This window comes from Capra hircus, chromosome 16, assembly GCF_001704415.2.
Source record: "Capra hircus breed San Clemente chromosome 16, ASM170441v1, whole genome shotgun sequence".
In the NCBI taxonomy this organism is placed as follows: domain Eukaryota; kingdom Metazoa; phylum Chordata; class Mammalia; order Artiodactyla; family Bovidae; genus Capra; species Capra hircus.
In genome coordinates, this window is record NC_030823.1 from 50,064,051 (window position 1) to 50,349,976 (window position 285,926).

Sequence of the window (285,926 nt, forward strand, 5' to 3'; positions counted from 1 at the left end):
GAAATTACTCAGTGATATATCCATCCATTTAACAAATTTTTGGAGTGTATCTACCTACATAAGCACTCTCATCAGTGCTGGAAATACAGTGATGAGCAAGACAAAGTCCCTACCTCAGTCAGTTTCTACATGAAAAATCTGATGACGTCTACAAAAAAAAGTACTAGATTAAGTGGAGTTAAGAAGCTTGCAGAAGAACAATATACAAAATCAATTGTATTTCTTTTGTTTTTGTTATTATTGTTTAGTCACTAAGTCGTGTCTGACTCTTTTGGGACCTCATGAATGTTCCTTTGTCCATGGGATTTCCCAGGCAAGAATACCGGAGTGGGTTGCCATTTCCTTCTCCATGAAATGAAACTCTTAATAATGACCTTAAGGAAGAGAAGACTGCGATTACTGGAGAATGACAGAAAAGTCTTGGGACGTTAGATGTCATGCACTATGGGGAAAATGAGACTTCACAAAGTGGGGCTCCCCTAGTTGTTTCTGTGGGCCCAGCTTCTTCACATAGAGGCCCTGTAACCTGTGCTCCCCCAGACACAGGGCTAGATGTCGGAGCACAGAAAACGGTGGAGTGAGTGTGTTTAACGTGGAGTTGGCTGCAGCCCCAGGAGGCACTGAGCTGTCTGTCTGCAGATAAAGGGAATGATCTGAGGGGAGATATTGCCTGCAGGCTGTGGCAGGGGGGCTGCTGATACCCAGAAGTTCCTCTCCACCCCCCCGGGAGTGTAGGGTCCCACAGGAAGATGGCTCAGCCCCACTGTCTTCCTGGCCTCCGTGAATCTTAGGTGAGGAGTGGCTGGGGTGAGAGGCTGCACGGTGGCTGAGCTTTAAGTGCTTTCTGGGGCCTCGCCTCTCCTGGAGCATGGATGCTGCTCTGGAAGGCGGAAGGACCTTGCTCCCTCAAGTCAGGTAGAGACTCACCCAGGGGATTCCACACAACTGTGCCAAGCGAGAAAGGACCTCAGTGACTGTGAAGTGAGCCTCCAGTCCCGGGTTATGTGTCCCCTGATGTCTGCCCACCCTGATGAATATAAGGCAGCTACAAGTGTCCCCTCTTCCCCCCTCAAGGTGGACCAAGAAGAGGAGAGATCCAGGGCAGCTTGAAGGAGTGAGAGGAAGCAGGAGTGGGGTTAGCGAGGTGGGGGGGCCACCAACCCTCAGAAAGGGCTTGGAGAAGCTGGGAAGACAATGCTGAAGGGGATGCTTGGAGCTGCCACCTGGGCTGGGAGGCTGGGATGAGGATGGGGACACAGGGCAAGCAGAGATATGCCTGTGAGCCACACTTCCTAGAGGTCTAACCAGAAGTGTCAGAGAGAGGAGCAGAGTGGAGGGGAAAGTTAGAGGCATGGAAAGTTAATTCCTCCTCCTTCAATTCGGGAGAGATGAGTTGTGGATGTAACTGGTGATTGAAGAAAAGTCTGGTGCTGCAAAGAACAATATTGTATAGAAACCTGGAATGTTAGGTCTGTGAATCAAGGTAAATTGGACGTGGTCAAACAGGAGATGGCAAGAGTAAACACTGACACTTTAGGAATCAGTGAACTCAAATGGACCGGAATGGGTGAATTTAACTCAGATGACCATTATATATACTATTGTGGAAAAGAATCCCTTAGAAGAAATGGAGTAGCCCTCATAGTCAACAAAAGAGTCCAAAATGCAGTACTTGGGTGCAATCTCAAAAATGACAGAATGATCTCTGTTCGTTTCCAAGGCAAACCATTCAGTATCACAGTAATCCAAGACTATGCCCCAACCACTAATGCTGAAGAAGCTGAAGTTGAATGGTTCTATAAAAACTTACAAGACCTTCTAGAACTAACACCAAAAAAAAGACATCCTTTTCATCATAGGGAACTGGAATGCAAAAGTAGGAAGTCAAGAGATACCTGGAGTAATAGACGAGTTTGGCCTTGGGGTACAAAAATGAGGTAGGGCAAAAGCTAACAGAGTTTTGTCAAGAGAATGCACCGATCATATCAAAGCCTCTTCCAACAACACAAGAGACGACTCTACACATGGGCATCACCAGATGGTCAATATCAAAATCAGACTAATTATATTCTTTGCAGCCAAAGATGGAGAAGCTCTAAACAGTCAGCAAAAACAAGACAGGATCTGACTATGGCTCAGATCATGAACTCCTTATTGCATAATTCAGACTTAAAGAAAGTAGGGAAAACTACATTCTGACCATTAAGACATATCTGACCATTCAGATATGACTTAAATCAAATCCCTTACAGATTATACAGTGGAAGTGACAAATAGATTCAAGGGATTAGATCTAATAAAGTGTCTAGAACTATGGGTGGATGTTTGTAACATTGTACAGGAGGCGGTGATCAAAACTATCCCCAAGAAAAAAAGAAAAGCAATAAGGCAAAATGGTTGTCTGAGGGGGCCTTACAAATAGCTGAGAAAAGAAGAGAAGCAAAAGGCACAGGAGAAAAGAAAAGACATCCATTTGAATGCAGAGTTCCAAAGAGTAGCAAGGAGAGATAAGAAAGCTTTCCTAAGTTATCAGTGCAAAGAAATAGAGGAAAACAGTAGAATGGGAAAGTCTAGAGATCTCTTGAAGAAAATTAGAGACACCAAGGGAACATTTCATGCAAAAGTGGGCACAATAAAGGACAGAAACAGAATGGACCTAACAGAATCAGAAGATATTAAGAAGAGGAGGTAAGAATACACAGAAGAACTATACAAAAAAAAAAAAAAACAACAACAACCTTAATAACCCAGATAACCATGATGGCGTGATCAATCAGCTAGAGCCAGACATCCTGGAATGTGAGGTCAAGCGGGCCTTAGGAAGCATCACTACAAAGAAAGCTAGTGGAGGTGATGGAATTCCAGCTGAACTATTTCAAATCCTAAAGATGTTTCTGGAGTGCAGTTAAAGTTCTGCACTCAGTATGGCTAGCAAATTTGGAAAACTCAGCAGTGGCCACAGGACTGGAAAAGGTCAGTTTTCATTCCAGTCCCAAAGAAAGGTAATGCCAAAGAATGTTCAAACTACCACACAACTGCACTCATCTCACACACTGGCAAAGTAGTGCTCAAAATTCTCCAAGCTAGTCTTCAACAGTATGTGAACCGAAAACTCCCAGATGTTCGAGTTGGATTTAGAAAAGGCATAGGAACCAGAAATCAAATTGCCAACGTCCATTGGATCATAGAAAAAGCAAAAGAATTCCAGAAGAAATTCTACTTCTGCTTCATTGACTACACTAAAGCCTTTGAGTGTGTGGATCACAACAAACTGTGGAAAATTCTTAAAGAGAAAAGAATCCCAGACCATCTTACCTGCATCTTGAGAAATCTATATGTAGGTCAAGAAGCAACAGTTAGAACCAGACATGGAAAAACAAACTGGTTCCAAATTGGGAAAGGCTGATTACCGTCACCCTGCTTATTTAACATATATGTAGAGTACATTATGTGAAATGACAGACTGGATGAAGCACAAGCTGGAATCAAGATTGCTGGGAGAAGTATCAATAACCTCAGACATGCACATGACACTACCCTTACGGCAGAAAGTGAAGAACTAAAGAGCCTCTTAATGAAGGTCTGTCTAGTCAAAGCTATGGTTTTCCCAGTAGTCGTGTATGGATGTGAGAGTTGGACCATAAAGAAGGCTGAGAGCTGAAGAATTGATGCTTTTGAACTGTGGTGTTGGAGAAGACTCTTGAGAGTCCCTGGACTGCAAGGAAATCCAACCAGTCCATCCTAAAGGAGATCAGTCCTGAATATTCATTGGAAGGACTGAGGCTGAAGCTGAAGCTCCAATCTTTTGGCCACCTGATGGGTAAAACTGACTCATTAGAAAAGACACGATCTGGGAAAGATTGAAGGCAGGAAGAAAAGGGGATGACAGAGAATGAGATGGTTAGATGGCATCACCGACTTGATGGACATGAGTTTGAGCAATCTCCAGGATTTGGTGATGGACAGAGAAGCCTGGTGTGCTGCAGTCCATGGGGTTGCAAAGAGACGGACATAACTGAAGGACTAAATTGAATTGAGTGTGTTAAAAGCCAAGGGTCTGCTTTAGAGGCTAGGCTTGGAGAGCCAGGAGTTTCCCAAAGGAGCAAAGTCAGCCTTAGGTAAGAAGAGGAACTCCAGGCTCAGTCTGGGGGCAGAAGTGCCTGACACTTGCTGTCTTAGAGGTCAGGTCAAGGCTGGTGAACGAGGAGGAAGAGCAGGACCAAAGGTTGCTGCTAGGTCCCTGGAATAGGGTTGTAAATTTTGGGACTGGGCTCCATAGCAAGGTTGATAAAGCAGGAGATGAGAGACATGAAGCTGAAAGAAGGTGGAGCGCCCGGGTGAGGGCAGGCGATGTGGAAAGGAAGGTGCCAGCAGGGCTTGGAGAGGGGCCTGCAAGAGGGGGTGGAGGGACCATTTGCCCCAGAGTATCAGACTGTGGGCTGGCGTCCCAGGGGATGGCTGGTCTCCCATTACTCCAGGCACATGAGGCTGGCTTGACTTACTTGTTTATTTTATTGAGACAAAATCCACATAATGTAAAATTAATTATGTTAAAGGGAACAATTTGGTGGCATTTAATGCCTTCACAGTATTGTGCAACCAATATTGTTGTTTAGTTTTAAAACTGCCTCATCACCCCAAAAGGGGACCCCCACCCATTAAGCAGTCATTTGCTGTTATCCTCTGGTTTGATTCCTGGGTTGGGAAGATCCCCTGGAAAAGGTATAGGCTACCCACTCCAATATTTATGGGCTTCCTTAGTAGCTATTAAAAAGCAGAGACATTACTTTGCCGACAAAGGTCCGTCTAGTCAAGGCTATGGTTTTTCCAGTGGTCATGTATGGATGTGAGAGTTGGACTGTGAAGAAAGTTGAGCACTGAAGAATTGATGCTTTTGAACTGTGGTGTTGGAGAAGACTCTTGAGAGTCCCTTGGACTGCAAGGAGATCCAACCAGTCCATCCTAAAGGAGATCAGTCTGTCCTGGGTGTTCATTGGAAGGTCTGATGTTGGAGCTGAAACTGCAATACTTTGGCCACCTGATGCGAAGAGCTGACTCATTTGAAAAGACCCTGATGCTGGGAAAGATTGAGGGCAGGAAGAGAAGGGGACGACAGAGGATGAGATGTTTGGATGGCATCACCGACTCAATGGATATGAGTTTGGGTGGGCTCAGGGAGTTGGTGATGGACAGGGAGGCCTGGCGTGCTGCAGCTCATGGGGTCACAAAGAGTCGGACATGACTGAGCGACTGAACTGAACTGTGATGATAAAAAATCTGCCTGCAATGCAGGAGACCTGGGTTCAATCCCTGGGTTGAGAAGATCCCCTGGAGGAGGCATGGCAACCCACTCCAATATTCTTGCCTGGAGAATCCTCATGGACTGAGGAGCCTGGTGGGCTACAGTCCATTGGGTTGCAAAGAGTTGGACACGACTGAGGGACTAAGCACACACATATACTCCTTCACCTCTGGTAACCACTTGCCTGCTTTCATCTCCATGAATTTGCCTTTTCTGGACATTTCATAAATGAACTTGTACAATAAGTGACCTTTTGTGACTGATTTCTTTCATGGAGCATAATGTTTTCAAGATTCATCTATGTTGTAGCCTATGTCAGCACTTCATTTCTTTTATGGCTGAATAATATTCCAGTCTGTGGATATGCCACAATTTTTTAATCCATTCATTGGCAGGTAGGCATTTAGATTGTTCCCACTTTCTGGCTGCTGCAAAGCATGAGCTTTCAGGGGCTAGATTTTGCTTGAATGTGTATTTTCAGTTCTCTTGGGCACATACTGAGGAGTGGAATGGCAATTCTATGTTTAATTTTTTGAGGAATGACTGAATTTTTCCTCAGTGGCTGCCCCACTATACATTCTTTCTCCTTTTTTTTTTTTTTTTTTGCAGTACTGGGTCTTCATTGTAATGTTAGGGCTTCTCTAGTTGTGGCATCAGTTTAATTGCCCCACAGCATGAGGGATCTTGGTTTCCTGACCAGGGATCAGACCCATATCCCCTGCATTGGAAGGCAGGTGGATTCTCAACCCCTGGACCACCAGGGAAGCCTCCCCACTGTACATGTCATTCTCAGCAGCAGTGTATAAGGGTTCCATCTTCCATACATCCTCACCAACACTTGCCTTTTTTCCATCAAAAAGATTATAGCTATTCTAATGGATGTGGAATGGTACCCGGCTCATGTGCTTTGTGTATTTGCTCTCTCAGTTGAAGAGAGGTTTCAGAAGGCAGAACTGTACCAGTGGAGTTGGGGAGTGAGAGACTCCATCTGCCCAGCAGTGGGCTTGGAGCTGCCTTGTTGCCTCTGATGGTCCCAAGGTTCCTGCAGGAGGCATCCTTATCTCTGTCATCACAGAACAGCCTCAGAGAGGCTGGATGACTTGCTCATGCACACACAGTTTCTCACTTGGGAAGGAGTTTGCTGATTCCAAGGCCCCCTTCTCTCCTATTCATTCTTTGCTGTCCCTACCTGGATCTTGGGAAGTAAGTTGGCCACCAGATGAACTAAAAAGGCCACAAACCTGCACGCTGGACATCGAAGTCCCACATGTGGTCACATAGAAGTGGGGACTCGGGCAGATGGCAGAATCAAATTCCTATAGGCAGAGCTTCCCAAACATCAGCCTCTTTAACATACTTTGGGGTTCAGAATAAGACCAGAACTTTGGGAACCTGGCCATTGCTGTGATATCTCTTCCTTCGTGCTTTTGTTGTTGTTCAGTTGCTAAGTCATGTCCAACTCTGTGAAACTCTGCAGGACTTTCATCAGTACAGCTCAGTTCAGTCGCTCAGTCGTGTCTGACTTTTCGCAACCCCTTGGACTGCAGTACCCCAGGCTTCCCTGTCCATCACCAGCTCCCCAAGCTTGCTTAAACTCATGTCCATTGAGTTGGTGATGCCATTCAATCATCTCATCCTCTGTTGTCCCCTTCGCCTGCCTAATCTTTCCCAGAATCAGGGTTTTTTCCAAAACAGTCACGTCCTCCCATCAGGTGGCCAAAGGATTGGATCTTCAGCTTCAGCCTCAGTCCTTCCAATGAATATTCAGGACTGATTTCCTTCAGGATTGACTGGTTTGATCTCTTTGCAGTCCAAGGGACTCTCCAGAGTGTTCTCCAACACCACAGTTCAAAAGCAGCAATGCTTCCGCACTCAACTTTCCTTATGGTCCATCGCACAGTTGGACCTTATGGTCAACCTTTCATCAGGGTTGGGCTTCCTTGGTGGCTCGGAGGGGAAAGCATCTCCCCGCGATGAGGGAGATCAGGGTTTGATTCTTTGGTCTGGAAGATCCCCTGGAGAAGGAAAGGGCAACGCAATGCAGTACTCTTTCCTGGAAAATTCCATGGACGGAGGAGCCTGGTAGGCTACGCTACAGTCCATGGGTCATAGGTCGCCAAGAGTCGGACACGACTGAGCAACTTCACTTTCTTCTTTTTTTCATCAGGGTTGCTCCAGAGCTGGGGAAAATAAGCGTAATTTCAAGGAGGCAGCGCCCCCTGGTGGCCTCACTGGGGCCTACGCGGAGGACCCCGGCTCTCCCTAGGAAATCCGGTGGGAGGTGCCTTCTGAGTGCAGACAGGGGAGAAACCCGGCCCGCTGCAGCATTAATCAGACGCATAGGGTGGCAAAGAGTCAGGCACGACTGAGCGGCTAACAGCTTCACGCATCTGAGGACAGGATAGGGGTGCGAGGAGGGTGGGAGGCAGCAGCACCTCAGTCATCTAGCTTAGGTGGGAGGGAGGCCCAAGGGGCAGGCAGGGGCATGGACCTAGCACCCTGCGCCCAGCAGCCCTGTTTCTTGGGGATTTCTTAAGAGCGTGAGCAGAAGGAGGGGCCTTGATGTGGGCACATCTCCTGATCACAAAGAAGGTGATCGGAGCCGGTATTCAGGGGCCCTGAAGCCTCACCAGACTCCTGGGAGCCGGGGTCTCTTTGGACCTCAAGGATGAAGGTGAGAAGGGTCTTCTGCCTGCATCTTCTCCAATCCCTGCCTCTGAAGAGGAGAAATCTGGGTTCAGAGAGGCGCAACCTAGTGCCCTTCTGTCCTCAAGCTGCTCTTCCCAGCTTTTCTCGAGGCATCAGTTCAGTTCAGTTCAGTTCAGTCACTCAGTCGTGTTCAACTCTTTGCGACCTCATGAATCGCAGCACACCAGGCCTCCCTGTCCATCACCAAATCCTGGAGTTTACTCAAACTCACGTCCATCGAGTCGGTGATGCCATCCAGCCATCTCATCCTCTGTCGTCTCCTTCTCCTCCTGCCCCCAATCCCTCCCAGCATCAGTCTTTCCCAATGAGTCAACACTTTGCATGAGGTGGCCAAAGTACTGGAGTTTCAGCTTTAGCATCAGTCCTTCCAATGAACACCCAGGACTGATCTCCTTCAGAATGGACTGGTTGGATCTCCCTGCAGTCCAAGGGACTCTCAAGAGTCTTCTCCAACACCACAGTTCAAAAGCATCAATTCTTCAGGGCTCAGCTTTCTTCACAGTCCAACTCTCACATCCATACATGACCACTGGAAAAACCACAGCCTTGACTAGAAGGACCTTTGTTGGCAAAGTAATGTCTCTGCTTTTGAATATGCTATCTAGGTTGGTCATAACTTTCCTTCCAAGGAGTAAGCGTCTTTTAATTTCATGGCTGCAATCACCATCTGCAGTGATTTTGGAGCCCCAAAAAATAGTCTGACACTGTTTCCACTGTTTCCCCATCTATTTCCCACGAAGTGATGGGACCAGATGCCATGATATTAGTTTTCTGAATGTTGAGCTTTAAGCCAACTTTTTCACTCTCCTCTTTCACTTTCATCAAGAGGCTCTTTAGATCCTCTTCACTTTCTGCCATAAGGGTGGTATCATCTGCATATCTGAGGTTATTCATATTTCTCCTGGCAATCTTGATTTCAGCTTGTGCTTCTTCCAGCCCAGTGTTTCTCATGATGTACTCTGCATACAAGTTAAATAAGGAGGGTGACTATACACAGCCTTGATGTACTCCTTTTCCTCTTTGGAACCAGTCTGTTGTTCCATGTCCAGTTCTAACTGTTGCTTCCTGATCTGCATATAGGTTTCTCAAGAGGCAGGTCAGGTGGTCTGGTATTCCCACCTCTTTCAGAATTTTCCACAGTTTATTGTGATCCATGCCTTGATTCAAATCATAACAGGCAAGGCCAGATACAGGGCCGAGGATCACAGTGTCCTGAGTGGCTGGCACAGTGCTCACCCACAAGCCCCTTTGTGCAGTCCAGGGATTCCATTGATGGGGAAACTCAGGCTGCAGCCATCTAAACTACAGCTGTGTCTGCTTCGCTGAGAAACCTCTCTTAAGGCCAAATTCTAGTCCAGGTCAGATCTGAGATCCTTCCTGGGCCCAGTCACCTCTGATGCTCTCTGCCTGTGCCCCTTCACAAGCAGAGGAAAAGGCTCAGGATAACCTTCTCCTTGGGCCTCTGGCTCCAGTTCCCCTTGCACAAGCCCAGGATTCAGCCTTGTCTTTGACTCTTTAGAAATTTTTTCCAGCTAAAAGCATGATCCTCCACAATAGTATACATTTACATACACTAATGTAAAATGAAGGCCGGGCCTAGCTGGAGACTAAGCCAGCATCCAAAGGGCGTGGGCCTCTGGACCCCTTTCCAACGTCATGCCCTGGGGTCTCCAAGGAGGATTGGGATCCCAGCCTTGAGGATGAACCGAGGTGATTTATGTGGAGGTGGGAGTGGGGGACAGTCTAGAAGAGGGAGAATAGCGGAAGTCATAGGCATGATGCTCCCTCACTCTCAACTACTAAGTTCCTGGCAAGTATCTGTTAGGTAGTTAGAGTAGGAATCAGGAGTCCAGAATGGCAGTGGCTAAAAGACAGGGAAAAGCCCATGAAAATAGAACAAAGGAAGGTCAGAGGATGCAGTGAGGACCTCAGGTGCAGCAAACAGCACTCCTGGCTGCCCAATTTACACAGGGCAGGCCCAGGGGGAGGAGAAACATAGAAAGTGGAGCCGAAGGGCCGGGGATGGCTCTCTCTCCCACGCTTTCTCTCTCTCTCTCTCTCTCTTCTCTTCGTGTCTTTGGGTCAGCATGCCCTCACGCCTCAAGGATGTATCTTCCCACTATTTTCTAAATAAAATTGAGCTGTAACACGGAGCTGTAACACTGAGAGCTATCACATGGTTTCTTCGAGACCCGAGAGCTACAACACGGTCTGTCTGAGAGCTGTGACACACCGAGGGCTTTAACGTCCGTCGCTTCAGAATTTTGTTGAGACGAGACAGAACTGAGCTCCCCTGACATATCTATCATGCAATGTGCAGATTCAGCGCAATTCCTATAAAAATTCTGACAGTTTTCACAGAAATAGAAAAAACAATCCTAAAATGTGTATCAGTTCAGCTCAGTTCAGTCTCTCAGTTGTGTCCAGCTCTTTGCAACCCCACAGACTGCAGCACACCAGGCTTCCCAGTCCATCACCAACTCCCAGAGATTTCTTACACTCATGTCCATCGAGTTGGTGATGCCATGCAACCATCTCATCCTCTGTCCACCCCTTCTTGTCCTGCCTTCAATCTTTCTCAGCATCAGGATCTTCTCCAGTCAGTCGGCTCTTTGCATCAGGTGGCGAAAGTATGGGAGCTTCAGCTTCAGCCTCAGTTCTTCCAAAGAATATTCAGGGTTGATTTCCCTTAGGATTGCTGGTTTGATCTCCTTGCAGTCCAAGGGACCTCAAGAGTCTTCTCCAACATCACAGTTCAAAAGCAGCAATGCTTCCGCACTCAACTTTCCTTATGGTCCAACTCTCAAATTGGACTTTATTGTCAACCTTTCATCAGCGTTGGGCTTCCCTGGTGGCTCAGACGGAAAGTGTCTGCCTGCAGTGCAGGAGACCACGGTTTGATTCCTTGGTCTGGAAGATCCCCTGGAGAAGGAAAGGGCAACGCAATGCAGTACTCTTTCCTGGAAAATTCCATGGACGGAGGAGCCTGGTAGGCTACACTACAGTCCATGGGTCATAAGTCACCAAGAGTCGGACACGACTGAGCAACTTCACTTTCTTTTTTCTTTTTTCATCAGGGTTGCTCCAGAGCTGGGAAAAATAAGCGTGATTTCAAGGAGGCAGCGCCCCCTGGTGGCCTCACTGGGGCCTACGCGGAGGACCCCGGCTCTCCCTAGGAAATCCGGTGGGAGGTGCCTTCTGAGTGCAGACAGGGGAGAAACCTGGCCCGCTGCAGCATTAATCAGACGCATAGGGTGGCAAAGAGTCAGGCACGACTGAGCGGCTAACAGCTTCACGCATCTGAGGACAGGATAGGGGTGCGAGGAGGGTGGGAGGCAGCAGCACCTCAGTCATCTAGCTTAGGTGGGAGGGAGGCCCAAGGGGCAGGCAGGGACATGACCTAGCACGCCGAGCCTCAGCAGCCCTGTTTCTTGGGGATTTCTTAAGAGCGTGAGCAGAAGGAGGGGCCTTGATGTGGGCACATCTCCTGATCACAAAGAAGGTGATCAGAGCCGGTATTCAGGGGCCCTGAAGCCTCACCAGACTCCTGGGAGCCAGGGTCTCTTTGGACCTCAAGGATTTGAGGGTGAGAAGGGTCCTCCACCTGCATCTTCTCCAATCCCTGCCTCTGAAGAGAAATCTGGGTTCAGAGAGCCATGACCTAGTGCCCTCCTGTCCTCCGGCTGCTCTTCCCCAGCATTTCTCGAGGCACTGGAGGGCTGAAGCCCTTGTGTAAAATCACAACAGGCAAGACCAGACACAGGGCCAAGGATCGCAGTGTCCTGAGTGGCTGGCACCGTGCTCACCCACAAGCCCCTTTGTGCAGTCCAGGGATTCCATTGATGGGGAACTCAGGCTGCAGTCATCTAGACTACAGCTGTGTCTGTTGCGCTGAGAGGTCCCTCTCTAGGCCAAATTCTGGTCCAGCTCAGGTCTGAGATCTTTCCTGGGCTCGGTCACCTGTGCTGCTGTCTGCCTGTGCCCCTCATAAGTGGAGGAAATGGCTTGGGATAACCTTCTCCCTGAGCCTCTGGCTCCAGTTCCCCTTGCACCAGCCCAGTATTCAGCCTTGTCTTTGGCTCTTTAGAAATTTTTTCCAGCTAAAAGCATGATCCTCCACAATAGTATGCATTTACATACACTAATGTAAAATGAAGGTAGGGCCTAGCTGGAGACTGTGCCAGCATCCAGAGGGCATGGGCCTCTGGACCCCTTTCCAACGTCATGCCCTGGGGTCTCCAAGGAGGGCTGGGATCCCGGCCTTGAGGATGAACTGAGGTGATTTATGTGGAGGTGGGAGTGGGGGACCAGGGTTCGATCCCTGGGTCAGAAAGATCCCCTGGAGAAGGGAATGGCAACCCACTCCAGTAGTCTTGCCTGGAGAATCCCACGGACAGAGGAACCTAGTGGGTTACAGTCCGTGGGGTCACAAAGAGTCGGACACGACTGAGTGACTAACATGCATGCGTGGGAGTGGAGGCCAGTCTAGAAGAGGGAGAGGGACTTGTGTTCCTAACAGCAGAAGTCATAGGCGCGTTTGCGCCTTCACTCTCACCTCCTACGCACCTGGCAAGTATCCATCATGCAATCTACAGATTGAATGCAATCCCTATCAACATTCTGGTGCCAGTTTTCACAGAAATGGATCCTAAAATTTGTATCAGTTCATTCTGTCAGTCGTGTCCAACTCTTTGCAACCCCATGGACTGTAGCTCACCAGGCTTCCCTGTCCATCACCAACTCCTGGAGCTTGCTCAAACTCATGTCCATTGAGTCGGTGATGCCATCCAACCATCTCATCCTCTGTCGTCCCCTTCTCCTCCTGCTTTCTATTGTTCCCAGCACCAGGGTCTTTTCCAGTGGGTCAGCTATTTGTATCAGGTGGCCAAATTATGGGAGCTTCAACTTCAGCCTCAGTCCTTCCAATGAATATTCAGGGTTGACTTCCTTTTGGGTTGCTGTTTTGATCTCCTTACAGTCCAAGGGACTCTCAAGAGTTTTCTCCAACACCATAATTTGAAAGCATCAATTTTTCAGCTCTCAATCTTCTTTATGATTCAACTTTTACATGTGTACATGACTACTGGAAAAACCGTAGGTTTGTCTATACGGACTTTTATGGGCAAAGTGATGTCTGTGCTCTTTAATACTCTGTCTAAGTTTGTCATAGTTTTCCTTCCATAGAGCAAGCATTGTTGAATTTCATGGCTGCAGTCACCATCCATAGTGATTTTGGAGCCCAGGAAAATAAAATCTGCCACTGCTTCTCCTTTTTCCACATCTGTATGCCATCTTAGTTTTTTGAATGTTGAGTTTCATGCCAGCTTTTCCACTCTTCTCTTTCACCCTCATCTATTCACCGTCTTTAGTTCCTCTTCATTTTCTGTCATTAGCATGGTATTATCTGCATATCTGGGGTTGCTGATATTTCTCCTGGAAATCTTGTTTCCAGCTTGGATTCACCCAGCCCAGAATTTTGCATGCTGTAGTCTGCATAAAAGTTAAAAATAAGCAGATGACAATAGACAGCCTTGTCATACTCCTTTCCCAATTTTGAACCAGCCCATTGTTCCATTTCCAGTTCAAACTGTTGCTTCCTGACCTGCATACATGTTTCTCAGGAGACCCGTAAGTTGGTCTGGTACTCCTATCTCTTTAAGAATTTTGAACAGTTTGTTGTGATCCATACTATCAAAGGCTTCAGCATAGTCAATGAAATCAGTAGTAGATGTTTTTCTGAAACTCCCTTGCTTTCTCCATGATCCAGGGAAGGTTGGCTATTTGATCTCTGAGTCCTCTGCCTCTTTGAAATCCAGGTTGTACATCTGCAAGTTCTCAGTTCATGTACTGTTGAAGCCTCACTTGAAGGATTTTGAGCATTGCTTTGCTAGCGTATGAGATGAGTGCAATTGTGTGGTAGTTTGAGCATTCTTTGCCATTGCCTTTCTTTGGGATTGGAATGAAAACTGATCTTTTCCAGTCCTGCGGCCACTGCTGAGTTTTCCAAATTTCCTGGTTTATTGAGTGCAGCACTTTCACAGCATCATCTTTTAGGATTTTACGTAGCTCAGCTGGCATGCCATCACCTCTATTAGCTTCCTCGTAGTAATGCTTCCTAAGGCCCACTTGATTTCACACTTCAGGATTCTGGCTCTAGGTGATTGACCACACCATTGTGGTTATCCGGGTCATTTAGACCTTTTTTGTATAGTTTTGTATAGTTCTTGCCACGTCTTCTTAATCTCCTCTGCTTCTGTTAGGTCCTTATCATTTCCCTCCTTTATCATGTCCATCCTTGCATAAAGTGATCCCTTGATATCTCCAATTTTATTGAAGAAATCTCTAGTTTTTCCCATTCTGTTGTTTTCCTCTCTTTCTTTGCATTGTTCATTTAACAAGGCCGTCTTATCTCTCCTTGCTATTCTCTGGAACTCTGCATTCAGTTGGGTTTATCTTTCCCTGTCTTGTCTTTTGCTTCTCTTCTTTCCTCAGCTATTTGTAAAGCCTTCTCAGCCAACCACTTTGCCTTCTTGTATGTCTTTTTCTTTGGGATGTTTTCGTCACCTTGTCCTGTACGATGTTCCAAACCTCCATCCTTGGCTCTTCAGGCATTCTGTCTACTAGATCTAATCCCGTGAATCTATTTGTCACCTCCACTGTATAATCATAAGGGATTTGACTTGGGTCATACCTCAATGGTCTCGTGGTTTTCCCTACTTTCTTCAATTTAAACCTGAATTTTGCAATAAGGAACTCGTGATCTGAGCCACGGTCAGATCCTGGTCTTGTTTTTGCTGACTGTTTAGAGCTTCTCCATCTTTGACTGCAAATAGCATAATCAATCTGATTTTGGTGTTGACCATCTGGTGATATCCATGTGTAGAGTTGTCTCTTGGATTATTGGGAAAGGGTGTTTGCTATGACCAATATGTTCTCTTGGCAGAACTCTGTTGGCCTTTGCCCTGTTTCATTCTGTACTCCAAGTTCAAACTTGCCTGTTTTCCAGGGATCTCTTGACTTCCTGCTTTTGCATTCCAGCTCCCTATCATGAAAAGGACATCTCTTTTTGGTGTTAGTTCTAGAAAGTATTGTAGGTCTTCAGCTTCTTTAGCATTAGTGGTTGGGACACAGACTTGTATTACTGTGATGTTGAATGGTTTGCCTCAGAAATGAACGGAGATCATTCTGTCATTTTTGAGATTGCACCCAAGTACCGCGTTTTGGACTCTTGTTGACTATGAGGGCTGCTCCATTTCTTCTAAGGGATTCTTGTCCACAGTAGTAGATATAATGGTCATCTGAATTAAATTCACTCATTCCAGTTCATTTTAGTTCACTGATTCCTGAAATATCAATGTTCACTCTTGCTACCTCCTGCTTGACCACGTTCAGTTTGTCTTGGTGCATGTACCTAACATTCTAGGTTCTTATGCAATATTGTTCTCTACAGCATTGAAATTTACTTTTACCACCAGACACATCCCCAGCTAAGTGTCGTTCCCACTTTGGCCCAGCTGCTTCATTCTTGCTAAAGCTATTAGTAACTGCCCTCTGCTCTTCCCCAGTAGCATACTGGACACCTTCTGACCTGGGGGGCTCACCTTCTAGTATCGTATCTTTTTGCCTGTGCACACTGTCCATGGGGTCCTCCAGGCAAGAACACTGTGGTGGGCTGCTATTCCTCCCTCCGGTGGACGACATTTTGTCAGAACTCTTCACTATGACCTGTCTGTTTGGGGGGCCTTGCGCTGCATAATTCATAGCTTCATTGAGTCATGCAAGCCCCTTTACCACAGCAAGGCTGTGATCTATGAAAAGACTATCAGAAAGTACCCATATTATAAGTCACAGCATTAAGGTTGAAGCATGATTTTTAAATATTGTAAATTTAAGTTCCCCTTCATGGATCACAGCCTTGTCGTGGTGAAGGGGTCAGCACATGTGGCCAAATGAGGCTACAGCCAGGTACGAAACTCTGTTTACTAAGAAATGTGGGAGTGGGGGTGTCCTCTTGGGGCCGTGGAAGAGGTTAGTCTTGCACACAACCCTGGGTTGGGGTGTCTTGTGTGCGAGGCACTCTGCACTTGAATAGGGAGAACAGGAGCTGTGGGTGCAGCTGTGACAGCTGGTCAGTTAGCAGCCCCAGGAAAGGGGCTTCCTGCCTGGGGTGACCGTGGGGAGCAGGTGGCAGGAGCACTGAGGGGATGCCTGGGGTGGACTGCTCTGGTCTTTCCTGACCCAGGGTCCTGAGCTGCTGCTGGGCAGAGCCCCTGGGCTCCCGGTCTTCCTGCCCATATCATCTAGAGACACCCTCAAGTCTCATCCTAACTGAAGGAAGCTGCCCAGTCCAGGGGGCCCTGCTCCTCAGACCCCACTACTGGGGTGGCCATGCTCCTCTGTACACCCTGGGGGCACAACCTGGGTCGGGCCCCTAGAAGGGGAAGGGTGAGTTAGTGGGTGCCAGTTAATAATAATGCCCTCTCACCTGAGTTCTGAGAAATCAGTCAGGGTTCAAGGTTTCTCCCTTGAAAGGCAAAGCTGGTGCACAGGAACAGGGGCGCACAGGCCCAGCATGTGGGCCGCATGGCATCACCCACCGTATCCATTTGCCAGGGCTGATACTACCATTAATACAGTTTGAGTGGCTTAAACAACAGAAATTGATTTTCTCACAGTTTTGGAGGCTAAAGTCCAAAAGCAAAATGTCAGTAAGTTTGGTTCCTCTCCACGCCTCTCTCCCTGCAGGGTAGATGGCCATCTTCTCTCTGAGTTCTCACACGGCTGTCCCTCTGTCCATCTTTATCATCTCACAGTTCTGGAGCCCGAGGAGCCCATTTCTATTGTTCTGGCACAGAGTCTGCTATGGCAGCCCCAGCCAAGTGACACAGAAGAAAACAGAGAGCCTGTGAGAGCTGCACTCATCAGGGTTGTCAGATTCAAGCCGCAGTCTCGCAGAGGATCCAGCAGTGAAGGTGTCTCAAAGGCGGGGTGCCTGGTGGGACGGATGGGTGACCCCTACAGAGAGGCCTGTGGGCATGCAGGTTTGGGGCAAGTTCCTTTGGGACAAGCCAAGCCTGGTTGTCTCTGGGCCCCCAGATGTGTGACTAGAGACCTCAAGACTGGCGGTGGGGGTAGCAGTCAGCGTGGGGCCGTGGTGGGCTGTCAGCACGGTGTCCGGAGGAGCAGTGCCCCCATGTGCTTGTTCAGAGAAGGTGCTGCTGCTCCTGCCAACTGGTCTTTCGAAGCAGGTCAGGGCCTGTCTTCTTCCCAGCATTTGCCAGGACCCCTGGGCCCTGGGCACACTGGACATTTGCTCAAAAGCAGAGGGGCCATAACATACAGATAAAGGAGGAGACGAGGGACAGGTCAGGTGTGTGTTGGCCCCTGCCCCTCACGGCAGCTTCTCCTCCTGAATTACCGCAATCTCAAGAAAAGCAGCTTGAGCTCCGACCAACCCTCATCCGGGGATGATGAGCAGAGGTGCTCTGCCTTCTCAACCAAAGCCAACCTGACACCCGCCTCGCCCTGCATCCTCCAACACGCAGAATCCCAAGCGCCTTTGTCCTTCCTCTAGTCCTTCACAGACCCTCTTGTTTCCTAGCAATGAGGCTTTGAAACACCAGGGAAGGGAGAGAGTTAATAAACCCCAGAGGAGGAAGAGCAGGAGAAATGGCATAGCATTCCCCACTCAAGCTCTAGGCAAGAGGACAGTGGGTTCATGAGCCACCAGGCAGCGTGCAGAGACCAGCAGAAGCTCCTGCAACCAGCAGGACAAGCTGAGAAAAAACAGCAGATAAGGAAAAGCCAGATGAGCAGGCACTCTCATGGTGGGGGGAACGGTAGGGAGTTCGCAGGCCGGGACTCCTGGGGAAGGTGCACTGCAGGCACCTGCAAAAGCAGCCAGGTCTAACGCTGATGGTCCTGCTGGGGATCTGGGAACCTGCTAACTTCAGCCACTCCTGCCTTCACCATGCCACACAGGAGCTGAGGACTTAGTGGTCAGTGTGGTCCTGGGCCTCGTGGTGTCCTTGGGGGCAGGATAAAAGCTCAGATGCTTCTGGGAGCCTTCCAGGTCCCCACTGCATAAGGCAAGGAATGTAGCTTTTTTCAAAAGAGAAAAGGTGAGCTTGGGGAGAACAGAGAGGGAACATGGGGAGAGGGGGAGGGTGGCCTGGCATCTAGACAGAACCTAACCATCTTCTTGGAGGGTGCTGCTTCATGGAGGCTTTAGGGGCTCTGGGCACAAGCAGGGTGCTTCAGGCCTGTGGGGCTACACACCACTCATGCCTCCACCCCAATCAGAACAGCTACGATGGTCACCAGTGGAGGCCTGCTGCACTGCCCAGGTGCTGATGAGAATGTGAACTGAAGGGGAGACCCGGGGAACTTCCAGGATTATCTGGAAGCTTTCAGTGGTGGGGCTTGTGTTGGAGGAGCCCTTCATTCAAGGAAACTCCCTGGCTGCTAACCGTCTGTCACAGGCCAGTCTGTTTCTCTGCCTTCAAGCATTTCAGTTCAACAGACTTCTTCCTCGGCTGCTGGGTGCAGGGTGAGGGCATCAGAGCCTTTCCTGCAGCATGTTCTGTGCACCCTTTTCTTGGAAGGGTGGCATCCATTCCTTGACCTCCCCCACGTCCCACCACTGTGGTCAGGCCCTGGGGTGGTTATCAGCAGCCTCCATGCCACCAGTCCATGTCCTCTTCAGCCTCCCCCCCTGGCTTCCGGGCAGCTTTCCTGACTGCACAACCTCGTGGGGTGGTGCTCTTGCCAACGCCCCTCTGGCTTTCCTCTGTGCCCGAGCACTGCCTGTTTCCTTCTTAGGCTCTCTCCTCTGCCACTTTCTACATGCACTCCTGAAGAATGTGCCCATGGCTTCAATACCTGCCCCTTCAACATGCAACTGTATGCTATATTTTTCTTATAATAAGAACTTTTAAGATGTACACTCTCAGCGACTTTCAGACATGTAATACAAGCTTATTATTATTATTAATAGCTATAGTCATCATGCTGTACATTACATCCCTATGACTTGTTTCTTCATAACTGAAAATTTGTACCTTTTGACCCCCTTCACTTATTTTGCCCATCTCCCCACTTCCTGCTTTTGGCAACCACCAATCTATTCTCTATCTATGAGCTCATTTTGTGTGTGTGAGTTCTTTATCTACTTTGGATTTTAACCCCTTATCAGATATGTGGCTGGAAAGTATTTTCTCCCATTTCATGAGCTGCTCTTTCATTTTGTTGATGGTTTATTTTGCTGTGTAGAAGCTTTTTAGTTTGATACAGCCCCACTTGTTTATTTTTACATTTGTTACTTTTGGTGTCAAATCCAAAAAGCCATTGCCAAGATGGATTTGAAGGAGCTTACCACCTATGTTTTCTTCTAGGAGCTTACATCTGGTCTTACATTAAAGTCTTTAATCCGTGTTGAGTCAATATTTGTGTATGGTGTAAGATAGTGGTCTAGTTTCACTCTTTTACATGCAACTGACCATGTTTCCCAACACCATTATGGAAGAGATTATCCTTTCCTTACTGTATACTGTTGGCATCTTGTCATAAATGAATTGACTATATATGCATGGGCTTACTTCTGTGCTCTCTGTTCTATTGCATTGGTTCATGTGTCTGTTTTTATACCACACTGTCTTGATCACTATGTGTGCTGTGCTGTGCTTAGTTGCTCAGTCGTGTCTGAATCTTTGAGACCCCATGGACTGTATCTTGCGAGACTCCTCCATCCATGTGGATTTTCCAGACAACAGCACTGGAGTGGGTTGCCATGCCCTCCTCCAGGGGATTGTCCCAACCCAGGGATTGAACACAGGTCTTTCACATTGCAGGTGGATTCTTTACCATCTGAGCCACCAGGGAAGCCCAAGAATGCTGGACTGGGTAGCCTATCCCTTCTCCAGGGGATCTTCCTGACTCAGGAATCAAATCTGAGACTCCCACATTACAGACAGATTCTTTACCGGCTGAGCTACCAGGGAAGCGCTTTGATTACTATAGTTTTGTAATATAGTTTGAAATCAGTGTGCATGATACCTCCAGCTTTGTTCTTTCTCAGCATTGCTTTGGCATTCAGTGTCTTTTATGGTTCTATATAAAAGAGTCTGAAATGCAGTACTTGGATGCAGTCTCAAAAATGACAGAATGATCTCTGTTCATTCCCAAGGCAAACATTCAGTGTCACAGTAATCCAAGTCTATGCCCTAACCACTAAAGCTGAAGATGGTGAACATGAATGGTTCTATGAAGATCTACAAGACCTAACACCCAAAAAAGACGACCTTTGCATCATAGGGGACTGGAATGCAAAAATAGGAAGTCAAGAGATACCTGGAGTAGCAGGCAAGTTTGGCCTTGGAGTACAAAATGAAGCAGGGCAAAGGCTAACAGAGTTTTGCCAAGAGAACACAGTGGTCATGTGGTCATAGAAGACATCCTCTCCCAACAACACAAGAGATGACTCTACATATGGACATCACCAAATGGTCAATACTGAAGTCAGATTAATTATATTCTTTGCAGCTAAAGATGGAGAAGCTCTATATATTCAGCAAAAACAAGACCAGGAGTTGACTGTAGCTCAAATCATGAATTCCTCATTGCAAAATTCAGGTTTAAATTGAAGAAAGTAGGGAAAACCACTAGACCATTCAGATATGACCTAAATCAAATCCCTTATGATTATACAGTGGAGGTAACAGTATAGATTCAAGGGATTAGATCTCATAGAGTGCCTGAAGAGCTATGGATGGAGGTTTGTAACACTGTACAGTAGGCAGTGATCAAAACCATCCCCAAGGAAAAGAAAAGCAAAAAGGCAAAATGGTTGTCTGAGAAGGCCTTACAAATAGCTGAGTAAAGAAGAAAAGCAAAAGGCCAAGGAGAAAAGGAAAGATATGTCCATCTGAATATAGAGTTCCAAAGAATAGCAAGGAGAGATAAGAAAGCCTTCTTAAGTGAACAATGCAAAGAAATAGAGGAAAACAGTAGAATGGGAAAGACTAGAGATCTCTTCAAGAAAATTAGAGATATCAAGGGACCATTTCATGCAAAGATGGGCACAAAAAAGGACAGAAATAGTATGACATAACAAAAGCAGAAGATATTAAGAAGAGGTGGCAAGAATACACAGAAGAACTATACAAAAAAGATCTTAATGCCCCAGGTAACCACGATGGTGTGATCAATCACTTAGAGCCAGACATCCTAGAATGTGAAGTCTAAAGGGCCTTAGGAAACATCACTACAAAGAAAGACAGTGGAGATGATGGAATTCCAGCTAAGCTATTTCAAATCCTAAAAGATGATGCTATGAAATTGCTGCACTCAATATGCCAGCAAACTTGGAAAACTCAGCAGTGGCCACAGGACTGGAAAAGGTCAGTTTTCATTCCAGTCCCAAAGAAAGGCAATACCAAAGAATGTTCAAACTACTGCAAAATTGCACTCATCTCACACGCTAGCAAAGTAATGCTCAAAATTCTCCAAGCAAGGATTCAACAGTATGTGAACCGAGAACTTCCAGATGTTCAAGCTGGATTTAGGAAAGGCAGAGGAAATTGCCAACATCCAATTGGATCATAGAGAAAACAAGAGAATTCCAGAAAAACATCTACCTCTGCTTCATTGACTACACTAAAGACTTTGACTGTGTGGATCACAACAAACTGTGGACAATTCTTCAAGAGGAGAATACCAGACCACCTGATCTGCCTCTTGAGAAATGTGTATGTAGGTCAAGAAGCAACAGTTAGAACCGAACATGGAACAACAGACTGGTTCCAAACTGGGAAAGGAGTATGTCAAGGCTGTGTATTATCACCTTGCTTATTTAACTTATAAGCAGAGCACATCATGCGACATGCTGGGCTAGATGAAGCACAAGCTGGAATCAAAATTGCCAGGAGAAATATCAATAACCTCAGATATGCAGATGACACAATCCTTATGGCAGAAAGTGAAGATGAACTAAAGAGACTCTTGATGAAGGTTAAAGGGGAGGGTGAAAATGTTGGCTTAAAACTCAACATTCAAAAAACTAAGATCATGGCATCCAGTCCCATCACTTCATGGCAAATAGATGGGGGACCAATGGAAACAATGAGAGATTTTATTTCCCTGGGCTCCAAAATCACTGCAGATGGTGACTGTAGCCATGAATTAAAAGATGTTTGCTCCTTGGAAGAAAAGCTATGACCAACCTGGACAGTATATTAAAAGGCAGAGACATTACTATGCTGCCAAAGGTCTGTCTAGTCAAAGCTCCCATTTTTCTAGTAGTCAAGTATGGATGCGAAAGTTAGATCATAAAGAAGCTGAGCACCGAAGAATTGATGCTTTTGAACTGTGGTGTTGGAGAAGACTCTTGAGAGTCCCTGGACAGCAAGGAGATCCAATCAGTCAATCCTGAAGGAAATCAATCCTCAATATTCTTTGGGGGCACTGATTCTAAGGCTGAAGCTTCAGTACTTTGGCTGCCTGGTGCAAATAACCAACTCATTGGAAAAGACCCTGATGCTGGGAAAGATTAAAGGTGGGAGGAGAAGGGGACAACAGAGGATGAAACGGTTGGATGGCATCACGGACTCAATGGACATGAGTTTCAGCAAGCTCTGGGAGATGGTGCAGGACAGGGAAGCCTGGAGCGCTGCCATCTATGGGGTCACAAAGAGTTGGACATGACTGAGTGACTGAATGACAACAACAGAGTTAGATTTAAGCACAAACTGCCCTCATCCTTCTTTTCCCTCTCCATCTCTGGAGGCCTCAAGGATAGCACTTCACCTGACCATTCAGGCAGGCACCCACGCTTCTCCAGCTCCAGCCAACCTGGGCCCTATCAAGCCCCCATGACCAGTTACTGAGGTGATCAGGCTGCTGGTCAAGTGAACAACCACCCTGACAGCATAGACAGCCCTTTGGCATGTTTATATTACTGACATCCGTGTGGTTTAGAAAAGGGGCTCCTCCTTCCTAGCCTTCTAGCCTGCCCACAGGGGTAATAACAATACAAATGTTGAGTGTGCCCGGGCCACAAGAACCAAATGCAGACTTAGGCCCTGAAAAACTTTGGCTTCCCAGTCATTACAACCTTCTGACTTTCATACTCATTAAGAGTCATAATATGAGGGAGAAGCTGGGTCTCCCACCAGGCAATTTCCCAGGGGCTGAGTGGTGTTGGAAAGCTACATGACCCATGTGGTTTTGGGGAGCTGGCTGATTATGACTCTGTGGTACTGAATCATCCTTGACCCTTCCAGTACTCCACTGAGCAAGAGTTTCCTTACCACCCTAGCATTTGGTAGCTGCTTTTTGTAAAGGGGAGGGAATAGACTGTAAAAATGAGCAGTATTGTTCTTCAGGGGTTGGTGACTAATGTAGTCAGGGGGCAGGCATGAATCCTGGGTGACCACCTCCCAAGAACAAGAACGAGATCCTTGTGCCTCTCAAGGGCATGTGGGCTATTCTGGGCCAGTCTCTGAGATGCAAGGACCCAAAGCAGGACCCTTGAGTTTACCACCATCATCAACCTTGCTTTTCAGAAAATGGGAGACCTTCTTGCTGTTGTGGGAGGACAGTCCGGGCATCAGAGGGGTGGCTTCCCCATCTATGTGAATCCCTTCTAACCTTGGGCTTCAAATTCTGGGCTGTGCAGTGGGTTGTCAGTGATGTGGAATCCACTGTTTTCCCCAAGCCAGTATTTGTCCTCATGTCCAAGTGAAGTACCTCCATCTTTCCCGTGGAAACTGCTTCTCACCTGCTTCCAGTCCCAACAATTTCAGGGACTCTATGTTCCACTCACCTGGAAGATGGGTGTATGATCCTTGTCGAGCCAATCCCAGCTTCAGTCCTCTGCTTGCTGCAATTGGTGCAAGGATGAGAACGTGACCCAAGCCACATCAAAAGCATTCAAAGTCATGCGTTTTCATGGAGTCCTAGAGAAGGAGAAACTTTTCCCAGTAGAATGGATGTTGAGTGGTTGACATCCCAGAGTTGCCTGAGGTCCTGGATATAGTGAGAGAGACTGTGCCTGTGAATGGGGCCCCGAAACCACTCAACAGGACTGATGGTTGGAGAAGGACCAGGTCACACTACATGAATGTGAGCCCTTGGACCTGACACCTCCAAGCCTACTTTTTAAAAAAAATTTTTTTTAATTTTATTTTTTTAATATAAATTTATTTATTTTAATTGGAGGCTAATTACTTTACAATATTGTATTGGCTTTGCCATACATCAACATGAATCTGCCACGGGTGTACACGTGTTCCCTATCCTGAACCCCCCTCCCACCTCCCTCCCCATACCATCCCTCTGGGTCATCCTAGTGCACCAGCCCCAAGCATCCTGTATCCTGCATTGAACCTGGACTGGCGATTTGTTTCATGTATGATATTATACATGTTTCAATGCCATTCTCCCAAATCATCCCACCCTCGCCCTCTCCCACAGAGTCCAAAAGACTGTTTTATGCATCGTGTCTCTTTTGCTGTCTCGCATACAGGGTTATCGTTACCATCTTTCTAAATTCCATATATATACGTTAGTATATTGTATTGGTGTTTTTCTTTCTGGCTTACTTCACTCTGTATAATAGGCTCCAGTTTCATCCACCTCATTAGAACTGATTCAAATGTATTCTTTTTAATGGCTGAGTAATACTCCATTGTGTATATGTACCAAGGCTTTCTTATCCATTCGTCTGCTGATGGATATCTAGGTTGCTTCCATGTTCTGGCTATTATAAACAGTGGTGCAATGAACATTGGGGTGCACGTATCTCTTTCATTTCTGGTTTCCTCGGTGTGTATGCTCAGCAGTGGGATTGCTGGGTCATATTGCAGTTCTATTTCCAGTTTTTAAAGGAATCTCCACACTGTTCTCCATAGTGGCTGTACTAGTTTGCATTCCCACCAACAGTGTAAGAGGATTCCCTTTTCTCCACACCCTCTCCAGCATTTATTGCTTGTAAAATTTTGGATTGCAGCCATTCTGACTGGTGTGAAATGGTACCTCATTGTGGTTTTGATTTTCATTTCTCTGATAATGAGTGATGTTGAGCATCTATTCATGTGTTTGTTAGTCATCTGTATGTCTTCTTTGAAGAAATGTCTGTTTAGTTCTTTGGCCCATTTTAAAAATTGGGTCATTTATTTTTCTGGAATTGAGCTGCTGGAGTTGCTTGTATATTTTTGAGATTAATTCTTTGTCAGTTGCTTCATTTGCTATAATTTTCTCCCATTCTGAAGGCTGTCTTTTCACCTTGCCTATAGTTTCCTTTGTTGTGCAGAAGCTTTTAATTTTAATTAAGTTCCATTTGTTTATTTTTGCTTTTATTTCCAATATTCTGGGAGGTGGGTCATAGAGGATCCTGCTGTGATTTATGTCGATTGTTACTGACAATAAACACAGGATCCTGCTGTGTTATGTCGATTATGGAGATTGTTTTTGCCTTTGCTCTCCTCTAGGAGTTTTATAGTTTCTGGTCTTACGTTTAGATCTTTAATCCATTTTGAGTTTGTTTTTGTGTATGGTATTAGAAAGTGTTCTAGTTTCATTCTTTTACAAGTGATTGACCAGTTTTCCCAGCACCACTTGTTAAAAAGATTGTTTTTCCTCCATTGTATATTCTTGCCTCCTTTGTCAAAGATAAGGTGTCCATAGGTGAGTGGATTTATCTCTGGGCTTTCTATTTTGTTTCATTGATCTATGTTTCTGTCTTTGTGCCAGTACCATACAGTCTTGATGACTGTGGCTTTGTAGTAGAACCTGAAGTCAGGCAGGTTGATTCCTCCAGTTCCATTCTTCTTTCTCAAGATTGCTTTGGCTATTTGAGGTTTTTTGTATTTCCATACAAATTGTGAAATTATTTGTTCTAGTTCTGTGAAAAATACCGCTGGTAGCTTGATAGGGATTGCATTGAATCTATAGATTGCTTTGAGTAGTGTACTCATTTTCACTATATTGATTCTTTCGATCCATGAAGATGGTATATTTCTCCATCTATTAGTGTCCTCTTTGATTTCTTTCATCAGTGTTTTATAGCTTTCTACATATAGGTCTTTAGTTTCTTTAGGTAGATATATTCCTAAGTATTTTATTCTTTTCATTGCAATGGTAAATGGAATTGTTTCCTTAATTTCTCTATTTTCTCATTCTTAGTGTATAGGAATGCAAGGGATTTCTGTGTGTTGATTTTATATCCTGCAACTTTACTATATTCATTGATTAGCTCTAGTAATTTTCTGGTGGAGTCTTTAGGGTTTTCTATGTAGAGGATCATGTCATCTGCAAATAGTGAGAGTTTTACTTCTTCTTTCCCAATTTGGATTCCTTTTATTTCTTTTTCTGCTCTGATTGCTCTGGCCAAAACTTCCAAAACTATGTTGAATAGTAGTAGTGAGAGTGGGCACCCTTGTCTTGTTCCTGACTTTGGGGGAAATGCTTTCAATTTTTCACCATTGAGGATAATGTTTGCTGTGGGTTTGTCATATATAGCTTTTATTATGTTGAGGTATGTTCCTTCTATTCCTGCTTTCTGGAGAGTTTTTATCATAAATGGATGTTGAATTTTGTCAAGGCCTTCTCTGCATCTATTGAGATAATCATATGGCTTTTATTTTTCAACTTGTTAATGTGGTGTATTACATTGATTGATTTGTGGATATTGAAGAATCCTTGCATCCCTGGGATAAAGCCCATTTGGTCATGATGTATGATCTTTTTAATGTGTTGTTGGATTCTGATTGCTAGAATTTTGTTAAGGATTTTTGCATCTATGTTCATCAGTGATATTGGCCTGTAGTTTTCCTTTTTTTGTGGCATCTTTGTCAGGTTTTGGTATTAGGCTGATGGTGGCCTCATACAATGAGTTTGGAAGTTTACCTTCCTCTGCAATTTTCTGGAAGAGTTTGAGTAGGATAGGTGTTAGCTCTTCTCTAAATTTTTGGTAGAATTCAGCTGTAAAGCCGTCTGGACCTGGGCTTTTGTTTGCTGGAAGATTTCTGATTACAGTTTCAATTTCCGTGCTTGTGATGGGTCTGTTAAGATTTTCTATTTCTTCCTGGTTCAGTTTTGGAAGGTTGTACTTTTCTAAGAATTTGTCCATTTCTTCCAAGTTGTCCCTTTTATTGGCATATAATTGCTGATAGTCTCTTATGATCCTTTGTATTTCTGTGTTGTCTGTTGTGATCTCTCCATTTTCATTTCTATTTTATTGATTTGATTTTTCTCCCTTTGTTTCTTGATGAGTCTGGCTAATGGTCTGTCAATTTTATTTATCCCCTCAAAGAACCAGCTTTTGGCTTTGTTGATTTTTGCTATGGTCTCTTTTGTTTCTTTTGCATTTATTTCTGCCCTATTTTTTAAAGATTTCTTTGCTTCTACTAACCCTGGGGTTCTTCATTTCTTCCTTTTCTAGTTGCTATAGGTGTAGAGTTAGGTTATTTATTTGACTTTTTTCTTATTTCTTGAGGTATGCCGGTATTGCTATGAACCTTCCCCCTTAGCACTGCTTTTACAGTGTCCCACAGGTTTTTGGTTATTGCGTTTTCATTTTCATTCGTTTCTATGCATATTTTGATTTCTTCTGTGGTTTTTTGGTTATTCAGCAGAGTGTTGTTCAGCCTCCATATGTTGGAATTTTTAATAGTTTTTCTCCTGTAATTGAGATTTAATTTTACTGCATTGTGGTCAGAAAAGATGCTTGGAATGATTTCAACTTTTTTGAATTTACCAAGGCTAGATTTATGGCCCAGGATGTGATCTATCCTGGAGAAGGTTCCATGTGTGCTTGAGAAAAAGGTGAAATTCATTGTTTGGGGTGAAATGCCCTATAGATATCAATTAGGTCTAACTGGTCTAGGGTATCATTTAAAGTTTGTGTTTCCTTGCTAATTTTCTGTTAGTTGATCTATCTTTATATAGGTGTGAGTTGGGTATTAAAGTCTCCCACCGCTGCTGCTGCTAAGTCACTTCAGTCGTGTCTGACTCTGTGCGACCCCATAGATGGCAGCCCACCAGGCCCCCCGTCCCTGGGATTCTCCAGGCAAGAACAATGGAGTGGGTTGCCATGTCCTTCTCCAAAGCATGAAAGTGAAAAGTGAAAGTGAAGTTGCTCAGTCGTGTCCAACCCTCAGTGACCCCATGGACTGCAGCCTACCAGGCTTCTCTGTCCATGGGATTTTCCAGGCAAGAGTACTGGAGTGGGGTGCCATTGACTTCTCCGAAATCTCCCACTATTTTTGTGTTATTGTTAATTTCCCCTTTCATGCTTGTTAGCATTTGTCTTACATATTGCGGTGCTCCTATGTTGGGTGCATATATATTTATAATTGTTATATCTTCTTCTTGGATTGATCTTTTGATCATTATGTAGTGTCCTTCTTTGTCTCTTTTCACAGCCTTTGTTTTAAGGTCTATTTTATCTGATATGAGTATTGCTACTCTTGATTTCTTTTGGTCTCTATTTGCTTGGAATATCTTTTTCCAGCCCTTCACTTTCAGTCTGTATGTGTCCCTTGTTTTGAGGTGGGTCTCTTGTAGACAACATATAGAGGGGTCTTGTTTTTGTATCCATTCAGCCAGTCTTTGTCTTTTGGTTGGGGCATTCAACCCATTTACGTTTAAGGTAATTATTGATAAGTATGATCCCATTGCCATTTACTTTATTGTTTTGGGTTCGAGTTTATACACTCTTTTTGTGTTTCTTGTCTAGAGAAGATCGTTTAGCATTTGTTGGAGAGCTGATTTGGTGGTGCTGAATTCTCTCAGCTTTTGCTTGTCTGTAAAGCTTTTGATTTCTCCTTCATATTTGAATGAGATCCTTGCTGGGTACAGTAGTCTAGGCTGTAGGTTATTTTCTTTCATCACTTTAAGTATGTCCTGCCATTCCCTCCTGGCCTGAAGAGTTTCTATTGAAAGATCAGCTGTTATCCTTATGGCAATCCCCTTGTGTGTTACTTGTTGTTTTTCCCTTGCTGCTTTTAATATTTGTTCTTTGTACTTGATCTTTGTTAATTTGATTAATATGTGTCTTGGGGTGTTTCACCTTGGGTTTATCCTGTTTGGGACTCTCTGGGTTTCTTGGACTTGGCTGATTATTTCCTTCCCCATTTCAGGGAAGTTTTCAGCTATTATCTCAAGTATTTTCTCATGGTCTTTCTTTTTGTCTTCTTCTTCTGGGACTCCTGTGATTCGAATGTTGGGGCTTTTAACGTTGTCCCAAAGGTCTCTGAGATTGTCCTCATTTCTTTTAATTTGTTTTTCTTTTTTCCTCTCTGGTTCATTTATTTCTACCATTCTATCTTCTACCTCACTAATCCTATCTTCTGCTTCCATTACTCTTCTATTTGTTCCCTCCAGAGTGTTTTTTATCTCATTTATTGCATTATTCATTACATATTGACTCTTTTTTATTTCTTCTAGGTCCTTGTTAAACCTTTCTTGCATCTTCTCAATCCTTGTCTCCAGGCTATTTATCTGTGATTCCATTTTGTTTTCAAGAGTTTGGATCATTTTCACCATCATTATTTGGAATTCTTTATCAGGTAGTTTGTGGGCATTTATCCTGTTTATCCTGATGGGTATTCCTCTGTCTCTTCATCTTGTTTATATTGCTGTGTTTGGGGTAGCTTTTCTGTATTCTGGTAGTTTGTGGAGTTCTCTTTATTGTGGAGTTTCCTCACTGTGGGTGCGGTTGGATGGGTGGCTTGTCAAGGTTTCCTTGTTAGGGAAGCTTGTGTCGGTGTTCTGGTAGGTGGAGCTGGATTTCTTCTCTCTCCTTTCAAAGACAATGGGCTGCTTTTCTGGGTTCCTGATGTCCTTCGCCAGCATTCAGAAGTTGTTTGGTGGAATTTACTCAGCGTTCAAATGTTCTTTTGATGAATTTGTGGGGGAGAAAGTGGTCTTCCCGTTCTATTCCTCTGCCATCTAGAGTTTTTTTGAGAAGAAAATTTATCCACTTTCTCATATCCAGACTAAACAGTTGGCGATGAGGGGTTTTGGTTCTGGACTCTGGTGATATTGAGAAGAGCCATTTCACTGGAGTGCTGAGACCAAAACCATGAGTAAGGCTGACGAGACACAGAACTACACTTAAGCCTGTGCCAAACCTGCCATAGCTGGGGCATGGCCCCAAGCTTACTCTTAAAACTTGTCTCTTGCATTAACTTATTTCTATCAAAAAATGGGCTTCCCTGGTGGCTCAGTGGTAAAGAAGCCATCTGCCCTTACAAATAGCTGTGAAAAGAAGAGAAGTGAAAAGCAAAGGAGAAAAGAAAAGATATAAGCATTTGAATGCAGAGTTCCAAAGAATAGCAAGGAGAGATAAGAAAGCCTTTCTCAGTGATCAATGCAAAGAAATAGAGAAAAACAACAGAATGGGAAAGACTAGAGATCTCTTCAAAAAAATTAGAGATACTAAGGAAACATTTCATGCAAAGATGGGCACAAAAAAGGACAGAAATGGCATGGACCTAATAGAAGCAGAAGATATTAAGAAGAGGTGGCAAGAATACACAGAATAACTGTACAAAAAAGAGCTTCACAACCCAGATAATCACGATGGTGTGATCACTCACCTAGAGCCAGACATCCTGGAACAGGAAGTCAAGTGGGCCTTAGAAAGCATCACTATGAACAAAGCTAGTGGAGGTGATGGAATTCCAGTTGAGCTATTTCAAATCCTGAAAGATGATGCTATGAAAGTGCTGCACTCAATATGCCAGCAAATTTGGAAAACTCAGCAGTGGCCACAGGACTGGAAAAGGTCAGTTTTCATTCCAATCCCAAAGAAAGGAAATGGCAAAGAATGCTCAAACTACCACACAGTTGCACTCATCTCACATGCTAGTAAAGTAATGCTCAAAATTCTTCAAGCCAGGCTTCAGCAGTACATGAACCATGAACTTCCAGATGTTCAAGCTTGTTTTAGAAAAGGCAGAGGAACCAGAGATCAAATTGCCAACATCCATTGGATCATGGAAAAAGCAAGAGAATTCCAGAAAAACATCTATTTCTGCTTTATTGATTTTGCCAAAGCCTTTGACTGTGTGGATCACAATAAACTGTGGAAAATTCTTCAAGAGATGGGAATACCAGACCACCTGACCTGCCTCTTTAGAAACCTATATGCAGGTCAGGAAACAACAGTTAGAACTGGACATGGAACAACAGACTGGTTCCAAATAGGAAAAGGAGTACGTCAAGGCTGTATATTGCCACCCTGCTTATTTAACTTATATGCAGAGTACATCATGAGAAACACTGGGCTGGATGAAGCACAAGCTGGAATCAAGATTGCCGGGAGAAATATCAATAACCTCAGATGATACCACCCTTATGGTAGAAAGTGAAGAGAAACTAAAAAGCCTCTTGATGAAAGTGAAAGAGGAGAGTGAAAAAGTTGGCCTAAAGCTCAACATTCAGAAAACTAAGATCATGGCATCTGGTCCCATCACTTCATAGGAAATAGATGGAGAAACAGAGGAAACAGTGTCAGACTTTATTTTTGGGGGCTCCAAAATCACTACAGATGGTGACTGCAGCCATGAAATTAAAAGACGCTTGGAAGGAAAGTTATGACCAACCTAGATAGCATATTCAAAAGCAGAGATATTACTTTGCCAGCAAACGTCTGTCTAGTCAAGGCTATGGTTTTTCCAGTGGTCATGTATGGATGTGAGAGTTGGACTGTGAAGAAAGCTGAGCCCTGAAGAATTGATGCTTTTGAACTGTTGTGTTGGAGAAGACTCTTGAGAGTCCCTTGGACTGCGGGGAGATCCAACCAGTCCGTTCTGAAGGAGATCAGTCCTGGGTGTTCATTGGAAGGACTGATGCTGAAGCTGAAACTTCAGCTTTGGCCACCTCAAGCGAAGAGTTGACTCATTGGAAAAGACCCTGATGCTGGGACAGATTGGGGGCCGGAGGAGGAGGGGACGACAGAGGATGAGATGGCTGGATGGCATCACTGACTCGATGGACATGAGTTTGGGTGGACTGTGGGAGTTGGTGATGGACAGTGAGGCCTGGTGTGCTGTGATTCATGGTGTAGCAAAGAGTCAGACACGACTGAGTGACTGAACTGAATTGAATGTAGCAGACGTGGATTTGATGCTTGGGTCAGGAAGCCCCCTTGGAAAAGGAAATGGAAACCCACTCCAGTATTCTTGCCTGGGAAATCCCATGAACAGAGGAGTCTGGAGGGCTACAGTCCATGGGGTCACAAAACAGTCAGACATGACTTAGCAACTAAACAACAACAGCAATCATTCAAAATAATATTAATTTATTTTACTTGAGTAAGCATGTCTAGTAAGCATGGGAATCAAAAAAGTCCTGACACATCAAGACCAATGACTCCTGAGACTCCCTCTGGCACAGTGTCCTTACTGAGCAGGCATGCCAGGGGGTGGACAGAGACACTGGGTGGGGTCAGATCTAAGGGGAACTGCCCAGTCACTCTGTGTCAATTTCTTCTATGTCCCAGGAGAGGGAAATCCCAGAACAACCAGAGGAGAAGTAGCCTGGAGGATGGGTCATAGGATGATTAATTGTTCTGCTTGTATTTTCCATATTTTAGGGTTCGTTTGTTTGTTATTAGGAAATTATCATTTTATTGTAAATTTCCGGGTTGATGCAATAGCTTGTTCTCATTTGACTTTTTAATTTCACCTCTCATCCTAATTTTTGACAGAATTCTCACAATTAATGAACAAATTAGGATACCTTACTAAAAACTGAAATATATACTGTATGCAGGTTCCCTTTATTTTACATTTTTCTGTCCCAGGATCCCATCCAGGGGATTCATCTTTTGGGTTTCTTTTTTTCATGGAACACATCTTTTCATGTGCTTGTTGATCATTTACATTTTTTCTGGTCATTATTCAAGTTCTTTTCCATTTTAAAATTTTGGTTTTCTTTTTTGTTGATGATTTATATAAGTTCTTAATGTATTCTAAAGAAAAGTTTCTTATTAGATATATCATGTACAAATATTTCTTTCCATTCTGTGGGCTGTATTTCTACTTTCTGGATAGCACCCTTTGATGCACAGAAGTTTTTAAACTTGAGGAAATGCAAACTATCCATTATCACATGGATATTATAACCATTGGGGGATTCACTTGGTAGCTCAGCTAGTTAAGAATCCACCTGCAATGCAGGAGACTCCAGTTCAATTTCTGGGTTGGGAAGATCCCCTGGAGAAGGAAATGGCAACCCACTCCAGTGTTCTTGCTTGGAGAATCCTATGGACAGAGGAGTCTAGTGGGCTACAGTTCATGGGTCCACAAAGAATAGGACACGACTGAGTGAGTAACACTTTCCGAGCACTTGTGGGGAACTGCCCGCTGAGTTCTGGAGGTGATGGGTTCTCGTGTCTCCAAAAGGCTCCTCCCCTGAGGTCCATGCGGTGAGAGCTGCCCTGGCCTTGCCAAGAGGCACATCCCCGAGGAAAAGCTGTGACCCTAACTCCAGGATTTTGGTACTTGTACTGTCAGCTCTCCCTGTTGACAAGCTTATTTTGTGAAAAAGTGAAAGTCACTCAGTCATGTCCAACTCTGTGACCATGTACTGTAGCCTGCCAGGGTCCTCTGTCCATGGAATTCTCCAGGCAAGAATACTGGAGTGGGTGTCTATTCCCTTCTTCTGGGGAATCTTCCCAACCCAGGGATAGGATCTGGGTCTCCTGCATTGCAGGCAGATTCTTTACCATCAGAGCCACCACTTAACCTGAGACTTGTCTATCTTTGAAGATTATTGCTCAGTTAGCAACATTTGTTTTTTAAAAACTCTTAAACTCAATGAGAGAAATGAAAATAAGTTATAGTTACTTGTTAGTACTCCCTTAATTACTGTCCATTAGGTCCTTTCAGGTCAGAGCTATTTTTGGGAATGAGCAGCGTTTACACATTTAAGATAAAATCTGGAAGGGTTCTGTGAGTGTCCCTGGTGGCTCTAAACAGAGGGGCAGAACCCAGCTTCTGAGGGCTCAGACTTCCCTCAAGGGGTGACTGTACATGTCCATGGTCTCCTCTGGAGCATTCAGTCCAGGGGACGGTTGTGCCCACGGTTGGGAAGTCACCCTCATAGACTCCCCTGTTGGGTCCCCTCACAAGGCTCTGGGAGGGGCCTTTGTCAGTTTACTGGCTTCACTTGGGTGGGATTTCTGCCTTCTAGATGCAGGTTCGAAGGGGCAAGACATGGCTGTGCTTGGCACTGTGTTGGCTCCACCCAAGTCAGCCCTTGGCCAGTAAAGCCGGACGGTCTGCCTGGGGCGGTGGGGATGGGGAGAGGGGTGGGGTCTCTGTACACTAAGGGAATGGCAGGGTGGGAGACCTACTGACTAGGGCAGAAGTGGGGCAGTGAGCCCTGCGTTTTGCCCGTGTACTCAGGATACAGCAGGTGAGAGGTGAAAACTCAAGTCTGTACCCTGAATACCTGCTTTTGCAGAAGTGGTGTTTTTTGTAACTTTCAGTGCATACCTAGGAAAATATAGTAAGATGTAATCCAAAGATAAAACAACAATCAGTAAATGTTCAAGTTTTCAGGGGAGAGAAAATGCCCGTTGTTGGGCAGAGTTGGGAATTGAGGCCAAGCTGCTGGTGGGGATTGATGGACAGCCCTGGGACACCTGCGGGCTCTGCCTGGTGCTGCTCTGGGCTGGAGCCTGGGGCTCTGTGGTTCTTGAACCCTCAGAGAGTTTAAGCGTATAGTCCTTTTAGCATCCAAGCAGTTTGTTAATTGAAAGTGAAAATTGAAAGTGTTAGTCGTTCAGTCGTGTCCGACTCTTTGGGATCCTGTGGACTATAGTACACCAGGCTCCTATGTCCATGGGATTCTTCAGGCAAGAATACTGGAGTGAGTTGCCAGGCCCTCCTACCGGGGATCTTCCCAACCCAGGGATTAAACCCAGGTCTCCCACATTGCAGGCAGATTCTTTACCGTCTGAGCCACCAGGGAAGCATTAGAGGGTTTCATTTTGGTTTTCTACCCACAAGCAGGAGTGGGGTTGAGGGTGGAGAGGATCCTGCTTTGGGCCCACAGCGACAAGTGTGGCCAAGGAGCAGTTATCTGATGTGGCCCAGCCTGTGAAAAGAGCCAGATGGGCCTGCCTGGTGAGGTTTACACTTCCTTCTGATAGAGTCAATTCCTAGGCAAGTTGATAAGTCTAGGGTGCCCAAGGAGGAGAAAGGGGTCTGGGGCTCTCAAAGAGGAGATAGGGGTCTGGAATTCTCAAGGAGGAGGAAAGGACAAGCATTTTTATTCCTTAGTAAGAATTATATAACAATAATGTATCCTGCTTGAGGACATGTTTCTCCTTCCTGAAAACCTTCTGACTAATCCTGTTATCTTAAAATGTACATAATGGGAGTGGGTCTAGTAAGATCTTTATGACTTGAGACATCATTTTGATTTATTGTAATAACCAATTAAAAAGTATATAATTCCCTGGCTAAGACTGGGGATGGGGGAACTCTCCATCCTCCTTCTGATGTCTATGTCAGAAGTGTTCTCTGTCCTTTTTCACTTTAATAAAACCCTGCTACACAAAAGCTCTTGAGTGATCAAACCTATTCCCTGGTCCTGAAGCTAAATCTTCTTTGGAGATCGCAAATCCGACACTGTTCACCATAAGCTATCACCTCCCCTGAGGGAACTATCAGCTGTAGCGCAGGAAATCTGGGTTCACCTGACCCTCCCCAGACACATATGAGATGTCTTTCCTTTGGACGCCTCTCACCTGCTTCAAGTGCATGGGTCCATGGGCACCCAGCAGACTGTAGAACATTCTCACCCCAGGAAGTCCCTGGCACCCACTGGCCCACTTCTTGTCTGTGGCTCTGCCTCTTTCTGATACACGGTCATACACGGAACTTAGGAGGCTTCTGCCTAACATCTGAGGTTTGTCTGGGTTGCAGTGAGTCTTCAGGTGTCCTTTTATAAGTGTAAATTCCACCCCCCCAACATTGACCTTAATTTTTTTTTCTTCCCTTTGCCTTGGAATCTTTTGGAATACAGAGCAGCTTCAAACTTGGTGTTCCGTATGGGGCTCAAGTGTAGCTTCTTGGTCAAATCGGGGCGGTCTTCCAGATTTTTTTCATTTTCTGCCAGAATCAGTTTTCACACCTGAGCTTCCTCTTCGGGCTCCCAGCATCAGCTGAGCAGACTCTGGGGCTGAGCCCTATAGCCTACTTGGAGGACCTTTGGGGAAAGATAAGTCGTTTTCTTCTAAATGTAAGAATGGTCAACCCGAGATTAATGAACAGGATGCCTGGGTCCAGTCACAGTGGGAGGTTGCCCAGAAAGGAGAGGCTGGTGGTGTTCTCATGTCTTTTATAAGTTTTGGGTAATTGCTTTATGAATTATAAAACCACGTGCCTTAAAAAGCGAGTGAATGTGTGATTATAAATATGGTTAATGTGATTTTTTTAATACCTGCAACCACTTGCTCCCCAAACAGTGAGCTGAAATGCAGGTATAATGAACACGTGTCCAGATCCTAACTTTATCCTCATAACTGGAGCCTGGATGTTTAGCCTGCATCTAGCAGATTTTCCCAATTTCTCTTGTGGATCATTTATCATTAATTCCCTCTGGGGTTTAGATTGATTGTTTTTAAAACTATTTACTCATTTTCATCCTCTCAATTGCATTGTCTTTTAGGCCTTTGATTAATTTATGTAACTATTCACTTCTCCACTGTGTACTTTTTGTTGTCATGGTGCAAAAGGTAAAAATAAACATGATGTTCATGCCTTGGGCAACTCAGCTCGAGCGCCACGGCTATTGAAGCTTTGCTCTAGAGCCCAGGAGCTGCAACTACTGAAGCCTATGAGCCCTAAAGCCTGGGCTCCTCGACAAGAGAAACCATCTCAATGAGAAGCTCATGCACCATAACAAAGAATAGCTCCCACTTGCTGCAACTAGAGAAAGCCCACCCAGCAATGAAGATCCAGCACAGCCAAATAAATGCATAAAAATAAACATTAAAAAAAGAAAAACATGATTTCTAAGACTTGAAAAAATAAACACATCACCACAGCAAGTGTCCATGGCTCTAGATTTGGGACCAGACACTGGCTCCAGGCACCAGAATGCTGAGTTTGGCGGCCCCCATCTCATATATACTTCTGAACACTGAAGAAGCTAGAGCCAGGCCACCATGCTCTGCTGGCTGCAACACACCACATTTGCACGACCTTTCTTGCCAGCAAAAATCGGCTAACATCAGCAGGTCAATGGCTTCCAAATCTTAATCTACCTGTACCTGGGATTCTAACTGCTACTGAGTTTGGGAAATAAAAATTTAACTTTTTAGATTCTGAAAGGAAAGGATTGCAAGTCTCAACTGACTACATCCAACACAGATGGACTCAGAAGTAGCAACTTACATGTTTAGTATTGGGAAGACAAGAGGGTTCCTATCAGATTTGCTATTATTTTTTTTCCTGTAAAAGAAAAGGTGAAGTCAACTGTTGCTGAGTGTTTTAGGTCCTCTAGTTATTGTGAAGACAGCAGCAGTGAATTGGCCAGACTGACATTTGTTGAAGTCCCTCTTAAGGCCGGCAGTCATGAATTTGTAGAGAACAGTCTGTCCCATTGGGTACTTTCTCCAGTTGTGTTTGGCTCTCCAGGTGTTGGCAAAGGGAAAAAGGAGCAGTTGGATTCATCCAGGGTTGAAATTCTTATGAAATCCATGTGACAAAAAGGCAAGAGAGCAAAGGAGATCAAGGTTGTTGCAAGGGTGTTGTTAAAATTAGGGATCATGAAAATAAACAGGGTCAAAACTGAAGAAAGGAGAACTATTAGGAAATAGAAAAGTCAATGGCCTGGCGGTGCTGAAAAGTTGGAAAGACACCACACAGGAGCTGGTAAAGTCTGCAGGGCGAATTTTGTTTTCAGGCATCCTCATTCACACACAGGCTAATGGACCGCAGCCTTGTCTAACTCAATGAATCTTAAGCCATGCCATGGGGAGCCACCCAAGATAGACCAGTCATGGTGGAGAGGTCTGACAGAATGTGGTCCAGTGGAGAAGGAAATGGCAAACCACTTCAGTATTCTTGCCTTGAGAACCACATGAACAGTATGAAAAGGCAAAAAGATAGGACACTGAAAGATGAACTCCACAGGTCGGTAGGTGCCCAACATGCTATTGGAGATATGGTTGGATGGCATCACCGACTCAATGGACATGGGTTTGGGTGGACTCCAGGAGTTGGTGATGGACAGGGAGGCCTGGCGTGCTGCGGTTCATGGGGTTGCAAAGAGTCGGACACGACTGAGCGACTGAACTGAACTGAATCCTGGATATCCCCTAAACAGGGAAACGGGTAACGTTTAACTCAGAAGGTAGAAAAACCTAACTGTGGTCCTACAGCTTTGATGCCACAACTAGGTTCATTCACAGCTCTGCTTCACCACTTGTAAGACGCGTGATAACGGGCAATTCATTTACCCTGAAACTCCGTTTTCCCTTCTTCAAAAGTGGGAGAAAAATATTATCCTATAATGGTGAGAGGACTTGAGTGGTTTACTTGAGCGTAAAGTGGTTAACACAGTGCCTGGCAACACAGGAAGCGCTGAACACGTAGAAGCTGTTACTTTTACATTTGAAACACAAAACCAAGGAAAGGTTACAATGAGAATTTCTAAGCGCACAGGACTGTTTTACAGAACTTCTCGATTACTATGCGCATGCGTCAGTCCGCGCCTAGGAGGCCACTGCGCACGCGCCGGAAGTTGCAGCCGGGAAGCCAGCGAGGTCGGTTCCGCCCGACTTTAACATGGCGGCGCCCTTTGTCTGCTCTGAAGTGCTGTCCCCGGCCTTCTCGCGGCCGTGATGCACCTCCTTCTGTGGTGGGGCCCAGGACATGGCAGGTGAGGGTCAGCAACCATCCGGGGCCGGGGGAGTCCCAGGAGTCAGGCGGAGGCGGCAGAGGATGGGACGCGGCGGGACGCCGGGGACGGTTGTGTGGGGGAGGGGAGGGAAGTGGACTGGGACGGGAACCTGGACTGAGGGGACCCCGCACAACATGAGGGTGCAGGACAAATGGGTGGGGGGCGCTGCCTGGCGAGCGGGCGGATAGTGGGCGGGCGGACTGGACTCGCCCTCCCGGCGAGGGAGCGCGAGTCGCCTCCGGGCTGGGTGACACCCCAGCTGGTAGCATCTCCGCCCCCGCCGCCCGGCTGTCACCGCCCCTTGACCCCGCGTGCCGCGGCTGGTGGGCGTTCTGAGGCCGCGAGGTGGCGGGGTGCCCGCGCAGCTCACTTTGGCCGGCGGGGCTGGAGGACACATGCCTGTGAGGGCCTAGAAGGAGTTTGTCGTGGTGGAGACCGATACTGCCCCTGTATGAGACCATTTCATTCATTCATTCGTTCTGCAGACGGTGGTTCAACTCCTGATGGGTTCAGAGGATAGAGCGAGTGGTTAAAAAGTGTAGGTTGTGGAGCCAAGCAGCCGAGTTTGAATCCTGTCTCGGTGCTTGCCAACTGTGTCCTTAGGCACGTTGGTTCCTCGCCTCCTGCCTCGGTTTTCTTATCCTTAAAGCACGGTTAAGAATAAAATCTGCCTCCTAAAACGATTATAAAAGTTAAATGAGATAATCGGTGTAAAGTGCTAAGAAGGCCTGCTGGCACAAAGTAAATGCTGTGTGTGCTTGTTGCTGTTACTTTTTGTATCATCATCATCACCCAGAGCTCAGAAACTCAAGTGGGAGACATACTGAAATGTAGGCAATTCTGATATGATGGGAAAAAAGCAGAAAATACTGAGTAGAGGCACCTCTACTCAGTTTAGGCAAATCCAGGAAGGCTTCTGTTCCCCAGGAAACAGAACTGGAGGATGCTTGGAGCGTGCAGGCAGAAAAGGGGAAGAGTATTCTCAGTTGAAGATGGAATGTGTGAGAAAGCTGCCTAGGGACAGAGATGAAAGACACTAGTGTGTGGTCTGGTCCTCAGGGGTCTTGTTTTGGGAAGGGAAAGCAGCCATGGGGCATGAGGCATCCTTAGTTCCCCAACCACGGATCCTGTAGTGGAATCTCCCCTAGGGAAGTTTTTAAACCTAACTATGGACTTGCAATTTTAGGTTAATGAGAACGCATTTAAGAATCAGATTTGTGGATTAGAAAGATCACGCTAGTGAAGACTGTACTAAAGGGAATGGGCCTGGAGGCCAGTTAAGAGGCTACTAGAACTGTGGAGGTGAGAGATGACCGTGGCCTTGAGTTAGATTAGAGGCAGAAGGTGGGGAGAGATGTGTTGGAGGTAGACTTGACCAAAGTTGGTGATGACTTAGATGGGGGATTTAGGGGCTGGGGGAGAGATCAGGGTTGGCTTTGAATTTTTGACTGGTGGATGGTGATGCTGTTCAGTGGGATAGGGAGGGGATTTAAGGAGAGAAGACATATTTTGTTTTGAACATGTCTGTTGTTAATGCCTGTGAAACATTCAAGTGGAACTGTCCATCGGTGATCTAGCATCCATCAAAAGTCACTACAGTTATGGGAAGGGATGTGTCACCTGGGTGAGGGTCTGGAGTGAGAAGCACGTTGTCTGGGACATCCCTGGGGAATGCTAGTGCAGTAAGACTAGTTGGGCCCAGCCTCATTGCTTTTGCTTATCAACCTTGTGTTATGGCTTTCAGTCAGCAGGCTTTCCCGAGTGTAGCGGGCTTTCCTGAGTGTAGGGGGCTTTCCTGAGTGTAGGGACTGGGACTAGGTTTATTCATCTTTGTATCCCAGCTGTCCAGCACAGGGTCTGGCATGCAGCAGCCCAATCACAATCCAGTGTAACATTTATTGAGCGCTGCCTTTGTGCCAGACTCTGCTCAGTGCTCTGTATTTGCCTAAGCAGCTCTTAAAATCCTGCAGGTTCTCATCAGATTTTCCACTTGGTCTTTGATTCAGGTAATGAGCTGGAGGAGGAGAGCCAAGCTGGAGTTTCCCCAGACAAACTGTCGGAACAGAGTAGCCTGGGCTACTTGGAAATCTGAGGTATGTCTATTAAGACTCAAAAGGTGAAACAAACCAGGAGGTCAGTTTGTTTGTCCCTCTTCTCTAGGCACAGCGTGCTTCAACTCACCCTTTCAAGACAACTTTTTCTTTAAAAGTGTACAGTAATGACAAAATCCTAGTTAGTTTGGTTAGGAGAATGTTGATAATATTGTTGTCATTTTGCGGACAAAGATCATGCTAGATTAATCCCTGGGCAGTGTTCATACCTTGCTTTAATTAAGTACAATCTAAAATGCTCCAAAATGTAGTAGCTGAAAGGAAATAGAAATTTATTCCTGTCCCTTAACAGTCTGGGAGTAGGCAGTCCAGAACTGGCCAGGGTAGCTTACTCTGTTCTGCAAAGTCATCCAGAAGCAAGGTTCCATTGGTCATGTGGCTCTCCTTGCTCAAACCCCGGCTTCCATCTCATGGACTGAGCAGGCTGCTCTGGATCCTGCCATTGTGTATGCACTCCATATGGCAGAGAGGGAAAGACAGAGTGGGGAGCACATACCCATTCTTTTTAAGGTTCTAATGTTTGAAGATACATATCTTTGTACAACGTGTCCCCATACCCCAGCCTCTGGTGTACAACCAAAGGAGGAATCACAGCTGTTCCAGTGCTGGAGGGAAAGCTGGCTGAGAGAACCAGTTCTGTTTCTAGTGTGACTGGATTGCTGCCTCTGAAGGTTAGGCCTGAGGGAAGTCCACTCATTGTTGGAACAGGGTGGGGTGTGGGCCCCCGAGGCAGGCTCCTCTGGCTTTGGGTCGTTCGTGTTGCTTGGGTCCAGGGAGTCCAGGCTTGCTTACACAGTCACTGTTCTTTTGTGCCTGATGTGTCAGACACTGCACTGGGGGCTCAGGGTGTGGATATGAGGGAGATGGATCCCAGGATCAAGGCGTTCTTAGCCACATGGGTAATCATAGTATGGGCTTCTCAGGTGGCTCAGGGGTAAAGAATCCACCTGCCAATGCAGGAGACACGGGATCAGTCCCTGGGTCAGGAAGATCCTCTGGAGAAAGAGATGGCAGTACTACTCCAGGATTCCTGCCTGGAGAATCCCATGGACAGAGGAGCTTGGCAGGCTACAGTCCATGGGGTTGCAAAGAGTCGAACACAACAGAGCAACTAGACAACAAAAAACAGAATTTCTGGGTTATGGGGTGCTGGTTAGAAGCATGAACTTCTAAGTCAAAGATACTTGAGCTTAACACACCTGGTCCTTATACTTACTAGCTGTGTGCCTTTGGACAAAGTACTTGACCTCTCTAAGCCTCGTTTCCTCGGGTGTGTAGTGGGAATAATGATGACCTCAGGCTAGCTTTATTGGATGGAATTATTAATGAGGTAATGCATGTAAAGTGCTTTATCTAGTCTTTGAGTCCACAGTTGGTATCTAGTGTTACTGTGTGTTAATTAGGAGAGGATGATCTAACAACAACCTCCTATGAGGGTCAAGAAAGAAAGTGTGCAGAGCTGAGGAAGAAAAAAATGCTTAGGATAGGAAAGTAAGTGACCCTTTTATGTCTGACCCAGTTCCTGTCTGAGATGACTGTTAACCGCGTCTGTGTGTCCTCGTGTCCGGGCCCTTCTGTGCACATGCATGCCTGTATGTGTCTACAGGACAGACATTTTAAAGTGTCAGGTGGCTTGGTTTTGTTGCACATAAACTGGCCTTGAGTCTAGAATGCCAACAGGGCAGCCACTGTGGGCAGAGCTTCAGTTTGAACAGTTTGCCACAAAAAAGACCAGGTGTCCCACTCTCTACCTTCCTGGAATTCCCCCAGGGATGGTGCCACACCGGTGGCACAGAGGTTCTCATATCTGGTGTCTGGCAGGGTAACAGACACCACCAAAGGGCGGAACACCAACCTCACAGGAAGCGAAAAACTCCAAGTACATTTTGTGCGCAAAGCATATTGTCCTAGAGACCATAACTTACCAAAATCTACTTCTTTTGCCAGCCACATTTTTAGATGATTGAAATAATAGAGGTCACAAAGAGTAGGCATTTTAGCACGAAGTGATTTTAGTGGTTGCTCCAGGTGTGTGTGTTCAGTGTCAGAATAGGTGTCTGGCACTCTCAGAGGCCCTCATGGGTATCAGTAGCTTAACAGTCTGAGGGCTACCTATGGTTGACCTCAGTGATGTAGTCACAGATGCATACAGAAAGCCAGGGCTGTTACATTCACGCCTGATTGTTAGGAATTGGAGAGATCAGCCTTGAGCTTCAGAGGAAGGAAGTGGAGGGCATGGTTAGGGTTGAGAGTTGCTCACTCGTGTCTAAAGAGCAGCATGCAGAGCCTCAGAGGTGGCAGTTCCTGCTGAGAGTCTGGACCCAGCCTGAAAGCAGCCTTGGTGGGTTCACTGTCAGATCAAAAATGTACTCAGCTTCTCGTCTTAAAAGGTCTGGCAGTAGAACCGGTTCCCCCTACCCCACCCACCCCACTTCCTCTCCTGACGTGATTCATCTAAGCAGTACCTTTCCTGTCCTGAGTGGAAGGCTCCAGGGCCCAGTGGGAAGTTGTCTCCAGCTCAGGAGCCTGGGCGGTGAAGCATTTCTCATTTCTGTAGTCTCAGGGCTGGGTGGGCCCCTGTCGGGGACTTTCCTAGTTGAGTGTAACTCAAGTCAGCTGCCCAAGTTAATGCTTCAAATCGTGGCTTAAAGTCAGAAATAACATTGTTTAATTTTGTAAGTTGTCTTGTTAAATATTGAGTAGATACAAAAGAATATATACCACCTGAAGGATAAGCATAGAAGGAGCAGCCATATACCCATCACCTCCTTTACACTAAAGAATGTTCCCATTACCTTTGAAGTGCCCCTCCCTGATCCTGTCCCAGTCCCACCCCAGCATAATCACTGGATTTGGCTTTTACTGTGTTCGTGCTTTTCTTTCTTTCCTTATTTTGGTGTTTTTTCTTTTTTGGCCCCATGGCTTGTGGGATCTTAGTTCCCGGACCAGGGATTGAATCCAGGCCATGGCGCTGCAAGTGCCAAGTCCTAACCACTGGATCGCCAGGGAATTCCCATCTCTTGCTTTTCTTTATGGTTTTACCACCTGTGCTTGTGTTGCTAAACAATGTCATTATTTAATTTTGCCTGATTTTGGACTCAGGACAGCATCTTGTTTTTCTCAGTGATCTAAATTTTTTGCTTAACGCGTGTTCTCGAGGTTAATCTGTGTTGCATATAGGTGTGTTTCGTTTTCACTGATGAGTTGTGTCCCGTTGTATGAGAATTTACGCATCCTTTCTATTGTTGATGGACGTTTGTTTTCAGTATTTTGCTGAGACAGACAGTGATACTGTGACCATTCCTGGGGCACGTGTGTGCAGCCTGTCAGGATACACCCTGGGGAGGAGGACTGAATCCTAGGGTATGTGCATCTTCAGTTTGACTAAATGCAGTAATACCAAGTCGTTTCCAGAGTGGTTTCCCCAGTTTACTCAGCTGACAACTGTGCCTGCTTCACATTCTCTGAACAATGGTATCATCAGATTTAAAGCTTTTGACTAATCTGTTGGAAGCTCAGTGATACCTCACGTGGTTTTGATTTGTGTCTTCATGGTTATTAGTGGGTTGAGTATCTTTTCATGCACTAATGGATCATTCACCTTTCAGCTTCTCTGAAAAGATGGCTTAAATCTTTTTGCTCATGGTTTTATTGAGTTGTCTTTTTATTATATGGAGACTTTTTTTCTCCCTGTTTTTTTTTGTTTTGATATTAATCCTTTGTCAGTTAGATGTGTTGAAACTATCTACTTCCAGTTTGCGGCTTGTCTTGTCACTCTAGTTTTTTTTAATGAACAGAAATTCTTAGTTTTAATGTCATTTATTAACTTTTTCTTAATAGTTGGCACTTATTTCTTTTTAAGAACTTCCTCCCTGCTTCAAGTTTATAAAGGTATTTCCCCTTGTATTGTCTTCCAAATATTTTATGATTCTTACCTTTTACTCTAAAGTCTTTAGTCTGTTCATAATAATTTTTATATATGGTTTGAGATAGGAGATAATTTTTTCCTTTTTTTAAATAAGCACATCAGATTAAGCCTGTACTATGCATTGAAAAATACATTCCTTTCTTGTGGATCTTTAAAGTCACCAGTAACCACTATCATACATCAAGTGTCCACAAATGTGTGGGACTATTTCTGGGCTCTTTACCATCTATCTCTGTCTGTGTGCCAATATCCCACTGATTTAATTTCTCAGTTCTTTAATTTTTTTTTTCTATTTTTTGTTTATTTATTTGGCTGCGCCAGGTCTTAGATGCAGCACACAGAATCTTTGATCTTCTAGTTGGGGCACATGGGAGCTTTACTTTCGGCTTGCAAACTCTAAGTTACAGCGTGTGGGATCTAGTTCCCTGACCAGGGATCGAACCCAGGTCCCCTGCATTGGGAGTGGGAGTCTTAAGCCACTGGGCCACCAGGAAAGTCCCTCTAAGTTCTTATATAGCAATTCTTGGTATCTGGTAAGGTTTTGGCTTTCTACTATCTTCATTTTGGATTATGTTTATCAAATTCCATAAAAATTGTTGGAGTTTTTTTATTAGAATCACTTTGAATTTTATTAGAATTGAATTTATTACATGTCAGTTTGGATAGAGGTGATGTTTTTATGATACTGATCTTCTGATTCATGAACATGGCTTATCTCTCAATTTACGTGACTTGCCAATTTTTAATTTTGTGAAGTGAAGTTCGCTCAGTTGTGTCCGACTCTTTGCAACCCCATGAACCATACAGTCCACGGAATTCTCCAGGCCAGAATACTGGAGTGGGTAGCCATTCCCTTCTCCAGGTGATCTTTCCAACCCAGAGATCAAACCCAGGTCTCCCGCATTGCAGGTGGATTCTTTACCAGCTGAGCCACAAGGGAAGCCCAAGAATACTGGAGTGGGTAGCCTATCCCTTCTCCCTATCTCTTCTTCCTGACCCAGGAATCGAAACGGGGTCTCTTGCATTGCAGGTAGATTCTTTATCAGCTGGGCTATCAGGGAAACTTTAGTCAGTGTCTTTACACTTTTCTCCCAAGCAGTTAGGACCTTACCACACTTTAGTTCCTGATACTCCCTCCTCAGCTTTTACTCCTTAGTTGTGTAGTTTGGTTCTTTTATGTTTCGGTTGTGCTGGGTCTTCACTGCTGCATGGACTCTCTCTGGTTGTGGCGAGTGGGGCTTGCTCTTCCTTGTGGTGGCTTTTCTTGTTGCTGAGCGCAGGCACTAGGCTTATGAGCTAAGTCATTGTGGTGCCCGGCTCCGCTGCTCTGTGGCATGTGGGGGTCTTCCCAGACCAGGGATCTGCATTGCCAGACAGATTCTTAACCACTGAACCACCAGGGAAGCCCCTAGATACACTTATTTCTTATTTACTATTTTAGTTGGTCCTCCCTCCTTGCATCAGATGCTTTCGTTTTGGGATCACTCTTTATCTGCCTGAAGTGTATCTTTTACAGTGTGTGACTTTGGGCTGTAGTCCATGGGGGACCATCTAGTGGTTACAGATTCTCCCAGAGGGATTGTACACCTCTCCATCTGGTGCCTTGATTTGATATAGGCTGTTTTCTGTGCCATTTTCTTTCCACTAAGATATAACCCTTTGGGACCCAGCTTTATTCTGGAGGGAACTCCCTTTTTGGGGGTAGGGGGAGAACTTGAGCTTGCCCAGTTCTGCAGATGCCCTTGCTGCCCACCCTCAAAGCTCCACTTGCTATTTGAATTGCTGCTACTGCTAAGTCATGTCAGTCGTGTCCGACTCTGTGTGACCCCATGGACGGCAGCCCGCCAGGCTCCACCGTCCCTGGAATTCTCCAGGCAAGAACACGAGAGTGGGTTGCCATTTCCTTCCCCAAGAATTGCAGCCTTTGCTTAAGTTTGTTTGACCTGTCAGTATTCCTTGTTGATTGGCCGGTTCTCTGATGCATTTTAAAGGATGTTGTACGGTTTTTCTTCAGCATTTGTAGCCCTGTGTGGTGAGAGTCAGTCGGGGTACCTGGTATGCTGTGTTGTTGTTGTTTACTTGCTAATTCATATCTGACTCTTTTATGACCCCATGACTGTAGCCCGCCAGGCTCCTTTGTCCATGGGATTTCCCCAGCAAGAATATTGGGGTGAGTTGCTCTTTTCCTTCTCCAGGAGATCTTCTTGACCCAGGGAGCAAACCTAGGTCTCCTGCATTGGCAGGTGGATTCTTTACCACTGAGCCATCAGGGAAGCCCCTACCTGGTGTGCCGTGCTTTTAGAAATTAAGATGTTTCAGAGTTTCAATTTTATGTTTCATTTGGCAGTTGCAAACTGAAGATCAGAACTAAGGTTTAACATTGCTCATTTCTGACTTCTTAAAAAAATATATAACATGTTTTATAACACTAATTAGTATAAAGAAAGGGAGTTGCCAGTTACTGACAGAGAATTTACCCTTTTGGGACAGACTGAGGATCCAGTGAATCAAGAATTCTGTGTCTGTCCATGGAAGTTTTGTCCCTGTTTCAAGTGAAAAGAGCACACCTCATAGAGTGTGGTGGACTTTGACCTTGGATCCAGGCATGTCATTGAGACCTGGGTGGAATGACAACTTCTCTAAGCCTTATTTTGCTCTTCTGCACAGCGAGGGTGATCATTACTACTCTCCCAAAGAATTAGTGTGAACATTTGATGAGGTTGTGTGTGTGGAAACACTCTGCAGGCAGGCTGCTCCGGCAGCTATTCCAGTTTCTCCCAGTGGCTGCTGTTAGACTTGTGCGCCCCATGTGCCACTGGCCTTGGGAAACAGCGAGCCAAGTATTTCTCTTGCCAGTAACCTCCCCTCAAGTGTTCAGCCTCGTGGGACTTCTTATTAGCATGGGTCTATTTTCTCTGGACCCAGTCCCACAGTCCTTTACCAGGACTCACTATTTCCTTACGGCTGGGTAATACCCCATCAGGCTGGGAAATCGTAGTCTCCGCATGGTGGACTTTCTGGACAGTTACTCATATCTAGGCATTTTAAATTTGTGTCTAACCGATGAGCACATTTAGAGCCTGCATTGGTGTTGACAGGCTGCAGCCTGCCACAGTGTACCACTTTCTGCTCCTGCTCCCTGGGGACGGGCTCTGGCCCAGAGTGGAAACTCAGTCTTTTCGATTTTTGCCACCTTGAAACTGGAAGTGGTAACTTGTGCTTACTCATATCTGATTATTATCTTTTTTCTGTATCGAGTATATTGACCACACTCATATTTTTTCATTTGTGAATTTCCTGTTCATTTCTTTGGCTTGTTTTTCTGTTAGAAGATTTTTTTCTTGCTGTTTAATTTTTAATAACAGCTCTATTGAGACAGTCACATACCATACAATTCACCTATTTTAAGTGCACAGTTCAATGGCTTTTAGTTTATTCACAGAGTTGTGCAGCTGTCACAACCAGAACATTTTCATCATCCCCAGGAGAAACCTGCCACCCATGAGCAGTCATTCCCCATTTACCTGTCTCCCCCAGCCCAAAGCAACCATTTCCTATCATTATGGATTTGCCTATTCTAGGCATTTTGTATAAACGGAATCATGCGTCTTAGTCTTTTGTGGCTGGCTTCTTTCACATAGCACGATATTTTCAAGGTTCAATTCAAATTGTAGCACGTATCAGTACTTTCTTATTATCAAATCATTCTCTGCATGCCGCATTTTATTTACTTATTCCTTAGTCGATGGACATTTGGACTGTTGTGACCTTTTTAAAAAATGTATTTTTGACTGTGCTGAGTCTCCCTGGCTGCACATGGGCTTTCCCTAGCTGCAGCGAGCAGGGGCTACTCTTCAGTTGCTGCGCAGGCTTCTCGTTGCAGTGGCTTCCCTCGTGGCACGTGGGCTCTAGGGCATGTGGGCTTCAGTAGTTGCAGCACATGGGCTCAGTGGTTGTGCTGCACAGGCTTGGCGGTCCCACAGCATGTGTAATCTTTCTAGACCAGAGATCGAACCTGTGTCCCCTGCATTGGCAGGTGGATTCTTGACCTCTGCATGACTAGGGAAGTCCTGTTTTGACCTTTTGACTGTTATGAATAATGCTGCTGTGAACATTTGTCTACAGGCTTTGTGTGGACATATGTTTTCATTTGATTAAAGTTCTTTATATTTTGGGACTGTTAACCCTCATTCCCCATATAGGCTGTAAATATTCACCACCACCACCACCCCCACCCCCCCCCAGTTTATATTTGCCTTTGGGAAGTTGAGAATATAAGGGTAGAAATGTGAATGAGACAGAACATTTAGGTTTCTGACCTGTCTTTCATGCTCTTAAGAATAAAGTTCGGGTACTGTCACTTTCTCATCATGGTCCCATTAAGTGGCCCCTTGGGACTGACGTGCTTCCTTACATGGCCTTGCAGGTGCTCTGTCTGTCTCTCTTTCTGTGTCTCTATCTGTCTCTTGCCCTGCCTGCCCTTGGACCAGCAACCAGGCAGTGCTTAGGGTGGTTTCCAAGTTTCTCTCAGAAACTCGCACTTCAAAAGGGGCTGGCTGAAAAACCGCCAGGGTTGCAAGTCATTCGTTAAAAGGCTACCAGCAGCTTTGCTGATTCATGCTGCTGCAGGTGGTGGGTGGAGGGGCAGGAGGCCGGCTGCACTGTTTCTTCAGGGCCAGCTCGGGGTGAGTTGCTTCTCCTCCTCCCAGGGCTGCTGTCCAAACATCGCTCTCTTCTGGAGCAGCACTCAGCATCTGGATCTGAGGAGCCTAACAGTTTGAAGAAATCCTTGGAAGTAGAGGCACTGAATTCTTGGCCACTTTTTGTCCAGGCCTGTCTTAAGTTTTTGAGGTCTCTGAAAATATTCCTCTAAAATATCCTTACTCTTAGTTTTTCCCAGTCAAGTTTTACCAAATATTAACTTCAGTTTAATCCTGTATGGAATAGTGAATGTTGGCTTATATAGGTCATAGATATTAGTATATAGTTCATAGTTGATGTTCATGTCACCTTTCCCTTCTCCAGGGGATCTTCCCAACCCAGGGACTGAACCCAGGTCACCCACATTACAGGTGGATTCTTTACCAGCTGAGCCACAAGGGAAGCCCAAGAATACTGGAGTGGGTAGCCTATCCCTTGCAGATCTTCCTGACCCAGGAATCATACTACAGTCTCCTGAGTTGCAGACGGATTCTTTACCAGCTGAGCTGTCAGGGAAGCCCCAGTATATAGTTCATAGTTGATGTTCATGTCCTATATAGTTCATGTTCCTAGTTGGAAATCTTAAGATTTCCAATGTAAGGAAAGTTTTAGATGAAAAAAAAAAAGAAACCTGCTAGGTGCTAGGTAAATACGTCATTTTTATTGTCATTCACATGGTATCTGTTATACTTCAAATGCATGCATTTGTAATCTTCAGTCTTATTAATGAAATCATTTACTTAACATTTATTAAATCTGAACAGTTGAAGGGACCTTCGAAGTCACTAATCCTAATGAGAAAACAAACCCAGAAAAAGTCAGTCACATGAAAATCATGTGTTAGATTGAAGTTCAGATACATACATCTACCTCCTGCTAATTATTAATAGTATTCAACTTCTTTCTTTATTTTGGATTCTTGATCTTAACTAGTACCATGGGACAACTAATCCTCCCTTTGGAATTGTCATGTTTTATCTTCTTTCTCAATGAAAGCTGCTTTGCTCCTCCAAAATCATCATGTTCTTTGTAGAAAAGAAGGTGGCTTTTGCTGTCAAGTACAAAGCACCTGTGCCTTGCCTTCTGGTTACTATTGAGTGGAAGAAGTATTGCAGTTTGCAGGGCCTTTTTCTGATCTTTTTTCAGGTTGAAGCTTTATCTGTCATGGGTGCCTGGCTTACTGATGAGATTTTACATCCATTTTTATTTTTTTAAATTTTTCTTGGCATTTTTATTTGGCTGCGCCGAGGCTTCGTCGCGGCACACAGGATGTTTAGTCGCAGCATGCAGACTGTCAGCTGTGGCGTGGGTGATCTAGTTCCCTGACCAGGGATCAACCCTGGGCCCCCTGCATTGGGAGCACGGAGCCTTAGCTACTAGACCACCAGGGAAGTCCCTGTGTCCATTTTTAGATGATAGGGAAGGGAGGCGAGCGTTGCGTTCCCCACTTTCCTGTTACAGATTGGTACTGCTGGCCTGGGTTTATGTATAATAACAATGATGGCCAACAGCAGCTTTGTGAAGTTTTAGTACCATCCCTGTTTCACAGAAAGGAAACTGAGATGCAGGGATTTAAGTACTCTTGCCCGAGGGACTTAACTAGCTTTGGCTGGACTCCAAGGCAGGAGTTTTAACCGGGTCGGGGGAGCCAGCTCCCTGAAGTCGCGTGCTGAATTGTGTGTGTGATTCCCAGAGGCCTTCAGGGCCGTCGCAGAGTCAGAGGGGTTCATTCGCGTCTGGAAAAGGCCACCAGCTGCTCTTCTAGGGGATTTTCCATTTTGTCCCCTTAAGGAATTTTTGCTCATCAAGTTTTCCCAAGTGACACATTCTTTGTGCAAATTACCATAATGTTCCGTTTCCCTTATGAGAAATTTTTTGCTTTTGAGAAGTTTTCAGTCACCAGGTCTCGCAGAAAATATCTGAAAGGTTATGGTTAAGAGAAAGTGAAGAAGCTCTGACTTTGTGGACATTTTCTTTCTCTCTTTTCTTCTTTCTCCCCTCCTTCCCTCTGTCTTTTACTTTCTCAATTTTAATATTTTAATCAATAACATTTACAAGTGGTAAAATAAAACAGAAAAACCCGGACAGGATGGAAGAGTGAAGAGTGTAACTCCTTTCCATCTTTCCCCTGCTGCTGTGAGCGGATCCCCGTTACCAGGTTCTTGTACATGCCTCCAGAGTTGTGGGCATTTTCTTTGAAATGTGAGTAAGAGGTCGGAATTCTCAGCCTGAGATGTGGTGGTGGACAAATAGCATGTCCCAACTTCTCTCAGGCAGGGTTGGGTACTAAATGGTGAGGGATGCTGAGATACTGAAAGCTTTAAAAGGATGCTGATGTTCAACAGGAGGACTGCTTGCACACGCTGCTCAGAAAGGCCCCCAGTAAGTGTGCTGGGTTCTGGGCACCAGTCAGCCTCACCTGGCGCCAGCCTGGGGGTGACACTGCCTCATTCCTCATGTCCTGCGGGGCCAGCACTGCAGGACTTCCTGAGTTGTTTTTCTGCTTTTGCTGTTGCCCTTTCAGCCGCTCCACACTCATGCAGCCAGAGTGACCTTTCAGAAATGTGAGTCTAACTGTGGCCCTCTTGCTTCAATCTGGCATGACTCCCATCAGCTGGGGATGAGGCCGAGTCCTGGCGTGATGGGCGTGGCCTCCAGCCTGTCCCACCACCTGCATTTCTCACCACTCTCTTTACTTGCTTTCCCCCCACTAATCCTTTGTTCCACCATCAATTCCTCACCTCGGTAAATGACACCGCCACTTGGCCAGTTTCTCAGGCTAAAAATTTTGGTGTCATCCTTGACTCCTTTCTTTTCTCACAACCTGCATCTTACTTGGTCAGTCTTTCTGTTGGCGTCACCAAGACATATCCCTGATCCGACTACTTCTCACCTTTCCGCCTGCTCCTTGTTGGAGGCCACCTTCCTCTCTGGCTTGTCTCCTGGTGTTCCTGTGTCCATCCACACTTGCCTCCTTGTAGTCACTCTTCTGTTCTCAGCCCCACCGCACCCCCAGGGCATACTAGCCTACTTAGAAGAAACTCCAAAGCCTGGCTTGCCTCTGAAACCCTGAGTGATCTCAGCCTCTACTGCTGCCAACCTTGGTGCTTCTCATCCTCCTGCTCCCTCCCCCCTTTTCAGGCACTCTGGCCCCTTTGTCCAAGTAACGTGTGTCTCTGGACCTTTGCTTTTGCCCTTCCTTATGTCTGTAATCGTCCCTGGGCTTATGGTGGCGTGGCTCGCTCTTCACTTCCTCCAGGTCTTTGCTTCAGTGTCACCTCCTCAGAGAGCTCCTCCTTGACCCTTTTCTGGTTAATAGCCTCGGCTTTCTTTGGTTTTCTTCACAGCACTGAGTATGTGACATCATGTAGTGTGTGGATTTATTACCTGTCTTCCCCACTAGGCTCAAAGTGGGAATACTGCCCCTAAGGTGAGCACAGAGTAAGCACTCATTAAATGTGTGTGTGATTGTTTAGTCTCTATTTATATCTGTTTCCTGATTTATGGATGGAGGACCCCAGAGGGGAGTATAGTAAGTATATGGGCAGCTGTATCACACCACAGAGCTTCTGTATTTTAGGGGAGATTTCTCATTCTTATGCATAGAACTGTTTCTCAAATACATATTGCTACTGTTGTGATTAAAAGACTGTGATTAAGAGTTCACTTTTCATAGTGGCTTTATCTGTTAGTTTTTCAGTAGTAAGCACCAAAAGTACAATGATCATTTTGTAAGGGTCCACAGAATACTTTGACCTTGAATCAGTCATATTCCACATGGCCAGTAATCTGTTCCATACCAGGCCTATTCCCCAACTTGATTTGAGAGCAAGGTTTTAGGTGCTGTAAACAGCTGTGAGGAAGAAACAAGAAGTCTGCCCACCCAGCAATGAATACAATTATTTTTAATTAATGTATTTTCAAATTAATTTTTAAATTAAAAAATTGTGTTTATTTTTAGCTGTGTTGGGTCTTCATTGCTGCATGGGCTTTGTCTCTAGTTGTGGTGAGCGGGGGCCACCCTCTAGTAGCAGTGTGCTGCTTCTCATTGCAGTGGCTTCTCGTTGCAGAGCACAGGCTCTAGGGTGTGTGGGCTTCAGTAGTTGGCGGCTGCCGGGCTCCAGAGCACAGGTGCAGTAGTTGCGGCTGCCGGGCTCCGGACACAGGCGCAGTAGTTGTGGCACACGGGCTTAGTTGTTCCGCAGCATGTGGGATCTTCCTGGATCAGGGATCAAATACATGTCTCCTGCATTGGCAGGCGGTTTCTTTACCACTGAGCCACCAGGGAAGCCCAGCAGTGAATTTGTTAAACTTCGTAGGAGAAGACATGCACAGGTGTAATTTCAGGCTGTGTCCGTGTGCCACCACCCTCAGGGAGTACTGGGCAGAGAATGATAAGACCCCACGCATGTCCCCTATGTTCCGATGTTCTCTTTTTGGTAGCAAGGCCCTTGATCTGCATGTACTGGTACAGTGGGTTCTAAACTGGCACAGGTGCTGGGATATAGGACTGCTTTCTGCAGGGTCAGCCAGCCCTTCCTGCCTAGACACGTTCCTAGAGCGGTGGGGTCAGGGAGCAGGGTGTCCACTCCCTCTTCAGAAGCATGGTTAAATCTTAGAGGTCGTGGAAGTTACATAGTTTGAAAAGCAACATCAGTGTTACAATTTAATTTTATATTTAGACATTATTTTTAGATTAAAAATCGGGTTTTTTTTCAGTGTTTTTTTATGACACAAATTCAGCAGAGAAAACAGTACTAAACCTTGGCAGGGAGCATTATATAGCAGGAAGCAGTGATTTTCAGGGTGGGGGCCACTATTCAGTAGAAAATGAAGCATTTGGGGGCTGTGGGGAAGGGCTGAGTCAGGTTTGTGGGTTTATATAAAGTGGAAATTGATTCTAATAGTTTGAGAAACACAAGCTTAATAGAAGAGCTGTATTTGCTGGGCAAGGAGAAAAGTTCCATAGGGCTGGTTTTGTTGATATTTGCTTCTCTGTCACATTGCACTGAAAAGGGACGGGTTGTCACACTGGGTAGGTTGGTGGGGTTGGGCAGGGAGATTTCACGTTTGCTGGGCTGGCCTGCTGTGAACTTCCGTTTCCTTGGCCCAAGTTTGTGTATGCCAGGTTGTGTCCAGGAGCCACCAGTATTTCTAGAAAATCAGGAATGCTGATCCTTGTCACTGCTCTCAGATCCCTCCAGGCCTCTGGATGGCTGTGTCGTGTCCAGGCCTGCAGCTGGCACAACAAGTTCTAGGAGCCAGGGGCTGTGGTTCATTTAGATCGGCCTCTGGTGATCGGCCAGTTGTTCCCTGGCTTAATGGCTTCCCTCTGTGCCACAGTTTGGAAATCCTGCCTGCAGTTTAGTGCTGATAACCTGGGTAATATTTCATGTTTAACAGGTGCCCATTCGACTCTGAGATAGAGCGGTGCTCTGTGGGCCCACTCAGAGCTTTGGGCAGGCTGGTCATCTGGAAGCACACTTGGGGTTTACTAAATAGTTGTTCAATATAAAATGCTTCCCTGACAGAGAAAATCACTCTTACTTGTTCTTATCCAGTACCCTCTTGTCTCTTAATGTTAGTTGGGCTCTGGGATTTTTCCGGATTACATTTAGACGGAGTAATGAGATTATTACAACATCTAAACAAGGTTCAAGTCACCAAGTACACTTGAGGTGCCCAGCATGAAAAGATAATGTGGAAATCATCTGATGTGGTCTTTGGCCTAAAAATATACGTAGTCTGCATCTGTTTCCTGGTAGCAATCATTTGCTGAGTGCTTACCACGTGCCAGGCACTGGGCAGGCCCTTTGCTTACCTTTCCTAATTGGATCCTATAACAAACATGGGAAGTAGTTCCATTGGTTCCAGTATGCAAGAGAAGGTCGTCACCTGCTGGTGTGGTGGGTGGCAGGCCCTGGATTTGGCCCTGCTTGGCTTGACCCCAGAGGTTCTGCTGCCTGCATGGTGCTGAACTGCCTCTTAGGTCCTTACCCTTGGAGGTAGCAGGGTGGAACTTGGAGCCCAGGGTAGCAGTGCTCTTAATTTTGAGGTGATTGGACTGTGCCACACCTGGTGCCATGCTGCTTGGCGTGTTGAGGACACTCCGTAGATGCTGTTTTGTTGATACCGGGGGTGGGGGGGGTGGTCTGGGATTCAGGTTTCACTGGACTGAGTAGCGTGGTTTTCCTGACCCAGTGAGAAACCTTCCTCACCTTAGCAGTCTTTTTGCACGTTTTGGATCTGAAAGGCAAATGAGATGGATTGTATTTTCTCTGGTGCCATCGGCCCCCTGCACCCCCTGCACTCCTTTCAGCCTTCGAGGCCCTTTACCCTCCTCAGGGTAGCCCGGGCCAGAGTGGCTGGGGGCACAGTTGGAAACGACCCCGTCTCTGCATGGGACTGAGTGTGGCACCTGTATCTCACTACTTTCTTATTACAGATATCGTTAAATGTTGAAAAATGTTCCTTTGTAAAAGTATACAAAATGCACGTTTATATAATCTAGGTGAATCCAGATTAAGAAACAGAGAGCTTCCAGTATCTTAGAACACCCCTGATTGTGCCTCCTCCCATCCAGAGAGAACTGTTACCCTGAAATTTTTCATGCATCATTCCCTTTTCTTTACAGTTTTACCATCTGAATCAGTTATCTCTTGCTGTCAGCCAACCATCTCAATGCTTAGCGGCTTGAACCATCAGCAGTTTTTTGTTTCTTCTCGTTTCATGGGTTGACTGGGCAGTTGTTTTTGTTCCACGAGGTGTTGGGGGTCATTCCTGTGCCAGCATTCAGCCAGTGGCTGGACTGGCAACCCCGTGCTGTCAGCAGGGGCCTCTCAGCTCTTCATTGTGCACAACGGTGTCTCCTCCAGAGCCCCTCCGTGTGTTTTCTGTCCCCAGCAGGAGCACCTGGGCATCTGTACAGCAAGGCGACTGGGCTCCAAGCAAGCAAGAAGAATCTTCCAGACCTCCTAAGGGCCAGGCCTGGGACTGGCAGTGTCACTGCTGGCCGCCCAGATTTGGCTGGAGTCTCGTGCAGGCATGGCTGGAGGGAGGGGTTGCTGGCTGCTGTCTATGGAGGCTGCGCCTGCTGTGCCTGTGTCCGTGTTGCCCATTTGGAACCACGCTGCACGGCTTCCCCAGGTCCCTCGTGTTTTCATTCCCAGATGAATTTCTTGTGAGGCCAGCCAGGGCTCGTGTCCAGCCAGGCTGCGCGTCCTCTGGGGAGCATCCCAGCTCTGATAACGCGGTCTGCCCCAACAGTCAGGGCCATTGACCGGGCAGATGGCGATATCACGGAAGCTGCCTGTTTGCAGGCAGGAGTTGGTCAGAAATATGAGGGCTCTGGGTTTGGTGGGCTCTGCATTGTTGTTGTGTGTGAGTTTCCTCTTTCTTGGAAGCAGCTTTAACTGAGGCCCACGTGTAGCACCCTTGAAGCGAGGTGAAATGAGGAGGAAGGCGTGCTGATGCTTGGCAGAGGGCACCACGTAGTACGGGTGGGCTGGAGGAGCTGCACTTGATCCCGGTCATGGGTGATGAGAGGTGGGATGGCTGCTGATCTTACTTTGTGTTTAAAGTCTCCTCAGATAGTGCCCCCTGCTCACATGGACTCGGGACTCCTGGCTCCCAGCACACTGCCTGCCCCTGGAGCCCCCAGGTCTCTCTGTGTGCCCTATGCACTCAGCTCTCTTTCTGGTCCCTTCTAAGCTTGCTCAGATCCTGATAGGTTCCTTTCACTGTAGAGCAGGGGTCCCCATCCCTTGGGCCACAGACCAGCATCTGTCTGTGGCCTGTTAGGAACTGGGCTGCACAGCAGGAGAGTGACCGGTAGTGAGCAAAGCTCCATCTGTATTTACAGCTGCGTCAGTCACTTGCATCCCCCGCTACGCCCCGGCTGTGGAAACATTGTCCTCCTTGAAAACCAGTGCCTGGTGCCAAAACGGTTGGGGCCCACTGCTGTAGAGTATGAGAGAGGAGGCGGTCGGAGCATTGCACGCTCAGTTCACCTAAGTCTGGAGGTGGGGCGCTGCCTGGCTGTAGCTCAACCCCTCCGAGGGGACGCCCCTCACTGGCTCTGGGCACTGCCTGGGGGAGAAAGGGGCTGTGGGAGCTTTCTTAGGCAGCAGGCTCGAGGAGGTGAGTGGGTGAGCCTGGAAGACTGCCCCTAGGGCTTTGCAGTTATGAAACCCACAGTGCTGCTGACAAGTGACACCGTTTGGCACTTGGCAAGCCCCTCAGGGGCCAATCACAAGATGGGGCTTGTGAGCATATATGTGTAAGCACTGCTGTCTGTCTGTGGGGATGGTCTTTTTTCTCCTTTTCCCTTCCTTCCTTCCTTCTAGTTCCTCTCCCTGCTTCTCCTGTCTTTCCCTGCTCTCTCCTCTCTTATCCTCTCCTGGTTTCTCTCCCATCCTTTTCTTTATTTGACAGAAGAGATGATCTTTTAGGACTGTTTCTCTTGTTGGAACAGCTCTGGAGGCTTCAGAGGGATTCCAGAAGGCTTCCGTGTTCTGACACCCACATCTGGGGAGGAGCCCACTTCTGGGCGGGCATGTCTCATCGGAAAGCTGTGGTTAGCTTTGGGTGGAAAACATTACTCAGGGCACACAGCTGCTCCTGTGTGTGTGGGGGTGCTGGAGCCACTGGGTCACCGAGCACCCTCTCCTGGGGACCTTCCCCCAAGGCCTCTGGACATAAGCGCCCCGACCCTATGCCCCCCCACCGTCCGCCATCCCCCACCAGGAGTCCTGGGCTTCGAGCCCCTTCCCCTAGAAGCCTCAGGGAGTGTGACAGCCTGAGGGCTTGTTGTAGCCCTGGACCCAGGGAAGGCTAATAATCACCTGACCTTTAAGCCAGCTGGTCTCTCCACGCTGTTGGCCAGGAGTCTTTTCTCACGTTTATCTTCCTAACAAGTCAGATCGCTTTCCGGCTGGAGGGTTCTGCTTTCAGTTGGCTCCAGCCCAGGGGGATAAGAACAACGCTTTGCCTCTTGTGTGGGGGTGGGAGGCAGGGAACTCATGTTCAGCCAGCACTCCTTTTCTGAGCCTGGCAGGTGCTTCCTCCCGGCTCCTAGTGAAGGTGAGAGAGCCAGGCCCCCCACCAGGAGGGACTGGTTTGGGTCTGAGTGGAAAGTTCTGAGGGGAAGATTCTGCAACTCATCGAGGAGGCCCCTGTGGTCCTTCACTCTGCACTTGGGAGGTGTCTCACCTGAGGCTCCCGAGGACAAAGAGGGTGAGCTGGTGATTGGAACTCAGGGGCTGCCCACGCCCACATGCGCACATTTGTCTGCTCGTGTGGCTTTTTCCACAGCAGGGAGAAGACAGCTCAGAGGTTGGTTTGGCCCAGGCCTGTCCTTGCCACCCCCCTTTGGTTCCATTTACACCTGCCTGGTATGTACCCCCTTCAGGTCCCTGGCCTAAGTGCCCGGCCTGTGTGTTTAGCCCACAGGCTGGACACTGGTTCTTTTCCATGTCTCCAAACTTCTCTGTTTTAGCTTTGACCTGCTCAGGAACAGAGCAGCCAAACTTCTCCCTTGTATCCCTGTAGGTCACTAATGGGAATGAATAGGAACTTTTCCCAGGGATTGAAGGCCTTTATGGGGTAGCCCGGGCAGTAGCAGCTTTTGCTCCTGGGGCCGTGGTCTGCCGGCTGGTTTGTTGCCCAGCAAATTGTTCAGCCACCTCGAGTCTGACCTCGGCTCCAGAGCTGGCTTCCAGCTCTTCCCTGCTTGTACATAAGAACCTCGGGTCACAGCCATTTCTAATCTCAGTGGTCCAGGAAGCTGTCCCTCTGGCTGGGAAGCTGGGGCCAAAGGACAGTCCTGGGGATGCTAGGGGAAGGGAAGGGGGATTTTCAAGTCTCCGGCAGCAGCAATTCTAAACTTATGACTCAGGGCTGGCACCCTGTGCCACGCGGCCTGTTTTCACTTTCTGGCCCCCCTTACTTGATGGAGCCCTGCCCACCTACCTGGTGACTTGTCCCAGTTCAGCAAATACACCCCTCCACTTTTGATAAGTTTCCAGACACTGTGGAGTGGGTGGGCTGTGCATCCTTCAAAGCTGATGGATCTGTGCCGGCTGAGCCACATGCGAGGGGGCGTGGCTTTCATCATGTCTCATCACAGCCAGCCAGCCATACATGGTCACTGTGGCTGCAGAGCTGCAGCATGGTGACTCAGCCCCGAGAGGCTGATGTAATGGGGGGAAAACCGGAGCCAGATTGTGGTTGCTGAAACCTAGAGGCTGAGAGCCACCCCCTCACCCCACCGCCCTACCCCAGGGTCACCCTCGCCTGCCCAGGAACCACCTAGGGCAGCTCTGAGCAGACCCAGGTCTCAGAGCAGAGGTTCCAGAAGAGCTGGAAGAGAAACTACTGCCTCTTAATCAGATGCCGGGCCAGGGTGTGACAGCCCAGCCTTGTTGGGTCTGTGTGATGTGGTCACGGGAGTGGGCGTGGACATTTACTTGGAAATTGATTCTTTCTTAAAAGGAGAGCCTGCCTGCTTCTTTTCCTTAGAAAATACCGATCTTGAGAAGGACCCAGGTGTGATATTGAGGGGAGGGGAGAGCCATTTTAGATTCTTATTCAGTCATGGCTTGTGCAGTTCAGGGTGATTTGGTCCCAGGCCATGCAGTTTTTGTGAGCATTTTTACTTGAGATAGTTGTGAATTTCCAGGGAGTAACTAAGCAAGGCCTTTGACAGAGAAACTTCAGCCAGGCCAGCAGCTCTTGGGCTAGGATCAGAGTTTATTCTTTCTCGAGGGACAACCTAGAGAGGTTTCCAGAGGTGGAGAACTCACCAACTTTATGTAATTCACTGAGCCCATGAAGTGGAGAAGAGCAGGAATCACAACTCCTCACCCCCAAAGGCCAGGTTTGCCGTGGACAAGGGGACTTGCACAGAGCCCTGTGGGTGCTGCAGGAGAGGGGCCGGTGCTGAAATGCTGGCCGCTGGAACATCTGCCTTCCCAAGGGCATGTTTCCCGTGTGCACGGCACACGGAGTAAAGTGAAAATAAAACAAAGGTTTTCATGGAGCCCAGTACATCCAGTTGAAAGATCTGTTGTTTATTCTAAGATTCTGTCATGCATTCTGTTGGTAAAAAAATGTTAAGCAACCGTTTTTTAAAAAGTACTGACAGTAATCAGTGTTTTCTGTTTACTTGGTTTTTTACTTTTTAATATCATTTACCTGCTGAGACATGAAGGTGACTGTTTCGTGGTGGCCTCTTCATGCTTTTTGGGTTTTGCACCTTTCCTGGCCAGTCATTCTAAGGGTCTAGAAGCCAGCCCCTGGTTGGTCTGGGCCTGCAGAGGCACGTGGCCTTTGTGGACTTGGTTCCATCCTCCCTGTCCCCCTGCTTCTTGTCCGAGGGTGTCGGGATCACTGGTGGGGCCGGTTGGCATCCTTCCTTGTGGTAATGCAGAGGCCTGTGGCTTTCCCCAGCCATGGATTTTCCCCAGCACAGCCAGCACGTCTTGGAGCAGCTGAACCAGCAGCGACAACTGGGACTTTTGTGCGACTGCACTTTTGTGGTGGACGGCGTTGACTTTAAGGCTCATAAAGCAGTGCTGGCAGCCTGCAGTGAATACTTCAAGATGCTCTTCGTGGACCAGAAGGATGTGGTGCACCTGGACATCAGTAACGCGGCAGGTACCCTGCTGGGTCCAGGGCCGAGTTTGTGGTGGGCCCCGTGCCACACACGGCCCTCCTTGAGCAGCACCTTCCAGCTGTGGGGGATGGAGGGTGGGTGCCAGACTTCCCACACAGGACTTGGCCATAAGTGCTTGAGTACCAAGTTCTTACCATGATTGAGGGGCCTCTTTTGACTGGGAGCGGGGTGGTAAGGGGAGAGTGGCAGGAAGACCTCATGATAAGCTTTAGGATGAGTGAACACAGGACAGGCTCATCAGAAGGGGCAGAGAGCAGGAAGGCTGTGAGCCCCTGGTCCCTTTCCATTGCTGAGTCAATCTTTGACCCACTATCCCAGTGCCTTGATGGCAGTGGCAAGGTTTGGGTTCTGGAGGAGGAGTGTCAGGAAGGTCTTGGGATTGAAGAAGGAGCTAACTGGTCTTAGGTTCAGGTTCTTAACCCAGAATGACATGCCATGCTGCCAGAAGTTTGGCCAAGGTGGTGTTTCCCCATTTTACAGATGTGGAAACTGAGGCCCAGAGAGGTCAGGTGACTGGCCTGGACGTCAGATAGAGGGTTGGTGGCAGAGCCCTGATGAAGGCCAGTGGTGATAAAGCGCAGTGGCTGGGTGGAGGGTGCTCAGAGTGGCCATTCATACCCTCTGCCCTCTGTGGGTGTGCTTCTTTTTGGAGCCTGCCTCTCCACTGGCACAGGAGATGGGGGAAGTGGCCTGCTACTGCCACTCTGCTTTTTACGAATCCCTTGATCCTGCCATGGAGTGGAGCGACTGGACAGGGTGCTGGTGCCAGGTCTTGAGATGGTAACCATGACGAATGTCTATGTCCTTGGCAGGCCTGGGGCAGGTGCTAGAGTTTATGTACACAGCCAAGCTGAGCCTGAGCTCTGAGAACGTGGACGATGTGCTGGCCGTGGCCAGCTTCCTGCAGATGCAGGACATCATCACGGCCTGTCATGCCCTCAAGTCACTGGCTGAGCCGGCTGCCAGCCCTGGGGAGAATGTGGAGGCCTCAGCCGCGGAAGGTAAGCTTCTTGGCAGGCTGTTCCTGAGCAGGTGGCTCTTGAAGAGAGCTCTGCCCCTGCCTCTGGGTCAGCGTCATATGGCCTCGCCTGCGTTGTAGGGAGCTCGTGGGGAGGAGCTGCCCCGAAGTCTGAGAATGCCTCTCAGAGGGGCCCTTCTGCCCTCCCTTCCTGGCACTGGGCAGCCACGCCTGGCTCAGGGCCTTTATACCAGAATCCACTCCTCCAGCAGGCCTCCTCTCCCCCCACCTCCTCCTGGTCTTCTAGCTCCTCAGGAAAGCCCCCAAGGCCCCGTGTGGGCCAGAGTCCTCCTGACACACTTTGAGAAAAGCACACTCCTCTGCATGTAAGCAGCAGTCTCTAGCACCATTTCATGTGTGAGGTCTGTCTCCCTGACCAGTCTGCCAGTCCCACGGCTGTTACATCCCAGGCCTAGCTGGCAGTCTTGGCATGGTGTTGGTACCTGTGAAGAGTTTGTTGAGTGAGCCAACCGACAAACCACTACTTAGGTATATCCCAAGGGAGGGTCTGGAAGAGCTAGCGAGTTCTGGGCCACTTCACCCCTCCCAGTGGTGGGCACTTGATGGGAAATGGCAGGTCTGTCCTCTTCCATCTCCAGTGGGTGACAAGAGAGCCAAAGAGGAGAAGGCTGCTGCCACTGCGCTGAGCGAGCTGGACCCGGCCAGGAGCAGTCCGCCCGCGGGCCCAAGTCGGGAGCCCAAGGAGGAGCGAGGTGGCCAGGCCGAGAGCACGGGCAGCGGTGAGTTGCCATGCTGAGGATCCAGCTGACTGGCTGTCGCCTGCCTGTGGGCTCCAGCACCACAAGTGGCTTCCTCGGGAGGCTCTTGGTGAGGGGACACAGGTAGCTGCATCCCTTGAGCTCAGGCTCCCCAGAACAAACTGTTGGTTTTTCTGGGGCATCTGTTAAAGCCAGAGCAGACACTCAAATGACCTGAGCTGAGATGTGCCGGTCCCCCCCCAACCCTCCGGCCACAGCCACTTCCAGAGGCCTAGTCCAGGAGACCCATCCAGCCCCTGGACAGAGGGCCCCAATCCAGCCCTGGATGCCCCCACCCCCACCGCAGGTGCAGAGCAGACGGAGAAGGCAGATGCTCCCCGGGAGCCTGTGGAGCTCAAGCCGGACCCCACGAGTGGCATGGCTGCTGCTGAGGCCGAGGCTGCCTTGTCAGAGAGCTCAGAGCAAGGTACCTTCCACTGGCTAGGCCGGCCCTCACTTAGGTCAGCGTCCCCCACTCTTCCTGTGACAGTTGATCTCACTGAGTCACTCTTTCACATCAGCTTTTGGGCCAACATCATCTTTTCTCATTCCTGAACTTTGATGTCAGTTTCTTGGTTGTATATCCTATATCCTGGCCTTGCTTCCTTTTAGCACAGAAGTATGGCTGTCAGTACTGGCCCGCCTGTTTCTTCCAGAGCTGAGCACCATGGGGGAGCTTTGCTGCCCCTGGCACCCACCCCTGCCCCCAGTGCTTGTTGGCTGACAGCATCCTTCCCACCTGGGGCGCCAGCTTGGGGACCTGGTGGACCTTGGGGACCGAGGCCCATCTGTAACCTTCTGGTAGCACTGTCCGGGTCATCAGTCTCCCTAGGCTTCCTCCAGCCACCCTGCGGCTTCCAGACCCTGCCAGGCACTTGCGAGGCGCCCACGCAGAGATGAGCCCGCCCCCAGCCTCACTTGACACCCACCCCCCACCGCCCAACTCCCAAGATGCCTCAGTGCCTGCCCTTCTCCTGGCAGAAATGGAGGTGGAGCCGGCCAGGAAGGGAGAAGAGCGAGAGGAGGAGGAGGGCGCCGCGCCGGCGGTGGTCAAGGAAGAGGGGCCGCCACTGGAGAAGGGCGAGGCCCCGGAGGAGAGTGAGGAGTCAGCCAGCACGGACTCGGGCCAGGAGCTCGGCGCTGAGGCCCGAGGCCTGCGCTCAGGCACCTACGGCGACCGCACGGAGTCCAAGGCCTATGGCTCGGTCATCCACAAGTGCGAGGTGCGCCGTGGGCGGTGGCGGCCCGGCCCCGGGCCCCGCCCGGCTCCGCCCCTGACCCCGCCCCCTGCATCCGCAGGACTGTGGGAAGGAGTTCACGCACACCGGGAACTTCAAGCGGCACATCCGCATCCACACCGGTGAGAAGCCGTTCTCGTGCCGGGAGTGCAGCAAGGCCTTCTCCGACCCGGCCGCCTGCAAGGCCCACGAGAAGACGCACAGGTAGGCCCCGGGGCCACCCCCTTCCTCCGCCTGACCCACCCTGGATCCCCGCCGAGAGCCCCTCCGCGACCCTTCTTCTCCGCACTCTACCGCCAGCCCGCTGAAGCCCTACGGCTGTGAGGAGTGTGGCAAGAGCTACCGGCTCATCAGCCTGCTGAACCTGCACAAGAAGCGGCACTCGGGCGAGGCGCGCTACCGCTGCGAGGACTGTGGCAAGCTCTTCACCACGTCGGGCAACCTCAAGCGGCACCAGCTGGTGCACAGCGGCGAGAAGCCCTACCAGTGCGACTACTGCGGCCGCTCCTTCTCTGACCCCACGTCGAAGATGCGCCACCTGGAGACGCACGACACAGACAAGGAGCACAAGTGCCCGCACTGCGACAAGAAGTTCAACCAGGTTGTGGGCGCGGGGTGCGGCGCAGGGGAGGCTGGGGAAGAAACTGGGAGGGCAGATCCGGAGGGCGTTTGCCTTCTCCACGGGACCGGAGGAAGGGTGGAACCCCCGCGGGGCCCCCAGGGAGGGCCAAGACCAGAGTTTTGGGGGTGGGGGGGAGCTGGCCTTCTGACCCCCTGTCTGGGTACAGGTGGGGAATCTGAAGGCCCACCTGAAGATCCACATCGCCGACGGGCCCCTCAAGTGCCGGGAGTGTGGAAAGCAGTTCACCACCTCAGGTAGGGCCTGGCTGGCCCCCGCCCCCCACCCCACAGCGCCTCCATGCCCCCCACCCCCACCCTCTGCCAAGCCTTCCGTTGGTCTCGCCACAGGGAACCTGAAGCGGCACCTGCGGATCCACAGCGGGGAGAAACCCTACGTGTGCGTCCACTGCCAGCGGCAGTTCGCTGACCCCGGCGCCCTGCAGCGGCACGTTCGCATTCACACGGGTGGGTGGGTGAGCCTCGCGGGGGCGACGCGGGGACATGGAAGGAAGGGAGGTGCTGACATCTTGTCCTGGCTCCTGCCTGCGTCCCCAGGTGAGAAGCCATGCCAGTGCGTGATGTGCGGCAAAGCCTTCACCCAGGCCAGCTCTTTAATTGCCCATGTGCGCCAGCACACCGGGGAGAAGCCCTACGTCTGTGAGCGCTGCGGCAAGAGGTGCTGCCCTTACCCCCTCCCCACCCCACCCCACCCCGCCCCCAATCCAGGCCCGGTGGCGTCCCAGCACTGGGTGGGCAGAGAGGGTCAGACAGAGCACAAGCCTGCTCTGTCCAGTCCGCTCAGGAGCCGGTCACACGGCTGTCCAGAGCAGGTCTCTAAGTCCTCTTCCATCTCCGCCCCGCCTTACCCTGGGCGGTTCAGTGCAAAAGCCCTTCCCTCTGGCCTTGCAGATTCGTCCAGTCCAGCCAGTTGGCCAATCATATCCGCCACCATGATAATATCCGCCCCCACAAGTGTAGCGTGTGCAGCAAGGCCTTCGTGAATGTGGGGGACCTGTCTAAGCACATCATTATCCACACTGGTGAGTGTGTGCCCACCTTTATCCCAGGCCCTGACCCCAGGCCAGGTGGTGGGTGGGGAAGGGGTGGGAGACGCCCTGGACCCCAGCCTTGGGAGCTGACACTTGCTGCAGGCTGCCTCCAAAGCAGTTTAACTCCCAGGAGGGCCCCACTTTCTCAGACCTTCTAGAAGGGCCATCTGTGCCTCAAGTAGCCACCCCAGAGCATTTCCTGATGCAAAGACAGGGCTGCAGGGGAAGCTGGAGGCCACTGAGGTCCTCCCCCCCTGCACCCTCCCCCCAATGGCAGGAGAGAACCTTGCCTCCCCCCCCAGGAGAGAAGCCCTACCTGTGTGACAAGTGTGGTCGCGGTTTCAACCGGGTGGACAACCTTCGCTCCCATGTGAAGACTGTGCACCAGGGCAAGGCCGGCATCAAAATCCTGGAGCCAGAGGAGGGTGGTGAGGTCAGTGTGGTCACTGTCGATGACATGGTCACGCTGGCCACCGAGGCACTGGCAGCAACGGCTGTCACACAGCTCACAGGTGTGGACATCACTCAGCTCCCAGGGCAGTAGGGGGTGGTCACAGCAGAGCTGCCTCTGGGGCATCTGCAGAGGAGCAGGTGACTGGTCTCAGGCCTTGCTGATTCCGCCCACAGTGGTGCCAGTAGGGGCCGCAGTGACTGCCGATGAGACTGAAGTCCTTAAAGCTGAGATCAGCAAAGCTGTGAAGCAAGTGCAGGAAGAAGGTGAGAGGGGAGCGGAGCTGCCTTCAGGGAAGGTGGTGGGCCCGAGGGCCCTTCCTGTTGTGACCGCACCCCTACCTTCCACAGATCCCAACACCCACATCCTCTATGCCTGTGATTCCTGCGGGGATAAGTTTCTGGACGCCAACAGCCTGGCCCAGCACGTGCGGATCCACACGGCCCAGGCACTGGTCATGTTCCAGACAGATGCGGACTTCTACCAGCAGTATGGGCCGGGCAGCACGTGGCCGGCCGGGCAGGTGCTGCAGGCCGGGGAGCTGGTTTTCCGTCCTCGGGACGGGGCCGATGGGCAGCCTGCCCTGGCAGAGACACCCCCCACAGCCCCTGAATGTCCACCGTCTGCTGAGTGAGCAGGCACCCCTCCTCCTATTTAAGGATGGATGGCACCCTAGAACTGAGAAGGGTGACCCCATTCCCTAGAGAGAATAAATTTGATTATTTTCTAATGCTGCCTGTAGCTCCCTGTGGGGGTGGGGTGGGGAGCTGGCAGCTCTAGCTGATACCACAGAAGGGCTGCTCCACTCAGCCACCAGCCAGCGGAGGCTGCTTCTTGGGAAGGCCAGGCTGTCCCTTTGCAGGGAGCCCCAAGACCTGTCTAGAAGGAGGCTGACCCCTTCGCCTGAGTTGGGATGTGGGCAGCACACCAGAGAAACTGTGGCTCCATGAGCCCCATTCCCTCATCTGATCTCCTCTTTGGAGGCTGCTCACTTGCTTAACCTGAGGATTGGACCTTCCCTCTCTGCCGTGAACACAGCTGTGACCCTGCTCCCCTCTGCTCAGGTGTTGGGAGCTGGGCCCAAAGGGCTTGGCCACACTGCTTACCAGGATCCAGAGCACCTCTGCAGGGCCCAGTTTGAGGGCTCATTCAGCCAGAGCAGCAAGGTAGGCAGAGCACCAGACCAAGCAGGCCACAGGCCTGGTTCTGTTGGGCTTAAGGAAGCCAGAGAGCACCACACTTGCTTCATGGTAACTCTGGCTGCAAGATCAAGGCCAGGCCAGCGTCATCCTCTGGGAACATTTACTTGCCCTGTATCAGTGGAATCTCTAAGGTGAGGGGCTGGAGGGACAGGAGTGAGCGGCCAGGAGCTCTGGTGGGGAGGTGGGCGGTACAGCAGCAGGGGTGGAGAAGCAGGGGCTCCGGAGACGCTGTCTCTGCTGCCTTTCCATATGGCTCGTCCCCAACAGCTGTAATTCCTCTCAGAGATGGCCCCATCCAGCACTGGAGTCCAGGGATACTGCAAGTGAGACCAGTCTGTGTTCCGTCCCTCCTTGCCCAACTCCTCATCTTTTGGTGGGTCCAGCTGTTCGGAGGCAGCTGCTACAGGGCCAGCCTGCACCTTATCCAGAGGAGGAAGGGATGAGACCCCAAAGCTTAATATGTTTCTGAGTTTGACTGGGCAGCGGCTCTATTCTTTATCTAATTTGAAGTGCCTTTAACATTACCCAGAAACCAGTTGGGACCTTGAAGTGTCACGTTACCACCACAGCAGTGAAAAGGTGGTTCAAGTTGTAGTCTGTGATGAAAATTTTTTTGTACAAGATAAAATTATGCTTGGGGAGGATTAGTGGCAGAAAGGAGATGGGTTCTGTATACAGACTTAGGGGATTAAAAGCAAACATGGGGTGAGGACTTACTGTTCCTAGAGGCCAAGGACCCCTGGTCCTCCCATCCAAGTGAAAGTCACATCCACACTTGACATGTTTTGTATTTTTTAATAAAGTTTGTAATCCAATGGACACACAAAACAAAACTGCGCTGAGAAAAACAGTTTCATAAATTAATAAGTGTTAGGAAGTTGAGGGAGAGGTCAAGGTCACAGGAAAAAGGGAAGCCAGTCTTTTTGTGTGTGTGACACTTCCAAATTGTGGGGGCAGGGCCCGTGCTATAACGAAGCGCACTTATACAAATGAGTGACAATACAAAGTCTGAGTATGAAAATAAGATTTTCTCTGAAAACACATTTTTGGCACAGATTAAAAAAAATGTATGTCAGGGAATTTGATTTTTAAGTCAGTATTATATATATTTATATATATTATATATTTATATATACACACATCCCAAGTTCTGCATATTCCACTAGGAGAGAAAATCCTTCCATTTGCTCTTTTTGATTGTAAACTGTACATCCTGGGTGAATCAAAGATGGTGGTGGCAGAATTAAGAGAGGTGACATCCAAATGAGCAAGGGGAAGGGAGGAATGGGGACCAAACAACTCAATGAAATGTTCCTTGACCCCAAGGTTTCAGCAGATGTTTGAAGTCCTGTGTGAGTCTGTGATGTGTGTTCACGTACACCAAGACATCCAGAGTGTCACAGCCTGTCTTCACTGTGCAAAAGTCCAAGTCACTAATTTAGTGCAAAGGCAGTTCTGTTTTGTTTCTTAAAAACAAAAACAACAAAAAAATCCCACTGCCCTGTTCCTTTTCTCCAAAAAGAGGAGAGAGAAACCCAGCCTCAAGGTGTCTGCAAGTCCATCGGTTGGTGGTCTGTCCTTGGGCTAAATGTCATGTAAACATACAAGTAGCAGCACCACTGCCCAGAGGGATCTGTCCGACTGAGCCGGGCGGGCGGGCAGGAGGGTGAGGCTGGCCGTCTGGCAGTGGAGTCTGTCCCCTTGGGCAGCTTCTTCCTCCGCTCGGCTGGGTTGTCTGTGTGTGATTTTTGCTGCAGAGCCTCAGGAAGATACACTGAGTGGTGGCCACTCAGTGGCTCACACAGAAGCGATGACGATCATGAGGTGGGGCGAGATGCTGGAGATGCTGGCCAGGAGGTCAGGGGCCAGCCGGGACAGGTGACTCTCAGAGAACTCGCAGGGCGGGAAGATCTGCAGTACGTAGGCAGGCTGGAGTGGGGACGAGAGAGAGAACTGGGACCCCCAGCTTCACATCACCCACCCACTACCTCTCCTCCCTCAAACTCCCAACTGGGGGGCCCTGAAGGCCCAACACACAGAGCCAGGCTGAGTCAAGTTCCCAACCAGCTAAGGTCTCTTGAGGCTTTCAGAAGAACACCAGGTATCAGAAAACAAACAAACTGACTGCCTCCCTGGGACCCTCTTTTCAATCATTAAGCTCAAGAAAAACCTGCTGTCTCAGCTGCCCACTGTCTCCCAGATGGGCAAACGGCAGTCCTCCCCATACATGCCCATCCCCAGCTGGCCTCCTCCATCCAGAAGGCCCCTTTGTCCAGCTCCTCTGCAAACTGTCCTGGACTCCTCTAGCTGGCACTGGCAGGTTGGTTAAACTGCCCAACCAACACTACCCACAACCCCCACCCCCACAGGCGTGCTCTGCCAAGGCAGGATGCTGGGCTGACCTGATTGGAGCCGGGGTTGGGAACATTGATGATCCCTGCCGCCTGCTTGGCCTGCAGATATGTGATGAAGGCAGCCTTGAGCGACTCTGTTTGGCTCACGACGTCCTCTTGGTCGCGGCCACAGGGCAGAGCCAGCAGCAGACAGTAATCTGTCTCCACCTGGGGGAGAGGGAGCTGTCAGTGATCAGAGGCCATCTCACAAAAGAAGGTCAGAGACCAAAAAGACGACTCTCCAACCCAGGGGATTTGGCTTCTAAATCCACAAAAAACCCTACTACTGAGATGACCTTGAGGTCCATCCATATACTTGTTGAATAAAAAGAGCCTCATCTCTGGGTCTAGAGAACTTTACACCCCTAGTGGAGACAGAACACACCCTTCATCATCCACTCCAAGAATCCCATTACTGCATTCCAAAACAAGCCAGGGAGACAGTGGGGGCCACCCATGGCCTCCCTTCTTGGCGAACAGTGGCTCACCTGGCCCTGAGCCTTACCGTCATCCTTCGGGCAACCCCTTCCAGCTGTGAGGCCTCCAGCCGCATCCGCTGGGCAATCCGCAGGGGGGGTCCTCCTTCAGAGAGGGGCAGGGACCGATGGGCCAGGACGTTGTTGCCAGAGACGAAGTGGAGCTGCACAGCAGCCGTGTCGTTCTTGAGGGCCAGGAGGCCCTGCCACACAATGGGGTACTTCTGTTCGCAGGGAAACAAAGAACAGTGAGCTCATGGCTGGAGAATGAGGCCATGCTGGTCACGGCCCTGAGGAGAAGGTGCTGATCTAAGTGGGGATCACAGGACAGTGAACACAAAGTAAAGCTTGGAGGGTGGTAGGGGAGGCCCTGTCCAGGCTTACCTTCAGAAGCTGCACCATATCCACAGGCCTCTGGGAAGTCAAGTGTGGAGAGGAATCTTGTTTGGGGGTGGGTGGGGCTTCAGTATGGGGCAGAGCCAGTCCCGGAGGGGTGCTGGGGCCTGAGGAGGTGGGGACAAACAGCGGCTGCTTTGGGGCAGCCTGAGCAGGAAGAGGAGTCGGGAGGTCAGGCTTCAAGGAGACACACACAGGGGAGGGATAGGAGGTCTGGCTCGTCTCTGCCTGCGCCCTCTGGACCTGGGTGTGAGGCTCAGCCGGCCTGTTGGCAGAGACGTTAGGGAGGCGCGGCTGCTCGACTCCTGTCTGGGTGCCCTTGGCTTCCTGGGACACTGGAGGCATCTTGCTGCTTGGAGGCTGGCTGAGCTGGGAGGGCTGGGCAGGCTGGGCCGGCTGTGCGGATTGCACAGGCTGGAGGGGCTGTGCAGGCTGAGCAGGCTGTAAGGGCTCGCCTTCAGGGGGGCCCTGGAGTTGGGTGGGAAGAAAAAGGAAGAGTCGGTCTGTTTCTCACAAAGAGCATCTTGCCCCCAACCAAGCAGCCAAAAGCTCCTGGATAGGTCACCTGCAGGGCAGCTCCTGGCAGCCAGGCCCCTGGAAAAAGCTTTAACCAGATGGCCCCGCTCTCAGGTATTCAGGATTGAGGGTTCTGGTAAGAGGTCACCTGTTCCCTACCTTGTCACCCCCTCGGGTCACAGCCGCCTCACCACCCGCTCCCACTGTGAGTTCCCTCATGTCCCCCAGGCTCTGCTGTAATCTGATCCCTTCATTCTGCAGTTGAGGAAGCTCCTCTTGAAATCCAGAAAAAGGACAACATATTTCAGGGACCTCACTGGTACCTGCCACCCTCCACCAACTCTCGGGACCAGAAGACAGACTGGGCGTGCTCACCTGAGCGGAAACCTTGGTCCGGGAAGGCAGACCGATGGAGGCCGCGGCAGGGAACTGCGTGTGTGTGAGCTGGGCCGGGCCGTGGTAGGTGCGGACGTCTCCATACCGGTACTCCTGGAAGAGCTCCCCGCTCGAGTGCACGATCTGCACCCCATGGGTCACCACCACTGGTGGGGTCAGAGGCAGCCCCTGGAGCTGGTTGCTAGGGGTGACTGTGAGGATGCGGGCCTCCCCGTGAGAGGCAGGGGCAGGGGCAGCTTTGGCATCTGCCGTCTTAGCAGCTTCTTTCCCTGGCTGCTGAGGGGCCTTGCTGGCTGGCGGCACCTTCCCGACCCCGTCTGCTGCCCGGGGCTGCTCACTGACGGCAGTCACGTGAGGATGCACCATGATCCTCACATCCCGGGGCACGGTGTATGGGTGTAGCCGGTACTCAGACTGCATGACCAGCACCTCCGACTGCACGGGGGCTGCAGCTCGAGCCACGGGCAGGTGGTAGTGCACTTCCTCCTCTGGAGGGTGCTGGGAGGCCAGGGCGGGCACCCCAGCTGCGGCCGGCTGGGGGGTGCCAGTGCGCTGCGGGGCCCGGACCTCTATCTGCTGCGGCTGCAGGGGGGCCCGTGGAGAGTGGAGTGTCTCGGGCCGGATGCTGTAGGTGATGCTAGGCAGCGTGGGCGTGTTCATCCTCACCTCGCCCTGAGACAGGTGACTGAGGGACACAGTCTGGGTGATGCTGTGTGGTGGCATAATGACAGACTGCTCCGGGTGGATGCTGGAGATGAACTGGGGCACAGGAATGCCTGCTGCCAGCATGACCGTGGCGTTCGTGGACAGTGCGGTGGACGTGGTGCTGCTGGGGTGGCACGCCCGTGGGAACGGGCTTGGAGCGGGCCCACTGGGTCGAGGGGAATGTGCATCTGGCTTGGTGGCTGCCAGATGGGACACCGTTCGATCTGTCGGGGTGCTGGGCCCCGACGTGACGTGGTTCACTTCTGCCGGCAATTTGCTGGGCAGGGCCGGAGGGTGGTGGGGAGTAAGAGTGGAGCCCAGGTTCGCCGGCTGAAGGACCTTGGTCTCTATTTTGAGGGTGACAGGGTCAGCAAGCTTTTTGTTAGTGGTGACTATGCTTGGGGTGAGGACTAGCTGGTTGTGAACCAGCACCGGAGGTGTGTTTATGCCCTGGGTGAGGACCTTCACTGTGCCACCCTGGGTAACGGGTGTGGACACAGACAAGTGAATGGGCTCGGGCTTCTCCAAGGACGGACGGTCAGCCTTCACCGATGAAATCACAGGAGATGCGTTGTACGTCTGTGCAGTCAGTACCAGGGTAGAATGGGTGGCCACGTTTGCATAGCCTGAAGGAGCTTGAGGGCCTTTGGCCGGAGGCTGAGACGGCGTGACAGAATCAGGTTTGACCTGAGGCTTGGACACCGACTGTTGAAATTCAATGTCCATCGCGCTTGCTGGGGGGATCTGGCTGATCTTGGCGCTGATCCGCTGGGGCCCTTCAGTCTTCTGCCCCGAGTAGCTCAGGAGCACAACCCCTTCAGAAGTGTTCACGCGCAGCCCAGCACCAGAGCCTGTGTCTGCTGGGCGGTCATCAATCACAGACATAGACCCCGGGTGGAACCGGTTGTGGTCACTGCTGCTGGATCTCTGTTTGCACTTTGCTGATGGCGCGATCACAGCACCCGCCACCGTCACGGCGCCCGTTGTTGTGGCTGTCACACCCCCAGAGGCAGCGGTCACCGCACCCGCCGTGACCGTCACTGCACCCGTGGCGGCATTCACTGTGCCCGGAGTGGCGTTCACTGTGCCCGTGGCTGCGTTCACCACACTGGGGGCGGCATTCACTGGAGTGGTGAGAACGTTCACGGGCCCCGTCAGGACATTGACTGGTCCCTTCAGGACGTTCACGGGGCCAGTAGGAGTGTTCACCAAGCCTTTCAGCGTGGCCACTGAGCCCTTCACAGGGCCTTTCAGGGCATTCACAGGGCCAGCCAGTGCATTCACGGGGACCAAGGAGACATTCACCAGGCCAGTCAGGGCGCTCACCAGGCCTGTCAGGGTCTGAGGAGCAGGTTTCGCCAGAGTTATCTTCTGCGAATTCTCCAAATCAATGCTGACAGGCATCCGGCTAATGACAGAAGTAATTTTGGGAGCAATGACTGGAGTCACCTTTTCTTTGTCAGCAGCTACTGGAACCTCTGAGGCCTGTGTGTCAGAGGTGTTAGTTACTGGAGTTGCTGTTTTTTCTTCTAAAATAGGTTTTTTAGATTCAGCTGGAGGAGGCAGTGCCTCATGCAGGCAAGGGGCAGCGCTGACAGGCTCTGCAATGGCAGCTGTGACACTCGTGGAAGTGACACCCGTAGCAGATACATATTTGGGGTCCATAAGGATCTTCCTCAGCGTACTGGAGCTGGTGTCGATGTCAGAGGCCTTGGTGTCTGGGGGAAGAGCTGGAGACGGGGTGGACTGTGCCTGTGGCTCCTCCTGCCTCGTGATCCACTCTGTCACCTTCGCAGGGGGACTCTGGTGCGGGATCCCCCCAGCAGCGACAGGGAGTGGGAGCTTTGCTATCGTTACGGAGGGAATTGGGGGGGTGGGCATGCTTGAGTCACTGGGCGGGGTCACTGGGTCACTTTCAATGATGGAGTGCACCTTGAATCTGGCTTGAGGCTCGTCATGCACAGGGGCAGGCTGCGAGGGAGGGGCGGGGTCTGGCAGCGCAGGTGCTCTGGTCGGAGTCTCTTCCTCCATGCTGCTTTCTTGGGGCAGATCCTCTCGGGATGGAGTCTTGCTTGGGTCAGAAGCACATGACTCAGGAGCAGTGGACTGGGGCTTGTCATTCTGCTTTTCTTCCTGTGGAGTTTCCGGGGGTTGTACCGTCGTCCCATCACTTGAAGCGGGGCTCTTGCTTTGAACCTGCTCAGGTTCAGGGACATGGGTCTCTGTAGTGCCCCCTGTTTTCCTGTTTGTATTCCGTTTGCGGCGTGATCGAGTAGTCTTCTGGCGCCCTTTATCTTTCCGAACCAGAGGCACTTCTGCTTCTTTTGAGCCCTTGGCTCCTGGCACTGGGTGGGAGGTCTCCCTGCTGTCTCCTCTGGCTTCCTTGTTGTCTGCTGGGCCTGCTGAGGGGTCAGGCGCACTGCCTGGTAGCCTAGAAGATTCAGCAGCAGCCTCTGTCTCCAAGATGCCAGACACAGCCTCATTGGTCTCAGGCTCCATGCCTTCCTCAGGAGGTGGCGGATCTGTCTGAGATTCCGCAGGGTAAGGTGGCGGTGCAGGGAAGTTTTCTGGCTCCCCAGAAATGTCATTGATGATGGACCCGATGGCTGCGGCCAGCTCTGTTTCGCTGGCTTGGTGTGCGGGCTTGTCCCTGTCCTCTGTAGTGAGGCCCTCTGCGGCATCAGAAGCTGCCGCCTTGAAAGCTGCAGGTGTGGAGGTTTCCGTGAGCTTCTCGATGTTCTCCACGGCCTGCTCCAGCTCCATCTGCCGGGCTAACTGATTTGCTTCTGGGGACTGCTTGGAGGCAGACACATCCTCCTTCTCTGGTTCCTTGTCCGGTTCAGTGGGCTCACTGTTCAACTGTGATGATACACTCCCCTCCTTCTGGGGACTCTTGCTCTTCTCGGGGGAAACCACCACGACCCCAGCCTCCTTCTCCACCGGCAGTTCTGAAGGGCCGGCAGCCACACTGGGACTCACGGTGGCTTCCGCATTTTTCACGTTTGCAGATCTGTCCACCGCCGACCTAGAGTTTCGAGATCGTCCTCTCTTTGACTTGGAGTTTTTCTCAGGGGCTGCTTTTTTCTCCACTACTTCAACTGGGGGGGTTCCGGGTGGATTTCTGTCCGTGCTCCTCTCTTTCTTGTCACGTTCCTGTTCACTCGCTGCTGCTTCCTTATCAGCCTTGGATTTTGTATTATTTTCCCTCACATTCACCTGGGCACTCCCCTCAGTGGTCGCCTCAGGACGTTCAGGGTCAACTTTGGGTTCGTTTCTTCCCCTCTTCCCTTGCTGACCACCAGCAGCTGCTTTCTGGGATCGTGGGGATCTCCAGCCCTCAGCTGGTTTGACTGTCTCGACTTCTTTGGCCTCAGTCTCGTCATCTTCATCGGCCCGACGGCGAGTCTTTGGAGGCCTCCCCCTCCGAGGGGTCGTGGGAACCGCCGCGGCCTCCTGCAGCTCCCGCTCCAGTCTCTTCCTGGTCACGCGCGGCTGCTCCACGGGCTCCTTGACTGGAGAGCGGCTATCATGGTCACCCATGGTTGCGTAAACACTCCTCACATTCCGGCGCCTGGTTCGGCCAAGTGGCAAGCTTGGCTCGGGGTGTTCAGGGTCTGTGGCTGAGTTTTTAGAAGCAGTCCTTGTAATCTTCTCTGCCTCCATCTTCAGTTCTAAAAGCTTCTGTGCCTCTCCCCGGGGAGAATTGGACCGCTTGAGCTTTTCCCGGTCTATCCTCTCACTCTTCCTGGTGACGGGCTTTTCCACGACACTTGCTGCAGCTGCCTGAATGGGGGTCTTGGAACGTTTACTTTTGTTTGGCTTTTTATCTTTTGCAGCAACTGGAGGATCAACCTCTACAACTTCAGTAGCCGGAGGTGGAACCTCAGGAACGTCTTCCGTTTTTTGACTTGTGTTAGGTTCAATGTTAGCGGCCAAGTCTGGCTTTTCCACTTGAGGCTCATCGGCTTCTTCAGGCTTCTGAGTTGGTTTTGAAAGTGTCTGGGTGCTGTTAGGTTCAGGATCTATACTGATCTCTACTTGGGAAAATGAGGCCCCAGGAGTTGGAGGTTTGGCTTCCAGATAAGGCAGCTGATCGACTGACGAGCCTCCTTCAACAGTGGAAGGAGGCTCGGCGGTATCTTTCCTGGTGTCCACTCCTGGGGGCAAGTCTCCTTGCTCAGGCTGTTCCACAGTGACGGGAGCCAGATCTGTACTTGTGGGTTTTGCTTCTTCTGGGACAGAGGCTGGCTCAGTGGTCTTTTCTTCTGGCACCACAGGCCCCTCTCCAGTCTTTTCACCAGCTGTCTTCTCCAGTGATGCTGCTGTTGACTCTGGAGCTATAGCGGTGACACTAGGAGGCCCAACTGAAGATGGGGTTTTCAGTTCTGGCTCTTTATTCTCAGAAGCAGATTCTGGGCTCTTGGGATGATCCTCTGTATCTTCCTGTTTCTCAACCTCTTTGGGTTTCTGGTCTTTTTCTTTTTCTTTCTGCTGCATTCGTGTGAGTTCCATGAATTTGCTATGGAAAAGAACTACTGGCTCTTGAATCAAGTCAGTTGTGTTATTCAGCCCATCAGAGGTCTGCCTCCCATACAACCTGCCAGAAACGAAGTCAGATTCTTCCTCTTTCCTCTCTAGATGCTGCAGTCGCTTGGAATCTTGTTCAAAGATAGAGCTGTGTAAAAAACGAGAAGCAAATAATTCTTGCCTTTCCTGTTCTTCTTCTTTATGGTCATCTTTCTTATCGTCCATTTTTCCCTCTGAATCAGTCCGGATTTTCTTCTTTTTCATGTACCAGGATGGAATAGGTCTTGGAGCAGAGTCTACCTTTTCTTTATCTTTGTTGTTTCGAAAATTAGCAAATCGGGAGTCCCAGTCAAGAAAAGACCAATTTTCTTCTCGAGAGGAAGAAAGGGATTTGGCTCTTTCAAGCAAAGCCTTAGTGTCCGGTGTGATTGTCTTATCCAATGCAAAAGAATAAAATTTGTTCCTTTCTAAAGAACTGGAGAGTCTTTCATCTCTCTCACGTAGTTTGTCTTCTCTGTCTCTCAATAAAAAAGACAACCGAGAACTTTCAAATAATGCAGAGGCTCTAGGTGAGTGAGATTTGTGTTCACCATCATCATCAGAATCAGAAGGCACTTCGCCAGGTTCCAAGTCACGGACAGACCTCTTTCGAAGGCTGTCTCTCTTAATTACACTGTTTGGGAAACTCACATCAAATCTACTGGCATCGTGTTTCATTTGAGAATCCCACCGATTTAGTTCATCTTCAGGATTCAAGACAGACAGTTTGATTTTAGCCATGTCTGCCATCTGTTCTCTCCTGCTTGAATCATAAGGATTAAATTTTAAGGACTCTTCTCTGACTGTTATATGAGAATAGGGGAGACCTTTGTCATCTACTTTAGGAGACCCTCTTATGGACATTACCCTAGGAGAACCAATAGGGTCATCATCTTCGTGGAAGGAACCAAGCCGGACACTGGGAGAACCACCAGTCCTTTCAGAATCTTCACTGATCTGGCGTGAACTTCTGTAGTTCCTTTCTCTCTTGGTGCAGATGTCAAAATCAACATGGTCCATCCTTTTCTTTTTGCTGGGAGGAGAGTCATCGGTGACATCCTGAGGGGGTTTGCCTACCTCGTGAACAAGACTACGTCTTTCGTATTCATCCACATCTTTTTTAGGACTGCCGAACTTCTCAGACTTGGCTATTTCCATCTCCATCTGCTGTTTTCTACGACTCTGCTCCATTTGTTTTCGGTAACTCTGCGTGTGATCAATATCAATGCCAATTTTTTCTTCAGTATTTACTGAATGTGGTTTCTCTTGGCCCGATTTACATTCAAGTGGTTCATCACGAAGACTGCAATAGTTTTTCCTATTATCTTCTCTCTCTGGTCCTTGATCATCTAATAGCTCCAGCTGTTTGAGTTGTGGTTTTGAGGCAGTGGGTTTTTTTGACTGGATTTCTTGATTTTCCACAGATTCACCTACTGGTTCTCTCAGCCTTGCTTGCAGATCTGAGTTGGGCCTTGAGCCAGTCCCAACAGAAATACTGGTAAGCTCCTGACAGTCTTTGGGGCTGGGAACAGCATTAAGTCTGTCTAGTTTAAGTTTTTTAGATTCTCTTTTAAGAATTTCTTTCCTCATAGGCTTTTTTTCAGACTCTCCTTCCCTCAGCAGAATGACATCTCTAGAGGACATGTCAGGCTGTTTCTTTAAAAGCACCCGAGCATCTTCCATCTCTGGACTGCTTTTCTTGAGGTCTGATTTCTGCCTTTCTACTTTCAAATTGGCATCTGCAAAACGCCTTTTCCTCGCCTCCAGCTTCTCCAGATCCCCAGCACTCACCCCGTCAGCACTCTGCTCTGGTTTTAAGTGCTTCCTGGGTTTAGGCCGGCCTTCCTTATCTACCACTTCTATGTGGCTTGAAAGCCCCCTTTCCTTTGGCACTTTCATCCTAACAGATTCCAGTTTAGACAATTCAGATTTTGCAGGCTCTGTCTGAGAGGTCTGAAGTTTCTGATCTAAGGCAGAAGACTTGACAGCGTCATTATCAAGCTTGGATTTCAGCTTTTCCAAAGGGGCGTGGTCAATAACCTTCCCCTCTTTTTCTTTCACTCGAGTCAAAACCACACAAGGCATGAGTTCCAAGCGGTTTTTGGCTAATCCTTCTTTGTCAGCCTTCTCTCTGCTCAGTTTATTAGAACTCCTCAACTTTTCGGGGCTTTGTTCTCTCTCATTTTCTTGGTCTGTTTCCGAAGACTGAGAACTTGGGGAATGAACTTTTCCTTTTCGTTTCTGCTTGTCAGTTTTGTCCTTCTCCACCTTTTCCTTCCTTATTAAACGTCTCTCTCTTTCCACTCTCTCAGGGTCGAAAGTTCGCTCTTTATCTGTCTTCTCATTTTTTGCATAGCGTTCCAAACGAGGTTTGTCAAGTTTATCATATCTTGGAGGGGAAAGTGAGCTGCAGCTTCCACTCCGGTCTGAGGAGCGGCTGTAAACCCTCCTCTCGGAATCACTCGGCAGTCTCTCGGACTGTGAGGGAGATGTTCCAGGGCTCTGAGGGCGTCGCAAGTGCACTGGACTCTGACTGCGTTCGATTGGTCTCCTCTCGTGGTCTCTGTCCCGGTCAGACTCAAATCTTTCACGCTCTCTTTCTCGCTCCCTTTGTCTGTAACTGTATTCCCGAATATCTTGTTCATAAGGATCATTTCTATAATCCCTATACTCCCGGGGATCATCATAATATCGTGATTCATAGTAGTCTCCTTGGTAAGTTTCCCATTCTGAATAAAACTCTCTCCCTCGAGCTGGATAGTCCCGTCTGGAATCCTCAGGATATGTGCCTGGAGTACGGACATTCTCATAATATGTACGATCTTGGCTATAGTCATAAGATCCCCTTCGTTCTTCTCTGCCAAAGACAAAAAAGAATGTGTTGGTTTTTTGTTTTCTTGTCACTGACACATTAATCATACACATGCAGTTACAGAGTCCTGCTTCTAAAAATCTTTGCCGTTATTTAATCATTAGAACTGGGGCTTCCTTCGTGGTAAAGAATCCACCTGCCAATGCAAGAGACATGGGTTCGATCCCTCATCCAAGATAAGGAAGGAGAAGGAAATGGCAACCCACTCCAGTACTCTTGCCTGGGAAATTCCACAGACAGAGGAGCCTAACAGGCTATAACCCATGGGGTCACAAAGAGTCAGACACAACTCAGCAACTAAACGACGACCAAATCATTAGAATTTCACCATCCAATACCACAGCTACAAACCACAAGTGGCTACTAAGAGCTTGAAATCTGGCTCGTCTAAATCGAGGTGTATATAAATGCAGACTAGATCTGATGGATTTAGTCTTTTTTTTGTTTTAAAGAAGACATATACTTCAGTAATTTATTCAGATTGAATACATGTTGAAACAGTATTTCAGATAGACTAGGCTAAATAAATTAATTACTTTTCTGCCAAGAGATAGCCTTACCACAACTTGGGAAACAAACGTATTGTTTGAAAAGACAGATTAAGAACTAAAATCTTTCTACCTCTGCAACCTCTACCTCAATTCACAGTTTAAAAAAACACATTGGGGGCCAGTGTCCCTGGGCTCAGTCTTTACACTTGTAAGATGAAACTTTGTAAAAACTTTCCTAACATAATACAAGGCACATACTTGGCCTTCAGTTATTGTTACTTTTCCCCAACCTGCCAACTAACAAATTATGTATTACAAGCTGTGTGAGATAATTCCTTAATTGTAAAAGAATTCCTTAATTGTTAAAGTGACATGACCCAGTGCATTCAAAATAGAATTGAATCTATGTGCAAGAACGTGTATGGTGTATAAAATGGAAATTTACCTGTAACAGAGGCCAATTCCTTTACTCTTGGTTCACGTCCTATTTTTGTTCTTTCAAACAAGCATGGCTTACTCAGTCTACATAGTACTACTAACGGCAGCTCAACGAAACATAAAGAACCTTGAGCCTAAGCTTCTAAAAGCATGAGCTTCTGTCTTCCCAGCTCATAGCAGGTACTCAAATTTGTTGAAAGAATGAACCGTAGAAAAGTATCTCAAAGTTGCTACTGGGCAATGTTCTAACCCATTTTCAAGAGCAAATGAAGCATCTAGACTTAGCATTCAACACTGGAAGCATCAATAGCACCTTATTATATGCATTTATACTGAACTTTATCATTTCAAAGAGAATCATTTATGACACATCTATGATATTTCATTTAATAGGATGACCAATTCAAGATGATCCCTCTACAATTCCATAGGAATCAGATTCTTTGCCTCAATACTGGCCAGCCATTTTGAAAAATTAGGCTGACTTAACTCATTATCACCATAAATACAAACTCCAAAGAAGCATCACTTTCACATGTAAAGGAGAACACACTATAAAAGAAAGTCGCTCAGTTGTGTCCGACTCTTTCCGACCCCATGGACTGTAGCCTACCAGGCTCTTCTGTCCATGGGATTTTCCAGGCAAGAATACTGGAGTGGGTTGCCATTTCCTTCTCCAGGGGATCTTCCTGACCCAGGGACTGAACCCGGGTCTCCCGCATTGTAGGCAGACGCTTTACCAACACACTATAAGCTTCCTTTTTTCCTTTGATCACACCATGGCTTACAGGATCTTAGTTCCCCGACCAGGGATTGAACTCAAGCCCCTGGCAATGAAAGTGCAGAGTCCTCACCACTGGACCACCAGGGAATTCCCTAAGCTTTCTAATATAAAGTGGTTAAGACATCAAGAATGGCTGTAAGTTTACTGCTTGCATTAAAAGTAGGTTTAAAAATGGCTTCCAGGTATTTTCTAAAATAAGCAAACTAAAACTATGTCCAAAATGTGAAAGAAAAAGGTCACAGAAGTCAAAGGTATATACATAAACATTAGTACTACTGTTCAGTTTAATAAATGACGATTCTGTACACAAAACAAATGAGTGTTCCTCCATCAAGGAACTCTAGCAAGAGACAAAAAAACTGCACACTAGCACTATGTACAAAAGGCTCTGGCAGGACCCAGAGGGACTTTGAAAGGTCCGGTTTTCAGAGAATGCTGTTCCCATGACTACAAAATATCCAAACTACCATAAGTAGGTGAGAAATTCATCTGAAGCATAATGTGACTCCATAAATTTGTGCTGAGAATCACTCCGGCAACCTGTAAGACTCAATGCACTAGCAGGTAAACTAAATGCACTGGGTTTATTTCCAGCCCAATCGCTTAGGAGCCTGTGACCTTATCAGCAAAGTCATCTGATCATCAGTTCCTACCACAGGTAACACATGAGAAGAGTCACAGCACTATTTCCCTGACATTGTATTTAAGGGAATAAAAGAAATACTTTTAAACTGCAGAGCCCTATGAAACTTGAGTCATCACTTGCTTTCTTGAGCTGAACTGTCATTAGGGGGTAAAGCATTTTTTCCCCCCACTTATTCATCAGCTATTGAGTGGCATGACTTCCTTCCACTCTATGGAAAAGGCAAAGATTCTTAAGTTCTACTGAAAGGAATGCATTCTAGAAACACTACCATCTGAAACCAAATGAGGCAAAACTGGGTCACAGTGAAGTCCTACACCCTCATGCTTCCTACTTTAGAGATAAACTCCATTCAACAGGGATAAATAACCAAAGAACAAAGCCAGAGCCAGATCATCAGTAAAATGAATTAATTTGAGTGGTAATATTCAAAAATTAACACCCATATAACATTATCCAACCCTCGTAAGACACTGTTCTCTAAAAATATTGAACATACACACAGAGAATTTTAATGAAAGTTTTATGTCTCAAGTGCCACTAGATCATCAACACGTTTTCCACTCACTTACGGCTAAGAGTTCCTATAAGCACTTAAAGTATTAACAATGACTTCAGATTGCGGGGGTGGGGGTGGGGAGGATGGAGAATCCTCCCTGTAGAGGATATGTAGACTATGTTCTTACATAAGTTCATTCTCTTTCTCTCACACACACAGAAAAATTTAGAACGTGGATTCCAATCCACTAGTCGAAAAACCACTGACACCTTAGAAGTTCACCCTTTGGGAAATTTGGCTGTAGCGGACATTTTTCATTAAAAAACCGCTCAAGTAGTTAACGACCATTACACTAAACACCATGAGTAATTGAAAAAGAAATATATACCTTCTTTGATTTAAACAAAAATGAAGTAGCAAGAGGAGGCAATAAAAAGGGAATGCACTTGATAGGTTTCTGGGAGCATGATTAGGATTTGCCTCAATCCTTGTCACAGAGCCCTTTTATACTTGAACTTGAGTGTCTAAAGGCATTTCTCAAATAGTCTTTTGTCTAACACATATCTACAGGGGTGGAGATCTAGTAGAAACATTCCAGGAGACTTAATCACAGAGGCAAGTTTGGACAAACAGCTTTATCATATGGAAGATAGCTTCCATTTTCAAATGTGATCAGCTTGTGAAGAACCTACTGACATTGTCAGGGTGTTTTGATAAATGTTGTCTAAAAAAGAATTAATCATCAGTTCTGATGCAATTTTAGGCATTAGCCTGATTTAGATGGTGACACCTTAAATGATTGTGAACTGTAATGGTTCCTACAGTTCCCACAAGCAGCAGAAAAAATATCAAATACCACATAACCATGACTGAAAACATTAACAAAGATAAGTAAGGTTTACTTTATTTTTTGCCGTGCCATGTGGCTTGTGGGATCTTACTTCCCTGATCAGGGATTGAAACCAGGTCCATGGCAGTGAAAGCAGCAAGTCCTTCCACTGGAAGGCCAGGGAATTCCCAAGGATTGTTTACTTTCTACATAGCTAAAGTTATTAATTTATACAACTTTGGCTTTCTGATTCACAAATTATTTAAGAGATCAGAATATAAAACAAAGCTCTTGATAGTCTTTTGAAAGTTCTTTGTTCTTTCAATTAATTCTATGAGCTCATACATGGTGACAACCTGGATGCTGTCATTACTAAATACACTCGGCATTTAATAGTCTATAATGCATTTCAACATGTTTAATTTAAATGTGTAAGGCATGATGATTTATACATAAAGTTATAATCTGGAAAAGAGTAACTCATTTTAATGAGTATTCTCAGGGAGAAAATGTAGATAAGGTTAACCCAACTCCCATGAGCTACATGAGAAATCCATTTTTAATGTGTTTCCATACGTGGGGATAATAAAAGGAATAAGTTTGGGAGGAATGAGAGTAGCAATAAGGGATGAAAAACAGAACTTAATCTCATCTAAATTTTATGTACTAGAAAATTTAAAATTCAAGCTATGCTGATAGGTTGAAAATACATACCTTCTTTCCAATAACATTTCATAAAAGTCTCTAATATCTTGACCAGATTTTTCCATACAGTGATAAAATGCCAGCTGACTTTCTCGATTTGCAAAATCCACCTTTAAAAAAAAAATGAATAGCAGGTGTTTAATGCAAGTTTCAGATTTCAATGATGGAAAGTGTTACCAAATTTGAAAATTCTTCTTCTGGATAAATTTCAAGAAAACGTAACTTAAATTTCATTTAAGTGAAATAGTCCTCATAACTAAAACTGTATTTTTTTAACTTGAAAATTCTCAAATTCTACAGAAATCTTGATAAAGAATTATAATTTAAAGTTTCAGAACCCAATCCTGAAGAAGTAGAGAAAGCAAAATCAAAAACTGAAACATACCTATCAGGATTCTAGGCCATCAGTTGAATAATCAGACCAACTAAATCTAGTAATATATTGTGAAAAAAACAGGCTTACAACCCAACATTCAAAAAACTAATAAGATCATGGCATCTGGTCCTATCACTTCATGGCAAATAGATGGGGAAAAATGAAAACAGTGACAGACGTTATTTTCTTGGGCTCCAAAATCACTGCAGATGGTGAGTGCAGCCATGAAATTAAAAGACGCTTGCTCCTTGGAAGAAAAGCTATGACAAACATAGACAGAGTATTAAAAAGCAGAGACATCACTTTGCAGACAAAGGTCCTCTAGTCAAAGCTATGAGTAGTCATATATGGATGTGAGAGTTGGACTATAAAGAAAGCTGAGCGCTGAAGAATTGATGCTTTCGAACTGTGGTGCTGGATGAGAGTACCTTGGACAGCAAGGAGATTAAACCAATCAATCCAAAAGGAAACCAACCCTGAATATTCATTGGAAGGACTGATGCAGAAGCTCCAGTACTTTGGCCACCTGATGCAAAGAGCCAACTAGTTGTAAAGACCTTGATGCTGGGAAAGACTGAAGGCAGGAGGAGAAAGGGCAACAGAGGATGAGATGGTTGGATAGCATCACCGACTCAATGGACATGAGTTTGAGCAAACTCTGGCAGACAGGGAAGGACAGGGAAGCCTGGCGTGCTGCAGTCCATGGGGTTGCAAAGAGCTGGATATGATGAACAACTAAACAACAACAACATCTTGTGCATAAATTTGCTGGAACCACAGTCAGAACATAAAATATGGAAGAACATTTAAACTTTACTCAGTGGGGCCTCCAAGTCACTAAAGCATAATATTCACCATCTATCGATATCTTATTTTAAAAAGACTGAATTTAATCTAACCATCTGAGTTATTAAGTGTATAAATTCCTTGAAACTCTTATGAACAAAAGTTTTAAATAAAAATACTTAGACAAAAGATCATACTTTCAGTGATTACCCACTCTTTAAGAGAAGAGGAAAAAAGATCGAGAGGATCATTCAAGAAGCTGGACTGACACTTGGAGCTCCTGGGAGTGCAGCCTACACTGAGAGCTCACTCGTGAGCACCAGGAACCCAGGGTGTAGGGAAGCACACTTCCTCGAATGAGGATTTTTAGGGAAGGTTCTGTGGTAACCTTTTAAAGGACTCTGTGTCCTTAAGTTCAGTTCAGTTCAGTTCAGTCGCTCACTCGTGTCTGACTCTTTGCGACCCAATGAATCGCAGTACGCCAGGCCTCCCTGTCTGTCACCAACTCCCGGAGTTTACTCAAACTCATGTCCATCGAGTCAGTGATGCCATCTAGCCATCTCATCCTCTGTCGTCCCCTTCTCCTCCTGCCCCCAATCCCTCCCAGCATCAGAGTCTTTTCCAATGAGTCAACTCTTCGCATGAGGTGGCCAAAGTACTGGAGTTTCAGCTTCAGCATCATTCCTTCCAAACAAATCCCAGGGCTGATCTCCTTCAGAACGGACCGGTTGGATCTCCTTGCAGTCCAAGGTACTCTCAAGAGTCTTTCTTCTCCAATGCCACACTTCAAAAGCATCAATTCCTTGGCGCTCAGCTTTCTTCACAGTCCAACTCTCACATCCATACAATGACCACTGGAAGTAGCCAAATGTAAACAATGTAATATCGCCCTTGAAAACTGAGGACATATACTAGATGTGCTGTAAGCCAACAAAATGCCAATCATTAACAGGTTGGGATCCAAACATGATTTTGTTTTGGTTCTGCTTAAAGTCATTCTGCACACCTTTATTTTATTCCCACCGATTTTCCTCCCCTTGGTCTCTTTTACAGCTGCTTGTGCATATTCAATTTCATTATAAAGAACCAGGGCCATGCCTTTTAAGCGATCAAACACCACCTGTAGAAAAACAAAACAACATCAGTCTAAACAAAATTCTGTGCTAGTCCCAACAAAATCCTAAGTCACTAACACATTGTCAAGAATAAATATATATATTTTTTATTCCAGAAAAAAATTTGTTTTTCCTGATGATGCATGTTATAGTAAAAACACAACAAAATGTCATAGGAACTGTGTAGATTTGTGGATATTGTGGCATGAGGTATATTGTTTTTGTTTTTCTGTATTCTTTTTCCACGTTGACTGAGTACTGTCCTATATTAAAGTAAGTATCGACAAAAAACCACCAGACCAAAAAACTTTCTCCATACAACAAAAGCTACACTTAAAGAAATGTCAAAGTTATGCAACACACCTCCCACAATGTAAAATCTGCTTTTAAGAAGTTAAAATCTTTACCTTCACATGGAATGGGGTCCAGAAACCCTTTTCCTGTTATGTTGGTGAATGTTACACAACAAACATTGGTTGGATGAATATTCTGTTGTATGAGTGTTTTTGAAAATCATTTTTTAAAAAATCAAGTCTAATTACATATACGTGTGAATGTGAATAATTATATAATCAGACTAATTTTAATGAGATAAAATTATAGAAATCCCTAAGCAACAGTCTATTTAACAGTATTTTGCAGACTGATTCCAAAATTAATCATTTTGATGGGTTCGATATAGTTTTTTTCAAAATGTATCATAAGCAAGTGCTCTTCTACATCAAATTTTGGAAAAAAGATAATTTTAATGTATGAGTTACTAAAGAAAAGTCAGCACTAGAAACTGGGTCTGCAAGGACAGTATACCAAAAGAAAGGAAATCAGTAGTGACTTAAAGCCACATACCCAAGCCTCCCACTTACCTTTACCACAGGCCCGTATCGGCAAAAATGTCGCGTTAAATACTGATCTGATACATTTGAAGAAAGCCCGTCTAACCACACACAGTTTGTAGGCATGCTCTTTCCAAAGCCCAGCTGAATACGAAAGGCAAAATTTCTATTAGTTAAGCCACCAATTATTCAACAACAAAAACTGTGAAAAAACTGGTATTCTGTAGGAATCTTATCAAACCACCACTTCAAGTGGGAATCAAGTTAAAATCAAACAAAAATTTACACAAAATTTATCCTGCCTGGCTAAGCGAGTATTAATTCAGATTATAATATAACAGGATAAGGATGCAAAGAAGTTTATTACCTTTATGGTTATCTAACTGTACTATTACAATTTTAAATAATCATATATACCAAAACAAAACATCTCCAAATCTTGAGGAAAAAAAACATAGCAAATATTAACAGCACAGTAACTTATATAAATTCCTTTACCTTGAGACGATTATTTCCAAGGTATTCCCCATCCATCTTCTTAATAGCCTTACAAACACTGGCAATGTCACAGTATTGCAAGAATGCATACTGAGGGACTCCATTTACTTTCTTAATATCAATATCCTGAAAAAAACAATGGATGGATACCACTTAGTGATATGCCAATAAAAAATAAGTCAGAATAAATCAAGTCCATATGAGCTACATGGTTCTCAAAACAATCAGATTCCTCCCAAACCACCTGCTTAGTTACAATTATACATCTTAATGCAAATAGCCTAAAAATCTATTTAACACAACATCTGTAGTCACAAACCATGAAATTCTTCTCACGTGAAGCTCTTTGCAGAAGAGCAACTGCAATGCAACTCAAAACTCAAAATTTTAAATCCATAATACCTGTGTTAAGAGAAATTTATGATAAGAAGTAAAAGGTAGCCTATTTAATGAAAACCTAACAAATAATTCCCTTCTGCAATATCTAAAATCCTTATTAGGGGCAAGCCATTTAAAATACAGCATTTGGGAAGAATAACAATGATAAAGAAGTCAAATTTTCAAAAAGTGATTTAAAATATGCAATCCTGAATCAGAAGCTTCATTCTATTAGTATATCTAACTGAATCAAACCTGGTGACTGACAAATGTGGTAATAATCTTTCATACCCAGAATGAATGGACTATATAAATATCTGAACTACTCTGTGAAGATGCATTAGAATACCATCCCTGGACTAAAGAAACACTCTACATAAAGGAATATCCCCATTTCTTTGGAATGCTCAAAACCTGCTGTCACATCTGACACTCTGGTCCTGCCTACTTAGAGGAGGTAGTGAAAAAACCTGGCTTACACATGAAAATGGTCCAGAGAAACCAGACACTTGGATGGCAAAACTTGTACTTAAACAATAATGAGCTGGGCCATATATTGCAGATTATGTATTGTGATTATCTAAGCCTCCTTAAGGGTCACAAGCCAATAATCAAAACCTGAAACAGAGCAAAATGAGTAATGCATTTAAAGAACTGTTTGACGGGTCCTTAAAAAAAAAGCAATAATTTATACTCAAAATTTTTCTAAGTAATGTTAAACGGAAGCTGTTTTCATCATTACATAAAATGTAATAACTCAGGATAGCTCCATTTATATTTCCCAAAGAACGATGGTGGGCTGACTCACTAAAAAGGTTCTGTTATAGCATAACCTGTTATCAATAAGCAGCAGACCATGTTCCGAAGGTTTGTATGTCATTAAAACAGTGACAATCATGAGCAACTGCAAACAAGATAATAGTCTGCAAATAGAATACTGACATGTCCGCCTTATTGACAAGCATAGCTCTTAAAACACAATAATCATTCCATTTTTAGCAACCTCGGTGATGAAAATATATCCACATGCCCAAATTCAACTTTTTATAGTCCTTCAAAATTTATGGTAGCAGCTACATTCAAATAAAAGTATGTTTGAAAATGTTATCAATTCATAGTCTCACAAAGCCAAAAAACAAATAAATAACAGACTTTGATCTAAAGATAGAAGAAGCTGTAGCCCAGAGAGGTAACTGAGCGTCTAGTCACCCATCCAGGTAGGCAGTAGAGCTGGAATTAAGAGGATACAGTACCCTCACAAAAATAAGAGAAGTTAAATAATGAGAAAAGAAAGATGAATGTTTTGTTGGTATCTCTCCCTGAATAGCTTCTCTGTTTTTGCTTCACTTCTGCCAACCACTTCAATTTCTTCTCTCAAGCCCCTAAAGATGAAGTTTTGTTCAGCCACAAGCACAAATAATATTTTATTCACAAGACTAGGTTATGCCATTAAAAAATATTAAGAATCTTTTCCTTAGAGCATTAGTGTATACGTAAGAATGGAAAAATGGACATCACATACACACAAACCTAAAAGATGTACAATAGCTGTTTCTACTCAAACTATTTTTTTTTTTGCTCTCCAAAGTCCAAATATATTACTTTCTTCACAAGTATTAACTGTGAAGTCCTAGAGAAAGTCTAGGAGGACAGAAGTAATTTTCCTATTTTTTCAAACATAACACAATACAGTATATCTAAGGATACAAACTGTAACCAAACTATTTTCACTATAATTTGACTCAAGTCTTAAATCATGGAGAACAGAAAAATCCTATCTCTAAGCCAAACAATGACTTGCATAATTTAAACAGATTCTAATTAAAACTTCAAAACAGAACCGAGCTTCCAGCACGACAACCACATTCCAATAATTCCCAAGGTACTTCTAACGTGCACTGTAATAAAAAGAATCATATACTAATCAATCATATACTAATCTGCAGCTCTGTTTTCTCGTCCAGATTTTTCTTTCAACCCACAGGACTAAAGATGGCATTAAAACAGCATCCAATGGACAAAGATAAGAAAAGTGGAAAGGAAAATACATATGTAAATAAAGACAATTATATATTTTTACACACACACATAAAGCAGTCCCTGATGAGTTTTGCCAGATCATCTTTTAGCAGGAGTTAAAAACACATAGGGCAAGAGAAAAATATTCATTATAACATCTAAATACATTTTTCCAAATGTAAGCTGCACTTATGCTGTATGTTTTATGACAAAGATTTAAAACTGTTTTCATTGTTTAAAAAAAAAAAACAACATACCACAATTTCTCCAAAGCGCTGGAAGATGTTGCGAAGATCATGGTAAGTAGTGGTTTTTTCAAGGTTACCAATAAAAAGGGTTCTTGTTGCTTTGGGGTGAAATTCATCTATCCGTTCATCCAAGGGGCGAAATTCATTTTCACTTTCCGTTTCTGTAAATGGGAAGGGGCAGAGAGTGTTTTAATGTTTACTCATATATCATGGGAAAATCTACTTTAAGAAATCAAATCTCTGCTATACGGGGCTTAATTCTCATGTAATCTGAAAAATCATATATACCATCAGAAACAGCTCCAAAGCAAAAGAAGAATACAGAGGCTAGAAAAACATGTCCAAAAAATTAAGAGAAAGTTAATACCTTGACCTTTCAAACAGAAAAGTAGACTGAATTTCCATTTCAGTTGATTTGTTTTAAAAGATAATCACTATCACAGAAATAGGTTTTAACCCCCAGTGGAAAACGGCAATTATTTAAGCCTAATTTTAGGTTTAAAAATTATGTAGTAGGCTCTGAATGCAGACTATAAAACTGAAATCCTAAAATCTGAAATAAACATTAAAAATTCAGCTAAAAATAGTCCAGTTTCACTATTTGTTTTATTTACTTTTCAATATTTTGTAAAATATTTAGCATTTTATGCTTATCATACCCAATTATCTAAATACAGCAATTTTTAGATACAAGAATAGTAACTATATGAAAACTGACTGAAGTAACTGACTGAAGTAACGCTTACAAAATATCTTCTTTTGGTGTTGCATGGTACCCAATGACAAATAGAAAGGTTAAATGACTCTTAAGGTTTTTATTTCTTATGATCAAAGTCCTGGTTCAGTGTCTAACTCAATCATGGTCTTTCTCTGAAGTTCCATTTAACTTGGGATGGGCTTTCCTCGCGGGTCAGATTGTAAAGAATCTGTCTTCTATGTGTGTTTGATCCCTGGATCAGGAAGATCCCTTGGAGAAAGAAATGGCAACTCACTCCAGTATTCTTGCCTGGAAAATTCCATGCACAGGGAGCCAGGCGGGCTACAGTCCATGGGGTCACAAAGAGTGGGACACGACTGAGTGACTGAACAACAAGTTAGGGGCTTTCAACATTTTCTGGATAACAATCAGAATATGGCCTGTATGATATCTCTCTTTTTTAATGTAAAACAAAGCCATCCAAAAATGTTAGTATTTAATCAATTTGACTAAAACAAAGTGTTCATTAGCTCCAGCCACATTACTGATGATGTCAACAACAACAATGATTTTTTAAAAGGACTCAACTTCTGAGCTGCTGGGTAAACTACGCCAGAATACATCTCACTCCTGATTCCAGTTTAATAGTTCTAATGTTAGCAGAGCTTAATCTCACCCAATCATCAGAGAGTATATATTCAGTCAGAGAGTATATATTCAGTCAGATGGACCCAGAAACTGCTCAGTGCTCATTACACCTATCTTTACCTACATTTTCATCTTATTTCACAGGGGATATGTCTCATTTTAAACTCAACAAGGTCTTAAAATTATCTAGGAGAGTACATACTTAGAAATATTTCACTTAAAAGGAGAAAAAAATAATTCAGACACATCTTGAGATTTGTACTTTAAAAGGCAGAATCAGGGGAGTTCCCTTGGCCTGGTGGCCTAGTGGTCAGGATTCTAGGCTTTCACTGCTGTGGTCCAGATTCAACCCCTGATCGGGAGAACTAAGATCTCCCAAGCCTCGTAGTGCCGTCAAAAACAGAAAAAGCAGAATCAGAATGATAAAGCAGGATTTGCAACCATTACAATCTACAATGACTTCATTTCCACCAAACAGCTCAGTAAAAATTTCGGAGTGTGTCTTTCAGCCTTCATGACCAGTTTTAACTCTTACTGCCTACACATCACTGAAATGTTGAGGGGATTGTGATGTTGTGCAGCAGAGGAGTAAAAAAGCACAATGTTTGAAGCCACCAGAGGTCTGTCGGCAAAGTTAAGTTTCCTGGACTTGGATATTTTTAATTCCAAGTGGTCTCTGACCTAAGGAAGCAATCAGCTCCATACATTTCAATATAAAACATTTATGACAACCATCCAACAGCTAATTCTAACCAAATGTCCTTACACAGCTTTCAAATAACGCATTCAACTGGTCTTTCAATGCTGTCCCATTTGGGAAAAGTATCTTTGGCTTTGCTATGCTTGAACCAATCCAACTTCTCAACCATCTTCAATGAAATAAAAGTAAAAGTGCTGGTGGCTCAGTAGTGTCTGACTCTTTGTGATCCCACAGACTGTAGCCCGCCAGGCTTCTCTGTGCAAGGGATTTTCCAAGCAAGAATACTGGAATGGGTTGCTATGCCCTTCTCCAGGAGATCTCCCTGACCCAGGGATCAAACCTGGGTCTCCTGCACTGCAGGCAGATTTTTAACCGTCTGAGACACCAGGGAAGCTTAAAAAAACATCTCAACATCTTCAGTGGCTGGTGGTTAAAGCCCAGTTAACATCCTGGGTGTTAACTAATTAGGTAAACTGATTTTTTTTTTTTCAATCTTCTGGTCATGCTGTGCAGCATGTGGGATCTTAGTTTCCCGACCAGGGATGGGACCTGAGACCCCTGCACTGGAAGCACAAAGTTTTAACCACTGGACTGCCAGGAAAGACCCCAAATGTTGTTTGTTTGTTTGTTTTTTCCCACTAAAAATCTCAAGCTAAGCCCACTACTTGGAGATTAGAAGGTCACTTATTGATAATGCCCCTGAGTTAGAGCCTCACTAATTAAAAATTACATATGTATATATGGCTCTAAAAACTTGTACAGATTATATGACATTCTAAATATTATTCCTCAAAGTCAGTTCTGACTGTTTAAAATGTGTTAAATAAGAACTCCTGAGCTGCCCTTAGCCCAGTATAAGTTAAGGCAGCACATCTCAAACTCCACGGAGGGGGAAATGAATGGGAAGGCATAACTTATATTAACAATTCCTTTGAAAAGATAATATTCCTTTGAATTCCTGTTTTACCACAAAATTAAGCATATTTTATAGTCTTCATTCTAACAACTCTGTGCCTGTTTTAATATACAAATAACACACATTCTTATCAGAGAAATTCTATTTTTTTCCTCTTAGTTGTCAAATAAAATGAATATTCCAAGAAAATGGGCTATGTTTATCCTATAAATTCCACTCAAAGTCTCACTCTTGAAGTTCAACTGTCCTACGCATACATTATGCGAATGCATAAAGTTAACATTTCTGCTCATTCCTCTATAGATTTACTCACAAGTAAATCAGGGGTTTTAAAAACTTGAGCATGCAAATTCTAAACCAGTAAGCGAGGGTAGGATCAAAGATCTTCATTGCAAACAAGCACTGCAGGTGGTTCTGAAACAGGAAGAACACTGACCCACGTCATGTCTGACAAGACTTCCTGCTTTAGAATAGACATGTCTTACAGGTAGGTTCGAGCAATATAACGTCCCCTTGAAATTTTCAACGGGCTACATATACTCAATCTGTCATTATCTTTCAAGGTCATGGAAATTGGACTAACAGGTCCAATTTGTGCAGAGCATAATGGAAACAAAACTGGTCTAACTAGTCCCTCAAATTGATGTAGTCTGTTTTTTAATTCTGTCGTCATTCTCCTAGGAACTACCACCTTATCTCAATCAATTCAATCTTTTGGGGGAGGGGGGATTCAACAAGGGCCTGAACTGCCTTTTACAAAAACAATCTTCACGCCTTCTGAACCAAAACAATCTATTTTATTAAGTTGAGCAACAACTTAATAAACAACAGCTCTTTAAAACAGAAGACACTGAACGTGTGTTAAGAGAGCTGTCACTGTCTCTTACCCGGCCCTATCCATGCTGTTACTTCAATCTGCATGCCAAAGAAAAGTTTTCCTTTTGATGCAGTCAACGCTTTTTCTTGGTCCTCTTGCTGCCGAAAGAATACCAGACCATATCTCTCTTCTGAAGTTCCATGTATCTGCACTGAAGTCACCTTTCCAAATTTCTTAAATTCATGGAAAAGGCCATCTTTAAGGCTTGTATCTAAACCATCAAACAAAAACAAGTTGCTCATTTTTCTAATACAGTTACAACTCAAAATGTAAGCTACTGAGTCTTTAACCTGACTTTTGACCTAATTTAGCATTAAAACATTACTTTTTCAAATTAAACCACTTTAAAGATGCATTTAGAGACCACTGAACAATTCTGAAAATAAACTGGGTTTTAAAAGATATTACTGGTTATGTGCTAGAATGATATAGCATGGTTACTCAGGAAAATACTCGTATGTACAGATCTTTTAAGATAGTGTGAAATGAAATAACACCAGGGATTCACTTTAGGATAAAAAGGGAACAAGAACAGGAAAGAATAAAGATGGAGACAGTTAAAGCAAGTGTGGCAAAACACTGATGATTTTTAAATCTGGTATGGTGTAAGGGAAGTTTCATTTTGCTATTTCTTCTACTCTGGGTGAGCTTAAAATTTTCATGATAAAAACTTCACAAATATACATAAACCTATTCATAAACCTGGTATGTAGGTTTCACAGGCTATTTTAATAAATAAGTAATCACTGAAATGCACTTAGCAAGACATACTTAGTTTGGTCTTTGTTGGTCTGACCATCTACTAACAGTTGTTTACATACTCAATACATGCCTGATATAGCAATAGGAATACATTATAAGCAAATGTCAAAAAAAATTGGAATAAAAATTACAATAGAGCTTTTAACTACATACAGTCATTATTCATGACTTTCTTCATTTAAAATGTTAATATATTGACATGGGTTTCCTAACATAATTTTTTTATGTCTAAGTTATTTCATAGGACTCCAGACCACTGTAAATCTAACTCAAAATAGTGTTTCTATAATTTCATTATACCAAATTTTTCCTAATATAAAAATATTTAATCCAGAAAGCATTTTTATTCAAAATGAACCATGCTTTCTTTATATAACACACACCATACAATCTTCATGTGTGTAAATGCATACAATATGCATAATAATGTATATATATATGTTTATATAATTAGGTACAAGTAACATGCAATCTTACATATGTAACAACTTAGAAATTATATAAATTATAATCACTTGCTTTTTATTACATGGCATTAAATATCAATGAACCACAAAAAGAAAAAGGAGTCAAAGCTGAAAGACAAATAGAAAATATTACCCACACAGTAAGAATAAGAGAGAGAGAGAGATTTAAACAAAATCTATACAATGTAGAAAACATACACTGCTCTCCCATTCCCCAAAAATAGCAGAGAAGAAAGTACAGTAATACAAAATTTTACCTGTAGAGCGCACTGGAAGATTCTGAACCTTGATCCCAAAACTTTTACGGGGCTCATCTTTGTCCAGAGATGAAAGCAACTGGGAAGTGGGTGCTGGGACTGCTGCAGATTGAACCGATCGGGCTGGAGAGTCATCACTTGAACTACTGCTGGAATCAGTGCTACAGATGGGCAAAGAAAAAAACAAACAAGTGAGAAAACCAACAAAGAATCACATACAAAACTTCTTATAGTCAACAAGTGGCAATCATTTAAAGGTCTACATTTCAGGTCTGGGTTTTCTGGATACCCTACTTTCTCCACATCTATTTCATACTCTACCTTCAGAGATCACAGAAGACAGCACACACTGGCCTAAGAATGCAGAAGTAAAAGTAACAATCTTTTGCCACCACAGGCCACCGAAAGACAAATGTTTTGTTCTGTGCAAAATCTGAACAATTTTTTCCAAATAAAACAAGACTGGTAAACACACATGACTTAAGCGTAATGTTAATAAAATAGTGGATATATGAGTTTTGGATTCAGAGATGTCTATTTAAATCCCGACTCAGACATACAGCATGTATCCTTGGACAAGTCACTTAACCTCTTGCTAAGCCTTAGTTTCTACATCTGTAAAAATGGAAATGATAATAGTACCTATCTCACAAGGTTAAGAAACAAAAAAACACACAGGTCTAGAGTTCAGAATAAGACTGGCAAGAAATAAATGAAGTGGCAATGCTGCTACTATTATTGTTACTGCTACCATTACCACCACCTCATGGATACTAATTTTTAGGAGAAAACAGACATTCAAAATAATTTTCCAGGTTTAAATTTTTGAAGGATTAATAAAGAAACATTATACAAATTACTAGAGTCTTGTCAGTTAGGCTCTTTTCTCTGTGAATAATGTGGGAAATGAGAGTCAATGAAATTTAATTTTTCTCTTCAGTTTAATACAAACCTTGAAGTGTAAGAAAATCACAGTTGAGAGAAAAGGAGATCATCATTGCAACAAAAAGAATAAAATATCTATGAATAAACCTACCTAAAGAGACAAAAGATCTGTATGGAAAAAACTATAAAACCGATGAAAGAAATCAAAGATTACACAAACGGATGGAGAGACATACCATGTTCTTCGACTGAAAGAATCAATACTATACTACCCAAAGCAATCTACAGATCCAATTCAATTCCTATCAAAATACTAGTGGGTATTTTTCACAGAACTATAACAAAAAATTTCAGTTCATATGGAAACACAAAAGACAATTTGTGTTTTGTCAAAGCAATCTTGAGAAAGAAAAATGGAGCTGGAGGAATCAATCTTCCGGACTTCAGACTATACTACAAAGCTACAGTCATCAAGACAGTATGTACTGGCACAAAAACAGAAACACAGACCAATGGAACAAGACAGAAAGCCCAGAGATAAATCCACGCACCTATGCCCACCTTATCTTTGACAAAGGAGGCATGAATATACAATGGAGAAAAGATAGCTTCTTCAATAAGTGGTGCTGGGAAAACTGGATAGCTACATGCAAAAGAATGAAACTAGAACATTTCTGAACACAAAAATATAATGGATTAAAGACTTAAATGTTAGGTCAGAAACTATAAAACTCTTAGAGGAAAACACAGGCAATATACTCTTTGGCATATATCACAGCAATATCCTCTTTGATCCACCTCCTAGAGTAATGGATATAAAAACAAAAATAAACAAATGGACCTGATTAGACTTAAAAGCTTTCACACAGCAAATGAAACAACAAACTAAATGAAAAGATAACCCTCAGAATGGGCGAAAGTAACTGCAAATGAAACAACTGACAAAGGATTAACCTCCAGAATATACAAACAGCTCATCTAGCCCAATACCAGAAAAACAAACAACCCAAACAAAAAACAGCCACACGAAAAGATGCTCAATATTGCTCATTATTCAGTTCAGTTCAGTTCAGTCACTCAGTCGTGTCCGACTCTTTGCGACCCCATGAATCGCAATGCAAACCAAAACTACAATGAGGTATCACTCCACTGGTCAGAGCCCACCATCAAAAAATCTACAAACAATAAATGCTGTTCGTGATGGACAGGGAGGCCTGGCGTGCTGCGATTCATGGGGTCGCAAAGAGTCGGACACGACTGCGCAACTGAACTGAACTGAACTGACTGCACTGTTGGTGGGAATGCAAACTGATACAGCCACTATGGAGAACAGTATGGAGATTCCTTTAAAAACTAGGAATAAAACTATCATATGATCCAAATACTCCACTATTGGATATATACCCGGAGAAAATAATAATTGAAAAAGACACATGTACCCCAATAGTCATTGTAGCACTATTTACAATAGCTAGGACATGGAAGCAACGTAGATGTCCATCAACATATGAATGGATAAAGAAGTTGCGGTACATATACACAACGGAATATTACTCAGCCATAAAAAGGAACTCATCTGACTCAGTTCTAATAAGGTGGATGAACCTACAGCCTATTATACAAAGTGAAGTCAGTCAGAAAGTGAAAAGCTAATATCATATATTAACGCATATATATGTAATCTAGAAAGATGGTACTGATAAACATCTGCAGGGCAGCAATGGAGACACAGAGAATGGACTGTAGACACAGGGACAAGGAGAGGGTGGGACAAACTGGGCGAGTGACACTGAAACATGCCCACTGCTATCTGCAAAACAGACAGCCGGCAGGAATCTTCTTTATGACGCAGGGAGCCCAAACCTGCTGCTCCATGACAACCTAGAGGGGTGGGATGGGGTGGGAGGTGGTGGGGAAGGTTCAGGAGGGGGCGGATGTGCATGTACCTATGGCTGACTCATGTTGATATATGGTAGAAACCAACGCAAAACTGTAAAGCAATTACCCTCCAACTAAAAATAAATTCTGGGAAAAAAGAAAGACAAGGAGAAAACATAACCAACACGGCAACATAGTCAGAATAAAAGACAGGCATTATAACACATTTATAATGCCCAAGAACCATGTGATAAATATTAAATTATCATTTCAGTACTCCATGTGCAAGACTGCTGTGGCTTTAAGTTCTTTTATAGCATTTCCAAATACACTAAAAATAAAAAGCTATTTACAGGTTCTGTTATTTACAGGGTTCTGAAATTTTGCTTCATACTCTCAGCTCCTTATAGTGGAAGACTTAACCCTTTAAGCAAACAACTCAGGATGGGGGTTGGGGCACAGGTGGTAAATCCACCTTAGGCACACTCCCTAAAAGAAAAATTCAATAGTTTTTGTTATCTGCACTTAGACTAGAGCTCTCACATCCACAACAAACACTGAATCAGTCAGATGAGTAAGTCCAACTCCAAGAACTGAGACCAACTTGCTGCTGCTTCTTTAATACCTCAGGTTGGAGCCGGGGGGTGGAATATCCTAAAAAAATACAACTTACACAGCATTTTTATTTAGTTCTCACATAATAAGGCAAAAGATTAAAAATTTTATGAAGTTATCAGAGTTTTCTGCAGTTTAAAACAAAAGAAATAAACCTATGCCAGTAACAGCCAAAAGGAGATACCTGAGTTACAAAATACAAACTACTATGGATAAAAGCCACAAGACAGAATCACAAGTCATCACTATCAGGCCTCCTAGAAATGACTGGGCTTCAGTTTTCCCATCAATAAAAACAAATTGTTTTCTAAGTTATAAAGTGAAAGTAGTGTTACAATTACTAAGTGAATGAGATGAGATGGTTGGATGACATCATCAACTCAATGGACACGAGTTTGAGCAAACTCCAGGAGATAGTGAAGGACAGGGAAGCCTGGCATGCTGCGGTCCAGGGGGTCACAAAGAGTTGGACACAACTGAGCAACTCAACAATGTCAACAAACTGAATAGGACACTGTGCTTAGTCACTTAGTCGTGTCCGACTCTTTGACACCCCATGGACTGTAGCCCGCCAGGCTCCTCTGTCCATGAGGATTCTCCAGGCAAGAATATTCGAGTGGGTTGCCATGCCCTCCTCCAGGGGATCTTCCTGACCCAGGAATCAAACAGGAGTCTCCTGCATTGCAGGCAGATTCTTCACCATCTGAGCCACCAGGGAAGCCCAAGAATACGGGAGTGGGTAGCCTGTCCCTTCTGCAGGGGATCTTCCCAACCCAGGAAGTGAACCAGAGTATCCTGCATTGCAGGTGGATTCTTTACCAGCTGAGCTACCAGGAAGCCCAAATAGGACACTGCTGCTGCTGCTGAGTCGCTTCAGTCGTGTCCGACTCTGTGCAACCCCATAGACAGCCATAGACAGCAGCCCACCAGGCTCCCCCATCCCTGGGATTCTCCAGGCAAGAACACTGGAGTGGGCTGCCATTTCCTTCTCCAATGTGTGAAAGTGAAAAGTGAAAGTGAAGTCACTCAGTCATGTCTGACTCATAGCGACCCCATGGACTGCAGCCTACCAGGCTCCTCCATCCATGGGATTTTCGGGCAAGAGTACTGGAGTGGGGTGCCATTGCCTTCTCCGAAATAGGACACTACTCTCATTCAAATTAACCCATGTGTGCTCAGTTGTATCCCACTATTTGCAACTCCATGGACTGTAGCCCGCCAGGCCCCTCTGTCCATGAAATTTTCCAGGCAAGATTACTGGAGTGGGTTGCCATTCCCTTCTCCAAGGGATCTTCCTGACCCAGGATTGAACCCAAGTCTCTTGCATCTCCTGCATTGGCGGGTGGATTCGTTACTACTACTGCTACCTGGGAAGCCCCATTCAAATCAAGGGTTAACAAAATTAATCTCCTGTTTTTAGCACAGAAGGAAAAAAAAAGGTTGCTACATGTATTACATACTCCAAGCAATACAAGATTATTCATAAGGCCACCAGATGACTACAATATAAAATATGTACATGACTTATCAATTTAATTTCAAGGAACCATAAAATCACCATTAAGGAAAACACTTTACTATCAATTCTACCATATACATATACACCAAAATTCCTTAGCAATAGTGGGGAAAGATGTAAACAAATATGGCCAGAAGCAGAATTTCTGGGTACCAAAATAATGAGCCAACAAAGTTCTGTTTATGTCATTAACATGCAGAGGAATCAATGATAATGATTTGAAGGCATAAAACAATGATAGAAATGTCATCACACTTTTGTTTAATTTCCTGCTACCACATCAATTCTGAAACAAGATATAAAATTTAACTGGCAGAAATATCTGCTGATCAATTTCGAGTTATAACTAAAAAGAAGGAAAGGTATTTAAATAAATTATGAAATGATAAAACAATATAACCTTTGAGTTTGGATTTTAATATGCTAACCCAAAACTGCAATGTATATTTCCAGTGTAATCTGTTAAATGTAGTGTGGATTTCAAGATCTTGAATCAAAACAGGTCCCCAAATACTTTTTAGCCCTATAAACTGAAATAAAAACCAAATGCTCAGAATTTTTGTGTCAATTTTAACTTTTAAAAATTCTTATTTTCAGAATCTTGTTAAAACTGAAAAATCACAATGTATAGTATTTTGTGCTCAGTTGCTCAGTTGAATCGAACTCTTGAACTGTAGACCACCTGGCTCCTCAGTCCATGGGATTTCCCAGGCAAGAATACTGGAGTGGGTTGCTATTTACTTCTCCAGGGGATCTTTCTCACCCAGGGATCAAACCCACATCTCCTGCATTGCAGGGGTATTCTGTACTGCTGAGCCATACTATACAGGGAAGCCTGTATAGTATTTTAGTTGTTTCTTAAAAGCCAAGAATAGTTAATAGGAAGCTTTCCAATCTAAATTGTCCAAAGTATTGGTAATGAAGATGCATCAACTAATAGCTTTAAGAAAGTGGGCTTCAAATTTACTGGGCCACAAAAGGAACATAAAAAGATGTCCAACATTGCTAATTATTAGAGAAATGCAAATCAAAACTACATTGAGGTATCACTTCACACTGATCAGAATATTTCATCAAAAAGTCTACAAATAATAAATGCTGGAGAGGGTGTGGAGAAAAAGGAACCCTCCTACACTGTTGGAAATGTATTTAAATTGGTGCAGCCACTACAGAGAACACTGGGAGGTTCCATAAAAAGCTAAAAAACAGAGTTACCATAGGATTCTGCAATCCCTCTCCTGGGAATATATCTAGGAAAAAACACACCTGAGGACTTCCCTGGTGGTCCCAGGGTTCAGACTCCACCTTCCAATGCAGCGGATGTGGGTTTGATCCTTGGTCGGGGAACTAAGATCCCACTTGCCACAACCAGAGAGCCCATGTGCTCTAGAGTCTGGGTATTGGCTAGACTTCTTCTAGAGAGAAGCCCATGTGCCACAGTGAAGCTCTTGTATACCACAACTAAGACCCATGTAGCCAACTAAATGAATATTTTTTAAAACCCCATAATTTGAAAAGATTCATGCACCTTAATGTTCACTGAAGCATTATTTACAAAAGCCAAGAAATGGAAGCAACTTAAGTGTCCATCAACAGATGAATGGATAAGATATGGTGTATGTATACAATGGGATGTTACTCAGCCATAAAAAAGAATGTGGAAGGGAGGGTAAATTAAGAGTTTGGGATTAATATATATACACACTACTATATATAAAGTCGATAACCAACTACTATATAACACAGGGAACTATCCTCAGTATTTTGTAATAACCTATAAGCCTTCCAATGATGGCTCTGTGGGTAAAATATCCGTTTGCAATGCAGGAGACACAAGAGACATGGGTTCGATCCCTGGAAAAGGAAGATCTCCTGGAGAAGGAAATGGCAACCACTTCAGTATTCTTGCCTGGGAAATCCCATGGACAGAGGAGACTGGTGGGCCCCAGTCCATGGGATCACAAAGTCAGACATGACTGAGCGAGTGAGCACACCTAAGGAGAAAGAATCTGAAAAACAAAAAAAGGTAACAGTGAGAGATTTTATTTTCTTGAGCTCCAAAATCACTGCAGATGGTGACGGCAGCCATGAAATTAAGATGCTTGCTCCTTGGAAGAAAAGCTATATCAAACCTAGACACGCTGCAGTCCATGGGGTCTCAAAGAGTCAGACCCAACTGAGAGACTGAACTGACCGATGTTTAACTGAATCACTTTGCTGTACACCTGAAACTAACACAACATTGTAAGTCAACTTCAGTTTGATAAAAAAACTATAAATAAAAATTTACCTGACCGTATCAGTATTATATTTTCAATATCACTTAAAAATTCGAAATGGTAAAGAACCTGAAAGAATTATAATTTAAAAGAAATCTAGTTACACTTTTCCTAAGCATGTAAGACAATTAAGGCCGAACTATTTCTTGTATGTGCTTAAAATTTTTAAATTACGATTACTAAGGGGAATTCCCTTCTGATCCAGTGGTTAGGATTCTGCACTTTCATAGTTGTAGGCCCAGGGTTTATCCTTGGTCGAGGAACTAAGGTCTTGCAGGCCACGTGACACAGCCCTCCCTCCTCCCTGAAAGAAAACTTATTCAGAAAACTAAGAAGTGGATCTGATCGAAATTGTCCATAGTGGAGAAATACAAGTGATTGGTTACACAGTAATTCTTGATAAGCAAACAGAATATGGGATGCCAAGACTCTCTTAAACCAAATTATGTTGTCAAATAAGTAACCGTTACTGTTTCCACAGACATTTTATACACAGAACTACAGTGAGCATTTGACTCTTAAATGTCAAGACACTGCATACGTCTATTTATAAGATGTGCTCAGTCACTCAGTGTGTTCAACTCTTTGCGATCCCATGAACCATAGTCTGCCAGGCTTCTCTGTCCGTGGAATTTTCCAAGGAAGAATACTGGAGTGGATTGCCATTTCCTCCTCCAGAGGGTCTTTCTGACCCAGGGATCAAACCCTAGTCTCCTGCATCACCTACATTGCAAGCAGATTCTTTCGCCATTGAGCCACCTGGGAAGCCCATTTATGAGATGACTCAGGGATAAGTTTGTTCCCACCCAAGAGTAACATCCAATGGCACACACACACATATACTTGCATTTGTAAACATTCGATTATGATAAATACGCATCTATGCTGTTTTTAAGCTGGAATATTAAAAGCATTTCACCAAATTAGGAAACAAAATATGACCTCAGTTCAGTTCAGTTCAGTCGCTCAGTCGTTGTCGACTCTTTGCGACCCCATGAATCGCAGCACGCCAGGCCTCCCTGTCCATCACCATCTCCCGGAGTTCACTCAGACTCATATTGGAGTCTGTCCACTGAGTCAGTGGTGCCATCCAGCCATCTCATCCTCTGTCGTCCCCTTCTCCTCCTGCCCCCAATCCCTCCCAGCATCAGAGTCTTTTCCAATGAGTCAGCTCTTTGCATGAGGTGGCCAAAGTACTGGAGTTTCAGCTTTAGCATCATTCCTTCCAAAGAAATCCCAGGGCTAATCTCCAGAATGGACTGGTTGGATCTCCTTGCAGTCCAAGGGACTCTCAAGAGAGTCTTCTCCAACCTAAGTGGATTTTTTTTAAAGGAACCAGGAAAGTGACTAAAAAACTTGGCAGTTAAAACAGTTATGAAGGCTGATTTGTTAAAAGCAGACATAATCTCAAGTGACAACTTTCCAACAATCTCTCTTCTATCACGCAACTAACAATTTTTTCTCTATTTATAGTCAATATATAAGCTTAAGATAAAAGATGCCAAGTGCAGATTTTCCATCAGGCCTGGGCAATTCAAAATGTACCTGCTGTCCTTGGGGCTTCCATAAAGTGAAAGGGTAAAATGATCTAATTTCTTAAACAGAACGTATCATCATACCAGGTAATAATCCCTTCAGGTCCAGTTTTTCACAAGTCCAAATTTTCAAGACAATCTTATATTTTTAGTGCAGCAGTTCTCTAAATGTGGTATGAGGACCCGTGGGGATCTCCAAGGTCCTTTTGAGGGTCTCTGAGGTCCTCCCTATTTCAATTATGTATGTGTGAGGCCACATTGTCTTCATATTCTCATATAAAAATTTTATAATCACAATTTGAATACAGAAGTAGTTATGAGAATCTAGCTATCTGCTGAGATGTGTCACCCAGCTAGAGAGCTAAAATTTAAACTGACTCTGGAGCTTCCCCCCCAGAAGCAGACAAGTTGAGGGAGATGGCTCTCCCAAGAGCATGGATGAAGATCCTTGTCTCCAATATGAAACTATTCGGTTTGTCTTTGTGCCACTAGCTTTTTTCCTCTGCAAATGCACAGGAAGACAATGTCCTTAACTCTGGCAATAGCCACTAAATCTACCAGTAAGGCCATAGTCGCACAACAAAAGCCCCTAGACTTTCTTGCTCAGGTGGTTTGGATAACAGAATTGCTTTCAATTACTGGCAAAACAAGCCATAAGTTTATGCCATAGCGAATACCTCCTGCTACATCTGGATCAATCCCTCTGATCCTGGAGGAAACACAGGAAATTAACAAAGAAGCCACTTGACTTAAGACCGGTTAATGCCCCTTTGGGTACATTCTTTGCTTTATTAGATACCAACTTGGCTGGTTCCCAGGGAGCCTTAAGGAGCATTCTAGTCTCTTGGTATTATCCAACTGACAGTCATCATTATACTCTCCCTGGTGGGCTGTAATCTCTCAAGGGTCTTAAATTCATGTTTGTAGTCATCAGCAATACAAATAAGATGAACAGCAAAAACAATTCTTTCACAGACCAGACTCATAACCTATGAGTTTCACACCCAGACAAAAACAACGTGATGGTGACCAAGAGTGGCACTTACACCAAATTTTTGGTTAAACTCTCCTGTGTGAGAAGAGGGCCAAAAGGGGGGAGGGTGTTAATTAAGCAAGGAAACCATCAGACTGAGGTAGCTCTAATAATTTACAGCCCTACATAAGTAAACCAAACCTAACCCTGCAAATGCCTCAAGATTAGGAAATCAAATCTAAGGACAACCAATAACCAACAGCCAGTTAGGCTTTTCCAAATAAGTCAAATACTAAAGCTATAACTGATCAAATAATTTTTCTGCTTTGCTTTTCTCCATAAAAATCTTTCCCTCCAGCTCCTGTTGATGGAGCACTCCTAACCACTTCCAGTTTGGCAGTGCCCAATTCAATTAGATTTTTGCTCAAATAAACTATTAAAATTTAAAAGGAAAGAAAAAAGTTATGACAAATGAATCAATAAAATTTCAAATTAAAGTTTAAATTTCTAATATGGCAAAATGTCAAGAGACAGTACAAAATAAACAAAAACTCAGTAATTTAAAAATATAGAAGGGTCCTGAGCCCACCAGAAAGCTTAAACAAGACTCAAAACAAAAACCCCACTAGCTCAGTAGATGGTCTGATGTGATCCTAATTTCATTTTACACTCCACCACTTCTGATATAACCTGAATTGCTGAATTAAGTCTGTGGTTTTTTGGTTTTATAAGAAAATCAGGAAAGAAATACTCAACTGTTCAGTCTGGCAAAGTACCTCATTTTGCCTCTCTAAACTTTAATTTCCCTAGTGGGTTATGAGACTTTCAAAGGTCCTGCTAACTCTAGGATTCTATGACTCTCCACCTTCCTCCAAATCTTTCAGCTCTGACACCTCCATATTGTTCAACATGGGAGAAGGGACCCTTTACAACTTGGCCCCAAACTAACTGCCTAGTTGCTCATTCTCACTCTCTTGTCACACTCTATCCCACCCACTAATGACCTATCCCATGGACAGAGGAGCTTGGTGGGCTACAGCCCATAGAGTCACGAAAGAGTCAGATACAACTATGCAATTAAATAACAATCATCTACCCACGTAACAGTATACCAGTTCAGGGCCTTCCCTGATGATCCAGTGGTTAGGACCATGCGCTTCCACAGGTTTTGTCCCTGGTGGGGAAATAAGATCCCACATGCCTCACAGTGCAGCCAAAACAAACAAAAGAGTATACCAGGTTCTAATCATGGGTACCTCCCTTTTTTCCTATCAGATATAAGTCCTTAGTTAAATTACTTCCTCTCTAATCTTTCATTTTCTTGCATGTAAACGGTCATAAGACCTACCACGTATGAGAGGCTGTGCTGAGGATTCAATAAGTCAGTGATGGCAAACTACTCAGCACTCTGCCTGGCACAGCGATGGGAGTGTTCTCGCCCATACCTGCTCCTACTGAAGACTCCTTTCTGTACTTCCCTGACTTGCCAACAAGGATTAGTGAGATCCAGAGTTAACCTCCTGCTCTGTAGCTGTTCTTGACAACCCCACCCCACCCCATAAGCATTCATTAGTTTCTTAGTTGTGTGTTTCTAAACCTCTTTTACTACCATGTCTGTCTCAAATCTCTTCACTCAGTATTATAACCATGCATTTACTGGACTCTTAAAAGTCCAAGACTGGATTCATCTTTGTAAACAGAGTCTAGCCATGGTGCCCAATGTATAATGGATGTGTGCCTCCAATAAATTATTGACTTGAATTATGCAAGCAACTGAAATTGATGCCTACGAAAGTACACCAAGCTCAATAAAATGAAGGTAATTACCTACATTCAGTATCTAAGAGTGAAATGAAAATTTCTGATAAAATATGACTCTGTTGGAAACTGCAAAGTATGTCTTTCTTCTTTAAAGTTTCATTAGTTATTCAAGAGAAACAATGGCTGTTCTAGCCAAGATTCTAGGACTTCGACACGTATTATTACTAACCTAACTGAAAAATCACTGGTAACTGTAAAAACAAAAACACTTATTGGATCCTGTCATCTATAACTTTGTAGAAGATTTTTTAAACAGACATTTTCTGGGATGAAAGAAAAGTTAAAATGAAAGTGAAGTCACTCAGTCGTGTCCAACTCTTTGAGACCCCATGGACTGTAGCCTACGGGGCTCCTCTGTCCATGGGATTTTCCAGGCAAGAATACTGGAGTGGGTTTCCATTTCCTTCTCCAGGAGATCTTCCCCACCCAGGGATTGAACCCAGGTCTTCCACACCGTAGACAGACGCTTTACCGTCTGAGCCACCAGGGAATGTGATGAAAGAAAAAGCACAACTATAACACATAACACAATGCTTTAAATATCTAACAAATGCTTTAAATATCTAACAAAATCCAGAGTCTCTGGATGCATTATTCTATTTCATTCAAAAATCTTGTAACTGTGAAGACCTACATCAGTGGCTCTCAGCTGGGACAATTTTGTCCCTCAAGGGACATTTTTGGTTGTCACAATTGTGGGTAGGGGTGAAGCTTACTGCCACTTAGTAAGCAGAGGCCAGGGATGCTACTAACATCCTACAATGCATAAGACAGTCTCCACAACAAAGAATTATCTGGCCTCAAATATGAATAGTACCAAGGTTGAGAAAATCCAGCCTACATTATTTCCTTGACTGCTTTCCTGTCTTTTGCAAATCCAACGTGCTAATCTTAAACTGTAATTCAAATGTGGGATCCTTAAAGTCACTACTCTTCCTTATTACTAGTATATCGCTTCAGGGACTTCTCTGGTGGTCTGGTGCTTAAGAATCTGCCTTGCAGGTCCGGGAAAATCCCATGTGCCACAAAGCAACTAAAGCCCCTGTGCCACAACCACTGAGCTGTAGTTGTGTCCACAGGAGTGCATGCATCCACATACTCCAAAACCTACATGCCACAACTAGAGAGCCTGAGTGCCTACCACAACTACTGAAGCCCTGGTACTCGAGCCCAGGAGCTGCAACTACTGAGCTGAGAGCAACAGCTAGAGAGTTTGTGCACCCCAACGAAGACCTCATGTGCTGCAACTAAGACTTGATGCAGCCAGATAAATGAATAAATATTTTAAAATATGTATTTATCACTTCATAAAAATATCTGAATAATGCCATAACTTACAGGGGAAAAAAAAAAAGGTCAACTTTTATAGATTAGACTGAAAGGAAGCTAGGATCAAAAATGTTCTGATATCATTTGATTTTGGAAAACATGACAGAAAGGGAAACCACACACAGCTTTTTATAATATGTGCTTTGCCATGTCAACAGCAGGATCAAAGTACTTGCAGACAACACTGTTTTATAATTTTTGAATAAATGGTGAAATATACAGCACAGCTACTCCTACTCTATCAGATTCACATCAATGGTAACTACTCCAATTCATGTTAAAATTGTTCCTCAACTCAATAGCTTTCTTTACCCTAAACATAGAGATTTAAGATGATAGTTCAGTATCACAGCTAGATATTTTTCTCACCAAAGTACCATGGTCAGAGAAATGAATAAAACTTCTATTCTGCATAAAGAGCTTAAGGGAGTATTTTGCCTTATAACTTTAAGACATTTTAAAAATTGCCTTTAAGTATAACAATATAACTCAACAGCAAAAAAAAAACACCCATCAGATACAAAAATAAGTTGAACAGACATTTCTCCAAGGAAGATACAAATGGCCAAGGTGCACATGAAAACATGCTAAACATGACTGTTAGAGAAACTCAAATCAAAACAAGATACCATTTCATACTCATTGCTGCTGCTGCTAAGTCGCTTCAGTCATGTCTGACTCTCTGCAGACCACAGACGGCAGCCCACTAGGATCCTCTGTCCCTGGGATTCTCCAGGCAAGAATACTGGAGTGGGTTGACATATCCTTCTCCAATGCATGCATGCATGAAAAGGCGCTTCAGTCATGTCCGACTCTGTGCAACCCTATGGACAGCAGCCCACCAGGCTCCTCCGTCCACAGGATTCTCTAGGCAAGAATACTGGAGTGGGTTGCCATTTCCTTCTCCATCATACTCATTAGAATGGCAATTATAAAAAAATAGAATATAACTATGTTGGCTGGGATGGAATGAAACCAGAACTCCTGTGCACTGTTGGTGGAAAAGTAAATGGTATAGACACTGTGGAAAATAGTATGGTAGTTCCTTAAAAAATTACAATTGCCATAACCATTCAGCAATTCCACTTCTGGGTATATAACCAAAAGAACTGAAAGCAGGGGCTCAAATAGATATTTGTTCACCCACATTCATTGCATGTTTAACAGCCAAAAAGTAGAAGTAACCCAAGGATGCAGAGACAGATGACTGTATAAACAAAATGTGGTATCAATATACAATGGAATTTTATTGAGCCTTAAAAGGGAAGAAAAATTCAGGCATATGCTAAAACTTGGATGAACTCTGAGGATATTATGCTAAAATGATATAAGCTATTTACCAAAGTATGAATATTGAAGGCTCAATTTTTATGAAGTAACAAGAGCAGTCAAATTTATAAAGACAGAAGGAATGATGGCACTGCCTGGGGCTGGGGAAGAAGAGAATGAAGAATTCTTGTTTAACAGAAAGATGAAAGGGTTCTGGAGATGAATAGTGGTGACTGCTGCACAACAAGGTAATGTACTAATGTCACTAAAGTGTATACTTAAACGGTTAAAATGGTAAATTTCACGTTATCTATATACACACACACCAGATCACCTTCCCTGCCTCCTAAGAAATCTGCACGCAGGTCAAGAAGCAACAGTTAGAACCAGACAAGGAACAAGGAACTGGTTCAGAACTGGGAAAGGAGTACGTCAAGGATGTATATTATCACCCTGCTTATTTAACTTATATGCAGAGTACATCATGCGAAATGCTGGGTTAGATGAAGCACAAGCTGGAATACAGATTGCCAGGAGAAATATCAGTAACCTCAGATATCCAGATGACACCATCCTTATGGCAGAAAGCTAAGAGGAACTAAAGAGCCTCTTGATGAAGGTGAAAGTGGAGAGTGAAAAAGCTAGCTTAAAACTCAACATTCAAAAAATGAAGTTCATGGCATCCAGTCCCATCACTTCATGGCAAACAGAATTGGAAACAATGGAAATAGTGAGAGATTTTATTTTGGGGGGCTCCAAAATCACTGCAGATGGTGACTGCAGTCATGAAATTAAAAGATGCTTGTTCCTTAGAAGAAAAGCTATGACCAACCTAGACAGCATATTAAATAAGCAGAGACATTACTTTGCCAACAAAGGTCCGTCCAGTCAAAGCTATGGTTTTTCCAGTAGTCATGTATGGATGTGAGAACTGGACCATAAAGAAAGCTAAGCGCTAAAGAATTGATGCTTTGAACTGTGGTGTTGGAGAAGAATCTTGAGAATCCCTTGGACTGCAAGAAGATCAAATCAGTTAATCCTAAAGGAAATCAGTCCTGAATATGAATATTCATTGGAAGGGCTGATGCTGAAGCTGAAGCTCCAATACTTTGACCACCAGATGCAAAGAGCTGACTCATTGGAAAAGACCCTGATGCTGGGCAAGACTGAAAGTAGGAGGAGAAGGGGACAGAGGATGAGATGGTTGGATGGCATCACCAACTCAATGGACATGAGTTTAAGCAAGCTCCGGGAGTTGGTGACGGACAGGGAAGCCTGGCATGCTGCAGTCCATGGGGTGGCAAAAAGTCAGACACAACTGAGCGACTGAACACATACACACAAAACTGAAGAAGTAAAATACAAAATGAACTGTACTTCTCTTTGTTCCTTAGAAAAAAATGGAGAGATTCCAAATCAGTCAATGTAACAAGCTACGTGCTGGGTTTTGTCAATAAGGCTCTGCTGAATCAAGAGGCCTCACAACCTGACTTATCAAGGTAACGGTGCCCCAGAAATAATTTCAGAGAAATGAGTCAACTCTAACTGGTGATTCCACAACTATCTGGAAAGAAATAGGGAAAGCATTTTAGGTCTTGACTGTATAAATTATAAATTAAACTCTTTAGACCGAAAGTTAATGAAAAGTTAGTTAAAATTCTTGGTATTTAAGATACTTATTGAGAAAGACTGTATTAATATATTAATGAGTGAAAATGCATTTTTAAATTATGGAACCAATATTTTAATGTCAATTTTGTTTTGGTCCACATATTTCTTCTATCGTTAGAAACCACAAAGACTTCTAATGGGAAAAGATCTGACTTTAAAAATATGATGATTAACTGAAATAGTGAAACTGACAATAGAAGTTTTGTCTCCTTTTCTTTCAACATTTATCTGGTTTTTTTTCCTAATTGAAGTATAATTGATTTACAATGTTTGTTAGTTTTAGGTGTACAGCAAAATAATTCAGTTATTTATATATTTATATTCTCTTTTTTCAGATTCTTTTCCCCTGTAGGTTATTACAAGATATTGAATATAGTTCCCTGTGCTACACAGTAGGTCTTTACTGTTTATCTATTTTATATACAGTAGTATTTATTTGTTAATCCCAAACGTTTTATTTATCCCTCCCCTCTTTGGTAGCCACTTTTGTTTTCTAAGTCTTTGAGTCTATTTCTGTTTTATAAAAAATTCACTTATATCTGTTTAGATTCTACACATAAGTGATAAAAGATACTGTCTTTCTCTTTCTGACTTACTTCACTTAGTATAGTAACCTCCAGGTCTGACTGTGTTGCTTGCTGGCTGAGTAATACTCCATGGGGGGTGGGGGTGGTGTGTGTGTGTGTGTGTGTGTGTGTGTGTGTGTGTACGCGTGCACATGCCTATGTGTAACCGTTACTTCAACAGACACAGCTAGAAGCAGAAAGAGAGCCATAATCCAACAGCAATAATTTTTCTTTACACTGCAATCAGTTTCTACTAATATAAAAAATAAATAATTTATTTTCTAAGGATTTCTAAGAATAATAGAAAAGCTACACTTCAAAAATTAACGTTTCTGGGTTTTAGTTTCCACCTAGCCTTTACCTATGAGCATTTGTAAATATCAAGCATGCTTAAACCTTAGGTACTTTCTCTGCTTTATACATAGATAAGATTAAACAGGTGTAGAGTTCATGGTCACTAAAGCAGTAGTAAATTCAACTGCAGTAATTAAAATAATTGGTTTTATTTATCGTCCTATTCTAAAGTCCAACAGTTTACATAAATAAAGGACAAAACAATTATTAAAGGACACTTTTTTAAAGAGCACCTTATTTTGGTGGAAAATACTATTTAAAATTGAGCTTAAATATGCTATGTGTAGCATATGTGTAGCTTGGTAACAAAAAAATTAAGTACAAGTAACTCTTCTGGGTGCAATTAAAGCTTCAAGTTAATGTTTTTAAGCTTATTACTCATACTATTTTTTAGTAGAATTAAATACAAGGAATATGGAAATAGTTGATCTATAGAACGACAGCTAGATAAGTAAAGGTTTCTTCCCCAAAAGCCTACAGGAATATTATTCAGTTTTAAAAAGGACAATTCTGACATTTGCTACAACACAGATGAATCTCTAAAACATTGTACTAAGTGAAATAAGCCAGACATAAAAGGACAAATATTGTATTATTCCATTTTTATGAGTTACCTAGAATAGTCAGACTCATAAGAGACAAAAAATACAATGGTGGTTACCAGGGACTAGGGGAGAAAAGAATGGGACTAGGGCAGAAAAATCATTATTGTCTAGTGGTTACAGAGTTCCAGTTTGGGAAGATGAAAAAGTTCTGCAGACGACTGGTGGTGATAGTTGTACAACAAAGTAAATATACTCAATGCCTCTGAACTGTACACTTGAAAACAGTTAAAATGGTAATTTTATGCTATATATATATTTTACCACAATTTTTTTAAAATTGAAGGCTTACAAGTTTAGGCATTAAAAACATATCTGGAGGACCTTCCTGGTGGTCTAGTGATTAAGAATCCATTTTGCAATCCAGAAGACACAGGTTCAATCTCTGGTTGGGGAACTAAGATCCCACACGCCCGAGAGCAACTAAGCCCTCACACCACAACTAGAGAGTCCGTGTGCCACAACAACAACAACAAAAAATGGATCCCACAGCTAAGACCCAATACAGCCAAATAAATAAATACTGAATAAATATTTTTAAGAAACTATAGGTTGGTGGTTTCAAATCTTAGTGTTCTAGCAACAATAGCAAAAATTGGCTATTGGAAAAAAATCGGAAAGTGGCTAAGCTCTTATAAATCTATCACTAAGAATTGCGTGGCATATTTGCTGATGGGCTTCATGGGGCTCTAAAAAACTTCCAAGTTAATTTTAAGATGATGGAGTAGCAGAAAACTAGTCACAAAGTGCAGCTTAATATTATTTTTTTTAAAGAGATTTGGGGGTGGGGCAGGTGTGTGATCAGATTCTGCCTGGACAGATTCATAGTGCAAAAAAAATTTGTAGCAGATAAAGTGGGAAAATTACTTATGTATATATTCTCACTGTAGCCTTTCCTCTAGGGTCCAAAGTACCTTTAGCTTAAATTCCAAAAAGCCTCAGCCTGCAGTGTCATTACATTTTTGGCAATGTAAGACTCAGAAAACCTTAAGACTCACAAAACCTGATACTCAGGTAACTCAAAGCAAAGAGCTTCAAACATGAAGGCATCCTAGAAGTGACAAGCAGAACACATCTGCCGAAGGAACAAGACATCATTCGGTAAGGCAGCAAAGCGCTTAGAACATCCATGGGATGGGTGTATCATTCAAGGGACAAACTGAGGAGAAATCTAAACTGCTAATTATTACAGTGGGATTTATTTCCTCAACTACACAAAGAATAAAAACTAGATCTATTGCTTGTATGAACAACTAAATGGTTTAAAAGGAATAAACCAAGAAAGCATAGGGATCAAGCGAAACCATTTTGTTGTTGTTGTTTTAAATTCCCAAATGGTTATGTACAAATGCTGTAGTCTTTACCAAACCCACAAGTAAACTTGAACTTTGGGTTTTGCCTTTCTCCAGTTTAACTTTGGAGCTAAGTGCAACTCTTTCCTATCCAGATTTTTAAAAAGAGGCTTGCTATTTTCCACTTCTAAACTCTTTATTAAGGTAGCTCCATACTCAAGTGGTTACCAGGGCACCTAACTACCCACTAGGAAGCCTAAAGCCACCCACTGTTTGATGCATGTGTTTTTATTTATAAATGACTTCAAATTACTCACTAAAAAACCCCAAGTCCTTCCTCTCAAACAACTCCTCTGCGATTTCTTCCAATGGAAACAAACACAAAGGAGCATCCAAATGGATCCAACCACCATGACACAGCACATTCAGGAGAGGAGTGTGCCCCTCCCCAGGGTCAAAAATAACACTGAGAGCCACAGAATTCCCCAGTTTCGGTTACGTAAATCGCATCTAGAAACAAGACAAGTATCTATCAAATGTGTGTCTTATTCTAATTTCAACACTAGAATTCCATGCATTTTAAACACACTTTAAACCTTTATCAAAAGTATTAGCCATCATTTAAAAATTACCTTCAGATTAAGGGGTTGAGGTTTTTTGGGTTTTGTTTTTAATTAAAAAATATCACTCAGTTAAGATGACATAATTTTCTTCTTGGAAGATTAATTCATTGGAGACTTACACATTAAAGGTTTTCAACAACTGAGACATTCCCTTGGCCACTTTGGAAATCAATATGCATTTTAATATTTCAGGCTGATCAATCCTAAATTTGAAAAAGACAGACTCAGCAAAGACTATATTTTAAGTCTTGGGACTTTATGAAAAGTCCCAAGAGCTTTTCTCATTAATCGGTAATTTCAAAAGAATAGAAGGGTCATGAGAATTAATAAAAAGAATGGGTGCTATTCTCTAAAAAAAAAAGAAAAGCACTAAATATGGATGCACAAATTACTCCATGACATTCCATCCTGATAGAGTTCATTTCTACAACTGTACTGTCCAACAGAAATTTAATAGAAGATAAAAATGTAAAGTAGCCACACCTTAAAAAGTAAGAACAGGTGAAATTTAATAATGTATCTTATTTAATGTAATATACTCAAAATGTAATTTCAACATGCAGTCAACATAAAAACTAGTAACTTTGTTTTGCTGTATCTTCAAAATTTTGTATTTTTTAAAAATAGTTCCACTGAGATATAATTTCATACCATAAAACTGACCTATTTAAAAGTACACAATTAATAGTTTTTAGTATATTTATACAATTATACAATCATACAATCATCACCATAATGTAACTTTGGTACGTCTACATTGCTCAAGAAAAAAAACGCATACCTGTTAGCAGCACACCCCATTATCTTCCATCCTCAGCCCAAGGTAACCATTAATCTAATCTACTTCCTGCCTCTGTAATTACCTATTCTAGACATTTTACATAAAGAGAATCATATAATATGTGGTCTTTCCTACCATCTTCTGTCACTAAGCATTTTTTTAGGTTCATCCGTGTTACAGCGTGGATCAGTACTGGTGCACAGACTAGCCAAATTTCAAGTGCTCAATAGCCACGTATGGCTAGAGGATACAGTAATGCACAACTGAACTCTAGAACCAGAAAGCTCCCCAATAAACAAGCACATTATCCTTAAAAGAGGCCATGTTAAAGCCTTAGAAAAGACCCTGATTCTGGGAAAGATTGAAGGCGGGAGGAGAAGGGGACGACAGAGGACGAGATGGCTAGATGGCATCACCGACTCAATGGACATGAGTTTGAACAAGCTCTGGGAGATGGTGAAGGGCAGGGAAGCCTGGCGTGCTGTAGTCCATGGGGCCGCACAGAGTTGGACATAACTGAGCAACTGAACAAGAACATGTTAAAGCCATTACAGTACTTAAAAGAAACGCCATTTATGAGAGGTAACACTTGAGAGGTTTAGCACATTTTAAAATAATTGTTACTGATGGTCCAGTGGTTAGGAATCTGCCCGCTAATGCAGGGGACACGGGGGTTCAATCCCTAGTCCAGGAAGATTCCACATGCTGCAGGGCCAACTAAGCCCATGTGCCACAACTACTGAGCCCACGCTCCAGAGCCCTCAAGCAGCAACTACTGAAGCCGAGAGCCCTAGAGTCCATGCTGTGCAACAACATAAGCCACTGCAACCAGAGAGCAGCCCCAACTCATCACAACTATAGAAAGCCTGAGAGCAGCAATGAAGGCCTAGCACAGCCATGAATACAGAAATAGATATTTTTCAAATAAATTAATAATTGCTACAGTATACACAAAAATCACTAGGAAAAACTAACGGAAAACTTATTTTGTTAAAGTCACGTAAGTTCTCATTTTAATTCCAGACAGCTCTAGTAAGTGAGCAGACTGATCCCTGAAAACATACATTTCCACTTCAAGAGTACAGAGGAATAAATAGACAAAGCAGAACTTGGTTCTTGGGTACCTATCACTTTAAAATTTAAAAACTATCTTTGTTGATAAGTTTAAAAAAAAAAACCATCCTTTATTTGGGATTGTACCAACAATTCACACAAGTTTAAAACAATTTTTATTTTTTCTAATTTAATGGCATTAAGAAAAACTCAAAAGGTTATTAACCAAGTCAAATTCTAAAAGGTCCTCTGGGCTTCCCGGGTGGTCTAGTGGTTGGGAATCTGCCTGCCAATATACGGGTTTGATCCCTGGTCCAGGAACTAAGATTTCTCAGCCGTGGAGCAACCAGGCCTGTGCACCACAACTACAGCCTGCACACCCCAGAGCCCATGCTCCGCAACAAGAGAAGCACCACAATGAGAAGCCTGTGGACCGCAGCTAGAAAGTAGCCCCACTCGCCACAGCTAGAGAAAGCGCACTCAACAACCAAGACCCAGGGCAGCCAAAAATAAATAAAAGTTTTAAAAAGTCCAATCTTATTTTACTTGAATTATATATTTTCCAATCTGATTCAAAGAATACATATTATTATCACCATATATTTGAATATATTTTTAATCCATTCTACACCAAGAGAAGTTTTTTTAAGAGTATGACTCAGATTCTTAGGAAAACCAATTCTGTTTTGCAAAGTTAATTTTAAAATATATTTCACTTATTATCTTGTATACCTGGAAAGAGAAGTTCCTTTATCCTACAAAGCAGACATAGGAAATGTCCCACAGAAGTGACTTTATACAATTTGTAGCAGCATGAAACCCTAATAGTATTTAGTTTAATGAATGACTAATAATTTAAGTAAATAAATTATCAAAGGGTGCTCTTTCCATTTTCTCACAAGAGGAAATCACAAAACTATCCTTTACAGATAAGGGTAAACACTCAGTCTGTACTTGAAGAAACAGATTAAAAAAAAAAAAAAAAAAAAACTAGGGAGAGGAGGCAGGCAATGAAATCTTGGCTAATTCTAAGCTTCAGAAAATGCTACTGTTTATTTTAAAAGGAGAATACACATTTTCCTTTAGTCCTGTGCATGGATGATCCCTTTGTTCAGGGCAGGGTAAAATTATACCATGGCTTCTGAGAAAGACCATAGAAAGCCTTCAAGTGAAAACAACCCACAAAAGATAAAAGAGAATAACAAGGTCTCCAAAACCGCTCTAAGTAAACTTCCACCGTAAGTAAAAAAAAGACTAACACAGGTTTCAATCTCATTCCAAAAGTTTAAAACATAAACAAATTTATACGCACTTGCATTTTCTATATAACTCTGGCACTTCTAAAGACAAAAATAAATGCACCCCTTTATTTGTGGCTTTAATATCTTAGTGACTTCTCGGTGTTCGCTGACCAGGAATTAGGCCATATTTAACTCCTTTATTTGTCAAAGAGGAAAGTTGTGAAAGAGGCTATGCACAAAGCAGTCGTGACACTAAAAATCTGCAATTTAAGCATTTTTGTTTTGACTCTGCTTCTAAACCAAATACAATCTGGCACAGTATTTTTAAGTCTAAAGTTTGTTTAGGACTTTAAATTACTTTTTGTTAATTTTTAAAGCAACATTTAAAATTTTACATCAAAGTTAAATTAAAACTCACAAGATACAAAGTCACAAATTTATCCCCCAAACCTATTTTTCATTCTTTCCACCTAACCAGCCAAAATAAATCCCAGCACCTCTGTGAAGAGAATGAAAAGGAGCATGGCAGAGAGTTCTTCACTGCAAACAGACTGACAACCAAAAGCAAGTTCCTGGGGAACTCTGATAATTAATTAATTGGGGGGTAACAAATTTCGTATCACCAAACGCAGAACATGCTGTGTTATACCCAAGCAGCGGTACAGCAGAAGCTATTTTTCCAGCCTTAGTTTCTGAGGGGCAGAAGAGAGAAAGTTACAGTTAAAACAAGAGAGTAATAATGGAAAGATGCACTGAAGAGTGGTGTTCACATCAGCTTCTATTCTTAGGCTTCCGAATTTTCTGAAAGGCTGCCTCCTTAGGAACACACCTGGATTGACCTGCAGCCACTTCCCAGGCGCTCCTCCCCAAATCGGGCCAGCCCCCACGCGCAGGCCCCACCCCCTGCGCTGAGGGCCGGGCAAAAACAGGCAAAATAAGGAAGCCTCTGGGAGGTGGCAAGCAGCCAACTCAAACTGGATGATTCCAGTTTAGGCTGGTTTGAGTCACAAACAAGCAGTTCCTAGCTCTCCCCATAATATTCAGAGGCACTGGCTGCCCAGGCGGCACACAATGAACTCTCATTTACGCTCAGCTCTAAGTCTACCTCGCTCGTTCTCTTTTCGATAGCAGCAGAGGCTCCTAATGAAAGCAAGGCTCCTAATACAGTCAAAATGGGTCAGCTTAGCACTGGTTTCCAACACCGACTGCCTATTCCGCACAGAACGCTAACACTGGCAACACCTACCTACACTTCTCAAAAGCCTTGCTGAAATACTGTATGTACCTAATTCTAAAAAGGAACTAGGCCTATTTATAAATCTCCATAATGGAAGTTAAGTCCACCAGAGCAATTAGCGAACACTTCCATCTTCCATATTCAGCATACAAAAAAGGCTTGGCTGGCTAAGGTGATCCCAAAAGACAGAAGTGTGTAGCTTACTGCTCGATAAACTGGAAAGGAATGTTTCCAGCATACGGGCTCTTCAGCATGCCTGCCACTGATGGGAATGTAAAAAACACTACCAATAAAATTAATTAATTAATTAGATGGGGGTACTGCATTGGAGAAGGAAATGGCAATCCACTCCAGTGTTCTTGCCTGGAGAATCCCAGGGATAGGGGAGCCTGGTGGGCTGCCGTCTATGGGGTCGCACAGAGTATAGGACACAACTGAAGTGACTTAGCAGCAGCAGCACTCATCTGCTGGGAAAAATTGAAGGCAGGAGGAGAAGGGACGACAGAGGATGAGATGGTTGGATAGCATCACTAACTCGATGGAGATGAGTTTGAGCAAGGTCGGGGAGATGGTGAAGGACAGGAGGCCTGGCATGCTGCAGTCCATGGGGTTGCAGAGTAGGACGCGACCGAAGGACAGCAGCTCTTCAAGCACACACCGCTAAACATGTATGCCTTCATGCTAACAACCCCAAAACTGCGTTAAGGAGGGAATGAGCAAATGTTTATTCCTTTGTAAATTAACAGTACTTAAAAGGCAGCCCCACTCAAAATGAGGCAAAACAATGTGGATTTTAGATCAGTTTTCTCCAGGACTGCAAATAAACAAAGGCAGGCATGTTAGTTCTCCTCCTTCCAAGGTGAATTTTTTATGCGAACTTAGAGGACTTCACTGGAGGTGCAGTGGATTTCAGAATCCACCTGCCAACTCAGGGGATGGGGTTTGATTCCTGGTCTGGGGGACGATTCCACATGCCCGGGAGCACCTAAAGCCCTTGTGCCAGGACTGCTGAAGCAGGTGCCTTGGGCCTGTACTGCACAAGGGCAGCAGGCACACAATGATCGTGAGTGGTCCCCACTGTCCCAACTAGAGAAAGCCTGTGCAAAGCAAGGAAGAAGAGCTCGTGTGAGCGTGAGCACACACACACACCAAAATTAATTTTTTAAAAAACACAAGATACCAATATTTCAGGGAAAGAATAATCACTAAAAAAAAAAGTCAAAACCATAGTCAAAAAAGCCGTCCATCACAAATAAGAGTTGCAAATTTCAAAATAAAAACTTCATTTAGCAGCTAGAATAGTCCACTATAAAAAATACATCTTATTCATAATGCTGATTTTTGTAAAGACATTCTCTTTTGAAAATTCAGACAATTTCAATTATCTTAAAAAAGTAAAAATGAGGCAGAAGGATAAAAACAATAAAACAGGCCAAGAATGTCTGTGAAATCCAGAAATAAATCAGATATTTAAATTGTAATGTTTTATTCAAGCTTAAAATAAGAGTGGAAATAGTTTCAATCTAAATAAAAATAAGGGGCAAAAGACAAAGAAAAAAAATCCTAAGAATATTTATTATCCTTGACTTTGACTTCTTCTAAAGGCTTTTTGATAAACCTTTACTGTTCTTCCTTGAAAGTCCTCTGAATACATCTAAAACATACATTTCACTTGGTTTTATCCCCCAAATCAATAGATATCTAGTCATTAATTTTTACATTGTAGACAGTTTATGTTTCAGTGGTTTCAGAGCACAAGTATCTTCTCTTACACACTCAAAGAATAATAACAAAAAAAAATCCTATTTCAATTTAAGTGATTCATGTTAAACAGTGCAAAAAAACAAATTTTATCTCCAACTGAATTCAGAAATTATTATTCATTATCTGAACCACCAGGGAAGCCCCAATTATAGATAAGATCACCTTTGATGATAAAATTTCAGACAAATGTGTTTTTATGATTAAGCATTGCAACTATCACCAAAAACCCCCCACTAATTATTAATCCCTTTAACAACTTTAAGAAACTGACTCTTATATCATGTATGTATCTGTTAAAACTGGTGCCCTATCTGACAGTTTCTAGCATATAATATATATCATAACAAATTACATAGCCAGGTAATAGTAATAACATGAGATTCCTTCCCCCAGTCAACATTGTAAATAAGCATACTGTAAGAGAAATGAAAAGTATACTGCCACTATCACCTTGATACACGCATTACCACCACATCTAGTGCCTCTTCAGCCTCATCCATATTTTTCCACTGAGCTTCAGACAGACAGTTCTGAAAATTTTTCTTCATGAACTTGAAATTCTCTATCATAAACTAAATGAACTACAAAACTTCCTTATGAAACTGCAGACAAAAGGATATGTGAATAAAATTCCCCCTCTAAGAAACTGTAATCTAAAACATCTATATCATTCACAAAATTATTAGCAGAATTGATCACACACATTATATATATATAGTGTGTGTGTGTGTGTTTTTTAAAAGCTTGTCAGTTTAAGGACTGCCATGCTAACACTTTTTTAGTTAAAAGGGTCACATTCATTTTACCTTTATCTGTTGTAAAAATTCAGAATTTGTTCAATATTCTAAATAATTACTATGTAACTATAACTCAGGTAAAATATTCTTAAGCTAACAGAAAAAAATAAAATTATATACAATTTTCAATATATTTTATTCAAAACATATGAAAGAAATACACTTACAAGTTCTACAAATAATACCAGCAATAAGAAATATTTTATAGACTTCCCTGGTGGTTCAGTGGTTGAGAATCTGCCTGCCAATGCAGGGGACAAGGGTTCTATCCCTGATGTAAGAAGATCCCACATGTCATAGGGCAAGCAAGCCCATGTGCCACAACTACTGAGCCCATACACCCTAGAGGCCGTGCTCTGCAAGAAGAGAAGCCACCGCAATAAGCGCTCGCACTGCAACTGGAGAGTAGTCCCTGCTCGCCACAACTAGAGAAAGGCAATGCACAGCAACAAAGACCCAGCACTGCCAAAATTAAATAAAATTTTTAAAATTATTTTTCATTTCCCTTTCAATAAAAACTAAACTATTCTAATGCAAAGCCAATATACTGGACAAGAGATGGGCATAAAGACTGTCACATCTTAATACAGCATCAGAATTGAAAAGGCTGATTGCTTGCAGTTATATAGACTTATTAAACAAACACCACAAGGACTTTCACAGGTTAGTTTTTTGACCTGGAAGTGATATTGTATGTGTCTTTTTCTTCCCCTTCCTATATCTCCAAGCTTTGTCTTTATATATTTCAACATATGAATCCAGGCCCTCAACAGTGAAAGCATGGAGTCCTAACCACTAGACTGCCAGGGAATTGCCTATATACAGTTTTTAAATCAACCTATTCCAATTCTTAAAACCTACTTAAGAAGGAAGCTTGCTCTAAAATTCTGATTTCTTCAAACTGGTAAACTAAACACACTTTAAGACGACATGGCTTACTGAAAGCCAGAGAGACAAGAGACAATGAGATGTCACCCACTAGGTCTTTCCAGTAGTCATGTATGGCTGTGAGACTTAGACTATAAAGTAGGCTAAGCACTGAAGAATTGATGCTTTTGAACTGTGGTGTTGGAGAAGACTCTTGAGAGTCCCTTGGACAGCAAGATCAAACCAGTCAATCCTAAAGGAAATCAACCCTGAATTCATTGGAAGGACTGACACTGAAGCTCTGGCCATCTGATGCTTAGAGTAGACTCGCTGGAAAAGACCCTGATGCTGGGAAAGATTGAAGGCAGGAGAAGAAGGGGATGACAGAAGATGAGATGGTTGGATGGCATCACCGATTCAATGGACATGAGTCTGAGCAAGCTCCAGGAGATGGTGAAGGACAGGGAACCCTGGCGTGCTGGAGTCCATGGGGTTGCAGAGAGCGACTAACAATAACCAACAACCGTTATTTATATGCAGTTATCTGTGCTTATTACTACATTTGTTTTAAGGGCTTCCATCTAAATGCCTGTTTCTGGGATTAGAAAGAATAAAAGTCTGTAGGTTACTTGACATGTTCTTCTTTGGACAAACCAAAAGGAGGAACAAACAAGAAAAAGGCTGACCCCCAAAGTTTTTAACTTATGTATTTAAAATTTATTTTGAAAAGAAAAGGGCCTCTCTAAATAACCAAGGCAGAGAAAGAAATAGACACCCAGTAGCACAGGTCTCGGAGAAGGCAATGGCAACCCACTCCAGTACCCTTGCCTGCAGAATCCCAGGGACAGGAGAGCCTGGTGGGCTGCCGTCTATGGGATCGCACAGAGTCAGACACGACTGAAGCGACTTAGCAGCAGCAGCAGCACAGGTCTCTGCACACAGGAAGTTTGTAACATTAAGCAACCTGCCCCTCATCTTCTCAGCAGCTAAATAAATACTGTGAATAGTTTGGCAGAAAACAGTTAGTGTATCATTTACAAGGAGTTCACAATGAGACTGTCATCAAGCCCATGTTTGCTCATTTGAAATGCACTGCTAGGAATCTGTTCACCAAAGCAGTAACAATTAAGGGGCACAGAGGATGATTAATTTTCCAGTCAGTCATACAGACAGAATAGAAACCTCTTTTATAGATAAAACCAAGCTATATTTTATTTACTATAACCTGTTGACATTTTTAAAGGACTTGGAACATCACCATTTCACAATCAAGTTTTAAGGTTTACAAAAAAGAACATTTCTTCCAAAAGGGCATTGAACATTGTGAATTGACAATAACAACTCAAAATATTACATTTTTAGGGGATTCCCTTGTAGCTCAGCTGGCAAAGAATCTGCCTGCAATGGGGGTGACCTGGGTTCGGAAGATCCCCTGCAGAAGGGAAAGGCTACCCACTCCAGTATTCTGGACTGGAGAATTCCATGGACTATACAGTCCATGGTGTCACAAAGAGTCAGACACAACTGAGTGACTTTCACTTTCATTTTCCCTGATGGTCCAGTGGTTAAGAATCCACCTTACAATGCAAGGGACACGGGTTCAATCCCTGGTCCGGGAAGATCCTACATTACTCGGAGCACCTAAGCCCCTGCATCACAACTACTGAACCAGTACTCTGAAGCCTATAAGCCGTAATTACTGAGCCCATGCACTGCAACTACTGAAGCCCGCATGCCTAGAGCCTGTGCTCCACAACAAGAGAAGTCCCTGCAATGAGAAGTCTGTGCACCCCAACAAAGAGTAGCCCCAACTCACCGCAAATAGAGAAAGCCTATGTGCAGCAATGAAGACCAACCACAGCCAAAAAATAAAATAAATAAATCTTTTTAAAAAATAACACGCTTTGTAATCAATAGAATTATAGAGGAAAGGAGGATATATGATAAAAGGGGGGACGAACCCCAAGACAATGGATGTGCTCTGAACACCCGAATATTTTATTTCTTTGTACTTGATTCAGTAACAATATAATGACCAATCTTTTAACTATTACATCGATTTTGGTTTCACCTTCCTCTTTACTAAGAATTGTAGCTAAGTATTTCAACTATTTGAATGTGTACTCGGAGAAAGGCAATACACTTAGCTGGTTCTGCAATGTGCACAAAGGAAGACCTACCTGGCCCTGTTCTTACAGAATGGCATCAAAAGGCTCGTCATGTCTTCAAAAAAGTTGATTCTGTTTTTCATAAATCGATATAATCTGAATGTTATTACAATGTCCACTTTTCCCAAGTTAGGCACTCTCAATGTCCAAGTTTTCCTTCTATGGAATACTGAAATTGTCTAACTGGAATCTCTCTTTCCTATTCTAAAGCAGATGCCTTTCTAAAGCACAGATCTCAACAAGCTATTTCCCTTCTCAAAATCCTTCAATGGCTCATCTCTGCATAAAAAATAAAACCCCAAAACATTAGCGTGGTTAAGTCATACTGAATTATTTGCTGTTCTCAAAACATTCTTCCACCTACTTGTAGCTCTTCACGTTGCTCCTTCTGCTCACAATGTTCCTTGTCTAGCCCAAAATTCATATCTTCTTGAAGTTCTACATATCCTTCATAGCTCTAAAGCATAAAAAATCTTCAGCCCTAAGTATGACTCAGGCAGTTGAGACAGGAGAAAATATCCTCTACGGTTGTAATTTAGTCTCCATGTAGATTTCCCAAGCTCATCCTGCCTTTCTGACAGTTATCTTTCTGAATGTAAATATTCAGAAGCATACAACTGTTTCTTTTGACTATGTAAACAGCAATTAGCTCTATCAAAATTCATCAGATCACCTCTGGGTTCAAGTTTTTGAGCCCACAACTCCAAGGGCCAGATCCCAAACCACAGTAACTCCCACCAGAGTACAATGCCACCCTTCTGAAAGCCATGCATTTCATCTCTAACTTCCACACTTCAATTGGTTGACTCTTCAAAAAATTCTGATTCACTGGAGTGCAGTGCCATCCCTTTACTGAGGTAAGTTTGGGGAAAATGACTAAAACTTGAGTATCTTAGGCCAATTCTATACAGAAGAAAGTGAATCATGACAAGATTTTATAATCAATTTATAGAATTCAAATGAATATTGTCAATCATTTAACTCAACAATACATTAAATGATATCAAAAGAAGTTAAGGGTCTCATTCATGTCACAGCTGCAGAGCTGGAGCCAGAACCTAACTCTTCCAAGCTTCACTATAATATGCTACATCTTCCAGAATATTTAAATTACATCTAGATAGATAGATGTATAAAAGGCTTCCATTTATTGTTTTGAATCAGAAAACTCAGGAGGCATAAAAGGAGCCTTTTATCAATTACATGATCATTTACTTTTCTTAAGTTAATTCTAAGCAGGCAATACTAAAGGAAAAATAATCTGGGCATTTTAATTAGGTCAAAGAATTTGTCTCTTGTAAATTTAAAATACATCCCACCTAAATTTAAAACTAGAATGTCTGAGATTAACATGTTGAATAACAGTAAGAAGAAACAGAAAATACTGAAGACTACCAACATCTCAAGTAGTAGCAGTAACAACAGCTAGGAGTTATTGAAGGCACTATTTAACATATATAGGTATCAAACTAAGCACTTTAAGTATTTTTCATTTTAACCTTCCAAATAACTTTAGGAAACATGGTTCTTATGAAATATGAGAAAGCTGAGGCCTAGAGAGCTTTAGTAACTTGTCCAAGATTATAAACATAGTATACTGTCTACCTTGATTTTCTTTTTTTAACCCTGACCTATTACTTCAAAACCCATAACCTAACTTATAAGCTGTTTCTTGTTAAGATTATTTTCTATTTATCATTTTCATCTTTGAAATACAACTCCTCTTTTGTAAAAATAAAAAAGCCCCAACCTAAAAAATTAGCCTACTCACCCTTAGTGAACAGCAAAGACACAACCTGAATGTTAAAGAAAGCTTTCCTACTAGAGTTTATAAATTGATTACCATCTTGATGTTAAAATGTACACACTTGATGTTAAAATGTACACGTCAATTTAGACATTGATAATAAACATATTAACAATATATTTCACCAATACATCTTTACCCCAACAGCTTTTACAAATTTTCAACCAGATAATAGAAATAGTATATACTATGAAATTAAAGAACTTTGAAAAGTTCATTGTATGGCACAAGATTTGTTTCATACAACTGAAGTTATCACTTTTCTTCCTTTTTGGCAATTTTAACATTCAGCATCTGAAGGATGAAACACTATTTGCAAATCATCATTTAGATTCGAGTACTTGGGAAAATAGTTGACTCGTTGGCCACAGGGCTAATCAAAGTTTCTTCATTCATTACATACATGATCCAAGATTACTTTCAGAAATATGACTGTACTAAAAACCAGTACCACTGATGGTAGCTCATTTGTAACAATTTATTCAAGACCTTGTCTCTGATAACAAAAGACTGTTAACCTACCTGTCACTGCTGGTACTACTGCTGCTGCTGATTGAATCACTACTGGAGGATCTACTTCTAGAGCCGCTGCCGCTAGGGGACCTTGTGGGTCTAGACGCTTGACTAGCCAGCCTCTGAGGAGACTGATTTCTAGACTGGGATGAGTGTGGTGAGCGACTCCTGCTGTGCTGGTAATTCCGCTCGGGCCTTCTGCCTCGTACCTCCCGGGTAAGGTCGTCCCTGTAGATATCCCTGTGTACCACACTGGGCAGTGTAAACTGCTCCCGAGCCCTAGGTTCGTATCGGGGGTCATGAGCGTCAAAACGGTTTGGACTTCGACTCCGAGAAGTATAATAGAGCCCATGTTGTAAAGTCCGCTCTCGAGGATCTCTATAGTAATCCTGATCGTAATGTCTTGTCCGATCAAATCCTCCCGTCCCCCGTTCATGGTGTCCATAGGCACTATGTTCATAAGCACGCTCCCTGTTATCTGAAGCCCTGCATTTAGGAGGGGGGAAAAATATTTAATCAATCAGAAACGGGAAAGCAAAACTAAAAGCAAGTCATGCAAACATTCACTTCAGCATTTTCTTTGTGCAACTGGTCATTTTCTAAACGGCAGTAACCTACTTTAGTAAGCAAACATTAACAAGCTTAACATTTTACTTGACTCCAAAACTTATTTCCACAGCTAAGCAATTACTGTTGTAACTGTATTTTGGGCTTTCATGACTAGTGTTCTGTAAGTCAGCTGCTCTTTTTATTAGGGATTTTCTGGCTTATATACAGAAATAGACATGCCATTTCCTTTTTTATTTTAAATTTAATGGAACAAGAAGAGACTTTCATTTTAATATGAAAATGAAACTTTCTATACTTTCACCAGATTAAAATGTATGCCAAATTGTATTTACTTTGCAAATGTATTTCAGGCAAAATTTCCATGATATGTTTTTCACACAGACATGAAAGCCTCATTGCAATGCATGCCCATGTCTCAGCAATAGGAGGGCATCTTCAAAGAAGTATAGAAAAAAATGTTAAGTATAACTTTTTCATATTAACTTTCAATTTCTTGGGTAATTATAAAATTAGTAAATTATGTAAACTGCTGTGCCCAAACAATCACACTTAATAATAAAAACAGAATCTTAAAAAAGAAAATCAAACCAAAAACCACTTAGGATATCAAAATATTGGGCTGCCACATGCTATTCTATGATAAATTTAACTAATTAAAGAATAATGATTATTTTATCTTCTTGCACTATCAAATTACAAATAATTTTTAAATGCCTAGTCCATAATTCAGTCTGTTAATGTATTACTTAATGGTTAAAAGAAATATATTCGCTTAGGGTTTTAGTTATACTCAAATTGCCTCTGATGAAATAAGGCAACTTTGCAAACTATAAAATTCAGTTTTTAGCAATGGTTTAACTATACAATTTTTTTTCTGTAGGGCATGAATACTTGTCAATCTATGAGTACAAAAACTGTTGCATGTATAATTACACACATGCAATTATAAGCTAATATTAAAAACCAATTCCAATTCTACAAAGAAATCTTCAGTTCTCTAGTTATTAAGAAAGTTCCTAAAACACCAGTTCACTTGAATCTCAAGCATGAGGTTGAGTCTCTTCTCAACCTTACCTTTGGGTCTATCTTTTATCAAAAGTGATTAAGGAACTATGAAAGATACAGATGAATTAGAATCTCTGCAATAAAGAATACGTGGCAAAAATCTTACAACTAATACTGTGTTTCCAATACATACTTAGATTCCAAATCTCTCCACTAACCTTCATTTTCACCATCTCACTTAGTGGCAATCATACCTTCTCCTAGGCTGTATTTTGTTTTTGCTATTATGAAAAGCAACTGGCATGGCAAAAAAATTCAATATTATCTTTCCTACTTAAATATGTTAAATGACTCTCCTTTTTAATTTGCTACATTTCTGGAATTTGGATAGATGTTTCACTGTCTAATAAAGAAGAGGGGTTCTTCTGAGACTTAAGAGAGAAAATGTCATAAATACTTCAATTAGTACCCTATCAAATGTTAATCAGTAAGAGCTATTATTAATGATATAACAGAAGCAATAGGTAATAGTTCTAGGAGAATTACTGCTATATCAGATATTTTATAAATATGCAAAGTTCTTATCCATTAGGAAGAGACAGAAGGCAGGCACAAGAGCTAGCAGAGCTGAAATCTAATAGCTATTCTTTGAATCATCTATTAGTACTAAATAATTCTAGAGTTAGTGGGAAAAAAAAGAAAGTTTGACTTGGGTTAGGAGAGGGGCTAATATACACAGGTCAGGACATACCAACCTTTTCCAAGTGTGGAACCACGACCTATAATCCCAATTAAATCTAGGGAGAGAATTGTGAACATAACTTCCCCAATTTTGGCCCCTCTTTTGGGGGTAATCCACCTTCTTAATGGGCAAGGGTGTCAAATGATATTTAGATGAACCACAAGGAAAAAAAATCTTAATGACCAGATAAAATAATTCCACTGGAAGCAAGCAGTCCCAGACAAACTGTAACTCTCAAACCCCCAGACTTCTTTCTTGAGGCAGCAGAAAATTATAAATTGATCCACATTCACAAAAATCTCCAGCCCTAAGTATGAATCAGGCAGCTGACAGAAGAGGAAATATCCTCTGCGATTCCATGAAGTGAGGAAGGCACAGTTGCTCGCCAACAGTTCACCTTTGTAGCCATCCAGCAAAGTCCATTTTGATTGCTGTATCCACAACTGATCATCACCATGTGTTCAAAGCTAAAGTACCTTTAATTGGACAGCAACTTGCTTAAGAAACAGGATAGTAATCCTCTTCTCTTGGGCTAATGGAATCTTGACAACATGATATCCCATACATTCCAGCAATTAGAAAAGAAGGGCTATATTCCAGGATTTAGGAACGTCCATCATCTCAATTTTTCCCCATTCCATCAAGGAGTATAATTCCAACATGGAAACTGTGTAGATCCAAAATGGAAAAATCAAGCATTGCCTTCACTCCTCTTCATCCAAATACATATTTCCAGGTTAAAGTATTGTTTGTAGAATCCAAGAGGTCGAATCATATGGACTGCTAGGTTTTTTGGTGACATACCAATTCGTTCATACACTTCGTGCATTGAAAACTGAGAAGCAAATATCAAATTCTAAAAGAATCTGTAGGCTCTAATATTCCAGAAATATTCCATATAGTACAACCACAAAATCTGTAGCCAAGTAGCTCCATCAGGTAGAAGAGATATATCCAAGGAAAGCCTTAACATTATCCAAGAGAAGGAATAAAAGTCTAGAAGACAGGTAACTCCAAAACTGATGCTGCCATACAAAATCTTCCACCACTTTATATCTCAGCAGTAAATATCCAACCAGCTGCAGGAAATATCCTCTACGATTCCATAAGATACCAGCCACTGGGATAGAAATCACTTCCGTTTCCAACCCAAAATAGGAAACATTGAGAATGCCCAAAACTTTAAATCCATCTGGGGCCCCTAAATACGAGTTTCTGTTTCTCACCATATCAAATACAAAATACCTGCCTACAGAAACCTTGGAACTTACCCATCAAGTCTCCGCTCATAACGTCCTTCTCGTGCATGAAGTGATGGTGGGGGGCCATAAGCAGGCCCTCCACCACCTCCTCTGAACCCAGAAACCTCTCTACTACGAGATGCTATGGAAACTGTATCATCCAATCCCCGAGCAGCACTCGGAATGGTGCCTGGTTCATTATAATCCGTGCGTAGGTCTCTATCTCCCATTTTGTTGACTGAGTTGTGAGCTTTCTGTGCACTTTTGATGTCCACAAAATCCACAAAGGCAGCCACTCCTCCTTCAGAACCCCTCTTTGGGAGAATTTTGACACTTTCCACACGGCCATATCTAAAAAAATAAAAAAATAAATAGTCAATGTTATTGCTGCATGGTAATAATTTTCCAAAAATAGTTTTCTAAATGTTTCTTATATTTAAACAATTTACATTATGCATATATAGGGAATGGGTTGCAAGTTAATTTTAAATGTCTTATATACTCACATTTTTCTTTATCGAGGCAAATATTTACAAACATTTTTACCAGATTATTTTGTTGCTCTCATTTGTAAATATTTTATTTACTATAAACTGACTTTTACTTTTCTAGAACACTGAGCTGAATGACTTTCATAAGTTATTAGGAATTTTACATCCTAAAAAAGGATAGTATACCTAAGATAATCAAAGTAACTTACCAGTCTTAAGAGATTTTTATTAAAGTAAAAACTGTAGCTGAAAATAGCTATTCTACAGATTTCATTTTTCATTGAGTGAAAATGATTTTACTGAAAAAATTAGATGATTTCAAACACTCCTTACTGGAAGGCAAAATAAATTCAAATATTCTGTGCATGTGCAAGTATCAGTCCTAATTTTTAATGTAATTTTTTGCTATTTAATTCTCTTTTCGAGAGGATTAAAAGAAAAAGTGTTAAAATTTATAATTTATATATAACTAAATTGTTTATATAAATTAATACATCAGAAAATCTTTTTGACAGACTCTATGTTCTCATTTTCATTCCAAAAATAGTTTACTATGTACAAAAAGAAAAATTGTATGGCACCGTTTATATTCTGAAGCATGTATATAAAAAATATAATTATCTAGAATTTTAAAATTCAAAAAAATTCTACAAATTTCATTAGGAGTTAACTGTATTTCATATATCCTTGTCATTTGGCTTTTTTTTTTAATTTGGCATTGTAAAAAGGCAGGCACAGCACTTTTAAATATAACACTCTTACATGCTGACAATCCAAGATCGTAATTTTACACTTCCCCTGAAGAAGCTGATATTATCAGAAAGCAGAACGTTTCATTTATATTCTCCAGTATGATTTAAGTTGTTACATCTCACAAGGGAAACATAATCCTAAAATCCAGTTTCATCACGCAACTGAACTAGATTTAACGAAATTACGTGGGATAAATTAATCGATGAAAGGATCTTTTAAATTTGGGGAACAAAATTATAGAAACAGAAATATAAACATTAAAAAAATACCTTCAAATGTATCTGACAAATGACTTGTATCAAGAATCTAAGAAATCTTAACTCATTTTTTAAAAATTGGAGAAGACACTTCTCCAAAGAAGATATACAGATGGCAGACAAGTACAGAAAAAGATGCTCAAAATCATTAGTCATTAGGGAAATACAAATCAAAACCACAATAAAATACCACTCAGTTCACACCCACTAGTTTGGCTATTAGAAAAGAACAGAACAGAACAAGTATTGGCAAGGATATGGAGAAATCTGAAACCTCCTGCATAGCTGCTGGAACTGTAAAATGGTACAGCCACTGTGGGAAAGTAGCATTTTCTCCAAAAGTTAAGCAAAGAATTATTATATGACCCAGCACTTCCTAGGTATATACCCAAGACAACTGAAAACTAAGGCTCAACTATTTGAGCACCAATGTTGGTGAAGGTGAAGGTGAAAGTCGCTCAGGTCGTGTCCGACTCTTTGCGACCCCACGGACTTAGTACATGGAATTCTCCAGGCCAGAATACTGGAGTGGGTAGCCTTTCCCTTCTTCAGGGGATCTTCCCAACCCAGGGATCGAACCCAGGTCTCCCTCATTGCAGGCAGATTCTTTATCAGCTGAGCCACAAGGGAAGCCCAAGAATACTGGAGTGGGTAGCCTATCCCTTCTCCAGCGGATCTTCCCAACCCAGGAATTGAACCAGGGTCTCCTGCATCACAGGCAGATTCTTTACCAACTGAGCTATGAGTGAAGCCCTCATATGTACCAATGTTGGTATATGTGCACCAATGTCATTATTCACAAACACCAAAAGATGGAAACAACCCGTGTCCATCAATGATGAATGAATAAAATGAAATGTGGTATATACATAAAATGGAATATTATATTAAGACATAAAAAGAAATGAAGTCTTGATATGTGTTAGAACATGGATAAACCTTGAAAACATCATACTAAATGAAATAAGCCAGACATAAAAGGACAATTAATTTATGATTCCACTTATATGAGGTATCTGGAATAGACAAATTCATGAAGACAAAGTAGAATAAGGGTTGGGGAGATACTGCTTAATGGTACAGAATGGAATTTTGTATGGGATGAAAAAATTCTAGAAATAGATAGTGCTAATGGTTACATAACATTGTGAGTACACTTTTTTTGGCTGTGCCAAGCAGCTTCCAGGATTAGTTCCCCAACCAGGGATAGAACCTGGGCCCTGGCAGTAAAAGCACCAAATCCAACCACTGGACCACCGGGGACTTCCCTGTGAATGCACTTCATGTCACCAACTGTACACGTCAAATGGTTAAAATAATAAATTTTGTATTTTGTATATTTTAACATGCACACACATACACAACTTATCACTTCAGCCCAAGAGCACAAAGGTTTATTCTATTAGAAAGAAGAAAGAGAGAAGAGGGAAGTATCAGCCAACTCTCCGTCAAAAAAAGTCAGCCAAACTACGACAGGAAAAACAAATATTTAAGCTTAAATTTTGAGTAACAAAGAGCTAAATGCAATACTGAAAAGAGGGACCAAATACTCAATGCACAGATTATGCATGTAAAACAAAGCCAAATGGGCCCCCTCACAGTGGGGGCTCACAGTCCCCATCATTGTTATATAAGGGGGATACACTCTGGAAACAAAATACAAATTTGTCTCCAAATTTAACAAAGAACTTCATCAGCTATTACAGTACTCTTTTACACTGAGCAGACTATAAACACCCAAATCTTTAAAAAAGAAAAAAACTGCTTAACTCTTCATATTCATAAAAACTCAGCATGTACAGATGTGATAGATGGACCATAAAGAAGGCTAAGCACCAAAGCATTGATGCTTTTGAACTGTGGTGCTGGAAAAGACTCATGAGAGTTCCTTGCACAGCAAGGAGATCAAACAAGTCAATCCAAAGGAAATCAACCCTGAATATTCACTGGAAGAACTGACGCTGAAGCTTGAATACTTTGGCAACCTGATGCGGTGCTGACTCACTGGAAAAGACCCTGATGCTGGGAAAGATTGAGGGCAGGAGGAGAAAGAGGTGACAGGTGAGATGGTTGAATGGCATCACTGACTCAATGGATATGAGTTTGAGCAAACTTCGGAAGATAGTGAAGGACAGGGAAGCGTGGCATGCTGTTGTCCATGGGATCGCAAAGAGTCAGACACAACTTAGCAACTGAACAACAAAAACAAAATGTAAATGTGATTTCCTGGTTTTGTCTCTTTTCAAAACAACGCATTTCCTATAGTACTCAAGTAGTCCTCAAGTGTTCAAGATGAAACATTTATCTAACATTTACTAATTAAAAAAGAAAAAACAAAAATAATAAAATCACAATTAGATAATATTTCCTTTTTTAAAAAAAATCAAGCCTTAGCTATAGGTTTTCAGAGAATCTATCAAGGAGTCTCCAGTAATATGCACAAAATTTTTTAAGTTACATAGTCACTGCTTGTAGTAATAAGTTAATTCACTTGTAGCTTTTAAAGAATCAAGAGAACCTAAACTTTTTAAAAATGAGAACATAAACTTGAGAAATCGTATTTGATTGCTACCAGTTGCAGTATATAAAATCTAAAAGGTTTGTTTTCAAAAACACAAATCAAAAAATATTACATTGGTTTCTATTTGGTCAAAAATATTCACCATCAAAAAATATTAAATTTATCAATATACACTACAGTTCTTATAAGTTTTTAAGAGAGAGTTTTAAAATAACCCTAAATAATGCCACATTTACTGTGATGGCTTCCCTGGAGGCTCAGATGGTAAAAGCATCTGCCTACAAAGTGAGACACCGGGGTTCGATCCCTGGGTCAGGAAGATCCCTGGAGAAAGAAATAGCAACCCACTCAAGCACTCTGGCCTGGAAAATCCCACGGATGGAGGTGTCTGGTGGGCTACAGTCCATAGGGTCGAAAAGAGTCAGGAAGGACTGAGCGACTTCACCTCACTTTTCCTTGGTCCCCCTTAAATATCTATTTATGGGCTTTCCTGGTGGCTCAGTCTATCGGGTTGCTAAACAGTCAGACACAACTTTGCAACTAAATGACAATTTTTTTACATTATTAAAATATTCAAAATCACTCCTCTTCCAAACTCAAACAGTTGGGTTATAAATATATCCATCACAACCACCAAGCTATCTGTAACAATGCTGTAACATCAACACTTATAGAAACCTTTAATAGTAAAAAATTTTTATGAAGGAATTACAAAATTTATAAATCAATGACTTGATCCTATATTTAGACCAAAAGACTGGTTTCCCCTCTGTGTTAGACCTTTATTTCCTATACCAGTGACTACAAATACTTCAAGAATACCAAAATGCAGAATCCGCTAGAAATTTAAATGCATATGTGTGTGTGTGCTAAGTCAATTCAGTCATGTCTGACTCTGTGCAAGCCTATGGAACCTATGCCAGGCTCCTCTGTCCATGGGATTCTCCACACAAGAATACTGGAGTGGGTTGCCATGCCCTCCTCCAGGGGTTCCCAACAGCATTTAAACTGGAGCTGGCCACAATTTTCCTACATGGTCACAGGTCAAATTTTTTTAAACTTTCATTGCAATAAAATGTAACATAAAATTAGCTATTTAGCCATTTAAGTGTACAATCTCAATCTTTCCAAATAAATCGCAGCTATTTCTGGTCCTCAACATAGTGGAGATGGACATTAAAGCTACATCATTTACAATTACTGATACTCCCCATACATCAACACATTAAATGTAGTATGTAGCTCAGAATTATATATTTAGATTGCAAAACTCCTACAATTTGTACATAACCAAATAAGATGTTGATATTTTAATGTCATATGTCTCATTATCAATTTAAATAAGTTAAAAACCAAAGGATGAACCTGTTTTAACAATTATCTAGAATGACAAAGATAAATTTAAATTGTTAGCATGACAATCACAAATTACAAGCTAATAGTTTTACTCTGTCCAAAGGATGAAAAAATGATATAAGCCCAGAAAAGAGAAAATATTTGCAAATTATTTATCTGATAGCTCTTACAACTCAACAGTGAAAAAGATATATTGCAATTTAAAAATAGGCAAAGGATATATAGACAATTTCTCCCCAAAAGGTAAACAGCCAATAAACACAAAAATTCGCTTAACAACATCAGACTTTAGGACAATAAGAACCAAAACCATAGTGAGATACCACTTCATACTCACTACAGTGGTGAAAATAAAAATGACAGACAATAACAAGTGATTAGGACAAGAAGATTTCTAAGATTTTCCAAAGATTTCTAAACCCTAAGGCATGGCTGGTGAAATTGCAAAATGGTACAGTCACTTTGGAAATCAATTTGGAAGTTCCTGAAAATGTTCAACTTAGAACAATATAATTCAGTAATTCTTCTCCTAGATATGAACTGAAAATGTCCACATAAAAACACAGAAATGTCACAATATCATTATTCATAACAGCCAAAAAAAAGTTCAATTGCTGAGTGGAGTTTTTAAAATGTGGTATGTCCATTCAGTAGAATGTCATTTGACAATAAAAAGGAATGAAGTCCTAAAACATGCTACAACAATGGATGAATCTCGAAGATAGTATACTAAGTAAAAGAAGCCAATCACATAGCGTATGATTTCATATGTGAAAGGTCCGAAATAGGCAAACACAGAAGTAGAAAAAAGATCAGTGGATGCCAGAAGTTGGGGAAAAGAAAGAATGGGGAATGACTGCTAATAGGTTTCACTCCAGAATGATAAAAATATTCTGATATCAAAAAAAAAAATTCTGATATCAGTGGTGATGGCGGTACAACTCTGCAATTATTCCAAAAAACAAATGAACTGTAAACCTTCAGGGGAAGAATTTTATGCTATATGAATTATTTCTCATTAAAACTGCTATTAAAAGAAAAAGACACAAAATAGTACCTGTTACTGTCTTTTCTTCACTGTTTACGTGTATATGTATGTATGTATGTATGTATTTTTGGCTGTGATGAGTCTACAATGCCATGCACGGGCTTTCTGTAGTTGCAGAGCACAGGCTTCTCATTGTGGAGGCTTCTGCTGTTGCGGACCATGGGTTCTACAGCGCGCAGGAGTCAGTAGTTACTGCCTATGGACTCGGTAGTTGTGGCTCATGGACTCAGTTGCCCCAGGGCATGTGGGATATTCTACAACCAAGGATCAAACCGGTGTTCCCTGCATTGCAAGGTGGATTCTTAACCACTGGACTCCCAGGGAAGCCCCTGTCACTGTCTTTTAATACATCAGAATTTACGTCTCCTTTAGCGTCTACGTTACCCTCAATATATTGGGTTGGCCAAAAAGTTTTTGTTCATTTGGGGTTTTCAGAATACCCGAACAAACTTTTTGGCCTATTCAATAAATCAACTGAATGCCACATTTCCTGTAAATGGGCACACATCGAAGACATTTTCTATTTCAGGCATGCCTGCCTGGGAAGATAAGAAACCCATCAGATGACAAGCAAAACCTATCTTCATTTCACAGCAATACCGAATTCTTTCAGTATAAATGTATAAAACATATCTATGCTGCTGCTGCTACTGCTAAGTTGCTTCAGTCGTGTCTGACTCTGTGCGACCCCACAGACAGCAGCCCACCAGGCTGCCCCATCCCTGGGATTCTCCAGGAAAGAACACTGGAGTGGGTTGCCATTTCCTTCTCCAATGCAGGAAAGTGAAAAGTGAAAGTGAAGTCGCTCAGTCGTGTCAGACTCTTCGTGATCCCATGGACTGCAGCACACCAGGCTCTTCCATCCATGGGATTTTCCAGGCAAGAGTACTGGAGTGGGGTGCCATTGCCTTCTCTGAAAACATATCTATAAGCTATTCTTAAAAAATTAACATATTCCCCTTTAATCACACCCTATCTTTGGAGTACGAACTGTACAAATAATAACTAAAGATGGCAAAAACAGACACAGAATCCCTACATCCAGCAAAGTCAACTACAGGCTCCCAGCCTCATTTTTAGGAAAAGCTAATATTCTAAAATGTTGCTCTACTTGGAGGAATGGGGGAGTTGTGGAAAAAGAAGGGGGTGGAGAATGATTTGTAACAGCTTACTGATTTGTGTTCTCTCTCTGCCAAAAATAAATAATTAGTAGTTTGTTGTACAGTCTTCTACAGACTCTCAGCATGACATAAAATACCTATGTCATAAAGGAAAAAGACCATATAAATTAAACCACGTAAAGATTATAGCTCCTAAATTGCAAATGCAGTCAAAAGACAAATGGGAAAAAATACCTGCAAATGAGAAATAAGTGATTTCCTAAACATACAAACTTCTGCAAATCAAAGAAGACAAAAGCTCCCCCCCAAAAAAATTGGCAAAATTCCTAAACAGGAAATTCTTTAACAGTTTCACTCAAAATCCCAAAAATCCAAAAAGAGTACCATGTAACACAAAAATCTAAATATTAATATCTAGATAACAGTGAAAGTCTAAGAAAATAATACTTTCATAACACTGTCTGCAAGAGTATAAATTAGATAAACGTCTAAGGAAGACAATCTGATAGTGTCTTTATTAACGAGACACTCCTAGACTAACCTAGTGGTTAGGACTCTGTGCTTCTAACACAGGGGTGCAAATTCGATCCCTGGTCAGTGAACTAAGATTTCGCGTGCCCTGTGACTCAGTCAAAAATAAATGAAAAAAGAAATTTAGAACTAAGCACACATCCCCAGAAATTTCATTCACAGGAATTTTTCATTCATGTATAATTGCACGTCTCAGTGTACAAGATTTCTGTGTAAGCAGTACTGCTTATAACAATTAAAAAAAAAATGGAACCACCATTCCACTTTGTCTCTATGAATTTGACTGCTCCAGGTAGTTAATGTAAGTAGACGCATACAGCGGAGAAGGCGATGGCATCCCACTCCAGTACTCTTGCCTGGAAAATCCCATGGACGGAAAAAGCCTGGTAGGCTACAGTCCATGGGGTCACGAAGAGTCGGACACAACTGAGAGACTTCACTTTCACTTTTCACTTTCACGCATTGGAGAAGGAAATGGCAACCCACTCCAGTGTTCTTGCCTGGAGAATCCCAGGGACGGCAAAGCCTGGTGGGCTGTCATCTACGGGGTCGCACAGAGTCGGACACAACTGAAGCGACTTAGCAGCAGACACATACAGTGTTTGTTCTTTTGTGACTACTTCACCTAGCATAATGTCTTCAAGGTTCATCCATGTTGTAGCATAAGTCAGAATTTCCTTTCCTAACATAATACTGGAAATCAAAAATACTCACTTAGACTTTCCTGGTAGTACAGTGGTTAAGAATCTGCCTGCTAATGCAAGGGACATGGGTTCAATCCCTGGTCCAGGAGGATCCCCTATGTCTCAGGGCAACTAAGCCAGTGCACCACAGCAACTGAAGCCTCGGCCCTGGAGCCCACAGGTCGGGTGCCTGCAGCCTGTGTTTGCAACCAGAGAAGCCACTGCAGGGAGAAGCCCGCACTAAAGAAAACAAACAAAGAGTAACCCCCCTCCCCGCCCCCAGCTCAAGGCAACTAGAGAAAGCCCACGTGCAGCAATGAAGACCTCAGGGAAGGAGGATAGAGAAGGAAGAAAGGAAGGAAGGGGGATAAATGCCAAGGTGTCTTTGAAAATGTGCTTCCTACCTGGTTTAATAGGACTATTACAGTACAGTCCCTGAAAAGGAAATTAACTTCTAATCTATGGCTTACTTCGTAGTAGTAACAAAATAACAGTTTAAAAAAGACTTTGAGAAATTCATAAATTTCTTCTAATATTTCACTTGATTACATTTCTATCCTAGTTTCATAATATTTGGTTGCTTAGGTAGAATAAAATCAAGATAGAAATGTGATCTTTTTATAATATACACAAATTTCATATTCTTTTTATCCACCATTGTTGTTTTGTAAAATCTTTAAAGACTACCTGTATTTCCAGATTAAAGAAATGTACCACTCTAATCTTAAAAGGCGTTTGGATTTTTCTACTTAATTCCAATGATTTATAAACTTTTAAATAATCATGCTTCCCAATGAAAAAACAACTTGCACAAAATTAAATCCATTAAATTATTAAGTCACCAGTCTCTATACAATCATTCCCAAAAATATTAATATGCAAACTAATTCAGTCAACATTTTAGTTTGATTAATTATCATCTTTAGAACTAAAAAGATTTTTCTTATAAGCAAAAATGTTTTACCATCAAATTTCCAATAAGATCAACACAAAGGAAATCTAATGTCACAACCCTGTGAGACCCCAAGTTGTGAATCAAGTTCCTTTTATATATCTACTTTTACATTGGCAAAGCAAACTTATACTGAAATGGAATAATCTGTATCAAAAACCACCATGGAAAGGGTTAGTTCATTAAAAAGTAAAATAAAATGGGGTGCTATAAGTGACAAGAAAAATTAAGAATATATTCTTATATACCTTAGATTAGCATAATAAGACATATACACTATTTTTAAAAATTAACTGCAATATAATTTAAAACTGTTTGAAACTTTACAAAGACCACTTAAATTTGGACCTAAGAAAGGCTATTTTTGATTGATAAGCTTAGCTATTTAGCAGAATGATTCACTTGAAAAGAACTGATATGCCTATGTTTTGCATGATGGATACACAATATTTAGAGATAATAAGCTCTTTTATTATCCAACTAATCATTAATATGTATTTTTTTTAAATCGTCACAGCATTCCAGTGACTCTTATTCATTATGAAGAATGACAGGCAGAACCAGATTTTCTTTTTCTTTGGCTTGCAAGAGCTTTTAATTTTATACTTGTTCATCTCTCACTTTAAGTTTTCAGTTATCAAAACACCATTTGTATCAAAAGTTGACACAGTGAGCATATACACGAGAGAGTTACATGTACAGATTTTCATCGGCCCCATAGAGATCATGCTAGTAAATCTGCCAGCAGATTTGAAAATATGGCAAAAATTTGGAAAATTCAGCAGTGACCACAGGACTGGAAAAGGTCAGTTTTCATTCCAATCCCAAAGAAAGGCAATGCCAAAGAATGCTCAAACTACCGCACAATTGCACTCATCTCACATGCTAGTAAAGTAATGCTGAAAGTTCTCCAAGCCAGGCTTCAGCAATACGTGAACCATGAACTTCCTGATGTTCAAGCTGGATTTAGGAAAGACAGAGAGGAACCAGAGATCAAATTGCCAACATCCGCTGGATCATGGAAAAAGCAAGAGAGTTTCAGAAAAACATCTACTTCTGCTTTATCGACTACACCAAAGCCTTTGACTGTGTGGACCACAACAAACTCTGGAAAATTCTGAAAGAGATGGGGATACCAGACCATCTGACCTGCCTCTTGAGAAATCTGTATGCAGGTCAGGAAGCAACAGTTAGAACTGGACATGGAACGATAGACTGGTTTTAAACAGGGAAAGGAGTACATCAAGGCTATATACTGTCACCCTGTTTATTTAACTTACATGCAGAGTACATCATGAGAAACGCTGGGCTGGATGAAACACAAGCTGGAATCAAGATTGCTGGGAGAAATATCAATAACCTCAGATATGCAGATGACACCACCCTTATGGCAGAAAGTGAAGAGAAACTAAAGAGCCTCTTGAAAGTGAAAAGAGGAGAGTGGAAAAGTTGGCTTAAAGCTCAACATTCAGAAAACTAAGATCATGGCATCTGATCCCATCACTTCATGGGAAATAGATGGAGAAACAGTGGAAACGGTGACAGACTTTATTTTCTTGGGCTCCAAAATCACTGCAGATGGTGATTGCAGCCATGAAATTAAAAGACACTTGCTCCTCGGAAGAAAAGTTATGCCCAACCTAGACAGCATATTAAAAAGCAGAGACATTACTTTGCCAACAAAGGTCCATCTAGTCAAAGCTATGTTTTTTGCAGTAGTCATGTATGAATGTGAGAGTTGGACTATAAAGAAAGCTGAGCCCTGAAGAAGTGATGCTTTTGAACTGTGGTGTTGGAGAAGACTCTTGAGAGTCCCTTGGACTGCAAGGAGATCCAACCTGTCCAACCTAAAAGAAATCAGTCCTGAATTCATTAGAAGGACTGATGCTGAAGGTGAAACTCCAATACTTTGGCCACCTGATGTGAAACACTGACTCATTGGAAAAGACCCTGACGCTGCGAAAGATTGAAGGCAGGAGGAGAAGGGGACGACAAGAGGATGAGATGGCTGGATGGCATCAGTGACTCAACGGACAAGAGTTTGAGTGAACTCCAGGAGCTGGTGATGGACAGGGAGGCCTGGCATGCTGCAGTCCGTGGGGTCGCGAAGAGTCGGACACGACTGAGCAACACAACTGAACTGACTGACAGAGATCATGTTACATGTCCCATTTTATACCTTGTCTTGTCATTAAACATTTATCCATGGCAATAAAGACCCTTTACCAGTTCTAACATTTTCATAGTTTGCCCTAGAACAAGATTTTCTAAACTAAGAAGACCTCAGAAATCTCAAAATCCAACCCATTTAATTTATTGGAGAAAATAAATGTACCCACTTTAGATAATAAATGTGTTACTGAAGAGTTAGTTTCCTATTTTGTCCTTTTTTGCTGCACCACATGGCTTACAGGATCTTAGTTCACCAATGAGGGACTGAACCCAGGCCTTAGGCAGTGAAAGCATGGAGTTCTAACCAGTGGAATACCAGGGAATTCCCTGTCTTGTTTTATATACAATATCACATACTAACTGAATTAAAGACACTCCATAAATTGAGATTTTTACAAATCTTGTTTTCTTTAAGGCTAGACCCATCTATATAACAGAAATCAATATCTAATATGGCATTTAATTCTAACATTGGATGTGCCTGAAATTCACGTCATTAAAAGAATTAAAGCTGACTAAAAGGAATAATCCTAAAAACCTAAAGATTCCATGATTTTTAGGATAAATGGGGGAGGGAGGAGGATGAAAAAAACAGAAAAAAAATTCCCACAAGAAAAATAGCAGTTCTAATCTAAGTTTACAATGCGGAAAAAGAGGGGAAAAAATCAAGCTATTCAAAGGACACTACTTCATTTCATTTTCAAGTCAAAGTTTTTCAGTGATTAACTTTTTAACCTCAACCTTTTTAGGTCAAGGCTAAAATCAGTACTTAAATATACTGCTAGCATTCTACTCTTAACCTAATGATTTGCCTAAACCAATGTTTCTTAAACTTTTTTCCCTGGACTGCTTTGACAGTCTTGTGAAACCCATAAACCCTTTCTCAGAATATTATTAAATTAAAGGCTCAGTGGTAAAGAATCCACCTGACAATGCAAGAGACTTGGGTTTGACTCCTGGGTTGGGAAGATCTCCTGGAAAAGGAAATGGCAACCCACTCCAGTATTCTTCCCTGGAAATTCCATGGACAGAACAGCCTGGCAGGCTACAGTCCATGGGGTCATAAGGAAAATAAAATGCATGAATTACAAGGAAACTAATTATATTGAAACACAGTTATCAAATATTCAAAAATAGGCCCTTTTGAACTTATAGGAAACAGAGAGGACAAAAAGTGATGTTAATGTATACCATAGGACAAAAATGTAATCAGCAAAACACATGCTGTGAGAAACTACAGTCAACCTGATTTCCAACAAATTAAGCTATAAAGAAAGATTAAAACTTACAGATTAAAAAAAAATTTTAAATAGTCTAATGTCCATCAATAAGTAAATAAATGTAGTATCTTGACTGTGGTAGTGGTGGTGATTACAAGGATGCCTACATTACTCAAAATTCAACAAACTCAACACTTGAAGCAGGTACATTTTATTGTATGCAAATTATACCTCAACAAAATTTTTAAAATAAATCTTATGTATTTTATTTAGAGCCTGAGTTTAAAAAAAAAAAGATTCTTAAAGCAATTACAAACTTGAGTACCAACTATACACATTGTAGGGCTTGTGCAAAGGAATACAGTTCTTAATTTATTAAGCAATTCTTTGGACAGGGACAAAAAGTAGTATACAGGGAGAGGGAAAAAGAAAGTTGAGTGCCACCACTATGGAAAGCAGTATGGAGGTTCACCAAAAAGTTAACAATATAATTACCATATGACAGCAATTCCACTTCTGGGTATATATCCAAGGAAAATAAAAACACTAACTTGAAAAGATATGTGCACCCTCATGTTCACTGCAATATTCATTTATTACCAAAAGCCAAGATACGGAAACAATCTGCATCCGCAGATCAATGGATGGATAAAGAAAATGTGACATGTGGGCTGCGTATGTATGTACACACACGCAGAATGGAATACTATTAAGCCACAGACAAGGAAATCTTGACATTTGGAACAGAATGAGTAAACCTTGAGGGCAGAATACTAACTGAATTAAGTCAGAGAAAGACAAGTACCATTTGATCTCCTTTACATGGGAATTCTTTAAAACAAAAAAAAGTTTATTGATACAGAAAAAAGATCAGCGCTTGGTGAGTGTGGAGATGGGTGGAATGAAAGGGCTCAAAAGATACAAACTTCCAGTAATAAAGTGAATGTCACAGGGACATAACGTATAGCCAGTGACTGTAGTTAATACTGTATTTGCATTGTGAAAGTTCCTGTGAGAGTAAATATTAAAAGCCCTCATCACGAGAAAAAAAAAAAACGGTTTTTATAACTATGTATGATGAGGAATGTTAACCAACGGTAATCATTTTGCAATATATACAAATATCACTTTATTATGTTGTATACCTGAAATCAATATAAGGTTATGTCAGTTATGTCAGTTACTTCAATTAAGAAATTAAATTAATTAAAATTTACTAATTTAAAATTAATTTTTAAAAATTTAAGTTAAAACAAAAAAAGAAATAAGGTTGAGGTCAATAAGGTTTGGGGGAAATAGAGCAAGGGCAAAATTTGCTGAGATATCACATAAAGTGAATGACTAACACCCAAATACATGGAACAGTGATGGGACCTAATGTTACTCCTAAAAAACAAGCTCCTTACCACTCCCTCTTCTGAATGACTAAGCATATAATACAGTTCATATTGATCCTGTGATTAACCTCATGTCATAAAGTCAGTGGGGAAGTAGAATCAAAACCAACAGTTTAAAAAGTGAGGTTGCTCTAAATCTGCCTACAAATGGCACCAGAGGCAGGTGATTCATCCATCCACAAGTTGTCTCCTATAGGGTAAAAAATTGAAGACAAAAACATTCAAGTAATTTCCAGCTCCACCTTCCTTGCCTTGCCTTCTACCTCCCCCCAGTGTCAGTTTTCAAAGAGAATAGGCAAGAGGGAGGGGATCTGATGCAGCGGCAGCAGGGGTGAGGAGCCCAAAAGTAGATGAGGCAGAGTGGCTGGGCTACTAGCTACACTGAGAACATGACTAGGTAAAGAAGCAAATATTTTGAGAATAACAACAGTCGGGTTTCTCACTGTCTGAGAAGCAGTTTATAAACATGGAAATGGGGAGTTCAGAAAGAATCCTCATGTATTGAAACATGTGTGAACATAGCTTTTAAATATATGATATAGTGGTACATGTAGTGTATATATATGCATACATTTTGGTGGTGGTGGTGCTCAGTTGCCAAGTCGTGTCCAACTCTTTGTGACCCTATGGACTGCAGCACATCAGGCTTCCCTGTCCTTCACTATCTTCTGGAGTTTGCTCAGATTCACATCCATTGAGTCAGTGATAACATCTCATCCTCTGCCACCCTCTTCTTTTGCCTTCAATCTTTCCCAGCATCAGTCTTTTTCAGTGAGTCATCTCTTCATATCAGTTGGCCGAAGTATTGGAGCTTCAGCGTCAGCATCAGTCCTTCAAATGAATATTCAGAGTTGACTTCCTTTAGGATTGAGTGGTCTAGGTCTGTCACACCTTTCCAAGGAGCGAGCATCTTTTAATTTCATGGCTGTAGTCACTGTCCACAGTGATTTTGGAGCCCAAGAAAATAACATCTGTGACTGCTTCCATTTTTTTCCCCATCTATTTGCCATGAAGTGATGGGACCAGATGCCATGATCTTAGTTTTTGGAATGTTAGATTTTAAGCCAGCCTTTTCACTCCCCTCTTTCACCTTCATCAAGAGGCTCTTTAGTTCGTCTTCACTTTTTGCCATTAGAGTGGTATCATCTGCATATCTGAGATTGCTGACTCTTCTCCCTGCAATCTTGATTCCAGCTTGTGATTCATCCAGCCTGCCATTCTGCATGATGTACTCTGCACAGAAGTTAAATAAGCAGGGTAACAATATACAGCCTTCTCATACCCCTTTCCCAATTTTGAACAGGTCAGTTGTTCTGTGTAAGGTTCTAACTGCTGCTTCTTGACCCACAAACAGGTTTCTCAGGAGACAAGTAAGATCATCTGGTATTTCCATCTCTTTAAAAATTTTCCAGCTTGTGATCTACACAGTCATAAGCTTTAGTGTAGTCAATGAAGAGGTAGAATACATATACACACACAATACACATCCTCTTATCTCTGTACCAATGAGTAAACTTACACCCAGATCTTGGTTTCTAAATATCATCCCTCATGAAAAGAACCAAGAGTTCCCTGGACAAATGGTTGATTCCAGGACTGGGGGAGGGAAAATACAAGATAAGCCTTTGTTGTTGCCAGAAATAAATGTTTAAGAGAATAGTGGGGAGATAGCAAAAGAGCAAAGTAGCCAATTTGAAGGGGTTCCCACTGGTCAAATCTAGAATGATTTGGGTATCAAAATAAGCAAGCCCTGAATTAAAACCTACAGAAAAAAATGGAAATCATATATATGTGTGTCTGTACGTACACACATATTTCCAAATATATACTGTTGTTATTTGGTTGCTTGGTCATGTCCGACTCTTTACAATCCCATGGACTGCAGCACGCCAGGCTTCCCTGTTCTTCACCATCTCCCGGAGCTTTGCTCAAACTCATGTCCACTGAGGTGGTGACAGCATCCAACCATCTTGTCCTCTGTCATCCTCTTCTCCTCCTGCTTTCAATCTTTCCCAGCATCAGGGTCTTTCCTAATGAATCGGCGTTTCACATCAGGTGGCCAAAGTACTGGAGTTTCAGCTTCAGCATCAGTCCTTCTAATGAATATTCAGGATTGATTTCCTTTATGATTGACTGGTTGGATCTCCTTGCAGTCCAAGAGACTCTCAAGAGTTTTCTCTAACACCACAGTTCAAAAGCATCAATTTTTTGGCGCTCAGCTTTCTTTATGGGCCAACTCTCACATCCATACATGACTACCAGAAAAACCATATCTTTGACTATATGGACCTCCATTGGCAAAGTAATGTCTCTGCTTTTTAATATGCTGTCTAGGTTGGTCATAGCTTTTCTTCCAAGGAACAAGCTGCAGTCATCATCTGCAGTGATTCTGGAGCCCAAGAAAACAAAGTCTGCACCGTTTCCATTGTTTCCCCAACTATGTGCCATGAAGTGATGGGACTGGGTGCTATGATCTTCATTTTTTGAATGCTGAGTATTAAGTCAGCTTTTTCACTCTCCTCTTTCACCTTTATTCAAAATGTATATATATTCTCAATACATATATTTATACTTTGTACATATGTATAAATATATACATTTACATATGTATACATACATATATTTCCAAATATATATATGGAAAATTCTTACCTACAGCAGAATTACTGAAGAAGTAATATAGTAATAGATTATCATTTGGCAACAATCACAGCAGTATATAACACAGTCAAGAGTTAACAATGAGGGGACTTCCCTGGTGGTCCAGTAGATAAGACTCCTAGTTTCCAGTGCAGGGAGCCTGGGTTCAATCCCTGATGAGGGAACTAGATCCACATGCCACAACTAAGGCCCAATGCAGCCAAACAAAAATGGAAACATTAAAAAAAAAGTTATCAAGGGATGTTAAGGCTACCGGGTTTAGGGCTGATGATGGAAAAGACTATCAGTACAATATTGGATATCTTCCCATAAAATGTTAATCAAATAAAAGGGGGGAAATAGTGAGGACACTAATTTTACTAGGTGATCAAAGTTAACATCACCAGTGTGGGATGAAGCCATACTGTTTCCATATTTTGATAAAGCACAGAATTATTTCTGCGGTATATCTGGCAACAAAGCAAGACCTGATCTGGTCACAAGGTAATACCGGACAGACCTGGGTGGAGGGCCAGCCTACAGACTGAAAGAACTATGTTCTTTAAGACTATGAGGCACATGAGAATTAAGCGTAAGAAACTATTACAGAAGGATGACACCCAACAACCAAAGGCAATACATGGTACTGGCGAGGATCCTGGATCAAAAAGGAAAGAGGGACATTGCTGGGATGACTGGCATTCTTTGAATGAGGTCTATGGATTGGGTAATACTGTTATACCAGTGTTGATTTCCTGGCTGAGAATACTGTATGGTGAAATGCAGGAGTGTCTTTGTTTTCGGGAGGTACACACTGGAGAATATAAGGGTGAAAAGATGATATGCCAGGAGACAACAAGAGAAGGTAATGGAAGAAATGTGGCAAAATGCTAACAACTGAGGAATCTGTGTGAAGGGAATGTGGGAATTCTTTGTACTTTTCCTTAACTATTTCAAAATAAATTTTAAATGAAAAAAATAACAGTTAGGCAGTGGATCTAGTTATATGGACTGGTCTTCATTCCTATGAATCAAATGTTATCTTTTCAAAGAGGCCCTCATCATCACTGCCACCTTCATCACTCCCCATCCCTTACTGTGCTTTCTTTTTCCTCATAAAGCAGAACAGGTCCTGGTTGATGGTCACTGGAGCTAAATGATGGTACACGGGATTAATTTACTGTTTTTCTACTTTTGTGTATGTTCAAATTCTCCAAGGTAGAATTTCAAAAGTATATCCACAACACAGATTGACCATACAGTATCGTGTGTGTGTATGTGTGTGTGTACAGAGATTCATGCTTCATGCTGTCTGCAGTAATCTGCACATACATAGACACAGATCTTGACCCAGGGACTGAACCCGGGTCTCCCACACTGCAGGAAGACTCTTTACTATCTGAGCCACCAGGGAAGCCCCCATATACATACATATATACAAATATGTGTGTGTGTATACACATCTTTATTAATGCATTACATAGAAGTATTTAGCAGGTCTAAAAGTTTATTGTCATTTCAAGTTGTGATGAGCATAAACGAGGTATCTGCAACAACTATAATGTGAAATACGAAAATACATCTGATTGGTGTTGGTGATCATCACAGGTACTGCTCATACTACCATGCTGGTACTACACCACGATACAGTTAAGAGTTGACAGAAATGCTAAATTCTGATAAGAAGTTAGTGAAAATAAAGATACAGTATTTTCCAAGCCAAATTTAAGTACCTCCTCCTAAATTCTGGTCTAAATGGCAATAGTTTTCATTGAATAATCTAATATCCTTTTGATATAGTAAAGTGCTAAGCTTTTAAAATATTTTTTCTTTTAATCTCAGATGACTTAAATAATTTTGAGTGGGGAATTCACTGGCAGTCCAGTGACTAGGGGTCCATACTTCCACTGCAGAGGGCATGGGTTGGTTCCAAGGTTGGGGAACTAAGATCCCACATGCCACAACATGCAGCTCCCCTGGGGGGGGGGAAAATTTTTAAGAAAATTTTTAAAATCTTGAGTAAAAAAGAGCCTTTAATGCAGACAGCATGAAGCATGAATTTTAAAAAGTAATGGTTGAAGGGTTTCCCTGGTGGTCCAGTGGTTAAGAATCTGCCTTGCAACACAAGGGACACTGGTTCGATCCCTAGTCTGGGAAGATCCTGCATGCCATGAAGCAACTAAGCCTGTGTGCCACAACTACTAAGCCCATGCACTGCAACTACTGAAGCCCACACATTTAGATCCTGTGCTCCTCAACAAGAGAAGCCAATGCAATGAGAAGCCCTCACACTGCCAAGAGTAGCCCCCACTTGCCACAACTAGACACAGCTAGAGAAAGCCTGCTTGAAGCAACGAAGACCTAACATAGCCAATACATAATTAAATAAATCTTAAAAAAAAAAAGTTGACAACCAAATTCTTTAGTGGGCTCTATTATTCTTTAAAATAAAGTAATGCCCCCCAAAAAATTCATACCTACCAATTTACTGACTTACAAAAGATGCAAATCACTATATGTCAAATGTAAAATACAAAATGTTTTTAAGCAGAGTACAAATATTTTAGTTTTTAAATAAAAGGAATAAAATGATTGGGTGAAAGTTAAAAAAAGAAAAATCACTGAGTCTATTTTAAGAATCAAACAAACTATGTTAGTCGCTCAGTACTGTCCAACTCTTTGCAACCCCATGGACTACAGCCCACCAGGCTCCTCTGTCCATGGAATTCTCCAGACACAAATACTGGATAGGGTAGCCATTCCCTTCTGCAGGGGATCTTCCCAATCCTGTGATGGAACCCAGGTCTCCGGCATTGCAGGCAGATTCTTTATCATCTGAACCACCAGGGAAGCCCAAAGAAACTATAAATATATTATACATAAGAGTATATATACTGTGCATAAACATGATTAAGACTGTAACAAAGTCAATACAAGATATAACCAGAAAAATCTTCATTTCATTTGTCAATGTAACCAAAACTCAGCATCTAATACAAAGATACAAAGACATACACATACTCTCGAAGTTTAATGCTGGACCAAAAATCTAGTACCAAGTATAAAACAAAAGTAATAATAAGTGTTTTCCATTTGAATGTTCCACAAATATTCCTTAACTATAAGAAATGGAGCAGTTTCATATAATAAAAATCTTTAAACATGCTAGATTTCAATTCATCCTATAATCAAAATGAAATCCTAAGTAATTAAATCCAAGAATTCACTAAATTTAAGTTAGGATTTTACAGAGACATACCACTGTGGGGTTTTTTTAAGATGTTTAAAATTTTCAACATGGCAGAGAGAGACACATGTAAGGGGAAAAAAATGTGACTGTCTCAATACTTTAACATTACACCAAGAACACCTCACTGCAAAGCATACTTCCACATACTAAAAACCAGCTAGACAGCACACAAAATTATATAATTTATAATAAGCTGATTAAACATCCTAATTGATTTCCACAACAGAGCATGCTATTTTCACTCAAAATATAAGCAGATAGAAGGCATATAACAAAGAAAAAAATCAAAACAGATAGTAGTGTTTTTAATATAGAAAAGTGTTACTTCAGTTAGTCTCCTTGTTCAACAGACTAATATATGTCTATTTAAAGTTGATGAACAACAATTTATTTCAAAGCATCCAATAATGACACTTGGGAGCACAATTTTAACGACTATATACACTCAAGGTATTTTCAGACTGCAATGTTTACTCTAAATACTGTGGAGTAGTTTAATACAGCTCAAACACTAGGGACTCAAAAGAAAAAGCAAAAAAAAAAAAAAAAAAACACATAGTTCCCAATCGGAATATGCTAGTTTTCACAAAAAATTCAATTTCTTAAAAAATTTGAGCAAAATTTGAAACTAAGGGGAAAATGAGACTTGGAAGACTATTTGGAAAAAAAATTCAAATTACCACTATCCCTCTAACATCTGTACGTCTTTCCAAAGCATTAGTGCTCACAAGATTAAAAATGTCTCCGAATTCAAGCCTGAAATCTCTTCATAAGCATACCAAACACCTGAGTAATCAGTCTACAAGAAAGGTAGTTGGAAAAAGGTGCCCTCTATACAAGTCAAACGCCTTTCTTCTTGGCACTGAGCCCTCTGTTCTCCTCCAATCTGCCAGGAGCGTTTCTAACTCAGGAAATAAAATACAAAATTTCAAGCATTTTGTGTTAATTTTTAATGCTATTTTTCAAGATAAGTATAAAAGTATTTTACTTCATTGTTTTAATGAGCAAAAGCCTATCATGAAAATAGGTATTCTAAATTATAACATTCAGAAACAGAGGTGTTTCTTCATAGAAACCGGCTCAGCCTAAAAGAATAAACCATAAAGCAGTCATGCAGGCTAGGATGAGTCAAATTTGTTTAAGTCTAAAAATATCTCTAGTCATAGAGTATGTGAGGATAAGGAAATTCTACCACAATACTTTATTACTGTGTCCCAGAAGTAAAGCTATCCAAATTCATGTAATGTAAAAGTGAGTTTCATTCTTTGACAAAAATTTTACATGAACCACTACCTTGCTCAACCTCTGTAAGATCTTCAACCTATTCTTTAGAACTGAGAATGGATGGGAAGAACCTGAATATAAGATTTACTTCAAATCTGAAAATAAAATACAGAGAATTTTTTTTCTTCTAAAGGGTTTTATTCATTGGCTCATTCTAATTCAGGGAATCGCCTCAGCACACACACCTCTCCCTCTAACAACTAAGACAGCAACCAATTGTTGTATAACTCCTCCCATCCCCCTTCAATCCAGCTAACACACCATACAAAGGAGAGGACTTTCTCTATTGTGCAAATTCAGTCTCTGCAATGGATCTTTGTTAAATAAAATTTGATTCAGAAATACTTAATTCTTTTCAATCAGTATTTTGAATGCTGTTAAAATAATGAGCACATTATATTATTCTTATTGCAAGAAGGTAAAGCCAAATTTTGAAAATGTTCTGATTACATTCTAAAGGTTTGGTCTTTCTTTGGCACAGAGAAAAAAGCCAAATCAGCAAGCTTCCTTCAATCTATTTCCTACCAAACACTCATCAAAATATAAATAAAAGAACTGGCTCTGATCGACCCCCATTCCAAAATGCTTCTCAACTATCCTGCTCCCAAAGCTGTCTCTTTGAATCATTCTTTAAAATTCACTTACTACAAAGCCTAATCACTGTTACAAGAACATTCATTTTGAAACATTTTATATAATGTATTCCCAGTGTACACTACTTAATCCCGTAAAACAGTTATTAGTTAATGTTGAAATCAGCTAGGGAAAACAGTGAAAGTAGGTACTTTAACCTCAGTCTTAGTATAGGTATAGGCATAGTTTTTCTCATTATGATTTCTAGAAGACATCAGAAGTGAATATTCTTAAGTTTTCTTGCAAAGCTACCATTCTGGTGCAACCACTGTTTTATCCCTTTCACTTAAATTATTCACATTTAGCTTCCCTCCCTGTAGCAATCACACATTTTACAAAACGTTCTCTACAATAAGGATAAAAGACCTTGAATTTCTCCAAACAAAGTCCATTTAGCGCCACAGCTGGATCAGCAAGAATATTTCTTGTACACGTTTAAGGATAAACAAGAAGCCAGACATAGAGATTACCTGTTAGGGGAGTAGGGGGTAGGGGGTGGGAACTGGAATTCCCAGGGTTGGAGTAAAGGGAAGATTTTTCTGCAAACCTTTTTACACTCTCTAAACCCACTAAGAATGCACTATCTATCCAAAGATACGAGCAAATTTGTTTAAAATTCTCAAAAGTCGTTTTAAAAATATAAAGGAGTGTCAGGGACACGCGGTCTACTTAGTTTTAAGATAATCTGCTTTTATCAATAGCATCTGCTTTTGCTCTGCAATAGGTAACACACTGCTTTAAATGCAGTCCTGAGCAATGTGCCAGCTAAACCGTCTTTAACACTGAAACGTTCCTGCAGACCTCCGCCTTCCAAGGCAGCTCGCATCCTCCGCCCGCTCCTCCCTCTGTGCATTCTGAGATCAGCTCTGCTGATTCCCACATAAAGTGGGTCCTGGCCGCCATTTTAGAAAGTCATTCACACAGGCCGGACGGCAGCACCATCTACTTAAAAAACCTTCCAAGACTCCCTCGGATGACTTCCTTTTTCCTCTCGAACCCCTCATCTCGCCAGAGGAGTCAAACTGCCCGCGACAGGCAAACACTGTTTCTAGAATCTGCATAATGCCGAAATGACACTTCTGGCCACGTAATACTGAGGGGCAAAGCAAATGCTGCAATGCACGTGTTTGCACGTCGGTGCCTATGAATTTCCCAGGCGGAGACCTACAGAGAAGGTCCGCAAGAAGATAAAAGCAAGAGCATCTAAGCGGCTTTTCCACTCCAATAATCTTGCGCCTGAATGATTTTTCCACCAAAACAATGAAGATACGGGGCCTCCGTATGGGGTAAGGGGTGGAGCAGCGACAGGGAGCGAGTTCCCATCTGCTTCCCCACGAGCCCGAGATCTCCCCTTTGTCACAGGGGACACAGGCGAGTTTTCGCTCCTGCCTTCCCGCTGCCTGGTTTCTCAGCACAACGTAGTAAACACCGGGAGTCCCTGGAAGCGCGCCTCCTCCAGTCTCGCCGAGGACAGCTTTAGTGGGTTATGAATGGCCTCACTATTCCAGGCTCCTTTTCACACGCGGACACGCGCAAACGCGCGTTCCAGCGGTGAAGATTTAATACCCCAGTAACAGCAACCACCAACAGAATCAATAATCCTCCATTTGAAAGAACGGAGCTCCGCTGCCGCTGCTTCCATTTCCTGATCCAAGCTGCTCAGGAGCGAGCGACGCAACCTATTTTTCCCATGGTGACTCACTAATAAGGGCGCTCCATAATTTCCTTCACTCACTAGATAGTAAGAGGAATTAAAAGTAAACCAAACTTAAGACCTTCCGAGGTCTTGAATATCGGAAGAAACAGTCATTTCTGAGGACTATCACGTATCTGCCACGGTCCTCTCGATTTACATCGCTGTTCAGTAAAGCGTCATTTTCGGTTATTTCACACCGAGGGCTCCATCAGTGATGGCAGACAGTGATTTCACAAAATAAAAACAAATGCTGAACGCTACTAAGTAACTAAAATGTATCAAGAACATTTACCCTTTACTATCCCTACTACCCCTGAACAAAAAATACACTCTGGGAAAAATCTTTCTAGAAGAGCTACATTTAACCTGAAAAGGCTTGCATTTTTTAACCACTGATGTAGGAATTCTGGGTGGGAGGGGAGCAGCCTTATAAAGGCTGCCCAATGTTCAGACCCCGAGGCCGGAGCGCCGGCGCGGCGGGGACTCTGTTGCAGGAGGCGGCTCCTCCTCTGCGAGCGCTTGGTCCCCACCGTCCTTCCCATCCAGGGACCCCTGAGCGCTGAAGGCGGGAAGGCGAAAGAGCCGAAACAGACGCACCAGCTTATTCTCGGACACCATCCTCCGCCCAACCCCCCAAAACAAGGTGGGGAGAATCTGAAACATTTGCGTCCATTTAGTTTCTAGGTCTGTGAGCCTTCCATGAGAGGTCCCTAGAATCCAGCAGTGTCTTTCCAGTTCCGAGATGCCCCCATGTCACCTACCAAGACTTTTCCGTTTGTATAACCTTTCCTTTCGCACAAAACCCTCTCTAGATCAGACATATCCACGCGTCCGCAGGGTGAGGAGCGGGAGTTGCTGCGGGACTCGGGAGTTGGCCGGGCCGAGGGTTGTCGGGGCGGGGTAGGGGTTCTGGTCCCGGCTCAGGGGCGGCTCGGTTCGGGCGTGTTGGCCGGGACAGCCGCACCGAACCCGGGCAGCGGCGCGCAAGGACGCAACCCCACCGTCGGCTGGCCAGCCTGAGAACACCCTCCCGGCGCCGGCTTCGCTGAGGCCGAGCGACAGCCGCCTCCTTATTGGGAAGGGAGAGGGTGGGAGCCGGGCCCGGTCCGCCGAGGCCCAACGCCGCGACGCGGACAGAGAGGCGGCCAGGCAGCCGCGCGCCGTCCGCACCGGTCCGTGGGTCTGGCCCGGGTCCCCTCACCAGTTCCGCGCACGGGGAGGGGCCGGCAACGGGCCGGAGTGGGCAGCGGTGCCCGAGGAGAGAGCGCGGCCCCGGGCCTCGTGTCACTCACCGTTTGAAATGCTCGATGATCTTCTCTTCCCGCACATTCTCCGGTAAGTTGCCCACCCAGAGGTGCCTGGTTTCCCGGACCATGCTGGGCGGTGTGCTGGCGACCGCTGGTGCGGGTTCCCCCTCGCCGGCTTCGTACGAGCCCGTCAGCGCCGGGAGGCGGGCGCCGAGGAGGCGGCGGCGGCGGCGGCTGCGGCGGTGGCGTCGGCAGCGGCGGCGGCTCCTCCGGCTCCCCCCCGTGCAGAGACCATCCCTCTCCCCCAGGTTCTGACTCTCGGGCCTCGCAGCTCCGCTCTGCCGCCACCACACACCCGAAGCCGACCCTCGCGCTCCGGAGGCGCATGCGCCCGGGCAGCGGCGGGGGGGGGGAGCGGGGAGGAGGGGCGAGCGGGACCCGGGCGGCAGAGACTACGATGGAGCTGGCGCTGTGGCAGCCGGACGCTTCCCACCGGCGCGCGCGGCCCGCCTCCCTCAACGCGGGCGCGCGCTCGTCCGCCCGACCGCCCGCCGAGGCCGAGACGCCGAGTTCCTCCCAGCCGGCGCGCAAGCGCGCGAGGTAGGGAAGAACGCGGGGCCAGGAAGGAACGCTCACGCGCTCGGTCCCAGTGCGCAGGCGCGCAGCACTCTGTCAGGTCAAGCGCTCTTTCAGGCTTGGGGCACAGCGAGTGCAGGAGAAGGTACCGCCTCCAGCCCCTCGAGCAGGGATCCCAGGCGCTGGCCTGGGGGAAGAAAAGAGAAAGGGGGTTGGTATTCACTAGGCTGCGTGTCAAAGCGGCTGCCGAGCCCTCTCTTCTAGAAGAAGTCAGGACTCCTTCCCCTGCTCACCTTTGGTCAGCTTCTGGCCGTTTCCGGGCACTTGGAGCCGCGCCTGCTTGGGAAAGTATCAGAACAAGGCCGCCTTTCTCACCGCCCATCTAAGCTATGACGGCTGCAGAAACCCATCCCTCCCAAGAATCATTAGCTTGTAACATTAAGCAATTTTATTTTATATAAGATCTTGCGAAACCGTTTGCAAGATTTCTTTGCTGATCGTTACGGTATACCAAGAGTAGAACTGAAATGAGATGGTTACATGTCTGGATAGTGTTCCCCTCAGAAAATTTACTATAAAATCTAAGCAGAGGGAGGGGATTGGAACCCCAGCCTTTCCAGACCTAAGAGCTTTTAAAATTTAAAGCCTACAGTTGAACTTTTTAGTTATCAGAGCCCCGAAGAAAACTCATAAAATTAAGGCAACGGTATTGAGTCCAGAAAAATTGAATTGTTTAGAACGGTCAACAGCTCAATTTTCTTTTACGTTTTTTATCTACAGAAAAACAATCATAGGTGTAGTGCTTTACAGACCAGATTTTAAATATTAGATCTCATTCACTGTCTCCTTAAATACAAGCCAACTTATCAAACTGATACTTTGAATTGGAACATATGGTCACCATAATTAATGGCACTAACACCTGGGGTCACCTGTACATAGTTAAATTGTCCCTTTAATTCCACAGATGGTAAAGCTCCAAGTAGGTTTTTTGTTTGTCATATAGCTTAACAAAGGCTTCTTAATGATGTATCAGAGAGTCATGTCAAATAGTCATATAAACTTTTCTGGTATTTGGGTTCTGGGTCTATACTGTACTTAAGTTTGATCTCAGCAGGTCTGCTCAACTGAGATATTCTCTTCCTTACTCTTAGGATATTAGAAGACTAAACAAGCACTGCAATCCCTTACACAGTTACAACAATTACAGAACAAGATGTGCCTCCTCAGGAGATTACTATCCATTGAAATGATTTTTGGATTTTTGACAACTTACTCATAAAAAAGTACCACCACAACAGTGGCAGTCATTCATAATTTAGTTAAGGCCTTTAACTCCACCCCAGAGGTTCACCTTGTCTTCATGCAAATCAGTCATTAAATGACATGGAAATATTTTTTCTTGAAAGTATTATGGAATTGATTCCTCAGTAAAAGTAAAAGCAGATCAACCTATATTCAGATGTAGGACTAGACATTTACATTTGGCCATTTCTCTGTCACAATTATCACAAGGAGTGTCAGGCCAGCATACAGTTTTCTACACTCGTGAACTACATAGTTCTATATACGTGGCTGCAGTTAGCCTTGAACTGACTGGCAGTTTTTCACGAAGCATAAATTTCTATATAAGTAGCCACAATTTGAAACACACTTTAAAATATTATGTAAATTACTCATTTAAAACCTGAGAGGTCCTGAATTAGCTGCATCTTCTTAGTGTCACAGGAAGAACAGAAGCTCAGCTCAATCTCATTTTAAGGGGCAACAGACAAAGAAGATTCAAAAAACAGCACCTTGCAATTAGAGAAATAAAGAATATATCTCACCTTGAATGCAGCCTTCAGTTAAAATCATGCTGAAGAAAATTCAAGGGCTGAAAAAGGGGCAGGGGGGTGGCAGCTTTTAGAGCAAAATCATTAGAAGAGAGGCTAGAGTCATTATTAAATGTGGTATTTTGTATCCATCTACAATAAAAGGATAAGCTAAAACAAAATAAGAATTAAGAGGTATTTATAATTTTTCTATGGCACAAGAATAGGGAGATAGTAAATGAAAATTGAAAGCAACATGTTTGCCAACTAAACTTTTTTAATGTCATTCTCTTAGATTTTCCTAAAGATCTTGTTACAGCAGTGCTGTTTCTCCATGTAAAAAACAGAATAGATATGTAATTTTACATCAAGTTTAATTTGAAATGGCAAAGTTGTTTGCAAATACTTCCAAGCCTCCCACCTTTTGGGAGGTAGCAGAAGAGAAACTGTGGAGTGGATAATTCAGTTCAGTTCAGTCGCTCAGTCATGTTACATACAAATTGTTAAGCAAAGTTGAGTTAAAGTTCTCCCAAAGACCTTTAGAGATCACAGGATATCAAGAAGATGATTAGCAAATGCCAAATGAAGTTAATATCATTTCCCAGTTTGCCAAAGATTTATCAAACGACTCAGAAACAGTCTCTGTTTAACAGTATAAAAGCTAGAGAATTCCTTGGCTGTCCAGTGGTTAGGACTCAACGCTTTTACTGCCCAGGGTCCAGGTTCAATCCCTGATCAGGGAACCAAGATTACACACAACACAAGGCACTATATATATATATATATATATATATATGTATATTATATTAAGATATTTGGGCTAGCAAAATCCCATTAAACATTACTTGATAGCACCTCATACTCAGATTCTCTTGAAGTTTATTTTCATACTTGTTTTCAGAATTATAGGCACCAAAAGTAGCAAGCAAGGTATTAATTTAGCTTCTTGGGTTTTTAAAAATCTGATATACACATCTCAAAAGAGAATTCTCAGCCTATTAAAATCTCACTACATCAGCCTAAATATATATGCAGATAATTTAATGAGTAAAACAAATTTTATTTCTGTTCACATTTTTAGTACGCTCCTGTGATGCCCCTAAAAATATTATTCTGACTTCAGTTAGGCAGATTCATTTGAAGGAAACGTAGTTCACATTATAGATGCTAAGTTCCAATGAGCAATTCAGGTGGGAATTCTATCCATTTCTACAAAAGTTAACATTCACTGGTTAAAAGTAATGTCCATGCTCCTTATTCTTCAGCATGACACTACTTGACCTTGAACTTTGAAGGATACTGAAAAACAGCTGGTATGAATGAGAGACATGACAGTATAATGGAAGTGCCCCTGCACAGAGTCAAAAATTCCAGTCCCATTTTTGTCACTGGCTATATGGCCTAGCTCCTAGATAGCATATTCAAAAGCAGAGACATTACTTTGCCAACTAAGGTCCCTCTAGCCAAGGCTATGGTTTTTCCAGTAGTCATGTATGGATGTGAGAGTTGGACTGTGAAGAAGGCTGAGCACCGAAGAATTGATGCGTTTGAACTGTGGTATTGGAGAAGACTCTTGAGAGTCCCTTGGACTGCAAAGAGATCTAACCAGTCCATTCTGAAGGAGATGAGCCCTGGGATTTCTTTGGATGGAATGATGCTAAAGCTGAAACTCCAGTACTTTGGCCACCTCATGCGAAGAGTTGACTCATTGGAAAAGACTCTGATGCTGGAAGGGATTGGGGGCAGAAGGGGACGACAGAGGATGAGATGGCTGGATGGCATCACTGACTCAATGGATGTGAGTCTGAGTGAACTCCGGGAGTTGGTGATGGACAGGGAGGCCTGATGTGCTGCAATTCATGCGGTCGCAAAGAGTTGGACACGACTGAGCACTGAACTGAACTGAACTGAAACTCGGTTAGATTCCTTAAAGTCTGAATATCCTTATCTGCAAAATGAGGATAAAATATCTCTTCTTTATCTAGTAAGGCTGCTAGAAGTATCAAGGAAGATAATACATGTAAAAGTATTTGAAAGTAACACAGCCTAAAAATATCATGAATACTATTAAGTTGACTTGTAATTCCATATTAATATCAGAAGTAAGCATCAGGTGAAGTTAAAAACATATCATGATCAATTTATAGCTTTTCAGGATTAGAGCCAGGTGTTATAGTCAAATCAGCCTGTGTGACTACATATCAACTATAAAGTTCCTCGCACTCTTTTGCTGACTTTTTCTATTGCAAAACTCTTTAATAACAAAACTGGTAAGTACATGCCCTTTGCACAGCCCTGAAAATCAAATGTTGGGTTTTCTCAGTGCTTTTCATGTTTTTTGACAACATATAAGGGAACACTGGGAAAAGTTTACTTTGTTTCTGTCCTTGGGCAGAATTATTTACAAATATTTACAAGGGTAGAATTGTTTTCATAAGCATTTATTTTTGTATGTTTTCAAAAAAAAAAAAACAGCCCACTCTTTATTCTCTGATTTTTTAATTTAACAGTTAATAATTTATGGTCACCGAAAAAGATCAAAAAGTAGGATGTGATCTCTTCTTTCATCTATGATAAATGGATGGTGAAGTGAATTTTCCCATGAGTATGAAAGATAATTCAGAAAGGTGACATTAAAAGCAGAGCCATTTACAAAGTGGAATTAAAATAGATGTGCTTTTAATCAGGTCTCATTTTCACTGTGCGGACTGCCTGTATTTAGCATGCTAGATGTGCTCAAAGAGTTCAGTCATGTGTAATGGAAGCCCAATGGGGAAAAGCATCTGAGCCTCAAACTCAAGCTTTGAATGCTAAGGAGCCAACAGAGCAGATAAATTAATATCACCATTTAAATAGGAGACAGAATAGTTACCAGATATTTAACAAAAATTTGGTTACCAGTCGAGTTCCACACTATGAACTGTTTCATAAGAAAACATTCTTAAAATATAAGCACTGTTCCTAAAGGGATAACATGAAAATATACTAAGTAGTTCTAAAATGTTTTGTTATGTTTTAATTTAACAATTAATAATTTATGGTCACTGAAAAAGATCAAAAAGTAGGATGTGATCTCTTCTTTCATCTATGATAAATGGATGGTGAAGTGAATTTTCCCATGAGTATGAAAGATAATTCAGAAAGGTGACATTAAAAGCACATGAGAAAAAAAAAAAAAGCACGAGACATACGAGAACCTGACAATACAAGCAACCTCCTAGTATTAGAATCAGTTTTTTTTTTTCCCTCCAGAACAGTAGAAAATAAAACAGACAAAACTACTGCATTATTCTCAGAGTATTTTGATACCTTGCTAGTTCTGTGGGTCAACTGATGAAAAAGACAGACCAGTATAGTAACAGATATATTTTGATATATGAGGCTCACTGAAGTGAAATTATACATGTCAATGATAAAACTCCAATCAGTTGAATAATATGTTAGCCAGTCTTTCTCTAAATCATTCTTTCACACTTCACAATCTACTTTACTGTTCAATTCTCTAAGAAAGTTAAATTATTTATTTCACATTGTTTTTGGTTTTCCATAAATGGATATAATCGCTGATATTTTCTTTTTAAAAAATCAATTTTTATATTTCTACTATTTCCTTGGAAAGTTGCTAAAAGTAACTTTCTCCCCTCTATGAGGAAATACTGCTAATATATCTAATATTTAGAATTGCGAATACAATTTACTAATGCTTATGGCTTAAAGCTCAACATTCAGAAAACAAAGATCATGGCATCTGATCCCATCACTTCATGGCAGATAGATGGGGAAACAGTGGCTGACTTTATTTTTCTGGGCTCCAAAATCACTGCAGATGGTGATTGCAGCCATGAAATTAAAAGACGCTTACTCCTTGGAAGCAAAGTTATGACCAACCTAGACAGCATATTAAAAAGCAGAGACATTACTTTGCTAACAAAGGTCCGTCTAGTCAAGGCTATGGTTTTTCCAGTGGTCATGTATGGATGTGAGAGTTGGACTGTAAAGAAAGCTGAGTGTCGAAGAATTGATGCTTTTGAACTATGGTGTTCGAGAAGACTCTTGAGAGTCCCTTGGACTGCAAGAAGATCCAACTAGTCCATGCTGAAGGAGATCAGTCCTGGGCGTTCATTGGAAGGACTGATGTTGAAGCGGAAACTCCAATACTGTGTCCACCTGATGTGAAGAGCTGACTCACTGGAAAACACCCTGATGCTGGGAAAGATTGAGGGCAGGAGGAGACAGGGACAACAGAGGATGAGATGGTTGGATGGCATCATCGACTTGATGGACATGGGTTTGGGTGGACTCCAGGAGTTGGTGATGGACAGGGAGGCTTGGTGTGCTGCAGTTTATGGAGTCACAAAGAGTCAGGCACGACTGAGCGACTGAACTGAACTGATGGCATTGAATAAAAAATAGACAGGAAGGATACTTAACAAATACTGATCATGGTTGTGTCTAAGTGGTAGAATTCAATTTTTATTTTTTTGGCTGCATCTCAAGGTTTGTGGGGATCTTAGTTCCTTAAACACGGATACAACTGCCCATGCCCATTGCAGTGGAAGCCCCAGAGTCCAAACCACTGGACTGCCAGGGAAGTTCAGAATTCAAAACTTTTTAAAAAATTCTCATTCATCTATATTTTCTTAACTTCTCTTTGGTTAACATGTATCACTCTTGCAATTAGAAAAAAGTTAAAATGTGTTGGAAGTCAGCTTCTGGGGGAAATTAGTTAAGGGCTCCTCAAATGCTGGTACTTCACTACATTAAATCAACATATTTATGGTAACAGCTCCCACATGAACATTATTATCATTATTCTCTGTTAATTCAGAGTTAATTCAACCTTTTAAAACTATACTGCTAATTCCTCATGTGAGGAAAAACCACCTCTTCACTGTAAGTGAAATACAGTAGCCAAAAACACCCCAGGTCTAAGAGATTGTCACTTAAGCATCAAGAAGTAAGCATAATATACATAATGCAAATCAAGGCTGCTGATTAATTTAGAGAAAACTATCAAAGTACACTTGATAGCATCTCAGAAACAATAGCACCAAATCAAATATACTTAATATCTTGTTACATGTGTATTGAAAATTTCAGATTTAGGGTGTTGAGCTCCCCTACTGCTCCTCTGAAAGGCCTTGCTCTAGTTTGAAGTAGAGAATTCAAAACATCCTGAACTAATTCCAAATATGTTTTGAAACTGTTTACATTTTAACTAAATATTACTGTTTAATAGTGATGCTACTTTAAATCATATCTGCTTCAGTATTTTGCTATTAATCTTCAGGATGGTAATGATTGCTCATTTTATATATAGTCCACAATTAGACACTTGAAACCTTTTGGCTTAAAATAAAACCACATTCTATTTAAACATTAAATAGGACATGATGCACTTATAAATTAAATTGCTGAAATTATTTTTAAGTTTAAAGTTAAATTTCAGTATTTTGATAAAGGAGATAATAGAATTTGTTCAAGTTATATATTACAAAAGTCCTAGAAGCCATCCCTTACAGTTCTACTTTGAAAATACTTCTGCTGAAAAATAATTTGCCTCAAAATAACTCTCTTAGAAAATGCTAGATTAACTTAAAATGCTTTTTCTAAGAAAACAGAACCAGCAAGAGTCATAACTACAGATTTCACTATATACTGTTAGCTGGTGGGAGGGGCACAATGAGATGAACTAACAAAAGCAGTTTGTGTTTTACCCACCCCAAACAAGATAATTTAAACACACACCCAAGCCTAAAACCTTCACTTAAAAAAATTCACCCAAAGAAGTGGGGTTTAAACCTGGTTACTTTTGTTCTCCATGGTTTTCAACTTAAATACATCGTTTTTGTTGAGATCAGTTTCTCAAGATTCTAATTATTAGCACATAAGAAATTTTATTTTATGCCTAACTAAAATTGCACGACGTACATACTCAAAATTTTCTTCCTTATTTAGTAGTGCTATCCTTATTGTAGAAACTTTGCCTTTAAATACTCTCATTAACCATGATTTGTTAAGACATAATCTCTACCAGAAATTCTGCAAATTCAAGGGACTATTGCGATTGATCTCATCTTTTCCAAGCTTCAAAAGACGGTATAACCTTGTTATCAGGGGCAGAATTCGACTGCTTGCTAGTACTTCAACAGCCTCAAGACAGCTAAGAGTTCCTGTTAGGAATCTGGCACCAACTCAAAATTCCCAGCAGGAAAAAAGATCTCCCTGAACTAGGACCCACTGAATGGCTCCGCCCAGAGCGATGACCTGGACTGACCTCGGACTCGGCGTGGTCAGTGGCTCACTAGCACCTGCGGGGAAGTTAGCAGGTGCTGGAGACCATAAAATACAAAATTGCAACTGCAACATCAGTCTGTAGGAGCCCCCAAGGTGCCTTTTTCGCAAATTCCCTCTTTTAAACCTTACATCTCTGAGGCTCTGAATATAGAAAGACAATTAGTCCACCAGGGAAGCGACGGTGGTGTACTTCAAAAGAAGAGTGGCAAGGAAACAAAACTCAGACTGGAGAAGTGGCAAGCCTCCACGCCCTGCCAAGCCGACCTTACTGAACCTACTGGATTTCAAAAAATGAGGCTGAATGGAAGTGGAATACGTGGCAAGGTAAAGAGCTGGAGAGTGAGGGAGCGGGCGGATTAAGAACCTACAACCCTGGTAATAATTTCCACCACACTCCGAAAGGAAGAGGAAAAGAGAACAAAACAATAGGCACCTTAAAAAAAAAAAAAAGTAAACGTGGTTACTATGGTTACCATGCTCTAACCTCAATTCTGCAAATGGAGACAAAAGCGGCACGCCAAAGCCCTTTCTTTGTCTGCATCCACACTCGGAGGACTAGTCCAGCTGCCAGCCCCAGCAGAGGCTGGTGTCGAGGACCAAGCGCAGGGTTCCAAATAAAGGACACCTTTATTTAGTAAGCAAGAACTGCAGGCAGTGCCTGATGGAAGCCAGCGCGGCCATCACCCGGTCCTTTGATCAGAGCTGTTTCCCCTAATTGGGAGAAGGCTCCAACACTTTCCAGTCATCGATTCCTGGCGCAGGCAGGAGTGGAAGGGGGCTAACGAGATACGGTTCAACCTTAGCCCTTAGACACAAAGGGAAGGCCATTCTGCAGGAAACCCGCGGGACGTAATTAATAACCCCTCAAGAGACTACAGTTTCCGCGAGTGGGAGTAGAGGACACAGCGAGTAGGGCGCAACTGAGGTGCTCAAACGCACTTCACATCAAAGACGCTACCACGAGCTGCGCGGAAAAAGCCGGGCCAAGACAACACAGTGCGCAGGCGCGCGAAGCCGCGACTCCAGACCTTTGGGCCTGCCCCTCCCCCCACTTCTCTCAAAGGCCAGAGGAGTTGGCTCAACGCGCTTGCGCAACGACGGACCGTTGGGGGAGGGGAGAAAACATGTTCCCTTCATTGTGAGAGAACCGCCCCGCCTCGCACGGCGAGCGCGCGCGCGCACACGTACCACTCTCACACTCATACACGCGCGCACTGAGCTTGCCGCCCAGTGCGTTGCGCATGCTCCGGGAGGGAGGCGATTTCGGAGCCTGCGGGGTTTTGCTGAGTTTCCCTGAGAAGTTTCTGGAAAGATGCACTTCAAAGGAAGCTGGGGGATGGGGAGCGCAGGGAAGCGAGCGTTTGAGAGACGGAAAAAACGAAAAACCCAAAGTACACCGATACCGCCCTGCCTCCATCTATCAAGCCACGACCAAAGCAAAGCCCAAGCCCACCGAGACCCTCACGCCAGGGGAAAAAGTATGGGGACCACAGCAGCTGCTCCTTCCTCTTACCGTGCCCAGCCCCCAGGCCCCTCAACACAGGGAGAAGGGAGAGGGCAGAGGGGAATGTGGTGAAAAGCCTAAAACGCTCACTGGATGTTTGCGTGGCGGAGCCAAAGCCGACATGGGGCTCTGGAGATGCCCGCGCGCTACGAGCCACCGGCGGCTGTTTGCTGCGCGCTGGGGTGTGGACTCTGCTGGGGTGTGGACGCTTCGTTGGGATTCGACGTGGCTGGCGAAGGACTGGTCTGCGGCTCTGCCCCCCATTTCCTTAATTTCCCCGAATTTGGAGGCCTCTTTGATCCCCCTTTCCTGTCTCTGGCAACCTGAAGCTAATGCTGCGAGTGTGGAGACCCCAGGAATGAGGTGCGCCCGCTGCCCGGCTCCCGGCTTAATGGGCGTCCTGGGAGGGCAAGGGTAGCCTTGCAGGTGTGCAACGCTCAGTTCTTTTCAGTTTGTACCCCCTTCAGTAAGAGCCTCCTGAAGAGGGGGCCGTTTGGAAAAACAAAGGCGACGCGTCGTTTGGACTTGAGAGGCGGCGTGGGAAGGCTGGCGGGGGTCTCCATGCAGCCACGGAGGCGCGCCAGTGCCTGAGGAGAGCCGGGCCGGACTGCTATGAAGAGGAAGCTCGAGCTGGCATTGCTGCGCTGGGGGGAGGGGTCCGCGGCGCCTTTTATTCGCCAGCGCCAGCTCGGGGCCTGGCCTGGCTGCCATTTTGTGGCTCGGCCGCCATTTCGCGCAGCCGCGGGGGCAGGGCTATGGGGGGCGGGGCCGGCGACCGCGCGCCGGGCTGCCCCTGGGAGCGAAGGCGGGCGGGTCGCCTTTGTTCTTCGCCTACGTTCTTCTGGCTGGGCTTAGTCTCTGTCGCGACCCGCCCCGGACACGCGCCGGGTGAGCACGCGGCGTGTGAACCTCTGAAAAGCATCGAGAGGCGTACACGGAGTCCCAAGTGCTTCCTGTCGTCTAAACCCTTGAAAAGTGGGATCTCTCACCCCAGCACTTGCTGTGTGAAAAGGATCAGATTTACGAGGCAGTGCTCAGAACTGGAGCGTGGGAAGCTGTCATTTCACCTTGAGAGTAAAGGCGCTTTCTGCAGCTTTGTGCTGCTAGGAGCATTAAGCCTGCTGGAATGCAGTGCCTTGAACCGCAGTGGCGTTCAGTAGATGGAAATTAAACTGCGGAGCTGGGAGACCCAACAAAGGTGCTAAACGACAGGGTAACAAAGAGGTCGGTCTCTTTAAAAAAAAAAAAAAAGTAGTGTCTTTGGAGTGCTGTCAGCCACAGAAGCGAGACGTTGCTTTTCATTGGCTGCCTGTGAAGCACGCACTGCGCAACTATTTTCAGATCAGGTTTTATAGCCCCTTATTTATATCTGAGCTATAAACTGAAACAATAGATTGGAATGGCTTATTTCTGTCGGTTGAGGATATATTCCATTTAACTTTTTAAAATCCCTTATGAATACATAAATAACAAATTGACTCAATAAAATCTCCTTTACCTTTAAGTGTGATTTCAAATTCTGAAAGAGCTGTTTCCCTGACAGCCAGGGAAATATTTAAATATTAATCTTGGCATTGTGATCTTAACTTTGCGACTCCAAAATCACCAAAGTCAGGAAATTAAAGAGTAATGCTACTAAATTTGTCTTCTCGACTTGCTTTTTGCGCAAGGTATTTGTTTAATTTTGTGCAATCTTCCACCCACCCCCACCCCCCCCCGCAGTAGCATGAGTTCAAAAAAAAGAACGAGTACAGTAACATGTGTTCATAATTTAGCCAGCCTTTCCGGCTAAAATTTTTTTGGTGTTACAGTAGTTTTCTGTTTTTTTCCCCCTACTACATATAATTATAGGCGGTTATCTGTTACAGTAACCGGGGGGTTAATATATAATGATGGATGAAAATGTAAAGAATATATTTGTCGTTGAAGGAATAGATCAGTATTTGATGGCTTCCAGATGAAAGAAACATCTGAGAAGTGAGTGTTGAAGTCCAAGTTTTATTTCAGGTTCAGTACGACTAAAACCACTGCATAGAGTTTTGATTTTTTTTAATACCCAAGAGTCTGTAAAGCACAATAGTGTACGTTCTTTTGATGGTGAGAGCTTATGAAATATATTTTTTTATTTTATATTGGAGAATAGTTGCTTTACTAAAAATGTATTGTTTTTGAAAGCATAACGAAATTTGAATAGTATGAAACTGTTAGTATTATTGGGGAATTAGAATGTGCTATCCTAGTAATGCAAACAAAATATCACACCCCTAATCAGCCAAGCAGTTGAAATTCAGAGAACAATTGAACAACCTTTCTTTCACTTTATACAGATACAGAAGTATCTGTTTAAACAATTCTAATAACCTAGAATTTTTTAAATTTATAAAACGAGTATTTACTTCCCATTTGCTATTACATTTAACACAAAAAGCACATCCTTTTTGTACAAAAAAAGTTTGCAATTCATATTTTCTTAAGCATAGGTAATATCTATATGTATTATAATATTCCAACTATTCTAGAAAAGACAAAACAACAAAGACAGATCAGTGGTTCCCAAAGTGGCAGTAGTGGTAAAGAATATGCACGCCAATGCAGGAAACTTAAGATGTAGGTTCGATCTCTGATCCCTGGGTCGGGAAGATCCTGCAGAGGAGGGCCTAGAAACCCACTCCAGTATTCTTGCCTGGAAAATACCATGGGCAAGAGAAACCTGGCAGGTCAAAAAGAGTTGAACATGACTGAGCATGCACGCAGTGGGGAGGGAATGAATGAATGAATTTGCAGGGAACAGGGGGCTCTTTGGGGCAGTGAAACTACTCAGTATAATACTACAGTGGTGGATACCTGTCATTATACATGTGTCTAAACCCACAGACCTTACAATACCAAGAATGAGCCCTTATGTAAACCGTGGGCGTGGGTGATGATGTGTCAATGTAACAAATATATTGCTCTGGTGTGGGCTGTTGGTAGTTGGAGAAGCTGTGTGTTGAGGGCACAGGATGTAAAGGAGCTCTGTACTTTGCAATTTTATTGTGAACCTAAAACTGCTCTAAAAAATAGTTTATCATTTAAAAAGTAAGTGGTATGTTGCACTGTTCATCTGTCCTGGCCAGTGCCATACATTTGGAAAACAGTAGAACAGAAATCCAGGAATAACACCACTCCTTCTCTTGTTGGCCTCAAAACACTTTACAACTTATCATAGTCTCATGATCTGCCCAAGTAGTAAAAATACTTCTGTATATGTATTTTCCTGGGTCTCTTCACTTTGTCAAACCAGGCAGGATTAGTGAATTCCAGGATTACCAGTCCATTGTTCCTTTAGTTTTTCTTTTTTATTCTAAAACAGGTTCTGAATTAATTTGTACCAGTTTGTGTTCCCTGAGAGAGATTAGGTGTTAACCAAAACCATTAATTATACTCGGATCCTTAAGACAGCCAGTGTGGAATTGAGTGCTATGTTCTAGGCCCCTTGGGCTCAAGCCTTTGATTTTATTTTTTGGCATTTGACGAAGCTTGTGTGCACCTTTTCCAGACAACATACAGAAATATTAAATATCTCTATTGTTCCAGGAAAGGCCAGCTTTTCATGCCAAACTCTAGCATAGGAGCAAATTTAAAACAATAGTAACCTTTTCCTGGAAAAGATGAATGATATTCTTTAAAGACTTAGTATTATGGGAAGTTTTTCCAAATATTTTTGGCAGTAGTTAAGCACTCCCACATGTTGTAATAGTCCTTTCCTTTCTGAGGCAAAACTCAGAAGTTTAGCACTTCCGAAGTATTGGAGTTCAAAGAACAAATCCCTGCCACTAACTGTATTTTTTAGAAAAATAGAAGCCTATCTATAAAAATAAATACTCCTGAACAACCCAACATTTGTTTGTTCTGCCAGAGTTCATATGGTCATTCCTAAAACAAGATACTATCCTGACAGTTGTTCGGATTATATGAAACCCATAGGCTTATCATTTTGGCATCACAGTTTAAATGGTCCAGTTAGACAATTCATCTAAAAGATTTCTAAAAGTCAAGATCTTTATTTGTTTAACAAATAGTTTTTGAGAATCAACCTTATGCCAGATCCTATTCCAAGTGCTTAAGATACATCACTGAATAAAACAAATCATTGTTCTCTTGGAACTTACTATGGGGGAATAGAGGGAGAAGAGACAATGAATATAAAAAGGAAATTAAATGATAGGAACAGTAAGATGATGAAATATAAAGAGAGAGGGAGCATGTGTTATCATTTCAAGTGGAGCATAGGCCTCAAGAAAATACTGAAGACTTGAAGGAGCTAAGGGAGCAAACTATGTGGATATTTAGGCAAGAGTTTCCAGGGAGTGGAAACAGCAAGTCCAAAGGCACTCAAGTAGAAGCATGACTGGCACCTGAAGAGGAGGAAACCATTGTGGCTGAAACAAAGTGAGCAAGGCAGAGAGTATAGAAGATGATGGATGTCAGAGAGGTAAGGGGAGTGAGAGGCACATCTGTAGAACCTGGTGGGCCAGAGTGGGAAGGCTTTGGCTTTTAATTGGTGTGGAGCTGTTGCATGATATGACTGAGGTTTTAGAAGTACTGAGAATAAAAGATCAAGGATAGAAGCAGAAGTCTAGAAAGGAGGCTCTTTCAGTAATCCAAACGAAACATGAGAACGTCAATGATTAAGGGATCCTGGATAGATTTTTTTGAAGGCAAATCCAAGAGGACTTTTTGATGGGTTGAATATATAGTTAATAGAAGGGGGAGTCAAGGGTGAGCCTGAGGTTTTTAACCTGAGCAACTAGAAAGACTGCGTTGCGATCATCTGAAATAGCACTATTTTCCAGGGGAGTAGTAAGAGTTCAGTGTGGAACATGTTCAACTTGAAATTTAAATGGAGACATTAGGTAGGGCCTAATGTTGGATATCTCTAGTTCAGGAGGAAGTTCTGAAGATATTATATAAAATGCATAATCTGTGTCTGTGTATTTGGGAGTTGTCAGCATATAAATGGCATTTAAAGCCTGAAACTTAATGACATCTCCAAGGGAATAAATGTAGATACAGAGGGAAAGAGAACCAGGAAAGCCCTGAGACATTTCTCTCTTAAGAGGTCTCAGAAGAAAAGAACTTGCAGAGCAACTGTGTAGGAACAAACCAGTTAGGCAGGAGGAAAACCAAGAGATGAATAGTGTCCCAGAAGTTAGGTGAAGAAAATACCTGAAGGAGGAGGAAGTGATCAACTGTGGAATGCTGCCGAGAGGTTAAGGTGAGGCCTGAGAATTGACCCTTGGAACAACATGGAGGTGATCTTGGCAAGAGAGGTTTTGGTGGAGCAGAGGGGTCAAAAGCATGACTGGACTGGGTTGCAGGAAAAAAAAATTGGTATATGAAGTCTGACCTTTGGAAAAGTACTACAGTGGAGAGTACTACAGTGGAGTGGATTTGGAGAGAGATGCTAGGGACTATGATGGTACAAAGTACTGTTAACTTCAAAGGTTCCTGGATCAGTGCAAGAATCAGAAACTCAAAACCTTTAGGCATCAGGAAGAATTGTTACACTCTCAAGATTGGTCTGCTGCTAGCCTCATATCTGTTCCATAATAATCTGAGTAATACACAATTTCTTTGGGAAAGAATACTATCCTACAAAATCTGAAAATAGAACTTGGAATTTGGTCATTACTTAGAAGAATTTGGTTAGTAGGACAAAGACTAGCAGAGATTTTCCTTGCGTTTATATAAGCACTGATGCTCACCAGTGGTCTGAGGCAATTCAGCCAGCCACACAGTGCTTAGAAACGCAACAAGGCAGACTTTACCCTGGTTTCTCAAGTGTGCACTTCAATAATTACCGATGACTTTGCAGCTTTTGTAGGATTTCCTGTAAAAGTATTAGAACAATGATGACAAACTGACTCCATCACAAGACTGGTAATACCCTAGAAATTAAGTGCCCAGAAATTTCCTTTTTTTGGGTTGCACTGGCTCTTCTTTGCTGCACCAGGGGTTTCTCTAGCTGTGGTGAGAGAGAGCCACTCTTCGTTGCAGTGCGTGGGCTTCTTATTGCAGTGGCTTCTCTTGTTGCAGAGTTCAGGTTCTGAAGTGGGAAGCCTTCAGTAGTTGTGGCGCACAGGCATTCGTTGTTCTGCAGCATGTGGAATCCACCTGGATCAGGGATGGAACACATGTCCCCGGCACTTGCAGGTGAATTCCCATCCACTGTAAAAGTCCCAGAAGTTTCCTTTCAGTAAGTTTTCTCCACCTGTCATGTTGGAGCGTGCTCTAGTTCCCCAATGAACAACAGTTAACTAGTTTTGCTATGCGCTTTATTTGAAAATGTGTTTATTATCCTGGGCTCAAGCTCCACCTTTAAAATCCTGTGTACTGATAAATACTGATATTAACATTTTTTTACCTTCAGCTGTATTATCAAATTCCTAGTATTCCTTGTATTATTCTTATTGGAACATGTGATAAAACATAGCTATAAATTACTGTGTATACTTTATCCTGGAACATTTATGCCTAGTAATTGTTGAAACAGTTTCTACTTTGAAATATCAATTTGGTTGAAGCTTAGTATATTATATAGTTTAGTTTATATTTTCTAGTTACTCCCTTATATTAGCACAGACTATACTTCCATCAGTTCACACTGGTTTGTACTGGTGATTCACTTAGGGACTGAGGAAGACTGTCTCCCTAGAATGGAATATCAGAATTCCAGGGATTCTGATATATCTGCTTTGTGAGACTTTTCTCATACCTTCTGAGAATCACTGACATGAAACTGAAAAATATAACTGAGAACGAAAGAACACTTCCTTAACAAATCAGTTAAGGTATATTTCTGACGGTATGAGTGCCTCAATTGCTGGTGTGGAGGATAGGCCATGAAAGTTCGATTTCCTTGAAAGGTCCAAGAATACTATTTTTTTAAGTGGAAGGAAAGTGAAAGTCGACACTTTGCGACCCCATGGACTGTACAGTCCATGGAGTTCTCAAGCCCAGAATACTGGAGTGGGTAGCTGTTCCCTTCTCCAGGGGATCTTCCAATCCAGGGATCGAACCCAGGTCTCACCACACTGGAGGCAGATTCTTTACCAGCTGAGCCACCAGAGATGCCCCTGCTTAAAGGAAAATATATATATATATCTCATTTCTTTTTTAAAAAAATATTTATTTGTTTTTGTTTATTTATTTGGGTGCATTGGGTCTTAGTCAAGACATGTGAGATCTAGTTCCCTGACCAGGAATTGAACCTCCGCCCCCTGCATTCAGAGCTTGGAATCTTAACCACTGGACCACCAGGGAAGTCCCTATATCTCATCTCTTTGAAAAAGCATGAGTGATTTAGTCACTAAGTCATGTCTAACTCTTGCGACCCCATGGACTGTAGCCCGCCAGGCTCCTCTGTTCATGGGATTATCCAGGCAAGAATACTGGAGTGGGTTGCCATTTCCTTCTCCAGGGGAACTTCCTGACTCGGATCAAACCCAGGTCTCCTGCATTGCTGGCAGATTCTTCACCAATTGAGCTACGAGGGAAACCTTAGCATCCATTATTTTGGAGAAACTGAAACTATTGGTGCAAATATGCTGGATATTTCTAACCATTGGGTATAGTTCTGCCTTTTGCAGAAATATAAAACCAGTTTGTGTGTGTGTGTGTGTGTGTGTGTGTGTGTGTGACAAGGCATCTGAATACTTGAACTTATTTAACTTCATGTGAAACATTCCTAGTTCATTTATTCTGCATCTGTTCAATAAATACTTATTTGACTTACAACTTAGAGAATAGGAGTTTGCTGCAAAAGGAAAGAAGAAAAATGGAGTGGTCACTGGTAAGGGGTGAGTGGCTGGGGGAAGTGGGATTGAGAGAAGTTTGTTTTTAAGGCAGAAGAAATTACAATACTTTTTTATTTTTTTTGAAACAACACTGTATTTTATCTTTTTATTTTGATACATTAGAGAATGGCAGTGTGTGGGAGAGAGTTGACTGGATACATGCCCTTAAGTAGGAGAGAGGAGTTGCCTCTGTGAAGGAATTGACTGTAGATGGGAGTATAAAAGAATTGATCTAGTGAAAGACCAGAGGCTGAAATGTATGGGAGCAGATACTGGTGAGCAGATGTGGTTGAGCAAATCTATACAAGAAATGCCACTACAGTACTAAGAGACAGTGTCCAGTAAGTTATCTGTGCTTCATTTTTCCAGCTAAAGATGGAAATGATGATACAGTACATCCATCCAAAGGTTTTGGATTTACTTTCTATAGTCTTAGGCAAATCACAAACATTTTTGGCAGGCTCTTCATGTGTTTTATTTTCCACTGAATGGTCATTGTCTAAAAGTGCCTGGCAAACAGTAGCCATTCAATAAATATTCATTGAATTAATTTTTGGAAATTAAGCTGTTAAATAACTATACTATGCATGCCATACCCACCCACAGTGTTGTTTTGAAGACCCAATGAAAGGAGAGAATGGATGTGAAAGTGCTTTGTAATCTGAGAAATGCTATTAAAATCTAAGATGTTATGCTAGGGAGACTTGGAGTAAAGCCCACTGAGTTTTTGACTTCTTAAATGAAAAATACAATATAAATAGGAAACAGAGTCACAGTTAAGTTGGATTTTTTCCCCCTCTTTGAGGACTGTACCAGTACCTAAAGATTCTGCCAACTGGTTTGAAATTAAAAAATGGAATACAACATTACACAAAATAGGATTTGATCCTCTAAACCATGTAACATTACAGAACTGACAAAAACACACAAAAGCCAGAAAACCAAAGCCATCTAAGTCAATTAGCTTTATATGAATGTCGTAAAGTAAGTTCCACGTTATATTTACAGTACTGGGCACTTGAGTGGTATAATACCTCTGTTTTTCTTTTCCTTCTTCCTGTCTTTATTTTATTTTCTGGTAGTTTATAATTTCCAAAGTAAATACAGTATTGGAGTTGTGGATTTGCTTTTCTTAGTAACAGAATAAAGATTTAAACTTAATGATATTTCTGCTAAGGATTTCTTAATATACCCTAAGTCACCAGATTATTTTCATGGTAAGTCTGTAAAGTCTTCCCACATGTTATAGGATTGATCTGGACCAAAATTCTAACTGGAAAAAATAAGAACAACAACAAAATCCCATTCAGTGCAGTTTCATATTTTTATCATTCCAGGGACTAAAAATATACTTAATTGCTAGAATTTGAAAGCAATTTCCTATATGCTAAAGTTTTATTCCTCGGAGATGCCCTAATCTTTGTTCCTGATGGAATACCTGCAGGAGAGTGCATCAGTTCATGCCATCGTTTTCAATTTTTTATCATCACTGGTGATTAGATATTACATAATTAACTAAGGTCATACGAGAGGATTCAGTGGAGCACTTTGGATTAAATTTAGGAATTAGACATTAGGAATTCACTGGGATTCCCAGTAGTGTTTCAAAGTATCGCAGTATGGGGATGCTTAATTAGACTACTAGCTTAGTTCCTGCTGTTACCCAGGCTTTTGCGATTACTTAGAAAAAGTGCTCAGATCTCAGAAAATCTCAGAAGTCAAGCTCAGGCTGAGGAAAATATTTGCTGAGTAGTACAACTCAGTCCCCTTCCTTGTAAAGACGGAAGTGCCATCTGTGTCTTCCTAATTAGCCCCACCAGATTTCTTCCAGGCGTGATTATGTGTCATGAAGCTAACCATTCTGCCTCTGAGGATTTATGCATTCTTGGGGAAATTTCTCTAGACCATCTGATGTGATAGTCTGCCTAGACAGGTTTCAAGTGGCCCAGTTCTGAGTCACGTTGAAGGACTGTGCCACCTGGCCTTAACCTACTTTTTCCCTGTGCCTCCTCAGTAAACAACAGCAGTGACACCCACGGAAATGTATCTGCCCTCACAGTCACACCAGTCCATCTTGCATCTTCCATAGGGCACCTTTTAATCTGTAGGGTTTTACAGCCCTCTGCAAATATTAATTATACTTACTAAATACCTCATACTAGGCTGCAAACCTCACTAGCCACATGTTATGATTAGACCTCACCAAAATGAAGAGATGGAAGCTCTTCTTCAGCCCCTTCAGAACAAGTACAAATCTGGGTCAGAAGCATAGCTCCACTCACCTACTTAAACCGTCCCTAAGGCTCCAGGAGGACTAATTTCCTCTCCATGTTTCCTCAATACTCAGAAAGTAGAACTGGGTTGTTTTGTTTTTTTTTTTTTTAATGTGTGGGTGGCAGATTCTTTACTGTCTGAGCCACCAGACAGTAAAGAATCTGCCTGCAATGTGGGAGACCTGGGTTTGATCCCTGTGTTGGGAAGATCCCCTCTTGGAGGAGGGCATGGCAACCCATTCTGCTATTCCTCTTATTCTTCCCTCAATACTCAGAAAGCTTTTTTTTTTTTTTAACGTGTGGGTGCTTTTCTCTGAAATGCCTGCTTTGGTTTTGCTACCAATTTGCCTTCCTTCAGTTCTAGCTAGATGTGGATATTTTCTGAGCTTGAACTCACCTTCGGCAATTTGTCCAAAAAAAAAATTTTTTTTAAAATATCTTACATTGTGCTTTATTGACTATGCCAAAGCCTTTGACTGTGTGGATCACAATAAACTGTGGAAAATTCTGAGAGAGATGAGAATACCAGACCACCTGACCTGCCTCTTGAGAAATTTGTATGCAGGTCAGGAAGCAACAGTTAGAACTGGACATGGAACAACAGACTGGTTCCAAATAGGAAAAGGAGTATGTCAAAGCTGTATATTGTCACCCTGCTTATTTAACTTATGTGCAGAATACATCATGAGAAATGCTGGACTGGAACCACTCTTATGGCAGAAAGTGAAGAGGAACTAAAAAGCCTCTTGATGAAAGTGAAAGAGGAGAGTGAAAAAGTTGGCTTAAAGCTCAACATTCAGAAAATGAAGAGCATGGCATCCGGTCCCATCACTTCATGGGAAATAGATGGGGAAACAGTGGAAACAGTGTCAGACTTTGTTTTGGGGAGGCTCCAAAATCACTGCAGATGGTGATTGCAGCCATGAAATTAAAAGACACTTACTCCTTGGAAGAAAAGTTATGACCAACCTAGATAACTTATTCAAAAGCAGAGACGTTACTTTGCCGACTAAGGTCCGTCTAGTCAAGGCTATGGTTTTTCCCGTAGTCATGTATGGATGTGAGAGTTAGACTGTGAAGAAGGCTGAGCGCCAAAGAATTGATGCTTTTGAACTGTGCTGTTGGAGAAGACTCTTGAGAGTCCCTTAGACTGCAAGGAGATCCAACCAGTCCATTCTGAAGGAGATCAGCCCTGGGATTTCTTTGGAAGGAATGATGCTAAAGCTGAAACTCCAGTACTTTGGCCACCTCATGGGAAGAGTTGACTCATTGGAAAAGACTCTGATGCTGGGAGGGATTGGGGGCAGGAGGAGAAGGGGACGACAGAGGATAAGATGGCTGGATGGCATCACTGACTCGATGGATGTGAGTCTGAGTGAACTCCAGGAGATGGTGATGGACAGGGAGACCTGGCGTGCTGCGATTCATGAGGTCGCAAAGAGTCGGACACGACTGAGCAACTGAACTGAACTGAACACTGTACTAGTATGTATGCATGTCACCATCAAAAGCAACTTGGGACCTTTCTGACCTGCTTTTTTTCTTTCTCTCTGTCTCTTTTTTCTAAAGACACAACTGTACTCTATTTTGGTCATTTCTTGGAAAGGTTGTTCTCTGGAGTCACGTTAGCCAGTGCTGCCCTCTCAAGGTTACAACACAGCGTGCTCAGTCACTCAGTCATGTCCGACTCTGAAACACCATGGACTGTAGCCCGCCAGGCTCCTCTGCCCATGGGATGTCCCAGGCAAGAAAACTGGAGTGGGTTACCATTTCCTTCTCCAGGGGATCTTCCTGACTCAGGGATCAAACCAGAGTCTCTTGCATTGCAGGCAGATTCTTTACTACTGCACCGCAGATGCAGTGGCCCCTACTAAAACCTAGGTTAGGCTTGCAGGTGAGGAGCAGACAGGCACATAAAAGGACCAACCAGTCATTGTCCTGATACACTGAGAAGCTTTTGGGCACTGTCTTTTATGTGATGGTATAGTGAAAAGAACACTAACCACTGAGGTCTCATTTCAACCTCTGGCCGATGGTGTGCCCTCAGGCCTATCATGTCTTTGTGCCTCAGTTCCCTGCCAATAGAATGGGAATGGTTGCTCTAGTGCAGGGGGTCAGCCAACGTTTTCTGCGAAAGGCCAGTCAATACTACTTTGAGCTTGGTAGGTCATTTTATCATTGTGACAACTCTGTTGTTGTAGCTCAAAAGCAACCATGGACAAAATGTACACAAGTGAGGGTGGAGGTGTTCTGAAAAACCTTTATAATGGACACTGACTTTTGAATTTCGTATAATATTTACATGTCATGAAACATTATTCTTTTTTCAATTTTTTTGAACCATTTAAAAATGTTCAGTCACTCAGTTGTGTCTGACTCTTTGAGACCCCATGGATTGATGTCAGGCTTCCCTGTCCATCACCAACTCCCGGAGCTCACTCAAACTCGTGTCCATCAAGTCAGTGATGCCATCCAACCATCTCCTTCTCTGTTGTCCCCTTCTCCTCCCACCTTCAATCTTTCCCAGCATCAGGGTCTTTTCCAATGAATCAGTTCTTCGCATCAGGTGGCCAAAGGATTGGAGTTTCAGCTTCGGCATCAGTCCTTCCAATGAATATTCAGGACTGATTTCCTTTAGGATTGACTGCCCAAGGCCTCCTTGCTGCCCAAGGGACTCTCAAGAGTCTTCTCCAACACCACAGTTCAAAAGCATCAATTTTTCAACACTCAGCTTTCTTTATAGTCCAACTCTCACATCCATACATGACTACTGCAAAAACCACAGCTTTGACTAGATGGACCTTTGTTGGCAAAGTAATGTTTCTGCTTTTTAATATGCTATCTAGGTTGGTCATAACTTTTCTTCCAAGGGGCAAGCATCTTTTAATTAAATGGCCGCAGTCACCACCTGCAGTGATTTGAGAGCCTAAAAGAGTAAAGTCTGTCACTATTTAAAAAACACAGAAATAATTTTTAGCTTTCAAGATGCAGAAAAAAAAAAAAACAGGCAGTGAGCAGCTATGACCTAGGGCTGAAACTTGTCAACTTTTGGACTGGATCATCTCAGAGAGCCCTTCCAATGTAATCTTTTACAATTTAAAAAGTTGAATAAACTGTAGTTCCTTTTCATTTCTTTTTCTTGAAGGATGACCCAGGACATGCTTGTTTTGTGTGATATGAGGGACATAAGAAGATATTTTGTCCCCAGAAAGATGCCTGCCAACTTCACAGTGCTGTGCTGTGCTAAGCTGCTTCAGTCGTGTCTGATTCTTTGCGATCCCATGGACTCTAGCCTACCAGGCTTCTCCATCCATGGAATTCTCCAGGCAAAAGTACTGGAGTGGGTTGGGGTCAGCCTCAAATACTAGCATTTCTACTTCTAGAACTGCACTGACCAAGACTGTCCAAGCTACAAGTCGAATTGAGTACTTGAAATATGGCTAGTTCAAATTGAGATGTTTTATTAGCATAATACGCTTACCAGATTCTGAAGACTTAGAATTTAAACTATCTCATTAGTATTATATATTGTGATTATGAGTTTTTAAAATATTTTTGATATATTGAATTAAATATATTAATTTACTCTGTGCCTTTTTATTTATAAAATGTAGCTTCTAGGAAATTTAACAAATTATATCTCTACCAAACCGCACTGTTCTAGAAGGTTACCAGATTCATGGATTTGATTTGGTGGCACTAGTGGTAAAGATCCAAGTGGAAGATCCAAGGGATCTTCCCACCCCAGGGATCGAACCCAGGTCTCCCGCACTGCAGGCAGACACTTTACCATCTGAGGCACCAGGGAAGCCCTAGTGGTAAAGAACCTGTCTGCCAATGCAGGAGACATAAGAGAGACAGATAGATTTTATTCCTGGGTTGGGAAGATCCCCTGGAGAAGGAAATGGCAACCCACTCCAGTATTCTTGCCTGAAGAATCCCATGGACAGAGGAGCCTGGCGGGTTACAGTCCATGGGGTCGCAGAGTCACACACGACTTAAATGACTGAGCACACATTCAAATGCAATATTCTTGCATTTGCAATAATACATTTAACTTTATCATCATTGTGTGTGTCTAGAAATGGAAACTGGGGGGTTGAGATATGACAAAGTTTCTCCACACACATCAGCTTTTTAAAGTCCTGACTCTAGGAGAAGGAAATGGCAACCCACTCCAGTATTCTTGCCTGGGAAATCCCATGGGCAGAGTAGCCTGCTAGGTTATTTATAGTCCATGGGGTTGCAAACAGTCAAATCTGACTTGTCGACTAAAGAACAACAACAATGAACAATAGTATGATCAAACAAATGTCACGATGTTTTTGTTAGGTGGCACTTGTGGTAAAGAACCTGATTGCCAACGCAGAAGACTCAAGAGATGCCAGCTTGATCCCTGTGTCGGGAAGATCCCCTGGAGGAGGGCAAAGCCTGGAGAATTCTTGCCTGGAGAAATTCCATGGACAGAGGAGCCTGGTGGGCTACAGTCCATAGGGTGGCAAAGAGTCAGACATGACTGCGTGACTTCATATGCATGCAGAGCTGTTTATAGATTTCACTTTGCAACCTTGATAAATGCAGTGAATGTTACTTAAAGTTTCCAAAGAGATTCAGGCTCTCAAGAGAGTAGAGTTGCTGAAATAAAGTCTATATTCCTGTGTAAAAAAAAAAAGTCCTGACTCTAACATTAGTCTTGAAATTCACATGACAATCTTCTTTAAGGAACAAGTACTCATCTGAGGGCTTCCCTAGTGGCTCAGAGGTTAAAGCGTCTGCCTGCAATGTGGGAGACCTGGGTTCGATCCCTGGGTCAGGAAGATCCCCTGGAGAAGGAAATGGCAACCCACTCTAGTATTCTTGCCTGGAGAATCCCATGGACGGAGGAGCCTGGTGGGCTACAGTCCACAGGGTTACAAAGAGTCGGACTCGACTGAGCGACTTCACTCATCTGAGGTTTCCTAGGTGGCGCTAGTGGTAAAGAACCTGCCTGCCAATGCAGGAGAGAGACATAGGTTTGATCCCTGGACTGGGAAGATCCCCTGGAGGAGGGCATGTCAACCCACCCCAGTATTCTTGCCTGGAGAGTCCCCTGCACAGAGGAGCCTGGAGGGCTATAGTGCATGGGGTCGCAAAGAGTCAAAACTAAAGCAACCTAGCAGGCACACACTTATCTGGAGGTCAGGATAAGTGGATCTCACCATAGCCTGTACCTCACTAAATAAATGGTAAGGCATTTCACTAAGATTCCTCAGCTACAATATGAGGATAAAAATGATCCTGCATACCTCACAGAGCAAAGAGTGTGTGTGAGTTTGTGAGCTCTACAATGTCCCAACACTGTTCAGAAAGCAATTAGCAATAACAAGTAGCCGCCTCTAGCTTCCCACTAGCAGGCTGTACTCTTGCTGCAATGGCAGTGTCGCTGCTGCTGCTCTAAAATCTCCACACCCTGATTGGCAGTTACAGAGCAAGGACCCACCCTTTCCTCAGTGAGCTAATCCAAGCCTTCCAGCTTTAGTCGTCCCAAGTCACATTTGCTGACTTATTAAACCAGACCTGTCAGTTCCAACCCCTGGAGGAGGGAATGGCAACCCACTCCAGTATTCTTGCCTGGAGAATCCCATGGACAGAGGAGCCTGGCAGGCCACAGTCCATGGTTACAAGAGAGTCAGACATGACTTAGGTACTAAACAACAATTTCAAGGATTCCTAGAGGAGTTAAACCCACAGGCCTCCCCCAGTTGAAAAACAGTCACCATTCCTTGCAGTGGTAGGCTTTCCTGGTGGCTCAGATGGTAAAGACTTTGCCTGCCATGCAGGAGACCTGGGTTTGATCCCTGGGTCGGGAAGATCCTTGGGAGAAGGGAATGGCAACCCATTCCAGTGTTCTTGCGTGGAGAATTCTATGGACAGGAGAGCCTGGCAGACTACAGTCCATGGGATCACAAATAATCGGACACAACTAAGCAACTAACCTACTTGCAATGGTAATTAAATAGGCAATGCTCATTCCTGCTCAGGACTTTTTCCTTACTGTCTCTTCATCTTTTTTTCTTTTTGGCCCTGCAGGGATCTTAGTTCCCAGACCAGTAATGGAATACATGCCTGATGCAGTGGAAGCACAGAGCCCTAACCATTGGAAAAAGCAAGTGTTAATTGCTCAGTCGTGTCCAACTCTTTGTGACTTCTCAGACTGTAGCCCACCAGGCTTTTCTGTGCATGGGATTCTCCAGGCAAGAATACTGGATCGGGTTGCCATTCCCTTCTCCAGGGGAATCTTCCTGACTCAGGAATCCAACCCAGGTCTCCTGCATTGCAGGCAGATTCTTTACCACCTGAGCCACCAGGGAAGCCCATTGGACTGACAGGGAAGTCTCTACATGTTCTTCACGTCTATCTCCCTGATTAGATTGTATGCTTCACAAGGGCAGGAGCTCTTCTCCATCGAAATTTACGGTTGGAAGAGATCTTAGTACTGATGTGCTCCAGCCTCTCACCTCATATCTGAATCCCCTTTATGACATCTCTGGCAACTTCTGCCTAGGTCTCTCTCTCTTTTTAAATTAATTTTTGGCTGCCCTGGGTCTTCGTTGCTGTGTGCAGGCTTTCTCTACTTGAGGCGAGCAGGCGCTACTCTTCCTTGTGATGCTCAGGCTTCTCATTGCGGTGGCTTCTCCTGTTGTGGTGCACAGACCCTAGAGTACTCAGGCCTCAGGAGTTACAGTATGTGGGCTCGGTAGTTGTGGCGCAGGGGCTTAGTTGCTCCATGGCACATGGAATCTTCCCAGACCAGGGATCCAACCTGTGTCCTCTGCATTGACAGGCGGATTCTTATCCACTGTGCCACCAGGGAAAGTCCCCTGATTAGGTCTCTTGAAGATTTCCAGTTCCAGTTTCTCTTCTTACCTAAGGAAGTCTGGCTCAGTGTAGGAATATAAGAAGATGCTACATACAAAGTTGCTGAATTCATGCTACTTCTCCCTTAAGACTGAGTCAGTCGTTGGCTGAGTGTGGGATGCAAACGAGGGAGAACACTGAGGAATGAACAACTTTTTGGCTAAAAATGTCGAAGAATGTTTCTAGCAAGCTTTTGCCCAGGCTGTAATCATGAGTGTGATTCAGCTCTTGCCTAATGTTATTAAGGGAAGTGAATTACAAAACTTATACCCCCAAATCTCTTTTTTTTCTCTTGTTTAGTAAAGACTAGAGCGAGTAATTATTTGCGATGACATCCATCCAGAGGGCTAGGTGGACACCTTACCCATATAGCTAACATCTGGAAGGAGCTTTGCAGCTTACAAAGCCCTTTCCAATACTTCACTCATTAAAACTGTTTGGTGGAGGCAGCATTATTTTGTTAGTAACTTTATAAAGGAGGGACTCCCCTGCGGTCCAGTGGTTAAGACTCCGTGCTGCAGGAATCTGCAGGGGTTCTATCCTTAGTCGGGGCACTAAGATCCCACATGCCGCCTGGCGTGGCCAAAAGAAATAGAAAGTCCCAGAGAATCTGGGAGTTCTAGGTATAAAGAAGGAAACTGGGACTCAAATTAACTCCTTAGAGCGGCAGAACCGGTGTGCAAACTCAGGTCTGCAGACCTAGGTCTGCATGGTTCAATCACTCTGATGATGGAAGGAGATGGCGGGGATGGGGGTGGGGGAGTTGTGGGTGGCGGGGGCGAGGTGAGGTACTGACAGCAGAAAGAGGTTAGGGTGCGTGGAAAGAGTAAAGAACGGGTTTGGGGGCAGGGGGCGGGGAACGCTGGGCGACTGCTGGATAGGAAGCTGGCTCGCCGCGGGGGTGGGAGCCGGCGGACGCCCAGGAGCCACGAGAGCATGATCGGGCTGTAGGAGCTGCTGCTGTGGGTGGCAGCACGCCCGGTTCGGCTTGCACCTCATCTCAAGCTCACCTCCCGGCTCCGCTTGCGGTTCGGCACCTAGAACTGGATCAGGCGGAGCCGCTGCCTCGCCGCCTCCGCCGCGGTCCTAACGCCGCTGAGCTCCCAGCTCCGCCAGTTCTGCCAGCTCCCGGCTGCCGGCGGGAACCACCGTGACCACCGGCCTCCGCTCAGGGGACCAGCCCGGCCGGCCCACCTGCGGCTGCCGTAGCGCGCGGACTGCCGTTCCCTGGAGAAGCTGCGTGTAGGAGTACGTGAGCCTGGTGATCACCAAGGAGGAGCAGGAGCCCAGCTTCTCCGACACCGCAAGCTTGGTGGTGCGGTCTGCCGTGGGCACCTCTTGCATCAGCGTCTGCGACCACCAGGGGATTGCCAAAAGAAATAATTCCAGGCTGATGTATGAAGTTTTAAAGCAACATCAGGAACATCTGGACTGACTTAGATAGTTCCAAATACTTTGCAGAATTTGCAAAGTCATGACAAAGATTGCCATTCCGCAGTGAAAGTGCTGTCCCCAGAAGGTGGAAAAGCAGATACTGTGAGAGCTGCTCAAGACTTTGGCCAGTTAGTAGTTCAGCAGCAAAAGAAACCCACAGATATGGATGCAGATATGTTAGACCATTTCGTTTGAATGATGTCCCTGATCCTGACTTAGTGTTGAAGTTTGGTCTGAGGACAGCACACTAGGCTTTCTGCCCTAGCATATCAGGGTGATGGAGCTTGTCTCTGCCTTCCCACCTAAACATCAGTTATGAGGACTTTTTCTCTGCCCTCTGTCAATATGCTGCCTGTGAACAGCATCTGGGAAAGTAGTGATCCTTGGTTGTGTAATTTGATTTTTCAGGCTTTCAGAGAAAAGGACTCAGGTGACTTTGATGTGGACAAAGCACCTTTGAAACTCTGCACACACCAAGTTTCTTATCCTCATAATTAATTAACAAACACACACAAAAAAATAGTGTCTCACGTGAAAGTAAGAGCACATGTGAGTGAGTACCCAGGATGTGTGCATGCATGCTGTATGGAAATAAACTCACAAATAGGACAAATATTGGAGAAGAAAATGTGTGGATTTTCACCTTTGAGCAACGAGCAATGTTTTGGGAGCTGAACTTTCATATTTAAAGGCATCAGCTCCAACTACTTCCCTGTTTTTGTGGGTCAGGAAAGAGATGATTAAAGCTGTTTCCTTGTTGTTTGGGAGGGAGGGGAGTAATTTTTGTTCAGTCTTTCCTGGTGACCAAACTTTAATTTTTAAGAATACTATAGAAGATAAACAAAACTGACAAACTTTTAACCAGACTCATCATGAAAAAAAGAAGAATCAAATCAACAAAATTAGAAACGAAAAAGGAACGGTTACAATAGACAATGCAGAAATACAAAGGATTATAAGAGATTATATGAGCAACTATATGGCAATAAGATGGATAACCTGGAAGAAATGGATAGATTCTTAGAAAAGTTCAATCTTCCACGACTGAAACAAGAAGAAATAGAAATTATGACCAACCCAATTATAAGTACTGAAATTGAAACTGTGATCAAAAGCTCCCAAAAAACAAAAACCCAGGACCAGATGGCTTCACAGGTGAATTCTATCAAACATTTAGAGATGAGCTAATGCCTATCCTTCTAAAACTCTTTCAAAAATTGCAGAGGAAGGAGCACTTCCAAACCCATTCTATGAGGCCACCATCACCCTGATACCAAAACCAAAGACAACACTAAAAAAGAAAACTACAGGCCAATATCACTGATGAACATAGATGCAAAAATCCTCAACAAAATTCGAGCAAACAGAATTCAGCAACATATTAAAAAGTTCATACACCATGATCAAGTTGGGTTTATTCCAGGGATGCAAGGATTCTTCAACATTTGCAAATCAATCAATGTGATACACCATATTAACAAACTGAAAAAGAAAAACCATGTGATAATCTCAATAGATGCAGAAAAAGCCTTTAAGTTCAGTACCTATTAAAACTCTTCTAAAAATGGGCAGAGAAGAAACCTGTCTCAACATAGTAAAGGCCATATATGATAAGCCCCCCACAAACATTATTCTCAGTGGTGAAAAACCTGAAAGCATTCCCCCTAAGATCAGGAACAAGACAAGGGTGTCCACTCACCACTATTATTCAACACAGTTCTGGAAGTCCTTGCTACAGCAATTAGAGAAGAAAAAGAAAGAAAAGGAATCCAGATTGGGAAAGAAGTAACTCTCTCACTGTTTGCAGATAACATGATACTATACATAGAAAACCCTAAAGATACTATCAGAAAATTAGTAGAGCTAATCAGTGAATTTAGCAAAGTCACAGGATACAAAATCAATACACAGAAATCACTTGCATTCCTATATACTAATAATAAAAAATCAGAAAGAAATTAAGAAATCAATCCCATTCACTACTGCAACAAAAAGAATAAAATATCTAGGAATAAACCTACCTAAGGAGATGAAAGAACTGTATACAGAAAATTATAAGATACTGATGAAAGAAATCAAAGATGACATAAACAGATGGAGAGATAGTCCATGTTTCTGGGAAGGAAGAATCAATATTGTGAAAATGACTATACTACCAAACGCAATCTACAGATTCAGTAAGATCCCTATCAAACTACCAACGGCATTTTTCATAGAACTAGAACAAAAACCTTCACAATTCATATAGAAACACAAAAGACCCTGAATAGCCAAAGCAATCTTGAGAAAGAAGAATGGAGCTGGGTGAATCAACCTTCCTGACTTCAGATTATACTACAAAGCTACAGTCATCAAGACAGTATGGTATTGCCACAAAAACAGAAATATAGACCAATGGAACAAGATAGAAAGCCCAGAAATAAATCCACACACCTATTGGTACCTCATTTTTCACAAAGGAGGCAAAAATATACAATGGGGCATAGATAGCCTCTTCAGTAAGTAGTGTTGGGAAACCTGGACAGCAATATGTAAAAGAATGAAATTAGAACACTTTCTGACACCATACACAAAGATAAACTCAAAATGGATTAAAGACATGTAAGACCAGAAACATAAAACTGTTGGAGGAAAACATAGGCAGAACACTCAACAACATAAATCAGAGCAAGATCCTCTATGACCCACCTCCTAGAGTGATGGAAATAAAGACAAAAGTAAACTAGTGGGACCTAGTTAAACTTAAAAGGTTTTGCAGAGCAAAGGAAACTAACTATAAACAAGGTGGAAAGATAACCGTCAGAATGGGAGAAAATAATAGAAAATTAAACAACTAACAAAGGATTAATTTCCAAAATATACAAGCAGCTCATACAACTCAATATCAGAAAAACAAACAACCCAATCTAAAAGTGGGGAAAAGACCTAAATAAACATTTCTCCAATACAGATGGCTAACAAACACGTGAAAAGATGCTCAACATCACTCATTATTAGAGAAATGCAAATCAAAACTACAATGAGATATCACCTCACACCAGTCATAATGGCCATCATCGAAAAGTCTACAAACAATAAATGCTGGAGAGGGTGCGGAGAAAAGGGAATGCTCTTGCACTTTTGGTGGGAATGTAAATTGATAGAGCCACTATGGAAGATCGTATGGAGATTCCTTAAAAAACTAGGAATAAAACCAACATCTGACTCAGCAATCCCACTCCTAGGCATATACCCTGAGGAAACCAAAATTGAAAAAGACACATGTATCCCATTGTTCATTGCAGCACTATTTACAATAGCTAGAACATGGAAGCAACCTAGATATCCATTGACAGATGAATGGATAAAGAAGTTGTGCTTCATATACACAATGAAATATTACTCAGCCATAAAAAGAAATGCATTTGAGTCAGTTCTAATGAGGTGGATGAACCTTGAGCCTATTATACAGAGTGAAGTAAGTCAGAAAGAGAAAGATAAATATCGTATACTAGCACGTATATATGGAATCTAGAAAAATGGTACTGATGGATTTATTTGCAAGGCAGCAGTGGAGAAACAGAGAGAACAGGCTTATGGACATGGGAAGATGGGAGGAGAGGGTGAGCTGTATGGAGAGAATAACATGGAAACTTACATTACCATATGTAAAATAGATAGCCAATGGGAATTTGCTGTACGTCTCAGGGAACTCAAACGGGCTGTAACCACCTAGAGGGGTGGATGGGGAGAGAGGTGGGAAAGAGCTTCAAGAGTTAGGGGATATATGTACACCAACGTTTGATTCATGTTGATGTTTGACAGAAAACAACAAAATCCTGTAAAACAATTACTCTTCAATTAAAATAAATAAATAAATAAATACTGTATTGACTTATTAAAGGATGTGAAGATAGCTGAGCACTGAAGAATTGATGTTTTTGAACGGTGGTGTTGGAGAAAGACTCTTGAGAGTACCTTGGACTGCAAGGAGGTCCAACCAATCCATCCTAAAGGAGACCAGTCCTGGGTGTTCATTGGAAGGACTGATGATGAAGCTGAAACTCCAATACTTTGGCTACCTCATGTGAAGAATTGACTCATTGGAAAAGACCCTGATGCTGGGAGGGATTGAGGGCAGGAGGAGGAGGGGACGACAGAGGATGAGATGGCTGCATGGCATCACTGATTCGATGGATGTGAGTTTGAGTGAACTCTGGGAGTTGGTGATGGACAGGGAGGCCTGGCATGCTGAGATTCATGGGGTTGCAAAGAGTCAGACACGATTGAGCGACTGAACTGAACTGAACTGAACTTAAAGGATGCATTCTAGGGCTTCCCTGGTGGCTCAGCAGTAAAAGAATCCATCTGCAATGCAGGAGATGTGATAGGAGCTGCAGGTTTGATTCATGGGTTGGGAAGATCCCCAGGAGAAGGAAATGGAAACCCACTCCAGTATTCTTGCCTGGAAAATCCCGTGGACAGAGGAGCCTGGCAGGCTACAGTCCGTGAGGTTGCAAAGAGTTAGACATGACTGAGCCACTGAACATAAAAAGGAAGAAGCATTCTGAGTCTGAGAGATCTCCAGAGGAATGGAGTTCTGTGTTCCATGCATGCTAAGTCGCTTCAGTTGTGTCCAGTTCTTTGTGACCCCATGAACTGTAGCCCACTAGGCTCCCCTGTCCATGGGATTCTCCAGCCGAGAATACTGGAGTGGGCTTCCATGCCCTCCTCCAAGGGATCTTCCTGACCCAGGGGTCGAACCTGAGTCTCTCATGTTTTCTGCATTGGCAGGTGGATTCTTTACCACTAGCGCCACCTGGGAAACCCTTGTAAAGAGGGCAAAAGATAATTTCTACTTTTTGCCACTCTAAATAATGCTGGAATAAACATCCCCAGACATCAATGTTGGTACCTATAGATAAAAGTCTGGAATATTATTTTTTTAATTTACTTTTACTATTACTAAGGAAATTCATGTTCATAGTAAAAAAGAGACTGAAATAATGGAAAGTGAGAATCATCCCTACCTAATCCCCAGTCCCAATCCCAAAGTTATTAATATTCAGTCTTACAGATTTTTCTCTACCTGCACTCAAACATTTTTTAAAACAAAAATGGTATCCTGTGCACAACATCCTGAAATGACCTTTTTACTTGCTATCTCAAAATGCTCAGGTTCATTCATTCCACAAAAATGATTGAACACTGACGTTAGGAACCCAGCAATGCTCTTGACTTTCAAGAATTGACATTCTAATAGATGAGACAGACATAGACAGAAACAAACAAGAGGTAGTAATGAAAATCCAGAAAGAAATGACAGGTGATGCAAGCTAATGAGAAGGCAGTTGCTACAATTTTAAGTCATCTTTGAGCAATTCTACTGTGTGTTTCTAACGGAGTTTCCAGCTCTTCTCTCTTATAAATGCTGCTGCCTGGAACGTCCTTGTCACATAAATTTGCATGCCTGTAGAAGCATATCCCGGCTCTTAGATATCCTCAACCCCTTTTATATCTAAAGCTTGCAACTGTTTCCAAATCCGGGGCTGAATGGCAGTTCCAGAGATGTGGGAGAGAGGGAAGTGGGGACCAGGCAGTGTGGGGGAGTGGGCACTGGGTTTGGAGTCAGACTGTAGAACAAGCCATGGCTCTGACATTTGCTCACCCTCTCTGAACACCCTCGTCATTTGCAAAATGGGGAGCACCATCTAATCTCACAGGGTTATAGCAAGGACAAAATGATGTTTTCCCTCACACTCTTTCTGGCATAAGCATTTTGTTCTCTCACTCACCTAGTCATCATAATTATGAGAGATTCATCAAAATACACGCAATAGGGTAGCTTTCCCTAATGGATAATGGCAAAATTGCAAAGTGTTATTTCATTCCCTTGTGTAGGAGGAATAGTCTTACTGTTTATTTATTTTGATTCCTTTTTTTTTTTGGCCATGATGCATGGCTTGTGGGATCTTAGTTCCCCAATCAGGGATTGAACCCTAGCCCCCTACAGTGGCAGTGTGGAGTCCTAATGACTCACTGGACTCTCAGGGAATTCCCTAGAGCCTTGCTATTTAAATTGTGGTCTGGCATATATACAACACTATATATAAAATAGATAACTAATAAGGTCCTACTATATAGCAGAGGGAATTCTACTCGATACTCTGTGAAGGGCTATACAGGAAAGGAATCTAAAAAGAGTGGATATAAGTATATGTATGACTGATTCACTTTTCCATATACCAACTAACACAACAAATATTGTAAATCAACTATACTCCAATAAAAATTATAATAATTAGGCTTCCCTAGTGGTTCAGTGCACACAAGGTTCTGTTTGCACCCTTCAAGAGTCTGTTTCCCCAGTCCTGTGTAAGTTCTGGCGACTCTATAGTGGGGTTAATGGTGACCTCCTCCAAGAGGGCTTATGCCATACCAGGTCTGCTGCACCCAGAGCCCCTGCCCCTGTGGCAGGCCACTGCTTGCCCGTAACTTCACAGGGGATAGTCAAGCGCAGTTCTGGCTCAGTCTCTGTGGGGTCCCTGGGTCCTGGTGAGCACAAGTTTTGTTTGAGCCCTCTGAGGGTCTCTGGCGGGTAAGGGGTTTGAGTCTAAACTCGATTTCGCCCCTCCTACTGTCTTGCTGGGGCTTCTGCTTTGCCCCTGGATGTGGGGTATCTTTTTTTGGTGGGATCCAACTTTCTCCAGTCAACAGTTGTTCAGCAGCGAGTTGTAGTTTTGGAGTTTTCGAAGAAGATGAGCACATGAACTTCTGCTCCTCCATCTTACTTCTGCTTTATTGACTATGCCAAAACCTTTGACTGTGTGGATCACAACAAACTGTGGAAAATTCTGAAAGAGATGAGAATACCAGGCCACCTGACCTGCCTTCTGAGGAATCTGTATGCAGGTCAAGAAGCAACAGTTAGAACTGGACATGGAACAACAGACTGGTTCCAAATCAGGACAGGAATATGTCAAGGCTGTACAGTGTCACACTGTTTATATAACTTATATGCAGAGTACATCATGTGAAATGCCAGGCTGGATGAAGCACAAGCTGGAATCAAGATTGCTGGGAGAAATATCAATAATCTCAGATATGCAGATGACACCACCCTTATGGCAGAAAGTGAAGAAGAAATAAAGAGCCCCTGGATGAAAGTGAAAGAGAGTGAAAAAGTTGGCTTAAAGCTCAACATTCAGAAAACTAAGATCATGACATCTGGTCCCATCACTTCATAGCAAATAGATGGGGAAACAATGGAAACAGTGAGAGACTTTATTTTATAGGGCTCCAAAATCACTGCAGATGGTGATTGTAGCCATGAAGTTAAAAGATGCTTGCTCCTTGGAAGAAAAGCTATGACAAACTTAGAGAGCATATTAAAAAGCAGAAACATTACTTTGCCAATAAAGGTCCATCTAGTCAAGGCTATAGTTTTTCCAGTAGTCATGTATGGATGTGAGAGTTGGACTGTAAAGAAAACTGAGTGTTGAAGAACTGATGCTTTTGAACTGTGGTGTTGGAGAAGACTCTTGAGAGTCTCTTGGGCTGCAAGGAGATCCTACCAGTCAATCCTAAAAGAAAACACTCCTGAATACTAATTGGAAGGACTGATGCTGAAGCTGAAGCTCCAATACTTTGGCCACCTGATGTGAAGAACTGACTCATTGGAAAAGACCCTGATGCTGGGAAAGATTGAAGGTGGGAGGTGCAGGGGACGACAGAGCACGAGATGGTTGGATGACACCACCAACTTGATGGACATGAGTTTGAGTAAGCTCTGGGAGTTGGTGATGGACAGGGAAGCCCGACGTGCTGCAGTCCATGGGGTTGCAAAGAGTCGGACACAACTGAGCTGAACTGAACTGAACTGAACTGAACTGAGAGGTTCAGTGGTTGGGAATCCGGCTCTCAATGCAGGGAACATGGTTCCATCCCTGGTCTGGGAAGACCCCACATGCCGCAGAGGAACCAAGCCCATGCTCCACAATAAGAGAAGACACTGAAGTAAACCCAAGCAGGGCAACTAAGAGTAGTCCCTGAAATCTGCCACTAGAGAAAGCCCACATGCAGCAACAAAGACCCTGTGCAGCCCAAAACAAACAAAATAAATAGATAATTTTTAAAATTATAATAAGTAAGTAAATAAATCATGGGCTGCGTATCAGCTTGTGGTTGCTGTTGCTTAGTCACTAAGTCATGTCCAACTCTCTGCGACCCCAAGAACTATAGCACACCAGGTTTCCTTGTCCTTCACTGTCTCTTGGAGTTTGCTTACTCACATCTATTGAGTCAGTGATGCCATCCAACCATCTCATCCTCTGCCACCCCCTTCTCCTCTTGCCCTCAGTCTTTCCCATCATTAGGGTCTTTTTCAATGAATTAGCTCATCACATCAGGTGGTCGAAGTATTGGAGCTTCAGCTTCAGTCCTTTCAATGAACATCCAGGGTTGATTTCCTTTAGGATTGACTGGTTTGATCTCCTTGCTGCCCAAGGGACTCTGAAGAGTCTTCTCCATCTGCACTGACATTACTTGGTAGGTCTTTGCTGCTTGCTGCTGCTGCTGCTGCTGCTGCTGCTGCTGCTGCTGCTGCTGCTGCTGCTGCTAAGTCGCTTCAGTCATGTCCGACTCTGTGCGACCTCAGCCCTGTGGATTCAGCATTTGACTACTGATATCCCCAGGATTTCCTATGCACATTTTAGTTTGAGATTGTTTCAGAGTGGAAGATATATGTTAGGTAGAGTGAAATATCTCTTCATCTCACTGAGGAATTGAAGAGGGAGTGACCTAAACATTCCTCTAGGTTGAACTTGGCTTGCTGCCTGGAATACCTGCATCATGTTATTTATTCTTTCAGGGAGAGAACTCGAAAGGCCAGATCATTTCCTTTGTTTCTCTAACCAGGTGTGGAAACCCAGCCAGTTTCAAGACCTTGTGCTGTCAGGGTTGGGTGGGCCCTGAAAAGTCTTCATTCTAGCTCAACCCTCTGCTCCTGCCCTGCCCAACCCTCCCCCACCCCCATTTCACAGGCCCGGCCTTGAGAAGGGCAGGAATTTGCTCAAAGTCATTCACCAACCAGGTGGTAGCCTCAGTCTCAGCTTCCCACCTATCCCTACCTCTTTCTTATCTCAAACATTATTCCATTATTTTTTTTCCTATGGATTCAGCTCATCTTTTTAGAAAAGGAAATTTGAAAATTTTAACAAAGAATTATGTAAAAAATTGAAACAATGTAAAAATTCTCCCAACAATTCCATTCTTCTCCAGATGCATACCCAGGAGACATGAAAACACGTATCTTCACAGAAACAGGTAAAAGAGGGAGTTGCCTGGTGGTACAGTGGTTATGAATCCACCTTCCAATGCAAGGGATGTGGGTTCAGTCCCTGGTCAGAGAACTAAGATTCCACATGCCTCGGAGCAACTCACTAGGCCCAAGCACCGCAACTATTGAGCCTGTGCACTTTGGGGCCCCCACACCACAACTAGAGAAGCCATGCGCCATGACGAAAAGTCCCACATGCCACAAATACGACCTGACACAGCCAAATAAATAAGAATAAACGTATTAAAAAAAAAAAAACCTGTTCATGAATGTTTATAGCAGCATTATTCATAATAGTCGAAAAAATGCAAACAACCGAAGTGCCCTTCAGCTAATGAACGAATAAATAAAATGCGGTATATTCATACAATGGGGTATTATTTGACAATAAAAAGGAATGAAGTATTGATACAAGCTACAATATGAGTGAACCTTGAAAACACGCTAAGTGAAGGAAGACAGACACAAAAGACGGTATATTGTGTGACTCCACTGATAAAAATGTCCCAAAGAGGCAAATGCATGGGACATAGATTACTGGTAGCCAGGGGATGAGGGGATGGGGAAAGCGGGTGTGAGGTTTCTTTTTGGGGGTGATCAAATATTCTGAGGGGCTTCCCAGGTGGCTCAGTGGTAAAGAACCCTCCTGCCAATGCGGGAGACGTAAGAGACTTGAGTTCCATCCCTGAGTTGGGAAGATCCCCTGGAGAAGGAAATGGCAACCCACTGCAGTATTCTTGCCTGGAGAATCCCGTGGACAGAAGAGCCTGGTGGGCTACCGTCCATTGGGTTGCAAACAGTCGGACACGACTGAAGCAACTTAGTACACAAATATTCTGAAATTAGATAGTGATGATGGCTGTATATTTCTGTGAATATACACAGTGAAAGTCACTCAGTCGTGTCTGACTCTGTGACCCCATGGACTGAATTCTCCAGGCCAGAACACTGGAGTGGGTAAGCTGTTCCCTTCTCCAGGGGACCTTCCCAACCCAGGGCTCAAACCCAGGTCTCCCTCATTGCAGGCAGATTCTTTATCAGCTGAGCCATCAGAGAAGCCCTGATGGCAAACAAAACTACTGTTTAAAAGACCTTTAAAAGGCTGGATTTTGTGGCATGTAAACTATAGCTCAATAAAGCTGTTATTTAAAACAAACAAACAAACAAACATGGCGGGCTTCCCCAGTGGCTCAGCGGTAAAGAACTGCCTGCCAACGCAGGAGACAAGGCTTCCATCCCTGATCTGGGAAGATCCCACACGCCCCGGAGCAACTAAGTCCACGCACCACAACTACTGAGTCTGTGCTCTGTAGCCTGGCAGCCGCAACTACTGAGCCCACACCCTGCCGCTACTGAAGCCCAAGGGCCCTAGAGCCTGTGCTCTGCTACAAGAGAAGCCACAGCAGTGAGAAGCCCTCACACCACAGCGGGAGAGTAGCCCCTACTCCCCGAAACCAGAGAAAAGCCCTCCCAGCAACAAAGACCTAGCACAACCAAATATAAATAAATAGAGTATTTTAAAACACACATAGAAGGACTTCTCTGATGGCGCAGTGGATAAGAATCTGCCTGCCAATGCAGGGGACATGGGTTCAATCCCTGGTCAGCCAGAGCAGCCAAAAGCAAACGAAGTTTTAACCATTTTCAAGAAAAGAAAAATAAAACACCATGGTAGAAAGAGGAAAGTGACCCCACCACAGATTCCCCCTGGTAGCCACACTCTCTCTCCATAAATATTCAGGGAGGGCCTGTTCCCCCGCAGACTGTGGACCCAACAGGAAGGAAGCAACTTCCTGAGGACACAACAGGAAGCACAAACAACTCATCCCGCAAGCAGAGGCCACCCCAGGGTTCAGAGCCCAGGACTAAAGCCTGCACTAAAGTCTCCTTAATTTCCCATGACTGACCTCTGCCCCTCCCTTCCCCTCCTCCTTCTCTCTGGTTCCCCAACCCCAACTGTCAGGAAGTCCAGCCCTGTTCCCTGAACCTCGGCCCCTCCTTCCTCACCGCTCTTCCTGCCTGTACAACCTTCCCAGCACCTGCCGAAACCCCAACGAGAGTCAAACCCAGCTCTCCGACCACTCTGCGCCTCACCTGGGCGGCTGGTTGTAGCTGGAGCAAAACACACCACCTTGTCAGCTGCCCACTTAGAATCCGTGACCTAGGACTCCCCTGGTGGTCCAGTGGTGGTCCATCCCTGGTCAGGGAACTAGATCCTACGCACTGCAATTAAGAGTCCAGATGCCCCAACTAAGACCCAGTGCAATCAAATAGATAAGTAAATAACTAACTATCTAAAAAATAAAATAAAATAAAATCCATGACTTCAGTCCTGAGTGGTCCTGGGTGCTGCCTGGATGTCATAGTCATTCACTCCCTGTGACTGTGGTCCACCTTCTCTCCTCTCTATGAAACGAGGACACGAATATTTCTGCCTCCTGGGGCCCTTGGCTGCATTAGCACCTGACACATCGTAGGCCCTCAATTGGTGATAGCTCTGGGGTAAAGAATCTGCCTGCAATGCAGGAAACCTGGGTTCGATCCCTGGGTTGGGAAGATCCCCTGGAGAAGGGAAAGTCTACCCACTCTAGTATTCTGGCCTGGAGAATTTCATGGACTATATAATACACAGGGTTGCAAAGAGTCGGACACGACAGAGCGACTTTCACTTTCATGGGGTCATTATCTCTGGTCTTCCATCCAGGGGCTCCTGGTGACCAGGGCTCCTGGTGACCCGGTCTCCAAAGATACCTTCCCTGCAGTCAATATTTTGTTCCACTGGCTGGGCAGCCACGGGCTTTTTGTCAGAGTGGCTCAACTTCTGGAGAAAGAGAAGGGGATGTGGCCCAGGGCAGAGGAAGTGTGGCTGAGCTCAGGGTGAGAGCAAGGAGGCTGCACCTTCTTGCAGCCAATGTCCACATGATGGGCTGAGCCTGAGTCAGACCTGGGGCCAAGATGGAAACTTACCAGGGCCCCAGAAAGGGAATGTGGAGGAGTCGTAGGGGTTGCAGATAGCTGGCACCCCTATCTGGACCTTCAAGGAGGAGGGCCGCCCCCAGGAATCCAGGCTGCACTTCCTCCCAGGGAACTGAGACCACAGCCGGGAGGAAGAAGGAAGTTGAGCCTTGTTCTCCAGTGACTCACATCGTCCTTTGAGGCAAGTCAACTCTCACCCCGTCCGCCTTCCCCCGGGGGATCATCCGCCCTGGGTCAGCCTACTCAAAACACTGGTCTAATTTTCTGGCCCACGCCCTTCATTCCTTCTCCTCGAGATGTTTGCAGGCACCTTCCTGGGTCCACAAGTAAGTCTTGGAAGATAATACAGTGGGAGGGATGGGAAAAAGCCTATTCTGGAAATCAGGACAGCTGGGCATGGCCCTGGCCTGCTGTGTGAGGCCGGCAGGTCTCACCCTCTCTGGGCTCCAGTCTCCACTTCTGTGAGAAAGGGCAGCTGGTCTCCATGCCCTCTGGTTCCCAGTCTCTGGAATTCCACCAGGGCTCAAGGTGCCTCCACCTGAGTGCCTCCATCCCAGGCCCTCAGGGATAAAGTCCCACCCTCATCCACAGTCCAAGAGGCCCTTGCTGGTTTGGTCCTGCCCTTGGCTAGACCTCATTCTCGCTCCTTCCCACACTCCCATCCACACGCAGCTGCCCTGCTCGGAGAGCAAGCACCTGGAGTGCTCTGAAATGGCAGCTCGCTGGCTGACCCCCACTCCTGAGTGGATGTCATCTCTCCAGCTTTCCTCTCCCGACCTTCCAGTGTGTGTGTCCACCAGCAGAGGCTGTTCTGTTTTCTGTCTCTCTCATTAAACTGAGTTCTGTGACAAGGGCAGTGGCCAGTATACCGAAGGGGTCCAAGAATATTTGAATGAATGAACTGAATGAATGAGTGAATGTAGTGGAAGCTCCAGGCGAGTTGTAGGCCACCCCAGAGCTCTGCCCTGCCCCAGAGGTGGGGGTGGGGTACTGATGGAGGGCTGTAGATTTTCAAGGGAGGTTCCAGCTGGGCTCAGTGAGGCCACAGCCCCAAGATGACTGGCTGATGACTCACAGGCCCCAAACAGAGCTTTCATAACCCTCCTTGGCCTTCCTGGATCTGCCTTCTGATCAGGCCTTCAGGCTAATGCCTCTCAGGTTTCTCTCCTGCTCCAGCCAGTCTCTCTCTGTGAACCTGAACTTTGCAAGAGCTCCGCTGGCTTTAAAGAAACAGCTCAAGATTCCTGGGCTGTGTTGTATTTTCTTTCCTGGAGGAATTGCTCTGTTTATGGAAAGGAAAAAAGAAAAAAAACTACCACCCAAGCTAGCTAAAGGTCACCCTGGTTTTCTGAGACCCCTCATCCCCCACTTCTCATTTGGCATCTGTCTCCTGGTTGCTGGTGTGAAGGGAGCCCCACCACTTCCCCCACCTCACCCCAGGACTCCCAGGCCACATGGGGAGGGGAATGACAGCCGCAAATCTTTGTTTGCCTGCCTGGCCAGAACCCAACTGGGGCCACTCCACCGGGGTCTTGCTCTGATCCTGGGAACAATCAAGAACAGAAATCCACATAAATTGGGTTGGGTCCCCCACCTCGCCTTCCCTGCCCTCTCTTTCATCAGTGGGTTCCCCCTCCCTTTTCCGTATGTGTCCCTTCCTCCCAGCAAAACACGTCCATCTGCAGAAAATCCTCTGATGGCCTCCTCTGGTCCTTGTGTTTTCCTGTCACTAATGGGCAGTGCCTCCCAGAGCTCGCAGCCTTCTCTTTTGTCCAGTTACTTTTAAAAATAATACACTTTTAATTTTGGAATAATTTTAGACTTCCAGAAATGTTACAAAGAACACAGAGAGAGTTAGTTACCTTACACCCTACACCAGCTTCCTTTTTGATAACATCTTACATAACTACGGCCCATTTGTTCAAATGAGGAAACCAACATTGGTACAAAACTATGCACCAAACTCCAAACTTTATCCGATTTCACCAGTTTTTCCACTTAATATCCTTTTTCCATTCCAGGATCCAGTCCAGAGAACCACATTGCGTTTAGTCATAGGCTATTTGTGATGAGGAAAGTATAATTATCTCTGTTTTACAGATGTAGGCTTGAAAAATATTCACAACCTAAAAGTTGAGAGTTATGTTTTATTCAGTGGAAATTTTTTAGGATTTAAGCCCAAGAGGGAGCATCTCAAGTAACTCTGAGAGAACTGCTCCACAGAGGCAAGATGAGGTGTGTGTGTGTGAGTGTAGGGGGGAGGGTTAGGTTACACAGAAGTCTTGTGACCAAGGGCAGATAGTATGAACATCAGCAGATTATTGTTGGACTTTCCTGGCGGTCCAGTGGTTAAGAATCCACCTGCCAAAGCAAGGGACACAGGTTCAATCCCCGGTCCAGGAAGATTCCACATGCCGGGGGCAACTAAGCCTGTGCATGGCAACTACTGAGCCTGTATGCCCTAGAGTCCAGGCTCTGCAACAAGAGAAGCTACTGCACCTCAATGAAGAGTAAGCTCACGCATAGCAACGGAGACCCAGTGTAGTCAAAAATAAAAAATGAGATTTATGGATAAAAAAAGATTGTTATTAATTGAAGAAAACCAGCTATCCCAAATTAAGGAATTTAGCACTTCTCTGTGTATGGGAAGATGCAAATGTGTGGGCTCATTGACTCATTCCCTTTATAAGCACCTCAGCTATCTGGGGCCAGTATCCTGTGTTTTCACATCCTGAGTTTCCTCAGGGCTCAATGTGGGGAGTGGCTGCAGTTTGATGGCTGCTAGCCGGCAGGTATTCTTTCCTTCCTGAATTTCCTCAGGGCTCACTGGCTCACATTGAGTGAAGTGAACGTGGCTCAATCTCGTGTCGACTCTTTGCGACCCCATGGACTATACATATACAGTCCATGGAATTCTCCAGGCCAGAATACTGGAGTAGATAACCTTTCCCTTCTCCAGGGGATCTTCCCAACCCAGAGATTGAACCCAGGTCTCCTGCATTGCAGTCAGATTCTTTACCAACTGAGCTACAAGGGAAGCCCAAGAATTCTAGAGTGGGTAACCTATCCCTTCTCCAGCAGATCTTCCCAAACCAGGAAATGAACCAGGCTCTCCTGCACTGCTGGCGGATTCTTTACCAACTAAGCTATCAGGGCAGCCCTTGGCTCATGTTGGAGGGCTGCAGTCACTGATGACTGTGACATCCTTGTTTACAGGAAATATTCAGTTTCTTCACAGATGAAGGAATAAGAGATGGGAGGACCGAGTGACTAGCTAGGAGGTGAAAGCAGTGGTGGAAAGGGATTAGGTCCTGACATTTGGAGCTGGAATCCACCCCTGGTGGATGGGCTGCCTCCCCGTCCCCTAGGATGAAGCAATTAGAGATTCTTCTCTAGTGACCAAAATTCCAAGAATAGTAGATCAATTAAGGCTGGACCCTGCACAGACCACATATTTCTCACTCCTGAAGTCAGGTGACCTCCCTGAGCACACATGCGCAGAAAAGGCTCCTTGGAGGTCAAAGAGAATGTCAACGGATGTTCTACCCCAGACGCCTTTTCGGTAGGATCCATTTTGGCTAACAGAGGGTGCACACACCTGGGAGGATCCTGGGATATACCAGATATGGACTGTCAGCCAGGCAAGTCAAACTGGCCAAAGGAAACCCAGAAGAAATACCCCGTGAAAGTAATTCAAACTGCCATGAGGGCATGACTCAGCAGCTCAGGGACTCTCCCTCTGAGCCTGCCCATGTGTCTATTCACACATACTGTGCTCTTTTTCATCCTAATAAACACTTTACTTGCTTCACTACTTTCCATCTTTGTGGGAATTCTTTTCTGCACAGCCCAAGGGCCAGGGCCCCTGTCACTGACCACTGGTCTAGTGGCTAGGATCCGGTGCTTTCACTGCTGCGACCCGGCCCAGTCCCCAGCTGGGAACCCAAGCCTCAGTCCAAGCCACCGCAGGCCGAGAGCACTGGAGCAGTGTATCATAAGCTTCAGTTTCCTCATCTGAAGGGCAGATCAGAGGTAATTACTTCACGGCAGGAGTGAGGACTAAAAGAGCCCACGTCTATAGACGCCTCCTGCCCCTGACACGGTAGCTGTTGTCAGAGCTGTCCATGTCATAATTACTGAGGTGCCCAGATCCCTTCAACTCCAAGTTCTTGTTAAGGGTTATGTCTAGAGAAGGCCGAGCCCTTCATTCTCTGGGTCCCTTTACCAGGGAAGAGTCAGGCTCTAAACACTGAGAGAAATCCCGGGTGTGGTCCCACCGTGGTCGGTGGCTGTGTATGGCATCTCCCTGGACCCCAGCGTCCTCGCTTTTAAGGCGGAGATGTAAGGAGGTGTGGGGAGGACTCCGTGGGGCGGGGCCAGCCCCCAGAATCTGTTAGTGCAGGCCATTCCTGGCCCCCCAAGTGGTCCTGGCTCCCCCTGGGCAGTCACAGCCTAGGCCTCCTGGTTAGGCAGGTCCACTGGTCGTTCCAGGTCTCTCTGTCTGCTTCCTACCCCTGCTGAAACCCCGTCAGGGGTAATTAATCACCCCATCTCTCCAGCCTTGCCCCAAACAAGAGCTCAGAAAGCCAGCTCCCTCTGCTGTTCCTTATCCTCAGGCCTAAAGAGGCTGTGTCTTCAGGGAAAGTGCTGGTCAGAGGCTTAACCAGAGGGAGAGCCAGGTCTCGCTAAGATCTCATCCGGCGACCTGAGCAGAGCCCTCCCTGCCCCACCCACCTCGTTCAGCCGCGGCTCTGGGAGGCGGCTGCCACCTGCCTGCTGCTACTTGTTCCTCCTTTTTATTTGTTCAGCTGCTCTGGGTCTTTGTTGGGGCATGTAGGATCTAGTTCCCTGAAAGAGATCGAACCCAGGCCCTTTGCATTGGGAGGGCAGAATCTTAGCCACCGGACCGCCAGGGAAGTCTCACGCCTCCTGCTTCATAACTGGTCAGCGAGGAAGGTCGCAAGCCACTTGCCATCCCTCCTGCCTGAAAGAAGTGCCCAAAACACCCGGTGAAGGAGGTGTTGGGAGGTCGTGCGTGCCTGTGTGCTCAGCCGTGTCGGCTCTTTGCCACCCCATGAACTGTAGCCCCCAGGCTCCTCTGTCCATGGGGTTTCCACGGACAATGGGCAACAGAACAAGAATAGGACAAGAATACTGGAGCGGATCGCCATCTTCTACTCCAGGGGACCTTCCGACCCAGAGATCGAACCCATTATCTCCTGCACTGGCAGGCAGATTCTTCACCACTGAGCCACCGGGGAGCCCTCATTAAAAGACCATTTTCAAGGAAAAGATCATGACTCCATACAGATGAAAAGATGAATATGTGTTAAACATTTTAATTTATAAGGGAACCAGGCAGATGTTATAACCAACAACAGAAGAACACTCACATTCATAGGTTAGGAATAATGAAATGAATGGGCAGAGTGAGGTGAAACTGATTTTTCCACAAGGGGATAGGGAAAAACTCTAAGACAGGATAAATTTATCAGTTGCTTCAATTTACAGGGCTGTAAAACAGCTCAAAAATGATGAAAGGCTAGAATCCACTAACTCAGAAGACGCGCTGCATGGAGACAGTCTGTAGTTTTCCACTGAAGAGCACATTTTTCTTTTTCTCTGCAAAAGGAAGGTCATGGCTAGGGCAGACTCCAAGGTCTCTGAGCTGACGACCATTCATGAGATTAGTGTGACTCACACACCATGAGTGCAAGAGCCTTTCTGAATGCACCGGGGAAAATACACCTCACTTGCAGAAGCCCACAGCCTAAAATCAACATCTCTTCAAAATGAAGGCCTCAAGACATTTAAGATTGTTTTCAGCTGTATTTGGGCATCTGTGTTACATGATGGGCTCTGGAACATTCTTGAATATCTTGTGGGTCTATAACACTGGCTTATAGTTTTTACAGGACTCTGATCCTGACTCTGCTGTGCAGTCCTAGGCAGTTACAACCATCTCTCTGATTCTCTGACGTGAAGTTTGTGTTTGCTCTTTTATTTTTCCCACTGTGTAGCATAGTTCCCTGACCAGGGATGGAACTTGCACCCCCTGCCATGGAAGCATGGAATCTTAACTACTGGACCCCCAGGAAGTTCCCGTGATGTGCAGCTTGTCTCTGAACTGGGATATTAACAATAGCTACTTCATAGATTATTGTTTTTTACCACTAGGTATTCACAATATCAGCACTGTAAGTTAATAAAACCATTTCTCTGAAAATGTCCTGTGGTCTCTGAGATTCTCTCTTCTCTCCCCTATCCTGATCCCTTTCTGCTCTCATTTAATCGCTCATTTCTATTTGTGTCCCTAGCAGAGTAGGGGGCAGCATTTGGTTGACCTGCAGGGGATGGCATGTGCTGGGTGTAGCCTTAGGTAAGGACTCTGGGGACAGGGTGACAAACAGGAAGGCTCGGAGTTCCCTAGCAACCTCATGCTGTCCTTTGTCCCGATTCTGTGTTTATTGAGGCCAGGTTCTCAGACAGGGACTTACAGTGGTGGAAGCGTGGGAACTGCCAGGGGGCCCTCCTAATAGGTAGGAGTTTGGACATTTGAGGAATTCAGTCTCCGTCCAAGATGGTGTGGTAGGCTTGCAGCAATTCCATAGCCACATTGCTTACTTATGCAACCACATGCAGTTGGCAGGCAAGAATGATTCCCATTTTGCATCTAGAGAAGCTGAGGACCCCTATGAGAGGCTTGAGAGTTGGATGCCCCAGGGCTCAGTGCCCGGCTCACTAGCTGATGCTGCCCTCTAGTGGCCATGCAAGGCACTTCAGAAAGCCCAGATTTGCCAGCTGCGTCTCACTGGATTTGTACACAGTGGAAATACTTCATAGGATGCCAGTGGCAGGCATGGTATGTCCCCCACCTCAGCACTCCTACGTCACTTTTATCAGCTCATCTCCCAGTCTCCACGCCTTAAATTATGCATATTATTTAACTGTGGTAAAATGTCGATAACATAAAATTACCAATCATAGGGCTTCCCTGGTGGTCCAGGAAGAATCTGCCTGCCAATGCAGGGGACATGGGTTCGAATCCTGGTCCAGGTAGATTCCACATGCTATGGGCAACTGAGCCCATGAGCCACAACAATGGAAGCCCGTGCACCTAGAGCCTGTGCTCCACAAGAGGCCAACGCAGAAAGAAGCCCCCACACCACAACTAGAGAAGACCACACGCGGCAATAAAGACCCAGCACAGCCAATAACAAAGTAATAGCACAGAAGAAAGCTTAAAACATAAACACACAACTGCTTTAATTGTACAGCTCAGTGGCATCAACTACATTCACACTGTCGTCTCCAGACCACTTTTCTTGTGCAAACTCACACTGTGTACTCACTGAACAACTCTGTATACCACCACCCAAAACCCCTACCCCACCATCCTATTAATCTGCCTAGTCTAAGGTCTCACATATGTGGACTCATGCAGTATTTGTCTTTTCGTGTCTAGCTTACTTACATTGCTGAAATCTCCCTAGAGGATGACAGGGTTGGATGGCATCACCGACTCAATGGGCAAGAGTTTGAGTAAACTCCAGGAGATAGTGAAGGATCGGGAAGCCTGGAGTGCTGCAGTGCATGGGGTTGCAAAGAGTTGGACACAACTGAGCAACCGAACAATGAATGATGTGTGTGTGTGCACGGGCGCTCAGTCGTGTCTGACTCTTTGCAATGCCATGGACTGTAGCCTGCCAGCGTCTTCCTTCTGTGGAAGCCTCCAAGCAAGAATCCTGGAGTGGGTTGCCATTTCCCCCTCCGGGGATCTTCCCGATCCAGGGATGGAACCTGCATCTCTTGTGTCTCCTGCATTGCTAGGCAGGTTCTTTACCAGCTGAACCACCGGGAAAGCACCCCTTTACGGAGTGATTTATAAACGTGTGGCCCAGAAGACACAGGCATCGCCCAGAATTTCATCCAGACACCACCCTTCCAAGCACAACTAACCAGAAACAGGCTGTGACATGTGTTATTACAGCACAAGATGACAATTTAATGACCAGAAAAACTACAACAAACCAAACTAGGAGAGAAAAGTGCCCCTGACAGCTGGGGGAGCCGCTAGCCTGGCTCTCACCTCTGAGCCTCAGTGAGCACCCTGGAGGCAGGTCCTGGAGCCCAGCGCCTCCGGGCCAGCTGCAAGAATCGCCAAAAGAATCGCCCTCCATCCTGCGAGCCCGTGCTGCTCCCCTACCAACTGAAGCAGCAGCGCCTGCGCCTCATTCAGGAGAGCAGTAAATCAAGCTTCTCAACCACAGAACGCCCGCTGCTTCCCGACAGCACACATCGGGAGCAAACCGCTGCATCCTTAAGTCCTCCCCAAATCCCTCAGTACCTGGCCATGTTCTATAAGCCCCCTAACCCTCACTAAGATGCCCTGCCGTTCCTCATACAGTGCAGCCCCTCACCCTACCCTGCTGCAGCCAGCATAATAAACCCAGCTTTGTGAACCGAGAGCATGTCCCACATGCTTCTTTCTGGAGCTGCGCTCACCATGGCCAACTGGTGGTGAGCAAGCTCACGGGGAGTGTGGCCCATGTGCAGAGCACATCCGGGGGGTGGTGTTGACTCTGCTAAAGGATTCGGTGGCCTTGGAGGGCTTCCGCACCCTGGTCACCCAGCAGCTGCTTCACTGCCGGTGGCCATGTCCAAGAACAGCTGTACCTGTGTGCTGGCTGGTGTAAGTCTTCATCGCTGGACATCAGGAGGGACAGGGGTCCTTTTACCTGCTGAGAAGAGCCCCAGTTTGGGACAGAGGGTACAGGTACTTGCTGGACATTCATGTCACACTGGTGACTTCCCTGGCGCCTCAGCTGGTAAAGAACCTGCCTGCCAATGCAGGAGACGCAAGAGAGGCAGGTTTGATACCTGGGTTAGGAAGGTTCCCCTGGAGATGGAAATGGCAACCTGCACCAGTATTCTTGTCTGGAAAATTCCATGGACAGAGATGCCTGGAGGACTATAGTCCAGGGGGTTGCAGAGTCAGACACAATTGAGCATGCAAGCACACACATGCGCACAGAGCAGCTGTCCTGAGATTTTTCTGCTACGAAGCAAAGGCCAGCATTTACAAGGTGAGATCTTATTTGGAATACAGACAAAGTTTGAACAGTTATGCATTTATTTTCATGTATAACTAGCACATCAACATGTGACTGTGTGGATATATTGCTTAGTTAGCATAAGACTAAATTGGTGAGTGAGTAAAAAGAAAAAGGATGTTCAGTTAAAGATAATATTAAGGAAGTGAGAGAACAGGTCCTCATATGATAAAAATTGTGGAGGTTATGGGAATGCCTGGAGTTTGGGACTTGAGGCTCTAAGCTTCAGGCAAGAAGCTCTGCTCTGGTCTGAAGCCCTTAAGGGGCCCTACACAGAAACCCTCCAGGTACTTGGAGCTCCGAGAATCCTCCTAAGAGCACGTGGTACATTGAGACGACCCCAGGGAGGAAAGCACCTTTTGCTTTGTGTGTTCATGCCCTACAAAATGTCTTAGAAGTTACAAAGCAACAAGTGATTTTTTCTTAAAAGGGAAAAGAATCTTAGAGGTGTGACCACTGGTCACAGGGCAGCCTGGGCTGAAGGGCCCAAGCAGGGGTTGGGGGACACCCCTGCTACTGTCCTGCAGGAGTGTGTGTGTGTGTGCGCGTGTGAGCACAGCCCCTATCAGGGCTGCAGGAGGAACACCCAAGGGCTCCTGGGCTCCGCCCCCTGGCAAGCAACAGGCTCTTAATCTGTGTCTGCAGAATCACTGGTGCACACGGGAGGCACCGCCAGAAGGCAGGTGGAGGAGTTGCTGACGTCGTCCTTGGGTGTCAGCATGTCACCCTTTGCTCCTGCTGCTGCTGTGCAGGTTCATGCCTGGGCCTAAGCCCCATGTCAACACAGCCCCAAGGTGGGAAGTCCGTTCCACCAGGAGGGTCACTATCTTGTACATTTATGAACAATGGAAGGTATTTCCCCACCTTCCCCCCAAACCAAAGTATGTTTCTTACCATCTAACCTTCAAATGTTAAAAATAGTGCTTTTTAAAGGACTCTGGGGTTGTACTCTAATAGTTCAGCACCCTCGGAGCTCATGGATCATTGCTATGGACACAGGGTGCCCGCTGGAGACTCACCCAACTGACCCCTGGAAATGGAGGTCGAGGCCAGTGCTCAAGAGGGCCAGAGTGGTGGAGGTGGGACCCCCAGGCATGACGTTTACAGTACGAAAGCCTTCTGGCGCCCAGAGGAGAGAAGGAACCGCTGAGAGTCTGAAGGGTGCTCTGAGCTGGGAGGAGGCCGGGGCTCAGCGGCCAAACTGATGGGCGGAGCTGCAAGCTGGTCCCTGTGTGTGGCTTGGAAGGAAAGAATGCCAGAACAGGTCGGGAAGGGACACAAGTGAGGGAAGGGGCCCCGAAGAGCAGGGCTAGTGTGCAGCCACAGCCCCCGGCCCGGGGGTGCCCTCAGCAGCACCCCGCAGCACTCCGCTTCACATGGCACGGCTTGCAGAAGAGACGGTTGTTCAGCGGGTAGCAGCCCTGGTCCGTGGGCTCCACAGACAGGAGGACCCTGCAGTCCTGTGGGAACAAGACACATGTGGATGGACCCAGGCCCAAGCCCTGGAACCTGGAGCCTGGGGCCCCAGGCCTGAGCCCTGCACGCGGAGCCCAGGCAGGTGGGACTTGCCAGCATTCGTGGGGGAGATTAGCTGCATCACCTGAGAGGAGAGTCCAGGACACTGGGAAACGAGGCGGCCCTTTGGTGGGGAAGCCCCCTAAGGGATCATGGAAAGGGCTGGAAGGGTCTTAAAAGCCCTCTCTGATGTCCAATGAGGGATGGCGTCCACCCCAGGTCACAGCTGCTTCCAGAGCTAGGATAGGACCAGGTTTTCAGGCTCAGAGTCCAGGGGCCTTTTTGTTGTTCTACTGTTAACACAGCTTCAACACTGGCACAAACCTTCATTTCTCCAACTTTTAAATCCCCAAAAGATTTTAAAATGAGGACGGGGATTCGGGGCCCAGACTTTGCTAAATTTACCATTTTGCCACAAGCCCGCACCTCATCTGGGCCTCACTCGGGCACATGCAGGAAATAACAAGAATGATGAACATCCAGAGACCTGCTCAGGGCACGGCTGGTGTTCCCTAGAGCCGAACTGATGAGACCAGAAAAAGGCTGATTTTAGAGACAACTCAGGAGTCCCAGCCATTCTGATTCAGCTCTGCCAGCTGGGGAGGGCGCCCTCGTGTGTCTTTTTCCTGGAATTGCACCTCAAGTCTCTCAAGGTGACTCTGGGCTATTTAATGCCAGGATCTGGGCTATTCCTAACAGCCACTTGTTTGGCATTCTGAGAGCACCAAGTGCCAAACCTAAAGTCCCAAAGGGGCTCATGTGACCTCTTCTAAATTAGAATCAAATGAATAAACACTTCAACTATGACCAAGTCGCAGAGCCTGAGAAGGAGCTGTCAGGTGGCAGAAAGCTGTCAGGCCCTGCCCAGAACACAGGGAAAAACTACTTTGTTGACCTTCAGTTTCCTCATCTTAAATGAAGACAGAAACTCCCATATCAAAAGCTCATCATTAGGATTCAATAAGGGGCTTCTCTGGTGGCTCAGACAGGAAAGAATCTGCTGCAATGAAGGAGACCAGGATTAGATCCCTGGGTTCGGAAGATCCCCTGGAGAAGGGAGTGACTACCGACTCCAGTATTCTTGCCTGGAAAATTCCATGGACAGAGAAGCCTGGTGGGCTACAGCTCATGATGTCGCAGAGTCTACATGACTGTGCAACTAACATTTCTACTTTTCAAGGTGATGTGTATGAAAGCATTTTATATTGAAAAATACTAGCTGAGTATGAAAGCATTGTTACTCTTCTGGTAATTTTAAGAAATAACATGGAGCACAAGGCAGGCAGGAATGGGGAACGCCCCAGCAGTCCATTGGTTAAGATTCTGAGCTTCCACTGCAGGGGGTGTGGGTTTGGTCCCTGGTCCAGGAACTAAGATCACAGGCAGCACAGTGCGGCCAAAAAAAAGGGGCAGGAATGGTGAGAAGAGTGTGGATGGCACCTTGAAACCCACTTCCCTTCCTAGAGAAACAGTAACCACATCCACTCAGGCCACTGCGGTTGAAGCCTTACTTTCTGAAATGCAGCTGCTAGAGTCCAAACTCTGACTCATGAAAGCAGCCTGGGCAATGTTTCCAGTAAGCTGACTAAGGAGAAGCAGGGAGGGTTTATTTGCTCACCATCCAGGCCCATGGAAATGCCAGTCGCCACTGGACCTAACGTGGGCTATGGCAGGGATAACAGCATCTGAATTTCACCGCTGTTTTTTCAAGATGTGTTATCAGCCGAACTTTGAACTATAACCAACACGTCAACATAATTATGAAGCAGTGTGTCAACTTCTTGATTAAACTCTCAGGTCACTCTCAGTGAAAATAGCTTCTTGGCTCCAGACCTCTGCTTAAATGTGAGTGAATAAATGTTTCGAATCTTACTGGCTGATTAAGAGATTTGCTCTGTTACAAACTATTACATATAGGATGGATCAACATGGTCTGTTGTACAGCACAAAGAACTATATTCAATATTCTGTGATAAACCATAATGGAAAGTGAAAAGTGAAAGTGAAGTCGCTCAGTCGTGTCCGACTCTTTGAGACCCCATGGACTGTAGCCCACCAGGCTCCTCCATCCATGGAATTTTCTAGGCAAAACTATGAAAAAGAATAACATATGCATAACTGAATCACTTTGCTATACACCAGAAACTAACACAGCACTATAAAGCAACTATATGGCAATTAAAATTTTTAAAAAAAGAGAGAGAAATTTGCTCTGGGAGTCCCCACTTAGGTGATACCTTTTTGTCATCATCACAAAACATCAGTGACATGAGGAAGACAGGAAGAGATAAGGGTAGATTCTTAGAGCCTGCCCGGCAGGACTGACTATATAATTTGCAGACTTTGGGGAAAAATGAAAACACAGAGTCCCTTATTCAAAAATGAAGAATTTTAAAAAATGACAGCAAAACTTCAAGCAAACAGAGGATCCTTCTGAGTGTGAGGCCTGTGCGGCTCTCCAGGCATTTCTTGCTAGAACCGCTGTACCAGCTTCTAACCAGCCTTCCCACCTCAGCCTCACCACTGCCTGCATGCTGATTCCTTAGCTTGGCACCTGGGGCCCTTTCCTTCTCTCTGGCCTCACTCTATATCCAGCAGTCTACACTCCAGACACACCTAGAAACTTCCACCTTCTCCAATTCTTCAGGCCATTTGTGCTACATAGGCCCTTGCCTCTTTCTGGACTTCTTTTTCCCCTTGGACTCTGGCAAACTTCTACGCATCCTGCAAAACCCAGGTTAAGGACTGCCTCCCCTACGAGTGCCTTTGAGGGCTTCTCTGGTGGCTCAGAGGTAAAGAATCCGCCTGCCAATGCAGGAGACGTGGGTTTGAGCCTTGATTTGGGAAGATCCCACATGCCTCAGGGCAACTGAGCCACAACTACCGAGCCTGTGCTCTAGAGCTGGGGGCTGAAGCTACTGAGCCCACACACCCCAGAACAGCCAACCACGGCAATAGAGGCCTGTGCACCATGGCTAGAGGAAACCCTGTACAGCCAGGAAGACCCAGCAGAGGCAAAGATAAACTAAAGAGAATCACGTACGAGTGCTTTGATTGTACCAATCTTGATCACTTGACTTAACTGCTGCCTTCTTTGCCCCAAAGCGGATTTATACATGTTCTTTTGTGGCACCTTGAAAGGACATCTCTGGTGTGGGTCTGCCCAGCATTCCTTTTGTCCTTCCTATGGTTGTATCAGGGCTTCCCTGGCAGCTCAGGGGGCTTTCCAGTTGGCTCAGTGGTGAAGAATCCTCCTGCCAATGTAGGAGATGTGGGTTTGATCCCTGGGTTGGGAAGATCCCCTGGGAGGAGGAAATGGCTACCTACTTCTGTATTCTTGTCTGGAAAATTCTATGGAACCTGTTGATCAACAGTCCATGGACTCAAAGAGAGACATAGTCACTCAAAGAGTGACTGAGCATGCACACAGTCAATCCCAATGGCTTCGTATAGTGCTGCCTCCAGGGCCCTAGAAATTATCAGTAAGAGCCCCTGGCCGCTGACTGATCCAGAATGGGCCACGTGATCCAAGCTGGGTGACTCAGGGGTCTTGGGACTGTATGGGGTCACTGCATGGGGTTTCTAAGTTGGAAGGATGTAAACCTGAGCCAGCAGTATATCTCCTGTCCCACAGAGAATGCCAGGGCACAGCGAGAGAAAATGAAGCGAACACTCACATAAAAGCAGAACCAAGAGACGGAGAAAAAGCCCTATATCATTTGACGTCATCAATGACATCACCACCAAGAACCTTCCTGTTAAGATCTCCTTTCTTGTAGAAAGCAGGTTGAGTTTGGTTTCTATCATTAACTCAAAGACTAGATTTGCAGTTATTCCCATTCTTATTTGTCTGCTATTAGATAGCCTGGGCTAACAATTTTCTTCTTTTTGGCCACGCCATGTAGAAGTGGGGTCTTAGTTCCCCAACCAGGGATCGAACCTGCACCACTTGCATTGGAAGCTCAGCATCTTAATCGCGGGACCACTAGGGAAGTCTTGGATGGTGAGCAATTTGAGATCAGAGCCCTCACCTGGACTTGTCTCAGTCCAGGGCCTGGCACACAGCAGGCTCTCAACAGGGCTCATGTGATTGGACTGGACCAGCTACATCTAATTAAATCAGCACTGTTCTACTCACCTCACACCGGTAGCAGTTCTCATGGAAGTTTCTTCCCATGCACTCGATTTTGAAGGCATCCTTCCCATCTCGGGGGATGATGGGATTCTCACAGATGCTGCATACGGGGGCAAACTTCCTAGAGAGAAAGAAACCTAAGCTCAGGAGGCGTTCACACCCACGACCACAGAAATTAGCTGTCAGAACCTGGGCTGGCTCTGGTTCACCTCCCAGAGCTATTTTGGATCTGTTGCTATGTGACTACACCTGGAGCTACAACCACAAACGCCTATTTTTTCCTGGCATAAGCAAATGGAGAGACCTGGGTAATTAGACCCAGCTTCCCAGAGTATAATTAGCCCAAGGGAAGGAAGTAACTGGGGAACACTGGAATTGGAGAAAGCAGAGAAATCTCATGTGTGTGCTTCCGGTGAACCATTTCATTGGTCCTGTATCAGATCACTGCTTTGTCTTCTTTCCTTTTCTGCTAGGCGCTTCTGTCTCTCCCCTTGGGCAGTGATGGACAAGGCCTCTTGGACACGTGCGTCACCATCGCTCCATACAGTTCTAGCTATGAGGCGAGGCACTGGGGTCTGGGGATTGACAGCAAGGCCCTGAAGTCAGTTTGACGGGGTTTGAATTGCAGCTTCCGTTCTTACCATCAGGGAGACTTAGGTACAGTGAGTCCCCTACATACCAATGGTTTCTGTTCCGAGAGTGAGTTCATAAGTTCAACAAAGTTATTCAACTAACACAGTCAGTTATAGAATGTTATATTATAATAGGTTTATAATACTTTTCACACAAATATGTACATTAAAAACAAACACAAAAATAGGGAAAACATTTTTTAATCTTATGGTACAGCACCTTGAAAAGTATAGTAGTACATACAACAGCTGGCCTACAGGGGCTGGCATCAAGTGAAGAGGCAAAAAGAGTTAATGAACGGAGGAGGGAGAAGAGGTGGGGGGTGGTAGAGCTGAAGGATCATCGGCAACAGGAGACGGAGCGCAAGCTACAGTTTCACTCCTACCTGGCAACGGCGCAGGTTCTGGGGCCTTGCTGGAATCAGATGCATGTTCGCATCTTTGAAGGTTCGTATGTAGGAGACTTACTGTACTTACGTACTGCATGCCTCAGTTTCCACATTTGCTAAAACAGAACCTTTAACAGTGCCTGCCTGTACTAACAGTTTTGAGATGAAATGGCCTAACCCAAGTGGAGTTGCTCAAAAAGAGTTAGCTACATGAAAAGGAAGAGAAGTGGGTCATCTGTAGTGACGTGGATGAACCTCGAGTCTGCCACACAGAGTGAAGTGAGTCAAAAAGAGAAAAACAGGTATCGTATATTAACACATATACACGGAATCTAGAAAAATGGTAGTCTGTTGGCAGGGCAGGAATAAAGACGCAGATGTAGAGAACGGAATTGTGGACACAGTGGAGGAATGAGAGGGTGGGATGAATTAAAAGAGTAACACTGACATATATACACTGCTGCTGCTGCTGCTGCTAAGTCGCTTCAGTCGTGTCCAACTCTGTGCAGCCCCATAGATGGCAGCCCACCAGGCTCCCCCGTCCCTGGGATTCTCCAGGCAAGAGTACTGGAGTAGGGTGCCGTTGCCTTCTCTGATATATACACTGCCATGTGTAAAATAGACAGCTAGAGGGGAAGCTAGTGTGTAACTGCACAGAGCTCAGCTCTCATCACTCTGTGATGACCTCAAGGGGTGGGATGGGCTGGTGGGAGGGGGGCTCCAGAGGGAGGGGATGTATGTATACATATAGCTGATTCACGTTGTTGTACAGCAGAAACACAACACTGTAAAGCAATGATACTCCAATTAAAAACAAAAAAAGTGTCAGCGGCCAGCAGGTGGTCACTCAAACACAGGGTATGCAGAACAGGCAGTGTTGGTTTCTGCAGGCCCAGAGATGGCAGGGTAGCTCTGACCCAGCCTCCAGCACTCAGGCTCAGCAACTCTATCTCACCTGAGCCCCACACAGTCCTCCAGGCCCCACCTGGTGTGCGGTCCCCTCTCATACCTGTAGAAGTCGTCCAGGCAGTACACCTCATTCTGACTGTCCAGGGCAAAGCTCTCGTCCCCGATGCACCGGGCGCAGGTCACACACGTGAAGCAGGAGGGGTGAAAGGCCTGGCCCAGGGCCCGGATGATGTGTTCCCGGACAACCTCGCCACACTTGCCACACTTCTCCAGGGTGTCCTGGGACAGAAGACCACCACCTCAGAGCCAGCCCGTGGGTGTGCCCCCTCCAAGCCACCAGGGGCACTGGACCAGCTACCCACAGGGGCCCAGGAGGCAGAGGTACAGAGAGGTGCTCACATTCATGCAACCGGAACCCTAACTACTGCCTCTAAACCTCCACGTTGCTTGGAGGGGATCAAGTCTGGCCCTGTATCCCTGGTTTACAGTGAGAAATCCTGCCATGAGGCTATGACTGCATCTTTTTTGGTGTGTGATTAGGAGATACTCAAGGACAGGGCCCATGAGGGTCCATCGGAAAAATTTCCCCAAAGCTTCAGAATCAGTAAACGGCATTCCCAGAGGAACTGTCATGCTTTTTATCTTATGGATGATAAATCTTGAAACTTATCATTTTCCATTGGCTACCTGGAAGTTTACAGTCCGATCTCATGCTCCACTTTTAGGAATGAGTATAAGGGTCTTTCACATACTTTTGGAGTACTAACTTTCCTTGGATCTTATCTCACTTTCTACCTTGATTTCCTCTGGTTTATCAATTTATTTGATATCTCATGGTATTATGTGTGCATGTCAAGTTGCTTCAGTTGTGTCCAATTCTTTGTGACCCCATGGTAGCCCCTTTGTAGCCCACCAGGCTCCTCTGGCCATGGGATTCTCCAGGCAAGAATACTGGAATGGGCTGCCAGGCCCTCCTCCAGGGGATCTTCCCAATCTGGGGATCTAACCTTCTTATGTCTCCTGCATTGGTAGGTGGGTACTTTACCACTAGCACCACCTGGGAAGCCCTCTCATATTATTATATGTGTTCTTAAAAATTTTTGTTATTGTGGTAAGAATACCTAATATGAAATATACCCTCTTAATGAAGTTTTAAGTGTACAACATTATTATTGATTATAGTTATTATATGCATTCTTTTTTTTTAAGTATTTATTTATTTGGCTGCATTGGGTTGTGATTGCAGCATGTAGGATCTAGTTCCCCAACCAGGGATCAAACCTGGGCCTCTTGCACTGGAAGCATGGAGTCTGGGCCATTGGATCACCAGGGAAGTCTCTATATGTGCATTCTTACAAGCTACCTCAAATCCCTTCTAGAATGAGGTGGGATGACAAGAGAGCAGAAGGAGAGAGGACGGGGTAGGTATTACTGAGACAGCGCAGAGGGCATCCCGCTAACTCACCTACCTCTTCTGCAAGTCTCTTCCCCTTCCTGGCTGTGCACCCGTTCATCTTAACCTGATTTCCTCTGGACAGATGTGCCAGGTAGGGGCAGCATTTCCTGCTTCCCCCCTCTACTGGCTGCTGAAGGCCCTCCTGGCTGCTGTCAGCTAAAACCCCACCCTCACGCCTTCTCCCCACCACTGCTTCACCCCTGCCTGGATCCAGGCTGGGGAGGAGTCATGCTGATGGAGCCAGGGTCAGGGTGGGATGGCCTGGCTCCTCTCTCCTCCCATAGCACCTCGCTGCCTGGGATCAGGTCGTTCTGAGTTTTCTAAACAGTCCCGACTCCAAATGTTCTAACCCTTCAAATCAGTACTTTTCAGACTTCAGTGTGTATCAGGATCACTGGAGAGACTTGTTAAAAATGCAGATTGCCAGGCGTCACCAATCTATGAGGACAAGGTGAGGTTGACTGCACCCCCAGGGATGCATAAGGGAGGTCTGTATACCACAGGGAGAAACGCCACCACGTGGCACTGGAGAGTTAGCAATTCCAGCACCTTGGCATCCAAACTAGAGCTTCCAGACTACACGTGGTACCCAGAGATGCCCCATCACACCATACACTGGAACCTCGTGGTGAGGGAGTGGCAAGACCACAAGCAGGGTCCAGAACCAGCCAGGGCCGAGGCAGGTCACCAGCTCCACCACTGAGCAGAGTGTGACAATATGACAGGCTGAATGATGCCCCAAAGGTGTCTAGGTTCTAAGCCCTGGAGCCTGTGACTACCTTTGCAGGGAATTCACTGGTGGTCCAATGGTAAGGACTCAGCACTCCCATGCGGTGCAGTGCAGCAAAAAAAAACAACAGACTTTGCAGGTGTGATTCAGTTAAGGATCTTGGGATGGGGAGACGCATAGGCTTAGAGAACGAACTTTTTTTTTGGCCATGCCATATAGTATGTGGGATCTTAGTTCCCCAACCAGGGATCACACCCATGCCCCAAACTGGAAGCTCGGAGTCTTAACAAATGGATTGCCAGGGAAGCCCGTAGAGAATGAACTTTAGGCTCCCAGGGGGAAGGGACAGTCAGGGAATTTGGGATGGACATGTACACACCTGCTATATTTAAGATGGATAGCCAACAAGTAGAGCACAGGGAACTCTGCTCAGGTTTGTGTGGCAGCCTGGATGGCCAGGGAGCCTGGGGGAGAGCAGATTCATGGACATGTGTGGCTTGAGCCCCTTTGCTGTTCACCTGAAACCATCACAGCATCGTTAACCGACTACACTCTAACACAAAACAAAAAGGTAAAAGAAAACGGAAGGGACTTTGCAGGTATGGCTGAGCTAAGGACCTTGGGATGGGGAGATCAACTTGGGTCATCCATGTGGGCCCCAAATGTCATCACGAGTATCTTTAAAAGAGGAAGGCAGAGGGAGACCTGAGAGAAAGAGAGAAAAAAGAAACCGATGCAAGATGCCACACTGCTGACTTTGAAGACAGACAAAAGAGCCAAGAAACGCCGCTTTTGGAAGCTGGAAAAGGTGAGAATGGACTTCTCCCCTAAAGCCTCCGGAGGGAGGAAAACACTGATTCTAACTCAGTGAAACTGATTTTGAACCTTGGACCTCCAGAATCATAAGAGAATTAAGTGTGTATCATTTGAAGCCACCAAGTTTGTGGTCATTTGTTACAGCAGCCATGGGAAATGCACACACCTTGGCTGAGTTCCTCTCTGAGCCTCAGCTTCCTCATCTGTAAAATGGGTCACTAGCGCCTACCTCCCCAGATCGTTGTGGGAAAAGAGGTGCTCAGTGCTGGCACCTGGGGAACGGCGCTGGGCTTACCTGGTAGCAGGGTTCACAGAGGGGCCGCCCATCCTTCTGGTAGAAGCTCTGCCCGGCCAGCTGGCGGCGGCAGACACGGCACGTGAAGCATTGGGCGTGGTACTGCCTCTTCATGGCCTCCACGGCCAGCTCTCGGGGGGACACAGTCTTGTGGCAGAAGGCACAGATGTCTAGGGTAGAGGAAACAGGCTGTGATCTGCTCAGCCTGGGAGAACTGTACCCAGCCACCACCCAGGACCTAGCTAGAGTGCCAGGTCCCTGCTTCAAACCCCTAGAGGCTGTAAGCACAGCCTCAGCTCACGAGGAGGATCATGAGGGACATTAAGAAGGAAGGTGAGTGGCCTTTAAGAGGCTAAAATCAAGGTGCTTACCTGGTGGTACAGTGGTTAAGACTCTGTGCTTCAAATGCTGGAGGCTTGGGTTCAATCCCTGGTGGGGAAACTAAGACCTCACATGCCACACAGTGTGGCCAAAAAAAGAAAAAGCTAAAATTCAGACAGGTAGTGTTAGGACAAATAAGTTGCCATCTGTAAAAATATCAACACAAGACGGAGAGCTCCACAGTGACAGCTTACACCCAGCTAATTCCAAACGTAGCAAAGATTCAAATGTGAAAAGGGAAACCGTAAGAACACTGGAAGAAGTCAGAGAAGAATTACTTCCTGGGACTAGAGAAGGCCTTGGTACGTGGTAGGCATTAATAGCCATTTAGTAAATGAGTAACAGACGGTGCTGGAGAAGCTGTGAGCAGATGGGCACTCTGACACCATTGGTGGGAGTGTAGATGGGGATGACCAAGTACAACTTGGCAAAAATATCACAGTGCCTCCTCTTCTAGGAATTTATATCATGAACTTGCACACGGGCAAGATGACTAGGTGCAAGGCAACTCACTCAGCATGATCACCTGAGCACCTGTCCACAGGCAACCAGTTAAATCCATGTAGTCAGACCCAGCTAAGGAATACTATGCCGCTGTGAAAAGGAACAAGAAAACTCCTTACGGTCTGATGTCAAATGAGTTCTAAGATTGAATGAAGAAAAGAAAGCAAAGTGCAGAACAGCGCAGAACTTGCTCCTATTTGTGAGGAAGGATATATATGCATCTGCTTGCATATGCAGAAGCCACCTCTGAAAGGATGTGCACTAGATATTAACAGACTGTCTATCTGGAATGTGCCTTTTATTTTTATTTATCCTTAAAAAAATTTGTCTCTGTATTGATTTGGCCATGCAGGGTCTTAGATGCGGCATGCAAAACTCTTTCAAACTCTTAGTTCCGGCATGTGGGATCAAGTTCCCTGACCAGAGAATGAACCTGGGGAATGCAGAGTCTTAGTCACTAGACCACCAGAGAAGTTCCTTGTGCTTTTTATTTTGTACTATGTAAGGGTGTTATGTATTCAAAAACTTAAAACAGTGAAAAAATTCAAGGCATTTTTGCCATCATGGCAAGTTTTATATGGATTTTAGTTATATAGGAAGAAAAGGTTAAGGCAGTAAAAATAAAATTGCCTCACAACTATAAGGCCCATTACTGCACTGTGAGCTGGTCCCTGTTGCCCCAGCTGCCCCCGCAAGTCCATGCTGGCCCCACGAGGGCCCAGTGGGCCACACAGACTCTTTCCGGCCATACCTGTGGAGGCCTCTCTCTCAGGGAAGCCGACAGGCTCTTCGGGAGGGGGCGGCAGCTCCTCCTCTGCGGGCTTGAGATGACTGGGCCAAGGCTGCAGTGGAGGCCCCTCCACCAGGGCCTGTGGGGACAGAGGGGAGAAGAGTCATCCAACAGGGACACCACATAGTTCTGCCCCTCCTCTGGTGGCACCAGGCACGATTAGCCCCCTCTCCTTTAATAGCTTTCATTTTTAGCTGTGCCTGGCCCTTGTTGCTGTTTGGGCTTTCCTCTAGTTGTAGGGAGCGGGGGCTGCGCTCTAGCTGCACTGAGTGGGCCTCTCGTTGTGGTAGCCCCTCCTGCTGCAGAGCCCAGGCTCCAGGGCCCCAGTAGCTGTGGCTCCAGGCTCCAGAGCACAGGCTCAGTAGTTGTGGTACAAGGGCTTAGCTGTCCTGTGGCATGTGGGATCCTCCTGTACCACGGATCTCCCGCATTGGCAGGCAGATTCTTCACTGCTGAGCCACCAGGAGAGCCGCCCCCATGTACCCCCCGGTACAGAGGCATAAACTGAGGCCAGCTCTCCCAACTCCTTGCTCTGGGTTCCCTTACCCAGTCAATGCTACCTCCTTCTGCTTCTAAGGAATCTCCTGGAGTCATGGTTCCCCTCGGCCTGGAGCCCTCCTATGTCTACAATGCCCTTGTCAAGGGCAGAGGGTTAGAGATGGGTTTCCTCTGCAGGATGAAGGATTTAGATGTAGGGGAATGTCCTCCTCAGAGCTGATGGAAGTACTGAAGTAGAAAGGGTATGGCATCCCTTCTCCAGGGATCTTGAAAAACACATCCAACTTTTACCAGCCTGATAGAGGTTTTTAGAGGGACTGCCCTCGAGTAGGAGAAGGGACCTAATAACCTCCAGGCTTAAAATCTTGAAAGCCCCCTCCCTCCAACCATCCCTCCTTTGACTTGTGGAGCTCCATCAGGTACCAGGGGTCAGCAGTACCTGTGGCGGGGGTGGGGGAGGGGGCAGGTGCAACTGCTCTAAGTCTGAAATGAGTGATGCCCCCATTGCGGAGGGGGGCTCTTCGTCAGGAGGGGACAGGTCCGCTGGAGGGGGCGGAGGTGGAGGTGGGAGGAGGTCCAGGTCTGGAAGTGCATCGTCAACATCCAGGGGCGGAGGAGGAAGTGAACACCCTGCAACCAGAGGGAGCGGACAGGTTGACCAGAGTATCTGCAGGTGCACAGAAGAGGTGACACTAACCCAGGAGGCCGGGCAGCATGGCGGCTGAGGGCTCAGGTCCAGCGTCACCCAGACCTCGGTTCCAGCTCTGGCTCCACCACTGACATGCTGGGTGTCCTTAAGCAAGAAACCATCTCTCTGAGCCTCAGTTTGCTCAACTGGAATATGGGTCTCAATCACTTAGGGTGGTTCATGAGGATTAAGTAAAATGATGTAGGTAAGGGCTTGGCATGTGGCCCAGGCTCAGAAAACAGTGGCTGCCAAAGCCTTTTATAACAAGCCTCCCCCAGCGGGGTGCCAGAGCGCTGGAAACCCCATGAGAAGGGCCTTGTTCAAATGTAAGCAAAACCATCCCCTAAGACGGTGGTTCTCAAGGTGTCACTCCTGGACTGGCAGCAGTGGCATCAACCTGGGACCTTGTTAGAAACACAACTTCTCAGCCTACCACAGAGCTACAGAATCAGAAGCTCTGGGGCAGCGCCTGGTCATGGGGTGTTTTGGAAGTCCTCCAAGTGACACTGATGCCACTCAAGGTTGGGAACCACCACCTAGGTACATAACAGATTCAGGTAATAACTATCAGGTGTTGAAAGTGTCAAGGGGATGACAGTCAGTAGGGAACTTTCCAGAGGAGCTGCTCATCACCACCCAAACCCATCGATAACCCCCAGCAGACATCAGAGGTCTTTTGACTTGTGTTACATATCAGAAGGGACGGGCGGCATTGATGAAATGTCCTTACAAAAAAAAAAAAAAAACCACCAAGGGAATTCCCTGGAGGGCCAGTGGCTAGGGCTCCGTGATTCCACTGCAGGGGACACAGGTTCGATCCCTGCTTGGGGAGCTAAGATCCTGCATGCAGCATGGTGTGGCCAAAAAAACAAGTGAGGGGGAACAGAGGGACAGGTTCAATGAGACCACACAGGGACCCAAAAGAACCAGTCAGCATACAGGACATTCTACAGAAATGGACTGTTTCTGCAAGAAATTAAGGGCAATGGAGAGATCAGAAGAGGGGACGTGCCTAGAATTAAGAGATTTATATAATGTATAGATCTGTGCTGTCCAGTACAGAAGCCACCAGCCACATGTGGCTATTGAGATGTGCTTAGTACTAAAAAAAAGAATGTAGATTATCTCATTGATAAAAGTAATATTATTTTACTTTTTTCCGCATGGATGGATACTAGAAAAATTTCAATTACATAAGAGGTTTCCATCTGTGACTCGCATATTTTATTGGCCAGCACTGCTATGGATCTCACTTGGGTTCTGATTCAAAGGATTAATCATCTCATTTAATTCCCCTCATTTTGCAGATAAGGGAAAGCATGTCAGTTATGGATAGACTATTAGATAATCCTAAGGCATTCCTGTTGATTTTGTTATATATTGTTTGGACTTGAGGTTATGTAAGAAAACAACCATTCTTACCGTATGTAAGAATGTGGCGCTGAAATGTCTTGATTACTGGCACTTCCTTTAAATACTTCACAAGAGAAAAAAATAAAGGGAAGAGATGAAACAAACGTGGGCAAATCTCAGTAACTGCTGAAACCAGATGTGGGATATACAGGGGCTCCTTGTACTGTTTTCCTTGTTGTTTGTTGTTTAATTACTAAATTGGGTCTGACTCTTGTGCTCATGATAGTGTAACCTCCTCCCCTGCAGGTTGTCCTGACACAGCACAGGACTGTGTGCACTGCCACACTCAGGGCGAGTGCTATTAATAGTGGGAGAAAGAGCGTGGAGGCACTCTGCCCACCTCCTATCACGGGTGGACGAGGTCGGCCAGGCTCCAGCGAGGTCAGAGCGCCCTAAACACCTAGGGAAAGCAGACAGAAAGGAGTTTGAAGCCTGGCTGCCTGAAGACCTGGGCTCTGGTCCCATTTCCTGCATGTTCAGAGGCACCTCTCTGGCTTCAGGTTTCCCATCCATTCGACAAAGATAAGCCCTCTCTGTTCTCTCAAGGGCTGTACAGATGGAAAGCTTGTTCTAGACCTCTGAGTCGGCCCCAGAATCACCTAGAGGCTTTTCCAAAAGTCAAAGGATGGGCCCCACCCCAGCGCTTCAGATTCAGCAGGTTTGGAGTAAGCTTTGGGAATTGACAAATTCAGTGAAATGACACTGAATTTACACTAGAATCTACATTTCCCAGGTGATGCCGATGCTGCAGGTTCAAACGCCACACTTTGAGGACTACTCATCAGCAAGTCTTACCTGCTGACCAGATACTCTTTCTCTAAGTGTGGTCCCCAGGCCAGAGCATCAGTTACCTGGAAACAAGTAAGGAATGCAAATTCTTGGGCCCCACAGCAGACTTGCTGAATCAGGAAGGCCCAGGGTGGGGCTCAGCTGGCTGGGTTGGAACAAGCCCCCAGGAGATGCTGAGGCTGCTAAAGTGTGAGAATCTGTGCTACGTGAGCTGACTGAGTCAAGAACCAGGTCACTGAGAGACAGCAGAGCACTGAGGCCTCTCCCAAATGCCTGAGGTTCTCGACATGTGGCTGTGAAGGGCGGGCAGGTTCCAGCCAGGGCAGGAATTCAAGAGAGGGAGAGGGGAGACTTCTGCCAGGATGAAAGGGTTCAAGAAATGCTGGTGGGTTCCTGAGGGGACAGGGCTTCCCTTGTGGCTAGCTAGTGAAGAATTCACCTGCAATGCGGGAGACCTGGGTTCGATCTCTGAGTTGGGAAGATCCTCTGCAGAAGGGAAAGGCTACCCACTCCAATATTCTGGCCTGGAGAATTCCATGGACTGTATAGTTTTTGGGGTGGCAAAAACTCAGACACGACTGAGTGACTTTGGTTCATTCATTCCTGAGGGGACAAGCATAGGTCAGGTGTCAGATGATGACCTGCTGTAGAGCTGGCTTTAAGCAGAAGGTAGGCCCCCAGAGCCCACCTCTGTGTTTTGTGGTCAGACTTATGACCTCTGCTCACCTAGAACTTACTCCAAGTAGGGCTGAGCCCCAAGACTGCCAAGTTGGCCAGCAACATGGCTAACCAGCCACTGTAAGTCTATCCCCCCACTGAGGAATGTCTGTCAGGTTTTACAACCACACTCCCAGGATCTTCTGCCTATAATTCCAGTAAGTCATGAAGACATCCCAGAAGGTTTGGCATTTTGGCATCTAAACTCTATTTCCTGGGCTCCCTCTCTCCTACCCAGAAGGAACATAATTTTGTTTTCATTGGGTCAATGTCCTGAGGTGTGAATTTTGGTCATCATGGTCCAGGTTCTTTTATACAAGACTTCCCTGGTGATCCAGTGGTTAGGACTCAGGGCGTTCACTCCCAGGGCTTTGATTCCATCCCTGGTTGGGAAACTAAGATGCCCCGAGCTGCGAGGTATGGCCGCAAAGAAAAACGAGAAGTAGCAGGAGGATGTTCTTGGCATGTGCCGTTAGGAAGGAAAGACTAGTTTAGGAGGCTGCATTATAATGAAGAAACGTGTTATATGAATATCCATGTACTCTTTGTGTGTCCATGTGTGGTCCCTTCTCCCTCCTGTGTCTGGCTTCCTATAACCGACATTTCCTTTTGGTCTCTGGGGCTTCCCTGGTGACCAGACGGTAAAGAATCCACCTGCAATGCAGGAGATCCAGGTTTGAACCCTGGGTCAGGAAGATCCCCTGGAGAAGGGAATGGATACCTACTCTAGTGTTCTTGCCTGGAGAATTCCATGGACAGAGGAACCTGGTGGGGTACAACTCATGGGGTCGCAATGAGTCGGACACGACTAGGCAACTAACACTTTCACTTTTTCACTTTCTGGTCTTAAGGTGGTTTCCATGGTGATGGATGCACAAGGCTTCCTTAGCCTCACTCTGGAACATCAGGACACCTGACTAGGCACCTGAGGACTCCAACACTAAGCATCTCAGTGCCTCCTTGTTCCAGCTGGGGCCCTTCAGATGATCAGCTGCTGCAGGCCCCGGTGTCATCATCCTTCCTTGCTACTCTCCGATAGCTGAGATTTCACATCACATTTGCTCTTGTTGTTGTTCAGTTGCTAAGTTTTGTCAGACTCTTTGTGATCCCATGGACTGTAGCCCTGCCAGGCTCCTCTGTCCATGGGATTTCCCAGGCAAGAATACTGGAGTAAGGTCGACATTTCCTTCCCTAGGGGATCTTCCCAGACCAGGGATCGAACCCATGTCTCCTGCATTCACAGGCAGACTCTTTACCACTGAGCCAACAGGGAAACCCCTTCACATCACACACATGACCAAATTTCCATCCTTCAGAGGAAGAAACTGAAGTTTAAAGAAGGAAACAGCTTGCCTAAGATCACACAGCCAGTGCATGCAGAGCTCAACAGAGAACAAAACTACCTCTCAGCTCCTTCAACTTACCAAATTCATCCCTGCCTCAGGGCAATAACTGTTCCCATTTCCCTTCTAGCTCTATAGTGTCCTTCAAGTCTTAACTGCGCTGAGACGTTACCTTCTTGGAGAAGCCATCCTGATTAACCCATAAAAAGTTGCACCTCCCCAACTCTTTACTGTGCTTAATTCTGAAATAGTATCTGTGTCTTTCTGATATGATATTTTATGTTTTTACTATGTTTCCCCCACTAGGATGTAAGTTTTATCCCCAGTGTCTGGCTCCGAATAATAAACAGTAGGTATTCAGCACTTTCTACATGGCAGGTCCTGGGAGCAACACTTTCCATATGTATTAACTCATCTAATCCTCATGAGGACCCTTTGAGGTGGTTACTATCATTATTTCCATTTTACAGATTGAGAAACTGAGGAACAGAGAGGTTAAATGGCTTGCCAAAGTCACACAGCCAACAAGTAGAGGAGTCAGGATTCACACCCAGGCAGGTGGATTCCAGAGTCGGCCTGGAACACAGTAGGTGCTCAACAAATGACCTGAGAGCCTGCTCTTTGCTCCCCATTTCAGTGCTGCCTCTGAGCCCATCTCCCTCGTCCATTGCCCTCACCCTCTTACCTCCATTGGAGAGCTGAGGTGGAACAGCTGGCCCTGGGGCTGCAGCCCTGCCAGGGGGCATCCAGGAACGGAGCTTTCCCACCGAGCCAGCTCCGAGTGCCTTCGTGGGGGCAGGAGACTCCCAGGGGCGGCCAGGCCGGGCCTCACAAGCTGCTCGCCTCACCTCCTCAACCACAGCCTCATCTCGACGTGGGGGCACCAGGGTGATAAAGACAGACGAGGCAACCCTCTTCTCAGGCTTGGAGGCCATTGTTTCAGCTTCTGGTGGGGCTGGGGACACAGTGGGGCTCAGGCTTGGACAGTGTTCAGGGCATGGCAGGAGTGGAATGGGCAGGGGCGCTCCACCTGGACACCAGACACCCCCAGGGCAGGGAGCCTCCCTCTCCCAACAAGACAGGAGCAGCCACCGCACGGTGCCAGCACCCCACCCAGCCACCAAAGGGGTGGCGGATGTCCCCCAGGGAAGGGCAGGGGCCCACCAGGTGACCTGGCCACAGAGCAGTCCTGACCGCCCACCCCCAACCCTGCACACCTGGGGGAACAAAGGGCAGCCCTGCCCTGCTCACCTCACCAATGATTAATTACCCTCCTCCAAGGAGCGTGAGGGAGGGGCCGTTCCGCCAGCTCCCCACCCTCGGCACTACTGACTGCCAGGCCCAGCCCAGGGCCACGCCCCAAACTACCTTCCTCACCTGGGATCTGGATTTTCCTAGGAAGGCTGAGGTCCCCAACATTCAGGCCAGCTCCACTATGGGAGGGAGACAGGGTGAATCAACGGTTAGAACATCAGCGCTGGATTCCAGGAGGCAAAGGGGACCAATGAACCATCAGAGCCACGGTTTACCAAGGCGTATCCTGTGCCAGCCCTGCCCTAAGCACTTTCCGCCCATTAACTCACACACCTCCCACGCTGTGGGAGAAGCACTGTTACCCTCCCCTCTTACAGATGAGGAAGCCCAGAGGGAGAAGCGGAAGTCATTCATTCAGGGTCACGCAGCAGGGAACTTGGGATCTGAACCCAGAGCCCATGCTCTTGGCCACCTGGCTCTGCTGCCCTCTCCCGGCCCAGCTCACAAACCAGCATCCTGTGCTCGGCCATCAGCCTCCACATCCAATCAAGTCTTGATCCTGTGGCTAGAATCTCTCCTGCTCTCTTCTCCAAAGCCATGCCCTGGTTCAGGCACAAGGTTGCGTGCCTCAAGGATCTAGAATCCTGCCTCTGGAGTGATCTTTCCGGAGCATCAGTCTGTGTCTTCTCTACTCAGAAGCCTTCCATGGCTCCCTACTACCTTCAAAATAAAGTCCAAATTCCCCTGGCCTCAACCTATTTTTGACCACCTTGGACCACGCACCCTCCTGAACCATCTTTCTCCCTTACTTGCCCTGGCATGTTCCTACCATCTGTCTTTTCTGCCCAGTGCGGGGTAAATTCCAGTTTTTCCTTAGAAGCCCAGCACAAACATCACCTCCTCCCTGAAGCCTCCCCTGATTTCCTACTCAAGGGTCGTTGTCTACTCCACAGGGCAATGACAGCCCATCACAGGCCACACTGGCTCACCATTATCATGTCTGCCCGCTCTCTAGAAGTGACCTCATATGCTGTGGTCTTTGCATGACCCAAGTCCAGCTCACAGGAGACATCAAAGCATGGATCCAGGAGCAGAGCAGCCTCCGGACCAGGGACAGTACACTTTCCTTCTCTCAGGTGGTTCCTGCCAAGAGCAGGCTCTGGGTCCAGGGATGAGGTGGGGTCACGGGGTGGGGCAAGTTGTCCACACTCAGCTCCAGAGTTCTTACTGGGCACCCAGAGCTTGTGCCCAGGGAAGGAACTGTCCTTTTTCTATCTTATTCTCCATATGGGTCACCCTGAATCAGCCCCAAAGGCCAGCCCACAGGGACCCTAATGACCTGGAGCCTGAGTGGCCATTCAAAGGCCTCCCTCCACCGGCCATTGTGGACTCCTGAAGACTGATGGAGAATAGTAATAATATATGATCCTAAATTCCCTTTAAATTGATTTATCTTCGATTAAAACATGTAGCTCATTCTGATAATAAAATATCTGTTCTGAACAAGAAACCAATATAGGAATAAAACTTCTAAAGTTCTTGTAAAGTACTTCTCTTTTGCTTCCTGTTTTGTAAGCGATGCTTGGAAGTACATGGACAGGGAGGCCTGGCGTGCTGCGATTCAAGGGGTCGCAATGACTGAACTGAACTGAACTGAACTGAATGCTTCTGTTGGCTGTCCTCCTCTTCGCTTTCATACTTTGTTACAAGTTTAAGTATCTATTTTTGCAAACAAGTTTCAGAGTGCATCTAAGGTTTAAATACAAGAACAAGGGCACCCACTGATAAAGTGCTTGCCCTGTGCCAGGCACTACAGCCAGTGCTTACTGAATCACATAATTCTTGGGACTTCTCTGGCAGTCCAGTGGTTAAGACTCCATGCTCCCAATGCGGGGGGTGGGGGTGGGGGTGGATTCAATCCCTGGTTGGGGAACTAAAAATCCCACTCACCCTTCCTGCACAGCACAGCCAAAATAATAATGAAAATAATTATAAAACAATACATTAAAAAGACACTTAACTCTTAACACAGATTGCTATGCCCCCACTTCATTTTTAAAAATATCTATTTGGCTGCAGTGAGTCTTAGTTGGTGTGTCGCATGGCGTGTGGGATGAACTGTGGACCCCCTGCATTGAAACGATGGAGTTTTAGCCACTGGACCACCAGGGAAGTCCTTCCCCCACTGTATAGACGAGGCCAGGTGAGGCCCCAAGCAGGAGACTGGAGACCTGGAATTCTAACAGGGCAGGATCCAACCTGGAAGTCCACGGGGTATCCTTGGGCCTGAGAGGTCACATTTTTTTCCCCTGGATGATTCAGGGTGGGTCGGGGTGGGGAGGCAAAATCTCCAGTTCTTACACAGAATGGCTCAATCCAGACCAATTATCAGATGGCCAGTAAACTCTGGGCTCATCCCCGGAGGCTGCTGAAGGGTGCCTTCTCTGCCTCCCTCCCATCCTGTCCTGAACCCTACTCCATGCCAACACACCCCTCCGGGAAGTCAGATCTGCTGGCTTCTCAGACAATGTCCAGGATGAACGTCTCAGCACTGAAGCCAGATGTTCACAGCTGGGCAGCACCCTCCCCCCACCCCAGCCTATCCCTTCCCTGCGCTCTGAACAGGGACTTCAGGCCCCAGGGGAAAGGGCCGAGCTAGGGATTTTCAAAGCCCTGTCAGTCAGACCCGAGCAGGAAAGGGAGCCAAGGCTCCCCTCGGGTCCCAATGCCCCCCAGGTCACCCTGGAGCAGGGGTGTGTGAGGAAGCTCCCTGCGGGGCGGTCTCCCAGCCAGCCCAGTCCAGCCCGGGGATCCTCAGCCGCCACCCTTCCTCTCCCAAAGGACCAAAGTGAGATCCAGTTGGGTAAGCAGAGAAAGTGGAAACAAAGGGAAGGAAAGTCATTTCCTGTTAAGAGGAAGGAAGGAGGCTGAGATCCAGCCAGCCACCCAGCCCCGCTTTAGGCTGCAGCTCAGGGCAGGGGTAGGGCTGGCTGACCGGGAGGGCCTCCAAGGATGGGGGTGGTCCCCCACCATGCCCTCTGTCCCTGGTCCTACTCTTCTCAAACCCTGTGGGACCTCCTCTAAGCTGTGCTCTTCAGTACTCCGAGAAAGCAGCCTAGGCTTGGTTGGGAGTTAAACTGCAGGCAGGGGGAGTGAAACTGAGCCCCCTCTCCTGGCCTTGGAGCCTGGGACAGAAGGGCCTCTCCCTCTCTCCCACCCCAGGGAAGTGAGGAGGCCCACAAGGCTGAGTTCATCCCCAACCCCACCTCTTTCCTGCTGGGCCACCCTAAGCAGGTCACTGAACCTCTCTGGGCCTCTGTTATTTCAAAGAGTGGAAATAATGAGGTCTTTTTGGAAGGGTGGCTGAGAGCATAAAAGAAGAGGGGGTGCTCAAGATCTTGGTACTGGGTAGGTGCCAAGAGAAAGCGGATGGTTATTCAGTACCTCACGAGAGGCGGAACCCCCGGGGCCCTGAGAAGACCAGGAGTTGGCTTCCATCAATGTGAAGAACAGGGATCCGGGCGCTGCCCAGTCTCTCCTCGGGGTCCTCAGATTCTGGGCTGGAGGAGGACTCAGGGCAGGGTGCCCCAGGCACACACCCTGGGGATAGCTCAGTCCCACCCCTTCCCAGCACCAAACCCCCCAGAGGATATGAGGCCCAGAGAGGGACAGTTCAGCGGCCCCTCCTGCCCCTCGCCTAACCCCGGCTGGAGAAAGAGGCCCGGAGCTTCGAGGACCTTCGGAAGCCCGGCGCCCTCCCACAAGCAGCCAGGCGGGGCGGCTGGCAGGGTCACGGTGGGGCGCCGCCGGGGACTTTAATTCGATCCATGTGCGGGACGCTGTCCTCTTTGTGCGGGAGCTTCCGCCCTGCTTCCATCGCTTCTCTCCGTGAGCCGCTCCGCGGCAGGGACACCCGCGCTACCTCCAGACCTGCCCTCCCTCCGCTCGGGGAACAGAGACCCGCACCCCCGGCCCCCAGTCCCGCGGGCCCCCCTGGGAGCGCCGGAGCTGGGGTCCGGGCCGGGGAGCAGGGTTGCGCGCCGGCCAGGGGCTGCCCGCGCTGTCACCTGTGTGTAGCCGGGGGCGCGGACGGCAGGACGGGACCCCCACCCCACCCCTCTCCGCTTACCTGAGCCGCCCGCGCCCCCTGCGGCTCCGGTCGGTCACCCGGTCGAGCAGAGGCAGGAGCGGCGCGGCGCGGCGCCTCCCGCCCCCTCCGCCCTCCCCGCCCCCTCGGCTCCCTCCGCCCCGCCGCCGCGGCCGCCTTACCATAAAAGGTGAAGCTTGGGGGAGGGGGCCCGGGCTTGCGGCCGGGCGGAAGCGGCCCCTACCTGCCCCCCCACCTGCCGGCCGCGCCCCGCGCCGCCCCCTCCCCGCTCCCTTTGTTCCCTCGACCCCTCCTCCCTTCCCCTTGGCCCAGGCCTGGAGGGTGGGCGGCCTCCTCGGGTGCCCACTCTCCTCGTCCTTTGTGAACCCAGAGTGATCCTCCCCCAACCCCCTCCCCGAGGTCGCCTGGGGTGGTGGCCCCACCAGTTTGGCCTGGGATCTCCCACGGTCTTAAGGATCAGGTGGGACCTGGATTCCCCGGACGCTCACTAATCCTGTGACACTAGGCAGTCATTCCACCTTCTTGAGCCTCAGCTTCTTCGCCTCTAAAGTGGGGCTAATGACCTGTCTGGCCCCTAACGCCTTCTGCACGTGGGTCCCCAGAGTCCTGGGGGGACAGGGTCCTCCGGGAAGCCTGGTAGACAGGGCCTCGCTGGCAATCAGGTTACCCGGTTTGCCACGCTGGGCCCGGTATCTGACCCCTCCACTGCTCCAGCCTCCTGCTTCTCTGTCCCCCAAACGTGGAATGGGGAGGGAGAAGCCCAGCCTGGGCTCTGGGGCAGGAGATGGAGCCTGGATGGGCCGCCTGAGTCCCTGGAGGCCCAGGGAACATTGCTGGGAAAAGGAATCTGGGTCTGATTCAGAGGCAAACAGATTGCTCTTTTGATTAAAGCCACAGTGGCGGAGGCCAGGGGAGTGCTGGGGCCGGCGACGTCTGCAGGGAGGCCAGGCAGGGTCTGGCTCTCCTCGGTGGGCCCAAAGCTGCAGTCACGCTGCTGGCTGGAGGGCTCTGGGGCTGTTCTTAGGGGTCATGCTTCTGGGGGCTGGTGGTGGGCGCTGAACACCCTGTCCTGTGCTTCTCTTCCTCCCCCACCCTGCCTCCCTAAATCCCTCACTCGTGTTTGGTCACCTCTCCCATCCTGCTCTGCATCCCTTTTTCCTTTCCATCCTCACAGCCAGTCCTGTAATAACAACAGTAGTAACAGCAGCTGCTGTTCATAGGGGCTTCCTATCTGATGCTCGGCCTGCAGACCTTTCCATTTAATCCTGGGAGAGCCCTATGGGAAAAGGCTGATTATTCCTGCTTCACAGATGAGGAAACTGAGGCACAGAGAGGCTCAAAGCCGACACAAGAGGCAAATGGCAAAGCTGGATTCCAACCCACAGCAGCAGGTGCCCCTGGGTACACACGCCACCCTGCAGGTCCCAGTGGCTGGCGAGACTGCCACCCTTCAAGCTGCAAAGACAGGTGACTCCCTCTCTTTTCAGCAGAGGGAGACTCGCACTCAAGGCTGCCTGAGCCCGTGGTCAGGGTCATTCCCCTGCTTGACAAGGTTACCTCCCTTTGCAAGCACCCCTTGGAACAAGATCTCTATACCTTCCCCAGGAGGAAGGAAAAAACCACTGGATGCCAGCCATGGGAAGGACCCTAAGGAAGAAGGTTTGATCCAGGGGTTTTCAGACCCTTTTAGCCATAGAACTCCCTTTTAAAGTGCATTGTGACTCAGAAGCTTATTTAAAGCAAATAAAAATGTTGCTACCTTCCCCTCACCTCCATGATACCTCCCCTAAGCACCTACCACACCTCCAGCTGGGACAGTGAGGTTGATGTGGGGCCTAAGGTCTCACTGACTCCAAGCAGGATCTAAGCCTTCCCTGCTGCTATGCTAAGACTGGCTTGGAAGAGGGCAGGTCCAAGGGGAACGTGGAGTCCAGCTGCTGCCACTTACCAACTGTCCAGCACCTCTTTCCCACCTCTGCTGCTGCTCCCAGGGGGAGAGGAGCGTCCCGGACAAGGGAGTCCAGCGCCAGCCCTGGTGTCTGTGTCACCTCGGCAGGTGCCCGGCTTCCTGCAATGGAAACCCAGGAAGTGCACTGGATAAGAACACACGCCCTTTGTCTGCCAGCTCAGAGGCTCTGCTCCCCTCCTCCTGTCCTGCCAGCCTGGAACAGCTTTCTCCTAAGCCACTGAGCAAAAAGATTCGATCTGTTAGGGTTGCAGCAGCTGAGACCCTATAGAAGGACTATATTCATTGGGAGGACTGATGCTGAAGCTCTAATACTTTGGCCACTTGATGCAGAGGGCTGATTCATTGGAAAAGATCCTGACGTTGGGAAAGACTGAGGGCAAAAGGAGAAGGGGACAACAGAGGATAAGATGATTGGATGGCATTACCGACTCAACGGACATGAGTCTGAGCAAACTCTAGATGGTGAAGGACAGGGAAGCCTGGTGTGCTGCAGTCCATGGAGTCACAAAGAATCAGAAATGACTGAGAGCCTGAACAACAAGCTGAGACCCTGCATGGCAGGGAACGCGGGTGAGAGGCTGGAGAGTAAGATTTAGGGCAGTGGGGACATTTGCCGCTGTCCAGTCTGCTGGGGAACCTCCTACCCAAAGAGCAGTTGAGCACCTGCTGTGTGCTCAGCTCGAGTCACGGAGCCCACGAGAATCAAGTCAGGTGTCATCAGTCAGTGGCCCAGACGGTAAAGAATCTGCCTGCAACGTGGGAGACCTGGGTTTGATCCCTGAGCTGGGAAGATCCCCTGGAGGAGGGCGTGGCAACTCATTCCAGTATTCTTGCCTGGAGAATCCCCAAGGACAGCGGAGCTTGGAGGGCTACAGTCCATGGGGTCGCAAAGAGTCGGACATGACTGAGTAACTAAGCATAGCATGGAATAGTATCCACGGGGGAGAGCAGGACATAACAATCTTTTCGTTTGTTTGTTTTGGCTGTACCGTGCAGCTTGTGGGATCTTAGTTCCCCGACAAGGGATTGAACCCTGGCCACTGCAGTTAAAGCACCTAGTCCGAAGCGCTGGACTGCCTAGGGAATTCCCAACAAAAATTAATACGATGATTACCAGTGGTGATGTGTGCTATACAGGAATGAGCAAGAGGCTAAGACAGAGTAAGGGGTGCAGGAGGGAGTAGGCCAGGCCTCTCTGGGGGCTGACACTTAAGCTGAGATGGGGAGGAACCAGCTACAAGAGGAACAGGGGAGGACTTTCCAGGAAGAGGAAGGCAGTAAGGAAAACACAGGCTTTGAGGTCAGACTTAGGCTTAACTCTGGCTCTCTGGTGCTGGCTGTGATCACGGACAAGTTCCTCCCCTCTCCAAGGCCCTGTTTCCTCACCTATAACATGGGGCAGCTGGACTGGATACCCTTGGGTGGGGACATGAATGCTTCCCTTTGCAGACCTCCTGGGGACAAGGCATTCCAGGGCCCAGCCCAGAGTTGCTGCCGCACCAGTAGTAGCATTGGCTATTCCCACATCATGCTTGCCTGGTTTCCAGAACTCTTGGCTCACAGGGTCCTCTTGCTCTGCAGCTAGATCTGAGAACAGTGACAAGCCTGGGGAGAGTGACATGGAGCAGTCCTCCCTGCTCTGATTCTCCTCTGAGGCTGGCTGAGCTGCAGCCCCCAGGAAGCCAGAGACCCCAGGGGAGGAAAGCATCCTTCAGTCCAGTTGCTTTTCCCCTTGACAGGCTCGACCCGGGCCAGGTCAGAGCCAAGCTGTCAGCACCCAGCCTAGGGATCCCCACATGTGAAGCTGCATGAAATTATGCATCTGGGTTGGGGTTGGGGGGGTGGTCTATTCCTTGGCAAACAGCCTCAAAAAACCCATGGACCTCCCAGTCCTGGTTTCTTGCCCTTGTCCTCCCTCCATCCTCCACTCTGTCTGTATGAAGTCAGGTCAGTTCAGCACTTATTCCTGGATACCTACTGTGTGTACGGTCCTGTGCTAGGGGCTGGCAGGGGTGCAGCAGTACAGAGAAGTGGGGCCTCCTGCACACTGTAGCAGGGGCGGGCTATAGCAGTGGCAAGCACAGATAGGGGTAACATCAGTATGTGTGAGTGATTCCAGCTCGGTCACTTGCCAGCCTGTTACCTTGGGCAAGATGCTTCTCTCTGAGCCTCAGTTTTCTCGTAACCCTGGGATGGCAGTACCTTCTTGTGGCTTCATTGTGAGGATTTGTTGGGATGAATGTGGATAAATTTGCCTGATGCTTAGTAGGTGTTTAGGTGAGTTCCTTTCCTCTTCCCATCATATAGAGGACAGAGGTTTGGATATCATAGTAAGATGGACAAAATGCTGAAGGTAAGGAAGACTTCGTTCCGCTCAAGAATCTAACAGACATCATGGATTCTGTCAGCTAGCATCCCTTTCCTAGATTCTGGTAACAGCACCCAGTTTTTGTTTGGAAAACCTCACCCCTACTTTCAATTCCTGGCTGGACGTATGTAAAAAGAGGGCTTATTTTTCCCATGCTGGCAGGATGCCAGCTTGGCATGATTTCTGCCAACACTTGGACCAAGACAGAGGACAGCAGAGCTAAGATGATAGAGAAAGAGAATAACTGATTTCATCACTTAAGCTGCTAGATCCAGCCATGCCTGAAAGTCCTCCCACTGGATCTCTGGAACCAGTGCATCTTTTTTTTTTCTTGATTTTTCTTCAGCCAGTTAAAAACTATTTCTGTTGCTTATAGCAGAGTCACGAGGCATACTGGTGAGACTTCATGAGTCTTGATCACTCCCTTCCTCCTGGCAAACTCTATACTAGTCTCAGCACTTTTGAGAAGCCTGTGCCAATTCCTCCAGGTGTCAGGAGTCATGTCAATCCTACGGATTCACCTCAAGGCTTCTGAGTGGAACCAATATGCTTTACCCACCAGACTGGGAGCAGGGCTGAGACTTTCTACTCTGTCTCCAGCAGCCAGCGCAGTGCTTGTCACTTTGTAGGGTCTCAGTAATTTGAATTTAATGCATGAGTAGGAGGAGGGGGTCTTAAAGTAGCTGCATATGCAAAGTTAGCATTAAGAATTTCGGCTTTGGAGTCAGACCCACTTGAATTTGGATCTTGGCTCCCCCACTTATTAGCTGTGTAATCTTGAGCAAGTCAATTTAAAAAATTATGTATTTAATTTTGGCTGCGTCAGGTCTTCGTTGTGGCAGGCAGGCTTCTTTCTAGTTGTGGCACAGGCCCAGCAGTTGCTGGGGACTTAGTTGCCCCACGGTATGTGGGATCTTAGTTCCCTGACCAGGGATCAAACCTGCGTCCCCTGCACTGGAAGGTGGATGGATTCTTAAGCACTGGACCACCAGGGAAGCCCCCTTGAGCAAGTCATTGAACTTCTCTAAACTTTGAGTTTTCTCCAGGAAGATACGGAAAATAACAATCAGCTCCTCACAAGGTTGTCCTGAAGGCTGGGGGAAAATAATACAAGAAAAATGGGCAGCACAGGGTTATAAATCCTTATGCTTGTATGCTAGGTGGCTTTAGTTGTGTCTGACTCTGCAATCCTATGGACTGTAGCCCGCCAGGCTCCTCTGTCCATGGGATTCTCCAGGCAAGAACACTGGAGGGGGTTGCCCTGCCCTCCTCCAGGGGGTCTTCCCAACCCACGAATTGAACCTGTGTCTCTCACATCTGCCTGAACTGGCAGGCGGGTTCTTTACCACTGCTGCTGCTGCTAAGTCACTTCAGTTGTGTCTGACTCTGTGCGACACCAGCTGAATTCTCATGCAGCTCTTTGCAAATAAAATGAAAATACGCATCACCTTTCTCCACCTGGGAGCAGTCTGCTGGACGGGTGGCTAGGCAGGAGATCTCTTCATTTCCTTCCTCCCCGAGATCTGTTTCTGTCTTTGCCACCTGAGCCAGTGTCTTCTTCCGGGTCCTCTTACTCAACTGTGCTCATCGACTCTTCACATCATGAGGGCTTCGCCAAGACTGATATGGAGGTGGGGGCCACAGCACCAGAGGTCAGGCTCTGGTCTGAGTGCCCTACCTGCTTCATCCCGTACGGTCCTCTAAACAAATGGAGAAGTTGAGGCACAGAGAGTAACTTGTTCAAGGTCATCTCCGTAAGGAAGCTTCATTCAAGCCTACATAGTCCAGCTCCAAGCCCTTTTAACTGAACGGCCAAGTGTGTAGTGTTAGTCACTCAGTCGTGTCCGACTCTATGTGACCCCATGGACTGTAGCCCACCAGGCTCCTCTGTCCATGGAATCCAGGCAAGAATACCGGGGTGGGTTGCCATTTCCTTCTCCAAAGTGTGTAGGATATGTTCAGAAACCACACAGGGAGTAACTGAACCACAGTTATAGCTACATGGAGTTCCGACTCTCAGACCCCAAGCACGTGTTCACACAGGCCAGGCAGGCCCAGCCTCCAGACCTGACTGTGACAACAACGTCTGGCTCTTAATTCCCTCCTGGTCCAGGGGCCTGAGCTAGCTCTGGCTGGACCCACTGGTTCCCATGGCCAGGCCTCCGCTAAGCAACTCAGCATCAGCTTCAGAGACAGTGGGAAGTGTAGGGTGGGCCATGGTCGGGCTTGAGTCTTAGTGAGCTGGAAAGGCCTCTCCTTGACCAGGCTTTGAAAGTCAGAGTCCCTTCTGTCAACAGAGGAGGAAGTCCTGGTTTCACTCACTTGGGAGTGTTCCCTAAATCTCCCCAATCCCTCGGCTGCTTGCCAGCGCCAGGCCCCTGTTCCCCCACTGACCCCAGGCTCTTCCTTGAGCTCCCACCCCTGGCAGCATCTGTCCAATGCTCCACCACTCTCTCTGGTTGTGGGGACCCCAATCCTGAGACCCCGCCTAACTGAAGTGTAATGTGGCCTAGGCCCTGCTACAGCCTCCAGTTGACCTCCTTACTTTTCTCTTCCCTGGAGGCAGGCTTGTGTTGTTCTTGTTTAGTCCCTAAATTGTGTCCTTCTCCAGGGGATCTTCCAGACCCAGGGATCAAACCCACATCTTCTGCAATGGCAGGCAGCTTCTTTACCACTGAGCCTCCAGGGAAGGCCAGAGGTGGGCTTACTGTGAAGTTAATGACACTTCTGCTCAGTTCCCTAACTCGCGTGGTCCCTATGAGGGCTGACAGTCTCTGGGAGTTATGAAGTGGTGCATGAGGGAAGGGCAGCCAGGTTACACGCAGGAAACATCTTCCTTTTAAGTGTTCCTGCCAAAGTGCCCAGAGAGATGTCAGGAGAACTGACCCAAGTCTCTACAGTTCCAGTAATTTATCTTGCTTTTCTTTCTCAACCTCAATTTTCACTTACAAACAAATTTTGTACTCTTCTTCCTAAAAGGAACCCTTAAAATTGAATTAGCCCTGCTCTTATTTACTTTATTTTATTCAGCTGTGTTGAGTCTTAGCTGTGGCGCCCAGGCTCAGTTGCATATGACCAGGGATTGAACCCTTGTCCCTGAGTTGGAAGGTGGATTCTTAACCACTGGGCCACCAGGAAAGTCCTAGATTTGCCTGCTCTTACTCCTTATAATCCATTCTCCAAGCAGGCTAGGCCGTCTCACGAAAGCAGCATGGTCATCACAGGCCCGCACCCTTTCTGCGGCTCCCGACACTCTTGGGGAAATGACAAGCCCTTCCCGTGTCCTGGTGATCTGGCCCAGCCTGCCTCCATGACAGCATCTCTCGTGCCCTTTGTCCCCTCTGCTCCAGCCACACTGACCCCTCCTCCATCCCGCAAGCCACTCAGAAGTCTTGAGACCTACCTGGGCTACACCACCACTCCTGTGGCCTCGAAATTCCCCCTCAACCTTCAGGACTTGGTTTCTGTGGCTCAATCTCAGCAGGGGCTCCCCAAACCTCAGACCGTGTCATAACACTGGACCTTCTGCTGATGGTGACCCCACCTACATGAGGTAACCTTGCCCTGTCCCTAGAGGCCCCCAATTCATTCACCCACTGTTCAGGCCAAAAACCTAGGGATTCCAGGACTCCTCGCTTCCTCTCAAGCTCCCATCTAAGGACCAGAATATCTTATCAGCTTTTCAAAACATGTTCAGAATCCAGCCAGCCTGGCCACCTCCATGGCCCAAGCCCCCAGCCTCTCACCTGGGCTATTCCAAATGCTTCAAAAACCGGTTGACCGTGTCTATACGGTCTACTCTAAAAAGAGCATGGAGGGGAACCCTTTGAAAACATAAGCCAAAAAAAAAAGAAAGTAAACGTAAGCCAGATAATGTCACCTCCATGTGCAAACCCTCCATTGTCTGCCCGCCACAGGAGAATAAAGTCCCAATGCTGGCCTTGGCCCTGAGCACTCTGGTGCCTGCCCACCTCCGTGACCTCCTTCCGGCCACTGCATCCTGTGATGTTCCAGCTATGCTAAATTTCCTGCTGTTTCTAGATTCTCCCAGCTGGTTCCCACCTCAGGGCCTTTCCCTGTGTTGTTCTCTCAGCCTGGGGTGTTCCTCCCTCAGCTTTCTTATTGGCCGGTCCTCCTCAGAGAAGATCTTCTCAAAGAAGCCTTCTGTGGAAGGCGGCTTCCAAAACGGCCCCCGAAGACCCCTATCCTCTACTGTGTCCTCCCGTAATCCCTTCTTCTCAAGAGTGGCTAAACAGCCACTTGCTTCTAACGAACAGAATACAGCGAAAACACTGGGATGCTGGTTTTAATACTGGTTAAACACTCTTTCAGCTCCCACCACCTTTTGTCCAAGTTAACCTGAGGCTGTACTATGCCTATGATCTCCTGGTCCAGGCACCAAGCCAAAGGGCAGTTTGCATCCATGGGGATTGAGGGTCCCAAATCAGGGGTCCTTTTCCAGGAGAGACCCCACTCCCAGGCAAAGGGAGGATCCAGTCCCCTCCAAGTCTTTAAGCTGCTAAATTTGGGGGTCATTTGCTATGTGGCTTTTGATACCAAATATGTCTTCCCTACCCTCCATTACTCTATCCCCTTACTAGCTTTTTTTTTTTGCAGCAATTGCTATTTGTGCATCTTGCTTCTGGCCCAGGGCCTTGCCCCATGCAGATGTTCAGTAATGGGGGAAGGAATGAAGGGGCAACCAGAGGGACAATGCCATAGCTCAGAAAAGCCACAGGTTGGGGGGGTGTTGCTTAGGAGCGAGGAGGCAGGCCTACCCCAATCCCAGGCGGTCCAGAGGCTACCATCCCCTCTTAGCAGGAACTGGGGCTCTATTCTCCCACCTCTTCAGGAGGATGCTGGTCAGAGCCCAGGATCTGGTATCTCATGGTCTGTGGCCTAACAAATTTAGCTTCCTGCTCCTGTTCCAGATCATACCTTCTGGATTTCTTCTGCCCTCCGGACTTCAGGCCTATTTCTCTTTATTTGGTGTGTCTCAGTAGAATGATCTGATTTTTATACCCTTGTCAAACTTTTCACAAAAATAATTTAATAGATAAGAAAAGAATCCTTTTTCAGCTCACGTGGCTGACTTTTTGTTTAGAAAACAGTCCCTGTGCCCATAAAAAGGAAAGGGTCGCCAAGCCCAGTCTCCTTCCAGCCCTGTTCCCACCAGGTCACAGGCAGAGTCGGGGACTGGGAGGTTGGGGAACCTTCCAGGAAAAACATCAGGCCCGAGTTGGAACCCAGTTGTCCAATCTGGGTCTGGCAAGGGGCTGGCCCTGTGCCACCTAGACTGGCCCATTTCCTCCTAGACTGGGGCAAGTTTCCTGCCCAGAGGGAACAAGCACACTCCCAGGCAGATGGAGGCTGGGTTCTGTACTGGGGGAGGGGCATCCACAGGCACTTCCCCCACCTTGGCCTCCCTGAGTCTGCAATGTGCCTCCTGGGAGAAGGATGGAGAGCAGGGGATCAGAAGTTGGGCTCGAGCTTCTGAGTTCAAGGAATGAGCTGGAAGCACCGTCCAGCCTTGGGGCCAGTCAGTTCCTGGATCTCAGATGCACCCAGGACAGGGAGTAGAATCCTAGGCCGGACTCTGTCTGCTCCAAAGCAATAGGCTTTGGCTGAGAAGTTCCATCAGAACCTGGAACCCTCCAAGAACCTTCTCCAGGTCCCGCCTCCTCCCAGATGCCTCCCCTGCCTCTCCCAGACACTCAGACCCTCACAACCTGTTTGGAAGTCCCTTGGCTGGGAGTCTCCTTTGCCCTGTGGGGTCTCTTTTGGAAAAGGACCCCTGAGTTGGGGTCCTCAATCCCCATTGATGCAAACTGCCCTGTGGGCTGGTGCCTGGACCAGGAGATCATAGGTATAGTACAGCCTCAGGTTAACTTGGACAAAATGTGGTGGGAGCCACATTCCAGAATTTACCAGGAATGGACCTGCCATATTTACTACGCCCACCTCTGTTAACTTCCCTGGCTCCAATTCTTCTATAAGAAGTGAGGAGCACGGAGCATGCGTGGCACTTGAACTCTGGATGTCAGGCTACCTGAATTCAAATCCTGGCTTTGCCATTAACGAGCTGTGGTCCCTTGAGTAATTCCCTTAACCTCTCTGAGCCTTGGTTTCTGAATCTATTAAAAGTAGTAACAGTACCTGCCTCTTGGGTCTGACGTTAAAATGAAATGAGATAATAAAGATGCTTAGCACAGTGCCCAACAGATGACAGTTGTTCTTCTGCTAGGTTCAGAGAGGGGCAGTGGCCTACCCAAGGCCACACAGCAGATAAGCAGAGTTGTTGGTGCCTAACCTTTCTTCCATATACTCTGACCTTCATGAGCTGGGCCCTGCGGGGGATACAATGCTGAACATGGCTGAGATGGGAAGGATCCCCATGTAAGGGTCAGAGGTGGGGGACCCAAGGGCACCAGCAGAGGCCCAAGCATCATAGTCCCTCCACTGGTTTCTCAACCTGGGATGGGACAGGACACGGGCATCCTCCACCTGAGACAGCCAGGGAGTCCCAGACCGTGTGCCCATCCATGCCACTGCATCCGGATCACCTCTTCAGCCACCTCCACACCAAATTCCTGAATCCCAGGGACCCAGCTAGGCACACATCCCAGGAGCCTGCCCCAGTCAGAAGAGCTCTATCGCCTTAGACAAGCCTCTTCACCTCTCAGTGTGTTCACGTTTCTAAGAAAAATCTGAGAAAGTCACCTTTATTGTTTGTGGAAAGGGCAGGGAGGTGGGGAACGGGCGGAGCCATCATGGGAACACAAGTCCCCCCAATGTCCCTGGGAAGGCAGGTCTAGGAGACCTGTATCTGTTCCCCAGCCCTGAGAAAAAGGAAAAGGTTAACCCAGCGGCCTCCAGGTACTCCCACCCTCTGAGGGACCCAGCCCCAAATCCTCCCTGCCCTCCCGCAGATCCCCAGTGCTCCAGGTAGAGGGCAGCCTTGCCATTCTGCCTCCAGGTAGTAACCTGGGGTCAAGGCCTCCAGGTGAGCCTGAGCGGACCTGAGAGCCTCCCAAGTCCCTGCCAAGGTCACTCAAGAGGTAGCCGTCCCCTCCTCAGGCTGGGCAGGGGCTGTGGGCTGGGGCTGGCTTAGAGCTGACACCGAAGGCCTCTGGGGTGGAAAATCCTGAGGGGAGACAGGGAGGAAAGGATGGAAGTGCCACTCAATCCCCTCCATCCCGTGGGGGCACTCAGGCCTCCAATTTTCCAGGATGCTCCTCTCATTTGGGGCTCTGGGGCACAGGATGGGGTGGGCTGTGGATGGGGTGGGGGTGCCCCTCAATCGCCGCATTCCTAGTGACCTGGGCTTCTGAGGGGTCAAAAGTTAACCCTGACTTGGTGAGGTTCCCGGGGTTGTCTGGAGCAGGGCTTCAGTGTCTGGGGGACCTTCAGGGCGGGGGTGCCCACCTGTATCTGGCAAAGATCAAGCAGGCTGCGGATGCCCACCAGGCACCAGAGCTCGCCCAGCAGGCAGATGAGGATGCCCAGGAGGTCCAGCCAGCGGCCCACTGTCAGCAGCAGTACGAAGAGACCGCACATGCGCACCAGCACCGTCTGGACGTGGCTCTTCAGGCCGGGGCGCTGCCGCTGCTCCTCTGCAAACAGGGCCCCTGTCACTGGCCACCTGCCCGATCCCTGCGACCCCACCCTGAGGTCCAGCTGAGTTGGGGCCTGGACCTCCCAGCTCCCCCACCACTTTCCTCCCCAGGAAGGTGCGAGACTTTCCCTCCACAGGCAGCCCCCCTCCCTTCCTCTCCACCCCATCTCCACTCTGCAACTACAGGGCATTTCTTCCTCCTGGGCCTCACTGCCCACCCAGGGTCTCGCCCTGGAGTCGTCCTGACTCTTCTCTTTCCTGCATTCCCACGGCCGATCCATCAGTGAGCCCTGCAGGCTCTTTCTGCTTTCATCTCTCAAATCAGCTTTCTCACTGGGCCCCTGGCTTCTAGTCTAGACCCCACAACTCAGCGTGTACTCAGCAGCCAGTAGCCTTCTAAACACACTAACAAGATGGAATCATTCCTCTGCTTATAATCCTCCCAGGACATCCCCCTGCATCTGGAATAAACTCCACACTCCTTACCTTACAAGGAGGTCCTGCCCCATCTGATCGGAGTCCACTCTCCAACCTCATCTCAGGCTCGCTGCCTCCAACCATCCCAGTCTTCTTGTGGTCCATCAAGCGTGCTAGGCTCTTTCCCACATCAGGGCCTCTGCATCTCTGCCCTGTTTGCCTGACTGCCCTTCCTTGTCCTGTCTCTTCGGCCCCATCCCTACCCTTCAGCCAGGTGGCTCCTCCTCAGGCCCAGATCTGAACAGGTCACTCGCCCCTGCTTAAAACCCTACAACAGCATCTGAACAGACTGCCTCACCTGGCTGATGACAGCTCTCCATTGGGCCCCTGTGAACCCGGCCAGCCTCGTCCCCTCCCTGCTGTTTTCAGGCCTTGAGTCACCTCTGGGCTTTGGTACACATGATTCCCTCTGTCGTGATCTCTCCCCAGGGCTCCTGCTTATCCTTGAGGCCCAATTCAAGTACTGTTTCACTGGGCTCACCCTGCACCCTGTACCCTTCTCTGTTTACTGCATGGCTACTGTTACCAGACTGGGTGCTCTGGGATGGCAGGGGCCAGATCTGAGTGTCGTCGTCCTCCTCAGGGCCTAGCATGGCACTGGGCCCGGGGCAGACGGTAGGGTGTGAGTGAATCAGCTGCTGCCCGTGGCCCTTACCTTGCATGTAGATGACCAGCAGGGTGTAGCAGATGGTGAGAGGCGTCCAGAAGCGCACGGCCTCCGAGGTGGTCAGGAAGTCCTGGTTGATGAGGGCCACGGCGGCCAGGTTGCCCACTATAAAGGTCACGGCCAGAGTTCGGCCCAGCAGCCGGGGGAGGTGGTGCGCGCCTGCCAGCAGGCTCAGGCAGACCCCACAGTAACGCTGGCTGCTGTGCAGCTCATAGAGCTGGCAGACGTGGTGGCGGAGGCGCCGGGCACCCGTGCTGAGCAGTGCTGCCAACCCGAGGCCCAGCATCAGGTTCAGCGTGCGGTGCGGGGCGCCCTCCTGCAGGAAGCTCAGGCCGCAGGTCAGCCCGCAGCCCAGTGAGTACTGGCACAGCAGGTACAGCTGTAGCTTCTCGGTGCCCCTGGAGCCCTGGGTGGGTGGGTGGGGGGGGACAATGATGGGGGCTTAGGCTACTCATCACCCTGGGGGGACCCAGAGGGTGTCACAGTACAGACACTCCACTCTGTAGGAGGCTGGAGCCTGAAGGAACCTCAGGGATCGTTCCCAAAGAGGAAATATTGCCTTCAGGTCAAGCCCACTGGGATCGTCTCTTTTGTCTTTTTAAATTTATTTTTTGGCCAGGTCATGCAGGCATGTGTGATTTTTAGTTCCCTGGCCAAGGATCGAACCCACCACACCCCCTACATTAAAAACACAGAGTCTTAGCCACTGGACTGCCAGGGAAATTTCATCACTGTATCATTTCTTTCAGCTTAATTTCAGTCATGGTTATTACTTGGGACTGGTCTGCTGGCTGAAGAGTGGCAGCTCAGAGCCTTGAAGAACTGGGTTCAAAGCCTGACTCTACTTCTTGCTGGTTGTTGACCACGGATAAGCCCCTCTGCCTCTCTGAGCCTTAGTTTCCCACATGCGAAACTGGGATCTGAGCGAACTTTTACCCACTGTGGTCACAAGGATGAGATGATGCGCTCAGAGCATCTAGCACAGTGCCTGGCTGCTTGGAAGCTCCAGACAGCCTCGAGCTGCTGTGTTATATTCTTGGCCTGGGGCTGTGTCCACTCTGAGTGGAGACTGGGCGTTGGCAATCACAGTTTTGCCAATTTTTTTATTCCGGGGTGAAAACCAGGGCCCAGGGCCAGGCGGTCCTCACCCACCACCTCCCTGTGGTCTCACCTTGTCCAGGGAAAGCAGCATGGAGACAGCCCGGAGGGAGAACTCGAGCACTACGAGGGCAGCCACCCGGACCCCCACAACGGTCAGAATCAGGGCCAGCCCTGCCAGATGCACGGTCTCCAGCGACGCCCACCGGGCCTGCAGCCTCTGCTTTTCAAGACGAAGTTCCGGGTGGCTGTGGAGACAGACAGGGGCGCGGGTAGAGGAGACAGACAGAGGGTGCAGAACCACCAGTCTGGTCCCTGGAGGGGGTCCCGGGGCTCCCAGCCACTCCCTGGGGTGAGGGAGGGGCGGCCTTTTCCTCCCGGCCCTCCTCTCAGAGGCCTCTTCTCACTGTGGGTTTCAGGGCGCAGGGGAGGTGGGCACTCACTTGGCACAGCCCACGAAGAAGTAGACCTTCAGGAGGTTGTTCAGGATGGAGACTGCGCAGGCCCCGACGAGGCCTGACGGGGGCAGTAGGGAGGGGGGACGGTGTGGTAGGGTTAGAGGAGCCGGCAGGCAAGGCGGCGGGATACTCCACGTGGGTGGGATCCTCCACGTGGGTGGGATCGTCGGGAGCTGAGCAGGTGTCCGGCGGAGGGCGGGGCTGAGGGGCAAGGGGGAGGCGCTCACCTTGCAGGAGGGCTTCGAGGAGGCCGGAGCCCCAGTCGAGGGAGGGGAGGCTGGGGAGCCAGGAGGTGGGGGACAGTAGGGAGAACATGGCCACCGGGATCCAGCCCAGCCTCCGGCCAGGTCTGCACCGGAGAGACCGCAACGTCACCGCCACCGGGCAAAGGTGATGGAGGCGAGGGGAGGAGCCGGGAGGGGTCAAAAGCCCAGGGGAGAGGAAGGGATGAGAGCCAGGGCCTTAAACTTTCGGGGCTGTGAGTTAAGACCGCTGCCCAGGCGCTTGCCATTTGGGTAGCATGGGGTGGAGGGCATCTCTGGGTGGGCTGGTCTCGGTCCTGCTCGAGACTGGCGCCCATTTTTCTCACCCTCCTCTGGGCCTTGCACCACAGCGCCTTCCTGAAGCCCCAAGCCTCATCTGTCCTTCCTTAGCCTCTGTTATGGGTTCTCCCTCTCGGCCTGAAGTGTGGGGTTCCCCGCTCCGCCCAAGGTCTGGAAGGGGGCTTCCACCCCCAACAGCCTGAGGGCTGGAAGGGGACGGGGTCCATCCCCCACAGCCTAAGGCTTCGCTTTCTCAGCCCAAGGCCTGGAAAGGGTGTCTCCCCTCCTACTGCCGGGGGCGGAGTAGGGTGGGGGTGGGTGGGGGTGGCGGTGGGGGTAGGGTGGGGGGGTGGCGGTGGGGGTGTGGGGGGGTAGCCTCAGGACCCAGATCCAGGCCCTCGCCCCCTGCACCGCAGGGCCGCCCGCCGTGACGATCTTCCTCGTGCCCACTAGGCGGCAGGCGGGCCTCGCTTGGCCTGAGGGGTGGGGCCGCCCCAGTTCTTTTGGGTCCTCCTTTCCCAGACAGAAGAGCCAGCCGCGGGTTGGGGTTCTGGAGTCCAGAGACTGAGGCTGCCAGCAGTGCGGAGCCGTTGAAGTAGACAAAATAGAAAACTTTATTGGTTTGGAGTGTGCAGTAGGGCTGAGCCTGGGGAGCAGCTCTTTGCAGACATGGGGTGTGGCGGGCAAGGCAGTTCAGGCCACTTGACTTCAGCCAGTCCTGCCTCTTCAGGCACTCAGCGCCCACTTCTGTAGCACAAAGGTCAGTGCCTTAGGGACACACCCATGGGGGGAGTGTGGCTGCAGCTTGGACAAAGAAAAGGGTCTGGGATGAGGATACCTAGCTCTACTACCTTGGGGAAGTTGCTTCCTTTCCTGGGACCTCAGTCTGCTCATCTGAATAATGGGCGCATCAAGAGCTACCTTTCAGAACTGTCATGAGAATCTGTGCAAATGCCCACAGTGCTGGGCGTCTAGGAGACCCTCAGTAAAAGCTCGTAGTTGAGGGGCTGTGTTGTGTCCCCTCCCTGACCCCGGATTCATGTAGGGAAGTTCTAACCTCAGAAGGTGACTGTATTTGGAGATGGGGTCTTTAAGGAAGTAATTAAGGAACATGAGGTCATTAGCCTGAGGCCTAATCCAATATAACTGGTGTTCTTTTAAGAGGGGATTAGGACCCAGACACAAAGAGGGAAGACCAGGTGGGGACCCTGGGAGAAGACAGGTGTCTACATGCCAAGAAGGGAGGCCTCAGAGGAAACCAAACCTGGACAGGTAGTCTCCAGAACTGTGAGAAAAGAACATTCTGTTGTTTAAGCTGCCTAGTCTGAGGAGCTCTGTAATGGTGGCCTTGGCAGACTAACACAGATGATGGCCCCAGTGCCTCACGGTGCTCCCCAGGACCTCCCCACGTGTGCAGTGATCCCTCAGGGCCACTCCGGCCTCCATGGTCCTGGCTCTCACCAAGGGCACACAGGTCGGGGGTGGGCAGAGGTGAGTCCCAGTTCCAGCTCTGACCCTTCAAAGCTATGTGGCTTTGGTCAAAGCACTTCACCTTTCTGAGCCTCCACTTCCTCATCAGCAACAGAGTTTTAATACCTCCCAGGACTTCCCTGGTGGCTTAGACGGTAAAGTGTCTATCTACAATGCAGGAGACCCAGGTCTAGCCCTGGGCTGGGAAATTCCCCTGGAGAAGGAAATGGCAATTTGCTCCAGTACTATTGCCTGGAAAATCCCATGGACAGAGGAGCCTGGTAAGCTAGTCTATAGAGTCGCAAAGAGTCGGACACTACTGAGCGACTTCACTTTCACTTTCACTGTGTAAGCAGGTTGATATTGTATGTGACCCAGCTCACAGCGCTGTTCACACCTTGGAGTAGTTATTGTGACGAGTAAGGCTCTGGGATAAGGTAACCTGGGACAGAGAAGGATGAACACTTCTGGAGAACGGAGTGGGTGGTGATTCCAGGTGGGTCCGCTGGCCCTATGTGGGCCCAGGGGCTGGGTTGACCACAGCTGTCTGACCACACTCTCCCTGGACCTTGTGGCAGGGCCTGGGCCTGGGCTGGCTATGGAACAGCCATTCCCAGCTGCAGCGGGCCATCATGTCCTGCCAAGTGGCCGGCTGTGTTGGGGTGAAGGACACCGCCTAGCTGCCCTGGTGCTGGCCCCGCCTGGCCAGTTTCCGGAGTTCATCCCAGAAGAGCATGCTTAGGATGGTGTGGGGGCCCAGGCGCAGGTAGACGGGGCCCAGACCCTTGTAGAGCGCCAGGGGGCCCTCCTGCCGCCAGATCTTCACCAGGCAATCGGCGAGGCCGCCATATAGCTTGCCCTGGGGACAGACACAGGGCAGACATCACTGCAGGCATTGTGGGGCCCTGGCTGGCACAATGGTGTGTGTCTGTGTGAGGCCTTTGTGGTACTTCAGAAAAGGCACTGCCCCCAAGCTCATCGAATCACATAAAGGTGTCCGTTTGGGCTGTGAAAGTTCAAAAGGGGCCGCTTCCTCCAGGCAGCCCCCGCCCCAGGACAGGCGTGGCTAGCAGCATGCAGGTGGATTTCATCCCTAACGCAGGCTGTGGAGGGCACCTTTGTGCTGGGCACATCCTGTACCAGTGTATATGAGGATTGTGTCAGTGAGGCTGTGGGGTCAGGCCTGGATTCCAGTTCAGGTTCCTCCACTTACGAGCTGTGTGACCTTAGGCAAGTCACTTGATCTCCCTGAACCCCAGTCTCCTCATCAGGAAAATGAAGGTGGTTGTGAGGAGAGAATTAAAATGTGGATGTGAAAATGCTTAGCACATGCTTGGGACATGGGTGTTCAGCAAACAAGCCGAATTAACGTGTGTGCGTGTAGGTCACATGTCCGCATGTCCCTAGCCCTGGGTGTGTGTGTGGGTGTGTGTGTTGGGGGGGTGCTTGCCAGCACCCAGCCCTCCCCGCTCTATCCCCTGCTTACCCTGCCTGCCCCGTCCACTGGCTGATTATACAGCCGCGTGCTGACCACGTCGAAGGGGGTCATGACAGCAACCACAGCTACGCTGCTGATCATGCCCCCGGCCAGGGCCACCAGCCAGCTGTCCTCCGGGAGCCACTGTGGGGACATACAGGTTGCTGACCCCCGTAGCTGCCCTCCACCCACCCACGTGGTATTACCCCACCATCTCAGCACCTGGGGGCTGGAAGACCTGGGGAATGTGGGGCAGAGGAGGCCCCTCCAGCTACTCCCTCCCCACCCCATCCCCCCTGAGCTTCAGGGTCTACTGCCGACTCCTCACTCTTGCTGGACCCAAAAGCCAGGGTCATGGCCTGAGGGCAGAGCCAGGGCCCTCAGCTTTATTAAGGTGCCCTGTCTGTCACCATGCCCTCAGCTTCCCTGTGTAGGGTCCAGGTGGAGACGTGTGGGTATGATGCGGATCTGGACAGACAGAAAGAAAGAAGGCAGGCGCCCCCCACTACTCCTGTGTTTGGAGGCGGGCACAGGTGTCCCCAGAGCCTCACCTGTCGCTCCTGCACCCAGGCCTTGGCAGAGGCAAAGGTGGCCAGCTGAGCGGCAGAGCCAACCATGACCCGGGGCACGGCCCCACCCACGCCCCGCCACAGCCCTGCCAGGCCCTGCTGCCGCCAGATGGTCTCCAAGGCGCCCAAGAGGCTCTGTGGGGAGAGGGCATGGGGTCAGTGGGCAGCCCGTGCCTGTCCAGGAGCCCGTCCAACCTGCCCAGCTCGGGGAACTCTCAGGAGAGACGGTCCCTACCTGGTGATGGTGTTGGTGCCCCACGGCCATTGCGGCCACCGTCTGGGCCTGCAGCTGCGTTTTGACCTGTGCGTGCAGAGGTGACACAGGGCCTGGGGATGGAAACTTGGGAGAGCCTGGAGGAGCTGTGTGTGTCGAGGGCACGCCTCGCTGGGCCCTGACACCCAGACCTCCCTGAGCCCGCACCTGCCGCCTCCCGATGTGTGGAATAGGGCTGAGGGTGAGGCTCTGGAGGCAGCCTGCATCTGCATCAGGTGTGACCTGGGACAAGCTCCTTCACCTTCTCGCGACCTTTCTGCTCACCCTTAGAAAGCTGTTCTGAGAACCAAGAGCAATGACAGCATCCAGGCTTGGATAGGGGGCCCTCACTAGAGGGAGGCTTTATTCTTGCACAGGAAGACAAGGGACCTCCTGCCACCCTCCCCGCCCTCCCCTGGCTCAGAACTGGTGGGGTGGGGCCCCCAGGGGAGTGAGGATCAGGGCCAAGCCCTGGTGCTCTGGACCAAGGGGCAGATTCCAGGCAGCCTGGGCGGGGATGTTCTGGGGAGCTGCCCCACCCAGCCTGCCCCACCCCACCTGCTCTTTAGAGGCCAGCCCAGGAGACTGCCGCCCCCATGCAAGCTGGGTCACAGGGTAGGGGGTGGATGGAGACAATGCACTCACCAAGTAAGCAGGGCTCCCCACGAAGGCTCCCAGTGCCCCCGCCACAGCTCCTGCAACCACGGTGCCTCCCGGCTGCTGGCTGAGGCCAGCCTGGCATGCCAGGCTGTAGCAGTAGAAGCGGACACCGTTCATGAGGCCCTGGTAGAGGAGGCCGGCAGCCAGCCCCTTCTGCAGGCCGCACAGCCCATCTGCACGAGCCACCGCGACGACGGAGGCCACAAAGCCCCGGTAGAGCCGAGGGTAGGTGCCCCGTGCTTGCAGCTCCCCCTGAAGCTGCAGCCGCGTCTTCACTACCTCCAGGGGGTTGGTGAAGACACAGGCCAGGCAACAGGCTGAAGCACCCAGCACCAGGTCCACAGCTGGGGGCACTGTCTCCATGGCCTCAGGGCCAGGGGCCAGGGGGTGGGCACAGGCCCTGGAGTGGCGGTGCTTAGGCTGTTTTCACCCTGTCAAGGCCACAGGGCTGGGGATCGAGGGAGCCCGGGGCCATGTCTTGGAGGGCAGAGGTCTGGGTCAGAGAAGCCGCTGGCTGCCAGGCAGCTCCTGGTCTATCTTGGGAGTCCACCTGCTCTGCTCCTTCCTTGGAGGCCAGGACACGCCCCTGCCGGCTCCAAACCAATCCCAGTTGCCTCCATCCCCCACACCTCCCTGCAGGGGAGGGCCTGGACCCTGGGATCTGGGGGAAAGGTCACCTGGGCCCCAAGGGAGACTAGGGGGGGGCGGGTGGCGAGCAGAGTGCTGATCAACCAGGAAGCCTCTTCCTGCTCCTCTGGCCCTCTAGCCTTCTCTCTGGCCCTGGGGCAAAGGGCTGGTGCCTGCTTCTGGCTTGGCCAGTGCTGTAGCTCTGGGCCCTGGGCAAGAGGCAGCTGCTTGGGACCTTCTCTCCACATCTCAGCACCGCTCCTCCCACCCCTACCACCGTGTGATGTCCCCTTTCCCAGCCCTGGTCTTTTGGTCTGGCTTCCGTGCCCTATGGTTCCACTGCCAAGTGACAGCAGAGGGCTCCAGAGACCTGTGAAACTGGTCTGAAATCCCAGGCTCCACTGTTACATGTGACCCAAGCAAGTACTTCCTTTCTTTGAGCTTCAGTCTCTCCATTTTTAAGGTCGGGGTATGGACACCCACTGCAGAAGTTCCTTCGAGAATTATAGATGTGTAAAGAACTCCTAGCACAGTACTTCACCCAATCGCCCTGGGTGGGTAGAAGATGGAAACATAAGAGCCGCTGTGTCTCACTGAGTGACTTTGTGGCTTTGGTTGCTCACCTGGCAAGGACTTGGCCTCCTAGTCCCGCCCCTCTTCCTGGCGGTTCTCTGGAGCGGAGGCCCAGGCATGGAAGTGGCCCTTGGTGTCTGGTGAGATGGAACCTCCCATCCCTGGGCACTACTGTCAGCTGCCAGGCTGCTCAGGTGGGAGCCAGCACCACCCTGTCCATCTCAACCTCTGCTCCAGGGGGCCTCTCTCCTGCCGGGGCCACCCCACATCACTAAGTTCCAATCAATACCAGGGGCACGGCCACCCTGCCCAGAACTCCACCTTCACGGCCTCCACACCTGCCTCTTCCACTTGTCCACCCTTTTCCTCCTGAAGCCCTGGAGGCCACAGTGCTGAGGGGCTTAAGGGCTGAGGAGCTCCTCCCAGACCGGGCAGGCTGGGCACCCGCAGGCCAGCCCCAGGGTGGTAGCCAACAAGAGGTCTGGGGACCGCTTGGATTCTCCTGGGTTTATCCCGAGTGGCGGGTGCTCAGGCCCCACAGCTGGGGAGGAGGGGAGAAGGAGTGCCCTGCCCTGGGAGTGCAGACAAGTCCTGGGACTGGTGCTGGTGGCTGCCCCTCCCACGCAGCCTCTGTAGGAAACAGGAGGGAGGGCAAAGGTGAGGCCCAGAAGCTTAAGAGGGAGCTTAAGAGGGCCAGGGGCCCAAGAGGAGGAGTCGGAGATTCCTCACCTCCACCCTGGTATAAAAGGGCCAGTGACAAGTCTTGGCAATATAACATGTCTATTTTATTTTAAAAAACAAAACCCAGGCCACCTGACCCTCTTCCCCAGAGGGCCCCTCTTGGGAAGGACCTGGCTCCAGCCAAGCAGCTGTCACAGGCTGGTGGGCTTTGCTCCTCTCCAAGCCCTCCTCCCCATCCCGCCGTGCTCCCGGCAGAAGGACACAGCCTGATTCTCAGATCCCACAGGCACTGCCAAGTTGGAAGGAGTCAGGGCGGGGGCCATGGACATGCAGAGCCTCCTGGAAGCCAGGGAGGGCCAGCCTGGCCCCCTGCACCCCCATCACCCCCGGAGTCTGGAAGGCAGGTAGCAGTGTGCTTGGGAATGGAGTTAGTGAGGAGGAGACATGCATAGACCTCAGTGTTCCGGCTTCCCTCCCAGCCGGGTCAATGTTCAAACATGAACAGGGATGGCCGGGCACTCAGAGCCCCCAGGGCGGCCTAAGCCTCTGCCCGGGCCCCTGACCCAGGGGAGGAAGAGGCTCCTGCCCTCCCAGTCCTTCCACTGCCCCTCGTGGATTGAGGCAGCGGCCCCGGGGAGGAGGCCATGCGTCTGCAGAGCCCATAGGGCTCGGACCCTCTGCCCCAGCACTTCCCAGTTGCTCCTTGCCAGGCAGGAAGCCCATGGTGTGGTGCACCCACTCTGGGTCCCTGGGAGGGAGACTGGGTCTCAAGCCCCACTCGGTGGTTCGGCTGCCCGGGAACACGGGTGGGGGCCTGGCCCCATGCAGCTCACTAACACGGCGATGACTGTGTGCTGCCCACGTGCCCCACTCTCCTGCCCTGCCTGGGACACCAGCCAGCTCAGCCTCAGCACCAGGGGTCCCGGGAGGCTCTGCCCCGGCACAGGCTGTCACTCCGCTGCCAGGCACTGTGGATGAGGCTCAGGGCATCCTCGAACTTCTTCTTGGAGGCTTCCTGGAAGGCCTTGTGGGGGAGGTCCACCTGTGTGGGGCATGGCAGGAATCTGAGGGCTGCGCCAAGAGCTCTCAGGGAGCCGAGGGGTCCCTCCGCACCAGGTGTAGCCTTGCCCTGGAACTATGTCCATGCTGCTGAGAAACGAGGGCTCCAGCCCACCAGGCGATGCTCCCTGAGCTTCCTCCTTCCAGGGGTGCACCGGTTCTTGGGGGTGGGGGCTGGGGGTGGCACCAGGAGGCAGGCTCTCTACCTGGGAGTCTGCCTGTGGAAATGCGCTCTGCCCAAGGTGGGCCCAAAGCTTCTGAGGGGCAGCATAGCACGTGCTCATACCAGGATCTGTCCCGGAGTTCGATGAGGCTCCCTCAGCCTGGCTCTGAGCTCTATGCCCCCACCATCTGAGCGCAGCTCTAGCCCCACTATAAGCCCTTAAATCCTGCTTTTTGATGGGGACTGAGAAGGTCAAGAATGGTGTTTCCTGGGCTCGATGCTCAGCTTTAGCCTCAGCTTCCCAGGGAGTTAGCATCCTGTCCCTTTGGTCCTACCGATGTCTGTCCTGGAGCTCCTAGTTCAGCGCTTCCCTGGGCCCCTGACGCCTGCCTTGGTCTGTGCCGTGCAGGGCACCTTTCCCCAGGGAAGGACTCCCTTCTACGGGGCTCTAGCAGCTGGGTACCTGGTAGATGGTTTTCCACCCCGAGTTCAGTGCAGATAGGAATCGGTCCAGTTCAGGTGTGCAGCTCAGGTAGACAACCCAGGGTGGGAGGGGCTGTGCGCTGTCCTGGGAGAACTCCTGGGCAGAGCAAGGGCCCCAGGTGAGCAGACTCAGCACTCCTGTGGCAGGGCCTGCCTCCATCACCTGCCCCCCTCACCCGGCTCACCAAGAGGCAATACTCCTTGCCCGGTTCAGTGGACACAGAACTGATGTCGGCCAGCTTGGCAGTACCCAGGGAGCGGAAGAAGCTGGTCTGGCAATCCTCGTGGCACGTGAAGAGGCGGTCATCGGTGATTACCAGGCAGCAAGGGATGCAAGGGCTGGGAGCTAACCCCTGGGGGATGACCTGGGGGGCATGGGTGGAGGAAGGGAGGGGCAAGCTGGAGCTCTCCAGGGCTGGTCTACACCAGGACACCCTGCTTCAGGGGCCAGCCAGCCCCTCTGCCCAGCCCTCCAGAGGTCAAGCAGACTCCGCCCACCTCAGGAGTACAGGGGCTGGCCCAGTGATGGTGGGAGCGTCAGGCCATGGGTGGCCCTAAGCTCCAGGGTGGACTCTTGGGCTGGTTCTTGGAGGTCCTGATTGGTCCTCGGGGGCTGCTCTGTGCTGCGTCTGGGTGTAGGGAGGGGCCCTGGGGGCCCAGGCTGGGGAGGGGAGCAGGCGCTCACCCCCTTGGACACGGCCTGGCACAGGTGCTGCATCCAGTCGGCCATCTCAGCCTCGCTGTCAGCGCTCAGCTCCAGGCAGGGCCGGTCGGCAAGGACGACCTGGAAGGCGTGGGGCCGGTCCGTGGTGTTGGATCTCCGACAGCCACCGCACTGCTCCCCCCTGGGCCAGAGGAGGAGGGTGAGACGGGTCGAGGAGGCAGGGGTGGCACAGGGGAGCTCCTGGGGCTGCCCCAGAGTCTGGGGTCTGGAGGACACCAGAGGGTGGTCCAGACCCCACAGCTGGGCAGCCCCACCCCGACCTCTTTTCTGTGTAACACCTTTAATCTCCAGGATTACCAAAGTCCTTCTGCATACTGAACAGGGCCAGGTGAGGGGTGGAGAATTGGCTCTCAGCCCCGCCCTCTCAGGATCAGTGTGCTTTGCCCACCTCTGTGGGCCTGGCGCTCCCTCCAGGTGTATGTGTGTTCAGCTCCCCCTTAGGTCAGGCGCTTCCCAGGGGAAGGACTGACTCCCCATCAGACTGGATCCTTTCCAGGCAGGGAGCTCCTTTTGCTTCCCCCAGAGCTCAGGGGACCCCAGGGCACTGAGTGGGGGTGGGGCTGAGCAGCCCTTGACCTTCGGCAGCAACACAGGCCCCAATACCTGCCCAGCAACCCCATTGCCCAGGACACTTACCCCATGTTCACTGAGAGCAGGGGCGTCACGTCAGTGCGGTCAGGATATTGGTAGAGGATCCCGTTGCTGCAGGGGCACAACGGGGCAGGGGTGAGTGTGGGCTGGGATCTGGGGGCCTGCAGAGCCTACATCCTGGGGATCCTTGCAAGCTGGGGCTTGAAACCCAGAGGCCAAGGAGGCTGGGGCGGCTGGGAGGATGGAAAAACTACAGAGGTACCACAAGGAATGCGTACCCCCAAACCTGGGGACAGCAGCCCTAGTCTGCACCGGAGATGTCCTGGGCTTCCTTGGGCCCTATGCGGCTGACAACACAGAGAAGTTCTAGGTTCCCCGTGGGAAGGAGGGTGCTGTCCCCCACCCCAACCTCCGGGCCAGAGCTCTCACCTGAGCACCACGAAGCAGGTCTTCCAGTGCTCCTTGCCCAGGTAGGAGGTGCCCGCCTTGTAATGCAGCATGCCTTCTTTGGTGATGCTGCCCTCGGGGGGTGAGCAGTGGCAGGGGATGGGGCCCAGGAACTCGTCCTGGGGGTCCTCCCAGTGCACAAGCCCATAGAAACGCACAGTAACAGCGGTCGCCTGGGGAGGGAGGGGGCAGGGGACAGAGCGGTGAGGTTGGGGTCAGAAGCAAGAATGGCCGTTGTCAGGGTGAGGACACACCCCAGCTGGGGAGGAGGAGAGAGCCTGCTGCAGGCAGATGATGGAGAAACATGGACGCCCGCTGTCTGCACCTCGTGACCCTGACACCAGGGCTCACACCTTGGGGACAACAGCCTCTCCTCCCCAGGTTCTTACTTCACACTTAGATTCCTGGGCCACAAATTTGGCCAGAGCCAGCTTCTCCATGGTGGCGTCAGTCAGGATGCTGGGGTAGGGGGGTTCCCGACAGCCCTTGATCATGGCTGACTTCAAAGAAGCCAAGAAGAACCTGTGTGGGGAGTGGGGCCTGCTGTCAGAGGCCTGGGGCCCCCACCCCTCACAGGGACAGGGCTTAGTCCTGAGGACGTCTGACCTGAAGGGGTCACAGGGTTTGAGGGGAGGGACCCATCTGGAACCAGAGCTAAGGTGGCGGGTGGGGCAATGAGGTGGCAGCCGTCCATGGTCATCAAACGGTGGTCTGGGAAACCTAACCCTTCACGATGGCCAAGGGACCTTGGGTCTTGACCACAAGGGAAGCCCGGATGAAGTGACGCAGCAGGACTCAGATGAAGACCCGACCTCGGGATAGACAGTTTTCGCACGGAAGCACGTGGGCCAGGAGTGGCCCCGTGGCCCCGAAGCAGGGGCTGTGCTCTCTGTCCTGTGGGGGCGATTCTGCCAGCCCTCTTTTCCTCTCTGGGGGCCACTGAGGGTCTGAGGTCCCCAGTCGGTCACTGTGTCTGTCAACCCCCTGCTTCTCTGCCCGGACCGCAGGGTCCAAAGGAAACTCATCTCTGCTTTCTACTTCTTCAAAGCCCACTTCCCACCCTCCCCCCCAGGGGTGTGGCCAGGCCGGAAGTGCATGCTCTGTCTCCTGGCCGGCGGAAGGGGCGTGTCACGCACTCGGCCAGGGCCACGTCCGCTGTGTCCAGGAGAAACTGCTTCCTGCGGTTGGTGCACACCAGCTTCACCGTCTGTTGGTCGAGGCCCACCTGCCGGAAACCACACCCTCACATGCACACGGGCAGCCATGGCCAGATAGAGGGTGGGCTGGGGCGGGGAAGAAGCACAGACTGGGGTCACCATGAAGTGGGAAGGGATGGTCAGATGTATAGAGGAAGAAGAGGGACCCTTGGGCTTGGTTCTTATCCTCTGCATCCCGGGGGTAATGAGAGCTGGCACCCACGCTGGGACTGAGGCCAGGGGCCGGCCTTGCTCTGCAGCTCTGAGGCTGGGTGGCCCGTGGAGCCGTACAGACAGCACGCACCAGCCGCGGAGCCCGAACTCACCGACACATAGTCGAGCTCATTGTAAGAAACAGCCTCTTCCACCAAGTATGGCTTCTCTGTGGCCCCTGAGAGAGGAGACCCCAGTGCTTGTTACCCCTGGGGGCCTCTCTGCCCTTCCCCTGCCCCATTTCCTAAGACCTTTTCTCAGTGAGGACCTGCCCTCGCCCTGCTATCTGAAATGATGGGGTAGGAGAATGACATGGGGTACTCATGGAGGGGCCCCCAGGCTCATGTCCTGGGATACTGACAGCTCCTTCCCAGCTGTGCATGTTCATCACCATGTGCAGCAGAGAGATACTCGGGGGCAGAGGGCCAGGGGGTAGAGGGGTGGGAGGCGAGAGGGTTTTGGTGGGGGGTGGCAGGCACCTTTTCGGAGCAGGTAGACATAGCAGTCTGTGAGCAGCACATACAGCAGCTGCAGGTTGCCCTCCATGTGCCCGGTGCTCATCCGGATCATCTGAGGGGCCGGAGCAGAGAGGTCAGACCCCGAGGCGCACACCGCGCCCTGGACAGCCTGCGCCCCATTCTGAGCGGGCATGGGGCCCATCTGGCCGTGCCTTCCCTGTGCGGCTCTTGCTCATTCTTGGGATCCCGGGACTTACTCTGAAGAGCTGCTCTTCGTTTTCTCGAAACACATGGATCATCAGCAGGAGCAGGTGATTGTTGTCTACTCTGTGAGGGGGACAAGTGTCGGGAGGATGAAGGGTCAGCTAGAGCAGGGGCCGGCAGAGGCCACACAGGCGCACGGAGACGAAGCGAGTATGGAGACGATGCCTGCACGGAGGTGAGGCGACACCAGAGGGCCATACCCCTTCCTACCTCCCAGCCCAGGCTAGGTCTTCCAGGAGCTGTGCTTGCCTATTTGGAGGGCAGACGCCCAGCGTGCCTTGACTAAGGAGAGGCGTAGCTCACACGTGTGGCACAGACAGACTGGCTCACCTGAACTCTGCTGAGTGGGTCATCTCAGAAGGGCTCCCCTGGCCCTCCTCCACCCCGGAGTCCTCGGCGCTGCTCAGACAGGGGCTGGGCTGGTCTCCCTTGAGTCTGCAAAGAGCCTCTTGGGTCCCAGGCTCTGGCTCCAGCCCCTCACCGACCTGGGGCAGCCGAGTGTCAAGTTCCTGGGCCTCTGGCTTCTGTGTCTCCCCCGGGGTGTCCTCTAAGGGCCGAGGTGTCTGTCCTGGTCCTCCTCCTCCCCGCGCCTCTTCTTGGTCAGCAGCCGCAGGGCCACCAGGAACATGCAGCGGTTGGCCAGGCCCTGCAGGGTCATGGTGGCCGCCACCTGATGTAACAGTACTTGGACTCTCGACGGTAAAGCGGTAGAAGTCCATTGGGGCTGGAAGCCCCTCACTAAAGTCGCAAAATGGCGGCCTCTCCGGGGCATCCCCGGGAGAGCCGGTCCGAAAGGACTGGTCTGGGAGCTCGACGTGGGAGTGCCAGGTGGCCGGGTCCAGCTGCCCATTGAGCTGGTCGATGACCTTACTCAGGGGCTGCCCCACGCGCTCCATGGAGGTGTCCTTCATCTCGGGGATAAGCAGGCCCACCTGGCCGGGCTCTGAGCGCTCACTGCCCTCCACTGTGCTGCCAGGCCCCTCTCCCTCCTGCGGCGGGGAGGCCAGGGTGGTGTCTAGGGAGCCCCGCCCAGGGCCTGGGCTGCTGACCACGGTGTCGCCATTGCCCTGATGGGCACACGTGTGCTGGGTGGAGGCTGGGTGGAGTGGACTTGCTTCCTCATCTGATCTGGGCTTCTTCTTCTTGCCTGTTTTCTTCTTCTTGGTGACCCTGGATGGTAGTGATTGGGAGAGGTTTAAAGCTGAGCAACCGATACTGAGGGCAACGAGTATCGACCCAACTGAGGGCTGGGTCAGAACAGGTGAACCTGGGCAAGGAGCTCAGAGTCAGAGCTTCAGGCGTCCCGGGCAGCTATAGGCATGGGACCCTGGGCCAGGGGCCAACAGCGGCTCAGGCGCCGAGTACCTCCTGCTGCCGTCAGAGGCAGGGCCAGCATGAGGAAGGCACAGGGGAACCCCTAAGTGGGTCCTGTGAGTTCTAGCTGGTGGCACACTGCGCTAGCTGTCTTTCAGGAATGGAAACAGGCCATGGCTGGTCAGACCAGTGACCCCTCTACTCAGCCTCCCCAGAGGAGGTGGGCAGTGGACCCTGAGCTGACCTCACTTTACATTAGGTATTGTAATGGATAATTCAAAAGACTCAAAGTCTTTTGAGCTCAAATTCCTGGCTCCGTGGTTCCGAGTTGGCTGGAGTGGACCTGGCTGAGCAACTCTAGGTCTGAACCTCTCTAGCTGCTCTGGATTTGAACCAGCCTTTGGGACTGGGACTCCTGGCTCCAATCACTGGGGAGCAACTCCCCCCGCCTTGGGGCGGGAACCCTCTTATTCAGGTGGAAAGACTCAAGAGCAGGAGCTGGAGGAGGCCAGGGAGCCGAGGAGGCTCTTGGCCAAGAGTTTCCAACCTTGTCATCCACCTCCTCCTTCCTTCTATGTCCCCATCAATGTGATGAAGATGCTTTTCTTTCAGTGAGCCATGCTCAACTAGAAGTGGTACAAATTTCAGAACTTGTGCATTAATGTCCAAGAACTCCCTTAGAAAGAAGTCCAGGCTGAAGGTACTTTCTGGATGGACCAGACAAATGCCCCGGCAGCCTGGGCCTGGCCCAGGAAGCCGTCCGTGTTGTCGCCCGGGCCACTTCTAGGCTCGGGCCCTCTTTTTCCTCTTGATCAAAGAACCACTGAACAGGGGAGGGGTGCCCGGTCTCCAGGAAGAGGGCCAAATGTCCTCGGAGTGAAAGGGGGTACGTCCTAGTCTGGGTGGACTAAAAAGCGATGCTAGGAGTGGCCAGGAGGGACACCAGGACGCTCACCCAGCTTCTCGGGCCCCCTCCCTGCTGACCTGATGACCTCGAGCTCTGTGCAGGTGTCCGGTAGGTCCGGGGTGTGGGACTCCCCCTTCTCCTGAGAGCTCGTGTGCACAGGGGTGGTGTCGGAGGAGGAGACAGTCTCGGCCTGGTCCTCATTGAAGGGGTTGTGGCGCTGGGTGGGACTCTTGGTGGAAGCCTTGCTGCTGGTTGGGTCTGAGGTGGTGGAGCGGGGGCCGCTGACAGTGTCTGTGAGGTCTCCGTCTGGGAGAACAGGAAACACGAGACAGCCGTTCAGACACCAGCTGGGGACCCCAGGCCCCCAAAGCATGCCTTATCTCAGGAGGGAGGCAGGCGAGTTCTTCCCAGAGCATTCTGACCGGGGTGGCCCCGTTTCAGGAGTGGAAGCCTCCCACTAGCGGGACATGGGATTTGTGCTTAAAGAGCAACTTGGAGGAATGCCATCACCACCCCTTCTGGGTCTCCCCACCCCGCCCAGAGCTCTCAACAATTTGGCCGAGTTTGAGTCAAGAGCCTCAAGGTTAAGCAGACTCCAGGTTTAAGCCCTGTGGGGGTGGTGACCTTGATGGCTCAGAAGATGGGCCGCACACCTCGCAGGCTAACGTGCACCTCCATTAGTGCAGCACGCCCTTGACAGGACTGAGACACCCAAAGTCTTCTGAAGGGACCCCCATGGTGGCAGATACAGAAGGACAAAGGAGGAGGGAAGAGAACCAGGATCAGAGAAAATGAGGGCTGCAAACACTGAGAGGCCAGGACAGGGAGTCTAAGGCTGAGGAGTGGGGGGAAGGGCAGGAAGAGGGACCCAGAGCACAGTGAAGAGGGCAGAGGGGAAGGAAGGTACGCAGAGTCGCTGCCCCTGCAGAGACGGATTCCTCGTGGGCCCTCCTCCCCTGAGAGGCAGGTGCCAAGAACTTCATTTCATTCAAACCTCAGCCTGCCTACTGGCCCTCCCTGGGCACTCTCCCCCAGGGAGACAGGCCCTCTGGAGAGGAGCTGGTTTAACAGCCCTCCCATCCCCAGCTGTCCATCCCAGGTCCCTGGAACGGGACACTGAGAGGAGGGAGTGTCAGCATGGAAGCATAAGGGGTGTTTATCCAGTGGCAGATGGAAGGCCGCCCAGGCTGGCAGGATAGCTCGGGTGACGGTGATGGTTGATGGCAAAGGACACAGGATGTTCATGCCCCATTTGCCAGCCTACGCACATCTTGCTGGTCCTTATCTGCCAGAGGAGACGTGGTGCACAGGCTTCCCACTCTCAGCCTCATCTGGAAGGGCCCAGCCTGCTTTGTGGATCTGGGAAGCCACGGGGTAGCTGTCTGCTGACACAGCATGGCATCAAAAGTACACTGTCTTTTAATATAAGGCCAAAGGAGGGGGCAAAGAGCAGCTGCCAGCTCTGCTAGAGAAACACGAGTGAAATAGGAGCCTTTCTTCAAATCTCCAGGGACCCCCAGAGCTTGTTTCTCAGATGCAGAAAAGCCTGCCCTTCAGTCTGAGAGGAGGCTCTTCTAAGTCCACGTGTTCCTGTTCGGCCCGAGAGGTGCAGCTGCCCAGGGAAGGGGTTCCAGGAGGGGAGCAAGCAGATCACTGGGTGTGGTGGGGTCTGGGCTGGGATACCCACCAGTTCTGTACATAAGTCAGGGCTCTTGGAGAGGCCTCCCCGTCCCCACCCCAGGGCCCAGAGCTGCCTTCAAATCCTGCTCTTCTCCAGGTGTGAGAAGACAGAGCCGCCTCACGGGAGCCGCCAAACTGGCTCAGGGCATTGTCAGCACTCCAGGAACCAGGAAAGTGGGTGGTCACTGCTGGGACAACCTTACCCCACCCCGGAGCCCAGCCCAGCCCAAGCAAGCAGTGCAACTGGGCTGTTAGTTCTCAGGCCACAGGGAGCTCTGGAGGGCTGCAGAGGAGGGTCAGGCCCTGCTTGTCAAGTGACTGCAATAGGAAAGTAGCTGGGTCAGGAGGGGGTTAGTTGTTAGACCTGGGGGGGGGCGGGTGGGGATCAATGCCCAGCATGTGAGCTGCAAGAAGAGAGGCAGAAAGGGTAAATGATGTTATGATGGAATTCTGGATTTCAAGCTCATCTCAGCTTAAAATGGGGGCTCCTCAATACTATTCTCTTGGCCAGATGACATAAATTTATTTTTCTCAAAGTCATATCTCATTCCCCTCAAACCAAAGCTACTGCACACTCACATTACTTGGGAAAAGAGCCTCCATCATCCGTGACTCAGATGACGGCTGGAACAACACAGGGGCCAGCTCTGAGCAGAATCACCGTCTCTCGGCTCAGGGTGACCAGCCGGCACCACCTCCTCCAGAGGCCGACCCTGCACCCACCCTGGGCAGAAGTGGCCCTCAGGGCAGGGCTGTTTATTAACAGGGGGTCTGGTTTTGGCCTCAGCTTTAAGGAGGAAGGATTAACCTTCTCAGAAATCTGTCCTCTGCTTGGAATAGTCATGGGAATCCCAAGAATAGCTTCAGGGCTGTTCTCAAGCCCAGAAGTGGCGTCACCAGTAGAAAAAGGCCCAAGCATTGCTGCCACCTAGTGGACAGGGTGAACAATTTTTTTTTTTTTTTTTTTTTTTTAATCTTAAAGACCATGCTGCGTGAAATTTGGGATCTTAGTTCCCTGACCAGGGATCAAGCCCACACCCCCTGCATTGGCAGCTCAAAGCCTCAACCAGTGGGCCAACAGGGAGGTGCCTGACAAATTTCACTTTAGTTGACCTTAAAATTTCAAAGAGGATGTTTCAGCCGTGCTAGGGCAATTTCCCTCATTCAGACATCAATCTCCTCCAAAACACCCTCGAGAAAGCCGTTAAGAAATGGATCAAGCCGTCTGCACTGCCTCCTGATGTCTGTAACACAGAAGCGCATCTGACCTAAAGGAGCTCGCAACCCCCATGTTCAAAGGCAGAGTTTTCCTGAACAATCTCCCCACGAGGGCCCCACAGCTGGTAGTCCCCTGTACACGTTTGGTGCATGACTGGCACTGGAATCGGGACGGGTGATCCATGTGTCCCCAAAACGCACTCAGCGCCTCAAGGTCACGGCATAAAGGGAAGAATTTTGCACTGGGAGAAGGGGTTGGCTTAGGCCTCAAGGTCAAGTTCTACTGCAGAATTCCATCTGTCAGAACACCAGACTTGGCTTTATTACGATCATTGACATTATCATAAATAACAAGCTGATTCTGAATCATGCAGCAAGCTTGGTATGGAAAGGTTGCAAAACAGGAAAAGAGGGTAACAGCGGACTCTGTCCCACCTTCCCAGTCTGTGCTGGGTACAGACGGCACTGCTGGAAACACATCTCCAAAATCATAATCTATAAAAACGAGGGACAAAACTGAAGATTAGAAACACAGGTAGTTTGGCAGGACAGGGAGGGTGGGGGGCAACAGGGTGGGAGGCATGGGAAGAACACAAGAGAGGAAAAATTCAACTTTCCATATTTTCTCTGACCACCTCAGGGGAATTTACAAGGAGCCCACCTGCTTCTCAGCTCGGGCACTGGCCCAGTGACCTCTGACCCCTAGGATGACCTGCGGGCGATCCGTTCCACGCCCGGAAGAACACGGCTCCCCTGCACCTAACCTCCTTTCCTACCCCTTGCTCTCCTTCCTGCCAAACCCAGCAGCTAAGAAGAGGTGGGCTCAAGGGACACCTCTGTCGCTGGGCAGTCTGGCCCTTGAGGCCTGTCCCGCCAACTTCCCTGAGCCCAATCCAAGGAGACTGAGCTGCTATCTCCTGCTCCTATGAGAGCAATACAAATCTAGCTAACACCAGACTGAAAGTAACTGCCCTCCCTGGGAGAGAGGACCACACCACAGGCAGAAACAAAGAAGGTCAAGGTCTCAATGCTGATGCAATTCTGGGTGCCCCTGGGGCTCAATTGGTGCTTGGAGCCCCTTCGCTGGAGATGGGGTGGGGTGCAGTACATAAACGGCTCTGGTTTCCCACGCGGGGAAACAGCCAGTTTTACAAATCAACACCGAGGCCAAAGGTTTGGAAGAAACCAGGCTGTTCCAACCTAAGACAACAAATGACTACAGACGTGAGGATGTTCTTTTTTTGGTCTTTGCTGCCATGTGTGTGATTGCCTCTGACACACTGTCAAGGACAGGAGGGACTCAGAAATCGATGGACCAGGGGAAATGGCGGCGAGTCTGCCTCTAAACTTTGAGACCCACTGGGTTCTCCTTCCTCCTTCCAGGGGTTGCTTAGCCTTTTCTACCTAGAATCGAGGGTAGGACCACCGCCCAAAGTGGGCGGTGCTCACCCCTGCAATGTCAGAAGTTTCCAGGTTGCCTTCCTGATCCTCCTGACCGCAGAGAACTGCCCTGGTGCATGTCTGCAGCCTTCTGAAAAGGGGTCTAACATTCATAAGATCTCATCGTGGCTTTTGATCCCCAGAATCAGTTTCTGAGCCACCACTGGGACTTTGAGAAAGAGAAGAGCCAGGAAGTGACTGGCCTGGTTTAACGCTGAATTTCCACCACTGGACCAGCCGAGAAAGATGTCCCCTGGTCAGGCTTACGCAGCTTAGAATCCATTCACAACAGAGGCTGGCCCCTTCCCACCCTGGCACTCACCCTCACTAGATGGGGCGATGGCGCTGTCATCCCACTCCAGGGTGGTGGAGGTGACGGAGTTGAAGGAGTTGAGGGAGAGGCTGTCTGAGCCGTGGACCGAGCTGGGGAGGCGGTCTTCAAAGTCCAGCAGGTACTGGGGCTTGTAGTAGTCGGGCATGTAGGGTGCCAGGTCTAAATAGGGTGCATCCTGGGGAAAGAGGGGAAGAGGCAGGTTGGGGTGCCAGCAGGCCACGGTGGGCCTGAATACACGGCCTTCCTCGGACCTGTCTTCATACTCTCCCAGGCTGGTTTTTCTTTGGAAATCAACGTGCTTAAGGTACTAAGTCCAGAAATAAACTGCTGAGAGGAGGATTGTGAATGGTTGTGGCCCATAAGGCTGTGGGCCCGGGGCCCGGGGACGACAGTGCCTGCTGGGCCTCCTGACCCTCCGTAGCTTCTTGTACTCATTTTCCCCAGTGTCTACTACTTTCTAGGTCTGTGCTATCGGAGTCTGGATCTAGGCTGGTGACCCAAATAGCAGGGGGCAGTTTCTTGCATCTTGACGAGGCTGCAGAGGTGCCTCTGAAGCTCCTGGGCTGCATTGCGATGGCTCTAGCGCGTGACCGTGACCGCGACTGACCATGACCAGGAGGGAGGCTGGGAAGCAGGAAGCTGAGACGCTTCCAGGATCCCAGGAGGCCCAAGGATGAATCTGCCTCGACTCTCAAAAGATTCATGTTCTGAACATGGAGTATTAAGTGCTGACATACTCTAGGTGATGTGGTTTTTCTCCAAGTTGGGGCAGAGACAGGAAGGAGCCACCCAAACCAGGGATTCTGGCCAAGAGTCACCTTAGTCCCCCTGGGCAGCCCCTGAACCGTTCCCTCACTTGAAAAAACAGCACGATGCTCAGACTCAGCCTCGCCCATCAGGCTCCCTGGGCGGGACCTCGCCCACCCTGCCCACCCCTCTGCCCCTATGAGCAGTGAGAGCTGGGATGTCTCACCAGGTCCAGGTCAAATCGAATGAACTCCAGCCCGGATACCAAGGTCAGGAAGAGGGTCAGGTGGTCATGGCTACAGACCAGGGCATTCCTGTGGGGCATGAGACAGGGTCATTCATGGTGGCTCTGGGCCTGGTTTCCAGCATAGCCCTGCCTCCCCAACAAGCCAGTTGCGTTGAAGTTTGATGTGTGACCTCCTCCCTCCATCCCCAAGCTTGATGCGGCCTTTGCCCACCCTCTTCCAGAACTCTTGCCTGGCTCTGGAGCCACAGGCACTTCACTGCCCATGTCTTCAGATATGGGGCCTGTGGCAGCTCTCGGCAGCTGCTCTGAACACTTCCTGCAGCAACGCCAGCAAAGGCTGAGTGTTCTGGTCAGGTCTGAGGCCTGGCTAGAGGGTCAGGCAAAGGCTGATCAGGCACCAAACGACTCGTGGAGCCCAGCTGGAATCTGGTCTCCTGGCCAGAGCCATCATAGGCAAGCTCCACTGGCTTTCAGGCCATCACTGGTGTGTCTTCAGGCTGCCCAGCCAGGCTAGGCCCCTGAGGGGCGGGCAGAGTGTGGTATGTGCATGGGTACGATGTTGGGACGAGGCTCAGGGGCACGCAGGAGCTCCGTGCATGAGACCCCGCGTCCGGACACTCACTTGACATAGTACTTGTGCAGGAGACCCAGGTTCTCCTGGAACAGCCGCAGGTAGCTCTCCAGGGAGTTTTCGTTGAGGGCCAGGTACAGCCAGGCCCGGCCTGCAAATGAAGGGCAGGAGTAAGTGGGAGGAAGGCCCAGCAGGTGGCAGCTTTCCTTGGCCTGGCAAGGAGCAAAGGGAGGAGGAGTGGCCGGGGAGAGCAAGCACCCCAACAGCCTTCTCACTTGCAGAAGTGCCACGCCCTGAAATCTTGACCTTCCTCATCAGACTCGAGCCTGTAACTGGCCAGGAAACTTGGATTGACAGGGCAGACTGCAAATCCCAGGGCAGACTGCAAACCCGAGCTGAGTTGAGAAATGTAACGATGCTGCGCTGACCCTGTAGCTGACACTGATCATAGCTCAGGGAGAGAGGCGAGACCCCTCACTCATGCTTGGGCTGGGATTCAGGAGGAGCCCAGCCCTTTAGCATCTTACTCTCCTTCCCCACAGCCATGAGGCTGCAGCCAGATGTCATGTGCTGGGGAGAAGTGAGGCCTTGTGGAGAGCGCTGGCATCTCAACAGCCCTCCACCACTGGACACCATGAAGCACTTGGCCTCCCAGGTTGACCTGAGTCCCAAGCTACCTGCAGGGAGGGCAAAGCTTCCTCGAGTCAGCCTGGCTCTACTCACTGCGCCCCAGGTTGGTGGCCACGTGCTGTAGCACCTCGATGTGCTTGACGGCCTCTCTCCTGGTGAAATGAACCACGAGCACCCAGTAGCCAGATGAGAGGTCCTGCAGCCTGAGAAAGTAGGACAGGAGCTGCTGTGACCTGGATGGGGCCACCCTGTGGTCAGCGGGCCCACCAGCCTCTGAGTCAGCAGGAAGTCCACGGCTGAAAGCTGAGATTCCCAGGGCACCCACAGGTCTCCTCCTCCTCCTCCACCACCAGGCCTTCACGCCATCATTTCATCTGTGGCTAATCCCTTCCCCCATCATTCATGCCTGCTCAGAGACGGACTACTGGGACAAGCTCAGACAGTCTGCAGCCCCCTTGAGTGAGACCAATGTCTTTCTGCCAGGAAAGAAGAAATAAAGGGCAGTCAAGGCTAGGGACTTTCCTCTGGGGGCTACCATGGCCTTGGTTCTGCCCTGTCCAGCCGCATGGTCCTCTCCAGAAACTGCTGTCCCCTTACCCGTAGAGCAGAGCGTGGTCCAAGTGCTCACACAGACGCTGCAGGACTTTGTCGTGGTTGCGGATGGCAGGGGTCTCATCTTCACAGGCGGCAAAGTAGCTCTGCAACTGAAAGGAAAAACAAAATCCCCCCAGATTAGAAATGGACGAAGAGGAGGGCCACAGAAGGTCTGTAATCAAGAAGGTAACTAAAGGGACTTCCCTGGTGGTTCAGTGGTTAAGAATCCCCTGCCTTCCAATGCAGGGGATGTGGGTTCAATCCCCAGCTGGGAAACTAAGATCCCATGTACCCATTCACCACAGAGAAGATCCCACATGCCACAACGAAGACCCAACGCAGGCAAATAAGAAAGAAATGAAATGAAAAAGAAAAAAGAAAGTAGCTAAGAACATCAGTCAAAGGATGTATCCACGGTGACCAACAGAATCAACCTCGAACTGCCTGCACCAGCTGCTTTTCCTGTACCACAGGTGTCAGTGGGCATAGGAGGGGTGCTAACTTAGAGCCCGGTCCCCAAGAGGCACTCCTGTGTGCTTGTCACAATGACAGCTTGATGCTGGTGAGGAAGTCACGGTCTACATGTGGGTCTCAGGTGGTACCACGCTTCCAGCCTGCGCCACCAAGCTGTATAACTCTAGGAGCTCTGAAGTGAAGTGAAGTCGCTCTGTCGTGTCTGACTCTTTGTGAGCCCATGGACTGTAGCCCACCAGGCTCCTCCATCCGTAGAATTTTCCAGGCAAGAGTACTGGAGTGGGTTGCCATTTCCTTCTCCAGGGGATCTTCCTGACCCAGGGATTGAACCCAGGTCTCCCGCACTGCAGGCAGACACTTTATCATCTGAGCCACCAGGGTACCTACAATATTATGTATACAAATGAACACACAGTGCCCAGTAAATCCCCTTGCTCTGCCCTGGAGCTGGCCACATGGTGGCCTGCCTGAAGCTGCCCCTCTGCACAAACCAAGGGCTGAGGGATGTGGGCACCTGCTCCAATGGCCTTCTTGTCAGAGGCTGACATGGGACACTGGGTTTACCTGAGGAAGCTGGCTGGATATGGATCCAGGTACCCGCCAGGCTCAGATTGAGCCCTACACCAAGAATTACACCATTCCCAGGCTGGACTGAAAAAAGATTAGGGGGCTTTCCTCGTCTAGTGGTTAAGAATTCACCTGCCAGTGCAGGGGATGTGGGTTCAATTCTTCATCCGGGAAGATCCCACATGCCACGGGCAACTAAAGCCCATGCTCCACAATAAGAGAAGCCACCTCAGTGAGAAGCTCACATACCACAATGAAGAGTAGCCCCTGCTTACAGCAACTAGAGGAAGTCTGCGCACAGCAACAAAGACCCAGTGCAACCAAAGCTAAATAAATAAATCTAAAAAAAAAGAAATAACCTAATATTATACATGCAGAGTACATCATGTGAAATGCCAGGCTGGACGAATCATAAGCTAGAAACAATACTGCTGGGAGAAATATCAATAACCTCAGATATGCAGATGATACCACCCCAATGGCAGAAACTGAAGAGGAACTAAAGAGCCTCTTGATGAAGGTGAAAGAGGAGATTGAAAACGTTGGCTTAAGACAACATTCAGAAAACTAAGATCTTGGCATCTGGTCCCATCACTTCATGGCAAATAGATGGGGGAAAAAATGGAAACAGTGACAGACTTTATTTTCTTGGGCTCCAAAACTGCAGATGGTGATGCAGCCATGACATTAAAAGATGCTTGCTTGTTGGAAGAAAAGCTATGACAAACCTAAACAGAGTATTAAAAAGCAGAGACATCACTTTGTCATGAAAGGTCTGTATAATCAAAGCTATGGTTTTTCTAGCAGTCATGTACGGATGTGAGAGTTGGACCATAAAGGAGGCTGAGTGTCAAAGAATTGATGCTTTAGAACTGTGGTGCTGGAAAAGACTCTTGAGAGTCCCTTGGACAGCAAGGAGATCAAACTAGTCAGTCTTAAAGGAAATCAGCCCTGAATATTCATTGGAAGGACTGATGCTGAAGCTGAAGCTCCAACCCTTTGGCCACCTGATGCAAAGAGCTGGCTCATTGGAAAAGACCCTGATGCTGGGAAAGATTGAAGGGAGGAGGAGAAGGGGATGACAGAGGAGGAGATGGCTGGATGGCATCACTGACTCAGTGGATGTGAGTTTGAGCAAACTTGGGGAGATAGTGATTACACAGCCTGGCTTGCTGCTGACCATGGAGTTGGACATGACTTAGTGACTGAACAACAACAAACCTCATATTAAAAATAGATTTGGCCAGTAGGTGAGATGAGCTGCACCACAGAGTAACCTCAGCAGACTGATGGAGGCAAGGGCCGCTTGCTCAGCTCCAGTAAGGACAAGAAAGCCCAGATCAGAACTGAGATCTCTACAGCCGCTAAGAGGAGGGGGGCCTCTGTCAAGGAGCAAAGATCTGGGAGGAAAGTCTTTCCCACTTACCTCTGGTCTACTGCTGCCCTTCTAAAGGCCAGAGTGGGGAAGGACACACAAAAAAGAACACTCATCTCTGTACACTCATCTCAGGTTTAAGCTCCTGGCATTGGACGAACGTGCTCTCAAGTGCTTCCTGGAAGCAGTGGCAGAAACGGCCTCAGTAGGCAAGGCGCATCGACCACACCAGCAAGCACGCGCTCCTGGCCAGAGGCCAACCATTCAGCCCCCACAACAAAAATAGCTTCTCTTCTCCGTGGCCCAGAGTAAACCCAGCGGCCCTGCTGGCCCCGGACAGGCCTCCATCCTGCAGGGTCTGCCTCTCCTCCCAAGAGGCAAGCCCCAGGAGCAGAGGTTCCTAGAACTAAAAGAAACAGCGGAGCCTCCAGAAACTGCAGTGGCTGAAGGTACGCTTGCATGGGTTCCCACCGAGAACCATGACACCAGGTCCAGTTGTTTTTTTTTTTAAATTTTTTGGCCATGCCACATGGCATGTGGGAACTTAGTGCCCTGACCAGGGATCAAACCTCGGGGTCCCTGCATTGGAAGTGTGGAGTCCTAACCACTGGACCACCAGGGAAGTCCCCCACCTCCCTTTTTTTTTAAAATTTCAAAATCCAAGAAAATCTGAGACCAGAGATTCTTAGATGTAGGAACTGGAAGGATCTTTAGAGATCTAGTGCAACTCCTGTATTAAGGAAGGAAAACACAGGCTTATTCATTTGTTTGATGGGAGCCACACCCATCGTAACACTTGAAAAATATGGAAAAGTTTAAAATTTTACTCACTTATCTTTAAACAGAGAAAGTGACTAAAGTCAAAGAAGGGTAAGTCCTTCACTTTGATTTTCAGCTAAGTGAGGGAGCCATGGCTGGAACTCAGACTCCTTTTTCAGGTCAAGACACCTTAAAACAAGATATATTCTAAAAGCATTATTTGCTCATTGTAAAAGTATAAGCCACATGGATGTGTGTGTGTGTGTGTGTGTGTGTGTGTGTGTGTGTGTGTGTGTGTGTGTGTGTGTGTATGCATTATTGTTGTGAAAATCGCTCAGTTGTGTCCCACTCTTTGCAACCCCATGGACTAGATATATTCTAAAAGCATTATTTGCTCATTGTAAAAGTATAAGCCACATGGATGTGTGTGTGTGTGTGTGTGTGTGTGTGTGTGTGTGTGTGTGTGTGTGTGTGTGTGTGTATGCATTATTGTTGTGAAAATCGCTCAGTTGTGTCCCACTCTTTGCAACCCCATGGACTGTATAGTCCATGGAATTCCCCAGGCCAGAATACTGGAGTGGGTAGCCTTTCCCTTCTCCAGGGGATCTTCCCAATCCAGGAATCAAACCCAGGTCTCCCGCATTGCAGGCGGATTCTTTACCAGCTGAACCACAAGGAAAGCCCCGTATATACGCATATATATATATATATATATATATATATATATATACTCACACACACACACATATATGAAGATCTCCTTTCCCTGCCCCCACTGTCAACAGCCTGTATGCGTGCCCTTGCAACTCTCTTCCTGCATACAAAGACTTAAGAGTGAAATGGGATCATGCTGTACTCATTGCTCTGAAACTTGCTTTCTCTTAATATATCAAATGTATACTTCCATATCATCACAGAGAGATCCACTCCATCCTTTTTAACGGCCACAAGTGTATTCTAAAATATGCTGCACCATGCTTTAACCATTGTTAGATACAGCTATTGTCTTCACTTCTTTGGTATTACACAGAATACTGCAGTGCACATCTGGGGATGCCTGGGTGGCTATTTCCATATGGTAGAACAGAACAGTATACGGAGTGGAACCACAGAGCTGAAGAACATGCATAACTACAATTTGGCTGGATCTTGCTATGTGCTCTTTTAAAATGTTGGACTTATTTACATTCCCATCGTGCAGGCCCAAACTGGGGATAATTAGTAATTTCCGCTTGTCCAGTGGGTGAAAAACAGCATCTAATTGTTTTAAATTGTATTTCTCTGATCACCAATGCAGCGGAACATCCTTATTCGCTGTTTGTATTGCTTTTTCTGTGAATTGCCTGTTCACACTTCTGCCAAACCTTCTCCTGGCAGCTTTTTTCTCATTGCTCTGTTGATACTCTCTGCTAGTTAAGGTTTTAATCCTGTGTGTTGCTATGTGGGGTGTTTTTGTATTTGTTCATTTTTTGCCCAGTGTGAGTTGACCTTTCTTTTTTCCTTTATTTTTCAACTGACCTTTAAACCTTGCTTATGGTGCTTTTTTACCTATTCAGAAATTCTTATTTTTTGTATAGTAAAATCTGTCCATTTTCTCCTTTATAATTTCCCATTTTCCCCAGTCTAATATTATAAAAAGTACCTTTATTCTTCTATAGTTTTAGTAGTTTCTTTTTTAATGTTTAGATTTTTATGTATGGCATGAGGTAAGGATTCAGCTTTATTAATTGGATGGATAACCCATTTTCCACATTTATTGGTAGTCCCTTACCGATTTATGATTTAATAAAACATTTTTCTAGACATCTTGCTATGGACAGAATGAGGCCACTCCATCCGCAACCATCCTTTTTCAAAAGTGTTTTGACTCTACTGGCATATTTTTTTAGAATAACATTTCCCTATAATTACTTTCTGGATTTGGAAGCAAATTATACTCAGTCCAGAGATTATCTGGGGAAAAAATGGTATTTTTGCAATACCAAGTCTTCCCACCAGGAACATGAGATTTTAAAAAAAATTTTACTTTGATTAAAAGAAATTATTTTAATGAATTGATTTGGCTGTGCCAGGTCTTAGTTGTGGCACACAGGATCTTTAGTTGTATCATAGGAACTCTTTTGGTTATGACATGGGAGGTCTAGTTCCCTGACCAGGGATCAAACCAGATCCCCTGCACTGGAAGTGTGGGGTCTTAGCCACTGGACCACCAGGGAAGTCCTTGGAATTTTTTTTTTTTTTTCCCATTTACACAGGTCTTTTTTTATATCCTTTGGTAAGTTTTCCAACTTTCTTTGGATAGGTCTTGTACATTTCAAGGGGGTGTTGCATACATATACATGGTAGGAAGAGTTAGGGGAAAGTCTGCAACCAGGAAACAACTTTTGCAAAAGGTATAATAGAAAGAGTGTACAGCATGGTGGTGATGAGCCAGGGCTCTGGAGAGGAAACACTGGTCCAAAGACTGGCTCTGCTACTATAAAGTTAAGTATCTTTGGCAAATTACTTAACCCTCTAACCCTCACTTTTTCTCATCTGTAAAAGAGGTTAAAAACATTGTTTAGAGCTAAGCTGTCCAATACAGTAGCTGCTAACTACCTGCGACTACTTGAGTTTAAAATCAAACAAAAGTAAAAATGCAGTTCTTTAGTTGCACTAGTCCCATTTCAAATGCTCAGTAACCACACATGGCTAGTGAGCACTGTATTGGACAGTGCAGATGTGGAACCCTCCTTTATTGCAGAAAGGTCTATTGGTTTAGGGGATCAAATCATATAAAGAATGAAAAGGCTTAGCATGGACCTTGGTAAGCAAAAAATGCTCAGTAAGCATTAGCCAAGATTATTAAGAATAATGAAACCACGGTGATAGTTCATGCAGAATTACTTACAGTGGCCAAGTTACAGAAGCAACCTCAGTGTCCATCGACAGATGAATGGATAAAGAAGTGGTATATATGCAATGGAATGTTACTCAGCCACAGAACAAAACAAACAAACATAAGGAAACAGAGACTCATGGCTGCAGAGAACAAACTGGTGATTCCTGGGGTGGGGGTGGGGGCAATGGATGGGCAAAATAGGTGACAGGGATCAAGAGTTACAAACTTTCAGTTATAAAATAACTCATGGGCAGGGGATAGAGTCCATATGATAGTAGCTTTGTATGGTGACAATGTGGTGATCATTTTATAGCGAATAAAAATACTGAATCACTATGTTGCACACCTGAAACAAATATAGTAAGTTAATTATACTCCAAATAAATAAAGGGAAGGAATATTCCATATTCTTAGTTACACCAATGACACAGCACTTAGCCAAACATAAGTTCAGGGTCAAAGAAGACTCAGTAATGCTCTCTCTGCTCTCAAGAACTAGTATTCCTAGCTCACTAGCAGGTGGTTCCAAAGCCTATCCTTTAACCACTCTTTCATAGCAGGCTGACAAAACATTTCCATCATCTCAGGGGGCAAGGAGATCTACAATCAATGTGACAACCCAGTACAGTTCTTGAGAGGGAACAGGAAGGAGGATGGGGATGTCTCTGAGTCAGTGACGAAAGAATTTCAGGAACTCGCTAACAGCTTGAGCTCATCCCTTGGAAGCTGTTCAGAAAGTGCCACATCAAGGTGAACAACCAAGGTCTCCTCCCCCATGACCCCTGCCCTGGCCACAGAGCGGCAGCTGCCAGGAGCTACTCATGGCACCAGGAAGGTCACAGGCTCTGAAAGTGGGAGGAGAGCAAATATCGAAGCCTCATTTGAGGGCCCCTGAGCAAGAGAATCAGTGAAATGGGGCTAATGAACACAACGCTGCCTAGATGCACGACTGCCGAATCGTATTCAAAATTACTCCTTAGTTAGACACAAAACCTGCTGGAGCAGCTACCACTGGCTGTAACTAGCGCCATCATTTAAGAAAAAAAAATTATGTATTTGCTGCCTCGGGTCTCAGTCGTGGCACATGGGCTCTTCCTTGCATCTCTGTGGAACCTTCTGTTGTGGCACACAGATTCTCTAGCTGTGGCATGTGGGATCAATAGTTGCAGTGCACGGGCTTAGCTGCTCTGTGGCATGTGGGATCTTAGTTTCCCAAACAGGGATCAAACCCACGTCCCCCACGTAGCAAGGTGGATTCTCAACCATCGGACCACCAGGAAGTCCCTAGAGCCATCATTTATGGAAGGCTTGTTATGTGCACTATGAAGGTGGCGGACAACCTGGATTTAAATGTAGGCTCTGCTGCACATTCATTGTGTGACCTTGGGCAAGGGACTTAACCTCTCTAAACTGTTTCCTTTTCTCTCAGCTATGTCGTGTGGCATATGGGATCTTAATTTCCTGACCAGGGATGGAACCCATGCCCCCTGCATTGGGAGCAAAGGGTCTTAACCACTGGATTACCAGGGAAGTCCCTAAACTCAGTTTCCTGATCTACAAAAACATAGGTTGTGTGAGCGTTCAGATAATACCTTAATTGTATTTATCAAAGTGCACAATGCCTTAAAAGCAATTAATAAATGTTAGCAGCTATGATGACATATTCTACAAACACTACTTAACTTTACCATCACAGCAACCCAAAAAGTAGGTCACAGAGCTAGTCAGTGGCAGAGGCAGATTTTAAATCCAAGTCTTTTCATCCAGCCTAGCTTCAAGATCCCCAAGTGAATGGTGCGTATAAAACATTATATGCTGTTCTAGTATGTTGTAGGAGAACCCAAGAAAGTGAAATGCAGTCCCCTCCTTTCTTTAAGTCAAACAGCAAAAAGCCCATGGTGCACATGAGTGCCGTATCTTCTGCAGCTCTGTTTTTTGAAAGATGGATGGAGGAGGAAAAGGCTGCTGTGGCTCCTTTAAGAAGAAAGCCCACATACTCTCACCATCCTTTTGCTCCACATGGGCATCTTCCCAGTAGTGAGGAAGTGGATGGTCTGGTTAAACAAGCCAGAGCTTCTCCAGGAGGAGTCTTCCCCACTTCTGGGAAAAAATTCCTCCCGCCCATCAGATTGTCGAGTACTTCTTTCATGCCCATGAAAATTTGGGGAAAAGGCCAAAAATTTCACAATCAGTAGGAGTCTAGAGCAGGGGTCAACAAACTATGGCCAGTGGGTGTGCCTATTTTTGCAAATAAAGTTTTATTAAAATGGCCACACCCATGTGTTTTGCATTATCTATAGCTGCTTTGGTGCTATGAGGGCCCAACTAAGTGGATGCGACAGAGGCTGTGTGGCCCACAGAGCCTGAAACATTTACTGCTTGGCCCTTTACAGAAAAAGTCTCCTGACCTCTGGTCTAGAGCCTCAAGCAGAGGTGACCAGGAATGCACATCTGTCACAGTCTGGCTCAGGAGGTGTCTCTTGCCCAATGCTCAGTTTAGCAGTGGCTAGAAGGGGAGGCTTGAGCCTTGAAGATTCAAATGTTTCAACAAAGACTTATTGAGCACCCATCATGTATACACCAGATGCTGTTCTTTTTTTGGCTGTGTCATGTGGCTTGTGGGATCTTAGTTCCCCGACCAGGGGTTGAACCTGGGCCCTCAGTGGTGAGAGTTTGGAGTCTTAACCACTGGACCTCTGGGTAATTCCCATCAAATGCTATTCTTATACAGAAGTCCTTGCCGTTGTATAATGTAAATCATAGGCAAATATATAATATAGTGCCAAGGATTAATAATGCCATAAGAAACAAAGCAGGGATTAGGACTCTGCTGTAAATATGGGGTCTCACTGAGGAAATGACAACAGAGGTAGCTAGGGGAAGAGTACTCTCGTTAGAAAAACAGCAGGTGCAAAGGTCCTGAGACAGGGGCAACAGTAAAGAAACTGGTATGGCAACGATGTGAGTGATAATGAGATTAGAGAACAGCCAAGGGCCACAGCACGTGCAGCCATATAGGCGGTTGTAAAAGAACTTGCATTTCATTCCTAGTTTTATGGGAAATTATTGAAAACAGGGAAATGTTAACAATATAATTCAATATACAAAGCTGCTCTAGCATCTATATGGTGTCTATATAAACTGTGGAAGGCCACGGTGGAGGCAGACAGACTGGCTGAGAGGCTATCCCAGTGTAGATGGATAAGCTGGGAGCTGGCTATAGTGGTGGATGTGATAAAGGGTTGGATCTAACATCTGTTCTGCAGGTGGTGCCCTGGGGACTTACTGATTGATTAGATGTAGGGTAGGGGAGAAAAAAAGATGCCAAGGATGATTCTAAGGTTTTTGGTCTGAGTAACTCAATGGCAGTGCTGTTTCCAGATGGGTAGAGCTCTACATTGGCCACAGTAAGTTCCAAATACCCATGTGTTGGCCGGGGTGGGGGCGGTATTCTCTGGTGGTGCAGTATTAAGAATCTGCCTTGCAATGCAGGGAGCACAGGTTTGAACCCTGCTCCAGCAAGATCCCACATGCTGAGGGGCAACTAAGTCTGTGCAACTACGCACAACTGCCGAGCCTGTATTCTAGAGAACGGCGAGCTGCAGCTGCTGAAGCTTGCACTCCCCAGAGCCTGTGCTCTGAGATAGCAGAAGCCACCACGACAGGAAGCCTGCACATTGCAACTAGAGAGTAGTCCTTGCTCGCCCCAACTGGAGAAACCTCACATGCAGCAATGAAGACCCAGCACAACCAAAAGTGAAAATTAATTGATTAATTAATAAAACAAAAAGGTGCCTATCAGGTATCTAAGCGGAGACGTCAAGGAGACAGTTGTATAAGTGGGCCTGGAGTTCAGAAAGAGGTCATTGCTTGCCATCAGTCTTTGGATGGTATTTAAAGCTGTGGAATTGGATGAGATCATCTTGGGAATGAAGAAAGAGGAGCATCTGAGCATGGAGCCAGGGTGCTCCAACGTCGAACCAGGGGCCCTCCCCCAATCTGCACAACAGGCTCACGTGGGGAACTGGAGGAAAAGAACAAGGCAAAGGCGCCCCCCACCCAGATCAACCAGAGCAGAAACTCTGGGGGCGGGGCCCAGGAGCCAGCAATTCTTTTTAATACTCCCCAGACAATCCTAACGCCCAGCCAGGGAGGAGGATCACTGCTTTAGACTGCGAAGGCACAGCCAACAAGGCAGGTGGGAAGTCTGGACAGTGTGTACTCCAGAAGCCAAGTGAAGACAGTTTGCAAAGGGAGGGAGTGATCAGTCCATCAGGTCATGTTCCCACATAAATGGAGAGGCGCGAACCTTGAGGAAAAGCAACAGGGGTGAAGAGGCAGAGACAAAAGCCTGGGAGGGGTCCACCAGGGAGAGTTAGAGCTTTTTTGGATCCTGCTTCAAGCAAATGAGGTATTTGTAAATTGACATCGATGGGGCAATTGGACCTTGAAAACAGGACGTATGATGACACGGAGGAAAAACTGAAGAGAGAAGAGGAAGAAGAAGGAAGCAAATAGAGGAGACAGCAATACAGAAAACTCTGTTGACCAGCTTTGCCAACAGGATGGCCGGAAAACATGGGTGGAGTAAAGGGGCCAAGTCCTTGAACAGGAAAGACGGGGTGGGATCCACAGCCCAGGGCAGGGGTGGCCACAGATGGGACCCCAGGTGGGCTGGTGAGCTTGATGGTGGGAGGAGGAAAAAATTCTCATGAGAAGAAAATTTATAAAAATAAGCAAGGTCCCCTGAGAATGAAGAGAGAAACAGTAAGATTTAAAAGTAACTGCTTTGTTTCTAAACCCATGGTTTCCTGAGAGTCCTTGAACTTAGGCCTCATCTCCAACTCCTGCTCCCAGGCCACACCCATACTGGCTAGGCTGCTCTGGGTCCTCCTGGTGTGCTCAGGCACCCAGGCTTAGCCCACCCCAGACCCTCACAGCTGGGAGGCCGGCGCTCTCTGCGGAGCACTCTGGGACGACAGGCAATCACGAGAGGTAGCCAAGGGGACGTGGGGGTGGTGCACTCCTGCAAGCCAAGAAATGCCTGACTCAGAGCATTTTAATTAGCGTCAGTCCCACTCTCTGCTCCGAGCTGAAACAGCCTGGCCCTCTCGGCCTTGCCTCTCTCATAGATGCGTAGCCATGAAATGGTTTTTAGTTTTATGGTTGGTATCAAGAAATCCTTCCAGAATTGGTCCGATAGCTAACTTAAGGGCAGCTCTGACAGGTTAAAAACAGCCAGAAGAAAATGAGCCGGTTACAGTGGTCCTCCCATCTTTCTCCCTGGTCAGTCAAGACCAAAGAGGCTGTGATGCTGCCCAGCAAACAGACAGGGAATCTGGAATTTCGCTCGGCTGGCTATTCACAGGCTGTACAGGGTGGAGGGGGCAGAGGGGCATGGGGAAATCCCATTCCTATATTTCAGAGCAGGATAAAATCCCTGCCCCAATAAAGCCAGGAGAGTCCGCGAGGCTGGAGAGACCCAGGGCTGACGACACGCTCATGTGAACCGCCCAACCACTTCGGGGCTCTATCCTCGCTCAGCACACACAGACCTCGAATGCAGGAGTCCCTCCTGCTGCCCAGGGAGGAGGTCACCAGGTAACAGCAGCCACCCTAGTGGCTCCATGGAGACCAGATGTATTTAGACGACAGTGTTTAGAGCAGCCTCCTCAGTCCAGGTCTAGGAAGTAGAAATCCAAAAGGAGAAGAGAACCCAACTGAAGGGGGGGTGGGCAGCTACCTGACCTCAGAGCACCTTTTACCTATTAAGCCGATGGCAGCCCTGGCCACACGAGCTCAACCCAGACGCAGAGCCACCATGAGCTACAGGACCTCCTGGGACACCTCGTCTCCGGGGCTGCCTCTCTCGGGTTGCAGGTGCACTGAAGGTGATGGACGAGGCCTGCAGAGAGTGAGAGGCCTCTGCCTGCCTTGCCTTTGGGATTCTAGCCACTGAGGGTCTCCTGCTGGGTCAAACCATGCCTGTGGCCCTTGGGAACACTTGCTCTTCTTTCCGAGGCAGACACTTCGAGGACAGGCAGACATTAGGCTGTGTGATATCATCTATTACCTTTGGGGTCAGAATGGCCCCATATCTTGATGCCTGGACATGCCCAGGGAGAGGGACCCTAGGAGGGTTCATCCTTGGCAGAGATGGCAGGAGAAGTGTTGGTGTGGCCGCCCACCCTGACTCTGCACCAGTAGTTTGCACTGGCTTCAGATACTGCCTCTCATGGATCTAAGAGACGACCAGGGCTTATCACCCACCTTCTCAAAAATAAATAGAAATAAACAAATAAATAAAGCAGGCAGGCTAGAGTCTCCTAAATCTTAGCAAAGCTTCTTAAGAACAATAATGCCTGCTTTACATGATCCAAGGAATGAGAGGCTACTGCCAACAGCATTTCTGGAAAGGTGCTCCACTGGAATTGAAGGCAAGTCTGGGTGTGGGTCAGGAGGAAGAAGTTTGGAATCTAAGGGCGGAAGAGACCTAGAAACCATGTGGCTGCTGCCAGCTCCTGCTCCCATCGCAGCGGGATGCGGTGGCTCCACGGCAGCGGTACCAGGATGGAGAAGTGTGTGTGCTGTGTGTTCTTTCAGGCCGCTGGCTGACTTCCAGGTCTCTGGTGTTTGCCCAGGGATCTCTTGGGGGGAGGGGGGCCTCATGGCATCTTCCTCTCCTGGAGCCTCTCATCCAGGGGGGTGTCGGGGGAGCTACAGTGAGTGAGGAAGACGGTCTCAGTGATGGGACTTTACTGAATGAGCTGAAAGTCAGAGGAATAACCACCTAACCAGAACCCTCATCTCCTGGGCAGGAAGGCTGGGGTCCAGAGAGGTAAGGACAGGCTCTGACCTCTTGGCTTTGCTTAGCGGTCCTCCTGCTTCACTGCAGCGTTCTGGTTGGGTGTGCTCGTATACCACAGAACGAGCTATTACTGGAGCCCCTTCTGCTCCCATTCCCTCAGGGATAATGCAAAGGTCAGGGGCACCTGCTGCCACCATCTGGAAAGTGCTCATCCCAGTGTCTTACTGAGGAGGGCAGAGCAGGAGGCGCTGGGCCACTCCCAGGGCTCTGTGGAATGGGAGCTGGGGGGACAATGTCGGGAATGTCCCAGCTGCTTCCTTCCTAGACAACACGAGAATAATGTCAACAGAGGCCAAGGCCCACTGGTGTCCACCGCTCCACCAATCCTGGGCAACCACAGTGATTCTAACTCATTGTCCTCATTTAATCCCTCACCTGAGATCCTACCCTACCTTAGCCTGAAAATAGCTCATTTCCAAATGACAATCAATTATAGTAGACTGTCAACCCAGACATCATCCCCACACAAGAACCAATCAGAAAGCCTGTGATTCAGAGATGACCGGCCTGGTTTCTCAGTGGGCATGAAAAACCTGGTCCTGCAGCCAACAGCCCTTCCCGGGAACAGCTTGTGCCCAGGCTGGTGGCATCGTGGGAATGACTGGCGCCCCCCACTTGTAGGGCTACATAAAGGGTTTGCTGTTTGTTTACCACGGGCCTGCATTGTTCCTGAAGCAAGTTGGGTGAAATCAATGCTTCTTAACCATTCATTTACCACTAAATATACCTAATTATAAAACTTTCTTTCCCACCTCCCAAATCACTGCTTATTAGACCCTCTGCTGGAGTTGGCAGGCTCTCTGCTTTACTGGCAGCTCTGTTCAAAGACATGCAGGGAAAAAGCACAGGTAATTGGGGAGCTTCCTTGGTGGTCCAGTGGTAAAGAATCTACCTGCCACACAGGTCTGACCCCTGATCTGGGGAGATCCCACATGCTGCAGAGCAACAAAGCCCGTGGGACACAGGAGAAGCCACCACAATGAGAAGCCCAAGCACTGCAACGAGGGAAACGCCTGTGCATCAGTGAAGACCCAGTACAGCCAAGAAGAAATAATGAACAAAATTATTAAAGAAAAAAAAAAGTCAGGTACTTGGGAATTCCCTGGTGGTCCAGTAGTTGTGACTCTGTGCCCCCACCGCAGGGGGCCTGCGTTTGATCTCTGGTTGGGGAACTAGGATCCCACAGGCCACACAGCATGGCCAAAAAAAACCCAAAAAAACCCAGGTATTTGAATTATCCATGGATTTCATTTTTTGTACTTTCTCTGGGGTGTTAAGGGCTTCCCTGGTAACTCAGATGGTAAAGAATCCACCTGCAATGTGGGAGACCTGGGTTCAATCCCTGGGTTGGGAAGATCCCCTGGAGAAGGGAATGGCTACCCATTCCAGTATTCTGGCCTGGAGAATTCCATGGACTGTATAGTCCATAAGGTGGCAAAGAGTCAGACTTGACTGAGCGACTTTCACTTTTGGGATGTTAAAGCTGAGCGCCAAAGAATTAATGCTTTTGAACTGTGGTGTTGGAGAAGACTCTTGAGAGTCCCTTGAACTGCAAGGAGATCAAACCAGTATATCCTAAAGGAAATCCATCCTAAATATGCATTGGAAAGACTGATGCTTAAGCTGAAGCTCCAATACTTTGGCCACCTGATGCGAAGAGCTGACTCACTGGAAAAGGCAGGAGGAGAAGGGAACGACAGCTGATGAGATGGTTGGATGGCATCTCCAACTCGATGGACAAGAGTTTGAGCAAGCTCCAGGACTCGGTGATGGACAGGGAAGCCTGGCATGCTGCAGTCCATGGGGTCACAAAGAGTCGGACACAACAGTGACTGAACTGAACTGGGGTGTTGGAACAATGACAGCAGTTGGGAACTGGCCTAGTTGGGCACAGATCTCTTGGATAATTTGACAGAATATGTTTCCAGAAGCAGTTAAATGCTCCTCTGTGCTGGCAAGGGAGTGTTCCAGTGTCCCTGGGTACCCTGTGTGTTCTGCCTCTAAACTCAGCACAGGGTTGACCCTGATGGAGGGCCCAAGGCCCCTCTTTAGAGTGGAGAGGAAGATGCAAGAGGTCCCTGGGCAAACACCAGAGACCTGGAAGCCAACCAGGGGCCTGAAAGGACACATGGCATGCAGGATTCTCCACCATCCATGTGCCACTGTGCTGGAGGCAGAAGCTAGTGGAGACCCTGCTGTTTTCTGAGCACTCACATTCAGGGTTGTGTGTGGCACTGGTGGGAGGAGGAAGGGAGTTTTTCAAAGCCTTGTTTTCAAAGCCTGGGAGACTTCGCTGGCTCTGGGTTCATCTTTCACTTCCCCTTTCCCCTGCTGTACCTGCAACATGGCCTCAGCCGTACTTCCCCCACCCAGACAGCCAGATTGCTGCTGAGGAAAATGGCCACCAAGTCACCATCTAAACCACGACTTAGGTTGGGAGGACACTCCTGCCTTCTCCTAAGGTCTGTGTGATACAGTCAGAGACTTTATTATCATAAAAAAAATAACTTTAGTGATTTATCTATGGCTGTGCTGGGTCTATACTGCTACGTGTAGGCTTTCTCTAGTTGTGTTCAGCAGGGGCTGTTCTGTACTTGTGGCACACAGGCTTCTCATCGTTGTGGCATCTCTTGCTCTAGGGCGCTGGGGCTTCAGCAGGTGCAGCACTCGGGCTCAGTAGTTGTGGCTCACGGGCTCAGTTGCCCTGCAGCATGTGGAATCTTCCCAGACCAGGGACCAAACTCATGTCCCCCACACTGGCAGGCAGGTAGATTTTTAACCACTGGACCACCAGGCAAGTCCAATAGTCAGAGACTTTAGAGGCTGAAAGTGTAACTGCAGGGTTAGGAAGTGTGTTGAGGACTCCATGGATTACAAACCCATAATGGTTATTAAAGGAGATCCAGGGGACTGAATGCATCAAGTGTAAGGATTCCTCTGCTCTGCTCACTCCCCTTCCGGCCAGCATGTCTAGACACTTCATACCTCAGCAGTCTGCAGCCCCCCCAAAACAAAGAACTTACAGTGATTTATTAGAGTATAAGCATAAACATACAATCAATCTGTCTATTAAAAGATAAACACACACACCCCAAAGGGTAGAAGTGTGAACAGAGGCTGACTACTTTCAAAAATTACCTGCAGATTTCAAGTCTACATTAGTTCTTCCCTTGTTCTTACATATTACTCGATTTTTCAGAATCTTCTTCCAGCTCTCAAGTACAGACACCCAAGGAAGAGGGTAGTCTTTAGGAAAGGAATATTTTCTTCCTTCTACATTTCTATAATGTTTGTGAATACTTAGAAGCAAAAGGAAAAGAAGATAAACTACAAATATTTAAGATGGGAGAATGTCTGTGGTGCAGGGCCAGCTACTTTGCTGAAAAGACAGAGAAGCTCTCGGGGCCCTGAGTGGTTGTAACAGTGACCTGTGGTATGACCTGTAACAATGACTTGCTGGTAACAATGACCCTGGGTGGTTGTAACAATGACCTGACCTCTCACCTCCAGCCAAATGGATGCTCCCAGAAACTGTCCTTATTCTCCTGCTTCAAACTGAAGTTCTAGGACATTCACACCACAAACAAACCACAATGAGGAGGAGGACAGGGCTGGAAAGGGATGGTCACCTTAGTTCAGACCCCAGGGAGGAAAGCTCTGGGACCAGGGTCACCCACTCCAACCTTGCACTGTGGGGTCCCAGGTCTATCAGCATTGAGGTCGCCCAGAAGAGCTTTTTATCTATGGAGGAAAAGCCCTGTTTGCTCCCTTAGGACATAAGGGCACCCCCAGCCTCAGGGGCACCACACTCTTCTTGCCACGGTGGCAAATTGTGATGCCACAGATGAGCAGTGAAGACCCGAACAGTGAGAATGACCCACCCAAGAGCCCCCTGCTGCTACTGCTGCTGCTAAGTTGCTTCAGTCGTGTCTGACTCTGCGCAACCCCATAGACGGCAGCCTACCAGGCTCCCCCATCCCTGGGATTCTCCAGGCAAGAACACTGGAGTGGGTTGCCATTTCCTTCTCCAATGCATGAAAGTGAAAAGTGAAAATGAAGTCGCTCAGTCGTGTCCGACTCTTCGTGACCCCATGGACTGCAGCCTACCAGTCTCCTCCATCCATGGGATTTTCCAGGCAAGAGTACTGGAGTGGGGTGCCATAGGGCACCTACATATGCCAACTTTCTCTTCCCACAATGCTCACACCCCGAATATCAGCTCCTTTCTTTCCACACTGAAACGTCTTGCCTACTCTACCCTCACTCAATCCTAGTTTTTAGGCCTGACATTTCCATCAGCCAGCAGCAGGCTTCCAGTTTTGCTGGGAATTTCTTTCCACAATGGGCTCCAGCTAGATGAGTTTGAGAGGGACCCACAGGAACGGCCACTGCTCCATCTGACACTTGGAGTGTCCACTGTGACTACAGAGATGGCTGGGGACTGTCCTGACTAACGGGGGCTGCTGCCGCCGCCAGATGGAGACCTGTTTCCGTGTGGCCACCATTCATCACATAGGGCTGTGCAATTTGGACAGGCCCAATGCTAGAGCCCAGGCATGGAGAAAGAGAGGGCCCGGGGTGGCCTGCGATGGGGCAGCAAGGACTACAACGTCACCAGGCTTCAAACAGCGCCCTAACATCTTATAAAAGGAGAACCATAGTGAAGCGAGCAGGCAGGGCTCAGAGCAGTGACCACTTCTCACTGGCGTCTCATGCTGGGCCTGGGTGGGCTCACTCAGGGGGTCAGGGGTACACTTAAATGGTTCCTGCTTGAGGGCCCTTGGGCCCCTCCCACCCTCTTCAGGGAGCCTCTGTGCTGTGAGAGAGGACAGGGGCAGAGAGACAGCTACCAGTGACTTCAAGACTTGGGCAGGGGACGGGGAGCCCTTAGCATTTCTGTTCATAAAATGTGTGTGTGGATATTTATTATTTTATTAAGCTCTTTGCCAGGGTGACTCAGGTCATTAGGGGTTTTCAGAATGCTTAAGATTTTCAAACTCTTAAGGGTTTTTCCATGAAGCCAAGAGAACAAAACTATTGATTGAAACCAAATGGTCAGTGTAATCCCCACATAGATCTAACTACCAGGCCCACTCTGGGAATGAGATGCTCGAGCTCAGTGGAAAACAGGAAAGACACAAGCCTAACCACCGGAGCCAGCTGCACAGCCAGGCGAGGTTGAACAGCTGCAGCTCTAAGAGCAGTATCTGCAGACCCCAACTGGGAGACCCCCGCTCTGCACAGGGTGTGTGTCTGGCCAGAAATAGAAGGCCATTCAGAGCCCACCCCAGAGGGGCAATCCACCGAGAGTGAGGGTGGTGGGGACTTGGCCTGTCCTCTGCAGGAGAAGGCTGTCCCAGCCCGGGAACATTCTCTCAAAGAGGGGTTACTTCATCAAAATCCATTTATTCACCCTGTTTAAGGGGATCTAAATTGAAGCTGAGGAGGTAGAGAACTGGGGCCACTTACTTTTTATTTTATACACTTCTGAGGTATTTGTGTGGTTTTTTAAAAAACAACTACTCATTTTCCTAGGCTAAGGTCTCACTCAACCATCGCAGTCAGTGTCCCTCTTGCAAGTCATGTTACCTCTTGAGGCAAGTCTTCCCTGACCGCCCCCCAACCCTCCCACTCCCTCCAGCAGATCCCTCCTGCTCACCACCTTATCCTGCCTGGCCTTCAAGCCACATCACAATCAGAAGGTCTTTGTATTGGCTTGTGTGTATGCACACTATGTCGGGTCCGACTCTTTGCAACCTCATGGACTACAGCCTGCCAGGTACCTCTATCCATGAGATTTCCCCAGGCAAAAACATTGGAGTGGGTTGCCATTTCCTTCTCCAGGGCATCTTCCCGACCCAGGGATCAAAACTACATCTCTTGCATCTCCTGCATTGGCAGGCAGATTCTTTACCAGCTGAGCCACCGGGAAAGCCCTTGAATTGCTCTGTCTGCTAATGTATCCCTCTCCCCTCCTACTGGAATATCCACTCCACAGATCTTGTCTGCCGTGCTCGCTTCTACCTTTTAGGGCCGAGGGCACTCAGGACAGAAGGTGATCAGCAAAAGTTTTTGAAAGTCAGGATTACCTGGACATCCGGTAGTATTAACGGGAGTGACTGCACTGGCTCCACAAACCTGGCATGGTGCAAAAATCCAGCGACAATACAGACTTCATTAACTATATGGAACCAGCCATCACACCAATTTCCCTGAACATGATCCCCAGCCTACCCTAGGGAGGCTATTTTTGTGCACAAATAGTAGCTCTGCGCCAAATCCAGCCTGCAACCTGTATATGCAAAAAAGGTTTAGGGGAACACAGCCACACCCATACATGTATGGATTGTCTGTGCTTGCTTTTGAGTTGAACTGAAGAGTTTCGACAAAGACCACATGGGCTGAAAATATTCACCATCTGGCCTGTGAGGAAAAAGTCTGACAAACTGTGAGCATGAAGAAACAGAAGTATAGTGTAAGACTTTGAAAACTACCCCAGAGAAAAAAGCGGCAGGGTTCACACAGACACTCGCCAGTGCTAGTGGTACCTAATATCTTATTTAGGCCTTGTTATGTGCGAGATACTGTGCTCTAAGA

The 285,926-nt window shown here is 46.4% G+C and overlaps 7 protein-coding genes and 1 pseudogene across 15 annotated transcripts in view; 3 read left to right on the plus strand and 5 right to left on the minus strand.

The window, feature by feature from the left end:
* Positions 38,767-67,214, plus strand: ZBTB17 (zinc finger and BTB domain containing 17). 5 transcript variants are annotated; one of them, XM_018060582.1, is made up of 17 exons: positions 38,792-38,914; positions 40,942-41,028; positions 56,579-58,909; positions 61,124-61,330; positions 62,162-62,350; positions 62,967-63,107; positions 63,433-63,552; positions 64,107-64,348; positions 64,425-64,567; positions 64,664-64,964; positions 65,152-65,239; positions 65,333-65,449; positions 65,540-65,660; positions 65,894-66,024; positions 66,336-66,545; positions 66,661-66,750; positions 66,835-67,214. In XM_018060582.1, exons 3-17 carry the CDS (start codon positions 58,696-58,698, stop codon positions 67,116-67,118), a joined length of 2,598 nt encoding a protein of 865 aa, XP_017916071.1. In that variant the 5' UTR covers positions 38,792-38,914; positions 40,942-41,028; positions 56,579-58,695; the 3' UTR covers positions 67,119-67,214. The 5 variants fall into 5 exon arrangements, with proteins under 5 accessions (XP_017916074.1, XP_017916071.1, XP_017916072.1 ...); XM_018060583.1 differs by having other exon boundaries at positions 56,582-58,909; XM_018060585.1 differs by lacking the exon at positions 56,579-58,909 and having other exon boundaries at positions 38,767-38,914.
* On the minus strand, positions 68,466-156,459 carry SPEN (spen family transcriptional repressor). 3 transcript variants are annotated; one of them, XM_018060579.1, is made up of 15 exons: positions 156,267-156,459; positions 131,000-131,320; positions 127,421-127,897; positions 95,973-96,133; positions 94,497-94,697; positions 90,658-90,809; positions 88,004-88,129; positions 87,536-87,649; positions 86,564-86,677; positions 84,405-84,505; positions 71,843-79,991; positions 70,940-71,419; positions 70,585-70,779; positions 70,089-70,247; positions 68,466-69,615 (listed from the first exon to the last, which is right to left on the minus strand). In XM_018060579.1, the coding sequence occupies exons 1-15, from the start codon at positions 156,347-156,349 to the stop codon at positions 69,484-69,486; spliced, it is 10,965 nt and encodes a 3,654-aa protein (XP_017916068.1). In that variant the 5' UTR covers positions 156,350-156,459; the 3' UTR covers positions 68,466-69,483. The 3 variants fall into 3 exon arrangements, with proteins under 3 accessions (XP_017916068.1, XP_017916069.1, XP_017916070.1); XM_018060580.1 differs by lacking the exon at positions 156,267-156,459 and having other exon boundaries at positions 129,742-131,116; XM_018060581.1 differs by lacking the exons at positions 90,658-90,809; positions 94,497-94,697; positions 95,973-96,133; ... (1 more) ...; positions 131,000-131,320; positions 156,267-156,459 and adding an exon at positions 88,861-88,948.
* LOC108637740 (transcription factor SOX-4-like) lies at positions 156,348-158,510 on the plus strand. The gene is made up of 3 exons (XM_018059951.1): positions 156,348-156,375; positions 156,425-156,821; positions 157,952-158,510. The coding sequence occupies exons 1-3, from the start codon at positions 156,348-156,350 to the stop codon at positions 157,965-157,967; spliced, it is 441 nt and encodes a 146-aa protein (XP_017915440.1). The 3' UTR covers positions 157,968-158,510.
* LOC102170539 lies at positions 166,534-185,372 on the plus strand (annotated as a pseudogene).
* On the minus strand, positions 206,262-231,698 carry FBLIM1 (filamin binding LIM protein 1). 2 transcript variants are annotated; one of them, XM_005690806.3, is made up of 9 exons: positions 231,570-231,698; positions 225,637-225,692; positions 224,945-225,214; positions 219,749-219,939; positions 218,773-218,890; positions 217,137-217,306; positions 213,940-214,118; positions 211,913-212,030; positions 206,262-207,719 (listed from the first exon to the last, which is right to left on the minus strand). In XM_005690806.3, exons 3-9 carry the CDS (start codon positions 225,192-225,194, stop codon positions 207,606-207,608), a joined length of 1,140 nt encoding a protein of 379 aa, XP_005690863.1. In that variant the 5' UTR covers positions 225,195-225,214; positions 225,637-225,692; positions 231,570-231,698; the 3' UTR covers positions 206,262-207,605. The 2 variants fall into 2 exon arrangements, with proteins under 2 accessions (XP_005690863.1, XP_017916076.1); XM_018060587.1 differs by lacking the exon at positions 231,570-231,698 and adding an exon at positions 229,643-229,735.
* TMEM82 (transmembrane protein 82) lies at positions 240,665-245,123 on the minus strand. Its single transcript, XM_013970310.2, has 6 exons — positions 244,501-245,123; positions 244,259-244,331; positions 243,889-244,063; positions 242,706-243,123; positions 241,384-241,571; positions 240,665-241,102 (listed from the first exon to the last, which is right to left on the minus strand). Exons 1-6 carry the CDS (start codon positions 244,586-244,588, stop codon positions 241,010-241,012), a joined length of 1,035 nt encoding a protein of 344 aa, XP_013825764.2. The 5' UTR covers positions 244,589-245,123; the 3' UTR covers positions 240,665-241,009.
* On the minus strand, positions 245,406-251,112 carry SLC25A34 (solute carrier family 25 member 34). The gene is made up of 5 exons (XM_013970278.2): positions 249,230-251,112; positions 248,567-248,632; positions 248,314-248,466; positions 247,772-247,906; positions 245,406-247,144 (listed from the first exon to the last, which is right to left on the minus strand). The coding sequence occupies exons 1-5, from the start codon at positions 249,605-249,607 to the stop codon at positions 246,962-246,964; spliced, it is 915 nt and encodes a 304-aa protein (XP_013825732.2). The 5' UTR covers positions 249,608-251,112; the 3' UTR covers positions 245,406-246,961.
* The window catches only part of PLEKHM2 (pleckstrin homology and RUN domain containing M2), a 39,659-nt gene continuing 4,940 nt past the window's right edge, over positions 251,208-285,926 (minus strand). Inside the window, exons 2-20 of one of the 2 annotated variants that reach the window (XM_018060588.1) lie at positions 266,409-266,515; positions 265,905-266,014; positions 265,233-265,332; positions 264,590-264,677; positions 263,605-263,791; positions 262,278-262,337; positions 259,022-259,250; positions 257,054-257,893; positions 256,717-256,786; positions 256,481-256,571; positions 256,115-256,179; positions 255,729-255,817; positions 254,982-255,114; positions 254,575-254,765; positions 254,191-254,256; positions 253,516-253,675; positions 253,016-253,195; positions 252,811-252,927; positions 251,208-252,167 (exon numbers count right to left, since the gene is read on the minus strand). In XM_018060588.1, coding sequence (XP_017916077.1) covers positions 252,033-252,167; positions 252,811-252,927; positions 253,016-253,195; positions 253,516-253,675; positions 254,191-254,256; positions 254,575-254,765; positions 254,982-255,114; positions 255,729-255,817; positions 256,115-256,179; positions 256,481-256,571; positions 256,717-256,786; positions 257,054-257,893; positions 259,022-259,250; positions 262,278-262,337; positions 263,605-263,791; positions 264,590-264,677; positions 265,233-265,332; positions 265,905-266,014; positions 266,409-266,515 — 3,018 coding nt within the window. In that variant the 3' untranslated portion in view covers positions 251,208-252,032. The remainder of the gene's footprint in view (positions 252,168-252,810; positions 252,928-253,015; positions 253,196-253,515; positions 253,676-254,190; positions 254,257-254,574; positions 254,766-254,981; positions 255,115-255,728; positions 255,818-256,114; positions 256,180-256,480; positions 256,572-256,716; positions 256,787-257,053; positions 257,894-259,021; positions 259,251-262,277; positions 262,338-263,604; positions 263,792-264,589; positions 264,678-265,232; positions 265,333-265,904; positions 266,015-266,408; positions 266,516-285,926) is intronic. The other variant, XM_018060589.1, reaches the window with a different exon arrangement.

Coding starts and splice junctions, on each gene's coding strand:
- TMEM82 (XM_013970310.2), bottom strand. CDS start 244,588: ATGTTCTCCCTACTGTCCCCCACCTCCTGGCTCCCCAGCCTCCCCTCC. Junction 244,332..244,500: donor CCTCGAAGCCCTCCTGCAAG/GTGAGCGCCTCC, acceptor TGCCCCCGTCAG/GCCTCGTCGGGGCCTGCGCA. Junction 243,124..243,888: donor TGCTGCTTTCCCTGGACAAG/GTGAGACCACAG, acceptor CCACCCACCCAG/GGCTCCAGGGGCACCGAGAA.
- LOC108637740 (XM_018059951.1), top strand. CDS start 156,348: ATGCTGGGCGGTGTGCTGGCGACCGCTG. Junction 156,376..156,424: donor CGGTGTGCTGGCGACCGCTG/GTGCGGGTTCCC, acceptor CAGCGCCGGGAG/GCGGGCGCCGAGGAGGCGGC.
- ZBTB17 (XM_018060582.1), top strand. CDS start 58,696: ATGTTCAGCCAGCACTCCTTTTCTGAGCCTGGCAGGTGCTTCCTCCCG. Junction 58,910..61,123: donor GGCTCCCGAGGACAAAGAGG/GTGAGCTGGTGA, acceptor GGCTTTCCCCAG/CCATGGATTTTCCCCAGCAC. Junction 65,240..65,332: donor AAAGCAGTTCACCACCTCAG/GTAGGGCCTGGC, acceptor GTCTCGCCACAG/GGAACCTGAAGCGGCACCTG.
- SPEN (XM_018060579.1), bottom strand. CDS start 156,349: ATGGTCCGGGAAACCAGGCACCTCTGGGTGGGCAACTTACCGGAGAAT. Junction 127,898..130,999: donor TATGAGCGGAGACTTGATGG/GTAAGTTCCAAG, acceptor TCCTAAATGCAG/GGCTTCAGATAACAGGGAGC. Junction 88,130..90,657: donor AGCGCTTTGGAGAAATTGTG/GTATGTTGTTTT, acceptor TGTTTTTTTCAG/GATATTGATATTAAGAAAGT.
- FBLIM1 (XM_005690806.3), bottom strand. CDS start 225,194: ATGGCCTCCAAGCCTGAGAAGAGGGTTGCCTCGTCTGTCTTTATCACC. Junction 219,940..224,944: donor ACCTCAGCTCTCCAATGGAG/GTAAGAGGGTGA, acceptor CTCTGGTTGCAG/GGTGTTCACTTCCTCCTCCG. Junction 218,891..219,748: donor CTCCCCCACCCCCGCCACAG/GTACTGCTGACC, acceptor CTGTCCCCACAG/GCCCTGGTGGAGGGGCCTCC.
- SLC25A34 (XM_013970278.2), bottom strand. CDS start 249,607: ATGGAGACAGTGCCCCCAGCTGTGGACCTGGTGCTGGGTGCTTCAGCC. Junction 248,633..249,229: donor TGGGGAGCCCTGCTTACTTG/GTGAGTGCATTG, acceptor CTGCACGCACAG/GTCAAAACGCAGCTGCAGGC. Junction 248,467..248,566: donor GGCACCAACACCATCACCAG/GTAGGGACCGTC, acceptor CTCTCCCCACAG/AGCCTCTTGGGCGCCTTGGA.